Raw genomic sequence first — 288,358 nt, 5'->3', positions numbered from 1 at the left:
GATTTTGGAGCACTTCATGCTTCCATCTGATGAAAAGCTTTATGGAGATGAAGATTTCATTTTTCAGCACGACCTGGCACCTGCTCACAGTGCCAAAACCACTGGTAAATGGTTTACTGACCATGGTATTACTGTGCTCAATTGGCCTGCCAACTCTCCTGACCTGAACCCCATAGAGAATCTGTGGAATATTGGGAAGAGAAAGTTGAGAGACGCAAGACCCAACACTCTGGATGAGCTTAAGGCTGCTATCGAAGCATCCTGGGCCTCCATAACACCTCAGCAGTGCCACAGGCTGATTGCCTCCATACCACGCCGCATTGAAGCAGTCATTTCTGCAAAAGGATTCCCGACCAAGTATTGAGTGCATAACTGAACATAATTATTTGAAGGTTGACTTTTTTTGTATTAAAAACACTTTTCTTTTATTGGTCGGATAAAATATGCTAATTCTTTTAGATTGAAAATTTGGGTTTTCATGAGCGTTATGCCAAAATCATCAATATTAAAACAATAAAAGGCTTGAACTACTTCAGTTGGTGTGTAATGAATCTAAAATATATGAAAGTCTAATGTTTATCAGTACATTACAGAAAATAATGAACTTTATCACAATATGCTAATTTTTTGAGAAGGACCTGTATTGTGTTCAGTGTAAGCAGGAGGTCCGAAGTGTCCTTCAGGTTAGACGTGGCAAAACTAACCAAGGGTCTAAGCAACCAGTCTATATAGCGTGACAGAGGTTCAGTCACTGACCCAACCCCAGACACTATAGGCCTGCCAGGGGGCTGGGTCAGTGACTTGTGTACCTTAGGCTTAAAGAATACCAATTACCGGTAAGTGTAATCTCATTTTTCTGAAATCTTCTTCCTCAGATCCAGCTGCGTCTCCTCCTTTAGCGTGCTGCATGTTAGGGAGGGTGGCTACAATAGACAGGGGAGCTTGCGTGAGAGGTGTCTCGACTGCTTGCGGGGAATAGTAGATTTATGATTTTCCGTTCCTTATTGTCTACTTGGAGGCAGATCCCAAACAGAACCTAGATTTGTAGAAAAAGACGATACAGTTCTCATTCACAACACCACTGCAAATGAAGGCAATGCTAACTGGCTGTCAAAGGCAGGACTCATAATGAGTGCCATCCTGCTTTTCTCAGTCCAATGATGTGTCCCCCTTCCAAAGTCAGTCAACTGGGCAATGTGTCTTCAAGTGCGACATAGAGGCATGTCTAGCCATCAAAGATCGCTCACAAAAGGGATACATTACCCAAAAGTAGTGTCTGGGAGCCTTATTGCAGGGGAAACAGTTTTATGCCCTCTTGTGATAAGACCCAATGTCTAATCGGACCACATCTAACAGTTTTGAAAAGTGTCTAAAAAAGGGTGCTGCAGATAAGCCACTGTTAAAGGGGTTGTCTTTTTTTTTCTATTGCTGACCTATCCGCAGCATAGGTCATCAATATCAGATCAGCAGGGGGCTGACTCCTGTCACCCCTGCTGATCAGCTGTTTGAAGAGAAAGCAGTGCTCGTAATTACAACTTTAGTGTCCCTATTCACTTCTATGCGATGTCTCCTGTCTGTTGAAGTGGATAGGACGTAGCCGCCCCATAGAAGTGAATGGGGACGCCATAGTTGTAATTACACTGCTCGCAATTGCTACTGCGAGCAGGTAAACAAAGAAGAGAAGACAGCACTAATACGAGTGCTGCTTTTACTTCAAACAAATGATCGGCGGGGGGTGTCGGGAGTCAGCCCCCTGCTGATCTGATATTGATGACCTATCCTTAGGATAGGTCATCAGAAGAGAAAAGTGGACAACTCCTTTAAGTCCCTAATGGGACCGATCTGAAACTTTCTAAGTTGTATGTGTTTTGCAGAGACTGCAGTAATGGAAGAACTGTAGGATTTGCTTTACCTTAAGGCCTCATGCACACGAACATATTTTCTTTCTGTGTCTGTTCCGTATACGGAACCATTTAAAAAAACTGAAGTTACTCCGTGTGCATTCCGTTTCCGTATCTCCGTATTTCTGTTCCGCAAAAAAATAGAACATGTCCTATTATTGTCCGCATAACGGACAAGGATAGTACTGTTCTATTAGGGGCCAGCTGTTCAGTTCCGCAAAATACGGAATGCACACGGACGTCATCCGTATTTTTTGCGGACTGCAAAATGCATACAGTCATGTGCATGAGGCCTAAGGCCTCTTGCACACAAATGTTGTGCATCCATTCTGTGCATTGGGGACCGCAATTTGAGGTCCCCAACGCACGGGCAGCGGCCGGGACGGATCGAGACCCATTCAGGTTGAATGGGTCTGTGATCCGCCGCACCGCAAAAAAATTTCTATTGTTTTGCAGTGCAGAGGGCACGGATAGAAACACCGTACTGCTTCCGTGGGGTTTCGATCCATGCTTCCGCTCAGCATCTCCGTGATTGCGGACCCATTCAAGTGAATGGGTCTGCATCTGTGATGCGGAGTGCACACGGGCCGGAGCCCGTGTATTGCGGACCCGCCGTATGTGGGCCCACAACGTTTGTATGCAAGAGGCCTAATAGTGAAGTTACTGGACCAAAATGTTGATGGTCCCAAGTCCTTGCCTTCTTCATATCATTATAGTATCTCACAAGAACTGTGGAAGATGGAGTACAATTTTGAAACAATACAGTACCGTGATGGACAGGAATACTTTGTGAAGTCTCATTTTCCATTCTATGTTGGTTAAAAAAAAAGTTACCTCAACTTCTGAAAGGCACGATTTTTGCATGGTTTCTCAAATTGACTGCTTTCAGGGGTTCAATAGCAAAATTTTATATGGAAGGTAGAACATTATCTGTGAAAAACAGAATTCTCTATATCAGTGATGACAAAGAAACATCATAGTGGGTCTGACATTGTCTACTTAGGTCTTTTTCAGGTCATGAGAACTGAAGAACAGAAGTAAACAAATATTTGACTCCAACTCATCAATGAGTGGCTGTGAATCTCAGGTGATGTGGGGTCATCACTATCCTTATTTTCCTTATGTAGACTGCTGAGACAGTAAAATGTTGTTTATCCATACCTTTATGTTTTTTGGCATTTTCTTATCAAGCCAGGCGTGTGATTTATCAGATTGAAAAGGGTTAGGCCTCATTCACATGTCTGTGATGACATTTGTGAGATGATGGTCAGTGGTTCATCCATGAAGATGTCCGTGAAGAATCCGTGTTTGGCCCGTGGGACATTTGTATTACATGGCCATGTGCATTCCACACGTTACTGTCTTCACTTGTAATAGAGTTCTCTAATAGGGTGAATAGGACTTCACACTCTACCTGCTGCCCTGTGCCTAGTACACACAGCAGCAGGGAGATTACCATGGCAGCCAGGGCTTCAGTAGCATCCTGGCTGCCATGATAACCCATCAGAGCCCCCCGATTTCACTGTTGTGGCTGGATCAGAAGCTGCCACTGCCACCAATGAAGATACTGAGGAGGAGGGGACCCTGTGGCCATTGCACCACCAATGAATATACTGAGGAGGGGGGGGGGTACCCTGTGGCCACTTGCACCAATGATTATAATACTGGGGGGGTGCACTGCGCCACCAATGATTATAATACTCGGCACCTGACCTCAATGACAGGGTTCGGCGATCCTGAGGGGTTGACAGGGATCGCAGCGCCCTGTCATTGAGGCCAGGTATGTGATACCGCCGGCAAGCACCTGCAGCCTACATTTGTATGCTATGTGTATTTTCAGTAGCCCCATAGAAATGAATGGGTTTGATCCGCAAGAAAGGTGAATGAGGCCTAACTGGAACTTCTCTCTTCCCTTTAAATAGGCAGGAAGCAGCTAATCAAGTACCTGCAACCCCAGAAGTGCATTGCAATCAGCTCTTGTTAACCCCTTCCTGCATAGAAAATAGTCCGACACACACACACAGTACCAGCACTATGGTATGCAATGCAACTTCCTTCTCTGCTGTCTAGATAGAGATGAAGATATATATACTTCTATTAATTTAGAGCAGGGAAGCTACTGAGCGCATTAGTCCACTACAGAATGCAAGACAAGGTAGACCAGAATTTTTACCACATGATAAACAGCAGGGGGCGCTATTAGAGAGGACAGTGTAATACATACAAACACCTAACAATATTTTTATTTTATTTAAAAATGCTCCATTTATCACGTATAAAATTTTTGTGGGATAACCCATTTAAGCAACTGGTCTTTCCATATCATCGTAGTCAGGATATATGCATTAATCAGGACTGAGATTGGAAGCAGCCTCAGAAGTCAGCACCAAATCAGGAGATGTTGCTCACAATTTCATTAGGTTTTATGAGCAAAATCAGACAGCAAAAAAAAAAAAGAGCAAGCAGAACTAATACACAGATATCGTCCAGAGTCTAGAACAGGAAAACTGTACACTGTACAAAGGTGGGTAAAGGACAGCGTTTTTTAGAATCAACACAAACGAACAAAAGTTCAGAAATTTTCTTTATTGCAGAAGCAGATATATGCAGGCATGGACTGGATCACAGGGGAAGGGGTGAATCCACCAGTGGACCCCTAGTCCCCTACCCTGTGCACAGGTGGCACATAGCACAGTATGCTGCCTACATATAGATAGGCAGCATAAATCTCAACCAACCTATAGTCAAATAAAGACTGGGTAGATTATTTAACAAACTAAGTTTATTATAGATGTATAGGGTGGCTGAGATGACTTCTAGGTCTAGAGGCAGGCCAGCCATTATACTCTATCTATACTGATGGACCTGCCTTCTCAAAGTCGCTGCAGGGAACCCCAAAATTAAACATGTGCGAGCAGATAATATTTGCTTATAGCTTGACAGCAGGCCGCCAGAATGAATTTTACTGGTGGGTCCTTGGCACAAACTGGAGCTTGGAGATAATGTATTCACTTGCATGGTTAAGTGTTGCAGTCATGTACTGTAATGTGAGTGTGCAAAGATGGGGAGCAGTGTCTGTTAAGAAGTGGAGGAGATACCTTTGATGGGCAGTGAAGAAAATAGATGTTTATTGCATAAGCAGGTAGTCTGGATTATAAAACAGGATAAAGTCTCTTCATTTGAGTGGTAAACATATTATTTTGTATGTATGAATTGTTACTCTCAGTCATTTAACAGGTGATGCCCTACTCTTGAGTATAAAATGCTTTTAGTTTTTTTGTTTTTTTTCCATACTGACCAGTGACCAATTGCGTGGATAAAAAAAAAAAAAAAGTGGACATGGTCCTTGTAAAAGGGAATATGAATTGTTAATATTTTGGATTAATATCAATAATTAATATTCATAAATAGGCGTAAGTGACCTATTGTTGACTCCGCCTATTTATTCTTTATTCTACCTGTTGCTTTAACTTTTTCCTGAACTGCATGTGCTGAATTATGACGGCGACCAAAAGACTATAAACTGTGCTTGAACAATAAAGTATTTATTAAACAATTACAAGTCTACAGTCAATTATTTCTGCTATAGCTATATATTGTGGGGATTCGCTCTGGTAGTTAGGATAAGCGGGTGCAGTACAGAGGCAAAATACAAGTTCGCAGTTGGAACTTCCGTGTTTATTCACACATGGTGCCAAAAACAGAACGTCACTTTTGCAGTGTTGGTGTTACTTCCCACCCAATGGCAAGTTAATATAACAAAAAGTCACCTTGGTGGCAGTTCTGCCTCAGAAAGTCCAAATACAGGCTTTAGGCGGCCTGTTCCCCTGACACATGGGTCTCAGCTCTCCAGCCCAGCACAGGCCTCAGATCCCAGGACACAGACATGGCTTCTGAGCCCAGCTGCCTATTTAAGGACAGTCAGGTACTGCCAAAACCAGGACCGGCACTTAAAATCCGATCCGGTATTTGACCTCACTGGGCTGGAAATCAGCCCAGCAGCACATGCTGGGGGGAAAATACCTGTTTTCCCAGACCAAACCTCTCACTGTGTCACAATATATTTATATAAATGGTTATATAAATATATATACATATAGACGCACACGGTAATACAGTAACAGCACTATAATAAACCTAATTACATTAACACTATACAATCCCAACTATAATTCCACCCCAAAATCTAGCTAGACATACACATACACATAACCACAGCAGCACCCTCCCACCTGATGCTAGACTGTCCCTACAAGGGGTTACACAATACACGGGTTACAGGGACCAATGCAGGGGTTAAATGCATTGATAAGGATACCGCAGGGGTTAAATTCAGTGACAAGGGTACTGCAGGGGTTAAATGCAGTTATAGTGGCACTGCAGGGGTAAATGCAGGGATCGGGTATTGAAGGGGATTAATGGGCGTTGGAGGAATATGACAGGGTAGGGGTTTTGTAGGGGTTGATATATTGGTGGCAGTGGGAAAGGGTTAATAATAATGTAGGGGTTAATATTGCAGAGAGTATGGATATATTGGTGGCAGTGGGAAAGAGTTAATAATGATGGGAGCAATGCAGGGGTTAATGATACTCAGTCAATGTTCATAGTCTTTGTTTCTGGAGGGGCTGCTTGGCTCAACTCATGTCCACTCTTCCATGTGTGAAGTCCTTCCTCTGTGGTGATGAGCCCACAAGAGCCCCTTTTTCCTGGCTTGGGCTAATATAAGCCCATAGCAGCCCACCTCCCCCCTCCTCAACCTTAGGTGCAGGGATATAACATCATCTTGTGCGTGTGACGGAATGCATGCACTCAGACTGTAACAGATAACTGCCAATTGGCCCCCCTGAGGCTCAGGATCTGTACAGACAAAAGTACAACAGAATTCCTGTCCAATATGTAAATGAGAGCTCCCCCAGATACACCATAGCACCACACGCCCATGTCATAAACAATCCCTAATCAGAACTTTTGGTCTCTACTGTATATATATTAATATATATACAGTACAGACCAAAAGTTTGGACACACCTTCTCATTCAAAGAGTTGTCTTTATTTTCATGACTATGAAAATTGTAGATTCACACTGAAGGCATCAACACTATGAATTAACACATGTGGAATTATATACTGTCATGGTCTTACCTCCTTGCTGTTCTCCTTCGTTTGACATGTGCTGGCGGCCATCTTGGTTTCTGGGTTTCTTGTAGCCTCCCACCCTGCGGCTCCTCCTTCCCACTGGGAGGAGCTGGATGCCTAGCTCATATATATAGGAGGTCTGTGGCTTCAGTTCCCTGCTTGGTCCTCCTGTGCTCACATGCTTCTAAGACTGCTGCTGCTTCTGGTTCCTGATCCTGGCTTCGTCTGACTACCCTGCTGGTTCCTGATCCTGGCTTCATCTGACTACCCTTCTGGTTCCTGATCTCTGGTTTCGCAAGACCCTGCTTCGGTTTAGCCATCCGTTTGGACTTTTGCCTTACAGCTTTATTTTCAATAAAGCCTTCTTATTTCCACTCATCTCTTGTTGTACGTCTGGTTCATGGTTCCATGACATTAGGACCAAGCCATGAATTCTGACGGTACAGGGCCATCCTCGCTACCTACGCTGGTTGCCAGACTTGATCAGCAGGATCACCTGTTGGGTCGGTTCGCTGTGGCGTTGCAAACCCTGCTTGAACGCACGGCTCATTTAGCTTCCGTTGCCGATGGGTCGGTTGTCGCTCCTGGGCCCGCTCCTACTGCCGCTCCGGTTGTTGCGCCAGAGTCTACCCCGACACCTGTTGCTGCGCCTGCGGTGTTTCGGGGTATGACCGGTTCTGCCCCCCTTCCACAGCGCTTTGGGGGAGAGCCAACTCAGTGCCGAGGTTTCCTTAACCAGGTGGGCATTTACTTCGAGTTGCTGCCACATGCCTTTCCTACTGAGAGATCAAAGGTCGGCTTCTTGATCTCGCTGCTCTCGGACAAGGCCTTGGCCTGGGCCAGCCCTTTATGGGAGAACAACAATCCGGTGGTTGCCGAGTTTTCCGGTTTTGTTGCTTCTCTTCGGAAGGTATTCGATGTGCCGGCTCGTGCTGCCTCTGCTGCGAAGCTCCTTATGTCCATCAGACAGGGTTCACGATCCGTAGCTGAATACGCCATTGAGTTTCGTACCCTGGCAGCAGAGGTGGGCTGGAATAATGAGGCTCTGGTCGCTGCTTTCTCTCATGGTCTCTCGGATGCCTTGAAGGATGAGGTTGCAGCTAAAGACCTACCTGTGGAGCTCGAGTCTCTTATTTCTTTCCTGATTTTGATTGACACCAGACTCAGGGAGAGACCTTCCTTTCAGGAGAGCCTGCGGAGGCCTTCTAACAGATTGGCGCCTATGTTTGCTGTCCCACCCGAGCCTCCCTCTCCTCCCACGCCTCCTGGGGATGACTTGTCTGGGGGTGAACCCATGCAGCTGGGGTTTGCTCGCCTGTCCGAGGGGGAGAGGGTACTCCGGAGACGCGAGGGCCGATGCATGTACTGTGGTCTCGGTGGGCATTTTCGGTTGGCATGCCCGAACCGTCCGGGAAACGCTCGCACCTGAGATCCTGTCGGGGGCAGATCTTGGGTGGAGTCTCCTCGTCCCCGGTTTCCCGTGTTGACAAACCACTGATTACTGTTGTCCTCTCCTGGGTCGGGGGCTCGGTGACGACCCAGGCGTTGGTGGACTCTGGTGCTGGTGGTTTGTTCATTGATAGTGTGTTCGCTGCCGCCAATTCCATTCCTCTGCAGCCTCGAGGTTCCCCACTGGCTCTTGAGGCGATAGACGGCAGACCCCTTCTGCCGCCACACGTGACTCATGAGACCCTTCCAGTGGGGATGGCCATTGGTGCCGTTCACAGAGAGTCGGTCTGTCTCCAGGTTATTTCGTCTCCACACTACTCGGTGGTCTTGGGGTACCCCTGGCTCCAGAAGCATAATCCGACTTTCGATTGGAAATCGGCCGAGATCCTCTCGTGGTCACCGCAGTGTGGGGCTAGTTGCATCCATGGGCCTGTCAAGTTGCTGTGTACTTCCTCGGACTCTCTGTTGCCTCCTGAATACGAGGAGTACCGGGATGTATTCGATAAGGTGCGTGCGGTTGCCCTACCTCCGCACCGCCCATACGATTGTGCCATAGAGTTACAATCTGGTGCCGTTCCTCCTCGTGGCAAAGTCTGTCCACTGTCGGTAGCGGAGAATGAGGCCATGGAGGAGTACGTGAGGGAGGCGCTTTCACGCGGACACATTCGCAAATCCTCGTCCCCGGCAGGGGCTGGATTTTTCTTTGTGAAAAAGAAGGGCGGTGAGTTGAGGCCTTGCATCGATTACAGGGGTCTCAATCGCATCACGATCAAGAACGCTTACCCGATACCCTTGATTTCCGAGCTGTTCGATCGCCTCAAAGGGGCCACGGTCTTTACCAAACTCGACCTGAGGGCAGCATATAACCTGGTAAGGATCAAGGCGGGCGATGAGTGGAAGACCGCGTTTAACACCAGGACCGGTCATTATGAATCCTTGGTTATGCCCTTTGGGTTGTGCAATGCGCCCGCAGTCTTCCAGGAATTCATCAACGATGTTTTCCGTGACCTGTTGCAGCAGTGTGTGGTGGTCTATTTGGATGACATCTTGGTATATTCTGAATCCATGGAGGCCCACATTCTGGATGTCAGACGAGTGTTGCAACGGTTACGAGAGAACAAGCTGTTCGGTAAGCTTGAGAAATGCGAATTTCACCGATCCCAGGTAACCTTCTTAGGTTACATCATTTCCGCTGAGGGGTTCTCCATGGATCCTGAGAAGGTTTCGGCTGTCTTACAGTGGCCCCAGCCCAGTGGTCTTCGTGCCCTGCAGCGCTTTTTGGGCTTCGCCAATTATTATCGGAAGTACATCAGGGACTTTTCCATGCTAGCCAAGCCTCTCACGGATCTGACCAGGAAGGGCAGTAATCCCCAGGTCTGGCTGCCCGAGGCCATCCGAGCTTTTGAGGCTCTAAAGTCCGCCTTTGTGTCGGCTCCGATTCTGTCGCATCCCAACCCTGGGTTGCCGTTTGTCCTCGAGGTGGACGCGTCTGAGACGGGAGTAGGCGCCCTCCTGTCTCAGCGTAGAACACCAGAGGGTCCTCTGCTTCCTTGTGGGTTTTACTCCCGGAAACTGTCTTCCGCGGAGTGCAACTATCAGATTGGTGACAGGGAGTTATTGGCCATCGTGCAGGCCCTTAAAGAATGGAGGCACTTGCTCGAGGGCTCGGTGGTTCCGGTTCTCATCCTGACGGACCACAAGAATCTGACCTACCTCTCTGAGGCCAAGAGATTGACACCACGTCAGGCCAGATGGGCTCTGTTCTTGTCACGTTTTAATTACGTGGTCTCCTACCTACCCGGTTCCAAGAACATCAGAGCGGATGGCTTATCACGGCAGTACTCCGAGCTGTCCGGGGAGGAGTCGATTCCGACTTCGGTCATACCTCCGAATCAGATCCTGGCCGCCATTCGCACCAGCCTGACCTCTCCCCTGGGTGAGCAGATTTTGGCAGCTCAATCTGGTGCTCCCTCTGGGAGACCCAACGGCAGGTGTTTTGTGCCTGAGGAGTTGCGCACTCGGTTGTTGCGAACCTACCATAACTCCAAGGCCGCGGGGCATCCTGGAAAGAATCAGCTGTCCTGGGCTGTTTCACGTCTGTTCTGGTGGCCTTCTCTACGTTCCGACATCGCCGCATATGTAGCGGCATGCTCCGTTTGTGCCCAGAGTAAGTCCCCTCGGCACCTTCCGTTGGGCCTTTTGCAACCCATAGCCACCGGGGAGCGTCCATGGTCACACCTGGGGATGGATTTCATTGTGGACCTCCCTGCATCCCGAGGCAATACGGTCATTCTCATGATAGTGGATCGGTTTTCCAAAATGTGCCACTGTGTATCTCTCAAGAAGTTACCCTCTGCACAAGAGTTGGCCTCGATTTTTGCCAGGGAGGTCTTCCGGTTGCACGGTTTGCCCAAGGAGATTGTGTCGGATCGGGGGAGTCAGTTTGTGTCCAGGTTCTGGCGCGCCTTTTGCTCCCAGTTGGGGATTCATCTCTCTTTCTCATCGGCCTACCACCCTCAGTCCAATGGGGCCGCAGAACGATCCAATCAGGCCTTGGAGCAATTCCTTCGTTGCTATGTCTCCGATCACCAAGACAATTGGGTTGACCTCCTGCCTTGGGCTGAGTTTGCCAGGAACATGGCGGTGAACTCTTCCTCTGGGACGTCTCCCTTCATGGCCAATTATGGGTTCCAACCTGCCGTGTTACCGGAGGTATTCTCTCCCCAGGATATTCCGGCTGTGGAGGATCACCTTTCCGTCCTACGTGCTTCTTGGGTACAGATCCAGAGGTCCCTTGAGGTCTCTGCGCAGCGCCAGAGACTCCAGGCTGATCGCAGACGAGCGCCCGCTCCTTCCTACCAGGTCGGAGACCGCGTATGGTTGTCCACCCGCAACCTCAACCTTCGAGTGCCCACTCCCAAGCTAGCGCCTCGCTTTGTTGGTCCCTTCCGAGTGCTTCGCAGGGTAAACCCGGTAGCCTATGCCCTTGCGCTTCCTCCTGGCATGCGGATCTCCAACGTGTTTCATGTCTCCCTCTTGAAGCCACTGGTGTGTAATCGTTTCACTTCCTCGATTCCTCGGCCTCGTCCGGTCCAAGTGGGCAATCGTGAGGAGTATGAGGTGAGCAATATCCTGGACTCACGCCTGGTCCGCGGCCGGGTGCAGTTTTTGGTCCATTGGCGTGGTTATGGTCCAGAGGAGCGTTCCTGGGTTCCCTCCGCAGATGGCCATGCTCCTGCCTTGCTCCGAGCCTTCCACGCACGCTTCCCTCAGAAACCGTTCCTTACTCCGCGGAGGAGGGGCCCTTGAGGGGGAGGTACTGTCATGGTCTTACCTCCTTGCTGTTCTCCTTCGTTTGACATGTGCTGGCGGCCATCTTGGTTTCTGGGTTTCTTGTAGCCTCCCACCCTGCGGCTCCTCCTTCCCACTGGGAGGAGCTGGATGCCTAGCTCATATATATAGGAGGTCTGTGGCTTCAGTTCCCTGCTTGGTCCTCCTGTGCTCACATGCTTCTAAGACTGCTGCTGCTTCTGGTTCCTGATCCTGGCTTCGTCTGACTACCCTGCTGATTCCTGATCCTGGCTTCGTCTGACTACCCTGTTGGTTCCTGATCCTGGCTTCATCTGACTACCCTTCTGGTTCCTGATCTCTGGTTTCGCAAGACCCTGCTTCGGTTTAGCCATCCGTTTGGACTTTTGCCTTACAGCTTTATTTTCAATAAAGCCTTCTTATTTCCACTCATCTCTTGTTGTATGTCTGGTTCATGGTTCCATGACATATACATAACAAAAAAGTGTGAAATAACTGAAAATATGTCATATTCTAGGTTCTTCAAAGTAGCCACCTTTTGTTTTGATTATTGCTTTGCACACTCTTGGCATTCTCTTGATGAGCTTCAAGAGGTAGTCACCTGAAATGGTCTTCCAACAGTCTTGAAGGAGTTCCCAGAGATGCTTAGCACTTGTTGGCCCTTTTGCCTTCACTCTGCGGTCCAGCTCACCCCAAACCATCTCGATTGGGTTCAGGTCCGGTGACTGTGGAGGCCAGGTCATCTGGCGCAGCACCCCATCACTCTCCTTCATGGTCAAATAGCCCTTACAAAGCCTGGAGGTGTGTTTGGGGTCATTATCCTGTTGAAAAATAAATGATGGTCCAACTAAACGCTAACCGGATTGAATGGCATGCCGCTGCAAGATGCTGTGGTAGCCATGCTGGTTCAGTATGCCTTCAATTTTGAATAAATCCCCAACAGTGTCACCAGCAAAGCACCCCCACACCATCACACCTCCTCCTCCATGCTTCACGGTGGGAACCAGGCATGTAGAGTCCATCCGTTCACCTTTTCTGCGTCGCACTAAGACACGGTGGTTGGAACCAAAGATCTCAAATTTGGACTCATCAGACCAAAGCACAGATTTCCACTGGTCTAATGTCCATTCCTTGTGTTCTTTAGCCCAAACAAGTCTCTTCTGCTTGTTGGCTGTCCTTAGCAGTGGTTTCCTAGCAGATATTCTACCATGAAGGCCTGATTCACACAGTCTCCTCTTAACAGTTGTTCTAGAGATGTGTCTTCTGCTAGAACTCTGTGTGGCTGTCACGGAAGGTGTACAGGAAACAAGACAATGCAAAATGAATATATGACTCACTGGATCCAAAACTAAGGAACAAAAGGGAGACCCCTGCATAAGACCTGGCACTCTCCCTGACTGCTCATCCTATGCGAAAATCCCAATGGTGGATGATCGCATATCCTCGTACCTCGACTATATACCACCTGAACACCCTACAATAGTGAGGGGACACGACCACCGGCTCCCTACACTAGACACGGAGGGAGTCAGGGTCACCTGGGATCCAGCAAACAGAAAATCTACTTATCTTGTAGAAGACTGGAAAATGGGATCAGCATGCACACACACTCCAGGAAGTTGTATAAGCCGCACACTAATGCATTATGGGGAGGAATTTAAAGGGATGCAATCAGTCCAACTACATGACAGCTGAGAGAGGCTAACAAGATGAGGAACTGAAAACCAAAACAAAGAAAACTCAAGGAGGAGGTTCTGAAAGGCTTCTGTCAGAGCTTCTCAGATGTCTGGTGTGACAGTACCCCTCCCTCTACAAGTGGACTCCGGACACTCAGAGCCCACCTTCTCAGGATGGGACCTATGGAAAGCCCTGATGAGACGAGTGGCCTTAATGTCCGTCACTGGGACCCACATCCTCTCCTCAGGACCATAACCCTCCCAATGAACGAGGTACTGAAGAGAACCGCGGACAAGACGAGAATCCACAATCCTAGAGACCTGAAATTCAAGATTCCCATCAACCATAATCGGAGGAGGAGGCAAAGGCGAGGGTACAATGGGTTGAACATAAGGTTTCAATAAGGACTTATGAAAAACATTATGGATCTTCCAAGTCTGAGGAAGATCAAGACGGTAGGCAACAGGATTGATGACAGACAGGATTTTGTAAGGCCCAATAAACCTAGGACCCAACTTCCAGGAGGGAACCTTCAATTTGATATTCTTGGTAGACAACCACACCAGATCACCAACATTCAGGTCCGGACCAAACACACGTCTCTTATCTGCCACACGCTTATATCTCTCACTCATGCTCTTTAGATTATCCTGAATCTTTTGCCAAATAGATGACAAAGACTAGGAGAATCTGTCCTCATCAGGTAAACCAGAAGACCCCTCTCCCGAGAAAGTCCCAAACTGCGGATGAAACCCATATGCACCAAAAAAATGGTGACTTATCAGAGGACTCCTGACAACGGTTATTTAAAGCAAACTCAGCAAGGGACAAAAAAGAACACCAATCCTCCTGATTCTCCGCCACAAAATAGCGCAGATATGTCTCCAGATTCTGATTGACGCACTCTGTCTGGCCATTCGACTGCGGGTGGAAAGCAGAAGAGAGTGACAACCAAACCCCCAAGCGAGAACAGAAAGCCTTCCAGAATCTGGAAACAAACTGCGTGCCCCTATCAGAGACTATGTCTGAAGGAATACCATGCAATTTGACAATGTGATCAATAAATGCCTGCGCCAGCGTCTTAGCATTGGGCAAACCAGGAAAAGGGATGAAATGCACCATTTTGCTAAAACGGTCCACCACCACCAGAATCACAGTCTTCCCCGAGGAACGAGGCAGGTCCGTTATGAAGTCCATGGACAGATGTGTCCAAGGACGGGAAGGAATGGGTAAGGGAAGGAGAGGACCTGATGGCCGTGAATAAGGGACTTTGGCACGAGCGCAAGTCTCGCAGGCTTCCACAAAACCCTCAACCGACTTACGAAGTGCAGGCCACCAGAATCTCCGAGCGATGAGATCCACTGTGGCTCTTGCCCCCGGGTGCCCAGCAAGGACCGTATCGTGGTGTTCCTTAAAAATCTTGTGTCTTAAAGCGAGAGGCACAAACAACCTCCCAGGAGGACAAGGATCAGGAGCCTCTGACTGGGCTGCCTGCACCTCTGCCTCCAATTCAGGAAAAAGAGCAGAGACCACCACACCTTCAGCCAAAATGGGACCCGGGTCTTCAAAATTCCCAACTCCCGGAAAACAACGTGACAGGGCATCTGCCTTCACATTCTTAACCCCAGGGTGGAACGTGACAACAAAATTAAACCTTGAAAAGAACAAAGACCATCTGGCCTGTCTCGGGTTCAGATGCTTGGCTGACTCCAAGTAGGCCAGATTTTTATGGTCAGTAAATACGGTAATAGGGTGTCTGGCTCCCTCTAGCCAATGGCGCCATTCCTCAAAAGCCAACTTGATGGCCAACAATTCCCTATCTCCCACATCGTAATTTCTCTCTGCGGAGGAGAGTTTCTTCGAAAAAAAGGCACACGGTCGCCATTTGGCAGGAGAGGAACCCTGAGACAAGACCGCCCCCACACCCACCTCAGAAGCATCAACCTCAACTATGAAGGGTAGAGAAATATCAGGTTGTACCAAGATGGGAGCGGAAGCAAAACTCTCCTTGATATTAGAAAAGGCCTTACGCGCCTCTACCGACCAGGAAGAAAAATCTACCCCCTTTCTGGTCATATCAGTGAGTGGTTTAACAATAGAGGAATAATTCAAAATAAACTTCCTGTAATAATTGGCAAAGCCCAAAAAAGGCATCAGCGCCTTCTGATTCTCAGGAAGCTCCCACTCAAGCACAGCGCGGACCTTCTCGGGGTCCATGCGAAAACCAGAAGCGGAGAGAAGAAACCCCAGAAATTGAATTTCTGGAACCGCAAACACACATTTTTCCAGTTTCGCGTATAATTTATTCTCCCGCAGGATGAGCAAGACCTGACGTAAGTGTTCCTTATGAGTTTTGAAATCAGGAGAAAAAATCAAAATGTCATCCAAATACACTAATACAAATTTTCTCATTAAATGATAAAAAATGCTGTTCACGAAATGCTGAAAAACGGCTGGGGCATTCATCAAACCAAAAGGCATAACCAAATTCTCAAAATGGCCCTCGGGGGTATTGAAGGCCGTCTTCCATTCGTCTCCTTCTCTGACCCTGACCAGGTTGTATGCCCCTCTTTGATCTAATTTGGAAAAGACTTTAGCCCCAACAATCTGGTTAAACAGGTCCGGGATCAGAGGAAGCGGATAAGGGTCACGAATAGTGATACAAGAGGAGTAGGTAATCCGCTAAGGACGAAACATGACATATCCTCAACATGAGCATCACTCACAATTAAACGAATATTGTGAACTATGCCCTTTAATGATTTCTGAGAAAGTGAAGCGGAATCAATAGCAAAAACAGGAATATCCTTTCCCAAAGTGCACACCTGGAAACCATGAGTTAATCGCAAAATGATTATCAATGAGATTGACTGCTGCTCCACTATCTACAAAAATCTCACAAAAAATGTTCTTGCTCTCTAGCGCCACCCTGGCAGGCAGGACAAAACGGGAACTACAAGCAAACGGAAAACCTTCAATTTCCACCTCAACCCTGCCAATAGTAACAGATGGAACATTTTTAAAAGATTTTTTCCTTTTTGTTTCTTTATTACTCCCAGAAAACTGCCTGAATCTCCTAGAGGGACAAACATTTGCCAAATGATTTATACCTCCACAACAAAAACAAACCTTCCCATGCGGGCTGAATCTTCTATTGTCAGAGGCAATCAACCCCAGCTGCATGGGCTCCTGCTCAGAAGGGGCTGACAGCGACTGAGACCCCTGCGCACAGAATGAGACCGCTGCACTGTCCTGGGACTGAGTCCTGGGACTGAGTATGACAGGAAGGAGAGAACTCAGGCTCCAACTACGTACACTCTTATCTCAGAGGGTAGCTAAACAGATGCTATACTTTCAACATAAAAAGTTATGCTCACGGTAATAAAGGGGGGAGGATGATGTCCTCTCTACTTAAAAAAGCAAGAGTGGTGACATACATATCCAATGTAAAAGGAGCAGATGGCTCTATCCGAAAAGAAACACCAGCAATTGCAAAAGCATTTCAATAATTTTATACAGCACTGTATAACCTCAATCAGGAGGAGAGTCAGCAACAGAAGAACCTGAGATGAGAACGCTTTTCTGAGTTCCTGAAATCACTCAATCTGCCCACATTAACACCAGTGATGAGCGACAGGGGCAATATTCGAATTCCCGATATTTCACGAATATTTGGGCGAATATTTGCCATATATTCGAGAATTTGCAAATTCATCATCTCTGGGCATTATTTTTTTGATTGCGAAAATGCTCATAAAAATTCACATGAACTGGTATTTAATAAAAAAATGGAATATTCGCGATTACGAATATATTTTGCGATATTCTAAATATTCGCGAATTCTCGAAGTGCCGATATTCACGATTAAAATTCGCTATTCGAATATTCGTGATCAATACTAACTGACATGGCCTCCCACAAAACCAACCCTATTACACACGCACAAGTACGACTGATAATACATAGCTTTCCCCCGGGTAAAAGTCCAGAGCCCGGATGGCCTCTTACTGTACTAAAAGAAGTTCCAGGAGATCCTCATCCCCAGATTCACGGAAGTATATAATGCATTATTACAGGGAGATTCGTTCCCTAGACAAACACAGGAATCATATGTGACTTTAATACACAAAGAAGGCAAAGACCCACAGAATTGTGGCAGCTATAGGCCCATATACCTGTTAAATCTAGATCTAAAGATCTGGGCGAAGCTTTTAGCAGTCAGGTTAGGCAACGTATTACCCCCTCTGATAGGATGTGAACAATCATGTTTCGTCAGGGGTAGGGAGGGAAGGGACAACTCCCATAGGATATTCCATGCCATCCACCTGGCACGTACAAAATAAATTCCGCTGATGTTACTGGGCATAGACGCTAAGAAGGCGTTCGACAGGTTTAATTGGGACTTCATGAGATTGACACTGAGAATGTTTGCCATTCCAGAGCCCTTTATCCAATCGATATTTACCCTGTACAGACAACCCCATGCCAGGCTGAAAGTGAATGGTACGCTCTCTCTGACATTTAAAATAACAAATGGGACAAGACAGGGGTGCCCCCTTTCCCCTTCCCTGTTTATCCTGGTAGCAGAGACGCTGATACAGTCGGTTAGACAGGCTAGTGAAATCACAAGGATTAGGTATGGGACAAGAGAGCTGAAATGTACAGCATTTGCAGATGACTTATTATTCCTGGTGACGAACGAAGTGAGGGGATGAGTCTTTTGGAGAAAAAGATAGAAGAGTTTGGGGGGCTCTAGGATTTTAAAGTGAACCATACCAAATCAGAGATATTGAACATTACTTTACCCGAGGCACAAGTGGCTCAGTTAAAGGCTGTATTACCCTTTCTTTGGTCCTTAGGACCCATAAAATATCTTGGGATCAATGATCTATATACAAATACAACTATTCACCCCTTCTAGAAAATATCAGGCAACTCCTGCAGAAATATAATATACCGTTCCTTTCGTGGATGTGCAGTGTGGCAGGCGCAGCACTATTAAGTGCCTTTTGCGCTGTGGCATTAGAATAATTCTGATATCTCAGACTTTTTAGTCTAACCAGACTGTCTATTACTCTGTAATTCCTCTAGTGCCGTTCTAGGGAAACAGTAGGTTTAAAGAGCAAACCAAATGCTGGAAATAACTTCTTTATTAACTTCAACTTTTCTTCATATATAACACTGCCGCCTCTGCAGCAGATATGGTTGTATGCAATTTGGATTGCAATATGGAATTTGAATTGTGAACTTTGTAGTTTGCAATTGTATGGTATTTGCAATTGGTATAACTGTAAGTAAACACACATATAACTGGTTCAGTATACAGTTCTAATCACTATATTAACAGTAGGAACATTATATAACTGTTTTAAATACCTATTTTGGCCTCTCTCCTCCCATAAAACACAGCTCTTAGTGGAGTGAATGTCTGTTCAGCTTCTCTCCTCTGGTGAATAATCATTTCTAGCAGCTCCTGCTAGGGAATTTCCCACACAGGGTATGTGAGGCTGGCTGTGATTGGCCAATACTCCTGCTGTGTGTGAGGCTGGCTGTAATTGGTCTAGACTCCTGCCCAGCAACAACAGTCTAATTCTATGATTTCTGTTGTTTCTGCTATGTCATTGAGCTTACCTCACATCCATATAATGAATCTTAAAGGCATATTATCTTTTCTGCTTCTGTGAATACAATATATATAACAGTTATATGACATTCAAACATGAAGTCACTGTAAATAACTCTGCTTTTGTCTTTAACACATAAACATAGGAACTGTATTAAGGTTATTGGCAGGTCTACCTGTATAAACATTTAAGCTATATTAGCAAACTAGGACAGGTCTTAGCTGGCTAGCTACAGGTAGGAAGAACATCATTAAGTCATATGTACTACCCAAAATCCTATACACAATGCAAATGGTCCCCATACATGTACCATTAAAGCTCTTTATAAACATTAAAAAGATGATCGCTAGATACCTGTGGAACGGAAGGAGACCTTGCATTCCCTATAATATCATGACTAGACACAGAGGGAGAGGGGGACTGGGGCTGCCAGATGTGACCATGTACTACAAGGCCATACAACTAAATAGGTGGCTGGATATAGTGGAGCCAAAGAGACAAATAGATGTTAAAGACATATGCGAATATAGCGCTGTCCCGTTATTCCAGAGCCTTCTGTGGCTGCCAAATAAAACTATGCACAAGGCGACAGATTTAGATCCATGCTAACGGGTATATGCGAAATGTGGAAGACTCTAGGCCGAGTCCTAGCTCCACTCCCGTCTCCCTTGATGCCAGGTAATCTCCTTCCGGATCTGCTAGGCCTCACAGTGGAAGGCCGCCCTGGGGTTTGGACAGCTTTGTCAAGTCAGAACAGGAGATCTAATAACGGACACAGAAAACTGGGGATCCCTGAATCGATAAGACAATCTCCAGCATTTTTCTTGACTGGATCTCATGTGCGGGCTGTGTTCGCGAGGGTGTGGGAAAATTATGTAGTACAAATACCTCTGAATGACTTGGAGACACTTGTGTAAAAAAAAAAATTTTAAGAGAATTTACAAAACCCAATTTTTAAGGACCAGTTCAGGACTGAAGTCACTTTGCGGGTTAAGATAATAGAAACCACCCATAAATGGCCCCATTTTAAAAGCTACACCCCTCAAGGTATTGAAAACTCATTTCGCTAACTTTGTTAACCCTTTAAGTGTTCCACAAGAATTAATGGAAAATGTAGATGAAATTTCAGAATTTCACTTTTTTGGTCGATTTTCCATTTTAATCCATTTTTTCCAGTAACAAAGCAAGGGTTAACAGCCAAACATAACTTGATTCTGTAGTTTACAGAAACACTCTATATATGGTTGTAAACTGCTGTACGGGCACACGGCAGGGCGCAGAAGGAAAGGAACGCCATACAATTTTTGGAGGGCAGATTTCACTGGATAATTTTAAGTTGCCATGTCACATTTTAAGACCCCCTGATGCACCCCTAGAGTAGAAATTCCCAAACAATTGACCCCATTTTGGAACCTATGGGATAAGGTGGCAGTTTTGTTGGTACTATTTTAGGGCATATATCATTTTTGGTTGCTCTATATTACATTTTTTGTGAGGTAAGTTAACAAAAAATAGCTGTTTTGGCACCATTTTTATTTTTTACAGTGTTCATATTATAGGTTAGATCATGTGCTATTTTTATAGAGCTGGTTTTTACGGACGTGACAATACCAAATATGAAAAAAAAAAAAAGTCTTAGTGTCTCAATATTCTCAAAGCCATAGTTTTTAGTTTTTTATTGGGGCGACTGGCTTATTTTTTTCCGTATGAGATGATGGTTTGATATGTACTATTTTAGGGTGCATATGACTTTTTGATCACTTGGTATTACACTTTTTGTGATGCCCTAATATACCGGAGCTACGGTAAACCTGTCGGAGGGCCGGTGTCATGGAAATGCGGCGGGGCCGGTGCGGTCACTGTACTCCGGTCCCACCGCTCACTCACTTCCTTAATGCCTAAACATTTTATTATAATAGCTTTCATTAAAGTTCCGATCCCCAGCCCCATCTGTACTACTTACTAAATGTCCTGGCTGCCCTGTAAATAGTACAGATGGGGCTAGGGATTGGAACGTCAATGAAAGCTATTATTATAAAATGTTTAGGCATTAAGGAAGTAAGTGAGCTGTGGGGCCGGAATACAGTGACCGCACCGGCCCCGCTGCATTTGCATGACACCGGCCCCTCCTCCCTCCACCGTCCAGCTGATACATCGCAGTCTGCGATGCTGCAGAATCTCAGACTGCGATGTAAAATGGCAGCATTCACCCCATAAGACGCAGGGGCATTTTTTTCCCCACTTTTGAGTATCAAGTGCCTCCCGCTCCCCCCATGGCAGTAACAGTCGGGTATTAAATAAAACACTTATACTTACCTCCATGTCAGCGATGCGATGCAGCCTCTTCCTGTGTCCCGCCCTGTATGTCCATATATGGAGTCAGTGCTTGTGTATTCTAATTTAGCCTGTATTTCAGAAAAGTTTCTGCTGGGATTCAAACCCACAACCTTCTGTATCAGAGGCAAAGCACTTATCCACACAGCCATAAGAGCTGCAATGCCTCTGACTGAAAAAATATGAGACTTCTACTGTTATAGCTGGCTAAGTGTATATCTATACATATGACAGCTGCCCTAACACACCCAGCACTGCTATATCTCTATATTACAACTATAACAGTAGAAGTCTCATATTTTTTCAGTCAGAGGCATTGCAGCTCTTATGGCTTGTGGGTTCGAATCCCAGACACATCCTCTTGTAAATGAGAAGTGTGCAAGTTGCTTCTGGTCGTGCGGCAGTCAAGGCTACTGGCCTAGCAGGAATTTTCCCGGTATCCCGCTAGGCCAGTCCGGCCTTGCAGAAAAATTTGTGAAATTTATTAACCTGTCTACTAGGTAGAGCAGGGGTATATCACAGCCAAAAATTGGTGAATTTCACCTGACAATGTAACAGACAAATTAGTGAAATGTATTAACCTGTCCACTAGGTAGAGCAGAGCTATATCACAGCCAAATATTTGGGATATGTAACCCAACAATGTATCAGACAAATTAGTGAAATGACTTAAAATAAAAAATGTAAAAAATAATAATCTTGATCTATGAGGTGGAGGTCCATATGGAGTAGGAGGTTAAGGAGGCGGTGGACGTAGTGGTGTAGGTGGAAGCGGCGGTGGAGGAGGACGAGGTAGCCAACACTGGTTTTTGGTTTTATTTTTATTTAAAAAAAAATTGTTTCAAAAGAGTGGGAAATATCATAAATACTATAATGAGCAATTGCGCTGTAGTATAACAATGGCTGGGTAAGGCAGGTATACATGTTTATTCTGCACAAGGTACAGACAAATCCTGTGGGATCCATGCCCTGTTCATTTTAATGAACGTGAGCTTGTCCACCTTAGCTGTGGACAGGCGGCTGCGCTTGTCTGTGATGCAGGGCCATAGATAATTTTTTTTCCTGGGGGGGGGTGGGGGGGGGGGGTCAGCTTTCTCAAATTATAAGACTTTATCTAGCAGACACACCAGGGTTTGAAAAAAATATACCAGCCATATCATTCCTAAACCAATCCTTATACACCATATGGAAAAAACATGTTTTAAAAAGACTCGTAATTGGTACCTACCCACTCCAGTCTGGAGTGACAGTCTATGGCACGCATGACACATCACATGCTAGCTTACTCTTGTAATTTCCATAAGAAATTGCATTTCTTTATTGTTGAGGAGACTAGAGTGTGGGAGACTAGAAAAAATACATCAAACCATGCAGGCTGCACAATAAGTGATGTGGACCAGCATGGTGGTGGCCAGTTCCCTCAATTCATAAGAGTCTGGGGGCTGGACTAAATATATGAATTGACACTGTCTGTAGCCTGGTGTGGGGGTTGAGGGTGGGGGTAGGCTTTGAATCTTCTTGATTTTCTTTTTTAACTATTACTTTTAGTTACACTAGCACTCCAGAGTCTCTGTCTGTCTCTCTCTCAAACTACTTCTTTTTCTTTCTTCTCTCTCTCTTCTAATCTTCTGAGATCTCCAGGCTCTGTGCTCTGTCAGCCGCCGCCCAGGAGTAGCAGGCACACGCAGGCAGGAAGCTGGCCGGGGTCCAGACGTACGACAGGCGGAGCCTGAAGGCAGCGTGCATGCCATGTGATCATCAGCGTCATCCCTGCCTGGCTGCCCTGTGTGTGTATCACGACCGGCGTGCCGATCACATACGTGACGCAAAGGGAGGGGATAGGAAGGCCCTGTCCAAGGGAGAGGGAAAGATGGTGACCCCTAACTCACCTAGAGGCTGGCACCTGACTGCCCTGACATCCCTAGACGGGTTTCTCACCCGTACGCCGATCACGTTCCTAAAACCCTGGCTTTCCCTAAAATGAGCCCTACGTAGTGAATAGGGCAGTGGGAACACTAGTCCGCACCACTAACATTAAAGGGGAACACTAGGGAGAAGACAGACAATACTGACAAAACACATAATCTCAGGTGGACGACAACCAACCAACAGGGATCCGGAGGGTAACGCTCTGGTACGACAACCAGGGATAACAGCAACTCAGCTTCAGTGGGTCAGTATAGAAGTCCAGGCAGGAAGCTCTATATCTGGCAACCAGAGAAGTGGGAGAGGGGAATATAAGGAGGTTGGGAGTGCTGGACAAGAAACAGCTGAGGAGAAGAAGCTACGGATCCCTGAGTGAGACAAAAAGAATTACAAGGCAAACCCAAAAAGCTACCATTAAGAAACAGCACTATTTTTAGACATAGAGCGCGCAGCCACCCGCTGCGACTTCCTGACCCCGGGTATAACGGAGTCAGACGTGGCTCTTGACACCCTCGTGACAGTACCCCCCTTTCCACGAGGGGCCTCCGGACACTCAGGACTAGGTCTCTCAAGATGAGAGGCATGAAAATCCCGAACTAACCTGTCGGCGTTTACCTCAGACGCTGGAACCCACATTCTTTCCTCGGGACCGTAACCCCTCCAATGCACAAGATATCGAAGAGAGCGGCAGACCCAACGTGAATCAACAATTTTGGATATTTGAAACTCTAGATTACCATCCACAACAACAGGAGGGGGCGGCAGCGGTGACGGTTCTAGAGGTGGAACATACTTTTTGAGTAACGACTTATGGAAGACGTTATGGATTTTAAAAGTTTGAGGTAGCTCCAGGCGAAAAGCCACGGGGTTAATGATGGCTACTATTTTGTAAGGACCAATAAACCTAGGACCCAGTTTCCAAGAGGGAACCTTTAACTTAATATTCCTAGTAGATAACCACACATTCATTCACTCCTAGGTCCGGACCTGGCGACCGTTTCTTATCAGCGATGCATTTATATTTGTACATAAAAAGTCCGGACCACGCGTGTCATAAATATAAGGTGAAAAACAGGTTTTTTTCTTCTTCCTCCCTTCAAAAAGTTAATAGATATCCTGCAACTTACAAAGAAAAACAATAGGGTAGATCCGTATGGTTGTTCTGCCCTGTGATACACAGGTTGTACTTACATGGCACTCCTCCAATATCGAGCGTATCACAGGTTTCCTCTGCAGTTTAGTTGGTTCTCCGCAGGGAAGGTGCACGTTCACACACTGTTACACAGGGTTCAACCATGGACTTGATTACAGCATACACCTGGTGAGTCTACTGGGGTTCCCAACTTCTTTAGGTTCACAATTTTCCGTGGATACAAGTTGCTCCCACCATAGTGAAGCTCCGATAACTATTTTAAAAAGGTTTATTAGTACATACTTACAAACATGCACTTAAAATCGCATAAAAATCCCAGCGTCTTTTCTCCTTGCCCGACCCAGGTTTCGCTCCTTGAGCTTCGTCAGGGGCACACATCATCTTTCCCTCCCCCTTCTCTTTTATTTGGTAGGTTAGCATTAATCGAGCACCTGATGTGTTGCTCAAGACGCCTCCTCTATTTTCTCTACCATTTAACCCTAGTACCGCAGTACTCTTAATCCTAATTCACATGGGGATAGTTGTATCATCCACTTCTATAATATTTTTAAAAGTTATTTTAAAACAGCTTGGAGATCAAAATCTACATTCAAGCCCCCCGGTTGCAGTGTACTAAATACATTCCTTGAAAGTGTAATCTACCCCACAACACTCCACGGACCTGCAGCATTTTTGCGGACTGGTGATTAAGTATATTCTTTTAATGCATTTATATTTACCTCCCATATTTTTCAAGTTAGCTTGCACTTTCTGCCATACAGATGAAAGAGATGACGAAAACCGTTCCTCTTCGGGAACCCCAGAAGACCCCCCTCTTTGAAAGTACAGAATTGGGGATAAAAACCATATGCACCAAGAAATGGTGACTTGCCAGTGGATTCCTGACGGCGATTATCTATAGCAAACTCGGCTAACGGTAAATATGATGACCACACCTCTTGGTTTTCAGACACAAAACACCTTAGATATGTCTCAAGGTTTTGGTTGGTATGCTCAGTCTGTCCATTCGACTGAGGATAGAAAGCTGAGGAAAAGGACAAGTGTACCCCCAAACGGAAACAAAAAGCTTTCCAAAACGTAGAAATAAACTGGGTTCCCCGATCCGAAACAACATCGGGAGGGACCCCGTGAAGCTTCACGATTTCACTGACGAATACCTGAGCAAGAGTCTTCGCATTAGGTAGTGCGGGTAATGCAATGAAGTGTACCATTTTGCTAAACCTGTCTACTACTACCACCAAAATAACTGTTTTACCCGCAGATAAAGGTAAGTCAGTGATGAAATCCATTGACAGATGTGTCCATGGCCTATTGGGAATGACAAGTGGCAATAAAGACCCTGCAGGATGTGTATGAGAGACTTTCGCGCGCGCACAAGTAGAACAAGTAGACACAAAATCCATTACATCCTGATGCAACCTTGGCCACCAAAAACGACGAGACAATAGCTCCAAGGTTGCTTTACTACCCGGGTGCCCAGCAAGTGCTGAATTATGATGTTCCTTTAATAACTCGAGACGCAGGTTTAGGCTACTTTCACACTTGCGTTTGGAGCGGATCCGTCTGGTATTTGTACAGACGGATCCGCTCCTATAATGCAAACGATGGTATACGTTCAGACGGAACCATTTGTATTATATTTCACTTAAAGAGTCTAAGTACAATTTGTATTTAGACGGATCCGTCCAGACTTTACATTGAAAGTCAATGGGGGGCGGATCCGTTTGAAAAATGCACCATATTGTGTCACCTTCGAACGGATCCGTCCCCATTGACTTCCATTGTAACTCTGGACGGATCCGTTTGCCTCCGCACGGCCAGGCAGACACCCGAACACTCCAAGCAGCGTTCGGGTGTCCGCCTGCTGAGCGGAGCGGAGGACAGACAGTGCCAGACTGATGCATTCTGAGCGGATCCGCATCCACTCAGAATGCATTAGGGCTGGACGGATCAGTTCGGGGACGCTTGTGAGAGCCTTCAAACGGAACTCACAAGCGGAGCCCGAACGCTAATGTGAAAGTAGCCTTAACGGTACAAACAATTTCTCTGAGGGACAATAGACTGGGGCGTCCCCCTGGGCCTCTAACACCTTCCCCTCCAGAACAGAGTGTACAGCGGAGACAACCACTCGTCTTTGTAGAATTGGTACCGGATCACCCACATTACCCCCTCCAGGGAAACTACGAGATAATGCGTCTGCCTTGGTATTTTTTGCCCCAGGACGATAGGTGATGAAAAAGTTAAACCTGGTAAAAAATAGAGACTACCTAGCTTGTCTAGGGGTGAGACGCTTAGCTGATTCGAGGTACAGAAGATTTTTGTGGTCCGTAATCACAGTGACGGGGTGGATTGCCCCCTCTAAAAAGTGACGCCATTCTTCAAATGCTAGTTTAATAGCTAATAGTTCCCTATTGCCAATATCATAGTTCTTCTCCGCTTCAGATAGTTTTTTAGAAAAGAAAGCACAAGGATGCCATTTGCCAGGAGACGGACCCTGAGACAGTACAGCCCCCACTCCCACCTCTGACGCATCTACTTCAACAATAAAAGGCTGGGAGACATCAGGTTAGTACCGGTGCCGAGATAAACCTCTCTTTTAGAGGAAAATGCCATTTTGGCTGCGTCAGACCATATAGAAAAATCAGTCCCCTTCCTAGTCATGTCAGTAAGGGGTTTGACAATCACAGAATAGTTTTTAATGAATTTTCTATAGAAATTTGCGAAACCCAAAAACCGTTGCAGTGCTTTAAGGTTCTCAAGAAGGTCCCAATCTAGAATTGCCTGGACTTTCCTAGGATCCATACGGAACCCTGAAGCAGATAATAGATATCCCAGGAACAGTATCTCCTGAACGGCAAAAACACACTTCTCAATTTTCACATATAATTTATTCGTCCGTAGGACCTACAATACCTGTCTGACTTGTACCTCATGTGTCTTCAGATCAGACGAGTAAATTAAAATATCATCTAGGTATATCACCACAAACCTGCCGATAAGATGACTAAAAATGTCATTAATGAAATGTTGGAAGACAGCAGGAGCATTGGTCAGACCGAAAGGCATGACTAGATTTTTATAATGCCCCTCCGGGGTGTTAAAGGCTGTCTTCCACTCATCCCCTTCCTTGATACGAATCAGATTGTAGGCCCCCCTAAGATCAAGTTTGGAGAACCACTTAGCACCCGCAATCTGATTAAACAGGTCAGGAATGAGAGGAAGAGGCCCCCATCTTTCTTTTTAACAAAGAAAAACCCTGCAGCCACGGGTGATGAAAAGGGTCTGATGTGTCCCTTAGCCAGACTCTCGGAGATATAATCTTTCATGGCTTGTCTCTCGGGACCCGAAAGATTATATAACCTGGTCTTGGGTAATTTCGCACCGGGAATCAGGTTAACCGGGCAATCAAAAGGACGGTGAGGTGGTAACTCCTGACACCCCTTTTCAGAGAACACGTCCTCAAAGTCTGAAACAAAAGTAGGTAGAGTAGCTATGGAGGCGACTAAGCAATTGCTATTTAAGCAATTTTCTCTGCAATGCTCACTCCACTCCAATATCTCCCTGGCCTGCCAATCCACCACCGGATTGTGCGCTACCAACCAGGGAAGACCCAATACCACAGGAGAGGGAAGGCCCTCCAGAACATAACATGATAGACACTCGTTATGGTGGTCCCCTACCCGAAGGTGTAAGTTATGAACAATGTGAGTAATGTTTCTCTGAGACAGAGGAGCAGAATCAATAGCGAATATGGGAATAGGTCTCTGTAGCATACAGAGAGACAAACCCATAGTGCGGGCAAAATGGGCATCTATCAAATTTACCCCTGCTCCACTCTCTAGAAAGAAAGAAATAGTCTCCGTCTTCAGGGCCGATCCTAGGGTCACAGGCGCCTGGGTGCAGAAATATTTCTGGCGCCCCCACATGGGCGTGGTTATCTTACTAACTCCTCCCCTTTACAATGTTTCTATGGCAACAACTTCAGCCCCACCCCCTTGCAGTCTAGGGGCGGAGCCAAACCCGGAAGCACAATTGAGGGGCAGGGCCAGCCACCAGTAAGATAGGAAGGCTTCAGCCAACACACAAGCTTTGCAACAATATAGGAAGCTACAGAAAAGTCTTATAATATCCTCAGTGGATCTCAACCTCCCCATCCTCCACACCCTGTACAGGTCAGTGCCCCCGAAATTGCACTCACAGTTCTCCAGCAACTCTGGCAAATACCACCTATTCCGTACAGGGTGGGTTTACATCTGCGTTATGCCATTCCGTTATAGGTTCCGTTTCAAACGGAATATAACGGAATGGCCAGATGGAATGCAAAACGGAAACCTTTAAGGGTCCATTCACACGTCCGTTGTTTCTTTCCTGATCTGTTCCGTTTTTTGCGGAACAGATCTGGACCAGTTCTGTACCCATTCATTTTCAATGGGTCCTGAAAAAAAATCTGAAATTGTGCTGTCCGATTTTTTTCAGGACCCATTGAAAATGAATGGGTCCAGATCTGTTCCGCAAAAAACGTAACAGATCAGGAAAGAAACAACGGACGTGTGAATGGACCCTAAGAGGCATTCCGTTTTGCTCTGTCCTAATAGAAGTTTATGAGAAAGCATAACGGATCAGTCTGGGTCCCCTTATGCAAGACGGACTTTGTTTTCAGTCTTGCATAACAGGAACCAGATGGATCTGTTTTGATTCCCATAGACTTTTAAGAGGACGGAGAGCAAACGGAAAGCCTCTTGCGGAGTCTGCACTGTACGAGAGAGAGATAGCAGTGGCTGTGAAGGGAAAAGTTCCAGAGCACAATGACAGCCCTAGAGCCTTTCTGCTGCCTGACCAACCGTATGCTGCCACAGCGCCAGCCCAGCCTGCAGGACATCAGAGAGGCCTGGGGTCCACATTATAGCACCACTACATTTACTTATTATCAAAAAGCATCATACATAACCAAGCAAAAGCCAGAATATAATAAAAGACAAAAACATTAAACTACATTTATAATAAAACAATTTACTTACAAAAGAAGCGATTCAGTCGTCTGCTGTACCGTCCTCTGCTTGCTTCCACTGATTATGTGCCCTCCTTTCTGTCTCTCCTCAGTGCGCAGGCGCACTGTTATGGGGGATCTGTGGATGACAGTATGACACACTGTTATGGGGGATCTGTGGATGACAGTATGACGCACTGTTATGGGGGATCTGTGGATGACAGTATGACGCACTGTTATGGGGGATCTGTGGATGACAGTATGACGCACTGTTATGGGGGATCTGTGGATGACACACTGTTATGGGCATCAGTGGATTACACACGGTTATGGGGGCATCTGTGGATGACACTGTTATGGAACTTATGGGGACATCTGTGGGTGACACACTGTTATGGGGCATCTGTGGATGACACTGTTATAGGTGGCCGGGGGGATCTGTGGATGACACACATATATGGCAGGCAGCGCAAGCATCTTGTGCTATATAAATGTGTCATCATCCACATATCACTTCTCCCCCCCCCCCCCCCATAACAGTGTCCCACCCTATTGTAAGACGTCCGTTCCTTTATGTAAGTGAGCTATTGAGCTTGTAAATAAACTTGTGCAAAGTATATGAGTAGTTAGTAACTACTCATATAGTTTGCAGTTTGCACAAGTTTATTTACAAGCTCAATAGCTCACTTAGGGCTCTTTCACACCTGCGTTATAGTCTTCCGGCATAGAGTTCCGTCGTCGGGCTCTATGCCGGAAGAATACTGATCAGGATTTTCCTAATGCATTCTGAATGGACAGTCCGTCCTTCAGGATGCATCAGGATGTCTTCCGTTCCGGAATGGAACGTTTTTTGGCCGCAGCAAATAGCGCAGCATGCTGCGCTTTTTGCTCCGGCCAAAAATCCGGAACACTTGCCGCAAGGCCGGATCCGGAATGAATGCCCATTGAAAGGCATTGATCCGGATCCGGCCTTAAGCTAAACGTCGTTTCGGCGCATTGCCGGATGCGACGTTTAGCTTTTTCTCAATGGTTACCATGGCTGCCGGGACGCTAAAGTCCTGGCAGCCATGGTAAAGTGTAGTGGGGAGCGGGGAGCAGCATACTTACCGTCCGTGCGGCTCCCCGGGCGCTCCAGAGTGACGTCAGGGCGCCCCAAGCGCATGGATCACGTGATCGCATGTACACGTCATCCATGCGCCTGGGGCGCTCTGACGTCATTCTGGAGCGCCCCGGGAGCCGCACGGATGGTAAGTATGCCGCTCCCCCGCTCCCCACTACTACTATGGCAACCAGGACTTTAATAGCGTCCTGGGTGCCATAGTAACACTGAAAGCATTTTGAAGACGGATCCGTCTTCAAATGCTTTCAGTACACTTGCGTTTTTCCGGATCCGGCGTGTAATTCCGGCAAGTGGAGTACACGCCGGATCCGGACAACGCAAGTGTGAAAGAGGCCTTACATAAGTTACTATCTTATCTAATATAATCTATCACTAATCATCACTATTCAGTATTCACTAACTTACTGCCTGGGACAGTCAGGAGTCAGGACTCAGTCAGGAGGACTCCAAATGTATTCTCACAACTTAGTACAAGCCAGTTGGCACTACTAGGGCGCAGGGGCGGGCACTGGCAGGCAGAAGCTGGTGGCGTGACTGGCGTGGCACTGGCAGTGCTCCAGTCCCGCTCTTCAATATTCAAAATTGGCGGCCGGCGGCAGCGTAACTGTAACGTGACGTGACGTCACTCACTACGTTACGTCGCAGTGAGCGACGTTACGCTGCCGGCCGCCGGAAGATGGGAGGCAGTCAGGCAGAGCACGGAGGCGGAGCACAGGAGGCGGAGCACAGGAGGCGGACTACAGGAGGCGGACTACAGGAGGCGGACTACAGGAGGCGGACTACAGGAGGCGGTCTCAGTCTCACACGTGAGTCAGCTCAGTATATGTGTGTGTGTCTAAGTGTCTGTTCTTTGTGTCACAGTGGGCTGGAAGGAGGCGGAGCGGAGCAGTCACAGACAGTGACAGGGGTGTGAATTGATTAGGCCATACCCGGTCCGGAGGTGGTTAAAAAAAAAAAAAAAAAAAAGTCCCGGCGGCTCGCTCGGCGCCTTTCGGTGACAGCGCTGGGGTGCGGGGCACCCACTGCACCCCGTGTAGGATCGGCCCTGTCCGTCTTAACACCAAAAACAACAACCGCTGGCAACACAAATTGAGATGTTCGTATGGAGGAAACGTATACCCCCCAGCTGACATCCTCCACACAGCCTGGGGTTAGTAGTTTTCCGACGGTCTTTTTGTTTTTGAGTAAGAAAGGACAGACATTAATGAAATGACCCCTCCCCCCACAGAAAAAAAAAAAACTACCCCTACAGCGAGCCTCAGGAGGACGGACCTGACTAGTAGTTCCTCCTAGCTGCATAGGCTCTTCTAGGTTCGTACAGACTAACTGCTGCTTTGGAGGGGTTACCAATTGCTCAGGATCTTTCAATCTGTCCCTAAGACGTCTATCTATTCTGATAGAAAGGGACATAACCGCATCAAGGGAAAAGGGGGTCACATACAGCGCAAGAGCATCCTTAACCCTTTCGGATAACCCAGAGCAGAACTGACTCCTGAGAGCCGGATCGTTCCACTGGGTATCCGTAGCCCACCTACGAAACTCTGAGCAATACTCCTCTGCTGGCCGCTCTCCCTGTAGGAGTCTCCGTAATTTCGACTCAGCCAGGACGACTCGGTCAGCGTCATCATATATAAGACCCAAAGCCCCAAAAAATTCCTCCACAGACCGGAGAATCAGTGGGTAAAGAGAACGCCCAGGATTGCGGGTCACCCTGAAGCAGAGAAATAACAATCCCCACCTGCTGTTCTTCATTACCAGAGGAGTAGGGGCGCAGCCTAAAATATAACTTACAGGCCTCACGGAACATTACAAATTTGTCCCTTCCCCCAGAAAATCTGTCAGGAAGAACAACCTTGGGTTCCGGAGCAACCTGGTTACCCATAGCAACTGCGGTCTACTGCAATTGCTGCTGTTGCTGGAGGACCGACGCCTTCAATCCTGCCACCTCCAAAGACAGGCCTTGAAGTTGCCCTGTTAAAGTGGCAATAGGATCCATGCTAGATTCTAAATAGGCAGAAAAGAAAAAAAAAAAAAAAAATATATATATATATATATATATATATATATTTTTTTTAAAACAAAATAAGGGCCAGATATAATATCACGACCGGCGTGCCGATCACATATGTGACGCAAAGGGAGGGGATAGGAAGGCCCTGTCCAAGGGAGAGGGAAAGATGGTGACCCCTAACTCACCTAGAGGCTGGCACCTGACTGCCCTGACATCCCTAGACGGGTTTCTCACCCGTACGCCGATCACGTTCCTAAAACCCTGGCTTTCCCTAAAATGAGCCCTACGTAGTGAATAGGGCGATGGGAACACTAGTCCGCACCACTAACACTAAAGGGAAACACTAGGGAGAAGACAGACAATACTGACAAAACACATAATCCCAGGTGGACGACAACAACCAACCAACAGGGATCCGGAGGGTAACGCTCTGGTACGACAACCAGGGATAACAGCAACTCAGCTCCAGTGGGTCAGTATAGAAGTCCAGGCAGGAAGCTCTATATCTGGCAACCAGAGAAGTGGGAGAGGGGAATATAAGGAGGTTGGGAGTGCTGGACAAGAAACAGCTGAGGAGAAGAAGCTACGGATCCCTGAGTGAGCCAAAAAGGATTGCAGGGCAAACCCAGAAAGCTACCATTAAGTAACAGCACTATTTTTAGACATAGAGCGCGCAGCCACCCGCTGCGACTTCCTGACCCCGGGTATAACGGAGTCAGACGTGGCTCTTGACACCCTCGTGACAGTGTGTCTGTGAGTTACTTGTGCCGCCGTACCTGCCCCCCTGCGCTGCCCGGCCCCACCCTGCAGCCTCCATCACCTCTCTGTGTGCCGCACTGCCCGCGCCGCTTTTGCAGGCAGCGGCATGTCGGGCCGTTCTCTGGCAGGTTAGGAGGACAGACACTCGGGGGGGGGGTTGAACCCCCCTATCCCCCCCCCCCTTATCTACGCCCCTGCTGTGATGACGCCCCCTGCCATGCTAAACACACATTCAGACAATACACTGGCTTCAGGCAGGCCAGCACATCCAAGGCGTAAAGGGCAAGCTCAGGAAATGTGCCCAATTTGGAGACCCAGAAGTTGAAGTTGGCAAACACATCATTCAGTACGTGTAGGCGTGTGCACACATACTGCCCCACCATGTTGCTGAAATGCTGCCTCCTGCTAAGACGTTCCATATCAGCTGGTGGTGCTTGTTGTTGTGGCGTGCTGACAAAGCTTTTTTTCATTTTGGCCATGCTAACCCTGCCTTCTGAGGTGCTGGTGGTGCCCCAGCTGCATTGGCGACCTCTTCCTACTCCACTGCCTTCGCCTTGTGCTTCCACTGTGCCCCCGCTGTCAGGTGGGATTGCCACCAGCAGTGCCTCTACCAGCGTGCACTAGTACTCGTGCATCTTATGATCATGCTCCAGTGACGGAATTAAGGATGGTACGTTGTCTTTGTAATGGGGATCCAGCAGTGTGGCCACCCAGTAATCAGCACAAGTTAGAATGTGGGCAACTCGGCGGTCATTGCAGAGACACTGCAGCATGTAATCGCTCATGTGTGCCAGGCTGCCCAGAGGCAACGACAAGCTGTCCTCTGTGGGAGGTGTATCGTTTGTGTCCTCTGTATTCCCCCAGCCACGCACCAGTGATGGCCATGAGTTGGTTTGGGTGCCACCCTGCTGTGAACACGGTTCCTCCTCCTTCATCTCCTCCTCCTCATCCTCCACCTCATCATCCTCTAGAACTGTGCCCTGGCTGTACAATTGTGTACCTGGTGTTTGTGGGTGCAGGAACTCACCCTCGGGCCACTTGTGAATGAATGGCCTGAAACCCTATGAAATGATCCCTCTTCCTCCTCCTGTGCCACATCCTGTTCCATCATCGCCAGCAGCATTTTTTTAAGGAGGCATAGAAGTGGGATAGTAACGCTGAGAACAGCTTCATCGGCACTGGCCATGTTGGTGGAGTTCTCGCATGGAGGCCCACTCATTGGTGCAAGGTGGAGTTCCACCTTGTAGGCACGTCGCATATGAGGCGATGAGCGGGAAGGCCGAAGTAACACTGCTGGGCTGACAGGTGAGCAGCGGCAGGGTGAGAACGCCGAAAGCGCGCACAGATAGCCCGCACTTTCTGCAGCAGCACTGACAAATCGAGGTAATTTTTAAGGAACCTCTGCACCACCAAATTCAGCACATGCACCAGGCAAGGGATGTGCGTCCAACCGGCTAGTCCCAGAGCTGCTACGAGATTTCGACCATTATCGCACACCACCAGGCCGGGCTTGAGGCTCACTGGCACCAACCACTCATCAGTCTGTTGTTCCATGCCCTGTCTACAGCTCCTGCACGGTGTGGGGTTTGTCCCCCAAACAGATAAGTTTTAAAACTGCCTGCTGTCGTTTACCCCTGGCTCTGCTGAAGTTGGTGGTGAAGGTGTTGACCAGATGAGGCGGCAGCAGAGGATGGGGAAGCGGAGTAGGAGGAGGCAGCAACAGGAGGCAAAGAGAAGCGCCCTGCAATCCTCAGTGGTGGAAGGACATGCGCCAAAGTGCTATCCGCCTCAGGTCCAGCCGCCACTGCATTTACCCAGTGTGCTGTTAGGGAGATATAACGCCCCTCACCGTGCTTACTGGTCCACGTATCTGTAGTTAGGTGAACCTTGCCACAGATGGCATTGCGCAGTGCACATCTGATTTTGTCCTCCACTTGGTTGTGCAGGGAAGGGATGGCTCGCCTGGAAAAGTAGTGGCGGCTGGGCACGACGTACTGTGGGACAGCCACCGCCATAAGGCTTTTAAAACTCTCTATCTCCACCAGATGGAATTACAGCATTTCAAAGGCCAGTAATTTTGAAATGCTGGCATTCAGGGGGCCAGGGATCGCGGGTGGGTAGGGGGTACTTCCTCTTTCGCTCCAGTGTTTGGGAGATAGAGAGTAGAACGCTTCCATGGGACATTGTGGAGATGCTTGGTGACCCAGGTGGGGACATTGCTGGCAGACCCTCTGTTTGCGGGGTGGCAGGTGCCACTGTCATTCCAGAGGTGGACGAAGAGGCTGAGACTGCAGCAGAAGAGGAAGTAGGAGGAGACAGAGACTTTTCTTTGTTTCTGAGGTGTCTACTCCACTGCAGCTCGTGCTTTGCACTTAGATGCCTGGTCATGCAGGTTGCGAACATTTATGCCTCGCTTCAGGCTCTGATTGCACAGTGTGCAAACCACTCTAGTCGTCAGCACATTGTCTGAAGAACTGCCATGCCAGGGAATTTCTTGGAGCTGGCTTTGGTGTGCTCGGTCTCTTGCTGCGGTGGGCAGTAGCAGGCGTACTGTCTACGGGACAGCCGCTCCGCTTTTGCACCCTACTCACTCTTCTGCTGTGCTGGTGGCTCTGTGCGACCACCGCCTCTTCCTCCGAACTACACAGGTCACTCGCATGACATTGATTCCATGTGGGGTCGAGGACCTCATCGTCCTCCACATCATCTTCCACCCAGTCTTCACCCCTGCCCTCCTTGTCGGTCTGCAGTTGGCACCTGTGTTTCTTCATCATCCGAGACCTCTTGTGGTGGTCCTCCCATATACTCATGCTGAAACATAAGTGGTTGGGCATCGGTGCATCTCTTCCACTTCTGGAGCAGGGCTATGTGGATGGCCCTGGGAAACCCTGCTGGCAAAGTCATCAAAAAGCAGAATAGACTGCTCTATTACTCAGACTGCTTGGCTGATTTGCAAGGGGGTGAGGGGAAGGACTGATGGACATGGGCTGCAGGTGCTAACTCTGATCTTTCAGCGGGAGACTGGGTAGGAGACAATGTGAAGGAACTGGAGGCACTGTCAGCAACCCAATCTACTATCGCCTGTACTTGTTCTGGCGTCACTATTCGTAGAGCCGCATTCGGCCCTACCAAATAACGCTGAAGGTTCTGTCGCCTACTCGCACCTGAGGAAGGTGTTTCACTTGTGCATGTAGCTAGCACAGATCGACCACGTCCTCTCCCTGCAACAGGAGCTCCACCAGCAGCACCACGACTGGGGCCACATCCCTTATTTGACACTCTCCTCGTTCATCCACCAAGCTAACAGATGGTTTTTGTCAGGCGACAATGTAACCGCCAATAGTCAACAATTAGGTTCACTGAGAGTAAGGCAGTGCCGGTGTCATAAAGAGGAAACATTTCTTGAGGTCACACAGTGTGACAGGCAAATTTTATACAATTACTTTACAGTCCCCCAAATTTTTAATTAGTTTTTTTTTTTTTTTTTTTTTTTAATGCTAATTACCTTTAGATTACAGTCATGGTGTAACGGATCGGCAGGGTTCCTCCATCTGGAGCGCAGCGACTGCTCCGTCATCACAGCGGCGTTTGCGTTCCAGCGTGGAACGCAACGTGCGCGGTGACGTCATCGGCTCATCCCACAGGGCGGAGTTACACCATAAAAGCGCCGAGGCAGCTATGCACAGCGTTCCACTAATTTGGAGTGTGCGCCTGTGCATACTGCTACTCAAGCTTTCCCCACTGACTTTGGATCCGGACTTCAGAACACCTGGGAACCTACTCCATGACTCCGCTAACCTCCCTGGCAATCCGGGACGCTACTTAAGCATTCTACCAAACCGCAAGTATAGCTATTCAGTGGCTGACTCTAATCTGGACTACCAATACCTTACACCAGTGGCGATAATATTCAAGGCACTCTGTTCTCTGTATAATGTTTGCAAGGGGGGCATGTGTCATCCAAAATATGACTCATGGACTATAACTGTTGCCTGCACCATATGTATAACTGCATCCACCTGCAGGGCGTATAGAGATTGCCGTTAATAATATACTCAGAGCAGGGAGCAGGTATATGATGTTAGGGTCCCTAACTCTCCGCTCAGTTGTTTGAGAGAGCCGCCTGGGAATCCGTTACTGAACCTGATCTAACCTCACCTTCCTTCTTCGTCTTGTGCACTAGTTAATGCAACACATTTCCGCAGTTGAGATCCTCGCAAAACAGTTCGGCGCCTTACATATTAGTGGAACCCCAATGGATCCAGCGGAATTAGCAAGACACATCGTCATCCTCTCACAGAAGGTTGAGAACCTATCTGAGGATGTTCAGAACCTGCAACTCGAGAACCAGACATTGCGATCTTGTCGCACAGAACACAAACCCCCCACGGGAGGGACCTGAGCCATTGGTCAGTCCTCCGGAACTATTCTCAGGCGATCGTAAACATTTCCGAGATTTAATTAATGCTTCCAAATTAATGTTTGAGCTTCGTCCTAGGACCTACCCTACTGACCGGATAAAAGTCCTCACTATGATCTCCTTTCTTAGGGGGGAGCCCAGAGCCTGGGCAAATACCTATTTGGAGAGGGAGGACCCCGTCCTAGACAACTACCACCAATTTCTTACAATCATGGCCCTCTTGTATGAAGACCATAGCAAGCAGCTGACGGCGGAATCCGCCATCAGGAGCATTAAACAAGGCAGACGTCCTGTTGAGGATTTTATTGCAGAATATACGCGGTGGGCTCGGGAGACTGAGTGGAACGATCTCAGTCTTAGGAACCAGTTCCGTCTCGGTCTTTCTGAAGCACTGAAGGATGAGTTGGCAAGAGGTGACATGCCCCTCACCCTTGAAGATCTTATGCAACGTGTCACCACCCTCGACCGGCGTCTCCGTGAACGCAGAGCAGAGCGGTCCTATGGATATGTACCTCCCAGTAGACAAACCGATATGCACCCCCCTGAAGAAAAGATGGAGATTGCTGCCCTCAGGGGCCCTCTCACTGAAAGAGAGAAAACGAGAAGACGCAACTTGAATCTCTGCCTATATTGCTCTTCCGAAGGCCATGGGGTAGAAGATTGCCCGGCAATACGGAAGAAGTCCGAAGGTAAGCGATACTCTCTATGTAAAATCGTTGATCCCCAGATTAGAACCCCGGGTTACTTATACACCTCTCTTACTCTACAGTGGGACCAAAATCGACTTACCGTTGACGCAATGGTGGATACAGGATCCTGCGGAAATTTTATCGATACGCTGTTGATTAAGCGAAATAAAATTCCATTGATCAAAAAGAATTCCCCGCTGTCCGTGAGTTTTATTGACGGCACTACTTCGGCCTCAGGCCCAGTTCAAAATCAAACCCTACCTATAATGGTGACGTGTGAAAACAACCACACCGAATTTATGTCCTTCGACATTATACCCTCCCCTCTATTCCCTATCATACTAGGACTACCTTGGTTAAAACTACATAGACCAACACTACTATGGGATCAAGGGAGGGTAGGGTTAGATTCGGGGTATTGCCAGGAAACGTGTTTTCCTACAAATTCCATATTACTGGTTGGCGGCACCCAGATACCAGACCACTACCTGGACTTCACCGACGTGTTCAGTTCAAAGAATGCGGAGTTGCTCCCGCCTCACAGGACATACGACTGTCCCATAGATCTACTTCCAGGAAGTGAAATACCTACGGGGAGAATCTATCCATTGGCGAAACCTGAGCTAGACCACCTCAAACAGTATCTAGAGGAAAACCTGAAGAAGGGATTCATTAGGCCCTCTACTTCACCCGCAGGATCGGGAATGTTCTTTGTTCGGAACAAGGATTCCAGCCTTCGTCCTATCATCGACTATAGAGCCCTAAATAAAGTGACGGTAAAGAACAGGTACCCACTGCCTCTCATTAATGAACTGATTGAGCGCCTCAGCACTGCTACAGTCTACACCAAACTAGACCTTAGAGGAGCTTATAACTTGATAAGGATCAGAAAAGGAGACGAGTGGAAAACCGCTTTCCGCACCCGTTACGGACTCTTCGAGTACCAAGTGATGCCGTTCGGACTGTGCAATGCACCTGCAACATTCCAAAATTTTATAAATGATATTTTTCGAGACCTACTGGATGTTTGTGTCATTGTCTACCTCGATGACATACTGGTCTATTCAGACAACATCCAAGACCATAGAAGACATGTGCGTTGGGTATTAGCACGTTTGAGAGCCCATTGCCTGTACGCAAAATTCGAGAAATGCGTATTTGATACGACTACACTACCGTTCCTGGGTTACATCATCTCCCCCGAGGGGATTCAGATGGACCAGACAAAGATTGAATGTATACGAAATTGGCCCACTCCAAATTCCAGGAAGGCACTCCAAAGGTTTTTGGGGTTCGCTAATTTCTACAGGAAATTCATCAAGAATTACTCTGCGACTACAAAACCGCTCACCAGACTTACAAGCATCAACACGAGGTTCATATGGAATGGAGATGCTCAGGAAGCATTCCAACTACTGAAGGACAGGTTTACATCCGCTCCCATTCTCACCATACCTGACCCTAACAACTTGTACGTCCTCGAAGTGGATGCTTCCCAAAATGCTGTAGGAGCTGTCTTATCTCAACGTTCATCATTAATGACGCCCCTACATCCGGTAGGGTTTTTCTCCCGGACCCTCAATCCGGCCGAGGTTAACTACCCCATAGGGGAAAAGGAACTTCTGGCAATAAAAAACGCCTTGGAAAATTGGAGACATATATTAGAAGGCTCGACACACCCAATCACCATATACTCAGACCACCGCAACCTCCAATACCTAAAGACCGGTAAAACATTATCCTCTCGCCAAGTGAGATGGAGTTTCTTCTTCGACCGCTTCGATTTCCAAATCACATACAGACCCGGCTCAAAAAACGGAAAGGCAGACGCGCTATCACGTTTGAATGATCCCCATCCAGGGGCAGAATTCCCTTCGTGGGTAATTCCACCCAAAAAAATTATCGCCACTGTAGCTCTACGACAAAGGCTCAAGGACTGTTTAACCCTAAATGAAAACGATTTACCTCCAGGACTCCGTAGGGATGATGAAGGTTTCTGTTATAAGGGAAATCATCTATACATACCACCAAACGTTACAACACAAGTAATTCAACTATGCCATGATACTCCCCTGTCGGGTCATCCGGGCATCTCCAAAACCGTGGAGTTAGTCCGCAGATATTACTGGTGGCCCAACATGTTACAGGAAATTGAGGACTACGTCGCCTCATGTGAGATTTGTGCCACCTGCAAACATGATCGTAAGCAACCTTACGGCCTACTAATGAATCTCCCGATACCCTCCAGACCCTGGGAGTGGGTTTCACTGGATTTTATAGTTGACCTTCCTCCTTCACATGGTCATAATACCGTACTTGTTGTTGTTGATCTACTAACAAAAATGGCACATTTTGTGGCCCTGAAAAAATTACCATCTTCGAAGGAGACTGCTGAGGTTTTTGTGACTAACATCGTCCGTCTACATGGAGTGCCTACTAAACTCATATCGGACAGAGGCTCACAATTTATCTCCAAGTTCTGGAAGGCTCTTTGTGCCAGACTCCAGATAGACCATCGGATGTCCAGTGCATACCACCCGCAGACAAACGGACAAACTGAGAGAGTAAACCAATGCCTCGAGCAGTACCTTCGCTGTCACTGCTCATATCTCCAGGACGACTGGGAGCGCCTGCTCCCTCTTGCGGAATTCTCCTATAACAATTCCAAAAGTGCCTCCACTCTTCACTCTCCATTCTTCTCGAACTACGGTTTTCACCCTTCTCCTATCACTCCGATGAGTATCCCTACTAACGTACCAGCTACTGAAGATTACATCTCTACATTACAGAAGACCCTCAAGGAGCTTAAAGAAAACCTTATCCGAGCTAGAGATCGACAAAAAATGTATTATGATCGACGCAGAAGGCCGAGTCCCCCTTATCAAGCAGGGGACTCCGTCTGGCTCTCCACCAAAAACCTCCGCTTGGGTACTCCCTCTAAAAAATTGGGGAAACAGTTCCTGGGACCATTCCGTATCGAGAAGGTCGTCAACCCCAACACGATGAAACTTATTCTACCTCCTCGTCTCCAGGTACACCCAACCTTTCACGTATCTTTGCTGAAGCCTTTTCGTCCCAACCCTTTCCCGGGCAGGACCCCTGCCCCGTCACCTCCGGTCATTGTCCAAGGTGATGAAGAGTTCGAGGTTGAGGAGCTCTTGGATTCAAGAAGGAGGAGGGGGAGACTCCAGTACCTCATACGATGGAAGGGTTATGGTCCCCAAGATGATTCCTGGGAGGAGGCTGATGTTGTCCACGCTCCAATATTGCAAAGGGAGTTTCACCGCAGGTTCCCCGACCGGCCCTCCCCTTCTAGGGTTCCCCGGAGGGGTTCCCTTGGGAGGGGGGTACTGTAACGGATCGGCAGGGTCCCTCCATCTGGAGCACAGCGACGGCTCCGTCATCACAGCGGCGTTTGCGTTCCAGCGTGGAACGCAACGTGCGCGGTGACGTCATCGGTTCATCCCACAGGGCGGAGTTACACCTTAAAAGAGCTGAGGCAGCTATGCACAGCGTTCCACTAATTTGGAGTGTGCGCCTGTGCATACTGCTACTGAAGCTTTCCCCACTGACTTTGGATCCGGACTTCAGAACACCTGGGAACCTACTCCATGACTTCGCTAACCTCCCTGGCAATCCGGGACGCTACTTAAGGATTCTACCAAACCGCAAGTATAGCTATTCAGTGGCTGACTCTAATCTGGACTACCAATACCTTACACCAGTGGCGATAATATTCAAGGCACTCTGTTCTCTGTATAATGTTTGCAAGGGGGGCGTGTGTCGTCCAAAATATGACTCATGGACTATAACTGTTGCCTGCACCATATGTATAACTGCATCCACCTGCAGGGCGTATAGAGATTGCCGTTAATAATATACTCAGAGCAGGGAGCAGGTATATGATGTTAGGGTCCCTAACTCTCCGCTCAGTTGTTTGAGAGAGCCGCCTGGGAATCCGTTACTGAACCTGATCTAACCTCACCTTCCTTCTTCGTCTTGTGCACTAGTTAATGCAACACATTTCCGCAGTTGAGATCCTCGCAAAACAGTTCGGCGCCTTACACATGGTTGGTAATGATATTAATTGGGGTACACTCTGTATTGGCTCCCTATTGGAGGGGGCAGAATCACATGCACTTTAAAAGGGTGGATATGGTCATTCTATACCACGCTTGATAAAGGCTACCATGTAGCCGAGACGTTGCTCTCTGGTTTTATTGTACACATTCTGTGAAACTTGCCCAATAAAGAACTCAATAAAGATGCTGCCGTAGCCTCTTTTTGTACACTATACGTTGGGCTGCTGAGGATCTGCGGTCGTGGCTCGGCTGTTGCATATAAGTGTGGTCATAAAGTCTGTGAGTGCTGCTCTACAACTGTTTTACACTTTTCCTCAGGATAGGTCATCAATATCAGATCAGCAGGAGTCCGACACCCAGCACCCCTTCCAATTAGCTGTTTGAAGAGAAACCAGCGCTGCCGTCTCTGCTCTGTTTACCTGGTCGCTGCAGTAATTGCAGTATGGCATCCCCTTTCACTTCTATGGGACGTCTCTGTAGTATTTACTTGAACAGGAAGGAGCTGTCCCATCGAAGTAAATGGGGATGCCATATTTGTAATTACACCCGCTCACCACAAGCACAAGGCGAAGGCAGAGGAGTAGGAAGAGGTCGCCAACGCAGCTGGGGCACCACCAGCACCTCAGAAGGCAGGGTTAGCATGGCCAAAATGAAAAAAAGCTTTGTCAGCACGCCACAAAAACTAGCACCACCAGCTGATATGGAACAGGACACACGGCACACACACTCATGTGCATGAGCCCTTGCAAATATCACCTGACCACTGTCTGCAGGTATTTAGCGATTTCACTCCCCAAACACTTCAGTGAAAAGCTCGGTGCCTTTGAATGTGGCCATATCGACACTTAAAAGGAATGTTGTCAGAAAATGACCTAAATCACATTTTATTCCCTTACGTCCTACCAGCAGCACAGATGGGGTTAACCACCCACCATGGACTGGTAAGACGGCAGAATATTTAATGAGCCCAAGTATAAAACCAATTAACAATTAAGTATCCCCTTAAAAGGAGGGAATCAACCCCCAGCCCACTGTGTTTTTTTCTGTCCTCCCAGACAGGTGGAGTGGGCAGTGATCCCCCCTTTCTTTCTGGTGGGATCTTTTTTTCATTTGGTAGTGGGCTGTTGCCCTTCTTTTTGCCTTTGCAGTTGGGCCGGCAGCTTACCTGATGCCGCCTCCGCGCAGCTACGCTTTGCTGGGGTATGCTTGGCGGCGTCTTCAGTCCAGGTTTCTTCGGTCCCTGGGTGCCGCCATCTTCCGGAAGTAACATGTGAGTTCTCTGACGTCACTTCCGAGACTTCTATTCAACGGGATTTTTAGGTTATTTTTGGTGTTCTTCCTCCTGTTGGAGGATTTATAGTGATTCCCTGGTTCGAGGAGAAAATTTTTGGTTAAATCTGTAGGTTTTCCCTCTGGGGGCAGGGGGTTGTTTCTGGACCCAACCCCTCCCCTATTTAAGGAAGCATTGTGCACCAGTTTGTTCTCTGCCTGCACATGCTTTTCAAACTAGCTCCCAGAGTCCCTATAAGTCAGTGTTTTTCCACTTATTGGTGCTTTATTCTTTCGGTCCTTATTTTCAGCTTCCGCCGGTCTGTCTTGTACCTTTTCACCTTGATATTTATAGGTAATTTACAAATGTTTTATTTGTCTTTTTTTCGGAAGGCAGAAAAGCTGGTTCCAAAAGGAAGCATTTATCCTGCTACGATTGTAGCGCTCTTTTGGAGGACAGCTGTCCCTACTCCAGGTGTGACAGCTGCCTTTCGATGGTCCAACCTTCTAGTGAATGTACGATGCAGGACATGTATCAATGGGTAAAGACCTATGTGGATGGTTCTATCAAGGGAGTCATAAGCCTGCTTGATGAAAGGCTTCCTACGCCTGCTCAGGCACCTATGGGGACCTCTGCCCCGGTAAAGAGACCCTCTGTGGTCTCCTTAGGTTCTTCCTACTCGGATGAGGAGGAACTTGCATCGTGTTTTTTCCTCCCTGAAAAGACACAGAGATTACTTAAGTCCATCAGATTGGGGGACCCTGATGTTGACCCAGGGGAGCCTTCCGAACCCGCTAGTTGGGCACCTCGTGTCTTCAAAGCGGATGAGATTCTCCTCTCTGTCATGCGTACGGAGTGTAAAAACCTGAGAAGGGTCCGGTTCTAACAAGGAAGTTTAAAACCATGTTCCCGATGGCTAAACCCTTGGCAGATTTGTGGGGGTCCATTCCCAAGGCGGACATGGCTATTGCCAAATTGTCCAAACGCACTCTGGTTCCTGCAGACGATGGGTCTAGCCTGCAGAATCCCCTTGACAGGAGAGCAGAGTGCACCCTAAGACTGGGTTATACGGCAGCTGCAGCATCCGCTTCCGCAGCCATTGCTGCTTCCAAGGTCTCTGCCTGAACCAAATTCAAGTTGACATGTACCAGAAGGTTTCTCGGGACGACATACTGGCTGCCTTCAAGACCATCAACCTGGCTACGGACTTCTTGTGCGATACCGCACAGCTTCAGCTGAAATTGGTGGCTAAATCTATGGCCCTTGTGTCTGCAGCCTGTAGGCCTTTATGGCTTAAGCCTTGGGTCGCTCACAATTCATCGAAGTATAACTTATGTGGCCTATCAGACAAGAAGGGGAAGAGTCTTCCCCAGCACTCCTTTCGAGGGTGGGGCAGACAAGACCGTGGAGGTAGGTCTGGCCAGCAAGCAAGGTCTCGAAGAGACTGGGGAGCTCAGCGAAGGGGTTCGAGGCACTCCCGCAGAAGAGCCAAAGATAGAAAATCCACCTCCTGACTGCGGGCCTCTTTGAGGCTCTTGGATAACTCCCGTTACTCCTGCTGTCCTGCCAGAATACTTCCCCATTCCTCTGCCTCATCTACCTGTCAGGGGTCGTTTCTTCCACTTCAAAGAGGATTGTATCCGAAATATTTCGGATCCCTGGGTCCTGAGCATCATTTCCGAGGGATATTTAATCAACCTTATCTCTCTTCCTCCAGACAGGTTTGTCAAAACCAAACTCCTACAAGCTACCAAGCAGTCGGTTCTGGAGGCCTACATTCAGGACTACATCCGCAAGGGGGCTCTGGACGAGGTTCCGGCAGGAGAACGGGGCTTAGGGATCTACTCACCAGTTTTTCTGGTTCTCAAATCTTCAGGAGATCTCTGGATGATTATCGATCTGAGGTTTTTCAATCGGTATATAAGGAAGGTGAAGTTTCGTATGGAAACCATCACGTCAGTGGTTCACGTTCTCAATCCTGGGGATGTGATTGCAACTCTGGATCTCAAAGATGCATATCTGCACATTCCGATCCATCCTGTTTCCAGGAAGTATGTCAGGATCACGGTCCAGGGTTCCGGTGTTGTCAGATATCTTCAGTTTGTTGCCCTTCCTTTCTGCATTTCTTCTGCCCCTCACACTTTTACCAAAGGGGTGGTTTCTGTAGTGGCGGCTTTGAGACTTCAAGGACTGGCCATCATTCCTTATCTGGATGACTGGGTTTTGAAAGCCTCTTCTTTAGCGGTCCTAACCCAACAACTTCATGTAGCAATCTCCTTTCTGTTCCGCCTAGGTTGGATCATCAACTGGCAGAAGTCGAACGTGAGCCTGTCAACTTCAGTAAGATATCTAGGCTTCATAATTGACTCAGTTGGGATGTCTCTCCAGTTGACCCCAGAAAGAAGATCCCGGATACTGAACACGGCAAAGTTCCTTTCCGTTCCTCGGCGAGTGCCATTTCGGACTCTCATGAAGATGTTGGGGCTCATGTCAGCGTCTGCGGAAGCAGTCCCTTGGGCTCTATGGCACCTCCGCCCTCTACAGTCGGAGGTCCTCTCCAAATGGAATGGCAGCCCTGCCGGGCTAAACTCGATAGTCCCTCAGATGGTGGAGCCATCTTTTAGACAGGAAGTCTATGACCCAGCCAACCTGGATCATATTGCCTACGGATGCGTCCCAAGTAGGCTGGGACGCTCACCTAGACAACACTCCAGTTCACGGAACTTGGTCTCCTCAGAAGCGGCTTCTCTCATCCAATCTCCGCGAGATTCGAGCAATCCGGCTAGTCCTCCTTCACTTCGCCCCTCAGATCCGGGGCAAAGCGGTGAAAGTCCAGTCAGACAATATGACTGCGGTACTTTATAGATCACTTCCTCTCCTATCAGAGATCGGGGTGATTCTGGATTGGACAGCATCGAACCTTTCCCACTTATCTGCGATCCACATTCAAGGCTCCCTCAATATGATAGCGGATCGGCTGAGCCGCCGTCTTCCCACAGTGGAGTGGTTTTTACATTCGGAGATATTCAAGCACATAGTCCTCAAGTGGGGTATGCCAGAGGTGGATCTCATGGCAACAAGGTTCAACGCCAAGGTGGAGAGGTTTTGCTCCCTTTACAGGGAGGACAACCCCCTGGCGATAGACACTCTGTCAATATCCTGGAGGTTCAGGCTTGCTTACATCTTCCCTCCGTTTTCCATGATTCCGAGGGTATTGATGAAAATCCATCAGGATCAGGCCTCGGTGATAGCCATCATACCGTTTTGGCTGAAGAGATCCTGGTTTACCCAGCTCACTCAGATGAGTCGAGGAGAATATTGGAGGCTCCCCCAGAAGCAGACCCTGGTGTCATGGGACACTCACCTCTGCTTAGATCTGCACAGATTCAACCTGACAGCCTGGAGGTGGATCCGTCCCTTCCCAGAGTAGAGGACCTTTCAGAGTCGGTTCTGAGAACGCTGTCTCATTCAAGAGAGACTACTCTCGGATTATGAGGATATTCTCATCCTGGTGTACCTCAAAGGCGGTGGCATCTGCAGATCCGCCCCTCTTTGCCATCCTTCAGTTCCTACAAGACAGCCTTGATAAGGGCCTTGCCCCTTCTACTCTGAGAGTTCAAGTTTCAGCCATCTCAGCTTGGCTCAACAGGCTTTTTTCTCAGGACCCGCTAATCAAATGGTTCCTTAAGGGAGATGAAAGATTAAAGCCTACAGTACTGAGCCCATTCCTCAGTGGGATCTATCAGTAGTTCTTAGGGGGTTGGCATCTCCTCCCTTTGAGCCTTTGGAGGAGGTGGACTTCAAATTTGTCAAACTAGTTTTTCTTCTTGCAGTGACTTTGACCAAGAGGTTCTCTGACCTTCAAGCTCTCTCAGCACACGAGCCCTATACCATCTTTTTACATGACCGGGTCCTTCTTAGATTTCTCCCGTATTTTAGGCCTAAAGTTCCTTCTTTCCAGAACATCAACCAGGTGATATCCCTCCCAGTTCTGTTGGCATCTTCCACCTCCTCCGAGGAACATGCTAGACATCCTTTGGACGTCTCGAGATGTCTCCGGATCTATGTGGATAGATCAAAGGAGTTCAGGAAAGATGAAAATCTTCTAATCTTGTTTGCCGTGCCGGTAAGTTTAAAGGCCGTAGGGCATCCAAACCTTCCATCAGTCGGTGGATTAAGGAGGCTATTATGGAATCCTTTGTTTCCCAATCTCTGGACCCTCTGGAGTTTGTGAAGGTCTATTCTACTAGGGCCGTGGCTACTTCTTTTGCTAAGAGGAGTCTTCTGCCTCTCGACACGATTTGCAAATCTGCCTCCTGGAGCTCTGAATCAACATTCATCTCCCATTATAGACTGGATGCCAGACTAGCTGAATTTTCGGCCTTTGGGCAGACTATACTTAATTTTGCAAGGCAGGAGGGCCCTCCCTAGGGGTTTCTTCTTGCTATCTCCCCATCTGTGCTGCTGGTAGGACATAAGGGAATCGTTAATTTCTAACGATAATTAGTTTTCCCTTAGTCCTAACAGCAGCACACAAATATCCCACCCTAGTAAATTGTACTTTTCCTTGCTATAAGCATAGTGGGCTGGGAGTTGATTCCCTCCTGTTAAGGGGATACTTAATTGTTAATTGGGTTTATACTTGGGCTCATTAAATATTCCACCGGTCCTACCAGTCCACGGGGGGTGGTTAACCCTATCTGTGCTGATGTTAGGACTAAGGGAAAACAAATTATCATTAGAAATTAACGATTTTAATCTTTTTTTTTTTATAGAATATGTTTTTTCCCCCATGTCATCTATATTAAAAACATGTAAATAATGTTGAAATTTTCACATTGGCCACTATGCCTAAAATATGTTAACACTTTCTGTCTTTTGAGAGCAGTTACATGGACCATAGACACAATGGACAGGAGCTGACTCTGACTTAGTTCTCCAGGCATGGTCTGTGATCTGTGATATCCCCTATTGTGAATAATGGAGTCTGTGTTATCTAGATAGAAGTGTTACTTGCCATTTTAATTCCGCCTGTGGTGATAATGATAATAGCTACTAAAAAGTTACCTGCACAGAACAGGAGATCATTACCTATTATTTAGCCTATTGGTAATTAGTTGGGCAGATATTCTGCCCGATGATCGCTAACGATCATTGGGCAATCCATTTCTTTCAGCATGCTAAAAGATCAGGATTTGCCGGTGGCTGATCGTGGTGTCTAATTACGATCTGCGGCCGGCAAACCACTATACAGCATGGGGATGAGCGATGACATAACAATCGCTTCTCCCCATGCTGCAGAGGAGATGTCTGCATGTAATAGCAGTGGTCTCCTCAGCATGCAAGCAGGTGATGTCTCTCCCGACAATGGCCTGCGTGATCAGAATGTCTAATACACCCTTAAAGGGAACCTGTCACCAGTTTTATGGTGTCCTAACTAAGGTCAACATAAATAAGTGACTGATTCGCTTAGCAAAATGCTGGGTCACTTTTTTTTTATTGACCCAGTCAATCTGCCAACATCTTGTATTGAAAAGCTCCAGCTGATAATGATGAGTCATGAATGACAGTTTGTTTCCATATGAATCAGCAGCAAGTGGGCAGAGGAGTGGCTATAGCTCTGAATTAAATATACGCTGGACTCAATGACATCACGCCGGACTCAAATCAGCTCATTAGCATGCGACATCTTTGTGTGTATATTATGAGGTAACCATTTGTTACACCAGTAAGTGAATATATCTAAGGCACTTTTTAGTAGTTAATGATCGTATATAATTAGTTAGATTATAATCAAATATCCACATGACAGGTTCCTTTTAAGTCTGAAGATTGCAGAATTATATACATTGTTTTTAAATATAGTGACATGGAAAAATAAAAAAAATACCAAAAATTCTAAAATAATATACAGTACAGACCAAAAGTTTGGACACACCTTCTCATTCAAACAGGTTTCTTTATTTGCATGACTATGAAAATTGTAGATTCACACTGACGGCATCAAAACTATGAATTAACACATGTGGAATTATATACATAACAAAAAAGTGTGAAACAACTGAAAATATGTCATATTCTAGGTTCTTCAAAGTAGTCACCTTTTGCTTTGATTACTGCTTTGCACACTCTTGGCATTCTCTTGATGAGCTTCAAAAGGTAGCCACCTGAAATGGTCTTCCAACAGTCTTGAAGGAGTTCCCAGAGATGCTTAGCACTTGTTGGCCCTTTTGCCTTCACTCTGCGGTCCAGCTCACCCCAAACCATCTCGTTTGGGTTCAGGTCCGGTGACTGTGGAGGCCAGGTCATCTGGCGCAGCACCCCATCACTCTCCTTCATGGTCAAATAGCCCTTACACAGCCTGGAGGTGTGTTTGGGGTCATTGTCCTGTTGAAAAATAAATGATGGTCCAACTAAACGCAAACCGGATGGAATAGCATGCCGCTGCAAGATGCTGTGGTAGCCATGCTGGTTCAGTATGCCTTCAATTTTGAATAAATCCCCAACAGTGTCACCAGCAAAGCACTCCCACACCATCACACCTCCTCCTCCATGCTTCACGGTGGGAACCGGGCATGTAGAGTCCATCCGTTCACCTTTTCTGCGTCGCACAAAGACACGGTGGTTGGAACCAAAGATCTCAAATTTGGACTCATCAGACCAAAGCACAGATTTCCACTGGTCTAATGTCCATTCCTTGTGTTCTTTAGCCCAAACAAGTCTCTTCTGCTTGTTGCCTGTCCTTAGCATTGGTTTCCTAGCAGATATTCTACCATGCAGGCCTGATTCACACAGTCTCCTCTTAACAGTTGTTCTAGAGATGTCTGCTGCTAGAACTCTGTGTGGCATTGACCTGGTCTCTAATCTGAGCTTCTGTTAACCTGCGATTTCTGAGGCTGGTGACTCGGATGAACTTATCCTCCGCAGCAGAGGTGACTTTTGGTCTTCCTTTCCTGGGGCGGTCCGCATTTGAGCCAGTTTATTTGTAGCGCTTGATGGTTTTTGTGACTGCACTTGGGGACACTTTTAAAGTTTTCCCAATTTTTTGGACTGACTGACCTTCATTTCTTAAAGGGCTTCTGTCACCCCATTAAACATTTTTTTTTTTTTTGTGTACTTATAATTCCTATAGTGCGATTTATCCATACATGATGTGATTAATCATTTTGGTTCAGTAGATTTTGCTAAAAGCGTACTTTTATAATATGTAAATTTCCTGTCTACCAGCAAGTAGGGCGGCTACTTGCTGGTAGCAGCCGCATCCTCCTATCATAATGACGCCCCTTCCGCATGTTGATTGACAGGGCCAGCGAACAGGATCGTTCTCTGCTGGCCCTGCCTGTTTGCATTCACAATCTGGCGCTTGCGCCGCGGCCGTACCTGTCTTCAATCAGCGCAGGCGCACTGAGAGGCGGCCGCTCGCTCGGCCGCTCCATCCTCAATGGAGGCGCCAGATTTTGAATGCAAACAGGCAGGGCCAGCAGAGAAAGATCCCGTTCGCTGGCCCTGTCAATCAACATGCGGAGGGGGCGTCATTATGATAGGAGGATGCGGCTGCTACCAGCAAGTAGCCGCCCTACTTGCTGGTAGACAGGTAATTTACATATTATAAAAGTATGTTTTTAGCAAAATCTACTGAACCAAAATGATTAATCACATCATGTATGGATAAATCGCAGTATAGGGATTATAAGTAAACAAAAACAAAAAAAATGTTTAGTGGGATGACAGAAGCCCTTTAAAGTAATGGTGGCCACTCTATTTTCTTTACTTAGCTTCTTGCCATAATACAAATTCTAACAGTCTAATCAGTAGGACTATCAGCTGTGTATCCACCTGACTTCTCCACAACAGGTTTAATAAGTGTGCCCACTTATTAAACCTGACAGGGCACACCTGTGAAGTGAAAACCATTTCAGGTGACTACCTCTTGAAGCTCATCAAGAGAATGCCAAGAGTGTGCAAAGCAGTAATCAAAGCAAAAGGTGGCTACTTTGAAGAACCTAGAATATGACATATTTTCAGTTGTTTCACACTTTTTTGTTATGTATATAATTCCACATGTGTTAATTCATAGTTTTGATGCCTTCAGTGTGACTAAAATTTTCATAGTCATGAAAATAAAGAAAACTCTTTGAATGAGAAGGTGTGTCCAAACTTTTGGTCTGTACTGTATATGTTTAACATAAAAGCGTGATTTAAACAATAGGTCATTTTCTGATAACACGTTCCCTTTAAGTATGTGTAGAAAGTGTCAGGTAGGAACTCATTCACCCTATAGATGAGGATCCCAGACATGGCAGGGTGAGATAGGACAGTCGCCACCATGTGGCCAAAAACTGCATCTGCAAGATGTTTTACCAAAAACCCTGTGGGTTTCAAATTGATTGCAAATGGCTGTTTGGTTTTGTAGGTAAACAGCAATTAACATTCCATTTAAAAACCATGACGATTTGATAAAACCACGTTGACTCCGTTTTTGGACTCATTGTGGCTGCTATGTGTGACCTCACCAGTGAGAAAGCTTCTTGTGGAAAGCAATCTGTAGAGAAAACTACAACTCCCAGCAGGCGGAGTAAAGATACTAGCAAGCCTGGGTATCCAGTTTATTATATGGATGCATAGGCTGGCTGAGATGCTGTATGTTGTACAGTATTGTGCCACTCAAGTGGCGGGGCATGGGGTCAGGGGCCACCAGGGGATTTACCTTTTCCCTGTGGGTCAGTCCAAGCCTGGAAACAGCCAAGGGAGCAATCCACCCCCACAGCAACATAAAGGGGTATTCTGGTTACAAAAATGTATTCCCTATCCACAGGATAGGGTATAACTATTAGATTGGTGGGGGTCTTATCGTTGGGACCACCACTGATCACGAGGGCTCTATACCCTGTGTAGCCCCCTAAAAATGGATGGAGCAGCTGGTTGGAAGTGTGCACTGCTGCTCCATTCATTTCTATGGGCGTTCTGAAGATAGCTGAATAAAGGACTCACCAGTTTATGGAATTCCCATACAGATGAATGGAGTGGCAGCATGCATTTCCGACCAGCCACTCCGTCTATTTCAGGGGAGCTCCACAATCTCATGATTGTTGGGGGTCCCAGTATAACTTTCTGTAACTGGAATACCCCTTTAATAGACCACAAAAGTTTGTGGTAGGTAACCTCTTTAAAAGGGTTATCCTTTTATTTTATGAATACAGGGGAGTTTAGTGATGACCCACCTCAGGCCTCGGTCACATTTCAATGAATCATCGATATTCTCCATGGACAGAACACGGATCTATTAGCTTTACTGTGCCTGTTCATACGATCGGTTTTCCATTGACAGCGGGACAGTGGAAAAGTAATATAGACATGTAGTACTTTGGTCCACGATGTAGACCAAACATGCCCATCGAAGTCTATGGTTATGTGAAAAACCACTGGCACGCATGGCATCCGTGTTCTGCCAGTGGCTTTTCACTGACCATTGCTAGAAGATGCTCGGAAAATTAATTTGCAGCCTATTAGTGCACACGGAATACGCATGACACATGGACCAAACAGGGATATCTTCATGGATGAAACACTGACCATCTTGTCACGGATGTCCTCGTGGACAAAGAAGTGTGAACAGGTCCTCAAGCTAAGAACAGGACCTACTAAGTCTATGCATTAGGCCTAGGGTTGTCTCACCGGCCAAGCTGGTATTTTAGTGCCCCTGCTGGTAATTTTATGCTACCGGCAATAATAATTACCGGTAGGTATTTCCCTAAATGGACTGTTACTAATGTGTGCTTCCACAGTGGAGGGCTCATTAGTACAGCCTTTAACTCCCGCCCCCCAATCACCCCTTTTGTATTAAGAAGAAGAAGAAAAAAAATGGAGGAGGTGAGTTTTTTTTTTTGCGCAGAGAAGTGGGCATTACTTATACTGGCGGGCACTAACGGGGCATTACTATTACTGGGGGGCACTACTATTACTTGGTGGCACTAATGGGGGCATTACTATTACTGGGGAGCACTACTGGGGCATTACTATTACTGGGGAGCACTACTGGGGGCATTAATAGTATTGGGGGAACTAATGGGGGCATTACTATTACTGGGAAGCACTACTGGGGCATTACTATTACTGGGGTGCACTACTGGGGGCATTAATATTATTGGGGGTACTAATGGGGGCATAATTAATTCTAGGGGGCACTTAGGGTACTTTCACACTAGCGTTAAAGTTTTCCGGTATTGAGTAGCATCACAGGGGCTCTATACCGGAAAAAAACACTTCAGTTTTATCCTAATGCATTCTGAAAGGAAAGCATTCCGTTCAGTATGCATCAGGATGTCTTCAGTTCAGTCCCTCTTATGGTATTTGGCCAGAGAAAATGCCGCAGATTCTGCAGTATTTTCTCCGGGCAAAATTCCGGAACACTTGCCGGAAGGATGGATCTGGCATTAATTTCCATTGAAATGTATTAGAGCCGGATCCGGTACCAAGTGTCCTGGAAAACCGAATCCGGTTTCCCAGTCTGCGCATTCGCAGACCTTCAAAAATGCAAAAAAAAAATAGATACCGGATCTGTTTTTCCGGATGACACCGGAGAGACGGACCCGGTATTTCTATGCATTTGTCAGCTGGATCTGGAAACAAATGCTATCCGTTTGTATACGGATTTCCGGATCCGGCAGGCAGTTCTGGCAACGGAACTGCCTGCCGGAATCCAACAACGCAAGTGTGAAGGTACCCTAATTGGGTCATTAATATTTTTGGGGGCACTAATGGGGGCTTTAATATTATTGGGGGCACTAATGGGGGTATTACTATTACAGGGGCACTATTAATTCTGGAGGGCACTGATTGGGGCAATATTAATTCTGGGGCATGCTAATGGGGGCATTAATTCTGGGGCACACTAATGGGGGCATTATTAATTCTGGAGAGTGCTAATAGGGGCATTATCCATTCTGGGGGTCACTAATGGAGGCATAAATATTACTGGAGGGCACTAATGGGGGAACTAATAATGCTGGGGGCCACATTATGACATAGGGACTTAACAACCCGTGTTAAAGGGGTTGTCCAGGTTCAGAGCTGAACCTGGACATCCCTCCATTTTCACCCCGGCAGCCCCCCTGACATGAGCATCGGAGCAGTTCATGCTCCGATGCTCTCCTTTGCCCTGCGCTAAATCGCGCAGGGCAAAGGCATTTTTCTGAGTTCCGGTGACGTACCGGGCTCTCTATGGGGCTGACAGGCAGCCCGGTGACATCACCGGCACTGATGGGCGGGATTTGGCTCTGCCCTAGCCAGTAAAACGGCTAGGGCAGAGCTAAAGCCCGCCCCTCAGAGCCGGTGACGTCACCAAACACACTGCTGGGCGGAAGTTACCGCCCGGCAGTGTGTTATTGAAAACACAAGAGCCTGTGCCCTGCGCGATCTAGCGCAGGGCACGGGAGCGCATCGGAGCATGAGATGCTCCGATGCTAGGCTCAGGAGGGCTGCCGGGGTGAAAATAAGGGTATGTCCGGGTTCAGCTCTGAACCCGGACAACCCCTTTAAGCCACGCTCCCACGGCTTAACTTGGCCGGTATTTTTTTTGTGGGGGGGGGGGGGGGGGGGGGAGGTGGCGACCCTAATTAGGCCTCATGCACATGAACCTATTTTGGTCACCCTTTCATTTTTAAGGGTCTGCAAAAAAAAACACAAAAAAATCGGACAGCACACAGATGTTATCCGTGTACTGTCCACATCTGTATGTCCATCCCGCAAATTATAGAACACCTCCTAAGGCGCCCTGCACATGAACGTGTGCACCCCGTGGTCGTGCTGCGGCCTGCAATGCACGAACACAGTCCGTGGGACAGCCGCAGCGGATCGTGGACCCATTCACTTTAATAGGTCCGCGATCCGGCCGTTCTGCAAAAAGATACATGTTCTATCTTTTTGCGGAACGGAAGTACGGGACGAAACCCCACGGAAGCTCTCAATAGTGCTCCTGTAGGGTTCCGTTCTTCCTTCCCACTTCTCTGGATTTTTGGACCCATTCACTTGGGTCTGCATCCGTGACTCGGATGCCCACAGAACGGCACCCGTGTATTGCTGATCTGCAAATGCGGTCCGCAATACGGCAACGGGAAGCACACGTTCGTGTGCAGTGGGCCTAAAGCCCCATGCAGACGTCAGTGTTTCACTGATGTGTGCTGTACATGTTCTCCACGTACATCACACGTCCCTATTCGTTTTAATGTGTGTATTCAGACATCAGTGTTTCATCACGGTCTGTGGGTCAGTTTTTTTACCACGGATGCACTATTTTGTCAGTGTTCACAGATCCATCACGCCCATTATAGTCTATGGGTCCGTGAAAACCGCGGATGCCATCCGTGTTTCACGGATCATTAACAAGAGATTCTTTGAAAACTATTTTTCAGCTGTTGAGTGTTAGTAAAACATGGATGCAACACGGACAGCAAAAAACTGATCCACGGACCCAACACGGATCTGTCACGGGAGAAAACACGGATTGAACACACTCCTCGTTACCACTGATCCAAAATTGACACGGACGTCTGCCTGAGGCTTAAGGCCTCATGCACACGACCGTTGTTGTGTCCCGTGTCTGTTGTTCCGTTTTCCGTAATTTTCTGCGGACCCATTGACTTTCAATGGGTCCGTGGAAAACTTGGCTAATGCACCATTTGTCATCCACGTCCGTGATCCGTGTTTCCAGTCCGTGAAAAAAATAGGACCTGTCCTATTTTTTCCACTGAAAACGGTACGCGGACCCATTCAAGTCAATGGGTCCGTGAAAAAACATGGAGGCACACAAGATTGTCATCCGCATCCGCGTGTCAGTTTTTTTCCTATCATTTTAATGGCAAACTTGACTTAGATTTTTTTTTAACTTTCCTTCATGTCTGGTGATCCTCCAAAAATAAAGGAAGACACACGGAAACAAAAACGGATCACGGAACAACGGAACCCCTTTTTGCGGACTGAGAAAAACAACTGTCGTGTGCATGAGGCCAAATGCGGAGTGCACACGGAAGGCGTCCTAACAGGGGGTGCCATCATGGACAGTGGACACCTAGCGGGTTCCCTGCTGACAACTACTGATCATGGGACTCCAGCAGTGGAAAATTCTGGATGATAAAGTCAAGAAGACAATTAGTGACAAGCCCTCATGACCTAGTGCCTGGTGCCATGTAGGGGCCCGTCCAGGACTTGGGTCACGTGACACAGCATGCCTATGGTTTCCTGAGCACACAGCCAGTGATGCACATATTCAGTATCTGGGTATACATGGCATGAACTGCCCGTGCCCAGCCATGTGCCCTCACACGGACTGACTACAGCCTGCCCCCGGGCTGCTCTGCTCTCAGGTACGGGCGGCGCGGTGCACGCTGGGATCGCTTCTCCAGCCAATATGGCGTCTCCGTGACAGCTGTGCTGCTGCTGCGCTGCCGGTGTGTGGAGTATGGGGGGATAACCCGGGCACTGTCCTCACAGGCGCCCGCTGGAGGTCTTTATTTAACCCTTGCCTAGTACGGGTGGGCCGGGCAGAGGAGCGAAGCGGTGGCTGCCCCACCCTGTGCTGTGTGTGATGCTGCGGGTCACCGGGTGTCAGTGACAAACGGGGAATGAGGGAGCGGCCCGCAGGCTGACGACCAGAAGACATGGGCTCGGCGGCGGCCGGGGACTCGGCTCAGTGGCTGTCCGTCAAGGAGGAGACCATCTTTTTACATGACGGGCTCATTCGGGTCACTGATTTGGCCGAACTCCCCAGCGAGATTGGGGTGACGGAGGCCGGGGACACCGACCTGGAGGTAAGTCACCCGCTCTGTGAGCTCCATAGGCTTCAATAGGCCGTGTGTATTATGTCATACGTCATGTATAGGTTTGTATTTATCACAATAGACGTGGGTATCGTGTTATAGATGCACAGAGCAGGCTTCCCAAGTGTCTGGAGCCTGGCCCTATGGGGCCCATGAGATCCATCACTGATCTGTACCTTGTTCCCAGTCCACACCAGTCATGGGCGCAGAGGTGACGCCGGCCTGTCATGGGGGTGACGCCGCTGCTGTCATGGGGGTGACGCCGGTGCTGTCATGGGGGTGACGCAGGTGCTGTCATGGGGGTGACGCCGGTGCTGTCATGGGGGTGACGCCGGTGCTGTCATGGGGGTGACGCCGGTGCTGTCATGGGGGTGACGCCGGTGCTGTCATGGGGGTGACGCCGGTGCTGTCATGGGGGTGACGCCGGTGCTGTCATGGGGGTGACGCCGGTGCTGTCATGGGGGTGACGCCGGTGCTGTCATGGGGGTGACGCCGGTGCTGTCATGGGGGTGACGCCGGTGCTGTCATGGGGGTGACGCCGGTGCTGTCATGGGGGTGACGCCGGTGCTGTCATGGGGGTGACGCCGGTGCTGTCATGGGGGTGACGCCGGTGCTGTCATGGGGGTGACGCAGGGGCTGTCATGGGGGTGACGCCGGTGCTGTCATGGGGGTGACGCCGGGGCTGTCATGGGGGTGACGCAGGGGCTGTCATGGGGGTGACGCCGGGGCTGTCATGGGGGTGACGCCGGTGCTGTCATGGGGGTGACGCCGGTGCTGTCATGGGGGTGACGCCGGTGCTGTCATGGGGGTGACGCCGGTGCTGTCATGGGGGTGACGCCGGTGCTGTCATGGGGGTGACGCCGGTGCTGTCATGGGGGTGACGCCGGTGCTGTCATGGGGGTGACGCCGGTGCTGTCATGGGGGTGACGCCGGTGCTGTCATGGGGGTGACGCAGGGGCTGTCATGGGGGTGACGCAGGGGCTGTCATGGGGGTGACGCAGGGGCTGTCATGGGGGTGACGCCGGTGCTGTCATGGGGGTGACGCCGGTGCTGTCATGGGGGTGACGCCGGTGCTGTCATGGGGGTGACGCCGGTGCTGTCATGGGGGTGACGCCGGTGCTGTCATGGGGGTGACGCCGGTGCTGTCATGGGGGTGACGCCGGTGCTGTCATGGGGGTGACGCCGGTGCTGTCATGGGGGTGACGCCGGTGCTGTCATGGGGGTGACGCCGGGGCTGTCATGGGGGTGACGCCGGGGCTGTCATGGGGGTGACGCCGGGGCTGTCATGGGGGTGACGCCGGGGCTGTCATGGGGGTTATTTGCGTTCTATGGTTCATTGTATGACGATAGCTGACTAGCTTCCCTAAGGTGATGCTGTGTGGTACTGATGTGATCACCCGCATATTGCCTTCCACGCCCTGCCCCAGTTCACACTGAGCTGTAGGTCAGAGATGCTTCCCGAGTAGCCTTTGTCCATGGATGGCTGCACATGGATTTTCCCAGCGGTCGGGCCCTTTGTACTTGCGCTCTCTGAGAGAGCAGGTGCTGTTCTCTTTCTGCTTCCTAATGATGAGGCATCTGTTCTGGTTGTCAGGCTGTGTCTCCCTGTCAGGATGAGCTCATTTGGATTTCAGCTCTAGGATATAACGCTTCTGCCTGGGGGGGGGGGGGGGGGAGAAATGACACCCGTGACATCCCAGAGCGTTGGGAAATCCAGGCGTCACAGATTAGGCCCTGGTGCCCATGTGCGTATGAGAACAGCTTTAAAAGGACCACTGTTAGTTGGTAAAAAGGCGCCTAGAGGCGTCATTATAGCCGCACAAAAGGAAGATTGGCACACAGATTTTTCTAAATTTGGCGCAGATGAATATCATCATCTGTATTGATTTACCCAAAGTGATATCTAGTCGAGAACAAATCCGCTGTCGGCTCCATCTTCTGCAGGTTCATTGTTTATAAAAGGATTGGGTAATGTTCCCAAATGTCTCAGCGCGGGGAGGTTTTTAGACAGCGACGTAAAACGAATGGGGTGAATTCACACCCAGCAGATCCATACACGTCAGCGGGGCGGTCTCACCCGCACGCGGTGGATTTCTACAAGCTCTGTTCATAGGAACTGGACAGTAGCAGAAATTATGGCAACAAATCTGCCATGTGTCAATTCAACCTTGGGCCTCATGCACACGACCGTATGTATTTTGCAGTCCGCAAAAAATACGGATGATGTCGGTGTGCATTCCGTGTTTTGTGGAACGGAATAGCCGGCCCCTAATAGAACAGTCCTATCCTTGTCCGTAATGCGGAAAATGTTATATTTTTTTGCGGCACAGAAATACGGAAACGGAATGCACACAGACCTTCTGTTTATTTTTGAGGACCCATTGAAATGAATGGTTCTGCATACGGTCCGCAGAAAAAATGGAAGGGACACAGAAAATACGTTCGTGTGCATGAGGACCCACTGCAGTGAAACTACAATTCCGCGGAGGGTCAGCCTCGGAGATCCACTGTGGATCCTGTACCGAATACATGGCAGATTTCCCCAATTTATACTGAATCGCATGTCGTGGTCGCAGCAAACGTGTGAATCATCTGCAGCAGCCCTGCCACACTTTGGTGAGAGTCACGCCCAAAATCACCGGGTACTATATATATTATATATATATATATATATATATATATATATATATATATATATATATATATACACATTATTAATTTTTTGCCTGTACAGGAGGGTATAGAAAAATAACGGGAAAAAATGCTATTGCTACAAAATGCTGCACAAAAAAAACGCCACGGACATAAGAAATGCAGAAAAATATGGCACTATAAAAGAGAACATGACTAATGCGTTTCAGAATTCTCTTCGACTTTCAGATAACAAAAACACCATAATGCTACTTTCACACTCGCATTTTGGCTTTCCGTTTGTGAGATCCGTCTAGGGCTCTCACAAGCGGTTCAAAACGGATCAGTTTTGCCCTAATGCATTCTGTATGGAAAAGGATCCGCTCAGAATGCATCAGTTTGGCCTCCGTTCCGCTTTGGAGGCTGCTTGCAGCGTTTTGGTGTCCGTTTGATGAAACGGCCAAATGGATCCGTCCTGACACAATGTAAGTCAATGGGGATGGATCCGTTTTCACTGACACAATCTGGCACAGTAGAAAACGGATCCGTCCTCCATTGACTTTCAATGGTGTTGTTTAAGACGGATCCGTCTTGGCTATGTTACAGATAATACAAACGAATCCTTTTTGAACGGATGCAGGCGGTTGTATTATCTGAACGGATCCGTCTGTGCAGATCCATGACTGATCCGCACCAAACGCGAGTGTGAAAGTAGTGTAAACTGTGTGTGTGAACCCAGCCTTAAAGGGGTTGTAAAAGGCCGAGCTGGGAATAACCACAGTAAGTGCTGTTACGGAGGAAGGCCAAGCGGTCTGCACGCTGCATGTTCCGTAACTTCTATTGTAGTGAATGTAAGTTCCGGAAATGTTTTGTATTACTGAAGCGCTCTATCCATACGATACGGAATACGCGCTCAATCTAAACTGAATATTGTAACATAAAGTATTCACTAACATTTGTGCTATCGTAAGGCCTCATGCACACGACCGTACGGCTTTTGTGGTCTGCAGAACTTGGATACTGCCTGTGTGCAGATTTTCCCTTCAATAGAAAAGTATTTTCCACAAGCTGTCCGCATTTTTATGGCCCAACTGAAATAAATAGGTCTTCATCTGAGCCACAGAAAATGCAGATCTGATGCAGACCAGAAATCCGGTCTTGTACATGAGGCCTTACCGTAAACAGGGTTTGAATAGTTAAATCCAGAGGGATGGTCTCCTGGAGTTGTACAATGAGAGCGCGTCCTTACACCACGTCCCGTTCATTGTTACTGCGCGGTCAGATTGCAGTTTATCGCTGTGGTTATCACAATTTCTGAGAAAAAAAAGTTGCATTTTGTGATTTCCTGGTGACTGCATCAATAAACAGCAATTATCATTATCACATCGGCGAGGGTCCAATGTTTCAGCCCCCCCACTGCACTCGCCGGAGTTCTGGTGAATGCAGCTTTCCAAGGACAGCGCCGTACATTGTGTAGTGGCAGCATTTGGTACTGCAGCTCAGCTCCATTGACTTGAATGGGGCGGAGCTGTAACTAGGCCACGTGCCCGATGTCCGTTATGTCACTGGCCTCTTCTAACAGCCAGGACCCCTGCCAATCTGATATTGACCTATCCAGGGGATAGGTTGTCATTATAAATTCCTGGATAACCCCTTTAGACCTTACACACACACAGCCGCTCCCCTGCATTGGCGGCTGTGCCACTGCTGTAGCGGGTAGAGATAATCTAATGTGCTTGTGTAAACAATGAAGGTGACATGGCACTTATCGGAACGCCACAGCCTCTTAAGGGCTCTTTCACATCTGCGTTCTTTTCTTCCGGCATAGCGTTCCGTCGTCGGGGCTCTATGCCGGAAGAATACTGATCAGGATTATCCTAATGCATTCTGAATGGACAGTCCGTCATTCAGGATGCATCAGGATGTCTTCCGTTCCGGAACGGAACGTTTTTTGGCCGCAGCAAATAGCTCAGTATGCTGCGCTTTTTGCTCCGGCCAAAAATCCGGAACACTTGCCGCAAGGCCGGATCTGGAATGAATGCCCATTGAAAGGCATTGATCCGGATCCGGTCTTAAGCTAAACGTCGTTTCGACGCATTGCCGGATGCAACGTTTAGCTTTTTCTCAATGGTTACCATGGCTGCCGGGACGCTAAAGTCCTGGCAGCCATGGTAAAGTGTAGTGGGGAGCGGGGAGCAGCATACTTACCATCCGTGCGGCTCCCGGGGCGCTCCAGAGTGACGTCAGGGCGCCCCAAGCGCATGGATGACGTGATCGCATGGATCACATGATCCATGCGCATGGGGCGCTCTGACGTCACTCTGGAGCGCCCGGGGAGCCGCACAGACTGTAAGTATACTGCTCCCCCGCTCCCCGCTCCTACTATGGCAACCAGGACTTTAGTAGCGTCCTGGGTGCCATAGTAACACTGAAAGCATTTTGAAGACGGATCCGTCTTCAAATGCTTTCAGTACACTTGCGTTTTTCCGGATCCGGCGTGTAATTCCGGCAAGTGGAGTACACGCCAGATCCGGACAACGCAAGTGTGAAAGAGGCCTAAGTCAGGTGGCCAACCTTACAGACACAAAGAGCCCCAAAAAATACTTATGACTACCAGGATCCACAAGCTATACATTTACACACGAGTCACCGTATTTTTCGCCCTACAAGATGCACCTAGGTTTTAACAAAGAAAAGTAAGAGAAAAAAAATATGTTTCATCAGATCGGAGGTCTGATAAAAAAAAATAAAAAATGTTTTTCTTATTTTTCATTAGCAGAGGAAAAAAAGAAAAAATATATATTTTTCATCAGACCTCAGATCAGACTCCTAAATGAGATCCTCATCTGACCTCCAATGCTTGCATCAGACAACACAAATCAGACTCCCAGTCTCAGATCTGCCCCCCCCCCGCTCAGATCTGCCCCCCCCTCCATGCTCATATCTGACCCCCCTCCCATGCTCAGATCTGACCCCCCATCGCCCAGATCAGGACCCTCCCATGCTTAGATCAGAACCTCCCATGCTTAGGTCAGACCCCATGCTCAGTTTTATCATTTAAAAACATCTCTTCCCTCTCCTGCTCGGGCACCTGCTACTCTGCAGGTCTGACGCGCTCTCCACTGTGACCTGATGAGCACAACCTCAGGTCATAGTGCGTGTCTCCACGTACTACATTCTCACACTGTGTGCATCAGGACGTAGTGGAGAGTGAGCTGCAAAGTAGTAACAGTGCCCGATCAGGAAAAGAGATCTGAGCATGGGGTGGAGAGTGATCCGGCCTTACTGCTTCCCGGCTCCACAGCTAGAGCCCCACTTGAAGAAGCCACAGGTTGGCCACCCCTGCTCTAAGTCCTCGCTCACATTCCCATTTTTCATTGACGTGTGCTGTCCACATTTTCTGCGGACAGCGCACGTACCCATTAACTTTAATGTGGTTTGTTCACACATCAGAACTTTTTTTTTACTGAATGTGAAAAAATCTGAGACATGCAGTGGCTGGTCCGTGAGGCAGACCAAACATGCCCGTTCTGAGTCCATGAAAATTATGGATGGCATCTGTGTTTGGTCTGTTTTTCACTGACCACTGATGGGAGATTCTTTGAAAATTACCTTTCAGCTGAGCAATATCCGTGGAATATGGATGACACACGGAGGGAAAAAAACGGGGACACAGACCAAACCCGTATCCTTCACTGACATCTACATAGACAGATTTTTTTAAACGGATGTCAAATGGACACGGAAATGGGAATGAGGCCTTATACTAATAAGTTAATAATTATTTATTGCACACTCCTTAATCGCTGGTGGGTCACCTCTGCGACCGAGGATTGGCATGATGAAGGACGCCATGTCGGGATCTATACTGGTTTATGCAGCCTTTTTAATGATTTTTCAATAAAGGATTCATAACTTATCAAATAGTTTTGCCATATCTAATCCATCTTTGCCTTTAGACTGTGTTTTTTTTTTTTTATCTTTGTCTTCACCCATCTCCAACCCCGCAGCGTTTGTAGGGCGCAGACAGGGATCGGTTTCACTTCTGTGCTGGTTTCCCCTCGCGGGGTGCCTCACATAGATTGGGTTCTATCCTTCCTGTACACCTACTTTTGATTGACTTGGTGGTTGACATTTTGCAGTACTGCCTTTTTTTCGGACAAATTGGAGAACCATAATGAATGATAAATAATCCATGTCTATAACTCAATGTCCTGATCAGAACTCATCACCAGGATTTACTGTGAGCTGTTAAATGATGGTAATTACCGCCACAATAATCTAGTCAAGTACCACAGGCTTAAAAAATAAATAAAATCACGGCCATATAAAAAAAAAAAAAAAAGTTGCCTATTCTTATGAACTGTCCAGAAATGTCTGGACGTTTGACAACCCTGGTGGCAGTGGCTGACCGCATCGCACTGTGCAGCTGCTGATGAGAACATGGCAAGCGCCATGCTGTGCACGCATCATGTTTTCTCATAGGAACTGATACCAAGCTGCGCTACTTGGTATTGAAAAATGGGTATTGCTGGTATGGAACTGAACGGGTATCAAACTATCAAGACTTCCATACCCAGTGCAACCCTACATCTGTGATGCTGTGGGTTCATATCAGATGAACTGCGGTTGGTCCGGGACCACATTTCACCGATCGCACATGAAGCGGCCTAAGGCCTCATGTACACGACCGTTGTTTGGGTCCGCAACCGAGCCGCAGTTTTTGCGGCTCGGATGCGGACCCATTCACTTCAATAGGGTCGCAAAAGATGTGGACAGCACTCCGTTTCGTGGCCCTGCAAAAAAAAAAATTGCCTGTCCTATTCTTGTCCGTTTTGCGGACAAGAATAGGCATTCCCATAATGGGCCTTCCGTCCCGCAAATTGCGGAAGGCACATGGGTGGCTTCCGTTTTTTGCCGATCCGCGATTTGCGGACCGCAAAAAATGGAACGGTCATGTGTATGAGGCCTAATGCTGCCATTTCATTGCAGTCACCCAGCATTTGTTGCCTGCTGAGCGGTATAGAGGACAGCAATGCTTTTTCTGTTTTCCCATGAATAGCAACAATTATTTTTTGTATTTAATTTTGATGTCGTTTGTGCATGGAGAAACAAACCGCTTTTTACCTGCATTGTTGTCTCCCATAGTTTCGAGGTGCTAATTGCTTGCTTTTTAATTCTGACTCCCACTGTCTGTTTTTCTGAGCAAATGACACGAGCTATGAGCAGCTCCTGAACACATCAAGAACAATGACTATTATATTTTTTGAGGTAATAAAGGTTTTACAGAGCTACTGCAATTTCTATACACAGTTGGGTGGGTGGTTTTGTGTGTGTTTAACAAAATGCTTGTTTAGGCACATTCACCGCTCCTCTAAAGGTAATCCAGTAGTCCCGCAGGGGGCACCAGTGGATCCCCACTGACTATATTGGGATCCGGCTTAAGGCCGGACAAATAACACTGCTGCAGCGGTATTCATCCAGCCAAAAGTTGCTGGATCCATTTATAGAACCAATTTTTGCCCCAACTGCAGAAATCTATGTTCATTAACTACCGTAGTTACTATCATAGGTAGGACTACACACATAAGCCTATGGTATAACTAATAAATAAATACCTATAAATTACTACCAGGCTGCTTATAAATCAATATCAATTTATTGCATGATTGCAAAAACATACATGACATACATAATTAAAAAGGGGTATGAGTGCAGGGAACAGGCGACATCATCTGGAGGAAGGACACAGTGGATAGAGTTCATATATATGTCCATATACACAAATACATAAATTCACAAAAAGTGCAAGTGCAATTATATCACATAACAATCAAATGGACAAAGAACAATTACCCATGCTGCGCTCCCTCCAGGATGGCGCCAGCCCCGAAGCATGGGTAATTGTTCTTTGTCCATTTGATTGTTATGTGATGTAATTGCACTTTTTGTGAATTTATGTATTTGTGTATATGGACATATACAGTCCTGAATAAAAGTTTAAAACCACTTGAAAAATGGCAAAAAAATCATATTTTACATTCTTGGATCTTAACAAGGTTCCAAGTAGAGCTATAACATGCAACAAGAAGAAATGAGAGTGAGACAAAACATTTTTTGAGCATTCAATTAATTGAAAATAATGATTAAACTGAAACAGGCTGTTTTTCAGCTGATCCAAATTTTAGGACCACATGCCTTTTTAAAAGGCCAAATCTGTGCAAAGATGTGGATTCATTGTAATTTTCTGTCAGGTAGTCACACGTTGTGATGGCAAAGGCAAAAAAACTCTCCCTTTTTGAACGTGGTCAGGTTGTTGAACTGCATAAGCAGGGTCTCTCACAGCGCGCCATCGCTGCTGAGGTGGGACGCAGTAAGACAGTCATTTGGAATTTCTTAAATGATCCTGAGGGTTATGGAACAAAAAAGTCAAATGACCCAAATGAAGGCCCTTACTGGTGCTGACTGCAGCCCCATAACCATCAGACGGCATCTGAGACTGAAGGGCTTCAAAAACAAAAAACCTCTTCAAAGACCTCGTCTCCTTGAACGCCACAGAACTGCTCGAGAGCACCACACATGGGACATTCAAAGGTGGAAGAAAGTTTTATTCTCTGATGAGAAAAAATGTAACCTTGATGGTCCTGATGGTTTCCAACATTACTGGCATGACAAGCAGATCCCACCTGAGATGTTCTCTACGCGCCACAGTGGAGGGGGCGCCATAATGGTCTGGGGTGCTTTTTCCTTCAGTGGAACAATGGAGCTTCAGGAAGTGCAGGGGCGTAAAACGGCCGCTGGCTATGTCCAGATGTTGCAGAGAGGATTCCTCATGGCTGAGGGCCCTCGTCTGTGTGGTATTGACTGGGTTTTTCAACAGGACAATGCTACAGTACACAATGCCCGCAGGACAAGGGACTTCTTCCAGGAGAATAACCTCACTCTTTTGGCCCATCCTGCGTGTTCCCTTGATCTAAATCCAGTTAAGAACCTCTGGGGATGGATGGCAAGGGAAGTTTACAAAAATGGACAACAGTTCCAGACAGTAGATGGCCTTCGTGCGGCCGTCTTCACCACTTGGAGAAATGGGGGGGGGGGGGGGGGGGGGTTGTTTTGGAGGTGTGGGCCTAAACTTTTGATCAGCTGAAAAACAGTCTGTTTCAGTTTATTTGTTGTTTTTATTAAAGTATAACTGTCATATATATTTTTTTTGGGGAGTATTGGATTGTGGTGATTAATATCTCCTTGGTGGCCCTATTTAAACTTTTCACTGTGTATTCAATTACCCCTTAATTCCACAGTTTTGTTCCCTGTACTGCCTACTTTTACCTATGCTTAAAATAGGGGTGCTATGCAGGGTCCATTCCTGACAGCCAGGGACTGTAAGTAAATGATTAAAGCCAGGTCCTCCCCAGCAGCTGATAACCGTGCCTGGGCTGTGTGCACTTCTCCCTGTCCCTGCGCTTGGCAGGCGCTCCCTCACTCAGCAGACTGGGACAATGCAGAGTTGAAGCAGCGCAGACCAGGGAAGGGAGATCTGCCGTCTGCTCAGTGTATAAATGAAAGCAACATGTGGTAAGAGGACCCCTTTTTGCTGCAGGAGATTAACCCTTTAGGGGGGAGGGCTCTGGTTACTGACACTTTTGGGGGGCTATTGTTACTGGCTAGTGAGGGCAGGCGGGATTAGCCTCAGGGATTAGCCACTTATTAAATATGGGGTAAGTCAGTCTAATAGTAACTGATTCTGGAATATCATGTTATTAGTAACTACATATATGAAAATTAGGGTCTAAGTGTCACGGTTATCCTTTAAATTGAATGCTCAAAAAATGTTTTGTCTAACTCCCATTTCTTCTTGTTGCATGTTGAAGCTCTACTTGGAACCTTGTTAAGATCCAGCCATGCTAAATATGATTTTTTTGCCATTTTTCAAGTGGTCTTAAACTTTTGATCAGGACTGTATATGATCTCTATCCGCTGTGTCCTTCCTCCAGATGATGTCGCCTGTTCCCTGCACTCATATCCCTTTTTAATTATGTCTGTCGTGTATGTTTTTGCAATCATGTAATAAATTGATATTGATTTAATAGGCGGCCGGGTAGTAATTTATAGGTATTGGATCCATTTATAGTTGATGGGGATCCGGTGGTGTGCGGTGGTAACTGGCTATGCCGGATGCGGTAACTCCTATTTGTCATATAGAATAAATATATTTATATTTTAATAGTACGGGCATTTTTCGCATTCAGCGATGCACATGATGTTAACTTTTTTTTAATTTATTATTTTTATTTTTATTTTGGGGAAAGGTGGGGGATTTTTAATATTTTTTAATTTTTTTTAAATATTGTATATTTATAAACGTTTATTTTTTTTAAAACTTTTATATTTTTATTTTTGCACTTTTTAATAGTTCCCCTAGGACACTATAGCAAGCACTCGTTAGCATTGGAGTCTATTAAAATTACACTCATGGGGTCGTTTATCAAACTGTAAAGTAGAACTGCCTTACTTGCCCATAACAACCAATCAGATTCCACCTTTCATATTCCAAAGGAGCAGTCAAAAATGAAAGGTGGAATCTGATTGGTTGCTATGGGCAACTAAGCCAGTTTTACTTTACACCACTTTGATAAATGACCCCATAAGTTCCTAGGCTGTCCATAGGAACTAGTGTGCGGCAGCCATGCACCACTCCTGAGTACAGGGGCTGCCGCACACTCGCCGAAAGGTGCCTGGTCTTTAACTTCTCGGATGCCATGGTCACATTTGACCACAGCATCTGAGGGGTTTAATGTATGCGATCGATGTTATGCCTATCACATACATTAGTCCCGGTACCTGCTGTTTAAAACAGCAGGTACCTCCACTCATGAGCGGGCGCCATTTTTAAATGCCAGACCGCCAATGTAAATTTATGTTGGGCAGTCAGGAAAGGGTTGACCAGTGGGTCAAAGCTGAGTTTTCAGCTTGAGGTTTTTGTAGCAGATCTGTGCCAAAAAAACGCACTGAAAATGCTTGGACTTACAGTACATGGGGCTGTTTTTTTCTGCTTCAGTGGGAAATTCAGCACTGATTCTGCCTCAAGGACATGCTGCTACTTTTTTCCAAGTGTAAAAAAGAAGTAAGTGCATCTTCCTATTGAAATGAATGGGAGGCTGTTTTGAGGCAGAAACACTCCAAAATCAGGGCCAAAAACTCTGTGTAAACTGGCCCTAAGGCTATTTGTTCATGGTTGCGGGTTTACAAACAGGATCTCCCCACGGACTTTCACGTGAACTTGTATGCGATTTTCGCACCAACTCTGCATGTGTTACTCGCAGCTTTTTATTCAGGTTTTGCTCTGATCTCACGCTTTGGATTGCAAAGGATGAAATCTGCACAAAAAACCCACAAAAACAATTAAAACGCTGCATATTTCAAAATCCACATGGCAGGTCAGTTTTGGCACAAAAATTCCACACGGGAAAAAAAACTCAATGGGGGGGGATTTATCATTAGGAGAATATTTGAAGTACTTTTCGCTTCAGTCTGTGTTGGAGCACTTTGTGCCACATTTATCAAATGTCACATGTTTAAAAAATTTGGCTTGTCCTTAAACCTAACACTTCTGTCTAGAGAAGCTACTCCAGTTTACCTACTCCACCCTGCTCCTGGAGTGAGATTGCGACTTTAAAAAAAAGTCTCAATGATAAATCCGGAGTGAAACTCATTAACATAGCTCACCACGCCAACGTTTCCATCCATATTACAAAACTGGAGTGAGTACTCAAAAATCTGCGAGTTTTTTACCAATCACATAAATTATGCGCAAGCGAGTGCAAAAAAAGTCGCAAAAGCCCTATTTTGCAACTTTTTGATGACAGAATTCTGGAGTGAAGGTAGGATAAATCAGGGCCAATGGCTCTGGTTTATTATACCTTCACTTCAGAATTCTGTGGTCAGAAAGTCACCAAAATAGAGTTTTTGCAATTGCGCAAAAGTTTGCGACTTTTTGCATTTTTACACCACTCACTCCAGTTTTGTAATATGGGTGGAAAAGTGGGCATGCAGCATCCAACGCGGTGAGTTTGGAGATCCTCATTCTAGATATGGGTGCAGGTTTCAGAGGTGGCACCCACGTCTGTCAGACATTCTGCCTCTTCTCGGGGTGGGTACCTTTCTTCAGAATGGTAGTACAGACAAGTGGTGATTTGAAGACATCATTGCACCGCTTGCTAGCGCTGTAGGTGTTTTGTGGTCTGCAAATCGCGGAACCTCAAAACACAGATCCCGGCTGTGAGCATGCTCTTCCCCTCAGCCCCACGTGTAGAGAAAAGTAAAAAAATGGACAATGAATAGGAAGTGTTCTCTTCAATGGGGCTGCAAAAGATGAGGACAGCACACTGTGTGCTGTGCACATCTGTAGTTCCGTTCCGTGCCCCTGCAAAAAAGATACAGCATGTCCTATTCTTGCCTGCAATCGCGGACAAGAATGGGCATTTCTATCACAGGGCTGGTATCCGTGTTTTGCGGATCTGCAATTCGTGGACCGCAAAACACTTGCGTACGTCTGAATTGTCGTGTAACACATGTCGCAGTGTAATTGTACCCTTTTTTGTCACGCAACTTTTTATCATGCGCCGTGTAGTTCTGGCCTTGCAGATGCGGACATCTGATCCGCAAATCGGAGGCGGACCGAAACCACGGCTGTGTGCAATGAGGCCTAATGAAATATTTTCATTGGCGCTAGCTCAGCTGAACAGCTCCAGTGTTGCTGGGCATGCCCTGGTGGTGTACTACTGAAACGCTGGAGTGAAGCAGGCGGCATGGGGGAAGGGTTAACGGCGCTGCGAGATGCTGTCACTGCTGCTAGATTGCGTCGGTGGGTGTATCCCCTGACAATGAGCACTGCATAGGGAGGCACAGAGGAGGCACTTCCACAAAATGAATGTATTTGAAGTGCCTTCAGTTGCATTGGACTTCAGTATGGGACCACATCAGTGAGGTGAAAATACCCCTTTAAGGGCTCATGCACACAAATATATTTTCTTTCCGTGTCCGCTCAGACCGTATGCGGAACCATTCATTTCAAAGGGTCCACAAAAAAAAAGGAAGTTACTCTGTGTGCATTCTGTTTCTGTTTCCTATTATTGTCCACATTACGGACAAGGATAGGACTGTTCTATTAGGGGCCAGCTGTTCCGTTCCACAAAATGCACACGACTGTATGTATGAGCCCTAATGCTAAAACTAGAGAACCCCCAAGTTAGATAAGACTGCAGAGCCCCTTCCATAACCGTACATGAATGTTTCATCCGTTACTAAAGTCAACATTTTATTTATTTCTTCCCCGTAAAGCACAAGGTAAGCGGAAGCGACATTTTACTGCTGTTTTTCCTCCTATGTATCTGGAGCCAGATCAATGAATATTGATGAAACGAATGGTCTGCTGTGCAGTTCGATGCTTCCCTACATTCCCGCTCATAAACATGTTTACTTTGCAGGTAGTGTGCCATGGAAGATCTGGTTATTGGCTTTTTTTGCCTTTTGTGGGGAGGTGGCGATTTTCTTTCAGAATAACACATCAGCAGTAGTGTGCACAGGCTAGATAGCAGCGTGCACGCCTCTCCTTCTGGGCGCACAACCCACCCACCAGTAAGGCGAGTCTGCTTCCAGTAATAGGTGCTGGCTTATTTGTAGAGACTAAACTGGTTATTGTGGAATGCTATCACTCCATGAAATTAGAACGATGATCGTACTACTGTGATCGCATTAGATTGGGTTTTTATGTTATAATGGAAAAAGGCAGGTGTACACCCCATGGAATACTACTGAAATATCACCCTTATATAAAGATAGCACAAACATTTTTATTTTTTTAAGTTTTTTTTTAGTGTTTATAACTATATATAGTTTTCACCCCTAATCCTCATAGAATTTTATCAGCATTAGGCCTCATGCACACAGCCGTTGTTTTGGTCCGCATCCGAGCCGCAGTTTTTGTGGCTTGGATGCGGACCCATTCACTTCAATGGGGCCGCAAAAGATGCGGACAGCACTCTGTGTGCTGGTTACGAATAGTCGGGCGGCACTGCGTGAAGGTATGGGTGCGCGCTTAGTGGACGTCACTCTGGATGCTTAAATGAAGGAAGAGACCAGCACTCCTTGGTACTGCAATTATATCGGGTTTATTCGCCACTCATAGAAGAGGTGACGCGCGTTTCGATACATGCAAGTGCCTTTATCAAAGCAATGTGAGCAGCACATCAATGTAACAGTCACAGAAGTTTCTGCAATAAGTCTCTTGTGTGTCATCCACCCCAGATGCATTCAGTTTATGTGTGAGCCTCTGCACACATTAAAGGCGTTGTCTGGGTTCAGAGCTGAACCCGGACATCCCTCCATTTTCCCCACAGCAGCCCCCCTGACTTGAGCATCTTCATGCTCCGATGCGCTCCTTTGCCCTGCGCTAAATCATGCAGGGCAAAGGCATTTTCCCAAGTCCTGGTGACTTATCAGGCTCTCCGTGGGGCTGCCAGGTAGCCCGGTTACGTCACCGGCACGGATGGGCGTGCTTTAGCGCTGCCCTAGCCTGTAAAATGGCTAGGGCAGCGCTAAAGCCTGACCATCAGAGGCGGTGACATCACCGAACACACTGCCGGGTGGTAGCCTCTGCTTGGCAGTGTGTTTTGTAAATAAAAGAACCGGTGCCCATGTCAAGAGCTTCTGCATGCTTTGTTTTTTTTTTTGGGGGGGGGGGGGGGGGGAATGCCAGAGACAAAAAGCCCCACCAATTAGAAAAAATGGCAGTAGTTTGCTTTTCATATTTCCCATAATCTTTCAGCTAAAATCTGCAACGTTTGTACATAAAGACCTGCACCAAAAACTTAAAATGACATTAAAACAGCAGAACTGCAGAAAAACACCACCGAATACTTCTGTATGTTTTCAGCTGTAAATCTCATGGATGAGGTGAAGCAACTGAACTAGTGGCGATAAAACGCCTATTGATCATGTGAATAAGGTTTTCCTATCGCCCATGACAGCACCACCAGAGAGAGGATCCGCCCCCCGAGACAGGAAACCTGCAGAATAAAAAGGGCGGACACTCTCCTCCCCTTCAGTGTGGTTTCCTGTCTCGGTGGGAAGCCTGCAGCATGGATGCCTTGGATCCCTCTCCCTGGTGGCGCTCCGTTACTGACCTGCGGTCCCTGTAAGTCGGCGGCATTGTTATGCGCGGGGGTCCGTTCAGAGGCACAGCTGAGCTCCGGAGGGAGTAGTCAGTGTGCTGGAGCTGGAAGCCGGCGCCTCTGCTGGAGGTGCCGTGAAGATTTGACGCGGGCTGCCTGGGGGAGGAAGAGGAGGGGCTTCGGCAGTGAGTGCCGGATAGCGCTCCTGCCGTCAGGTGACCGGCGTACGCGTCGGGCGGTGACGTCATCAATATGCGCCCTATGAGAAGAGCGCGATTTCCCAGGGGCCGGCGTCCTTGTGCGACTTGGCTGAAGCCTGCATCATGGAGGAAGACAAGCCATCTGAAGAGCTTGCGATCCCTCCTGCTCCGGTACCTCTGAAGGGGTGAGTGGGGTCCCTCATGACCTAGTTTCCCTTATACTAATTGGCGTTACTGTTTGTTTTCAGGTTAAGCCTAAAAAAGTGATGACCAAAAAGAAAAACAGGGAATGTGCTCTGTGCAAAGTGGGGTTGCCCTCTGAATGGGACAAAAAGTTATGCCAGACCTGTATAGACAAAACAGTGGCGGAGGAATCCCCTTCCTTTTATAAATGTCTGCAGGCGTTAGTTCGGTCAGAGGTTAACTCCTCGTTAACTGCCAAAAAGGATCAGAGGCCGGCCCGTAAAGAGACCCGGCGTAATCCCAGCGTTTCAGAGGGAGAGGAAGAGTTACCTTCCTCAATGTTTGAATTTTCGGACATCTCAGAACAGTCCTCTCCGGATGAGGAAGAAGGTCAGGGGCGAAGACCATGCTTTCCGGTAGAAGATACGGAGAAACTGTTGAAAGCGGTTCGTTCTACGATGGGCATAGAGGAGACCCGAGAGCCCCGTTACTTTCAGGACATTATGTTTGAGGGTTTAGAGGCAAGACAACATGGTACTTTTCCGGTACACAAAAATGTAGCCGCATTGATTAGAGGCGAGTGGAAGAAACCAAATAAAAGGGTATTTATCTCCAAAACCCTCAAACGCAAATACCCCTTCAAAGAAGAGGACTCTGCCTCCTGGGATAGGGCTCCTCGCATTGACGTAGCCATCTCCAAGGTCTCTAAGAAGACGGCCTTGCCCTTTGAGGATATGGGTACATTAAAAGACCCTCTGGATAAAAAAGCAGACGTCCTTTCTTAAGGGGGCTTGGGAGGCTTCTACCTCATCATTTAGGCCCAGTAGTAGCCTCCACCTGTACGGCCCGTTCTTTAATAGTTTGGCTTTCCGAACTAGAAGTTCAGCTAAAAAACAGAAGTCCCCGTGAGGAGATACTGGCCTCCCTCCCTACTATTAAGAAAGCAGCCGATTTTTTAGCAGACGCTTCTGCTGACTCTGTCAGACTAGCCGCTAAGTCAGCAGCCTTATCCAACTCTGCTCGGAGAGCTCTATGGATAAAGAATTGGAGTGGCGATACGGCCTCCAAGACAAAGCTTTGCGGAGTTCCATGTGAGGGGGAGTATCTTTTTGGTCCTAGTTTGGACGACCTCCTGGATAAGGCGGCTGATAGGAAGAGAAAGTTTCCCGGTTTCCAGAGCTCCTTCCCCAGTAAAAACGGGTTCAGCCGTTCCTTTCGTCCCTTTAAAGGTAACCAGGAACAGGATAGAAGACCTAGGGAAGACCGGTTTAAGGGTCAGAGAAGGAGCAGAAACTTTTTCTTTAGTCAGTCCTCCTCAGACAAAAAGAAACCTGATCAGCAATGACGCCAGCATTCCGGTAGGGGGCAGACTGAAGGCTTTCGCTTTGGAGTGGCGGAAAATTTCCTCGAGCCCTTGGGTTCTCGATACCATTTCCAGAGGCCTAAACTTAGAATTCCGTCAGTCTCCTCCTACCAGATTCCTACCCACCATAGTTCCAGGTTCCGTGCAGGGCAGGTCCATTATGGAAAAAGAGGTAGTAAAACTAGTGGGAATGTCCGTTTTGATCCCGGTGTCAGAAGAGGAAAGGGGGAAAGGATTCTATTCCCCGCTTTTTCTGGTCAAGAAACCAGACGGTTCCTGGAGAACCATCATAAATCTAAAGAGATTAAATCTTTTTCTTCAGCCGAAGAAGTTCAGGATGGAGACGATAAGATCAGCAATCAATCTCTTATACCCTCAGTGTTTTATGGCGGTTCTCGACTTAAAGGACGCGTATTACCACGTTCCCATTGCAGTAGAACATCAAAAGTTCCTAAGAGTAGCAGTGTTTCTGGATGGTCATCTGGAACATTTTCAGTACCAGGCACTTCCCTTCGGGCTTTCCATGGCTCCGAGAGTCTTTACAAAATTGGTAGCAGAGATGGCGGCCCACATAAGGGAAAGAGACATCCTTTTCATCCCTTACTTAGACGACTTTTTAATCGTTGCCCAGTCAGAAGAATCCTGCAGACTGGCAGTTCTAGAGGTCCGTTCCATCCTAGGCAAACTGGGCTGGGTGATAAACGAGGAAAAGTCAAAACCCCATCCATTAAGAAAGCAGGTGTTCCTGGGCCTAATTTTGGACTCCTCCCAGACTATCCAGGAACTAGCCTGGTGGCTAGTAGGAAGAAATCTAACACAGGGGTCCCCCTGGAAGATCGAGAATTTGGTCTGTCTAACTACGGATGCAAGCCCCTGGGGGTGGGGAGCTCACATTCAGGGTTCTTACTATCAGGGCCGTTGGAATTCCCTTCAGAAATTGCATTCCTCAAATCTAAAAGAACTGATGGCAGTGGGCTTAGCTATGAAGAGTTCACTTCCACAGATAAAAGGAAGAAATTTGAGGATTTTGTCAGACAACAGGACAGTAGTGTCCTATTTAAACAGGCAGGGAGGGACAAGATGCAAAACCCTCATGAAAGAAGCCTTCTCTATTCTGCAGTTAGCAGAGAGAACATGTCCCTCGATCTCAGCCGTTCACATAAAGGGAGTGGAGAACAAACAAGCCGATTTCCTGAGCCGTCATACCCTGTCTCAGGGGGAGTGGTCTTTGGACACGGTGGTCTTCCGGAAGATTGTACATCTTTGGGGTCTTCCGGAGATCGACTTGTTTGCTACCCATTCGAACAGAAAAGTTCCCAAGTTCTTTTCGCTAGACCGGTCGGGGTCCCCTTGTGGGATGGATGCTCTGTCCCAGAAGTGGAATTTTCGGCTAGCTTACGCCCCCCCCCCCTTTCCCCTCATTCCCCGGGTTCTGAGGAAGATTCGGGAGGAAAAGGCCAGAGTTATCCTGATAGCCCCCTTTTGGCCCAGGAGAGCCTGGTTCACGGGACTCAGGACCATGTCAGTGTCCGATCCTTGGGTTCTCCCTTCAGTCAAGGGGCTTCTAAGCCAGGGGCCGGTGTTACATCCGACCGTAGAGAACCTACACTTAACGGCCTGGAATTTGAGAGGTGGTTGCTGAACAAGGAAGGGTTTTCTGACGCCCTAGTCTCTACCCTGTTAAAAAGTAAAAAAGAAGTCACGGTTGGAATTTATAGCAGGATTTGGCATAAGTTTCTTGGCTTCGCTCAGATCCAACTGGGGAACCTCCCGGCGGTAGCCCCGGTACAGTCTATCCTGGAGTTTCTCCAGAAGGGGTTAGAGCTGGGCCTAGCAGCCAGCACCTTAAGAGTTCAGGTCTCTGCCCTGTCTGCCTTGTTCAATCTAAACCTAGCTGGAAATCCGTGGGTTTCTAGGTTTTTTTAGGGCCGTGGATAGAGCCTCCCTTGTGTCAGTACCTAAGCCTCCTCCGTGGAGTTTAGAGGTAGTACTAAAAGCCTTGGCAGTACCCCCATTTGAGCCCTCCTCTATCAAATTTCTGACCTTAAAATTGGCCCTGTTAATAGCCTTAACTTCCGCCCGCAGGATTAGTGAAATTCAGGCCATCTCCATAAATCCTCCGTATACTCTGATTCTAGATGACAAAGTTATCATTCGCCCTGACCCGGCTTTTCTCCCAAAAGTCGTCTCTAGATTTCACCGCTCTCAGGAGATCGTTCTCCCTACCCTTTTCCAGAATCCTTCTACTAGGGAGGAAGAGGCTCTCCACTGTCTTGATGTCAGAAGAGCTCTCTTGGCATATCTGTCGGCCACATCTACCTGGCGGAAGTCTTCTTCACTGTTTTTGCAATATCAGGGAGTGAATAAGGGTTCGGCAGCCTCTAAAAGTTCCATCGCCCGATGGATCGTTGCTGCTATTTCCTCATCCTATCTTTCCTCTGGTCTGTCCCCTCCTGTTGGTTTAAGGGCTCACTCAACTAGAGCAGTGGCGGCATCTTGGGCAGAGAGGTCTGCGGTTCCAATCGAGAGAATTTGCAAGGCTGCCACTTGGTCTTCACCCTCTACCTTCTTTAAACACTATAGGTTGGACTTGAACCTTTCGGGGGATACTTCCTTTGGTGAAGGGGTCCTTCTTTCTACATCCCACCCTTAGAGCTCCTCTGGTAAGTCTCTGGTGGTGCTGTCATGGGCGATAGGAAAAAATGGTATTACTTACCGGTAATTTTATTTTACGGAGCCCATGACAGCACCACGGCTTTCCCTCCCTATGTGTCCCTTCTTTGCACGGGTGATATATAAAAAAAAAAAAAAAAAAAAAAAAAAAAAAGAAAAAGTGTTCATTTACATGTCTAATATATATTGGCGGCCTTCCTCCGGTACTTGGAAAACTCACTGAAGGGGAGGAGAGTGTCCGCCCTTTTTATTCTGCAGGTTTCCTGTCTCGGGGGGCGGATCCTCTCTCTGGTGGTGCTGTCATGGGCTCCGTAAAATAAAATTACCGGTAAGTAATACCATTTTTCACGCACACGACTGGTCTTTGGGTCCAAATGCGGCTCAGATGCAGACTCATTCACTTGAATGGGGCCGCAAAAGTGCTGTCCGCATCCGTTGCTCCGGTCCGTGGCCCCGCAAAGAAAATTGATCATGTCCTATTTTGTCAGTTTTGTAGACAAGAATATGCATTTCTATAATGGGCCGCCCGTTCTGTTCTGCAAATTGCAGAATGCACGTGGCCAGCATCCGTGTGCTTGTACCCCGAGGCTGAGTTCAAATCAGTTATCAGTTTTCTGTTCTTTTGATCCGTTAGAAGAACTGAAAAGTAAAGGAAAAAAAACGATCCTGTAAAAGAAGAAAATAAAAAGGACCCTGAGCATCAGTTATGCACATTTGGCATCCGTTTGAGCCATTTCAGTCGGAGATTGGTTATTTAAGACGGAAATAAGTCATAACGGATCTCTGACAGGAATGGCTCAAACAGTTGACAAATGTGCATAACTGATGCTCAGTATCCGTTTATATTTTTCAGGATCCATTTTTTTTTCTTTATTTGTCAGTTTTCAGTAAAATAATGGTGATGGGAACTTAGCCTAATTAGTCATCAGTCGTTATGAGATTGTAGTATGAAAACAGAATCGTTCAGTCGCTATATCACGTTATTACACAATACATTTAGAACCGTTTAGATCAGGGGTGCACAACCCGCGGCCCGGGGGCCACATGCAGCCCTTGATTCCATTCTGTGCGGCCATATGCCATACAGAATGGAATCAAGACATATGCCTGCGGCACCAACCTGTGCACTTTAAGAGGACAAGGGGTGCTTTCATCTGTCCCCCTTCTCTATCTTTATTGCGGCTGCGCACCTATCTGTGCGCTCCACTTTACACTGTGGCTGTACACCTACCTGTGCGCTCCACTTTAGTGACAGAAGGGAGGAAACTTCAATCTACCTGTCTCCTCTCCTTCATTCCCATTGCCGGTTGCACACCCACCTGTGCGCCTTACTCTATAGGAGAGTCACCATTTTTGGTGACTCTCTTTTTGTATTTTCCGGCCCTTAGAAACTATATCCCCTGATGAGGGGAGGGGCTCATTGCCCTACCCCAGAAACGTGCATGTAGGGATCCTTGTAGGGCCTTTTTAGGGACCACAATTCCAGGGTTAGGTTCCGGACGGGGGCCCAACTAGTGGGACACCCCGTGGCTAGTTTTGGAGGCTTATTGTAGGGCTGCGAGGGCCTTCTAGGGATAGAAAAGAAATATCATCGTCTTTATTCCCTCCAATACCCTCCAACTGCCGAAAAGGACCACCCTGCCTGATAAAGACATCAAGAACACAGGTGCCTGGAGTACATCAAACCTGTACGGTAGGACACCTGGTGGTGTGTCTTTTTTCTCAAGCGGTGCCGCCGTGCACCTATATGCTGTGGATGTGTGAGTGTGCAGTATGTAACACGGATATACGCATACATCCATGTCATTATTTGTGTTGTGTTTGTCGTTGCGCATATAGATTTTTTGTTGTTTAATACTTGTTATATGTCCACTTTGACGTGTCAGATATTGGCGCCTGTGTGCACCAAACCTGACCACCTGTGGCCTGAATACTGATGTGTACCACCCTAATTGTCTAGACCTTGAAACATCACGTTTGGAATACATCAGCCAGTCCATATTTTGCCCTTGTGGACATTTCAGTATTGCCCTCAGTACAAGTCCCGTTATATCGTGGGACACTGTGAGCAATCTACGATTACCTACCTCTTTACTTTCATTTTGAGGAACAAAATCTCATTTATCTTATAAGAGCTAGAATAAAAGCTAAGTTTTAATTCATCCAGATCACTAAAATACGGTTTCAAACATTCTGTGCGGCCCCCAACCATCTGGTAACGGACATGTATGTCTATGTCTTGTGGCTGCTCACATGTATTTTTCATGTATTTCTCCCATTAGATGGGAGTCCTGGAAGTGTAACTAGACATTAATGGTATATAATGTATGTTCAATATGCCATAAGTACAATATTTAAGTTGTTAATACACCTTTAAATTTTAATTTCGGCCCTCGTCATTGGTTCAGTCTGGCAATGTGGCCCCCAACCAGGAAACGTTGTGCACCCCTGGTTTAGATGATATGTATAAATGTACATTTGTAATCTCTACTAGGTCACTTATTGACGCTACTCGTTAATCTAGTATGAATATCTAGGTCTCTAGTGATTGGCGCAGAGTGTCTGTTATACCAGTACTACCTATGTCAGATAAATTTTCTGGCCCCACGGTCACCACCCCATCCCTGCCCTCGTCACTCCTCTTTTCGGGCAGAGGACAAATGCCACGTGTGCACAAATTATTTTTCTTTGTGATCAGTACACACAGTGACACTGATATGTGGGGCCCTCGCTGATCAGTACACACAGTGACACACGGATATGTGGGGCCCTCGCTGATCAGTACACACAGTGACACGGATATGTGGGGCCCTCGCTGATCAGTACACACAGTGACACGGATATGTGGGGCCCTCGCTGATCAGTACACACAGTGACATTGATATGTGGGGCCCTCGCTGATCAGTACACACAGTGACACTGATATGTGGGGCCCTCGCTGATCAGTACACACAGTGACACTGATATGTGGGGCCTTTCGTGATCAGTACACACAGTGACACGGATATGTGGGGCCTTTCGTGATCAGTACACACAGTGACACGGATATGTGGGGCCTTTCGTGATCAGTACACACAGTGACACTGATATGTGGGGCCCTCGCTGATCAGTACACACAGTGACACTGATATGTGGGGCCTTTCGTGATCAGTACACACAGTGACACTGATATGTGGGGCCCTCGCTGATCAGTACACACAGTGACACTGATATGTGGGGCCTTTCGTGATCAGTACACACAGTGACACTGATATGTGGGGCCTTTCGTGATCAGTACACACAGTGACACTGATATGTGGGGCCCTCGCTGATCAGTACACACAGTGACACTGATATGTGGGGCCCTCGCTGATCAGTACACACAGTGACACTGATATGTGGGGCCCTCGCTGATCAGTACACACAGTGACACTGATATGTGGGGCCTTTCGTGATCAGTACACACAGTGACACTGATATGTGGGGCCTTTCGTGATCAGTACACACAGTGACACTGATATGTGGGGCCCTCGCTGATCAGTACACACAGTGACACTGATATGTGGGGCCCTCGCTGATCAGTACACACAGTGACACTGATATGTGGGGCCCTCGCTGATCAGTACACACAGTGACACTGATATGTGGGGCCTTTCGTGATCAGTACACACAGTGACACTGATATGTGGGGCCTTTCGTGATCAGTACACACAGTGACACTGATATGTGGGGCCCTTCGTGATCAGTACACACAGTGACACTGATATGTGGGGCCCTTCGTGATCAGTACACACAGTGACACTGATATGTGGGGCCCTTCGTGATCAGTACACACAGTGACACTGATATGTGGGGCCCTTCGTGATCAGTACACACAGTGACACTGATATGTGGGGCCCTTCGTGATCAGTACACACAGTGACACTGATATGTGGGGCCCTCGCTGATCACCAGAACACGGGGACCATGGAGCTCAGGGAAGTGTTGCAGCACCTTAGGCTTTCCGCAGACACAGCAGCACATTCACCTCAGCGCTGTATCTGGGCGCTCAGCTTTATTCTCTTAATTTACATTAGGAAAGCGCTTTAAATCCTCTTCGCTGCTGGAGATAACCCCAAAACCTCATTTTGAGTAGCCATTATTATTTCCTGTAAATGTGTGCGCTTCTCCTGGAGTTGGGTTACTGATAAGGAGACTGGACATTGCTGAAGAATGCCTTTGTGAATAAGGTGTATTGTATCATGTAATATACAGATTAGGGATGATTTTCTCTTTGAGATATATATATATTTTTTTTTTGGAAAGGGAATCTTTTTATTTTTTTTTATTTTTTTTTACTTTACCATATTGTAGATCAGTGCCCAATAATATACTTCCATTAACGCTGAATTACAAGTTTTCAGCAGATAATCCTGCGGAGCAATCCTGCTGCTGATTGCCTGATGAACAAGCAAACGCTTCATTATTGGGCAGTCCAAATCTTTTCACTTGATAATAAATTATCGTTTTTCATGCAGCAGATCGTGGTGTCTAATAACGATCTGGCGCCGGCAAAAACCAGTATACAGCATGGGGACGAGCAATGGAATAGCGATCGCTCCTCCTCATGCTGCGGAGGAGATCTCTGCATGTAATAGCAGCGGTCTCCTCTGCTAGTGAGCAGGCGATTGCTGGTAGGAAATGCTTCCCTTCTGACAGTCATCTGCCACATCAGGCTGTATAATACTGCCTTAAAGGGATTCTGTCACCTCTTTTTACCCTATAGAGATGCGGACATGCATGGCTAGATTGCCGCTAGCATGTCTGCAATATACCTGTCCCATATCTGAGTGGTTTTATTGAGCGTAAAGAATGTTTTTATATAAATGTAAATCAGCCTGGTAAGGAGCCCAAGGGGCTGCACTAACCGTTCTGGAGACCAGCCACACCCCCCGTGAAGGAGCCTAGGAGGTGGTTATTACTAACCCTTTAACACCACTTGCCTGTGAGGAACGTATGTAACAGGCTCACAAGCTGAGCACGATCCATGCCACTACTGTAATTAGGGCTGCAGCTAACGATTATTTGAATAATCGATTAGTTGCCGATTAATTTCTACGATTAATCGATTAATCGGGAAAAACGACAAAATTACAAAACAGAGGTTTATATGATCTTACTTGAAAAATTATGTTCAAAGGCCATATTAAAACAAATTGTGGACGACACTTATGGGGGATCTGTGGACGACACTTATGGGGGATCTGTGGACGACACTTATGGGGGGGGATCTGTGGACGACACTTATGGGGGGATCTGTGGACGACACTTATGGGGGGGATCTGTGGACGACACTTATGGGGGGATCTGTGGACGACACTTATGGGGGATCTGTGGACGACACTTATGGGGGATCTGTGGACGACACTTATGGGGGATCTGTGGACGACACTTATGGGGGGATCTGTGGACGACACTTATGGGGGGATCTGTGGACGACACTTATGGGGGGATCTGTGGACGACACTTATGGGGGGATCTGTGGACGGCGTTTATGGGGGATCTGTGGACGACACTATTATGGGGGATCTGTGGACGGCGTTTATGGGGGATCTGTGGACGGCGTTTATGGGGGATCTGTGGACGGCGTTTATGGGGGATCTGTGGACGGCGTTTATGGGGGATCTGTGGACGGCGTTTATGGGGGATCTGTGGACGGCGTTTATGGGGGATCTGTGGACGGCGTTTATGGGGGATCTGTGGACGGCGTTTATGGGGGATCTGTGGACGGCGTTTATGGGGGATCTGTGGACGACACTTATGGGGGATCTGTGGACGACACTATTATGGGGGATCTGTGGACGGCGTAGTTATGGAGAGGGGGATATGTGCACTGTTATGGGCATAACAGTGCACAGATCCCTTTCCTCATAACAGTGCACAGACCCCCCTTCCCATAGCAGTGCCATACACAGACCCCCCCTCCTCCCCATAGCAGTGCTATACACAGATCCTCCCCCCTCCCCATAGCAGTGCTATACACAGACCCCCCTTCCCCCTAACAGCCCCGGCGCTTGCATCTTTATTTTACCTTTTTACAATGACGCTCCCGCTCCTGTAACAGCCAGGCAGAGCGGACGGCGGCGTAACGTCACTCAATCACGTGACGCGCCTGCTCCGCCCACTTCATGAATGAAGGAGGCGGAGCAGGCGCGTCACGTGATTGAGTGACGTTACGCCGCCGTCCGCTCTGCCTGGCTGTTACAGGAGCGGGAGCGTCATTGTAAAAAGGTAAAATAAAGATGCAGCGCCCGCCCGCCCGCCCGAATAGCAACGAATCGGCGATTATTCGATAACTGGATTCGTCGACAACGAATCCAGTTATCGAATATAATCGATTACATCGATTAATCGTTGCAGCCCTAACTGTAATACAGCTGACACCCAGCCTCAATGACTGTGGATGGAGAAATCTGATCCTTGTCATTTAAACTTTCAGATGACGCAGTCAGTAGTGACTGCAGCATGTGAGAGGTAAGACAGAAGGAGGGGGCTCTGTTCTTTGATCATACCCCCAGTGGTGAAATCACACGCTTTACGATCAGTTGCTGTAACCTCCTGGGGCCTTATGCTCCCAGGCTTGCCATAGCAAACTGCCTGCAAAAGGGCTACATCAGTAGTATACCATGGTAAAAGAGGTAAAAAATGTGCACCTTCAGGTCTCCTAAGAGGACTAAAAATTTAAGTGTAAAAGGTTTAAATAACCCGCTTTCCCAATTTTACATATAAATATGAGTAAACAATAAACAAGATCTACATTATTTGTATTAAGTCCAAAAAAGAAGTGATCAAAAACTCTTGGATACCCCATATCTGTATCAATAAAAACTACAGCTCTCACACAGCTCTGTAGGAAACATTAAAAAAAAGTATGAGTTTCAGAATATGGCAATGAAAGAAGAACATTTTAAATGGTTTGCCTGCGTAAATAGTGGCCTCTTAACGTCACCCATGTATTATTCATCTGAATTACTGTAATGGGCGTACTTCTGTACTGTAACCTTTTGAGGAGCTCCCATTGTGTTAAGTGGCAGCACAGACACGTGAAACCCAGGCCACTCCCAACCCCCAATCTCGGTGGGATTCCTGCAGGATTGATTTTCCCAACATAAGTTCATGACTGCTCTGCTACCACCACAAGATGTTAGTCAACTTGATTGTGCCCAGCCTTTGTGCTAATTTTCAAGTTCTCCAAAAATGTGGCCGGCCCCAATCTTATCAGCTTCTATGAATGGGTGCTAAGCTTTTTTTAATGCCATTTGTAATGCCTATTAGATGCCAACCACTACATTGGTATTTATCTATAGGTGCATTGAGTCCTGACATTACCAGCTTCTTCATGTCACTTTCTGGTGACCACCATGAAGTTGCTCAGTCCTTCTTTTTTTTTTTTTGCTGGTGGAAGTATCCTTGTCTGAGTCTCTAGTGGTTGGGCTTCTGCTTTTACGGGTCACTATGGGAGCTTGACCAGATGCAGAAGACTCCATGATGGTTCTCCTTTTTTGTCTTCAGTCTTATTTAATCAGGTGGTGAATTCTGGGCATTAAAGGTGTTGTCTGGCCTGACGTCATCCGATACGGTCGTGTGAATGCTGTCACACTGTCTTCTTTTCAGATGGATATTCTGGAGGGCAGTACAATCGGAGATATCACCTCTGCTCAGAAGGTCAAAGACTGAGCCTGATTTCGAATGGATTTACAAAGCCTCACATAACAGTTTCACTTCAGTTGATTATACTACATTTAAGAAAACCATAGACTACCTCATTTTTTTTTACTTTATTTCACCTGGGTTTTTGTACTCCAGTTATAAGGTAGAAAATAGACCTTCAAATGAATTTTGTTTTCTTGCTTGTACTACAACCCCTATGTACAAGGCATGTCTGCATGCTATAGCTAAATGACTCTTTCAGGGTTGAAGCATGTTCTACACTGGTATGTCTCCTTGACGGCCTCTGACTACTTATCATCCATATCCAAATTTCATTCTATGGCAAGTGGCTAAAAACAAAAACTGCCCATAGCCTGCACAGGAGGGTACTCTTAGGGTCCCAGCTCTAAGAGCCCCCCTAATCTCTATAACAAGGAGTCTGAAGCGCTCAGCCGAGTGCTACTTCTCCTCCCTGGTGAGCGCAGTACTGAATACGGATAGAAAGTGTATGGGACCGTCTTCAGTACCGCGCTCTGCAATGAGGGAAAGCAGCTGATGCTTCAGACTCCTTGTTATAGAGTTCAGCAGGGGAGTGGTTACTTTGTAATGTTAGACAGGGGGGCCTGCCTGTGGTTGGGGGGGGGGGGGGGGGGGGGGTGCATGCTGTGGTTTTTTTTTTTTCTGTCCAAGGCCTCATGCACAGAGCTGTATACGGGATTCTGTGGGATTTCTGTCCTATATTCTGTAGGGGTGCCGACAGATCACGGATCCATTCTAGTTGAATGAGTCTGAATCCGTCTGCGGACTACGCACGAAAGTTGCCTATGCATTGGGGACCCCAAATTGGCACGCAATGTACGGAACGGCCGTGTGCATGAGGCCTAAATCGTACAGAATCCAAAAGAAGAAATCCCTGCAAATATGCAGACAACGGAGCAAAAAAAAAAACTGAGTGGAATTAGGGCACCTACAGACTTCTAATAAAGCCTGCCTGCAGTGAATGCACAGCAGGTTATTATAGCGAAATGATGACGTCCAGTCCAATATAGTGGATCTTCCCTGTACTTTATCACTTGGATATGACAACCTGCTGTGCATTCACTCCAGATCCCCCGGGGGCTTATTAACCCTATCCTGGAAGGAGGGGAGCAATGTTATTCACATGGGACTGTATGTTGGAGAAGGTGACGGGAGGACACGTTCACACCGCCGCTATTTATTTTTATTATTCTGCTCTGTTAGATAAACAGAACACCGAAAATAACGGAAGTGCTGGATCGGGCACGTAACTGACAGGAACACAGCTGACCAGACTCCACTGACTAGAATGGAGTCTGTTCAGTTTCTGTTTAGGATCTCGTCTTTTTATCAAAGTCCTACATACAAGGTTCCGAACTGAGCCTCCAATGCAGATGTGAACAAGTGTAGGCCTACGTATTTGAATTGCTGCAAATTTCGGACTCCTCCCTAGCTCAAAATACCCCTCAAAAATGGTATAGGAGTATTTTTATACCTTCTGGAAAAAATGTATTGCGCCCTCTGATCAGGAACCTTGATTTTCCCCACGCAGACAATGTGATTGCACAGCGCTGGGTACCGAAGTCACATGCACTTACAATAACAATGTTCCACCAATTGTATGTGTTAAGCTTTTTTCCTGCATGCTTTTTCTAGGGGGGTTCTCACTTGTAAATCTCCAGCTAGAATACAGAAATCCTTTCTTTTTCCCGTACACAGAATTCACACAATATCCTGCTGCAGTAATTGTGAGCTATGGCAGTGCCTGTTCTGCTCGAGTAACCTGTGTTTTCTAGATTCACCTGTACTTGGTTACATTTGCTTGTGCTTAGGTTAATATCCAGTAAACTGGACCACTAAACATGCATAACTTCGGCAGATCCACCACCAGGTATCGGGGTTATTAAGACGTTGTCTGAAAGACCGGTCTTAATAAATTACTCCCTATCTCTTCTCTGCGTGCAGAGGGATGCTGTGTTGACTCATGTCATGTTATCCTTTCTTCCTCCAGACAAAATAACAGAAAAAGAAAAAAAAAATATAATATATATATATATATATATATATAATTTTAACTCCCCCTCCCCCAACCACTTGCACCTTTTAGAGACTGTTTTCCGTGTCATGGACACACGTGTACATATCCCAGAACATATTTAAAATCCACACAAATGATTCCCTGTTACTGGTTTTCATCTCTCTAGCGTTGCCATTATTAGCTGCTATGCATACAAACATTACAGATACTTCATCCCACTTAAAGGGATATGCAAATTAACCTGAGATGAGTCAGGGACAGGACTCATCTCAGGTTAATTTACATATGTATCAAATCAGGTTTTTTTTCACAATAAAAGCACACAGAGCTATGGGGACTGGGTATTGCGGATGTGCTAGCGGCCATCTAGCAACCCATGTCCTCAGCTCTATACCCAAAATCCAGGTGACAGGTTCCCTTTAAAGGCAGGAAGCACACTAGAAAAAATTTAGACTTTTGTTCTACATTAAAGGGGTTATGTGACAATTTATTGATGACCTATCTTCAGGACAGATCATCATAAGTTTGGGGGGAGTCTAACTCCCCAGACCCTCACCCATCAATTATTGGAAGAGGCCTCTGATCTCTGTAAGTGCTTAGGTCTCTTCCTAGGCCAGTGACGTCACCATACATGAGTCACGTGGCCTAGGCTCAGCTGAGTTCCATTCAGGTGAATGGATCTGAGCTGCAGTACCAAGCACGGCCTCTATACAGTGTACGGCGCTGTGCTTTGTAAGCAGCACTCTCAGGAGCTCAGGTGAGCGCACCAATCTCTTCAAATTCCCAGTACCCCTGCCGATATGATATTGATGACCTATCCTAAAGATAGGAAATTGGTATCAGATTCCTGAATAACCCTTTTAATGCCATCATGTAGTTGGGACAATGATCATATATTTGCTATCATTATATCTGGGGATTATTTTGCAATATAGATCTCGCTGGTTAAAATGATTGTGTTACATTAATGTCTGAAAAATAAAATTACGGTATGTGCAATTTTTCCCCTGTTAAAAATAGAAACCTAAACCAATTGTATAATAAAGAAAAAGCATATAAGAAAGAAAAAACCATCAGGCGTTGGAAGCCTTTGTATTGAAAGGGTTAAGCGGCAGCTATGCATTTAATTAAAAGCTGCAGTCTAGTGTCATTGTCATCTTCTCCACCCCATAGCAGGTTTCCCATCCAGTGGAGCGATTGACATAAACCCTCACATCAATCTTCCAGTGATCATTACTGTGCTAGCTTCACGGTCATTCGGTGGAACGATCTCTCATCATTCAGTGCATTTGTACTTCTTGTAAGGTAAAAAGGTTCAATTCTCTTGTTTTGTAGATTTTAACATTTGAGACCAAGAACCCAACTGAACTAGCGGAACGCTTGAGAGCGGTGTGCGGGAACCAGAGCAATGCCTATGCACGATTACTAGAGTATCGCCTCAATGCTTTGCGTGGTTTATGGAACGCACAACGCCAGCTGGCTCTGGAAGAGCAACATGAACGAGACGGCTCCGATGAGGAAACCCTTGCATTGCTCAAGCGGCAAGGCTTGTTACAGCAGCCAGAACAGGCGCCATTCACTTCGCGGATGGGACTCTTGTTGGTTTTTCCTCTTATTCAGTCTCAGAGTAAAACAGACCCCTCTCTTTGTAACATAACCGCTGAGGTGCTACTGAATTGCCTTCGGGACTGTCAGCCATTGAGTTTGACTAAAGAACCAGCAGACTGCTTGAATGGAATCGAGTCGTTGCTTTGCTCCTGGTTGGAGGACACCTCTGCTTCGGACCAACAAGTCTCTTACAAGCAGAAGGAGAACTCTGCTGCTGCTCTGGTTGCGTTGGCATGTGCTAGGTAAGTGTGCATATCGTAGCTGTAATGCTGTATGTATTGTATTGCACGTGTTTGAATTTCTTTCTTTTAAAGGAACACTAAACATAGTAAATGCAAAAAAAAAGCAACTATCCTGTCATCTACTCCGTTCCTTTGGTCCTGTTTTTATCTCATTACGATTAAAACTGAGAAATACGTAAAGAAATCTTCTCTGTGTCCCAGGAGCTATTGTTTAAATCACATTTTTATGTTTAACATATTTTTAAAGGGAGTCTGTCACCTAATCTGAGCATTTTTAGACCGCTCAGATCAGGTTATAGACTGTTTGGCCCCGATTACAATGGTACCTCTCTTGTCTGTGTCCCTTGTCGAGATCAAGAAAAATACACTTTATAAACTTATGCAAATTAGCTTTGGCAAGTGCCCAGGGGCAGGGTTACTGCCGCAAGTGCCCAGGGGCAGGGTTACTGCCACAAGTGCCCAGGCCCCTCGACAATGTGCCTAGAAAACCACACCTCTTTCAGCCCTCTGGCCCACCTTTCTTTCCTACGATTATCTCCTCCTCTACCTCCCAGATCTCGCGCATGCGCCGCTTCACAGTTGGCCCGCAGATGCGCACTGCTCTGCCCATTATGGGCAGATAAACCACTAGTCATATTGCGCATGCCAAGACATGTCATAGTTTTGTTCCAGCGCCTATCTGTATGTTTGCCGTGCTTCCACTGGACCTCCGGCCCTCCTCCATTATAGTGAAAGGGGCCGGAGCGGACCTCCGGCGGCACGTGTGCACTAGCGACAGCACAGATCCGACAGGTTGTTCACCCGCCGTAAAAGCCTGCTGCTAATGTGAAAGTAGCCTTAACCGTACCTGTTTATTATAAATGACGCTTCCATCAATGAGTAACATACATGTTAGGCACTCCGGAGTGAATAAGAGGTCAAAGTTTTGCAAAAGGAAAAAACAGCTGTCAGTTTGTAAAGCGATGGCAGGAGGCATGGAGCAGGGTAGGCAATCCTATCATACCGAAAGCCAGTGGTGCAAAGCTGCTCCCCAGAAGGGGCCTCCGGCAACCCGAGTGCATGCTTTCCCAGCTGCATCTCCCATCACTTTTAAACTTGCGGTGGGAGGCCACAAGTATAAAAATTATACACGAAAAACAACCAAAGAATGCTTCTCAGCTAAGAAGTGTGCGAAGCAAATCCTAAAGCAAGATTCCAAAGACTGTTAGCTGCCTGCAGAAGGAGAGTGTTGCTTCCCAATAATGGCCAATTTTTTTTTAACATGCATGACCACCTGTTTGTTCTGTCTGGATGCAATGGCCAGTGACTACTTCACCAGGCACTTCTGTTGTGGAGATAAACCCATACCTGCCAGATATTTGTGGCATATCCTGTGGATAGGCTATAAGTGTCTATAATGAGAATAACCCTTTAATAAGTGGTGCCTAACTTTAGCATGGGACTCGGGGCAGACATACACAGTCTAGGCACATTATTATGGCCACCAGCTAATATCCAGAGTGACGGCAGTGTGCAGAACTGAGGGGCTTGGAGTGACTCAATAAGGTCCTGGTAGGTTGTCTGGAGCCATGCTGACTGCAGTGTATCCCACAGCTGCTGGAGGGTGTGTGCGGGAGGATCCATAGAGCGAACACTATGATTGAGCTGGTCCCACAGATGCTCAATTGGCTTCAAGTCTTGGAAGTCTCAATCATGCTCTTCCAACCAATGTTGGACATTTCTAGCTGTGTGACACGTCCCATTGCCATGCTGGAAGATCCCTCCGCCTCAGAGGAGGCAGTCAGGATGTATGGGTGTGTGTGATCTGCAAGGATGGATTCATACTTAAATTGTTTGAGAATGTCTTTCACATGGATGAGTGGGTCCAGAGAATGCCACGAAAATGTTCCTCAGAACATAACACTGCTACCACCAGCTTTTGTTCTTCCAGCAATAGTTGCAGGGTGTTTGTTCTCTGATGTTTCTCATCTGACATCCATCCGTTCGATGATGCAGAAAACGTGACTCATCGGAGATGGCAGCACTTTGCCAATCAGTGGAGGTCCCATTCCGATACTGCTGTGAAAATGGAAGCCTTGTCTGCTGATGCTACTTTGGTAGAGGTGTAGTGACCATCTGCTTCAGAGCCATATAATCGTTAGGGTTCGCTGAACTATTGTTTTAGACACATGGTATCCCCCTGATTCATTTTGGCTATGAGCTGCTGCACTGTAGCGTGTCGCTTCCTCTTTGGGCACCTTCCTAGTCAACATTCACCACATCGCATCAATGGCATGTGGTGCTCCACAGTTTCCACGTCGCTCATTCGCAGTGGTGCCTTTTTGTCCACCCACCATACAGCCTAAAGGGACCTAAACCTTTGCTGAAACCGTGAAGGTGCTGCAGCGCTACTCGGAGTTCTCTGCACCTTCAGGTATTATCGGCTCTGCTTGGCTTTTCCAGCATGCAGAGTGTAATCCCTATATACTTTCTCTGGGTCCGTACTCCGCATCCTGGCAAAGCTGTGCAGAGCTGATGAAATGTGAAGGTGCGGAGAGATCTTAGAAGCACCGTTCGGCTTTCATGGTTTCAGCAAAGGTTTAGCCCTCTTTAAGTAAACCTTCATTTATAAAAAGCAATCAAAATCACCAACTTTAAGGCTTATAGGTATACCCTACAATACAGTTGCAAGAAAAAGTATGTGAACCCTTTGGAATGATATGGATTTCTGCACAAATTGGTCATAAAATGTGATCTGATCGTCATCTAAGTCACAACAATGGACAATCACAGTCTGCTTAAACTAATAACACACAAAGAAATAAATGTTACCATGTTTTTATTGAACACACCATGTAAACATTCACAGCGCAGGTGGAAAAAGTATGTGAACCCCTAGACTAATGACATCTCCAAGAGCTAATTGGAGTGAGGTGTCAGCCAACTGGAGTCCAATCAATGAGATGAGGTTGGAGGTGTTGGTTACAGATGCCCTGCCCTATAAAAAGCACACATATTTAATTAAAAAAAAGTAAGTGATATATACTGTATGTTACCGTGCTATGATTGAGGCTGATCATTCATGGTATTCTGTAGGGGTTTAATCAATGTAAAATGCAATGGCTACATTTTTTCTTTTTCTTTAAAGGGGTTGTTAGAAAAACATTGCTGCTTTGTTCTAGAAACAGTGCCACATCTGTCCCCAGGTTGTGTGTGGTATTGCAGCTGAATAGCTTTAGTGGAGCTGTGCTTCAATGCCGGACACAATCCACAGTGCTCTTTCTGGAGGACAGCAGCCATGTTTTTCTAATCCTGGACTTCCCTTGAACACATGGTTAATGTGTATTGTATTCTTCACAGTTTTGATTATTTGTATTGTATTTTAGAGGATCGTTGAAGACCTTCATTCACACTGTACACTTGCTACAGAAGCAGACTGATCTAGGATCCCTGCCAGTGGCAGATGTATTGTATAGGTGAGTACAACCTTTCTATTTTGTTAAAGACTCCATGTCTATAGGATACCAGTTCAGAAATATTCGGAAAACAGTGCATCCGTGAATTCATATCTGTCATTGACATATTTGACAATGTTCAGGTTCAGAATGATGAGGAATGAAGAACATGTGTAATGTCTATGAGCAGCTCAGAAGTTGTGTGAAAGTAGCACAAGCCTCTAAATGTGAGCAAGCCTGTTTAACTCACTGACAGCTAGCAAAGATCTTAAATATAGTGAATAACTAAAATGCAAAGAATGAAAGAGGTTGTTCAAACACCACAAAAAATAGTTACTGACACATGACAGTCTGTGTGAAAAAACAAACAAAAAAAAACGTGCTCCGAGAATACCGTGTCACTGGACAAAACGTCACCACTAGTGTTGAGCGAACTTGTGTTTTAAGTTCGGCATCTAAAGTTCGGGTTCTGCTTATCGAAGTATCCCGTTATGAATTCCACTACCACGGACAATAACGGAATTTAGTATCCATAACGGGATACTTTGATAACCTGAACTCGAACTTTAGACGCTGAACTTAAAACACAAGTTCGCTCAACACTAGTCACCACTGAGGCCAGTGAATGGCTGCAGTGGTCCATTTCACCAGGAACAGGACATAATCACTTCTAGTCGGGCACTGGAAAAGGGACGCTTTCAGAGGGTACAGGTGTACAAGGTAACTCCTTGTAATGCCCATCACTGGGTCTTCGAATCCAGATTTACTATTTGATGCATTTTACACAAATCTAATTGCCCTGTGAGCTCAGTTTAAAAGACTTACAACCACGTAGAAGGCCGTCCACAACCAGTCCCCTCCTTACATCTCTGACCTGCTTTCCTGATACATCCTCACACATAATCTCCGATCCTCACAAGACCTCCTCATCTGTTCTTCACACAATCACTACCCCAACACATCCAAACCTTCAAACGTAACCTGACCACCCAGCTCTTTAGGAAAGCCGACCACCTGCAGTAAGCATGCCGCCACCACACAGCCACATGAGCAGCCTTTACCCTCACCTACTGTGTTCTTCCCCCTTCCCTTGTAGATTGTAAGCTCTTGCAGGCAGGGTCCTCTCCCCCTGTGTACCAGTCTGGTAATGGTTTCTTGTTTATTGTATTTTATATTATGTATGTATTATCTTGATGTACAGCACCATGGAATTAATGGCGCTTTCAAATAAAAGTATTGTGTTTCTTTAAAGGGGTTGTCAATCTTACCATCACTAAGATGAGATGTAGTCCCGACCACCACGTGATGTTTTAGTATCTGCTATTGCAGTGCAGGGGGGTACTACGGAAGAAGGGTAGCACAGCAAGCTATGTTGATTCGCCAACTCTGAAATAACATAGCTTGAGCTACTGAAACACTGAGCACCAGCGCAGTCCGCTTTTTCTTGGCACTCTGTCTCATCTTGCCTTAGTAACGACAACATAAGAGAACCCCTTTACTGTTGAGGCAGCATCTTAATGCACTTGGGCATTAAAATCATTATTATGAAGTACATGCCTAGCCCGGCCATAGCACAGCATGTGTTCTGCTTCTATGAATTATGAATCTGTGTTTATCTTGTACAGCTCGCCTTCTCTTTTTAGTGTTCCTCTTTGTGCTTCTTGATTAATTCGTTTTCAACTTCCGCATGTACAGCGGAGGGATAGTCCTAGTAACTTGTTACGCATCTCATTTTCCTTAGGCTGCTGCTTCTGGAAGGAGGACCAGGATCTCCCTCTTGTTTACTGGGAAGCAAGCACATTGTTTCCTGGGGTTTTGAGGATATGCTTCCAGCTCCTGATGGGACCAGTGGCTCCAACAATGAAAACAAAGGTCACTTTATTTTCCACCGTTTTGCGGAGGTTTAGAATAAGATGAATCACTTTGACAGTATTTTTTTTATTACCTGGGAGCTCTGCAGCTGCTATGGTAATGCTCAGTTCACACTGCGGTTTTCCTTTACGGTCAGAAATATCTTGAATTATGCACTGGTGTACTCCTACAGTGGCATTCATTGTCCATAGGCCCCAGGAAATGGTAAGGCCTCATGCACGCAACCGTTTTTGTGGTCCGCATCCGAGCCTCATTTTTTGCGGCTCTGGTGCGGACCCATTCACTTCAATGGGGCTGCAAAAGATGCGGACAGCACTCTGTGTGCTGTCTGCATCCGTTGCACCATTCCGTGGCCCCGCAAAAAAATATAGCATGTCCTATTCTTGTCCGTTTTGCGGATAAGAATAGTCATTTCTACAATGGGCCGCCCGTTCCACAAATTGAGGAAGGCACACGGGTGGCTTCCGTTTTCTGTGGATCCGCGGTTTGCGGACCTCAAAAAACGGCACGGTCATGTGCATGAGGCCTAGAGGAAAGCACAGTAGACTATGCTTTTGGTCTGCTTTGATGAATTGGGCGTATGGTTACTTTTGATGCCGAGAATGAAGAGAAATTCAGTATGAACAGGGCTGAAATCCTTTAACTTCGGCCTCCTGCACACGACCATAGGTGTCCCCTTTCCATATTGCGGACCGCATTTGCGGATCTGCAATACACGGGCACCGTTCCGTGTGCATTCTGCATCACGGATGTGGACCCATTCACTTCAGTGATGCAGCAGGGAATGGAACCCTACGGAAGCACTATGGGGTGCTTTTATGGGGGTTGTCCCGTACTTCCTTTACGCAAAAAGATAGAACATGTCCTATCTTTTTGTGGAACGGCCGGATCGCGGACCCATTAAAGTGAAAGGGTCCGCGATCCGCTGCGGCTGCCCCACGGACGGTGTTCGTCCATTGCGGCCCACATTTTGCGGGCTGCAGCGCGGCCACGGGGCGCACATGTTCGTGTGCAGGAGGCCAGTTATAGTCCTAGCATGCGCTAGTTCTCCTGTCTGTCCCCAATGTATCCTAATGGACGGAACTGATTATATGACCCTCCTTCAACGGCCATTGGGGAGCACAGTACTGCCAAGCGGGGGAGAGGACCGGCTAATAACCAGAAATTAGGCATCTTAAACCATCTGACATGGGCGACAATGGTGTAATAACACCTCTCACTAGCTGCATTTATGTGGTGCTCCCAGTACATGTGCAGCTTGTTATATATAGTGGCCAACCCTTTGATTAGAGGTGAGTTGCGTTAGAAGCCATGGGTAGATGTGGCACGGTTTAAGGAAGAAAGCAGCCATGCTTTCTTTTCCTAATATCCCTCTGCTACAAAGCCTTTAATTTCCTAGCGATACTTAAAATTAGCCTAATTGTTTATGTGCTAATGCACGGCAAAAACATTTGGCTGGGCTGCAGCTGAAACCTGATTTGCTGTTTGTTAATGACCACACAGTTTTACCATTTACACTGCTGTTTACCTCCACACGATTTACAGTAACACCACAGGTCAGTACAGTTTCAGCCACATCATGGCTGCACCATATGGACCTGGCCTTAGGAAGAATAATCTGCTAGGACTGCTGTAGACTTTGATGAATAGGCAAACAGATATAAACAGTTAGGAAATGCATCTGATCAGTTCCTGTGTATCTCCATCCCTCTTCTCTCTCTGGGGTATCTTCCCTTTTTTTATTTAAAAGTACAAAGTTGAAACTGGTTACACAACCCCTCTTTCCTTCTAACTCCTTCTTGTCTTACAGATGCAGACTTGGGTCGCTGCCTGGCATCTGATGGACTATACCTATATACAACTAACTCAGTGGGTAGAGGCTTGAGTAAACTTGGCTCTGGACTTCATGGCACTTTACGGTAAGTGCATTTACAGTGTTTATTTCTAAGCAGACCCTACATTAAATTCAAACAATGACACCAATTTCTGGCTTCATCGGGAGTGCCACCACTCCCTCATTTTTAAGCCCACCTACACAAATCTTATATCAAAACGTTCAGCTATCCCTGCTTTTACTAAAAGCAGGGATAAGCCATAGTCCTGATAGTTTTCACAATATGACCATTTGTGACTCACACCACCTATTGACATTCATTAAAACTCCACTCTAGCCACCTCAAATTTGAAGGGCAATTACTAAGCTGCAACTGTGCCTTAATTTTTTATATTTCAAAATGTAGGTCTGGGTCTTGTGATTCTCACAATATAAAGCTCTTTGCTGTAAAATTTATAACTTTTAAACTACAACCGTTTGAAGATGGCAACCGCCAGTGAAATGAGCAAGTTGGAGAAGTTTGTTTTTAACTGCTCTTCTCTGCCCTTACTGTAGAGTGAGGTGCCATAGGAACCCAGGTGTGTGAGCAGCCAGCAGAGTGACAAAAGCTAGAGTGTGAGCTGAAAAATCAGGACATGATTTCTAAACTGCCACCACTCCCTCATTTTCAAGCGCACCTACACAAATCGGCTGCTGATGTTTTTATAAATGTATGTTTTAATGTAACGGTGAGGCACTTTGGGCAACAACATTGCAATTAAATGTGCTATATAAATAAATAAAAGTTGAAATGCATTTCTCACTCTATCAAGCTTGCCATGTGCACTTTTCAAATTTTATCAATCAATTGGTTAGTGTAATGTTTACTATCTTTACTTACTCCAAACACTCCACACAGTTACTCTGCCCACTCCATAAAGTTACTCTGCCCAGTCCAACCTTTCCACAGTTATTCCAACCACACAACAGTTACTCAAGTTGCTCCACCCAATTACTCTGGTGGAGGCAAGAACACTTCACACAATTTCCCCAGAAATTGTAGCTTTTCTAGTTCTATTTGCACTGACCCACAGAATAAAGTTACCATGTTATTTATACCACACAGTAACGCAGTAAATACATTCTACAAAATGTTAAAATTGCAGTTTTTTTATATTTCCCCCTATAAATAAAATAATAAGTTAATACAGTTATATATACCTGAAAATGGCTCCTAAAAAAAAAAAAATACAACTAATCCAGCCCAAAAAAAAAAGAGGAAAATGTATGACTGCTGAAACACAGGAAAAATGCTACTGGTTTGTAAGGAGAAAACTAGTTATGGCGCTAAGGGGTTAAAAACACAATAGTGTCCATAAAGTTGTGCACCAATAATATTAGTTATTAAGAAATCTGCAATTAAAAATTGACTTTTTCAGGAGATTTTTTTATTTTAATATTGACTGCTAAGAGGTTAAGGTGTCTAGTCTAAGATGGTTTGTGGCCGCTTATGTGAAGCCCCAGTCACTAATGCTGTTAAATTCATTTTCAGGGGGTTTGTCTACTGTCGAAATGAGGAGCTGGAAGCTGGCTGGGTTGCTTATGGAAGTGGAAAGCTTTTTCATCGCCCAGCATCTTTTGACAACAAGCCTCACTTTCTTTTCCAAATAATTGATCAGTACACACTACAGGTAACTGTGACTTGAGGGAATTGTGCTTTCTGGACTTCAGTTTTAAAGGGGTCTTCTGGGATTTTGATACTCATGACCTATTCTTGGAATAGGTCGTCAATATCAGATCGTCAGGGGTCTGACACCCGTCACTAGGGATCTACCGATATTTATTTTTCAGGCCCGATACCGATAATATGTGAACTTTCAGGCCGATAGCTTATACTGATATATTATAGCTCATAATATATATTATATTAGTTGGTAGTCACTGAGGTGGTGGAAATTTGCATTTGGCACTAGTATATTTTAAATGTAAATTTAAAATTAATAAAGCCCTTAGTTGGTAGTCAATTTATAATTTACATTTATAATATACTAGTGCCAAATGCCACATCATCCCCCCCTCCTCACTGACTTTATTAACCCCTATCAGACCTCAGATCAGACTTTTATTAACCCCTGTCAGACCTCAGATGAATAAAATAAAAACTCCTCACCTCTCCTGTGCTTCGGCTTCTATTCATCTCTGGGTCCAGTGTCTCGCTCCCCTGTGTTCTCCGGCCCGCGCTGCACTGTCACCTGACAGCGTGCAGCGTCAGGTCATAGTGCGCGCATCAAAGAAGACCAGGGAGGATGAGTATCGGAAGCGCTTGCTGCGCTTCTTCCCCGCTCCTGGTACCCGATGCATACAAGTGCGCGCTTCCAACGCTTTATACGCATTATCTGTATATCGGCAAGGTTAGATGCCGATACTGATGATGTACAAAATCCTGAATATCGGCCGATAATATCAGTACTTCCGATAATCTGTCGATCCCTACCAGTCACCCCCACTCATCAGCTGGTTGAAGAGAAGGCAGCGCTCAATGCGAGCGTAGCCTCCCCTTCATTGTTTACCTGCTCAAGCTTATTGGCGGAGGTGCTGGGTGGCAGACCCCCACCGATCTGATATTGATGTCCTATCCTGAGGATGGGTCATCAATAATAAACTCCCAAAAAACCCTTATAAGGAAATAAGATATATGTAAAGGTCATTTAGAGATTTAGATTCTTGGAGGCCTATTAGGCCAGAGGGTCCAGTAGGGAAATCCTATAAAGTTTCACTTGTTTAGTCTGATACAAAGATGGGCCTGGATAAAGTCAGCTCAGCTTCTAGACTGAAAACAGAGTGGTGCACTTGTGTGGTCATTTGAATTCATTATGGCTGCTCTGCCATCAGCCTCCTGGATTTTATGACAGTCTATGCCTAAATCCCATTTTGGATGGGTACCCATATACGTGGCCACGCAATGTAGATTTCATCTGGCATGATACAGAAACGGATACTAGAACACACGTGGGTTTTCTGTGGTATCATTTCTGCCATTAGGCTTATCAGTTTTAATGCTGGATAGGAAAATGTAGCACTTGCCGTTTTTCTCTGATGCTTTCAGGCTGTGGTGCCCGCCAGTTGCTGAAGTGCTCAATTAAGGGCTTTCGGAGGAGAGCTAAAGGGGCACAGCGCTTTTTTCAGTTAGGCTGAGTTCACACTTCAGTTTTTGGATCAGTTATTTCCATCAGTTATTGTGAACCAAAACCAGGTACAGGTCAAAAACACAAAACAGGAGCAGATCTTTCCATTATACCTGATCTCTGAGTAGGCTTCACTACTGGTTTTGGCTCCCAATATTGGCGAGGTGTCAGCAGAACTGCTGACCTGTCAGTATAACGTCAGGCGTTTTCAGACAGCTCCTCTTTCAGCGGTTTCTGGTTTTGATGACCTAAATCCACTTATGGTGATCTGTAATTTCTGAAGTGCAAGTCTACAGGGGTTGAAATTCCTCTTACTTCTGTGTTTTTTGTATTTGTATTCTGCCCACTAACAGAAAATACTCTTTGGGAATGTATCCTTTTTATAGAGGGAGTTCATGCGTGGCGAATTCACATATACACACGTCACATTTTTGCAGATCCACCTACATTTTGCAGTGGATTTCTCCCTTTGAATTGCAGACATATTGTTAAGATTTGAAAACCCCATTTACATTTGTTACACTGTACTTTGTGTCAAATATTAAGGTCAAAATCTGCAACAAATCCACCGTGTCTGAACATGGTCACTCAGTCTACTAGCAGCTCTCAGAGAGGTACACTATACAAAAACTATGTTTCCCTCTTCACTACATTAACTCTTTCCTTTCTCAGACATCCTGAGATGTGCTATGATTGCTATTCCGACAGAAGTCCTCTTCTGAGCCCGGTAAAATCTGCATTGCGCTATGCCTTTAAGCCCAAAAGTGCTGAGTCTTGTGTTGGTTCAGCAGTGCAAAATTAAAATAACTTTTTGCTGAACCATGAAGCAATTTGATATGCCAGCTAAAGAGCTACCCGGGTAGTGACATAAGAAAGCACAGTATAATAATAACCACCCTGACAAAGGCAAGTAACAATGCACTATTGTACGTCTCCTCACACTGTAGTAGACCCTTCTTAAAGGAGAATGCTGACACAGCGGTGCTGTATTAGGGGTTTTACTAGGAGTGTGAGAAAAGAGCGCTGATAACTAAGGCTACTTTCACACTGGCGTTTTGGTGTCCGTTTGTGAGATCCGTTCAGGCATCTCGCAAGCGGTCCAAAACATAACAGTTTTGCCCTAATGCATTCTGAATGGATAAGGATAAGTTTGCTTCCGTTCTGCCTCCATTCTGCTCTGGAGGCGGACACCTAAATGCTGCCTGCAGCGTTTTGGTGTCCGCCTGACGATGCGGAGGCAAACGGTTCCGTCCTGACACACAATGTAAGTCAATGAGGACGGATCCGTTTTCACTGACACAATATGGCACAATAAAAAACTGATCCATCCCCCATTGACTTTCAGTGGTGTTCAAGACGGATCCGTTTTGGGTATGTTAAAGATAAAACAAACTGATCCGTTCTGAACGGATACACGCAGTTGTATTATCGGTGCAGATCCATTACGGATCCGCACCAAACGTGTGAAAGTAGGTATTGACTTACACAGCCGGTATTGACTTACACATTATTGATCGGTGGCCTAGTAATGAATTTCTTCTTCTTTCCTTCAGATCTCTCAGATAATCACAATGCCAGCCAATCATTTTCCTGTTGGGAGTAACATGACGACTGTACACCTATGTTCTGATGGCTCTTACTTTTACTGGATTTGGTCTCCGGCGAGTCTAAACGAAAAGACCCCAAAGGGCCACTCCGTGTTCATGGATATCTTTGAACTAAATGTGAGATGCTTGATGACGTTTAGCACGTTTTGTGTGCGCAGTGTGTGCTAGATATGACCGTGTCACCAGTATGTGTCCTTATGCTGATGAAATGTATATTTGTTCCGCCATTTAATATTAGCATTTAAGCTCTTAAATTGAATATTTTTCTTTTTTCCTTTTTAATCAGTTAAAGGGGTTGTCCCACATAACACATTTATCACCCATCCACAGTATTGCTTGCAGAGGCCAGATGTGGTCCCCACCAATGCCACCCCCCGCGATCACTAGAATGTGGGTTCCAAGTCCCCCATTCTTTAAACTGCACCATTGGGGTGAAGGTTGGGCATGCACTCCGCTGCGTCATTCGGTGTTTGTTGGGCTGGCTTAAAAAGGCGCAGGACCCCTTTTTGGTGACTTGGCAAGTTAATGAATGTTAATTGTGGATAGACCTACACTTTAGCACAATTTCTTATATTGCTGTAAAGTGCTTTTGTTGCATTAATGGGTTAAGCCAGTCAAAATAACGGTGGCTACATCTGTATTTAAAGAGGGCCTGTCACCTCTCCTGACATGTCTGGTTTAGGAACTACTTCTGTTCCCCATGTAATAACAATTCTGTAACATCTTTTCGTATAACTCCAGGTTGTGTCATTCCTCTCTTATTACTACTAGACAATGAATTGCCAGCAGTCTGTAATAAAGGTCCAACTGGATATTACCAGTGGAGTGGTGTCCCTGCACAGTTTTCCCCTGTCCAATCAGTGCAGCCGGTGTCAGGCTACAGGTTGGATCTTAGTGGCAGACTGTTGGCCATTCATTGGTATACTTCTAACAGGAGTAATAGAGGAATGGCACAGCCTAGAGTCATACAAAAAGATGCTTTCAAATTGTTATTTCATAGGGACTGCAAGTAGTTCGTAAAACAGACATGTCAGGAGTGATGACCGCTCCCCTTTAACGCCATTGCTACGCAAGGGTTTTAGAGCTCTGTATCTAATTGCGCTGTAATCATTGTGAGACATATTAAGAAAGTTAATTTTCTCGCCCAATTCCTTGGGGGACACAGGAACTCTTGGGGTATAGCTTATCTCCATAGGAGGCGTGACACTAAGTAAAAGACTGTTAAGCCCCTCCTCCAGCAGCTATACCCTCAGCCTGGAGAGAGAGACTTCCAGTTTTTTGCTTAGTGTCAAGGAGGCAAGACACTCTCTGCACTGCAGAGTTGTCTTGTGAAGACTTAGAGTTTTTAATTTTTTTATTTTTACTTTTTTTCACTTGGATTTTTCCACAGGGACAACAGAGTCGCAGTAGACTTCTCTGTTTTCCCGGGGTTGAGCTGCACCAGGGCCGGTTATCCGCCCTGCTGCCTCCCCCACAGAAGAAAAGGAGGATCAGGGCAGCTCATGCTCCCCTGTATCCCGCCAGCTCTGGGTCGCCCACCTGCAAGCCCCTCTCCAGCTACTGTCACTCTGTGCCAGTGGCTGAAGGGGCGTCCCAGCTGGATGGACTAGAGGGTGAAGACGTCGCAGGTGAGGTGGCTAGTGCAGCCGTTCCGCTCCCCTCCCCCTCCCCCCCTCCCTCTCTCCCCTCTCCGGAGGGTTCGGTGCTCCTCTCTGACTCCCCTTTACTGATGGCCTTGTTGCAGGCGCGATTCGGCGGCCGGGCGCCCTGCTTTGTCTGGAGCGGCGCGGCGGCAATGATTCATGGGGGAGACTTGTTTGAGGGCGGCCGGGTATGCGACCGCTGTGCCGTTGCATGGCAGGACGCCGGCTCCCGGCCCTCCTCCTTGGGCTCCTACCTTGCTTCCGCTCGGCGGGGGCCATTCGGGGGTCCTGTGATGGTGGAGCGCGGGTTTTGAATCGCGCGCGCGCGCGCGATAATTTTTTCGGCGGGGGGCGGAGTTTCGGATCTTCATTCAGAGGCCGCACGACTTTCTTCCCGCGCCTCTTTAGTCCCGCCCACTCTCGTGCCGGCGTGCTTCTGGGAGCTCACTGCAGGACGGACCGTTGCTCTGATTGCACACCGCCGCTCTTCTGCTGCTGCAGCTTCCTTCTGTGACCTGGTAGGACTGTTGACCCTTCCTCACTGTAGCCCCCTGGCCTGGACTCGGGTTTTTTTCTTTGCTTCTACCAACATGTCTGACCCCTTAGTGCCAGTGGGACCTTGGTACCATACCTGCACCGCATGTAAGGCGCCCTTTCCTCAAGGGCAGTCTGATCCGCATTGCTCGCTTTGCAAAGACCCATCGCAGGGTCCGCCATCTGTTGTGTCACCCCCTGGCCTCTTGGATCCCCCTGACTGGGCTAGATCCCTCTCCCAGGCTGTGGTTAGTCTCACTAGCGTTGTGGGCCGACTTGCAGATGCGTTGCCCTTGTCGCAGCCGGATGATTCCCCTGCTGGGCCCTCCGGGTCCGCTGTCCTGGCCGACCCGTCTGAGTCTCTCTCTGCAGGCGATTCCTCTAGAGCCCGCCAATCCCAGAAGCGGCCTAGGGTGGATCACCGGTCATCCTCGGATGCCTCGGTATCCCCCCCAAGGGTGCGTTCTCAGTCGGGCCCTTCCTCCTTGCAGGATTTGCCCTCTGAGGGGGAGCTGGTTGATTCCGATTGGGATATGGATTCGGCGCTGCCTTCAAAGCTGGCTTCTGCTGTGGGCCACCTTATAAACAGTATCCGTGATACCTTTAAAATTCGCGATGATCCTCCTGATCCTGAGAAAACCAGTGTTTCCTTCTTTCGCCAGAAACAGGCTTCGGCGGTTTTTCCCCTCCATGCTGACTTTTCGTCAGTGGTTTCTAAGGCCTGGGCCCGTCCTGATGCACGGTTTACCCCGCCAAAAAAGTTGGATGTTTGTTATCCGTTTCCGGCGGATTGCATCACAAACTGGGCGTCTCCTCCCAAGGTCGACCCCCCTGTGGCCCGTTTGTCCAAGAGCACGGCTATTCCCGTCGCAGATGGTTCTTCATTACAATCCACTGAAGACCGCCGTGTAGAGACCCTTACAAAGGGTATCTTTTCGGCCTCCGGATCCGCACTTCGGCCAGTCTTTGCTTCCGCTTGGGCGGGTAAAGCGGTTTCAGAATGGGCATCTCAGCTGGATCTGGAGCTTGAATCTGACGTCCCTATTCAAGACCTCCGTGCCCTGACTCAACTTATAGTTCAGGCTGGAAAATTTGTATGCGAAGCATCCCTGGATGCAGGAGCTCTTATTGCCCGTTCATCTGCTCTGGCCGTGTCGGCTAGGAGAGAGCTTTGGTTAAAGGTTTGGTCGGCGGACGCCGCGTCTAAGCGGTCTCTTACTAGCCTTCCTTTCTCTGGTGCTCGTTTGTTCGGAACCCGTTTGGATGAAATCATTTCGGAAGCCACGGGGGGGAAGAGTACTCATCTTCCCCAATCCAAAGCTAGGAGCTCCACTCGTGGTCGTCCCTCGTTCCCCCGTTTCAGGTCTTCTCGTAGGGCTTCCGCTCCTCGCTCCGCTTCTGGTCCGTCCACTAATCCTGTCCAGGACAGGCGTAAGAAACCCTTTTTTCGGACCCAGCCCTCCTGGCGCAAATCTCAACCTGCTCGCGCTCCCGCGACCAAGCAGCCCCCCGCCTGAAGGTGCGCCCCCACCCACCCGGGTGGGGGGACGTCTCCTCCTGTTCAGGGACTTCTGGCAGGCGCACGTCTCCGACGCCTGGGCTCTCGAGGTTGTGTCTTCCGGATACAAACTCGAGCTTGCGTCCCTTCCCCCAGTTCGGTTCTTTCGCTCTCGGGTTCCCCGGGATTCCCGAGGGGCGGCCGATTTCTTTGCTGCCGTTCAGATTCTTCTAGACAAAGGGGTCATCATCCCGGTTCCCATGGGAGACAGGTTCAAGGGGTTCTATTCGAACCTTTTTGTGGTCCCCAAGAAGGAGGGTTCGGTGCGACCCATTCTGGATCTGAAACGACTGAACCGCTTCCTTCGTCTTCAGCGGTTCCGGATGGAGTCGCTCAGGTCGGTGGTGGCCTCTCTGGAACAGGGGGAGTTCCTGGCCTCCATCGACATCCAGGACGCCTACCTTCACATTCCAATCGCACGGTGTCATCAGTGCTTTCTGCGTTTTGCAGTGGGGTCCGAACACTACCAGTTCGTTGCCCTTCCCTTCGGGCTGGCGACGGCCCCTCGTGTTTTCACGAAGATCCTGGCCCCGGTCCTCGCCTTACTTCGTTCCAGGGGAGTTTTTCTGCTTCCATATCTGGACGATCTCCTGATCAAGGCGCCTTCTCTGTCACTGACTTCAGCCAGCGTGGATCTCTCGCTGCAGACCTTGCGCCAGTTTGGTTGGGTTATCAACCTACCCAAATCCTCTCTGGTTCCCTCCCAGCAATTGGTCTTTCTGGGGATGCTGCTGGATACCGATTCAGCGGTGGTTCGTCTTCCGTTGGAGAAGCGCCTGCTCCTCCATCGGTCGGTTCGGAGCCTTCTGTCCCACCGCCGTCCTTCTTTCCGGTTCAGCATGCGGGTCCTGGGTCAGATGGTGTCCTGCTTCGAGGCGATTCCTTACGCGCAGTACCACTCCCGCACCTTTCAGACGGCCATTCTGTCCGCTTGGGACAAGTCCCAGGAGAGTCTGGATCGGCATTTTCCCCTTTCCCCCCAGGTTCGTTCCTCTCTCCTCTGGTGGCTGCGGACCCCTCTTCAGGGGAAGTCCTTCCTGCCAATGACTTGGCTGGTGATTACCACCGATGCCAGTCTGCGGGGGTGGGGGGGAGTGTTTCCTCCCCGGTCCGTCCAGGGCACTTGGTCTCCGTCGGAGTCCAGACTGCCGATCAATGTTCTGGAGCTGAGAGCCATTCTTTTCTCGCTCCGACACTGGACTTCGTTGCTGCAGGGTCGCCCTGTTCGAGTCCAGTCGGACAATGCCACGGCTGTGGCGTACATAAATCACCAGGGGGGCACTCGCAGCGCGGCGGCGATGAGGGAAGTGTCTCTGATCCTTCGCTGGGCGGAGGTTCATGTTCCGGCCCTTTCGGCCGTATACATTCCGGGGGTGGACAATTGGGCGGCGGATTTCCTCAGTCGGACGACGATCGACCCGGGGGAGTGGTCTCTGCACCCCGACGTCTTCGAGTCTCTTTGTCTCCGTTGGGGTCGTCCGGACGTGGATCTCATGGCCTCCAGATTCAACTACAAACTTCCCATCTACGTGGCCAGGGCCAAAGATCCGGACGCTTACGGCGCGGACGCGCTCGTCCTCCCCTGGACGGAGTTTTCGCTCCTCTACGTGTTTCCGCCCCTGCCTCTTCTTCCGCGGGTCCTTCGGAAGATTGCGGCGGAGGGCACGCCAGCTATCCTGATCGCCCCGGCCTGGCCGCGTCGTCCGTGGTACGCCGACCTTATGTTGCTTCTGGCAGACGCTCCCTTGCCTCTGCCTCTCAGAGAGGACCTCCTCTCTCAGGGGCCGATCTTCCACCGGCATTTAGGGTCGCTACGTTTGACGGCGTGGCTATTGAAGCCGCGGTCCTGACGCGGCGGGGGTTTTCGGCTGACGTGGTCCGTACCATGATTCGTGCACGAAAACCGGCCTCGGCCAGGATTTATTATCGTACCTGGCGGGCCTATTTGGTTTTCTGTGAGGCCTTGGGGACTCCCCCTCTGAGGTTTTCCCTTCCTACGGTTTTATCCTTTTTGCAGTCTGGTCTGGCTCTGGGCTTGGGTCTCAGTACCCTGAAGGGTCAGATTTCGGCTCTTTCGGTCCTTTTTCAGCGTCCGCTGGCTCCGCTCGGTCCGGTTAAGACCTTTCTTCAGGGGGTTGCTCACTGTGCTCCCCCCTATCGCCCTCCTGTTCCTGCTTGGGATCTCAACATTGTGTTGGCGGCTCTCCAATCTTCCCCTTTCGAGCCTCTGCGCAAGGTTTCCCCTCGCTTGTTGTCTTGCAAGGTTTTCTTTCTCGTCGCTATCACGTCCCTTCGGCGTGTGTCTGAGTTGGCGGCTCTTTCTTGCGTGGAGCCCTTCTTGGTTTTTCACCAGGACAAGGTGGTTCTCCGTCCTGTTCCGGAATTTCTTCCGAAGGTGGTGTCCGCCTTTCACCTGAATGTGGATATTGTCCTTCCTTCTCTGTGTCCGGCCCCGTCGCATCCCCGGGAGCGGGAGCTTCACCGTCTGGATGTTGTTCGGGCTCTCAGGATCTACCTGGATGTGACCAGACCCTTTCGGCGTACGGATTCTCTGTTTGTGGTTCCGGAGGGTCCGCGCAGGGGACTGGCGGCGTCTAAGGTGGTTGTTGCCCGCTTTCTCAAGATGGCTATCATTGAGGCTTACCGTGCTCGGGGCAGGGATCCGCCCCTTGGTGTTACCGCTCATTCTACCAGAGCGGTCGGGGCTTCCTGGGCTCAGCGTAATCGTGCCTCGGCTGAGCAGCTGTGCAAGGCGGCCACCTGGTCTTCTTTGCACACGTTCACCAAGTTTTACAGGGTGAACACTTATGCCTCGGCGGATGCTGCTTTGGGCCGCTTGGTCTTGCAGGCGGCGGTGCCTTGATGTTTACGGTGCCTGGTTCGCGTTTGATTGTGGTCCCTCCCTGTTTGTGGACTGCTTTTGAACGTCCCAAGAGTTCCTGTGTCCCCCAAGGAATTGGGCGAGAAAACGAGATTTTTGTATAACTTACCAGTAAAATCTCTTTCTCGCTCTTCCTTGGGGGACACAGCGCCCGCCCATTGTTTTTTTGTTGGCCTTCGGGTGTTTTTTTCTGGCTTGTTGGTATTGGTTTTGGTTACTCCTTGCCTTTGTCTTGCACTACTTGGGCACATAACTGGAAGTCTCTCTCTCCAGGCTGAGGGTATAGCTGCTGGAGGAGGGGCTTAACAGTCTTTTACTTAGTGTCACGCCTCCTATGGAGATAAGCTATACCCCAAGAGTTCCTGTGTCCCCCAAGGAAGAGCGAGAAAGAGATTTTACTGGTAAGTTATACAAAAATCTCGTTATTCTAGTATTTTGGACCTATTCAGAAAAAAAGCAAAACTGCTCCGTGGTGAACTGTCACTTGAACAGCTATGGACAGCCCTGCTGTGGTACCCGAATGCTTAAAGGGGTTGTCCAAACCATGGTGAAAGGCAGAGATGTTTTTAAAATGACAAGAGATTTTATACTTCAAACCCCTCCACTCCAGTGCTGCCGTTCTGATGTTCGCCACCAATGCAGCTATAATGTCCTCTTCTTGGCTGCAGTGATGATATGCTTGTAAACCATGACCGCTGCAGCCCAACGTTGGCCTCTGTAAAATGCACCATGAGTCCGCTGATGTTGGCGATTGGCTGCAGTGGCCACATGTCATGAATCTCATCTCGGCAGCCATGTAAACGTGATCCTTCCGGAAAACTGGAGCAGGGATTTGTGCCAGTGAGTAGAACCTTCCCTGCCTTTAATAGTTTTTATTAACCCCTTTAATTCAGGCGCTACATTTCCTTGTATTTCATTATTGTCTGATAGATCCGCGTCCACCTCAGCACTTCATAGGATATGTTATGCGACTTCTTGCATATCATTTATTGTAAGGTGATCTAAATTAAATCACTCAAGAAGTGTATAAAGCACAAATGTTATCATGTATAATATATAATATAGTTTGGACTATGTTATTTGTCTGTGCTCAAAGCATCTATATTCTCCTTAGGTTGAAAATGGTGTGTACACAGCAAGGCCCCTTCATGAGCGCATCATACTAATGAGAAAAGAGGGGGAGTCTGCAAAAAGTATCAACGAAATGCTGCTCAGTAGATTGTCCAGGTATAGGGCTTCTCCTTCAGCAACCCTGGCTGCCCTTACCGGCTCGACAATCTCAAACACACTAAAAGAGGACCAGACTGGTGAGTCTCTCCTGGATGTCCTACAATGGCATGTGAATATAATGTCCATCTGTTATTGCTTATTTTACATCACATTATGTGAACACATTCAGTATATGCACCAGGAAACCTCCTGGCACATACGCTGAACATCGCCAGACCCCCATTTCCTTGAAGGGATGGCAAAAGAATGTTCTTTTGGCCTTCTGGGTAATATCTAGAACATATTTACACACGCTTTGCTATGCAGAGCCATCCTAGAAATTATACTGCGCATTTTACTTCACTGCAGGCACTGGTATTCGTCAAAGTTGTACACTCATTGATCAAAAGAAGGAGCTGTTGGAAGCAAATGAAACTTTCTATGTGTGAATGTAATGATGATATATGTAAGTGACTACAATATTAGTGCGGAAGGAAGCATTTATTGGGGAAAGTAGGCTCTTGTACGATGTTAGGCCTCCTCTAGCCTGGATACAAGATGAGATACAGTTGGGCATGGAGGCATACAGGTTCTTTGCGGTATCCTGCTGCACATTTTCCCACAGATCTTACAGCTGGACCTGTAGACCCTGCTCACTCGTTGGTTGCCGAAGCTGGCGTGTCTGCTGGTGCCATAAATGCCCGACTGGAGATAAATCTGGTGACCAGGCAGGCCAAGAAATTGTTGTAATCTGACGGAGAGAGTCCTGAGAAACCCTTGCTTTGTGTGGCGAGCATTATCCTACTGAAAAATGTCAGTTGGAAGCCCTGCCATGAGTCAACGCATGTGGCCGTAGGATGTCCTGCACATATCGCAGTGCTGTTAGTGTCCCATACATCACTACTAGGGCTGACCGAGTGTCATGTGATGGCTCCCCTGATCATCACACCAGCAGTTTGGACAGTGTGTCACTCCACAGCAAAGGCAGGGTAGAAGTGCTCACCACAAGGCCTCCATAGTTGAACCTGACCTTTGTCATATCCCAACTGAGCCTGGATTCGTCGCTAAATACGGTTCCAGGTCATAGCAGTCCGGAACCTGTTTGCCATGTGTGTGCGTGCCCTCACTTAGGCTACTTTCACACTTGTGGTAGAGGATTCCAGCAGGCAGTTCTGTCGCCGGCAATCCGGATGCAAACTGATGCATTTGTGAGATGGATCCGGATCCGTCTGACAAATGCATTGCAATTCCGGATCAGTCTTTCCAGTTGTCATCCGGAAAAACGTATCCGGTATTTATTTTTTCACATTTTTAAAGATCTGCGCATGCATGGACTGGATGAACGGATCCGTCAATGCCGACTTCATTATCCTGCACTCATACATTTCAATGGAAATTAATGCAAGTGTTCAGGATTTTTGCCGGAGAGAAAACTGCAGCACACTGCGGTATTTTCTCAGGCCAAAAAACATAAGATGGACTGAACTGATGCATCCTGATAGATACTGAACGGATTGCTCTCCATTCAGAATGCATTAGGATAAAACTGATCAGTTTTTTCTGGTATTGAGCCCCTAGGACGGAACTCTACCGGAAAAAAAAAAACGCTAGTGTGAAAGTACCCTTAACTGCTGCTCCCAGCACCTCCTAACAGCTAGGTCAAAACACCCTAAATGGTGGGAAATTCGTCGAAACAATCATCTTGCTTCCCTCAGTCCAATGATGTGCCCTTTCTCAAAATCCGTCAACTGGGCAGAATGTCTTCAGAGTGTGTCGTAGAGGCATGTCTAGCAGACAATGATCTCTCATCAATAGGTACACTACCCCAAAGTAGCTTCTGAGAGCCTTTTATATACATCAGCATGGAAAGCAGTTTTACACCCTCTTGTGGTAAGACCCAATGTTTAATAAGACCACACCTGTATTCATTTACAAATCTGCCTGATACATGCCAAGTTTTGCTGCAATTCAGCATTTCTATCTGGGTGCATTATTATTATTATTATTTTTTTTAATTTTTTTTATTCATGATTGTGTGTCGGGAAATCCTAATGTATACCTTTGACAGAAGGTTTAATCTTAATCTGAACAGAGCCCTAGTGCAATCAACCATTGTGAGAAACTACCTGTGTTCTTTCCTAGACTATCATAGTGACGTTTACAGTACGCCTCCCTGATGTCTGAGGAGTGATATGATGGCAATGTACGCGAGACCCTCACAAATGCTTTTTCAGACCATAGTTTAAGAAATTGTTCCAAAGAGATGTATACAAATTTTTACTAATAATTTCCCTGAAAACCAGACGGTAAGGCAGGCCTGAGCCCTTGTCCTTGCATAGACATGGTGCAGGAGTGGCTGCAGGATTCTCCTCGATCCCTCTTCTTGGGCTACTTTCACATGGTCAGCATTCGGTCAGTATTTTCCATCAGTATTTGTAAGCCAGTTTCAGTTCAACTTCTGGCTTTGGATTACAGATACTGCTGAAAACTACTGACCGAATACTGACTGTGTGAAAGTGGCCTTAGGCCTCATGCACACGACTGCGCCATGTTTTGCTGTCCGCAAAACACGGTTGCTGGCCGCATGCATTCCCTAATTTGTAGAATGCAACGGGACGTCCATAATAGAAATACCTATTCTTGTTCGAAAATAAAGGTAACTCATAATTTCAAGAATTGTTTCTCAGATAGATGATCTGAGAAATTATGAGTTGCCTTTATTTTCACCTTTTCGCTGAGACAATTTGATTTACGTTTGCGTGTGCACTGAATCCATTCAGTACTTTAAATAGGTTGCAGAACCCTTTCTAGTTGCACGGCACTACTTTATGATGTGCTTTTCCAGTACATTTCCATTACTGGTTCAATCATTATCAGACTGAGCCAGGGCTGTGGAGTCGGAGTCGGAGTCAATTTTGGGTACCTGGAGTCGGAGTCGGCAAAAAATGAACCGACTCCGACTCCTACTAAATTTAAATTGGAATAAAAAAATAAAAAAGCAAGTTTAAATGTCCGAATTCATAAACAGTTATAATTAATGACTTCTCTACTGTAAGAATAAAGGCCAATGCATGCAGTGCCTCATGTAACCGCAAAACAAACACGTTCAGTGATGTGAAGAAGCATGCTTTTCATATGCTTCACTATATGGCACACAATGCACAATTAGGAGTGACAATACTTATACTTTCCATTGTGTTGTGTTCTGATGTTACAGGGAACACAATGCCCATGGTTTACCTCGCCTCTCACTGATAAGGGATTAAGTAAATATGTGTTTTGCAGGACTAGAGACACTTGTATAAGTGAAGGGAATGGAGGGTCAATAGTTCAAGACTGAAGCTGTAAACCATGGATGTCAAACTCATGGCCCTCCAGATGTTGCAAAACTACAACTCCCATCATTCCCTGATAGCTGTAGTATGCCCAGGCATGATGGGAGTTGTAGTTTTGCAACAGCTGGAGGGCCACGAGTTTGACATCCCTGCTGTAAACCATTGGAAAAACTGCTGTCATTCAGCTAAGGCTATAAAACGTGTAAACTCAGAATGTTATCTTAAACTTTAAACATGACTATGGGATTCTTCTAGGGAAATCATGTTTTACAATAAATGCCCCTTCCTGGATCCTCCCACTGCCCTGTCTTCAGCAGAAGATCAGCACACAAAGGAGAAGGCAGCAGCTTCTGCCCAACTACCTCTCTGTGCTAGAAGAGCTTAGAAGAACTTCTTTCTTTCCTTCAAGGAATGTATAAAATACATTCGCATATTAAATACAAAGGAGTCTGTCGGGGAGTCGGAGTCAGAAGTACAAAAAACTGAGGAGTCGGAGCATTTATCTACCGACTCCACAGCCCTGGACTGAGCTGTGAATATCCAGATTTGACATTATGGAAATATCTGCAATTCTCTGAACGGTGATGCTTTGTAGTGAAATAATTGCAGCCACTCATCAAATCCTTGACTTTACAGGTTATGCTCTGTTCACATTTATGTTGATGCTTCCATTGCAAATTCTGTCCGAAATGATGGATATTATGACAGATAATGGGACCTTGGCAGACTGTATTGTAAGTCATTTGGGTCATTCAGGTTTTGTTGGTATTGGTTGTTTGATGGATTCATCAGAGTGATTTGTGGTATAAACAGAAGCCCTGAGGCAGATGTGACCAAGGCCTTATAGGAAGACTATAACTGTTACCCTACTAGTGATAAGCTTGTCCTGTTAATGAAACTGTAAATCTGTCTTGTAGCTGCAAATACGAGCTGTGGCCTTCCTCTGAAAATGTTAAGAAAGACTCCAATGTATACATGTGGAACATACCTGGTACTTATTGTACCACCTCCTGGAGGCTCCGGAAGCTCAGCAACAAGGTCTCTGTTTGGTGGAACCAGTGGCTTGTCATCCCTTAAAAGTAGGTGATCAGTTTACTCCTAGTTTTTCCTTGCTGCGCTCCTTCATTTTTCTTTGTATGGTGATACTATGCAATGCTCCATTTTATGTAACTGTGCAGATATCACAGTTAGATTTGTCATATTGCAAAACATTGGTAATAAGGTTCCACAATCTGGACATGTTACAGATGAAGATGCATCAGTATATGATCAGTAGTACTGATGGGCTGTCTTCTAGGCAGTGAATTGAACTACATGAGACAGTTACTTATGAAAACAGATGCAATATAGATGAAATGCAGATAACACACTGGTGCATTCAATTTACTCTCCATAGACTTTAAAGGGAATCTGTAAACAGGAAATTAATTGTTAAACCAGTCTCAATGCTACGGCTAACTTAGCTGAATGTAAGGATACTTTTCATTTAACAATTGTTTTCTTTATGCTGGAGAAAACACACTTTAATCCATATGCAAATGAGCAGTGAAATGCGCTGAGGGCGGGTCAAAGTCATTCTGTGCGCCCTCGCTCCTCCTGCCTCCTCTGCCAGTCCCTCTCTCTCCATCTTAATTGACCAGACCAGGTTCCTGCATAGTCATCTCACTTGGTCCGGTCTAGTGTTAAGCGAAGCGCGCTTCGGATCCAAGATCCAAAGTCGCTTAGTTCAAAAACGCCACTTGAATGCTGTATAGACTGGTAAGTCAGTTCCGAAGCCGACTTCAGATTGGTGTTTTGAAAAGGTTTTAAAGTTGTACAATCGATGGCCAAAGTTCTCCACTGAAGTCTCGTGAGACTTAACGAATTTCACCTCGGCGCAGCCCAGACATTTAAATTGCTGTATGAAGACTGATCTTGGATCCGAAGCACACTTCGCTCAACACTAGTCCTGTCATTAAAGAAGGAGTTAAAGGAGCAAGGGTGCAGAGAGTACTTTTTCACCAGAATGAAGCAACAGATCACTAAGTGAAAGGTATTATTACATTCAGCTGAGCTAGCCCTACAAGGCATTTTGTCTGGTTTAAACGGTTTCTGTCACCAGATTTAACCCTATTAAGCTAGCTGACATTAGTGATATGCTAATGTCAGCTAAACCTAGTCCTACTTTTATCTAGGCCCCCGTTACGCCAGAAATCTAACTTTTATAATATGCTAATTAGCCTCTGGGAGCGGGGGAGGGGGGTGCTTTTGGGGGCGTTGTTCCTGCTCCTAGAAGCTCAGTTCTCCCACCTTTGTCGCCTCCCTCCAGGTCCTGATTGACAGGGCCAGGCAGCGCTCGCATCCGTCTGCCAGCCAGCCAGCCCTGTGCTCTGGTGAAAGCTCGCGCCGATCAGTATTTGGCGCAGGTGCGGTGAGGAAACTGGCAGCCTGCCAGCGTCTTTCCCTCACCACGCGAGATTTCACCAGAGCACAGGGCTGGCAGACAGTTTCTGGCAGTTTCCTGATGACAGATTGTCTTTTAGTAGACTGATATGAAAGCAGCCTTAAGTTTGTATTACACCAGGCAATTGTCAGACAGATCATCGCTGACAAGCGTTCGTAGGAATGCTGGTTAGCGATGATCTGCCTGTGTAATACTGCTGCCGATTATCAGAACGAGCAAAATCATCACTTGCTGGCAGCAGATTGTGCCGTCTAATGATGATCTGCTGCCGGCAAACAATGATTCAGTATGGGGAGAAGCAATGGCATTAGTGATTGTTCCTCCTCATACTGTGGAGGAGATCGCTCCATGTAATAGCAGCAGTCTCCTACACTAACGAGCAGGCGATTGCCGGGAAAGAACACTCCCTTCTTGACAATCACATGCAAAATCTGCAGGTCTAATACAGCTTTTAGAATGAGGTCTCATCATATATTCCCAACAGGGCAGGTCAGATCATTGACAATAAATGACAAAATGAGCTGTAAAATGTTTCCTAGCTGACATTATTACTGTATAATATCCTGTCGTAAACCTTCTTTACAGCTTTCTGTCCACAAATGGTTTCTTTCTTCGGGGATGAATACCTTGTAAAAATCCAATGACTATTGCAGGGCAGGGTAGAACATTGGAAGCACAATGGCGGTGCTGACAGTGGAGAAATTATAATTAGTTTTAATAAAATTTCTATTAAAGCATTTGCTTTTGTGTATACAGTCTGTTGTGCTGATTACCGTGGTTATCATGCAGATTCATTAAGACCTTGATTCTTTATTTCAGTCCTGGCTTCCAGTCTGGTGTTTAACATTTCTGATGGGCAATTCACTAACCGGGCTGATCTCATTGACGCTGCAGGCAGCTCCCTTGGCCGCGGGGCTCTGGTGACCGGACTTGGTAAGAATTAAAACACACACTGTCGTCGTTGGTGATTTCAAGCAAAGCATACTTTGGAAATGTGGTGCACATTACGAACAATGAATTACAGCGTACATGCAGGGCTGGCTTCTGTTTCCTCTCCCTGTCTAGTGGGGGAAATGTAAACTTATGGTCTGCTACTTTTGTGTTTTTGTAGGTGCTTGTTATGATACCATGAATAATATGATCTGGACCTGCTCCAATGATTACTTTGACCAGTGGTGTAATCCAGGAAACCAGGCGTTCCATGTGGTGTGTCAGAGACTTGGCGTTACCCACATCATTGCTGACCCCAAAGGTAAATTTGTCTTTTTCTGATGAGGTGTGAAATGTCATAACACACCTGACTAAGTAGCGTAAATTATCTGTCCAGAATATTTTGTGGTGGGATAATGTACTTATTGTTACAAAGCCTATTTTTATGAAGCATTCTAACCTAACTACATTTTAAGAAACTTCAGTGTTTTCCAGCACTTTATATAAAAAAAGCCTCCACTCCTGCACTAATGCCACCATGGCCTGTGTTGGTCACTGCATTGCAGCAGCAGTGACGTACAGGACTTGCACATGACAGATGCAGCCAGTCACTGTCCGCAGTAGTTGTATGCTGTACGTAGACATCACTGTGAACAGAGACCGGCAGGGATCACAGGAGTATCGGTGCAGGACCATGATGTAGCAGTGTAAATACCAGTTTTTTTCCTAACATTTGATTCTGGCGCAGTTTGGTGTTTTCTACTTGCTTCCCTGGATGTAAATGATCAGATTTTCCCTGGACAAGCATCGTAGCACATCCAAGTGACATTCCCTCTTGGGGGAGGTTTGTTCTGTAGTGAAAGTTCTCTGTTTAAAAGCTGTTTCTTAGCAGACAGTCTAATCTACCTTTATCATACATGAGTGGAGCATCGGAGCATTTCCTTGCTCTGGTGCTCCCCATTGCCTTTCTCGTCATCATACAGCACAAGGTCTGTTTGTTGACTGCCAGTGACATCACTATGCTAAGCCGGGACTTCCACCTAGCATTGAGCCTGGGGACATGACCGGCACAAACGGGTGGTCTATAGTGTTGCCCTAGGCCCGTTTGTGGCGGTGATGTTATCGAGCTCACTGCTAGGCAGAAGCTTCTACTTAGCATAGTGATGTGAAGCCCGGTACGTCACCGGCAGTCAACAAACAAACCTTGCGATGCAAGGCAAGAGAGAGGATCGGAGCAAGGAAATGCTCTGATGCTCCACTCATATATGATAAAAGAATAATGAAGAGCCCGCTTAAGCCACCAGCAATATTACCATATTTATTGTCATTTATTTGTATCCGCCATTTTAATGCTATATGATATTTTCTGCAGGAGAGGCCGTAACCACAAATGAGGTTATAAACCAATTACTTCATCATGTGGGGGCCATGTGCATTCATCAGCTCAACCTCTTGGCCAACAGCAGCAGTTTACCAATCACAACCTTCCTAGGAAAACAGCATCCAATCGAATCACATCATCTGAGCAGTATATGTGATATCATGGAGAAAGCCATGGTTAATGGAGATAAATGTATCATCCGCTGCATCCTTGTGGTCTTTCAGGTACTTTGTTTTTTCTCTTCGCGTTTTAGAATGAAGTTTGCAAATAGAATCATACTGAAAAATAATAATAACCTAATAAAAGATAATTGGCAATACACATAATGGCATATGTGCAATCTATGTAAATTGGTTTAGAAACAGTTAAAGAGCACCTGTCAGCATGATCAACCTTATTTAACCAGACTCACTGCATGGTAGGGTTTATTATGCTGATAAAATGATATCTTGATTATGTCTGTATATTGCTCTGTTTCATTAATTAATTAGCTATTTAGAGCACTGAGGCGCCAGCCAGAGCCCTTTGAGCACTAGTTTGTCATTCCTCTGCAGCCTTCCTCCTTCTCCCTTTCCCTGAGATATCCAGCCAAGCTAAGGCTGCAGGGGTGTTGTGAAACTGGTGCTCAAAGGGCTCTGGCCGGCCCCTCAGTGAACCAACTACCTAATTGGCATGTTAATATAAATGCAGTTTTCTCGCCCAATTCCTTGGGGGACACAGGAACTCTTGGGTATAGCTAATCTCCATAGGAGGCGTGACACTAAGTAAAAGACTGTTAAGCCCCTCCTCCAGCAGCTATACCCTCAGCCTGGAGAGAGAGACTTCCAGTTTTTTGCTTAGTGTCAAGGAGGCAAGACACTCTCTGCACTGCAGAGCTGTCTTTGCGAAGATTTTTATTTTTATTTTTATTTTTTATTTTATTTTTCATTTGTTTTTTCCACAGGGACAACAGAGTCGCAGTTGACCTCTCTGTTTTCCCGGGGTTGAGCTGCGCCAGGGCCGGTTATCCGCCCTGCTGCCTCCCCCACAGAAGAAAAGGAGGACCAGGGCAGCCCATGCTCCCCTGCATCCCGCCAGCACAGGGTCGCCCACCTGCAAGTCCCTCTCCAGCTGCTGCCACTTCTGTGTCAGTGGCTGAAGGGGCGTCCCAGCTGGATGGACTAGAGGGTGAAGTCGCCGAGTGGTGAGGTGGCTGTACAGCCGTGCCGCTCCCCCCCCTCTCCTCCCCTCCTTTTCTCCTCTTTCTCCGCTCCCTCCTACTCCCCTCCGCTCCGTTCTCGCTCCTGTCCCCGTTAGCTGATCCCTACCGTTTGCGGGCCTCCGTTGCTCCGATTCAGGGGCGGGCCTATCGATCTGTCGGCGCTCTCTGGGCAGGCTGAGCGGCGTCATGGGGGAGGGTTACTACAGAGGCGGCGGCGCGGATCCTCTCCATCGGCTCCTGTCTTCAGAGACCCATTGCGGGTCCGGAGGGCTATTTCATCGGGGTTCGGCGGCGGGCGGCATTTTGTTCGCGCGCGCGAAATGTCTCGGGTCTGACCCCTTAGTGCCTGTGGGACCTTGGTATCATACCTGCACCGCGTGTAAGGCGCCGCTCCCTCAAGGGCAGTCTGACCCACATTGCTCGGCTTGCAAAGACCCATTGCAGGGTCCGCCATCTGTTGTGTCACCCCCTGGCCTCTTGGATCCCCCTGACTGGGCTAGATCCCTGTCCCAGGCTGTGGTTAGTCTCACTAGCGTTGTGGGCCGACTTGCAGATGCGTTGCCATTACCGCAGCCGGATGACTCCCCTGCTGGGCCCTCCGGGTCCGCTGTTTTAGCCGACCCGGCTGAGTCCCTCTCTGCAGGCGATTCCTCCAGAGCCCGTCAACCCCAGAAGCGGCCGAGGGTGGATCACCGGTCATCCTCAGATGCTTCGGTATCCCCCCCAAGGGTGCGTTCTCAGTCGGGTCCTTCCTCCCTACAGGATTTGCCCTCTGAAGGGGAGCTAGTCGATTCCGATTGGGATATGGACTCGGCACTGCCTTCAAAACTAGCCTCTGCCGTGGGCCATCTTATTAGCAATATCCGTGATACTTTTAAGATTCACGATGATCCCCCTGATCCTGAAAAGACCAGTGTTTCCTTTTTTCGCCAAAAACAGGCGTCTGCAGTTTTTCCCCTCCATGCTGACTTTTCGTCAGTGGTTTCTAAGGCCTGGGCCCGTCCTGATGCACGGTTTACCCCGCCAAAAAAGTTGGATGTCTGTTATCCGTTCCCGGCGGATTGCATTTCTAACTGGGCGTCACCCCCTAAGGTCGACCCCCCTGTGGCCCGTCTATCCAAGAGCACAGCTATTCCCGTTGCGGATGGTTCTTCCTTACAATCTACTGAGGATCGCCGTATAGAGGCCCTTACAAAGGGTATCTTTGCGGCCTCCGGTTCCGCTCTTAGGCCGATTTTTGGGCTGGGAAAGCGGTTTCAGAGTGGGCGTCTCAGCTGGATCTGGAGCTTGAATCCGACGTCCCTATTCAAGACCTCCGTGCTCTGGCTCAACTTATCGTTCAGGCCGGTAAGTTTGTCTGTGAAGCATCCCTGGATGCCGGGGCTCTCATCGCCCGTTCGTCTGCCCTGGCCGTTTCGGCTAGAAGGGAGCTTTGGTTAAAGGTTTGGTCGGCGGACGCCGCGTCAAAGCGGTCTCTTACTAGCCTTCCCTTCACTGGTTCTCGTTTGTTCGGGACTCGCTTGGATGAAATCATCTCTGAAGCCACAGGGGGGAAGAGTACTCATCTTCCCCAATCTAAGGCTAGAGGCGCCACTCGTGGTCGTCCCACCTTCTCCCGCTTCAGGTCTTCTCGTAGGGCTTCCGCTCCTCGCACCGCTTCAGGTCCATCCGCTAATCCTGTCCAGGACAGGCGTAAAAAACCCTTTTTTCGGACCCAGCCCTCCTGGCGCAAGTCACAACCTGCTCGCGCTCCCGCGACCAAGCAGGCCCCCGCCTGAAGGTGCGCCCCCACCCACCCGGGGGGGACGTTTCCTCCTGTTCAGGGACTTCTGGCAGGCGCACGTCTCCGACGCCTGGGCCCTCGAGATTGTGTCTTCCGGGTACAAACTCGAGTTTGCGTCCCTTCCCCCAGTTCGGTTCTTTCGTTCCCGGGTTCCCCAGGATCCCCGAGGGGCGGCCTATTTCTTTGCTGCCGTTCACACCCTTCTGGACAAGGGAGTCATCGCCCTGGTTCCTATGGGGGACAGGTTCAAAGGGTTCTATTCGAACCTTTTTGTGGTCCCCAAGAAAGAAGGTTCGGTGCGTCCCATTCTGGATCTAAAACGGCTGAACCGCTTCCTTCGTCTTCAGCGATTCCGGATGGAGTCTCTCAGGTCGGTGGTGGCTTCTCTGGAACAGGGGGAGTTCCTGGCCTCCATCGATATCCAGGACGCCTATCTTCATATTCCAATCGCGCGTTGTCATCAGTGCTTTCTGCGCTTTGCAGTGGGGTCCGACCACTACCAGTTCGTGGCCCTTCCCTTCGGGCTGGCGACGGCCCCTCGTGTTTTCACGAAGGTCCTTGCCCCCGTCCTTGCCTTACTTCGTTCCAGGGGAGTTTTTCTACTTCCGTATCTGGACGATCTCCTAATCAAGGCGCCTTCTCTGTCACAGACTTCCGCCAGTGTGGATCTCTCGCTGCAAACCTTGCGCCGGTTCGGTTGGATTATCAACCTACCCAAATCCTCTCTTGTTCCTTCCCGGCAATTGGTCTTTCTGGGGATGCTGCTGGATACGGATTCAGCGGTGGTTCGGCTTCCGTTGGAGAAGCGCCAGCTCCTTCATCGGTCGGTTCAGAGCCTTCTGTCCCACCGCCGCCCTTCCTTCCGGTTCAGCATGCGGGTCCTGGGACAGATGGTGTCCTGCTTCGAGGCGATTCCTTACGCACAGTTCCACTCCCGCACTTTTCAGACGGCCATTCTGTCCGCCTGGGACAAGTCCCAGGAGAGTCTGGATCGGCATTTTCCTCTTTCCCCCCAGGTTCGTTCCTCTCTCCTCTGGTGGCTGCGGACCCCTCTTCAGGGGAAGTCCTTCCTGCCAATAACTTGGTTGGTGATTACCACCGATGCCAGTCTGCGGGGTTGGGGGGGAGTGTTTCCTCCTCGGTCCGTCCAGGGCACTTGGTCTCCATCGGAGTCCAGACTGCCGATCAACGTTCTGGAGCTGAGGGCCATCCTCCTCTCGCTCCGGCACTGGACTTCGCTGCTTCAGGGTCGCCCGGTTCGGGTCCAATCGGACAATGCCACAGCTGTGGCGTACATAAATCACCAGGGGGGCACTCGCAGCGCGGCGGCGATGAGGGAGGTATCTCTGATCCTTCACTGGGCGGAGGTTCATGTTCCTGCCCTTTCGGCCATTTACATCCCGGGGGTGGACAATTGGGCGGCGGATTTCCTCAGCCGGACGACGATCGACCCGGGGGAGTGGTCTCTGCACCCCGACGTCTTCGAGTCTCTTTGTCTCCGTTGGGGTCGTCCGGACGTGGATCTCATGGCCTCCAGATTCAACCGCAAACTTCCCACCTACGTGGCCAGGGCCAAGGATCCGGACGCTTATGGCGCAGACGCGCTCGTCCTCCCCTGGACGGAGTTTTCGCTCCTCTACGTATTTCCGCCCCTGCCTCTTCTTCCACGGGTCCTTCGGAAGATTGCGGCGGAGGGCACGCCAGCAATCCTGATAGCCCCGGACTGGCCGCGTCGTCCTTGGTACGCCGACCTTATGTTGCTTCTGGCAGACGCTCCCTTGCCTCTGCCTCTCAGAGAAGACCTCCTCTCTCAGGGGCCGATCTTCCACCAGCATTTAGGGTCGCTACGTTTAGCGGCGTGGCTATTGAAACCGCGGTCCTGACGCGGCGGGGGTTTTCGGCTGACGTGGTCCGTACCATGATTCGTGCGCGTAAACCGGCATCGTCCAGGATTTATTACCGTACCTGGCGGGCCTATTTAGCCTTCTGCGAGGCCTTAGGGATTCCTCCTCTGCGGTTTTCCCTTCCTACGGTTTTGTCCTTTTTGCAGTCTGGTCTGGATCTGGGCTTGGGCCTCAGTACCCTGAAGGGTCAGATTTCGGCTCTTTCGGTCTTTTTTCAGCGCCCTCTGGCTCCGCTCGGTCCAGTTAAGACCTTTTTTCAGGGGGTTGCTCACTGTGCTCCCCCGTATCGCCCTTCCGTTCCTGCTTGGGATCTTAACGTTGTGCTGACGGCTCTCCAATCTTCCCCTTTCGAGCCTCTGCGCAAGGTTTCCCCTCGCTTGTTGTCTTGCAAAGTTTTCTTTCTCGTCGCTATCACGTCTCTTCGGCGTGTGTCTGAGTTGGCGGCTCTTTCTTGCGTGGAGCCCTTCTTGGTTTTTCACCAGGACAAGGTGGTTCTCCGCCCAGTTCCGGATTTTCTTCCGAAAGTGGTGTCCGCCTTTCATCTGAATGAAGATATTGTCCTTCCTTCTCTGTGTCCGTCCCCGTCGCATCCTCGGGAACGGGATCTTCACCGTCTGGATGTTGTTCGGGCTCTCAGGATCTACCTGGATGTGACCAGACCCTTTCGACGCTCGGATTCTCTGTTTGTGGTTCCGGAGGGTCCGCGCAGGGGGCTGGCGGCGTCTAAGGTGGTTGTTGCCCGCTTCCTCAAGATGGCTATCGTTGAGGCTTACCGTGCTAGGGGCAGGGATCCGCCCTTTGGTGTTACCGCTCATTCTACGAGAGCGGTCGGGGCTCAGCGTAATCGTGCCTCGGCTGAACAACTGTGCAAGGCGGCCACCTGGTCTTCTTTGCACACGTTCACCAAGTTTTACAGGGTGAACACTTATGCCTCGGCGGATGCTGCTTTGGGCCGCTTGGTCTTGCAGGCGGCGGTGCCTTAATGTTTACGGTGCCTGGTTCGCTTTTGATTGTGGTCCCTCCCTGTTTGTGGACTGCTTTTGAACGTCCCAAGAGTTCCTGTGTCCCCCAAGGAATTGGGCGAGAAAACGAGATTTTTGTATAACTTACCAGTAAAATCTCTTTCTCGCTCTTCCTTGGGGGACACAGCGCCCACCCATTGTTTTTTTGTTGCCCTACGGGTGTTTTTTTCTGACTTGTTGGTATTGGTTTGGTTACTCCTTGCCTTTGTCTTACACTACTTGGGCACATAACTGGAAGTCTCTCTCTCCAGGCTGAGGGTATAGCTGCTGGAGGAGGGGCTTAACAGTCTTTTACTTAGTGTCACGCCTCCTATGGAGATTAGCTATACCCAAGAGTTCCTGTGTCCCCCAAGGAAGAGCGAGAAAGAGATTTTACTGGTAAGTTATACAAAAATCTCGTTTTCTCTAGAACACTGCAATGTACAGATATAAGCATGATCAACCCTACCATGCGATGTGTCTGGTTTGATAGTGTTGATCATGTTTACAGACTCTCTTTAATGGGGTTGTCTGAATTATTTTAACGTTTACTCCAATACTCACCTGTTTCTCCCCTGCTGTATTCAGCTCCAGTCCTCCTCCTGGTGTTTGTATTCAAGGCTGCAGCAGTGATATACAGTTATATGGCATGTGACTGTTGAAGCCAATCGGAGGCCTCAGCAGTCTAGTGCCAAACAGAACAATTTCAGTAATACAGTAAACACACAGTGAGAAGAGAGACGTAGCTGCAGCCTATTGACCTCCACCTTTGGGAGAACAGCTGGGGTAAATGGTCACACTACACCGTACATATCCTCATATACACTCCCAAAAGAGCATGCTCACTTGAAATATCTGATAACCACTGAATACTTACTATGGTGCCTGTGTATTAAAATAGTACAATGTTGTGCTTGCAGGTAGTGTTAAAATTTTTCCTTAACCCTCAAACTGAGAGGAACAGAGATACTATCAGAAGGGCTGGCTTGTTGTTGTGGCAGCTGCTTATGGCACCAAAGGACCAAATCTGCCCTGAAATCCAGAAGGAGGTCTGTCTGGCTATTAGGTAGGTCATCCGGGCTTGATTTACCTGTGCTCCTGTATATACCACCACCTTGTGAATTCCCGTTCTTCTTTCTGGCTACTTCAGTTCCAAGTCCCTTCTGTATCCATTTTCCTTGTGTCTTATGTTTTGGCCTTTGCCCTAAAATGACAGTATTTATATAAAATAGAAATGTTATTTGGGGCAAAATGTTAGTCATTTGGTTACATTGTACCTAAAACAAAAATATCAAAGTAGCAGACAGTACACATTTCTCCTGTCGTAGGCGCAACCCTACATGGCCCTTCTTATGAAATCTAAACAAAAAGTCCATGCAGTTTCCAATCTTGCGCCCTAATAGCTCTATGAGGGTGCATTCATGTTTTTTTAATGAAAATTGCAGCTGGAAAAGCAACTAAATGGCAGAAAAAGCTAATGTGAGTAGACCCTTACAACTCCCATGCAAGCACTAACTAATAATGAGCCAGAGAAGTTACAAGTTGTTTAGTTTTTTGGCCTAAAACCACTAGTACGTTAAAGGGGAAAACAAACCGGTGACAATCATCGGTAGCTGAGCTGTAGTACGACCGCATAGCCACTACACAGTGGATTCAGCTCTCTGCTTCTGGCTCTGTCCACTCTCTTCTTTCCGCTCAGCCAGCCGAGAACAGCTGATCGATGGGAGTGCCAGATGTCAAACCCCCACCAATCTGATACTGGTGTCCCATCTGGAGCCATAAGTCATCAATATTTAATGAGTGGAAAACCTCTTTAACATACTTTGGAGTGATGTAACCTTGTCAGATTGTACTTTGGATACGTCTGTAATATAACATACCATAGGCACTCTCCAACATTGTACTCATGTGGAAAGGGTCCCTAGCAGACGTACTTCCAGTGGAAGGAGCTCCGACAGGACTGTTTACTGACACATTAGCAGTCAGCCCTCTAACGTCCATGGGAGCCTACCAACTCTCCCATGATGGCAGGCAAGACCTTTCAAAGTGGGGCTTATTCCCTTCACCCTTTTAGTGACACGTGCTGATAAGCCAAGTGGTCCGACTGAACAAGCATTCGGCTGACAGCTTTCTAAGGTATATGGCCAGCTTTACTTTAAGTGGCATTTAGTACTGTATCTGTTCAAATCAGAATCCTCCATGAGGTCGTAAGACAAATATCATATTGAGGCCTGACATGACCGAGAATGGCCACCTTTTGAAGGCTAGTAGTGCTCTCTCCGGACAGCGTTGCCTCATTCCTGGCCAGTTGATAATCCGACCGTTTAGAGGGCATGTCTGAGCATCGGGAACATTCCTCACCCCATAGAGAACAACATTGTAGGTCTCTGAGCAATGTAAACAGTCCTTTTATTATCTGCTGAGCCTGTTTAACCTTCACAAGCTGCATATTCTTCTACAGCATTAACCATGAATAATGACAGATTTACTGGTCTCATTTTTGCCTATGCTGTACATGGAGATGTGGTAAATCTATACGACTGCAGTGTATCTCTCAATTAATGGATGTCCTTTGATGTTATGTCATCTTGACCTTGATAATGTATTATATATATAATTTTTTTTTTTTACTGCAGCTTTGGCTTAAACATTTTAAACCCAGGAGAGATGGAAATCAATAACTTACTCAAGCTGATTTTAACAGAAGGTACGAATGCTTTTAAATAGCACAATCAATCTCGCGGCATTTATCTAGATTGTAATATTTTATTGGTTGCGAAAGATAACTGCTTTCTCTTGCCAGACGTGGGATCTTCTCCTCCTATTGCCTGCCTCGTATATACTGTGGCTAAATTACTAAATCTGTACCACCAGTTTTCTAAAACCTTAAGAGAAGGTTCTGAGACTGAGGACCCATCAATTTAGCAAAATCAAATGGGCCCAGGGTCACTCTATCAAGCTCCCTGCACGAGTTTTTGCAGTATATTAAAGGGGTTGTCTCACTACAGTAATTGGCATTTATCATGTAGAGGAAGTTAATACAAGCCACTTACTAATGTATTGTGATTGTCCATATTGCTTCCTTTGCTGGCTGGATTCATCTTTCTATCTCGTTATAGACTGCTCGTTTCCATGGTTACAGACCACCTTGCAATCCATCAGCAGTGGTCGTGCTTGCACAATATAGGAAAAAGCACTGGCCTATGGTCCCGGCCACCAGAGAGGTTGATGCTTTTTTTTCTATAGTGTGCAAGCATGGCCACCACTGATGGATTGCAGGGTGGTTGTAACTATGGAAACAAGCAGTGTATAATGTAATGGAAAAAGGAATCCAGCCAGCAAAGGAAGCAATATGGACAATAACAATACATTAGTTAGTGCCTTGTATTCACTTTCTCTACATAATAAATGCAACTTACTGAAGTGAGACAACCCCTTTAAGTTATAACATGTGACTAGGATGTGCCTTAACTTACTCATTGTTGTGGGCCATAAAGGTTGTATAGCGGTCCTATGCAGAGTTTTTTTATTTTTTTCTGGAGACTGTCACTCTTAACTATGTGCACATACTTCACCTCAGCCACATTAACCTGAATGGGCCTGTTGCAGTTCTTTGCACAATATCTGGTTAGGAGAAATAGAGATAAAATGCTGTACTAGTAATCCGTAATGGTCTCAGCTGCCAAACCCCACCACTAAGTAATTTATCCAAAGCATATACCATTAAAGGGAACCTGTCACCTCAAAACGCATATAAACCACCAGCTATACCTCATAGTAGCCCCCAGTCTGTTAATAATCATATGTTTGATCCGGTAGTCTGATGCTCCATAGATTAAAAAAACTATGTTTTAAGCACCATCAGCGCTATCTTGCCAGTCAGCTTGAAGTCAAGGGGGCAGCGGCTTCCTTGCGTCAAGTCAAGGTAAGCATGCCCCCTAACTGTACCATCTTTTGTTAGATTGACAGCCTGCAGTGCGGCCGGGATCACATAAGTCTCAAGCATGCGCGGTGCACTCCTTGGTAAGGCACGATCCTGTCTCCGGCTGCGCTGTTAGCCGGGTTTCAGCGGCGAACTGCTCATGCGCAAGACTTAAGCTATCCCGGCCGCACTGCAGGCTGTTATCTAACAAAAGAGAGGACGGTTAGGGGGCATGCTTACCTTGACTTGAAGCAAGGAAGCCGCTGCCCCCTTGACTTCAAGCTGACTGGCAAGATAGCGCTGATGTCGCTTAAAACATAGTTTTTTAATCTATGGCGCATCAGACTACCGGATCAAACATATGATTACTAACAGACTGGGGGCTACTATGAGGTATTTCTGGTGGTTTTATATGCGTTTTTGAGGTCACAGGTTCCCTTTAATTTATACACCCTGTAAAGTAAACTGGCACTGGCATTTCAACAACTGTTGCATAAATGAATACTACACGCAAAGATAAGAAACTTTGTAATATATTTTATTAGAGAAAAATGCCTTTTGCTCCACATATGAGCCACTTCTACATCGGCTCCTGGAGTAATAATTCTCAGCTCAGTAAGGTATCAGTTTGCAACCGCTGCCAATAGAAGTAATTGGAGCTGCTTGAGAGAGACAGAGGCACATACACACTCATTCTAAATCTATTATGTTTTCTGTCTCACGCCAGTGCTGGATTCACTGGTACTCTGCTCAGCACCGCAGTATAATGTCAATACTGCTACTTTTAAAGGTGTGTAACAGAGTGGTAGGGGAGAAGGATCTCCTTTTCTCTGTATGATCCCTACAAGGGAGACATTGTAGCAGCTAGTCTCCACCAAATAACTTATAGAAAACTGACAAAATGGAGCCTGCACAGAGGAAAAGAATAAAATTTATATAATGGCCAGATATAGTGTTATTTATTATATATTCTGAAAAGTCACCTGAAAGGAAAATATCGGTTGTTAACTGTTCAATTTTTTATTTTATTTTTCCAGAAAAAGCCCAATAGATCTAGATGGCAAAAATTTAAATGTATTAAGTAAAAAAAAGTGAATTCCAGACTTAAAAAATATAATAATATATGGTAAAATGGCACCACTTAATATCACTTGATTTTTACAGGTGATCGGAATTGTGGGCTTTCCCAACTCCGAGATGTAATTTTGACAAATCTGACTGAACAGCTGCAGAATAACAGGTTTGGGAGTGAAGAAGATGAACATTACAGGTATGTTTTGTAGCTATTACCATTATTCAGTTGCTATTCATTTTAATTGGAAATGTGAGATTTCGCCGCACACAATGGAGATTTAAAATGTTATCTCTAAATCAGATTTTGTTATGAATTAGAACTTTAGAAGGGCTAAAACGCAAATATTAAAGGGAGTCTGTCACCTACATAACATGTTTTAAACTGATTATATAGCTTTGTGGGAGGTAGATCCATAACACTGATGGTGCCCGGGTTTAGTTTTTCAGAGCCTCCAAAGTTCCAAAAACAATGTTTTAAAGATATGCAAATTACCTATCGCAAGTGCCCAGGGTGGAGCTTGTGCTGCTAGTGCCCAGTGCTCCCCGCCTGAGCCCTCATAATCATTCATAATCCAGTCCCCGTGCATTTCAACGCCGGGCCCGTTACTTAACCGGCGCATGCACACTGCATATCAGTATGCCTCTGCCCACAGTGGGCAATGTACTGTGCGTGCCTGGACCCAGCGGTGAAGCACACAAGCGCTGGATTATGAATGGAGACGAGAATAACGCCGCAAGGATACAGGGCTGGCCGGACGATACAGAGGCAAGGAGTCGGGCGCAAGTAAGGCGGGTAGCGCTGGGCACTTGCAAGACACTCTCTGCCCTGGGCACTAGGTAATTTGCATATCTTTAAAACATTGTTTTTGGCACTTTGGAGGCTCTGAAAAACTAAACCCGGGCACCATCAGTGTTATGGATCTACCTCCCACAGAGCTATATAATCAGTTTAAAACATGTTATGTAGGTGACAGACTCCCTACTAAAGGGGTATTATGGTTGTTTTAAGTTACTGCCTTTTCACAGGTTAGGGGATAACTATTAGATTGGTGGGGTTCCTACCCCTGGGACCCCCACTGATAACTGAAACGGGGGCCCCAAACTCCCTGAGTCCCCTTGAAATGAACGGAGCAGTTGATTGCACATGCGTGCGGCTGCTCCATTAATTTCTATAGGAATTGCGGAGATAGTTGAGCTCCGCTATCTTTGCAATTCCTATGGAAATAAATGGAGCGGGCGCATGCATATGCCACTGGCCCCTCCGTTGATTTCAAGGGGGGGGGGGGTACAGGGTACAGGGTCCATGTTCTCGCGATCAGTAGGGTCCCAGCGGTAGGACCCCTACTGTTCTAACAGGTCCCAATGACAGATAGTCTAGTGTTTTGTTTTTGCAGCTGCAGTTTGGGTTTTGCAGACAACAAACATAGTGTAGGTTGGTCGTTATTCCCCTTCTTTTGTCTAACCTACTATTTGCATGTTAGCACAGAGAAGAGGACAAATGACGGCATAAGGGCTCTTTTACACGAGTGGCATCCGCTGCGTGAAAGAGAGCCAAGCCCCGTTCAGGACAACAGAGACACGGAGCATTAACATGATTGATAATTTTACTACAAAATCACAGTGACAATTTTATCTCGCTATGAGTTTGTAGCAAAAAGATCACAGAGAGGCAAAGAGCATTATCAATCATGTTAATGCTCCGTGTCTCTGCTACCGGAACGGGGCTTGGCTCTCTTTCACGCAGCGGATTCCACGCATGGCATCCTCTCGTGTGAAAGAGCCCTAAGGCTAGGTCTGGTCTACACAACGACATTTTGTCGCACCAATGTCGCGCAATAATTTTTAGAATGATAGTCTATGGTGTTGCATTGCGACATACTGCGATGCGACAGTTGCAAAAAATCCATTCGAAATGTATTTTTCTGCGACTGTCGCAGCATGTCGCAGTGCGACACCATAGACTATCATAAAAATTGTCACGCGACAAATGTTGCAGTGTAGTTGTGCCCTAGGTGTCGCGTGACAGATGTCGTTGTGTAGACCTAGCCTAAGACTACAAGATGTTTGCACAGTTGCTTCATTTCTCATTGTAGATTTAAGACAACACAAAAAATAGATGTAAAGGAGGGCTTTGGCGTTAATAATTTAAAGGCAACCTGTCACCTCAAAATTGCATATAAAACCGCCAGCATTACCTTATAATAGCCCTCAGTCTGTTATTAGTGATGTGTTTGATCCAGTAATCTGATGCTCCATACATGACAAAAACGATGTTTTAATCGCCATCAATGCTTATCTTGACTTGAAGCAAGGAGGCCGCTGCCCCCTTGACTTCAGACTGACTGGTGATATAGTGCTGATGGCGATTAAAACATCATTTTTGTCATGTATGGAGCATCAGATTACCGGATCAAACACATCATTAATAAAAGACTGGGGGCTACTATAAGGTAACGCTGGCGGTTTTTTATGCGTTTTTGAGGTGACTGGTTCCCTTTTAAGTACTAATATATAGCTGCAACATTGCTGCATAAAGTTCTTCTGGTTTCTTTTAGGCTAAATGATGAACTATTGCACTATATTTTGAAGATTGTTGTTCGTGAATCTTGTGTTCTGATCACCAAGTGCCAAACTGTGTCTAAAGAAGAATTCCAAAGACTCTTATCAACTGTGCCTGTAAGACCAGTGCCCACTACATAACGTCTTCATACTCTTCTTTATGTTACTTTTTCCTTATTTCTCTGCTGCTTCTCATCATAGCCCCTGCCTTAGAATGCCCATACATGCTGAAAACTCCTTCGCCTGACCGCTGTTCCTTCGGTGCTTCCTCCCCCAAAATACACATTCTTACTCGGCTCAAAAGTGCATTTATCAATGGTGAGAAGGGAGTAGGTTGCTGCCAGACGGTTCTGGCCGTTGCTTATCTCCCACAATAGAATAGGGAATTCTGAAATCCAAAACCCTTCTTGACCCTTCTTTTCACCAACATTAGAGAGTTGGCCATTGCCACAGAAGCCTGTGGATTTTTGCTGGCATTCATCTTATACATGTGTATGACCACCTTAAAGGTATATCTGTAAAGAATAAATGAAGGCAACTGGACTTACTGTAGATTTCTTGAAAACGTTTCACTCGTTCTTCCAACGAGCTTTCTCAATTCTGAGAATTGAAAAGCTCGTTGGAAGAATGAGTGAAACGTTTTCAAGAAATCTACAGTAAGTCCAGTTGCCTTCATTTATTCTTTACAGATATACCATGACCTGGATAAATGAGAACCTTCACAGACACCTTAAAAGGGTTAACCAGCCGTTTATTTATTTTTTTGAAAACCACTGAACATACTTTAGAGTTCACATATTTAAAATGTTTTTGTGTGTTTTAAGGTTGCCTCACCATGTCTGCGCTATCTGATGGCTGTACAAAATCACCTACTTAGTAATACTGTCTTAATCAAACCTGATGAGAGTGATGACAGTGACAGCTCCCTGCAAGGGGAGACATTGAAGGTACAGGTAAACACCATATTTTATTCTAATAATGTTCTTTTTCTGTGTGTCCATGTCACTTGTAGAACACTCCATTGACACCCACCCAGATGTGCTGTATGCTATCACAATGTGAAGTGGTGCACACTGCATGATGGAAAGGTTCCACTGTGATATCAGATTTCTTTTGTTTTCATGGTTATGTGCCAGGTCACGCTGGAGCATCCACTGACAACGTCTTAGAATAAGGAACACATAAAGTCATAGGGGGAGATTTATCAAGACCGGCGCAGAAAACTCCGGTCTTGATAAATCTGCCCTGCTAGGTGATGCTACCTCGTCATTAAATTTGCTGCATCCTCCTGCAGTCCGTGCGCCTAAACAGAAATCTGTTACAACTTAGAGATGCCATAGATTCCTCGCTTCATTTACTCCAGAAAACTAGCGTATATGAAGATAAATTTGTTGGGGTGGCTGGGCAAGCCCCCATCCCGTCCTTGATATGCCCCCTTTATGGAAAGTGGCAAGGTGGGCACAAAATGTAGGAGAGGCAACAATTTTTAAAAAGTTGCAAACACATAGAAATTAACACCACTTTTCAGGCGCAAGGGAGATGATAAATCTTCCCTGTAGCGTAGTTCTGTAGACAGCTTATTGGAATGTGTATTCATTTAGTGATTGAGATCGCTAAGAAACAACTAGAATTTATAAGGTCCCTTGAGAGATTATAGACAATTTTCTTTCAGGACCACCCAAAAGTAGAATATTTTAAGCGGTTCTGAAAGAGCTGCCTACTATAGTTATTTTGTTTTTATTCCTGCGGACAGGCCCCTTCCAGAGACTTGAGGGTTCATTAACACTGAAGATTTCCCTGGGAAATTCTGTTGTTTAGTATTTATGGCATATCTGCAAGTATTCCATAAATTATTGTCATCTTTTCACTGACCATACTCTTGTCTTCGCTGACCATTGTAATCCCCTTGGCGACATCTGTACATATACGGTGGAAGTGAGGGTTTTTAATATGAGAGGGTGAGCGCCATAGCCAGCCGTTGACTGCAATATTACACAGCAGACTCCTGCCGACAGTGTCTGTGATTGGAGTTAACTGTAATCACAAATATTTAACCTCTAAAATGGCGTTGGCACTTGCGACTACAGCATCTCGGTGGTCATTTACAAGGCCTGGACTGACCTAAAGGGGATGACCAAACATGCCCCGGGGGTTGGGGTGGGGGAGTTGAACATGCCCTTTAATAACAAAGAAATTTTACCATTGCAGTCTTTAGCCTAAGCAATCTAATGATTGCATGTTCAAGTCGCCCTGGGGGAAATAAAAATATATATAAAAAAAAACGTAGGGGATCATTTATTAAACAGATATACGCCTATATTATGCATATTTGTTGCGCAGATTGCAGCACAATGGTCCTTTGCGCTGCAATCTGCAACTTTTACCCGCTCACGCCAGGTCTAAAAAAGTGGGCGAGGCGTGGGTGGGGAAGGGGAAGGGGATGGGAAGGCGCCTCTACATAACCGCCAGTGCAGGGCAGAATTTTCACTGATTTTGCAGGTTTATGTGTATCTTGTTTAAATCCATTAGGATGCAGATTTGAATATGGGAGTGTACATTTATGGGTTATGTCCTCAGAGGCATTGGAGGAGAATATTCATATAATGGCTGTGTTGTTTGGTATATCGTCATTACAATACAGATTATTAATTGTACCTTAATTGATTTATCAGCTATTCAGCTGTTCGCCATTATTTCTTGTTACTGAGTATTGTGCTCCTAATATCTGTAATTATTCTGTCTAAGGTTTTTTGGACACGGGCATCTTTTGTGTTGGTATGTCCCCTGAGGAGCCAGTAATCAACTAGGCGAAAAGCGTAGGGACTGATTTAAGGACGTTTTGCATTTTTCATTTTTATGTATTTGCTTTAAATTATTATTATTTTTTTGTTGTACATTATTTGGTGGATTATGTCACCTTAATTGGGGCACTAATTTTGTTTATTATTTTTGGCAACTTATAGTAGTCTAGGTTCATACTAAAGGCCACTATTCCACATTGTTGGAATATATCCCATTGTCAGGGCCAACCTAGGGTTTTTAGAAGGCACGAGACACGGGATCGCCCATATCGGGGTGGCTATTCCGTTAGCAGGTAGGGCGGCAGTGATAGGGACATTATTAGGGATTCTGCCCCACACCCTATACTAATGCTATGTCTACTATTACCCACCTACAACCATATGAGATTGGAATAAAATTTTGCTTTTAGTTTTTGATTTATTTTTTCTTTATTGTACATCTATATGGGTGAATTGATATTAAATAATGAATTAAAGGTTATGTTTTAAAATAATTGTTTCTCAGTGAATCCTAAAACTTTACCACTTTCAAATATAGTTCCCTTGGACGGGTGTATGTCCACTCTGTGATACCTAAAATACCCTTAGTCAGCTTGTAAAAAAACACCCAGCTTCATCGATGAAAAGAGAAATGTATTGCATAATTAGAAAAGACTTTGGTATAAATAACTTTGGTATTGTCATAATTCTAACATCCCCCAGAATAATGTTATTTCTCGCCCAGTTTCCTTGGGGGACACAGAAGACCTTGGGTATAGCTCATCTCCATAGGAGGCGTGACACTAAGTGAAAACTGTTAAGCCCCTCCTCCACAGCTATACCCTCAGCCTGGAGAGAGAGACTGCCAGTTTTTGCTTAGTGTCCAAGGAGGCAAGACACTCCCTGCTACTGCAGGGCTGTTTTCTCCTTTGTTTAATTTTTTGATTTTTACTTTTTTATTTCTTTTTGTTCCAGATCATCAGGGACAACAGAGTCGCACTAGACCTCTCTGTTCTCCCGGGGTTGAGCTGCGCCAGTGCCGGGCTCCCGCACTGCTGCCTCCCCCACAGAAGGCAAGGTGGACCAGGGCAGCCCAGCTCCCCTGCATCCCGCCAGCGCAAGGGTCGCCCGCACGCCAAGTCCCTCGCCAGCGTCCTGCCACTACGGTGCCAGTAGCTGAAGGGGCGACCCTGCTGGAACGGACCGAGGGTGAAGACGGCTGTGGTAAGAGAGAGGCTTCTCCAGCCCTACGTCCCCCTCCCTGGCCATCCTGCGTGCTGGACTCCCATGCTGGTCCCGGCGGACCTACGCTGGCTCCTGGGCTAGCTGTTGCCCAATAATTATATAGCCCCACACCACCACCATACTGGTGGCCGCAGGGCGACAATACAATGCCCCTCCATAGGGGATTGCACAGGGGTGAGCATGGCATTGCTGTGGAGGAATATAGGGCCAGAGACCTGCTCCTAGCTGCCCCTAACACAGGGGTTATGCCGTCCATCCCCCTTGCCGGTCGCAGTTCAGTAGGGGGCCCACGCTAGCTGCCCCTGTCTCTCTCTCCCTCCTTAGGGGAACTACAGATGTCCATTAGGGCAGGGGGTGCAGTGCTGGCTTCCGGGGTCTCCCTCCTTAACGGTGTGCTAGAGCCAAAGGGCCGCTCCAGGCGCTGCCAGACGCAGGGCCTCGCGGCCTGCACGATGCTCCAACAGGCCCCGGCCGACTGCTGATGCTTCCGATCGACCGGGTGCCGCAGACTTTGACCCAGGCTTTGGCCTGCTGCTCCGGACCTCTGTCTCTGCCGGCCCGCGGGTTGGGCACCCGCGGCCGTTTGGTACATGCGACAGCCGGCTCCCTCCAGGTCCCGGCTCACCGTCGTTGCCTCTTGGCCGGCCGGGCGCCGCAAAAATCTAGGCCCCGGCTTCGGGTCCTACTAGGCCGCAACATCCCGGCCTCTGTTGGAGGGGGCGGGAACGTCTCGCGGCGCGAATTCTTCCCGCCCGCACGTCCTCCGCCCCCCAGAGGATCGCAGCGCCGCCCCCCGGGCCGGATCTTTGTTAACCTGTTGGGTGTCGGCTATCTCCAAGGGCCGGCTCCCTTCTGGAGGACCCCCTCTATGTTCTGGTGGGCTTCCTAATAAGCCTATACGAGGCTATGTCTCTCAGTGCCTTGGGAGGACTGTATGGTGGCCCTTTCTTGCCTCAGAGTGGCTATGTTTTAAAAAAAAAAAAAAAAAAAGGGCTTCCATGGCGGAGTTATTAAATAACGGAATGGCTGCGCAGGACGCTGCAGCATGATACAGTGGTGCTGGCTGCATGCTATGCTTCCCTTCCGTAGGCGGCATGTCGCGCTCCCCGGCTGCGGTGCTGACCGGCTGCAAGTCTCCTCTTTAGGCGGACCCTTGCCATCTACCGGGATACGGCGCTAGCCAAGTGTAGGCGCCCCCTCTTCCGCCCGTTCTATGGCAGGACATCACCTTTCCAGTTATGGTGCTGGCCATGGGCATGAACCCCTTCCTGAGTGGAATTCTGCGCTCTCTGGCCGCAGGCTAGCCATGTGCATAACCCCCTTCTATAGGTGGAATACTACTTTCACCGGATCGGTGCTGACCATGGCACGACACCCCCCTTCCTTAGGGGAACGCTGCACTCACTGGTTGTAATGCTGGACAGGTGCATGTCCCCCTTCTGGGGCGGAATAATTGCACTCACCGGATTCAGTGTTGGCCATGGGTACGACCCCCCCCCCCCCCCTCCTTAGGGGAACGCGGCACTCTCACTGGATTCCCTGCCGGCCATGTATGTAACCCCCTTCGGCGGAACGCTGCACTCCCGCTGTGTTCGCTGTCGGCCATGTGTATGAAACCCTTCTATAGGAGGAATTCCGAATTCTCGCCAGATGCGGTGCTGGCCATGTGCACGTCCCCCTTCCATAAGCGGAACACTGCTCTCTTACTGGATTTACTGCCGGCCATGTGCATGACTTCCTTTCGTAAGCGGATGGCTGCACTCTTATTGGTTTGCATTTCTCGCGGTAGGTTGCTGGCCACGTGCCTGAGTGCTTGCACTCTCACCAGATCCGCTGCCGGCTATATGCATGGCCCCCTTCCGTGGGCGGTGTTCCGCACTCGCGCTGGATTGCTGCCGGCGTGGCCATGCCTCTTCTCCTCAGGCGACATTCATGCACCTTTTTACTGACTGGGTGTCATTGTGCCAGCACGTTGCCGGCCAGGTGCATGACCCCCATCCATGGCGGATGCTCGCGCTCTCCTGGGATGCGATGGTAGCCTTGTGCACCCCCCCTCCCCCCTTTTTGTTTGGGTCACTGCATTTTCACCAAATGCGTTGCGGGCCGTGAGCATGGCTCTAGCAGGGGTGCGCTGCTTGCACCCCCTTTGGGAATGGTGCTGGCCTTGTGCTTCATTCCATGGGCGGAAATTTGTACGCTCACGGGATTCACGGCTGTCCGTGTGTATGCTGTACTGGACGTTCCCCTTTCATGGGCGGAGTAGTTGCACTCTCGCGAAATTCGGTGTTGGGTAGATTATTGCACAATCTTTTATTGCTAGGATATCCGGTGCATGCCCCCCCTTTTCAGGGCCTTTCCACTCTTGCCATCGGCAGAGTTGCCAGGTACCTTCCCCCCCTTTTTTTCCGGGCGGACTACTTGCGTTCCTTCGCATGCCGGTACTGGTCTTGTGCATAACTCCCTTTCGGGCTGCACTTTACACTTCCGTGGATACTGTGGGACGCTGTGGCTGTGCGCTCTGTGCGTTGTTTTGGGCCGTGTATGCCTTCTCCTCCCTTGGGTGGGTTGGCCTTCTCGCTACCTGCAGGGTTGCTAGTACGTATGCCTCCCTTCTTCCTGCGACATACTTTTTTTTTTCTCTCTGGGGTGTGTTTGCTTGTCGCAAGCTTGCACTTTCTCTGAGGAGATCGTTCTGTCCACTTGTGAGCCTAAGGTGTTGTTGTCCGACACGCGACAATGGATGCTCAATGTATTCACAGCTGTATATCTTGTATGTACGTAGACGGGCTCTGCTGGCTCGCTACTGCACTGAGCTGAGTGGTACCCATTCTCCGGTGGGGTCCCGTTGTTGTCGGCACCCACCATGTTCGTTGGCCTTTCCACCTGGGGAGTGTTCGGGGTTCCTTGATGCGTACCCATTCGTCATTTAGTGGCATTGTTTCCCTACGCAACCGGTCGGGGTCGAGAGTGTTGTCTACAGTGCCGCTCGACCTCTACGTTGGCTCTGGCGGGACTACGGTTCCCTCGCCTACTACCATTTCCTCTTCTCGGATGCAGTGTGGTGTGGGTCCTTCCTATTGGCGCCCTTTGCGCTCCAGTCTGTTGCTGCCAGGTTCAGACTGCTCCTCTCGGGTAGGTCGCCCAACTCTTCTTGGGTGCTTGATTGTCCAGGTCCTGGGGACCTCCACCTTGGTTTCTTCAGGGTATTCGCCTGCTGCGACGGTGTGCAGGTAGTCTCACAGAGTAGAGGGGATTCGGCTCTTCCTTTCCTCGCCGGCTCGGTTTTTTTTGGCTTCTGCTCTGGGTTTGTCGTTCCAATGTGGCTGCTGCCCCGGCCAGGCCTCAGTGGCTGTTCCGTCGTTGCCCCCCCCCCCCCCTCCTCTGGGGTGAGCATGGTTGTTCGCTTGGATGGTTCCGGTGTTACTTGCGGTCTCGTACCATCTCCCTCGTTCTCGCTGGCGGTGCTAGCGGTTTGCCGGGCCTACCGCGTTTTGTCCTCCCACTGGGTGCAGGTTGCCTTTCCGTTCTGGGTGTATGGTCCTGTGGGACTTACTTTCTCAGTGCCTTGGGAGGACTGCCCTTCGGTCAGGATTGTCCTTGGATCTCCCACACGGGGCTGTGGAACTCCTTTCTTTGGTGGCTACATCGACTTGGACTTGGCCTGTCTGGTTTGGGCATCTGTCGGATGCTGGGCAGACCCTTCGGGTTTCTTCCGTCTGTCCTTCTGCTCCCCCACTCCGGTCGGATACGGGGCTATGTTGTTCGGGGGCCGACAGGACCGTGGTTTCCGATCCTTCGGCCGTGTTACTGGTCTGCGCCTGATCCCATTGGGTTTTCTTCCGCTTACTGGGTGATTCCTGCGAGCACGCTAGTGTTCGCTCCTGGCCGTGTTTTGTCCAGGATCTGTTGTAGGACTTAGGGGTTTTACCGGGGGTTCTGTGGGAAGCTGGGCGTTCCCCCACTCTGCCTTTCTCTCTCCATGGTTCTGTCTTTCTCCAGTCCGACCTGGATCTGGGACTGGGACTCTGTTGCTTGAAGTGTCAAGTGTCAGCGCTGTCCTTCCCCTTTCGGCGTTCCCCGGCCCTCTGGGCCTGTCAGGGCCCTTTTCCGTGGAGCGGCTTTGGGGTTCCCTCGTACTGCCCCTGGGTACCGCCCTGGGCATTGCATACTGGGCTTTTGGCGCTCCAATCTTTCCCTTGGAGCCGTTACAGGAGTTCTCTCTACTCCTTCTGTCCTGTACGGTTATGTTTCCGTAGCCGTCGTGTCTCTGGCGGGTGCCTGGGTGGCGGCCCTTCTTGTTCCGAGCCTTCTCTTTCCTCGGGACAGGGCTGTTCTCCATCCCGTCTCTTCCTTCCTTCTGAAGGTGGTGTTTGTCCTTCTTATCAACGAGGCTTTCGTCCTTTTCCACCCATCCCCGGGTACGGACGCTTTGCCGTTGGGAGGTTGTTGGACCTTGCGGTTGTTTACTTGGAGATCTCCGACTCCGGTCGGCGTTCGGTCTCTTGTGTTTCCAGGAGGTCAGTGCAAAGGTTGATGGCCTCCAGGGTGGCCTCCTCCGCTTTCTCAGTGTGGCTTTTTGCTGTGGTTATCGCACCAATGGCAGGGTTCTGCTTTCGGTGTCACCGTTCATTTCATCAGAGCAGTCGGTGCCTCCTGGGGCGGGGGTGTTAGGTTTCGGCCATTCATTTGTGCAGGGCGGTCACTTCTTCCTTGCACACCTTACCGAGTTCTGCTGGGGGCATACTCGGGCTTCGGCGTATGCTGCCTTGGGCCGCCTGGTCTGCAGGCGGTGTTTTCTTGATGCCTTCGGGTGCTTCGCCTTGGTGCTGTGGTCCCTCCCCTCTTGGACTGCTATTGAACGTCCCAAGGTCTTCTGTGTCCCCCAAGGAAACTGGGCGAGAAAACGAGATTTTTGTATTACTTACCAGTAAAATCTCTTTCTCGCTCTTTCCTTGGGGGACACAGCACCCACCCATTCTTGTTTTTTCTTGCACGGTTTCAGAGTTTGTTTTACCCGTTGGGTAGTTGGCTTGTTGGTTCCACTTTTGGACTTTGCCTTTTCTCACTGCTTGGACACGCAACTGGCAGTCTCTCTCTCCAGGCTGAGGGTATAGCTGTGGAGGAGGGGCTTAACAGTTTTCACTTAGTGTCACGCCTCCTATGGAGATGAGCTATACCCAAGGTCTTCTGTGTCCCCCAAGGAAAGAGCGAGAAAGAGATTTTACTGGTAAGTAATACAAAAATCTCGTTTTTATTATTTCTAACAGTGTTTCCCAACCAGTGTGCCTCCAGCTGTTGCAAAACTACAACTCCCAGCATGCCCGGACAGCCTTTGGTTGTGCGGGCATGCTGGGAGTTGTAGTTTTGCAACAGCTGGAGGCACACTGGTTGGGAAACACTGATTTATAATACCGCAGGATTAGTGCCGTAAAAAAAAGTGCCAGGATTACTGTGATTTTTCAACTCTTTCCGCTCAAAAAATGGTTCTCCAAAAGTGGTGCCATTTAAAACTACAAACCGTCCTGCCAAGCCAAGTCCTCATACGATTATATTAACAGATAAATAAAACATGGAAATGCAGAGGTGAAAAAAAATGAAAAAGGTCGCTATCATTAAGTGCAAACTAGGCTACATCCCTAAGGGAATAAAGCTTAGGGCTCATCATTCACACAGTCCGTGCGTCAGCCAAATCTCCTGGGCCAACCGCAGCTGCTGTGACCTAAACTGTATCATACCGATTTATGATACAGTTAGTTTGTATGAGATTGTGGGGCTTGCAATCACCAAGAGTAGCACAATGTCACAGTAGCGAGTAGCACAATTTCACACATTGTTTGGTAGCTGAAACAGTTTTTTCCACCCTATTCGTTATAAAGGAACTTAAGGACCTGCGCCGTACATGTACAGCGCAGATGTCCGTGATTTAAAGACCAGCGCTGTACATGTACAGCGCTGTGATTGGGCGGGTGCAGGAGATGTGCCTGCCGGATGCTCGGCAGGGGTCCGGCAGTCGCTGATAACCGACTCCTGCTGCATGCTCCGGCATCGGTGATGTGTGGAGGGAGGGAGAGAGCAGCCATCAGGTACCCTCACTGCTGTGACGGGGACCCGATGGCAGGGAAGGCACCCTGATGCCTTCCTTAGGCATCGTGGCTGCCTTCCATGATAACCTGTGAGATCCAGCCCCCTGGATCTCACAGGCAGGAAGGCTGTAAGTGTATTAGAGTGTGTAATACACTTACAGCCAATGCATCACAATACAGAAGTATTGTGATGCATTGTAAAGGGGATCAGACCCCCAAAAGTTGAAGTCCCAGAGTGGGACAAAAAAGATAGTGTAAAAAAAAGTTTTACAAAAAAATGAAAAGATTCAAGTAAAAAAAAAAAAAAAAGAGCATCCTTTTCCCAAAATAAAGTAAAAAATTTTGTGAAAAATAGACATTAGGTTTCGCCGTGTCCGTATCGACTCTATAAAAATATCACATGACCTACCCCCTCAAATGAACACCGTAAAAAAAAAAAAATATATACTTTTTTTTTTCTCCCCGTACATCACTAAAAATGCAACACCAAGCAATTAAAAGGGCATATGCCCCCCCAAAATAGTACCAATCTAACCGTAAAAAGTGTGTCAAAAAAGCAATTTTTTGTCACCTTACATCACAAAAAGTGTAATAGCAAGCGATCAAAAAGTCATATGCACCCCAAAATAGTGCCAATCAAACTGTCATCTCATCCGCAAAAATGATACCCTACCTAAGACAATCGCCCCAAAAATGACACTAAAATGATAGTTTTTTTGTTTCAAAAATGATATCTTTGTGTAAATTTAAATAAATAAAAAAATAGACATATTAGGTATCGCCGCGTCCGTAAGAACCTGCTGTATAAAAATATCACATTACCTAACCTCCCAAGTGAACACCGTAGAAAGAAATAAGATAAAAAAATGTGTCGAAAAAGCTATTTTTTGTCACCTTATATCACAAAAAGTGTAATACCAAGCGAAGTCAAAATCAAAAAGTCATACGCACCCCACAATAGTACCGTCATCTCATACTGAAAAAAATTAGCCCCTACATGAGACAGTTGCCCAAAAAATAAATACGGCTTTCAATATGTGGAGACACTAATAAATCATTATTATTTTTTTCTAATTTGGTATTGTCGCGTCCGTAACAACCTGCTCTATAAAAATACCACATGATCTAACCTGTCAGATGAACATTGTAAATAACAAAAAATAAAAACGGTGCCAAAACAGCAATTTTTTGTTACCTTGCCTCACAAAAAGTGTAATATAGAGCAACCAAAAATCATATGTACCCTAAAATAGTACTAACAAAACTGCCACCTTATCCCGTAGTTTCCAAAATGGAGTCACTTTTTTTGAGTTTCTACTCTAGGGGTGCATCAGGGGGCTTCAAATGGGACATGGTGTCAAAAAACCAGTCCAGCTAAATCTGCCTTCCAAAAACCATATGGCATTCTTTTCCTTCTGCACCCTGCCGTGTGCCGGTACAGCAGTTTACGACCACATATGGGGTGTTTCTGTAAACTACAGAACCAGGGCAATAAATATAGAGTTTTGTATGGCTGTTAACCCTTGCTTTGTTACTGGAAAAAATGCTTAAAATGGAAAATCTGCCAAAAAAGTGAAATTCTGAAATTTCATCTCCATTTTCCATTAATTCTTGTGGAACACCTAAAGGGTTAACACAGTTTGTAAAATCAGTTTTAAATACCTTGAGGGGTGTAGCTTCTAAAATGGGGTAATTTGTGGGTGGTTTCTATTATGCAAGCCTCACAAAGTGACTTCAGACCTGAATTAGTCCTTTAAAAAGTAGGTTTTGGAAATTTTCTTTAAAAAAAATTCAAGATTTGCTTCTAAACTTCTAAGCCTTCTAACATCCCCAAAAAATATTAATAAAATGGCATTCACAAAATGATCCAAACATGAAGTATACATATGGGGAATGCAAAGCAATAACTATTTTTGGAGGTATTACCATCTGTTATAAAAGTAGAGAAATTGAAATTTGGAAATTTGCGAACTTTTCATAAATAAAAATTACATTTTTTCACTCAATCTTACCACTGTCATGAAGTACAGTATGTGACGGTAAGACAATCTCAGAATGGCCTGTACAGGTAAAAGTGTTATCACCACATAAAGTGACACGTCAGCTTTGCAAAAAATGGCCTGGTTCTTAAGGTGAAATATGGCAGGGTTCTTAAGGGATTACGGTAATTGTGCCACTAACAATGGGCCAAAAGGTGTATGAACGTGTTTGTATTCAAGGTCCGTTTTCCCATCCCGTCAATTTCCACTTTTCCATGGACCGACACTGTTTTCTGGATTAGACGGCTTTCACACAGTCAGTGATTTCCATCCATGATTGTGAGCCAAAACCAGAAGTGAAGCCTCCAAAGAGAACAGTTATAATAGACAGATTTGCACATGTTCTGTGTTTTGTACCTGCACGTTGTTTTGGCTCTCAATCACTGATGGAAATCACTGATCAAACACTGACTGTGTGAAAGCAGCGTTAGAGGTACATGTAGGTTTTTATAATCCAAATATGATGGCATGATCATGGCAGTATTCTTCCTTAGAAGCAATGCTTTTAGGGGGAGATGACAGCACACAGATTACCACACTTCCAGTTGCCCCCATGTACTCAGATTTTCCATGTGGACGAGAACGCCCCTGTTTCCGAACATCCTGTTTGTGTAATGGCATTTTTTTGGAGCTTTTAAGGCACCACGCTTAGACGCATGCTTAGCTTCATTTGTATTTCAGATGTATAATAACTAATGTGGGATTTGTTTGGTTTTTGTTTTATTCTCCATCCCCCTCCTTTTATTTAGGAACTTCAGACTAGCATTTTGGGCTTAGCAACACAGATATTAACAGGATGTGATGAAGTCCTTGAAATGCTCCAGCGTGTCACAACTGCTCTAATCAACAGTGATCTTTCAGACCGGGATGTTAGGTTTGTGAATATCTTACATTGTTACCAACAGGTCCATTACTGTAAACTTTGTTTCTTTAATATAAGCTCCGGATTTTATAGATGCTGAATCCTTTCTTTTTAAATTAGTGTTGCTTTCATTTGCTTTCTCATAAAATCTATATCTTTAGAGTTTTTTTTTTTTAGTTTGCACAAGTCTGGCGTATTCATGAGTTGCCCAGCTAACCAACCCTCCTATTTTATGATTTTATGGTTGACCACCCTCTATTGTTTCCTTTGGCTAGCTTTAGAAAGATGTGAATCAGGAAATCCCGTTGCTCTGCCCATGCACCCAAGAACCAAATGACCCCCTTCCTGATGAGCAGTATATATGTGTTGTATATCTATAATTAACATGAGCTAACTAAATTTTGTTTCAGATTAAAGGGTTTAGAGCAGATTACAAAATCCACCATGCTTGGCCATCTCCTTCCTGTTCTTCTAACATCTCTCATGCACCCGAATCTACAGACTTTAACAATGGCAGATGCTCTAATGCCCCAGCTTGTCCAGCTTGTCCTGTATACCAGCCAGGTAACGAATGGAAGTTTGTCTTATGTCTTTATCATGTCATACAGTGGAAATCATGTAGATGGATATTTAAAATGACATGTCTAATCATTTACAAAATAATATTTTAGGGCTAGTTTCATGCTAGTGCTAAAATATTCTGGCAGGCATTAAAGAGCCATCAAATTTATCAACAAACGTGTGGCATTTGATAAAATCAGGCAAATTACACCAACACAAACAAGAAACACTAACTTCAGAATTCCCCTTGCGATCAATCTCTCCCTCTGTGTTTTCTTTGTTTTTAATAAATACTTATATTTCTGTTTTTCTGGTTTCCCTTGTGTGTCGTCAGACTGCTTTACTTCTTAAAACCCAGTGCACGGCTCTGGCAGATATTGGGAACTCTCTAAGCGGAATTTCAGAACAGAAGAGCAAATTATTACCAGACAATAGGTAATTTTTATTCTATTGATAAGTGACTGCTGATAATTTAGAATCATTTTCGGATCTCTTTTTTTTTTTGTGACACATGACCCAATTCTAGCCAAAGGTTGGACATACGCAGGTTTTCTGTCATATGAAGTACAGTTTGTAGCACTCATCCTCATAGATGCTCTGAAGACCTTAAGACTGTATTACACTGGCTGATATGTCTCCCTATAATCGCTGACGAGGATTCACATGAACACTCGTTAGCGATCATCTTGCAGGGTAATACTGCCACTCGTTCATCGGCCAACTCAGAATTTTAAGCATGCTCAAAAATCAGTGCTTGCTGGCGGCAGGTCGTGCTGGCTAATATCGATCTGCCACGGCAAACCACTAGACAGTATGGGGACAAGCGATAGCTCCTCCCCAAGCTGTGGAGAAAATTGCTGCCTGTAATAGCAGTGGTCTCCTCTACTAGCGAGCAGGCGATTGCTGGGAAGGAACACTTCCTTCCCAACAATTAGTTTCTGATCTGTCTGTCTAATACAGGCTTTGGTCTTGCTGACACCATGAGACATCTGCCTGTTAAGGCTCCAATAAAGGTTCCTTAAAATCTCATCCACATGCATAGATGATCTGACAGATTATCAGGAATGAAGCAGACACTCCCGATATCTGTCAGATCATCAGTGGAGATGAGGGCTGCAGTTCCATGCAGCAATCACCTCCTCTGTACGGAGACAAGAGATTGATATAGCGAGTCCCCATAGAAAAACATTATCCCTGCGCATCAGATCGTTGTTTTGACAGAACAATCTGCTGAACAGGAACAATGATTTTCAGTGCCTGGAAAGACACGATCACCGGGTGAACAAGCATTTACCTATTCAACGGATGATTGCCAACACCTTCCGTGATCGGGAACGAGCGTTTATACAATTTGCCTAATAATTGGTCTGTGTAAAAGGAGCTTAAGAGTATGTTCACAAGACATCTTTTTACACCACTCAGAGAGAGAGAGAGAGATATTAAAAACTGGCAGTACTCCAATAGTGAAAAAGTAAAAAACTTTTATTCACCCATGTGGAAAGAAAGCAACGTTTTGGTTCAACAATAGAGTCTCTATCTCTACAGCACAGTATCCATATATATTCCTATATACATCTCTCTTTTTCATCAGAGCCACAAGGTCTTGCAATAAGTGTCAAGATCCCATAGTTTTCCACTTTACGCTGCTGGGTTTTACAGGAAGTTCGGCGGGCATATTGGGAGCAGCTTTAGAGGAGGTTCAGCACCAACTCCTGAAGAGATTTTTTTTGATTTGCATAATGTGTACAGGAGCTGTATAAGGACTTTTTAAAAATTTTATTTGTTGTATGTAGATATTTGTAACGTGAAGACTAAAAAAAAACCATTGATACCCCCATCATGTGGCATCTTATCAATTTCTTTTCTACCTAATATACCTTGTGGGTTTCTGTAGGATGTTGGAAGAGAAGGAGGAGCCAGGCTTCCTGACGGGACTGAAGATTCCTGCACCGTGGGCTGCTGGAAAGACCGTAGAAACAGCGCACCCTGTTAGAGACAACTACAAGTTTAAAGAGAGTGTTCACATACCAGGTGCTCGATGTCTGTATCTCCGTTTTGACAGCAGATGTTCCTCACAATACGATTATGATAAGGTTAGTGAAAAGTTTTTGCACTGTTGTACATGCCTGTTCAGATGTTTTTTCAGATTTACTGCATTGTATACTGATTTTGTTAGCATTATGGTTCACCCTGTGCCTCTTGGATGCTTAGGAATAAGTAGTATTTTATGCAATTTTAATAAATACTGATGAAATGCTCAGTGTCATTTTTTTTATATGGATCAATAAATGTTATATTTTAATACTTTTTTTTTTTTTTTTTGTTTATCTGGGGCAAGCTTAGTGCCCAGGGTGGAATCTTTTGTTTGTGAAACGTATGCAATTTTAAAAGGTATTTTGCTTCTTTATAATTCTGAATAGCTGGTGATCTATGCTGGTCCCAATACTAACAGTCGGAAAGTTGCAGAGTATGGTGGAAATACTTTAGGATATGGAAGTAGAAGTGTCCTGGGAACTGGCTGGCCTAAAGATTTGGTGAAGGTAAGCTTGTAATATCTGTTATTTGTGTTACTAATAATTTCATGCTGCCCTATCCGAGAGCAGGATATGATGGATGGAGAGAAGCAGATCTATGTCATGTATAATACTTCTAGGAGATGATTCTTTTCATCTGCATAATTAATGTTTGTTATGTGTTGTCAGGTAGAGGGCGACACTGTTACCTTCTCTTTTGAGATGAGAAGCGGCCGTGAACACAATACCCCTGATAAAGCAATGTGGGGGTTCTCCTGCACTGTCAGAGCTCAGGTGAGTTTATTAGGATAATGGTAAGATCAGGCATAAAGAAAATCAAAGTAACATAGTACATAAGGCCGAAAAAAGACATTTTTGTCCATCCAGTTTGGCCTGTCATCCTGCAAGTTGATCCAGAGGAAGGCAAAAAAAAAAAACTGTGAGGTAGAAGCCAATTTTCCCCACTGGAGTCAGGAAGGAATTTTTTATTCCCCTAAAATCAGGCAATCGGAATAACTCCCTGGATCAACGACTCCTCTCTATTTGCTATTGCCTGTAATATTATTACGCTCCAGAAATACATCCAGTGCCCTCTTGAATTCCTTTATTGTACTCATCATCACCATCTCCTCAGGCAGAGAGTTCCAACGTCTCACTGCTCTTACCGTAAAGAATCCTCTTCTATGTTTGTGTACAAACCTTCTTTCCTCCAGACGCAGAGGATGTGCCCTTGTCACAGTCCTGGGGATAAATAGCTGATGGGATAGATCTCTGTACTGACACCTGATATATTTATACATAGTAATTAGATCTCCCCTCAGTCGTCTTTTTTCTAAAGTGAATAACCCTAATTTTGATAATCTTTCAGGGTACTGTAGTTGCCCCATTCCAGTTATTACTTTAGATGCCCTCCTCTGGACCTTCTCCAGCTCTGCTATGTTTGCCTTGTTCACAGGAGCCCAGAACTGTACACAGTACTCCATGTGTGGTCTGACTAATGGTTTGTAAAGTGGTAGGACTATGTTCTCATCACGGGCATCTATGCCCCTTTTGATGCAACCCATTATCTTATTGGCCTTGGCAGCAGCTGCCTGACACTGTTTTTGCAGCTTAGTTTGCTGTTTATTAAAATTCCTAGATCCTTTTCCATGTCAGTGTTACCCAGTGTTTTACCATTTAGTATGTGCGGATGACTTGCATTATTCCTTCCCATGTGCATAACTTTACATTTGTCAGTGTTAAACCTCATCTGCCACTTATCTGCCCAAGCCTCCAGTCTATCCAGATCGCTCTGTAGTAGTATACTATCCTCTTCAGTGTTAATTACTTTACACAGTTTAGGGTCATCTGCGAAACTTGATATTTTACTGTGCAAGCCTTCTACAAGATCATTAATAAATATATTGAAGAGAATAGGGCCCAATACTGACCCCTGAGGTACCCCACTAGTGACAGTGACCCAATCTCAGTGTGTACCGTTAATAACCACATACAGACGTTTTCTCCCAGTCCGAGCATTCTTATTTTATATACTAACCTTTTATGTGGTACAGTGTCAAATGCTTTGGAGAAGTCCAGATATGCGACATCTATTGATTCGCCGCTGTCAAGTCTAGAACTTACCTCCTCATAGAAACTGATTAAATTAGTTTGTCTTTTTTTTTTTTTACTGTGATCTGAAGTCACTTGTGTCACTTACGTATGGTGTATTGCTTGAAGTGTTAAAACAATTAAGGATACCATTGGGAATTGTCTCACCAGCAAATAGCATTTATCATGTATACAAAGTTAAAACAAGGCACCTACTAATGTATTGTTATTGTCCATATTGCTTTCCTTGCTCGCTTAATTCATTTTTCCACTGCATTATACATTGGGCGTTTCCACCAATCTGCAGTGGTCCTGCTTGCACATTGTAAGAAAAGTATGAGAAATTCCATTTGCTGAAGTGAAACAACCCTTTTAAAGGGAACCTGGCACCAGCGACCTTGCTATCTGTTTGCATGGACACATAGCTGTGGTTTACCTGATAAAAACACAGTTTTTATTTTGTTGATGTGAGGCTCCTTTCTTGAGTTATAATACTTTTTCTTAATATGTAAATTAGTTATTTGGTGCAATGAGGGCATCATCATTGCTCCACTCTATTTTGTGACCAGACCCTCACTGGCTGCTTTGATTGATGGGGCCAGGCAGTGGGGCTGACCACAGAAATGAAATTTCTGCGGTCAGCCCCATTGCCTGGCCCTATCAATCAAAGCAGCCAGGGAGGGGCTGGCCACAGAAAAGAGTGGAGCAATGATGACGCCCTCATTACACCAAAGGCCTAAGTTGCATATATAAAAAAAGTATTATAGCTCGGGAATGGAGCCTCAGATCAACAAAAGAATCAGGTTAACCACAGTTATGTGTCTATGCAAACAGGTGGATGGGCAGGTCGCCGGTGACAGATTGGCTTTAACCCCTTAACGCCCAGTGCCGTACATGTACGGCGCAACCGGACGTGACTTAACGCCCATACATGTACGGCACGCTGATCGAGTGGGTGCAGGAGCTGCGCGCGCCCGATCAGCGGCGGGGTCCAGCAGTCACTGATAGCCGGACCCCTGCTGTATGCAACAGTGAAAAGACTGATGCCGGCACATTAGCCCTTGATGTGCCGCAGTCAGCGCTGACCACAACACGTGCGATGTCCTTGCGGAGATCTGAGCAGCCATTGGGTCCCCGTGCTGCTGTGACAGGGACGCAATGGCAGGGAAGGCACCCCCGATGCTTTCCTTAGGCATTGTGGCTGCCATCTGTGACAGCCTGTGAGATCCAGCCCCCTGGATCTCACAGGCAAGCAGGCTGAAGTGTATTACAGTGTGTAATACACTTACAGCCAATGCATTACAATACAGAAGTATTGTAAAGGGGATCAGTCCCAGCGTGGGACAAAAAATAAAGTGAAAATAGAAGGAATTTTTTTTTAGTTTTACAGAAAAACTTAACATTTTCAAGTAAAAAAAAAAGCGCCTTTTTCCCAAAAGTAAAAGAAATTGTAAGAAATAAGAAAAAAAAAAAAAAAGAAAAGTACTGACATATTGGGTATCGCTGTGTCCGTATCGACCGGCTGTATAAAAATATCACATGACCTAACCCCTCAGATGAACACCGTCAAAAAAATTAAATAAAAACTCTGCTAAAAAAAAAATCATACCAATCTAGCCGACACCTCTTCCTGCAAAACATTATACCCTACCTAAGACAATCGTCAAAAATTTTTTTTTTTAACTATGACTCTGACTATGGAGACCCTAAAACATGATTTATTTATTTTTGTTTCAAAAATGCTTTTATTGTGTTAAATGTAAAAATTTTTAAAAAAGTAGACATATTAGGTATCGCTGCGTCCGTAACAACCTGCTCTATAAAAATACCACATGACTTAACCTCTCAGGTGAACACCGTCAAAAAACATAAAATAAAAACGGTGTCAAAAAAGCTATTTTTTTGTCACCTTCATCACAAAAAGTGTAATAGCAAAAAGTCATGCACCCCAAAATAGTGCCAATCAAACAGTTATCTCATCCCGCAAAAATGATTGTCTTAAATATACTATCGCCCTATAAATAAACTATGGCTCTCTATGGAGACACTAAAACATGATTTTTTTTTGTTTGTTTTAAAAATGATATTGTTTTGTAAAACTTAAATAAATAAAAAAAAAGTAGACATATTAGGTATTGCCACGTCCATAACGACTTGCTCTATAAAAATACCACATGACTTAACCCCTCAGGTGAACACCGTAAAAAAATTTAAATAAAAATTATGTCAAACAGGGCATTTTTTGTCACCTTACATCACAAAAAGTGTAATACCAAGCGATCAAAAAGTCATATGCACCCTAAAATAGTATCAATCAAACCGTTATCTCATACCGCAAAAAATGAGACCCTACCTAAGACAATCGCCTAAAAAAATAAGGCTCTCTGAATATGCAGACCCTAAAACATTATATATTTTTTTAAATGCTTTATTATTTAAAACTTAAAGAAAAGAAAAAAAATGAAAAAAAGTATACATATTTGGTATTGTCGCGTCCGTAACAACCTGCTCTATAAAAATACCACATGATCTAACCCAGAGGTGGGCAAGCGTTTTGACTCGTGGGCCACAATGGGTTCATATATTGGACCCGGGTCCGGACCAAGAGTATATACATGTTTAATTCAAGGTAGAAAAGCATAAAGAGTTATTGTACAAAACATTTATGCAATGTGCAGTCCTGATCAAAAGTTTAAGACTACTTGAAAAATGGCAAAAAATCATATTTTACATTGTTGGATCTTAACAAGGTTCCAAGTAGAGCTTCAACATGCAACAAGAAGAAATGAGTGAGACAAAACATTTTTTGAGCATTCAATTAATTGAAAATAACTATTTAGCTGAAACGGGCTGTTTTTCAGCTGATCAAAATTTTAGGACCACATGCCTTTTAAAAGGCCAAATCTGTGCAAAGATGTGGATTCATTGTCATTTTCTGTCAGGTAGTCACACGTTGTGATTGCAAAGGCAAAAAAACTCTCCCTTTTTGAACGTGGTTGGGTTGTTGAATTGCATAAGCAGGGTCTCTCACAGCGCGCCATCACTGCTGAGGTGGGACGCAGTAAGACAGTCATTTGGAATTTCTTAAATGATCCTGAGGGTTATGGAACAAAAAAGTCAAGTGGAAGACCCAAAAAAGTTTCATCAGCACTGAGCCGGAGGATCCAATTGGCTGTCCGTCAAGACACTGGACGATCCTCGACCCAAATTAAGGCCCTGACTGGTGCTGACTGCAGCCCCATAACCATCAGACGGCATCTGAGACTGAAGGGCTTCAAAAACAAAAAAGGTCTTTAAAGACCTCGTCTCCTTGAAGGCCACAGAACTGCTTGTTTGGACTTTGCAAGAGAGCACCAAACATAGGACATTCAAAGGTGGAAGAAAGTTTTATTCTCTGATGAGAAAAAATTTAACCTTGATGGTCCTGATGGTTTCCAACGTTACTGGCATGACAAGCAGATCCCACCTGAGATGTTTTCTACGCGCCACAGTGGAGGGGGCGCCATAATGGTCTGGGGTGCTTTTTCCTTTAGTGGAACAATGGAGCTTCAGGAAGAGCAGGGGCGTCAAATGGCCGCTGGCTATGTCCAGATGTTGCAGAGAGCATTCCTCATGATTGAGGGCCCTCGTCTGTATTGTAACGACTGGGTTTTTCAACAGGACAACGCTACAGTACACAATGCCCGCAGGACAAGGGCCTTCTTCCAGGAGAATAACATCACTCTTTTGGCCCATCCTGCGTGTTCCTATGATCTAAATCCAGTTGAGAACCTTTGGGGATGGATGGCAAGGGAAGTTTACAAAAATGGACAACAGTTCCAGACAGTAGATGGCCTTCGTGCGGCCATCTTCACCACTTAGAGAAATGTTCCCACTCACCTCATGGAAACTCTTGCATCAAGCATGCCGAAACAAATTTTTAAAGGGATAAACAATAACGGCGGAGCTACTCATTACTGAGTTCATGTTTGGAAGTTGGATTTTTGTTTTGGGGGGGTTTAGTTTTTTTTGGGTAGGTGTGGTCCTAAACTTTTGATCAGCTGAGAAACAGCCTGTTTCAGTTTATTCGTTGTTTTCATTAAATTTAATGCTCAAAAAATGTTTTGTCTCACTCCCATTTCTTCTTGTTGCATGTTCAAGCTCTACTTGGAACCTTGTTAAGATCCAGCCATGCTAAATATGATTTTTTTGCTATTTTCCCAGTGGTCTTAAACTTTTGATCAGGACTGTATTTCTTTCATAACATAGTATGTATAACTCTGAAACACAATTAGACTGGCTCACAGTATTTTTGCATTTATTACACTTAATAAAAATCACAATTATTTACTATTGTAATTGTAAAATGATAAAATTAATAAAATTAATTGCCCACTAAATGTAAAACATATCCTGATAATATATCAAAGTAGCATAAATATGTGGGTATTTTAGATGCGGAGCTCACGCATATACCCAGCTAACAGGAGTACTCCAAAGGGATAATAGGACCACTTGATTATGCTGTGTGGTGTCAGTCAATAGCACATTGAATCCATACTTTGACAATGTTCAGATAGTTATAAAATAACTTGCCAAGTGCTCAACATACCAATCGGTAAGAAGATATCCACCCTGCGGTCCACGGTATGTTCTTATAATGTCCGTAGGATACTTTGTACTTATTCTCGTAGTGGTATCCGCTAACTACCTCCTGTCACGAGGTAGTATCACCGCTTCTCCTTCTCGGCGTCTCACGTGACCTGACCTATAGGTGGTTCACTTGGTCGGTGATGACATCCACCTGCGCCAGTCGGAGTAGCGGGAGTTCGTGTAGCAGAGCTGTACCGGTACGGGGTTCAATTCCCCTTCACAGGAACTGTTTAGATGGTAGTTGAATCAGTCCTCTTTAGAGAATTAAGTCGCTGCCGTTACCGCATGGATTTTTCTCGGGTGGTTCTAGATAATAGATAGCACGGATCCTTTTTTGCGCTTAGACAGAAATAACTAGATTAGTATCTAGTATCTAGAAATACTAAATTAGTATGTATAACTCACCTTCAATTTTAGTGGGAACAATGTTGTTAGTCTCCCTTTTTTGCTAAGGCATCAAAGTCTGGAATTAGCTTTGTTGTTGCAATTCGCAGAATAGATACTGTGCCAGTATATAGGGCCCCCATAATGTGCCAGTATATAGGGTCCCCATAGTGCCCCCCATATTGTGCCAGTATATAGGGCCCCCATAGTGCTTCCCCTCTTCTCCATAGTGCCCCCCCACATTGTGCCAATATATACGGCACCCATAGTGCTTTCCCTCTTCTCCATAGTGCCCCCCATATTTTGGCAGTATAAAGGGCCCACATAGTGCTTCCCCTCTTCTCCATAGTGGCCCCCCATAGTGCTTCCCCTCTTCTCCATAGTACCAATCCATATTGTGCCAGTATATAGGGCCCCACCCCTCTTCTTGCCACAGTATACTAGAAATAATAAAAACAATAAGCACATATACTTACCTTACCTCTTCCGGCCTGTGTCCCACTCTGTACGGCTCAGGCAGCACGGTGACGTCATCACGCCCCCTGCATCGGCCTCTGATAGGCTACAGGCCTGGTGCCTGTAGCCAATCATTCAGAGGAACGGGCAAGGGAGATGCCTCTCCCCTGCTCCTCTGCACCATTCATCTGTATCGCTGTCCTGAGGACGGCGATACAGATGAATATGGAGATGAGTGCTTCCATAATGGAAGTGCTCATGTCCACTCCTGCTGCCTCCAGACAGCTCTGCGGGCCGGATAAAAATATCCGCCGGGCCGTAGTTTGCCCATCACTGATCTATAACAAAAAATAAACAGTGCCAAAACAGCAATTTTTTGTTACCTTGCCTCACATAAAGTGTAATATAAAGCAACTATAAATCATATGTACCCTAAAATAGTACCAACAAAACTGCCACCTATCTCGTAGTTTCCAAAATGGGGTCACTTTTTTGGAGTTTCTACTCTAGGGGTGCATCAGTGGGTCTTCCAATGTGACATGGCAGCTTAAAATTATCCCAATGAAATCTGCCTTCCAAAAACCATAATGCGTTCCTTTCCTTCTGTGTCCTGCTGCGTGCCCGTACATCGGTTTACGACCACATATGGGGTGTTTCTGTAAACTACCGAATCAGGGCAATAGATATAGTGTTTTGTTTCGCTATTATATTAACCCTTGCTTTGTCAGCAGAAAAAAAATAGATTAAAATGGAAAATCTGCCCAAAAAAGTGAAATTCTGAAATTTCATGTCCATTTTCCATTAATTCTTGTGGAACACCTAAAGGGTTAACAAAGTTTGTAAAACCAGTTTTGATTACCCTGAGGGGTGTAGTTTCTAAAATGGGGTCATTTATGGGTGGTTTCTATTATGTAAGCCTCACAAAGTGACTTCAGACCTGAACTGGTCCTTAAAAAGTGGGTTTTGGAAATGTTTCAAGATTTGCTTCTAAACTTCTAAGCCTTCTAACTTTCCCAAAAAATAAAATGTTATTCACAAAATGATCCAAACATGAGGTAGACATATGGGGAATGTAAAGTAATAGCTATTTTTTGAGTTATTGCTATTATAAAAGTAGAGAAATATACATTTGGAAAATATTTGACTCAATTTTACCACTGGCTTCACATAATTATGAACATTTAAAATCTCATGGGCTTCAGGTGTATGGTAACATTAATTCATCTATATAAAGTGCAAGTGCAAAGATATATCCATGGGGTAGTATAGACAGTGCATATATATGGTGTTATTACTGACCACAGTATAGAAATATCAGAGTATCAATATTGCTGCTACTAATGTTATGCAGCAATTAATCCTACACAGTCAGAACATTATACCATGCTATACCAAAATACCATATAAAGTTAGTATAATGCAGTGCATACTGACCAAAATGTAAACCACACCACCGCCAGACCGTACCCCGACGCGCGTTTCGCCAACAGAAATACATTTTAGTCGCCAGTGATGTTTAAACAAGATTTTTGGAGATCCTGAATCCAAAAATTTAATTGGTGTTGCTGAATTGATTAGTTTTGAAGCAGGCAGTGATTTTAGTAAGTAACAAGGAGAGAACTTCTATCAGGATAACAAGATAGTGGAGGAAAGGTACGACGGCAGACGACGCCGACACATCATGCCAGACTACTACTTGAGCCTCCAACATGATTGTCCTGACGTTAGAGGAAATTGTACAAACAGATTTTTTTTTCATTAATTGTGATTATCTGAATTGGCTTAATTGGTTACTCTGTTATTGTACTGAATATAATTAGATATTTCATGTGTTCTCTTTTGTATTATGTGAGACATTTTCCATGTGATTTGTGAGTATGCTACACATGACCAATGCATTTATTTAGCATTTTTTAGTTTTTAATAGGGCTTCTATTATCTTAAAACTTTGAGCTAACTTAGCAATAAAATTCATTATGTGGAATCAGCATGACATAGTTACAATAAAAATAGTATTGATTAGTTCTGTTTTAAGTCTATCGTCTTAGATTTTGGAACCTTTCAATTAGGGGTGGGCGATATGGCCTAAAATCTATATTGTGATATAATTTTAAGCATGTGCGATATGCGATATATATCGCGATATATTGTTTTCTATATTTGGGTGGGGGTGTTTAAACTTTTTTTTTTTTTTTTTTTACTTTTTATTTAATAACTATTAGCCTCCTTAAGGGCTAGAACCCTTGTCATATTCACCCTATTAGAGATCTATCAGGGTGAATAGGACTTTACACTCTCCCTGCTGCCCTCTGCTTTCTGCACACAGTCCCCTCCCCTGAACAGTGCCATCCACAGATCCTCCTCCCCTAAACAGTGCCATCCACAGATCCCCCTCCCCTAAACAGTGCCATCCACAGATCCCCCTCCCCTAAACAGTGCCATCCACAGATCCCCCTCCCCTAAACAGTGCCATCCACAGATCCCCCTCCCCTAAACAGTGCCATCCACAGATCCCCCTCCCCTAAACAGTGCCATCCACAGATCCCCATTTCCCTAAACAGTGACATACACAGATCTCCCCCCCTCCCCTAAACAGTGACATCCACAGATCCCCCCTCCCCTAAACAGTGACATCCACTGATCCCCCCCCCCCCTCCCCTAAACAGTGACATCCACAGATCCCCCCCCTCCCCGACGCTCACAGGAGAACATTTATAAACTAATCAGTAACTTTAACTTTAATCATTGCTGATCTCTTTACTGGATACCGTACTCTGTCTTAGCTCCGGTAACAGCAGGCAGTGCGGGCGGGCGACGCTCGCTCACTGATGTCACGCGAATGTGCATTACCGCCTGGACGGGGGAGGCAATGCAGCCATGTTCAGTATTGTCATATGTAGGGGCACTGTTTATTTGAGCAGCAGCTAGAACCAAAAGAGCAGAAGAAACAGAATATAGATAGAGGTTAATGAGCAAAATAGGAGCAGTGATTGTAATATAGTGAGTAACAAAAACATTGCAGTGGCCATCCCCTTTAATGAAGGGCCACGTCTGACTTCTGGAATTGAGTTCCTCATGCTGTCAGAGTTGCTGCCGCCATTTATATAATTTAAACAGTTCTTTTTATAACTTTATATAACTACACATCGTACTTCCACACTGTCGCTCATCTTGTCCAGTTACGTGCCTCTGACCTATCTTTCACCTCCTTGTTCCTACCTCATAGATTGTAAGTTCATGTGAACAGGGCCATCCTCTCGTGCATCTTGTGATCTCGGTGCTTCCAATATGCCATCGGTTACACAATCCACCTTCTCTTATTTCATCACCTTCTAATTGCAGGAGTCTTCAGAAGACGTTTCAGGAGGACTACCATTTCTAGTTGACCTTGCGTTAGGATTGTCTGTTCTGGCTTGTTCCATGCTCCGAATATTATACAGTGGCCCAGAGATCACAAAAGAAGAACTGACTTGCCATGATCTTTTAAGGTCAAAGCTTTTACAGAGGCAAGTATCTTCCCTCCAATGCACTCGATTTATTCTGCTCTTGATACCCAGTTGTTATGCTGACCAAAACTCCCAGCCTACTGCTAAACTTTTGCAAGACTTAGGCCTCATGTATACAACCATTGTCTCATGTCCAGTCTGCATTTTTTGTGAATGTCACATGGGCTTGTTCATTTCTGTGGGTCCTTAAAAAATAATTTGGACAGCCATGGATGTCATCTGTGTACTGTTTGCGTCTGTTCCTTAATTTATGGAACATGTCCTATTCTTATCCGTTTGGTGGATAAGAACAGGCAGTTCTATTAGAAAAATGTGGCATGCACGCAGCCAATATTTGTGGATACGTGATTTGTGTACCACAAAATACGTATGGTTGTGAGCCTCATAAAGCAAATTTACATCCGCTGTGTATATTTTGCCATAATCTTGTTCTCCATGTTATATAGTGTTTGTGGGTATGCTGTTTTCTTTTTTTCCTGTCTGTGTTTTTTTCCCATCCCTCTTTTGCTTTTTTTTTTCTTATTATTATTTTTTACATATTGGTGGTGTAGAGCCCACTATAATGTATTTTTGAACTAAGAAACCTTGACAACAGTTAACTAGCGTCTTCAAGCATTCTCATTATCAGGCTGTGATACTATTGCAGGTCATGTCATTGACTGAATTTATCATTAGGGTAATATTTGACGTTTTTCTTGGCGTACTTTGCTCCAAATCTTTCATGTTGCACATTTAAAAATGTGTCTGAAATTAGCATTCCAAATTGGTGCCCAATCTGCAGCTCTCCAGCTGTTGCAAAACTACAACTCCCAGTATGCCTGGACAGCCTACAGCTATTAGTGCATGCTGGAGGTTCTAGATTTGCAACTGGGGGCCACAGGTTAAGCATCCCTGTTCTAAGACATCACCTGCTGGATTGAGTTTGTGAAAAACAAAAGACTTTATGATAAATCTGATGTGAAACAAATTACCATAACTAACCACACCCACATTCCTTCCCACTTTTCAAAGAGTGGTGCAAAAATGTGCACATTTTTGTCCAAAAAAGCCTAATATAGGCAGCCCATTCAGTGTGCTTTTCGTCAGTTAGTTTTACAGTGTGATATCTACCTATTCTTTGTCTTCACTACCTACTCTTTGTCTTTGTCTATTATTAAATTAAAACAATGTAAATTAAAATCTGTTATCTACTCATTAGTCGTGACTGTATGATTTTATATGTTGATTATGTCTTATATGGTTTAATATCTGGGCTTCTCTTTTAAGGTGTCAATGGCAAGTGGAGGCAAATGGGGCATTATCCCCAGCACTGACTCCAAGTCCGTCTCCTCTGCCCCTTACCATAGAAGAAGATCGGGAGTTTACTTATCCCTCCGACATTCTGTTGCCACCATCAGGAAATTACTTTGAGCTGCCTAGAATCAGACTTCCTCCTGGAATAATGATCAAATTGCGGGAAATAGCTGGTCGTGCTCGGCCTCAGTTTAGACCAAGTATAAAGTAAGATTTGACAGCATTTTTTCCACTATTTCTATAGTAGGGTTGTGGTAATACAAAGGGTTATATGTATTTTTAGCAATGTTTGAAAGGGTTTCCATGAGACGTTAACATTGTTAGCTCTCTAAGGTAGGCCCACAGAACCCCTTTAGGCTCCTTCACACACAAATTTGCTTTGGCATTTATTATTGCAAAAAAAAAAAAATGGATACAGCATGCGTTTTATCTTTTTACTATATTCATTTGGATCAGTTTATTGTTTATTGAGGAAGAGGCAGACTTTCTGCGAGATCTTAGGTTGCAGATTGGGAATGTGTGTCTTCCAGTAGAGTTCTGCAGAGATGGGAGAGCTCAGTATCTTGGCCTGGATCAGGTTAGTATATATGACAGAAATGAGACCTATCAATGGATAATTAGAGATACACTTCCTAGACTAAAGCAATTCACAGGAGCATGCCTCCGCTGCAAAAAATAAGTCTTGTAGGATGTTGTAATCCTCTTGTAGTTGGGTAAAGTATTTGATGGGGTGTTATCTATAAAAGGTCTTCTTATCGAGTAATACTATGTGCCGAAAGATCCATAAGGGAATGTAGAGAAGTAATATTTCAAAAGTTGTCATGGATTTAGCGGCCCTCCAAATCTTTAGAGCTTGTTTATGAATAGGCAGGACGTCTGGGGGGGCATTCAATTGAGCTTCCAACAAAAACCACGGGGTTAGAACTCTTTTAAGGGTACTTTCACACTTGCGTTGTTTGATTCCGGCAGGCAGTTCCGTTGCCTGAAATGCAGCAATTTGAATGCCTTACACTAATACATTCCTATGGGAAAAAAAAAAAAAAGCCAGATCTGGCATTCAGCAAGTGTTCCTTATTTTTTTTAGCCGGAGATAAAACCATAGCATGCTGCGGTATTATCTCTGTCCTGAAAAGTCAAAAAGACTAAACTGAAGACATCCTGATGCATCCTGAACGGATTGCTCTCCATTCAGAATGCATTAGGATATACCTGATCAGTTCTTTTCCGGTATTGAGCCCCTAGGACGGAACTCAATGCCGGAAAAGAAAAACGCTAGTGTGAAAGTACCCTAAGTAATAACTTTCTCTCCAGCTTTTACCTTAAGTCACAAGTTGCCTCTTGGACTGTATGCTAGGCCAAACAGCCGGTTTACAGATCAGCAGGGAAACAGAGAAAATAATCTTAAAGAGGTATTCATTAGGATATGCCATCACTTTGATTGTGGAGGTCCAACCTTCATGACCCCGACCATTCTAGACTGCAATGTTGTGGTTTCACTAGAGCACCTTCACTGGTTTCCCTGCACAGTCACAGCCACCTGGCAGTACAGAAAACTGCACTCGGCCCTTTCACTTTAACAAAGCTATATGGCAAGTCTCCTGCACAACAGGTGACCAGTGGCCATAAAGGGGCCACATCACTGAATCAGTGCTGCAGCCCCTTTTTTCTCAGAATTAGAGGGGTCAGACTTTCTCCAATCAAAAGTGATGGCTTATAACTTTATACAGTAGGAAATACCCCTTTAAGACTTCTCTTATATTCCCCTTTTTCCTCGCAGCTTTTTATTCTCACATTTAATGGATTATAAATTGTTTTCGTCACCTAAACATATAAAGCTATTATACACTTCTTCCCATTCAGGGAGATAATCCAGCCAGATGTAATGGAAGAAATGGTAGTCTCCTGTGTCATTAAGCACTTAAATTTGGTTGATGCCCTTCAATCCTTGATAAACTATCAGTATCGAGAGGAGCACCTCGAGGAGTATGACTTGCTGTGTAAAATAATGGGAGAAACGTTCAAGAAACTGAATGCAATGGAAAGACAATTGCAGGTAACTCCAGTTGTATTGTGAAAGTTAATTTAGGAAAGAACATATTACAAGTACTTTAGGTGGATAGTAGTACGATTGGCATGTAAAGGTCTGGTTGGCTGGTGTACAAAGCATAACCAGAAAAGCCTCGTCAGTGGAGTTGTCAGGCAGCACGTACATCTCATTTGCCTAAGATAGAGATATAGATATATATATATATATATATATATATATATCTATATCTCTATGTAGAGAATCGGACAGCACTCCAAGACTTGAAAAAAAGTAGAAATCTTTATTCACCCATGTGAAAAATAATTGCAACGTTTCAGCTCACAACTGAGCCTTTCTCAAGCAAAGAAACACAAGCCTGTGCATGTCTTATACAGCTTTTTCAAAAATCAGATAACCAATGAATTTTACAAATCAAGACATGTGACTATTCAACATGTGAAGGTAATTCACCTCATTAGATCATGTGAACAATTACTTATGCAAAGTATCCTACTGCTGGATACATAGAGGTGTGTCCATTGGTGTTGCATCCAGACTTGTAACATTCAAATAATGTATATAACAAAGCGCATATGTGCATAAATAAAGTGCATAAAGGTACAAGAAAGATAAATCATATATTGATGTTTAAAATCATACACCACGGAGACTGAGGGAAAACAGTGAAGGTTTGACCATGTCCGACAAAACCGCATGTTCATGTGAATACTGGCCAAAAGCAGCACTGTTAACTAATACTACCAATACCACAAAATGTCAAAGACAGACCTCCGCCTACACTGTGCGCTCGCAACTAAGCTCCAATACATCACCAGCAACCAGATTTCATAATGTTGCCGTGTAGGAGCTATTGCACGCGCATAATGTGACATTATTTCAAGGCATCGTCTTTGTAGTCAGGCGCTTAACACTGTATATACTTCACTGTCTGGGTCCATCAGAGAGGGATCCAACCTCCCGGGTGGATCAACCCCTCCAAAGTTATGGTCAGGTAGGGGGGACACGACATGCGAATGTAGTGTACCCCGAACCGTCTCATTGTTTCGGTCCATAGACAGTGTAATGGGGATCTCCCATAAAAATCACTTAATGGCAGAGATTAATTTTGACACAGCGTGGATACAGTAACAGAGGCAAACAGTCATCTAAAAACATCCTGGATTATATTCCACATTTAACCCTTTAGGTTTTAGGCTATCTAGAGTGTATATCCACCACATTTCTTTATTTTTCAATATTTTTAATCGATTGCCCCCTCTCCTGGGGGGAGGTACATGGTCCACAATCCAGCATATTAATTCACGTTCTGTGTGTTTCTGTTCAGAAAAATGCTTCGGTACTGGTAGATCATGTCGTTTTTGGCGTATTGAAAATCTATGGTTATTTAACCTGGTTTTCAAATCAGTGGAGGTTTCTCCCACATATAAAATTTTACATGGGCAGGTTAACACATAAATTACAAAATTAGAATTGCATGTCAAATGAAAATTGATAGGATAAGTTTTACCAGTGGCAGGGTGTATGAAGCTGCGTCCCTTGCCTATATATTTGCAATTTACGCAACTTAAACACGGGAAGCTGCCCAATCCATATTTTGACAATTTCATTTGACGTGCTCGCTGCCTTGAACCACAATCTGCTCTCACCAATTGATCTTTCAGACTGCTAGCTCTCCGGTACGAAAACAGGGGAGGCAGTCTGAATTCTTGAATATCACTAAAGGTATTACCCAGTATACTCCAATGTTTTTTAATAATCTTACTGATAGCTGCACTTTCCTCCGTGTGTGTGGAGATGAAAGGAATCCGACGTTGGGGATTTTCTTTATCTTTCCTCACTAAGGTCAACTTTCTATCCATCTCCAGGGCCTTATGTTTGTGTGTATGTAGCAGCTTTGGCGGATAGCCCCTGTCTTCAAACTTCCTTGACATATCCTCAAGGGCCTCCGTCAAATTGCTATCCTCTGATGTTATCCTACGTAACCGCAAAAATTGCGAGTATGGTAAATGCCTAACCATATTTTTCGGATGATTGCTATCATACCTTTAATATGGTGTTCTTGTTCGTAGGCTTGGTGTATAGTTTAGTGAGGAATTTTTCCCCAGACCAGACAACCGTGGTATCAAGGAACTGTACCTCAGTATGTGAAAAAATCAATGTGAATTGAAGGTCACTATTTATGCTGTTTAAATACATATGAAAGTCAACTAATTCCTTCTCCGTGCCAGTCCAAATGAGGAAGACGTCATCGATATAACGCCACCACCGCAGAACATGTCTGAAGTGGTGTGAAACATAGATGACGTCTTCCTCAAATTTTCGCATAAAAATATTCGCGAACGTTGGGGCCACATTCGACCCCATCGCCACTCCCCTTTAATTGCTTATAAAAGGAATCTTGAAACAGAAAATAATTCCAATGTAGAACAATACGCAAGAGAGATAAAATGAAATGAATGGCTGATTCAGTCATTGAGGAGAGTTCTAACATACATTCAACAGCCGTTATACCCAATGTGTGGTCAATTGAGGTGTAGAGGGAGACTACATCAAAAGATGCAAGAATATATGTCTGCTCTCTATCCACCTCAATTGCATTAAGTTTGCACAAAAAATCGGTCGTGTCTTGAATGTATGAGACTGCCCCTGTCGCAAAGTTGCGAAGTACCTTATCCAAGAAGATGGCGATGTTGCTGAATATTGACTCAGAGCCAGATACTATCGGCCGGCCAGGGGGATCCACCAGAGATTTGTGGACCTTGGGGAGCACATACATCACTGGTGTGACTGGATGTGTCACCACAAGGTACTCACAAAGATCCACCCCCGCCGCCAATGCATCGGTAACACACTGTCCAATAATCCTAGCAATATCAAATTTTGGGTCATAATTGATCGGCAAATACACATTTGTGTCACTGAGCTGACGTTCTATTTCCGCAATGTATTTATGTTTATCAAGGATGACTACCCCCCCCCCACCCTTATCGGCAGGTTTAATTACCAAATGGGGATCATTCCTTAATTGATCTAGGGCGGCTATTTCAAATTTCGTCATATTGCGACGGGTAAATCTATGAGTGACAGATAATTTCAGAGCGGACAAATCCTTTTTAACCACATTCATAAAGGCCTCCAACGCAGGGTTATCAACCACTGGTGTGAAGGCACTTTTCCCTGGCAGACTGAGTCTCCTCATGCAAAACTCGCTCGCTGGAGGGGAGTCAGTCTGCACTTTATTATGAAACCATATTTTTAATTTTATAGATCTAAAAAAAACACACAAATCCGTCTCAAGATTAAACCAGTTAACATGTGCATTTGGACAATATGATAATCCCTTGGAAAGTACACTCACTTGAAACGGTGTGAGTAGCTTGGAGGATAAATTAATGACAGTCATTTCTTCCTTTGCTGCGGTTTGCTCTGTGGTCGTAGCTTGCTGTTCCGGGTTTTTATGCCGTCTGTATCTGCGTCCTCCTGGATCGCCATCTTCTTGGATAAGGTACTTCGCAACTTTGCGACAGGGGCAGTCTCATACATTCAAGACACGACCGATTTTTTGTGCAAACTTAATGCAATTGAGGTGGATAGAGAGCAGACATATATTCTTGCATCTTTTGATGTAGTCTCCCTCTACACCTCAATTGACCACACATTGGGTATAACGGCTGTTGAATGTATGTTAGAACTCTCCTCAATGACTGAATCAGCCATTCATTTCATTTTATCTCTCTTGCGTATTGTTCTACATTGGAATTATTTTCTGTTTCAAGATTCCTTTTATAAGCAATTAAGGGGAGTGGCGATGGGGTCGAATGTGGCCCCAATGTTCGCGAATATTTTTATGCGAAAATTTGAGGAAGACGTCATCTATGTTTCACACCACTTCAGACATGTTCTGCGGTGGTGGCGTTATATCGATGACGTCTTCCTCATTTGGACTGGCACGGAGAAGGAATTAGTTGACTTTCATATGTATTTAAACAGCATAAATAGTGACCTTCAATTCACATTGATTTTTTTCACATACTGAGGTACAGTTCCTTGATACCACGGTTGTCTGGTCTGGGGAAAAATTCCTCACTAAACTATACACCAAGCCTACGAACAAGAACACCATATTAAGGTATGATAGCAATCATCCGAAAAATATGGTTAGGCATTTACCATACTCGCAATTTTTGCGGGTACGTAGGATAACATCAGAGGATAGCAATTTGACGGAGGCCCTTGAGGATATGTCAAGGAAGTTTGAAGACAGGGGCTATCCGCCAAAGCTGCTACATACACACAAACATAAGGCCCTGGAGATGGATAGAAAGTTGACCTTAGTGAGGAAAGATAAAGAAAATCCCCAACGTCGGATTCCTTTCATCTCCACACACACGGAGGAAAGTGCAGCTATCAGTAAGATTATTAAAAAACATTGGAGTATACTGGGTAATACCTTTAGTGATATTCAAGAATTCAGACTGCCTCCCCTGTTTTCGTACCGGAGAGCTAGCAGTCTGAAAGATCAATTGGTGAGAGCAGATTGTGGTTCAAGGCAGCGAGCACGTCAAATGAAATTGTCAAAATATGGATTGGGCAGCTTCCCGTGTTTAAGTTGCGTAAATTGCAAATATATAGGCAAGGGACGCAGCTTCATACACCCTGCCACTGGTAAAACTTATCCTATCAATTTTCATTTGACATGCAATTCTAATTTTGTAATTTATGTGTTAACCTGCCCATGTAAAATTTTATATGTGGGAGAAACCTCCACTGATTTGAAAACCAGGTTAAATAACCATAGATTTTCAATACGCCAAAAACGACATGATCTACCAGTACCGAAGCATTTTTCTGAACAGAAACACACAGAACGTGAATTAATATGCTGGATTGTGGACCATGTACCTCCCCCCAGGAGAGGGGGCAATCGATTAAAAATATTGAAAAATAAAGAAATGTGCTGGATATACACTCTAGATAGCCTAAAACCTAAAGGGTTAAATGTGGAATATAATCCAGGATGTTTTTAGATGACTGTTTGCCTCTGTTACTGTATCCACGCTGTGTCAAAATTAATCTCTGCCATTAAGTGATTTTTATGGGAGATCCCCATTACACTGTCTATGGACCGAAACAATGAGACGGTTCGGGGTACACTACATTCGCATGTCGTGTCCCCCCTACCTGACCATAACTTTGGAGGGGTTGATCCACCCGGGAGGTTGGATCCCTCTCTGATGGACCCAGACAGTGAAGTATACACAGTGTTAAGCGCCTGACTACAAAGACGATGCCTTGAAATAATGTCACATTATGCGCGTGCAATAGCTCCTACACGGCAACATTATGAAATCTGGTTGCTGGTGATGTATTGGAGCTTAGTTGCGAGCGCACAGTGTAGGCGGAGGTCTGTCTTTGACATTTTGTGGTATTGGTAGTATTAGTTAACAGTGCTGCTTTTGGCCAGTATTCACATGAACATGCGGTTTTGTCGGACATGGTCAAACCTTCACTGTTTTCCCTCAGTCTCCGTGGTGTATGATTTTAAACATCAATATATGATTTATCTTTCTTGTACCTTTATGCACTTTATTTATGCACATATGCGCTTTGTTATATACATTATTTGAATGTTACAAGTCTGGATGCAACACCAATGGACACACCTCTATGTATCCAGCAGTAGGATACTTTGCATAAGTAATTGTTCACATGATCTAATGAGGTGAATTACCTTCACATGTTGAATAGTCACATGTCTTGATTTGTAAAATTCATTGGTTATCTGATTTTTGAAAAAGCTGTATAAGACATGCACAGGCTTGTGTTTCTTTGCTTGAGAAAGGCTCAGTTGTGAGCTGAAACGTTGCAATTATTTTTCACATGGGTGAATAAAGATTTCTACTTTTTTTCAAGTCTTGGAGTGCTGTCCGATTCTCTACATATATAAGAAGGTGAAAGCTCATTCCTTTGGACACAGCACCTGAGCCAACAGACTGGTGCCGCCAAATCCCTTTTTCTGTTATACGTGTATGTATATATATATATATATATATATATATATATATATATATAATATAATATAATATAATAGAGAGAGAGATTGTCACTGAACTGAAGGCACAGAAGAGGCAAGGATGCTTTGCCTTTTTGTGTCCCTTATGGAATGACTTACGGTACATTTTATAGGTTTCATTAGAGTTCTTTTAGCAGCATGGACATGGATTCCTAGACGTTTTCGCACTTTACTATTTTAGTTTTTTCCCATTGCACTCTGTTTGCACTGGGAGCTCTTCAAGTTTATTCTCTTTTGACAGATATGTATACTTTATGTACCTAACACCAATTTAACAAAATTCAGTACAAAATAAGATCACTGCAAAGTGAAAATGCGTACAATGTGTATTTTGGCATGCACTTGTGAAGCATGCCATAGGTATGTGCAGTGATATACTGTACTACAGTACTGTGCAGAAGTTTTAACCGGTGTGGAAAAAATGCAGTAAGAAAGCTTTTAAAAACAGAAGTGTTAATAGTTTAATAGCAAAATGCAAATTGAATAAACAAAAGAGAAATCTAAATCAAATCAGTATTTGGTGTGGCCAGCCTCTGCCTTCAAAACAGCATCAGTTCTTGGTACGCCTGCACACAGTTTTTGAAGGAACTCGGCAGGGAGGTTGTTCCAAACATCTTGAAGAACTAGCCACAGATCCGTTGTGGATGTAGGATTGCTCAAGTGTTGCCGAACTGGAGCAATAATGGCACAGTGAAGTGGAGGATGCATCCAATGGAAAACTAGAGAACAATGCGCCGTTCTTTTATGACTACCAGTTTTACAAAGTTCGTTTTAAAGGGAACCTGTCACCTGGTTTTTGGGTATAGAGCTGAGGACATGGGCTGCTAGATGGCCGCTAGCACATCCGCAAAAAAAAAATAATATAAATATGTGTGTGTGTGTGTAAATGAACCTTAGATGAGTCCTGTCTCCTCCATGCTTCAGAGATGAGCCCAACCACGCCCACTGTGAAGGAGCCCAGCACCACCCCGCATCCTCCGAATCTCCTCCTTGCAAGCTAGCACATGCACAGTTCGTACCCTGAGGCTGATGCCAGCACAGGGAAGGAACACTATGCTGACCCTGCGCATGCGCTACCTCACGCATCGCAATATTACGGCGCTCTAGCTTTGTGACGTCGGGGAGCAAGGAGGAGATTCGGAGGATGCGGGGCGGTGCTGGGCTTCTTCAGTGGGCGTGGTTGGGCACCAGAAACCTTAGTAATAGCCCCTTGGGCACCTTACTTGCCTCATTTACATATATATATAAAATAGTTTTTTGGACACAATAAAAGCACACGGAGCTATGGGGACTGGGTATTGCTGACGTGCTAGTGGCCATCTAGCAGCCCATGTCCTCATCTCTATTCCCAAAATCCAGGTGACAGGTTCCCTTTAAGTTCAGGGCTCTGTGGGAGCCATATCATCACCTCCAGGACGCCTTGTTCTTCCTTACACTGAAGATAGTTCTTATTGACATTGGCTCTATGTTTGGGGTTGTTGTCCTGCTGCAGAATACATTTGGAGCTAATCAGACTCCTCTCTGATGGTACTGCATGGTGGATAAGTATCTCTCACACCATTAGTCCTGAAACAATGTAATTAAGAACTGTGACTTAGATAAGAATCAGATAGTAGTAGCATAACAAGTATAAGAAGTTGGTCAGTGCTCATTTTGCTTTCATTTTCACAGATCTTTTAGAGGGGGTAGTGAACAGATGATGGTTATTGCGATTGTTCATTCAAACCCCTTCTTTCATGGAGTACATTGTTTGTTGGCAGCATATCCCCTGTTAACACTAGGCACGTGCTGCTGACAAACGATTGATTTTATGCACACAGAAACAAGAAGCGAGCATTTGCCCTTTTTGTTAGCTGATCCGCTAGGCTTGTCCACACAGGGCAATTATTGGAAACGAACATTTGTGCAAACGTTTTTTTGCCCAATCATCAGCCTGTATTAAAGGGCCTTATTAGTATTTGCTTATCATTGTTGTCATAGTTATCTTTGTAATTATTAGATTTATTATCCATGTGGATTATATATAACTTTATTCCAGCGAGAACAATGATTCCCTCTACATTGTTGTACTGTTTAAAGAGGACCTGTCACCACAAAATGCAGTGTAACCTGCAGGAGAAGCTGAGCAGGTTGATATATAGGGGCACAGTTATTGAGACCATATTTTTTGACACTGGCCTTAATAAAGCCCCTGCGCTAGCAGTGGATCCACCGAAGCTATGCAGAGGAGTCGGCCTGTCCATAACTTCGGCACATCCAGCGCCGGTGTAACGTTACATTACCCTACTTCATGAGATTTCCCTACCTCGTAACTTCCGATCGCACCGGAAATGACGTGAGGAGGCGTGCCGGGGTTGTGCCGATATGCGCAAAACGACGGTTTAGGGAAATCTCACAGCAGAGTTCAGCTGGACACCGGGACACTGCGAATGCGCCAGAGAGCCTCAGTAGGGAAAAATTACGGCCCAGTGTGCAAGCGTGGCTAACTACAGAACATCCATCCGATCTCCGCGCCTGCGCAGTGTGGGGGTAGGGAGATCTGATGGCCATTTTTTCTATTAAATAAATAAATATCGGATGGATGTTCTTTAGTTAGCCGCACTTGCGCATTGGGCCGTAATTTTTCCCTACTGAGCTCTCCGGCGCATGCGCAGTGTCCTGGTGTCCAGCTGAACTCCGCTGTGAGATTTCCCTAAACCATCGTTTCTCGTGCATGGCATTGGGGGACACAGCACCATGGGTATACGTCCAACTACCACTAGCAGTTGGACGTATACCCATGGTGCTGTGTCCCCCAATGCCTACTACGAGAAAAGGATTTTATGGCGAGTACAAAAAATCAACTTTTTGCGCATGCGCAGATCGGCACAACTCCGGCACGCCTCCTCACGTCATTTGCTGTGCGACCGGGCGTTACGAGGTAGGGAAATCTCACAAAGTAGGGTAATGTAACGTTACATCGGTTCTAAATGTAAGACGGCTTCCGAGCTGTCTTACATTAAGACCATTTTCTATGCCTAAAACAGGAGTAGAAAATTGATAAATGAGAAATGTCAGCCCGCCCACAATCAGACCTGGTGTGAGCAGGAAAAACCGTTGCTCTTCCATCTGCGCCTGAAATACACCTAATTTAGGCGTATTTCAGATTAGTAAATGACCCCCATAGTTTTGTGGGAAAAGATTCAGGAAAACTTGTAATTTATACATTTATGCAGCAATGTGAACAGAAAACAATAAAAATGATGTCTCTTGGAAGGCAGGGAAGGAAAAGTGAAATGGAAAAAATAATTAGGCTGTGTTTCGAAAGGGAAATAAATCTTTGACCATCCATTTTTTGACAGAGTGTTGCCGAACTGGAGCAGAAATGGCACAGTGAAGTGGAGGATGCATCCAATGGAAAACTAGAGAACAATGCTCCGTTCTTTTATGACTACCATTTTAATGAGGTAAGCAAACTCCTATAACACCTCCTGTATACTGAGCCTAATTTCATGTGGATTTCTCTGACATCAGAACGATCACTTCTTAATTCCGGTTTTATGCTATGTCCTTAGAGCAAAGTAAAAGAATTAGAGCTGTTGTGTTCGATGAAAGAAATTCTTTTTGATGGAAGTGATCCTGAGAATATGGTTTTATCTCTCAGGTAGGTAGATGAAGCCAGGAACCACAGGGGCAGTTCATCATGTGTTAGAATTTTTAAAAAATAAAAGTCCCCTTAATGATCCATATTGACTGTATTATTACTGTATGGGTGATATACACAGGGGTGTTGTGTGCACATGAGTTGTGTCGGTGTTGTCCCATCCATATCATGTAAATGACTTCGAGCAGGGGCATACACAGATCTCATAAGGCCCCATAGCAAAACTTTGCATGGCCCCCTGCCCTACCCAGTTTCCAAATAGGAATGCGACAATTACTCCCAGGCAACGCAAAGAGCAACACTTCAGATTCCTGACATATATGGTTTGTTAAGCAGAGTAAATTTTAATTTAAAGAAAATTGTTTTGGAAAAAAAATATATATACCTATCACCTATCCACCTCAACTTCTATGTCAGAAAAGGTGGAATAGGTGCTTCCTAAAAATGGCACACCTTCTTAACATCTTTATTAATGTATTTACACCAGACAACTAACATCCTGCTTCCCATCTATTACAAAGCAGTCTGCCTACAGGCACCACTAGGGGGAGCTCAATGCATAGGAATTTATACAGTTACTATTTACTGAAATGGAAGCTGAAATGATGCCTTTGCATTCAGCTCCCCCTAGTGGTGACTACATGAAAATGCAGTGTTTACTTGTTGGAAAGAGGAGTTCAGCGCCGAGCTCTGTAGCCGGTAGAAAGTACACCACTTACCTAGTAGATCATTACTTGGAGTAATAGGCTGCATCTGCACGGTTCTGGTCTGTTATAAGTATACATTTTGAAAACCATGCAACTTATATATCCAATATTATTTTTTTCGCCAGAGAGAGATTTTTCCAAGAGGTGAATTCTAGCACTCACAAATCCTCACATGCTATGGCAAAAACTAAAATTTTAGTGAGGAGTTTGATGAATCGAGCAGAGTTACTTCTGCATGTTACCATAGCCGCACAATCTGGCATCACTAGAAGTATATCTGGCACACCTACCGAGCCGCCAGGTATGTAAAAAATAATAATATATATATATCGCATAAATAGAATTTGGAATTTGTTGTACCATTTCTTTGTAATTGTATGCGGTTGGCATATTTCAGCCTGCAAATCTGTATCTGAGGCCAAGGCGATATCCCATGCAATGTGCCAGCCAGTCTTCCTGCGAAGCATGTCTGCACCCTCTGATCTGGAAATGATCGGCAGTAGTGACCTGGAGTTTACTAGATCAAATTCAAGGTAGGCATCATATGGAACATGGGTTTCTCTTTATTATGGCCTAACATCATGGTTTTTACAGCTAGCCACACACATGGTGTACTATTTCAGTCAACATATGTTAAATGGGTTGTGCAGTGGAGTCAAACTGATGAGCTATCCTCAAGAGTCCGACTCCCAGCGCCGATCAGCTATTTGAAGGTGTTGTGGCGCTCATGTGAACGTTGCTTTGTCTTAAGTTTACCTGCGTGCTGTCTTTTTTGCAGCGGCAGTGCAGTGTACAGATGCAGCATAACTAAAAGGAACTCTTAACAAGTTGAATAAACAATGGCAAAAAAAAAAAATATATATCTCTTCAAGGCTTTCAATGGCTTTTGCCAGGAAATATCATTATGACATGTGTTATCACTGTTCCTTTCAGTTCTTCTACATCCGCAATTACAACTGCTCGTCCCATTAACTTGAATGGTATAGGGCAGTTGTAATTAACCTGCGCCACTGTTACAAAGGAGTTTACATGCAGGTAAACGTTGAAGAGGAAGCAGAACTCGTACAAGTGCCACACCTATTCAAGCAACTTATAAGTGTGGGTACCGGCAGTCAGACTCCCTATGATCTTGTATGACCTGAGGATAGGTCATCAGTATTACACCACTACACAACCCCTTTAAATATTGGTGACCTATTCTCAGGATAGTCAGTCATTATCGGATGGATGGGGGTCTGGCTTCCCACACCCCTGCCGATCAGCTGTCTGAAGGTTAAAGCGAGCGCTGGAACCTCTTCATACTATACCCAGAACATTGTTGTATGTTGTATAGTGACTGTGCTCAGTATTGAAGCTCAATCCTGTTCATTTGAATGGAACAGAACTGCACAAAGGCCATCTGACTAATGGATGTGGCTTTACAGACCTAAGAAGCCCCAGTGGTCATCCAGTCCTGAAGCCTCTTTATAAAGCTTATCAGTAGATTCTTTTGTAACCCCCCCCACAGATCAGATATTAAGGACCTATGCTGAAGATTATTTCAACCCTGGAAACCCCGTTTAGAAAAGAATTAAAGTAAAATGAGTGGTTGATGTATACGTTTTTTTTCCTGAATTCTGGTCCTTTAATGAACATTTACAGCTTTCCAATGTGTTGCTGTTTTCCAGGAGAAGGAATGCAGCGAGTCACAGAAGCAGCTCTTTTACACTTCTGCAGTCTCTGGCTATTGAAGATAACAGAGATAAGCCCACCTACAGCGTCTTGTTAGGTCAACTCTTTGCATTTATTGGGACTAATCCCGATCAAGCTGTAAGTCCATATTGTAGACCTACTTATGTTTTGTAGGTCTGTATTTGCATGATACGTGACCAATATTCTGTTTAGTCACATGGAAATTTGAAACCTCTAATGATTGTATGAATTCTTTGCATTCCCACATATTAAGGTATCCAGCAGTAGCTTTTTACTTGCTGCTCAGACAAGATGGCGCCGTGGGAATACACGTAAACAAGCCCTAGTGCACATGAGAGAGTTGCTAACTGCTGCGGTTCGTGTCGGAGGAGTAACGCATCTGGTTGGACCCGTTACAATGGTGTTGCAAGGAGGACCAAGGCAAGACTATTTTTCTGCTTTATTATACTTGAATTATACTTGGTATGGGCAGTTAGTAAATGCATTTCTGCAGTAGTGCAAGATAATGCACCTGGGGCGTAAAAACCCAAGAGCATAATATAAAATCAGTGATACAGTCCTAACCTCGGTCTCTGAGGAAAGGGATTTAGGGGCCATTATTTCAGAAGACTTAAAGGTAGGCAGACAATGTCATAGAGCAGCGGGAAGTGCTAGCAGAATGCTTGGGTGTATAAGGAGAGGCATTAGCAGTAGAAAGAGGGAGGTGCTCGTGCCGCTCAACAGAGCACTAGTGACACCTCATTTGGAGTATTGTGCGCGGTACTGGAGACCATATCTCCAGAAGGATATTGATACTTTGGAGAGAGTTCAGAGAAGAGCTACTAAACTAGTACATGGATTGCAGGATAAAACTTACCAGGAAAGATTAAAGGACCTTAACATGTATAGCTTGGAAGAAAGACGAGACAGAGGAGATATGATAGCGCTTCATGCCGCCGCATACCATGGATCCCTCTCAGCCGCAGAACACAGCCGTGTGCATTCAGCCTTAATGAAATAAGGAACATCTGGGTGGAGAGAAGTTGAGAAGAGCACCTTTTTGTTTTTTATTTTTCTTGCCGTAGGGTGGTCCTTGATTCTCTCTAGAAATTGAATTTGAACAGTGAATAAGTGGGATAGTCTAAATAGTGGTTCCAAGAAATAGAGCCACCATGCCCACTATAATACTTAGTTTTGCGCTCAATATTTGTTAACTTGTAGCTGTTTTGTAATGGTTGTTTTCTTCACAGAATTGAAGAGCTTACATGTGGTGGAATGGTGGAACAAGTTCAAGAAGCCTTTGGGGAGACCATGACTTCAGTGGTTTCACTGTGTGCCCGTTATCCTATTGCCTGTGCAAACAGCATAGGTCTGTTGTGCACCATACCTTACACACGGTAAGCTTGTACACAGACGTGTGCAGAGTAAAAGGTTAAGCAGATAAACCAACCTTGTTAAATAGCCCTTGCTTTTATAAATATCACATATTCTACATTGTACATTAGAGGCACATAACAGAGACTGTGCTTGAGGCAGAGAGGGCGGCATAAAAGTTATGACTGATTCCCTTTAAAATTAAAAAATGTCGAATAACTTTACAAATACATTTACTTTATTTTTGTTTTACTAATTCTAAATCATAGACTATGGGGCACATCTATTAAGACCAGCATTTTATTAGCCGTTGCACCGCAATCTGCGCCTGAAATATGCCTAATATATACAATTTGAATGCTAAAATCATATAAAAACATTTACGGTAACTGTATTTGAGTTAAGGGGTTGTCCTAGCTACAGATATTTTTGACCTATCCACGGGACCGGTGATTAATATCACTTCGGCATGGGTCAGGCTTGCAGCCCCCCTGCAGATCGTCTGTTTGGAGGGGCTTTGAAGCCCACTGTGGAGGGTAGATACAGCTCTTCGCTTGAATGTGACGAACAGCTGTAATTACCATGACCATTTATAAGGAGTGATAGAAATGTAGCAAAGCTTGAGTTTGGAAGTTTATCCTGATACAATCAGTGGTTTTTATATGGACTCAGAGGTATAGCTATGTGTAGAGGTGAAGGGTACCACACATAATTGGGATAAATATACACCCCTTTAAAACTATTGTGTTGTGATGTTTCCACCATGTCCTGATTCATTTTTGGCCTTTTAAGTCCAAATTCTCACAGGCACTCTCCACAAGCCTTCCCATGCCACATCTACAATGTAGACAGTGTACAGGTAAACGCTGAAGACGATCGAGTCCTTGCATAATCACCGTGACCCCTTCACACAACTGCTCATTGGGAATGCAGTGAGCCTGACCCATGCCAGTCTGATATTGATCACCCATCCTGTGGATAGGTCATCTAATACCTGTAGCTAGGACAACCCCTTTAAGGGGTTTTATTTGTTAAAGTCGTTTTTTATGTATTTTTAGTAGAATATATATTTTTATATTCAGCGCTAACTAGAAATACTTGCATCTGATAAAAATGACAGCTCTATGTTCTTAGAAAACTAAATTCTCTTTTGTGGATTTGTCCTGAAGGAGTGAAGAAAAGTGCTTGGTACGCAGTGGATTGGTGCAGCTCATGGACAGATTATGCAGTTTAAGCAACCAAACTGAGTCAAGCTCCAGTGAAAAACAGACGAAGAAGCAGAAAGTGGCAACCATGGCATGGGCAGCATTCCAGGTTCTAGCCAACAGATGTGTAGAGTGGGAGAAGGAAGAAGGTTAGCGCTGTTTTCCAGCTGTTACATGTATAGATGTGTGTGTATGTACAGAAGTTGGAGCTGTCCTAGTCCTGTTTGTGTTGTAATATATGCTCTTGCTTGTCTACTGTAGCTTGCTCCTTGGATTTGCTTGTGCTTATTTGATTGAAGATGAAAACACATTAACATCAGGGGAGGTTTGCATGATGGATTTTACAGTGGAATGTTGGTGCTGACAGAAAAGAGCTGCATGGGAGGCAGAAAGGACACATGCCTTGGTGGGTTTTCAGTGGGACCGTGTCCTTTTTGCCTCCCATGCATCTCAAAAGGGGACTTACAATCGCAGAGCTGTGGCTTGTAGTGACATGTCCCTACTGGGTGCAACCGTGTCCTTAAGGGCTCATTCACACCACCGTATGAATGGGTCCGTATCCGTTCCGCAGTTTTGCGGAACGGGTGCAGACCTATTCATTTCCATGGGGCCGTAAAAGATGCGTACATCACACCGTGTAGAATAGGCATTTCTATATTAGGCCGTCTGTTCTGCAAATTGCGAACGCACACAGGCGTTACAGAATTTGTGGATCTTAAAAAAACAACGCGGTCGTCTGAATGAGCCCTAAGCCACAGGAACACGATCCTCACCTCTGCCTTCCATTGAAATGAGTGGGAAAGGAGGTAGCCACCAGCGCGTTATGGTCGAAATTTTGGCGTGACAAATTCTTCTGTAAAATCTGTTAAAGGGGTTGTCCGGGATTGGGGACATTGTTGTAATGGTACAACAAGCACATAAATATTACATACCGTATATACTCGAGTATAAGACGAGTTTTTTGGCACATATTTTTGTGCTCAAAAAGCCTCCTCGTCTTATACTCGAGTCTAGGTCTGTATTATGGCAACTTACATTGCCATAATACAGACCATGACATGTTGGGGGCCGGAGAAGCTGTTACTTACCTTTACAGCTGCTCCGGTCAGCTCCCAGCACGTCCGCGCGGCACCTCTGTTAAGCTCCCAGTTTAAATCTCGCGAGATTTACACTGGGAGCAGACCGCGAGATTTACACCGGCAGTAAATACCGGGCCCTGCACAGCCTCCCCTCCCCCTGGACATCCCCCCCTCCCCCTGGACAGCCCCCCCCCCCCCTCCCTGGCCAAGTATGAAGTAGGGAGGGGGGTAACAAAAAAAAATAAAAAAAACAACCTGATAAATATAAAAAAAAAAAAAAAAATGCCCAGTTGATGGGAGTCTCTCCCACTCATCCTCTGCAGCCTCTGTGGGTGTTCCAATGACTGTTGATATCTCCGCTCTTCTTCTTTTCTCCTGCACGCCGGCCGTAACGCAGCGCATGCAGTAACACTGCGTGTATAGTATGAGCCCCAACACAGGCTGCTCTATGCAAACATAGTTGGCATTCTTTTTCAAAGTCTTTTTTTTTTTATCCTGTTAGGAAATTTACCAGTAGCTGCTGCATTTCCCACCCTAGTCTTATACTCGAGTCAATAATTTTTCCTATTTTTTGGGGGGTAAAATTAGGGGCCTCGGCTTATATTCGGGTCGGCTTATACTCGAGTATATACGGTACATTCCTGTCCTACCTTTGCCAGAGTTTTCTGATGCCCTGTATTTCTTTCATAAATTCTCAGCCGGAAGTTCAGATTTTCTAAGATTCAGTGACGTACTGACTCCTTACTGGTGTGCCAAGCCTCTTCTTCCTCTTAGCAAGGAGCCCGGTGACATCACCAGCACACAGCTTCGTTCTGCAGCTAGCAAGGAGGCTGTCAGTAGGAGGTAAATGTCAGCTAAACCACGCCCCTCTGTGACATCACCGGGCACAGAGGGCGTTAGTCTGGGAAGAAGGAGGCAGTATTTGGAGGAGGGACGTCGCCTCACTAAGGAACGCCCCCCTCTGCCGATGACGTCACCGGCCATAGAGGAGTGTTATTAGGAGTAGAAGGAGGTTCTATTGGAGGCAGCAAACTATGCTATTTAGCATAAGGCACGCCCCCCATGGTAATTTGCAATGAATGGGATATGCTACAGTATGGGTGCTAACCACGCCTCCCATGTCCCTACATGCCAGTCAGATCGCTCCCTGACACTATTGTCTTTTATGCAATGCTAGCAGAGAGCAGATACATGGGACCCATAAGGCAGTGTGGCCGGAAAGGACATAGCACAGGAGCTGCTATGTAAACAATACTGACAGCACTATTAGGGACTCATAGGAGCAAAGGGGATGAAAGAAAAATACACAGAGCATCAGAGTGACTTTACTGCGTAATGTCAAGGTGATTATTAACGTTTTTAAAAATTACTTTCATCCCGGACAACCCCTTTAAGTGAACTTCCCCCGTGTGTTTTTGTATATATGTATATAACATACTTGTCTGATTATATATTATTTATATGATTTACATTTCCTACTTACTAACGTGGATGTTATTCACCTTTTTTAATCTTTGTTGCTGGCACCGTTTCAAGGAGGATCTACAGAGGCTGTACATTCGGGTTTGGCTCGACAGGTGTCCACTCTCCTCACCAACCATTTGGCACGAGCCACTGAATGCTGTGGTAACCAGGCTGCTGGGAATGATGCACTTCAGGATGTTCTCAGCCTTCTTAATGATCTGTCTAGGTAATCGATAGGAACCTCTAAAGATTGATCTTCATATTGACATTACATTTAAAGCCTCTAAGTGTTGAGGAAGTGTCAGTTTGCCATCAACTCAGCCCTTCCCAAAGGGAGCAAAATTGTGAACCAAGGTAGCAGGCATCTTACTGTAGCATGTTTGTTACACATGCATATCCATACAGAAAACCAGTGATTGTATACATTCAACTCTGTGTACACAAGGCATCCATGGAATTGCTGTGTGGAAGAGGATTATAGCACGTCTCAAGGTTGACACGACATACATTCCGTTTTTTTTTTTTTTTTTTTTGTTAAGTGAAGCATTGAAAGTAAATTGATCTATAGACACACATGATGGTGCTTTTAATTACATACAATAGAAACTGGATTAGTAAATATGAGGACAGACAACTGCAGTCTTAAAGAGGTTCAGTCTGCACCCTCTGGTTTAGTAAACAATTGTATTAAAAATATAATCACTTTGGATCATCTTTACTTAGAGCTCAACATTGTGCCGTTCCTCTACTATTCCTTCTAGAAACGTATGAATAAATAGACAGCTCGGTGTGACTGTGCCCTCTCTGACACTATCCTGTCAGTGCAGACAGTGGCAGAATGTGTAGAGACATGCTCCTTTGACAAAGGGAATGATAACTCTCAGTTCTCGGTTTATTTTATACATTTCTAGGAGGATTAAGACATGAGCGGTAACAAGTTCCAGAATTTTTTTTACTTTATGGGAATTACAATTATTTACTAAAACAGACTTGTCAAGAGATCTGCCGGGTCGTCTTTGAGGTACAGACACTTATGTCAAGTTCATTCTGCTGGTCCCCAAATCACCAGATCAGGACTTGTGAAAGTAATATAAACTGTAAGCAGGTTACATACAGGCGACTTGATGGTATGATTGTCACTTGATCTAGTAATGTTAGATCCCATTAGTGTACGTGCTTCTCTGATTAAAAGCCCATCAAGATGAAGTCAGTTGAATTGAGAGACTAAGTGAAACAGCAGGATGTGTGTGCGCTCCATTGATTCCATGCACTAATTGTAACTACTTAATTACACAGGAGTCAAATAGGAAAAGCAATATTGAGCCAGCCCGCTTGTGTCTCCAAGCTTCTCTCTCTGCTGCTGGATCAGCGCCCATCTCCAAAACTTGTCCTTATAATACTCCAGCTATGCCGCGCAGCTCTGCCCCTCATGAGCGTGGAAGATTGTGGCAATGTGGAGCTTCCACCGTGGAGCTACTCTGTACCATCTCTTAACAGCGAGCAGGAAGATCCAAGTGACCCAGCCTCAAAGATTGCATCACTGTTATTGGCAAAACTGGCTGATTATGTGGTACCAGGTACTTTCCGAACATATGCAGCAAGTGAAGTCCTGGGGGTTATGTGTTACAACAAAGGAGGAGCCCAGGATAACCAAATTCAACGACTGTACAAAATGATTGCAGCAGAGATTAGTATAAATGCTTTACTTAAAGGGTCATCCGTTAATTAATATTGATGACGTATCCTCAGGATAGGTCATCAATATCAGATCGACGAGGGGTCCGACACCCGGTACCCAAGAGGCCGGCGTTCCGTGAACGCCACAGCCTCTTCCTAGACCATGTGACATCACCGTACATTGGTCACATGGCCTTGCAGCTGAACCCCATTGAAGTGAACTGGGCTGAGCTGCAGTACCAAGCACAGACGCTGTACTGTGTACAGCATTGTGCTTGGAAATCTGCAGAGAGCCATCAGCGCTCCCCAGAGCTATGGGGAGTATGGTGGCTCCCTGAAACAGCCGATCCATTCCTGGATAACCCTTTAATGGTGAGCTGTTATTACTACCACTTCTGACATCCTCCTCTCTTGCAGGTTGTCAGACGGTTCTCTCCCCGACTGCCTCTGAACCAGACAGCAGTCTATCTAAAAGCAGCCCTAAAGGCTCTCAGAAGGGCGATAAAGATACTGGGGAGGAGAGTGAAGCTGTGGACGGCAAACTATCGATTTTTATTCACAAACGAGAAGATCAGTCTTCCCATGAAGTCCTGCAACCTTTGCTAAGGTAATAAGCAGAGTGCAAAGAAGAAAATACTTAGCAGTTATATTTTTTCCTTCCAGTATAGCTGTGGTGTAAAAGCGGATAATGACTACTTTTGTAATAGCTGAAAGATGCTAGCTTCGTTGCAATGAATTGTGCTCCGGTGTGTTAGGAAAAAGGAGGTGGTGAGGGTAACCAAACATGTGTACTCCTGTAGAGCATCATGGACGTTCAGGAGCCATATCTTATGCAGTATTCTGGTTCGGTACAGTGCACTATTTATTTTCTATGATGTCTTAAAACTGTTGCCCTGTTTGCTCTCTATTTATCACTTCATACATCTACCCATGAAAAGTTTTATTCTCTGACCTAAAAAGTACCTGATGTAAACTGTAGTGAAGGAGTTATAACCTCCTTTCTGATTTTCAGCTGTGTCCTCTGATCAACACTCTGACTATCCAAATAACACAGCATCTTATGTGGGGGCAGGAAGCCAGTTTCTCTGTTTATTCCTATGGAAGCCTCATTGTCATTCTCTCAGGAATGAATAGAGAAGTAACTTCCTGTCCAGTGTCAGTTGGAGGATAGTGTTGGTCACATGACACAGCTGAGGATCAGAAGGGAGGTTACAACTCACAAATACAGTCACTGGTAAGAATATTACCTTTACTACAGTTTACATCATGGACCAGAGAATAAAGATTTTTGTGGGAGTGCTTCTTTAAAGGCAATCTGTCACCAGTTTTATGCTGCTAAAAGCCCCAGTGCATGCCAAGAAGTCTTGATATTCATAAGCTCCCACCTCTCCCTGCCCCACTGCAGCTGATTGACTTTTGACTCAAATCAGCAGCATTTGGGTGGGCATAAATATCCGGACACTTCGGCATGCACTGGACCTGTTCAGTACAAGATTTTAGCAAAACAGCCCGACAATTAAAGAAATTGACCCATTGTTTTGCTTAGGGTGGTCTGTCACTAGTTTACGCTGCCCTTAGGACACCATAAAACTGACGACCATAAAACAACTGGGGCCACATCCCCTGACGAAGCCACGTATGTGGCGAAACATGTCGGGAGGGGTGTTTTAGTGTAGTGTTTTAGACAGTATCAGTGCGGAGCCTAGGGCATGTTATTAGCGACATAGATAGCTACAGTGATATAGATAGCAACCAGTGATAATACAAATAATTACCCAATACCTCACTGATTTCTGAAAATTTTAACGGTGTTTTCTTTATGTGTGTATGTCTTCAAACGAACCCAATAAAGATAAGATTTTAAATATCAGTTTGGGACCCCTAAAGGGATTACTGGTCTTATTGACCATTTGTGTATTATAATTAATATCCCGAGGGTCTCTAAATAGGGACTTAGAATATTATTACTACTGGGCGCACCATAAGGGCATCGATTATTATTGTGGGAGATATAGAGGGCTTTATTATTACGGAGGCAATATAGAAGCCATTATTACTACTGTAACAATATAGAGAGGCTATATTATTACTGGGATTATATAGAGAGCCATATCACCAGTGATGGCCAGTTCGCAGTGTGGAGTGTCCAATAATTTTTCGTTTGTAAGCGATATGGTATAGAGAATAATGACTGTTAATCTTTTTCCACATATCCGATGTAGGCAATCCCTTAATCCTTTAGATGCAAATATATGCATTCATTCTTGAACAAATCATAAACATATTAGATGACAATGAAAACAGCAAAACATACGTTATTGAACTGCAGAATTCATGAGTCTACACTTATTTATCTCCATGGATATAGTTTAAAGGGGTTTTCCAAGAGGTAGAAAAATTTAGCCAAAAGCAGGGAATGGGATGAAATAAATGGGGGGGACGACGACTTATACTCACCTCTACAATCCCCTGCTGCTCTGGGACCACCCCACCCTCAGTCTTGCTTACGGTAATTCCTGCAGCATTCACGTCCCTGACATCATTTACTTGACTGCTGCAGCTAATAACTGGACTCGGCAGCCATGGGCCATACTTGCCAGTGTTACTGGATGCAGCTGTCACGTGAATGATGTGTGGCACACGGTTGTAAGCGTTTTGCATCCCTTTCCCTTGCTGCTAAGAGCCATATCACCAGTGATGGCCATACTGTCTGTAGTACATCCTGCTGTTACGTGGTAAGGAGAAGTCATTGGACCATAAAGGACCCCTGAACCCAATGCAGTGGCAATCTCCGTTCCTCTGTAGTTATCCTTCTGATGATCACTTTTTCTTCTGTTTTATAGTAGCTCAGAGGGCCGTCCATTTCGACTTGGCACTGGTGCAAACATGGAAAAAGTGGTGAAAATGGATCGTGATATGACAAAGGTTAGTATTTTTTTTTAATTAAGTTTGTACATTTCAAATTCTTATATTTCTGTTAAAAACAAAATTATTTGTTTGGATGGGATGAGTCATGTGTCCAAGTGAATATCATAAGACCTCAAGAATTTATGTATATTTTCTTATTTGCAGTATCTAGGGTGGTACTGATAAAGGGGGCATATGATGAAACACCGGCTAAATGTGTCAGACTTCCAATAATAGGTTTATTACATATGTTTAAAAAAATGTTGTGCCATATATATTATTACCATGGATCCTGTCTTGTGATTTCACTCTGCAGAGTGGCTGCTGTGAAGTGATCACTGAAGAATCAGCTGCTGCGCTGCGCAAAGCAACTAAATGGGCTCAGTCTGGTTTAATAGTGAGCATCGGGCCACCAGTGGAAACTGTTAGTCCAGAAACTGCAAGCACCCTTTCTACTGGAGACAAAAAGAAAACTGCCCAGACATCTGTCTGTAGAGAGAGAAATTCTGATCTTGCCAGGTATAGTTACATATAAACTTCATCAAATTGATATTGAATGATAGCATGATATCACGATAACTGCCAGTCAGCAGAAAATGGTCTAAATTGGACTTTTCTAACATCAGATATTTCTAGTATATTGAGAATTTTAGATACTATCTGTTCCTACCCTACAGCACAACACATATTTTTTTTAGTTTTCTAACTTTATTAATTTGCAATCTTACTGTTACTTTATTTTTGCTCTTAGAACTGATCCTGTGCGCCCTTTCATCAGTGGACACGTAGCCAACAGCATGGCTGCTGAGGTCATTGCTTTACTTCATAGTTTGCTCATGGCCCCAGAGTCTAATGCAGCTCAGATATGGACAACAACAGCAGAAAAGGTGAAGTCTTCTGTATTGTGTTGTCTTTGTATTATCTCACTGTTGTGTGGGTTTCCAGAGAGTTTATGGCATTTTCTTGACTTGTTGACCATTGATAATTTTACATTTTGCAATTACCCATTAAAGGGGTTATCCCATTATTGATGTAAAAAATAAAAAAATCCAATATCATATAGCACATGACTCTACCAAACGTACATGTCTACTAACAAACGTAGAACCAGCCCAGTACTTCCCAGAGATCTCCCAATTCATTGCTGTGCTAGATTTAGTCTAAACTTTCAGCTCAGGGGGCATGTCCTTTCTACTGCATCTGGTGGCAGTTAAAGGATGGAACTGAGCATGTGCTTCTGTCTCGGTGAGCAAGACATTAGAAAAAGAGCAAACAGCAGGTGACGCTACAGATTTCAGTGAATAACTCGCAATTAACATTAAAGAGGACCTTTCACCGATTATGACACTGTGAACTAAGAATACAGACACGGAGAGCGGCACCCGGGGATCTCACTGCACTTACTATTATCCCTGGGCGCCGCTCCGTTCTCCTGCTATGCCCTCCGGTATCTCCGGTCACAAATTTTTAGTAGGCAGAGATTTCAGTCACTAAGTTATGGTAGGCGGAGTCTGCCCTTGTTCTGCTCTAGCACTGGCCAATCGCAGCGCAGAGCTCACAGCCTGGGATGTTATTTTCTCCCAGGCTGTGAGCTCTGCAATGCGATTGGCCAGCGCTACAGAAGAACAAGGGCAGACTCCGCCTACCATAACTTTGTGACCGGAGATGCCGGAGGGCATAGCGGGAGAACGGAGCGGCGCCCAGGGATAATAGTAAGTGCAGTGAGATCCCCGGGCGCCGCTCTCCATGTCTGTATTCTTAGTTCACAGTGTCAGGATCCGTGAAAGGTCCTCTTTAAGTTACCAAAGTATTCAGACCCAGGTTCTGGTTTAAAAAATACTGAATATTTTTCATGGGACAACCCCTTTAAAGGGATTCTGTCACCTCCCCTAAGGCAAAAAACGATTTAAAAGCAGCCATGCAGCACAGCTTACCTGGATTAGGCTGTGCTGTTCAATCTTGAAATCCGTCCAGCAGTTAGTTCAAAAAACGAGTTTGATCAATGAGGAAATGCGTCCTGAAGGTGCCCAGAGGGGCGTTTTTTTCTTCTGAGAGAGCCCAGTCCCGCCCCTTTTTCAGTGCCCAGCCCGCCTTCCTTTTACTTCCTAACCGCCGCCCCCAGCCTGCCACAGCCTCTCCTGCCTCTCCTCCCCCTCCCTCTTGCCGAACGAAGTCTCGCACAGGCGCAGTACCCACTGAGGGCTGCGCCTGTGCGATCATCAGGAGACTGAGGGCGGCAGCTTCATCTTCGTCACTGGGCATGCGCCGAGCCCAGTGACGTCCGATGCTCGCTCTTCCCTCAGTCAGCAGGGAAGAGCGAGCATCGGACGTCACTGGGCTCGGCGCATGCCCAGTGACGAAGATGAAGCTGCCGCCCTCAGTCTCCTGATGATCGCACAGGCGCAGCCCTCAGTGGGTACTGCGCCTGTGCGAGACTTCGTTCGGCAAGAGGGAGGGGGAGGAGAGGCAGGAGAGGCTGTGGCAGGCTGGGGGCGGCGGTTAGGAAGTAAAAGGAAGGCGGGCTGGGCACTGAAAAAGGGGCGGGACTGGGCTCTCTCAGAAGAAAAAAACGCCCCTCTGGGCACCTTCAGGACGCATTTCCTCATTGATCAAACTCGTTTTTTGAACTAACTGCTGGACGGATTTCAAGATTGAACAGCACAGCCTAATCCAGGTAAGCTGTGCTGCATGGCTGCTTTTAAATCGTTTTTTGCCTTAGGGGAGGTGACAGAATCCCTTTAAGCTTTATGAGTACACTTTGTTTTATTTGAAAACATGGACTGATGTTTTTTTGCCCTTTGTCTTATGTAGGTTCTATCCCGTGCTCTTATGCATATTCCACAGCTGGGAAAATATGCTGAGAGCATATTGGAGAATGGGAGTGGTAGTGGCAGGAAACTGGCCAAACTGCAAAGCATAGCAAGACAAGCTGTTGCTGCACTCTGTGCCCTAGGAGGGTTCAAGGAGACTATTAAAATAGGTTCTGAGGTCCAGGTAATGCGTTGTTATACATAATCTATTCAAAAATATATTTCATACATTATTAATGCCATGTACAAGAAGAGGAAATATATTGGAACAGCTCCTTGTTAAAGGGGTTTTCCGTCTTAGGAGCAGACAACCCCAATGGTTGTATCCTGTGACTGCTTTAAAAAAAAAAAAAAACCTTGCCTGTCTCTGGTCCCACCGTTCTGTACCGCCGCCCAAAGTGGCTTGGTCCCGTGACTTGTGGCCAATTACTAGCTTTAGCGGTCATGTGCTTCTAGGCCATACTGCCCCATATTTTTAAGGCTAAGACCATTTTTTTTTTTTTTTATATTAAATAATAAATATCAGTGTAAGGTTACTTGCTTCATTCATCCATAGATGCAGCTGGGGCCTAGAAATATTGCAAAGTCTATTTCAGCAGGCCAACCATCTAGTGTTCATGGGGGCCTTCAGGATCTCCCTTTACAGCAGATTTTTGGGAAAAGAAGTGTCAGACATGTCAGATTTCATCATGCCCGTTTCTTTTAATAGACATAAGTGGCTGCTAGATGTGTCTGGCAGGAACTTATTCCCCTGTCTGTGTTGAGATCACATGCATGCGCAAAAGAAATAGCTGTCGGCTATATCTATTATCTAATGTGTTTGACTACTCTTAGACAACCGTTTGTGGCCAGTGGTGGCAACCAAAATTATCTTTCATCTCTTTAAATACCTGTATAATGTCTCAGGTACTAGGTTCAGAAAATTTCAAATGGGAATTCAACCTCAGGGATGTTCAACCTGCAACCCTCCAGCGGTTGCAAAACTACAACTCCCAGCATGCCCCAATAGCTGTAGGCTGTCCAAGCATGCTGGGAGTTGTAGTTTTGCAACAGCAGGAGGGCTGCAGGTTGGGCATCCCTGGCTTAGGGTATTTTCACACTTGCGGCAGGACGGATCCGACAGGCTGTTCACCATGTCGGATCCGTCCTGCGGCTATTTCGCCGTGCCGCCGGACCACCGCTCCGTCCCCATTGACTATTATAGGGACGGGGGCGGAGCTCCGGCGCAGCACGGAGAAAGGGCGCCGGACTAAAATTACTGCATGTCAGGCTTTTTAGTCCGGCGGCTTTCTCCGTGCACCGCCGTGCTGCGGCGGAGCTCCGCCCCCGTTCCCATTATAGTCAGGACGGATCCGACATGGTGAACAGCCTGTCGGATCCGTCCTGCCGCAAGTGTGAAAGTAGCCTTACCCTGGGTTCACACCTGAGCGTTCGCGATGGAGCGCTCTGTATGCGCGATTGTACCGGCGGTTACAATCGCGCATACAGAGACAAGCGAACGCCCATTGTCACAAAAAGCCCCAAAGAAGCTCAAGAACTTTTTGGAGTGTCGGGCGTTTTACAGCGCGATCGTACGTGCTGTAAAACGCCAAGGTGAGAACCATTCCCATAGGGAAGCATTGGTTTCTCCTTGAGCGTTTTACAGCGCGTAGGAACGCGCTGTTAAACGCTCAGGTGTGAACCCAGGGTCATAGAATGTGTTCAAGCAATAGATCATAAAAGGTTAAAAAGAAAAGCCCTTTAAAAGCAACTAGTCATTATCATGTCTTCAGATTCAAGTTAATTGAATTATTTCCTGAATCAATGAATGTGATGCATGACATGTGATTGATATATCTACATTTAGGGTTAATGGTGTGAAGTGATTCAGAGTTTTATCATCTCTTTGCTCCAACAGGTACTTGGTAATGGTATATCTGGGAGTGTTGGAGTGGTTGTATCTATAAATGAACAAGAAGGTATAGCTACTGTGAAATTTCCACCCCTAGATTTTAGAAAATCTTCCAAAGCCTCTGATACCCTGACTATCCCGTTGTTTAGACTCTTTGTCCCGCGCTCAGAGGTAAGAATTTGCATTGAATGCAGTATAAAGCTAATGTCTACATTTGTAAAAGTCTGTACTGTATTGTCCACATCTTTACTTTAGCTTCTTGTAGGCTGGGGCTACATGGCGATTCCTGCTGTGAGTGGTGCCCATTCATTTCTCTGGATGCACTGCCACACTGTGACATTTGCAAAGATTGCCGTGTTGCCCCAGCCTTAAACTCATATTCAGAAGTCTTTTATAATGTGTTAACAGTCAGCTCACATGACATGTCTAGGAAGTTATCTGACCTAGGTTGCATTTTATAATGTTTTTGTGACTGTTATTTTGTATCATGATATATTTATTAATTGTTAGTATAATGTAGTAAATCATAATCTGCATGGATTGGTGTACAACCTCAGTAAACTCTAAAACCCTAACCCTAGAACAGTGGCACAAACTGTATTTAAGATATTGTATCTAACATTATATAGGTTGAGGGAGATGGCCAAGTTAAATAAAAACCCCTCATCAGTGGTAAATGTGATAAAATGACAAAAGAAGTCATGCCTACCCCTCTTTTACCCTGCCGCTTCCAGCATTGTTCTCCGGCATCTGCGGTGCTGATGTCATTTTCCCAGCTGCAGCGGGGATATCTTGTACACACCACATCACAATGCAGCTAATAACTGGCCTCAGTAGTACAGGTCCTTCTCAAAAAATTAGCATATTGTGATAAAGTTCATTATTTTCTGTAATGTACTGATAAACATTAGACTTTCATATATTTTAGATTCATTACATACAACTGCAGTAGTTCAAGCCTTTTATTGTTTTAATATTGATGATTTTGGCATACAACTCATGAAAACCCCAATTCCTATCTCAAAAAATTAGCATATCATGAAAAGGTTCTCTAAACGAGCTATTAACCTGAATCATCTGAATCAACTAATTAACTCTAAACACCTGCAAAAGATTCCTGAGGCTTTTAAAAACTCCCAGCCTGGTTCATTACTCAAAACCGCAATCATGGGTAAGACTGCCGACCTGACTGCTGTCCAGAAGGCCATCATTGACACCCTCAAGCAAGAGGGTAAGACACAGAAAGAAATTTCTGAACGAATAGGCTGTTCCCAGAGTGCTGTATCAAGGCACCTCAGTGGGAAGTCTGTGGGAAGGAAAAAGTGTGGCAGAAAACGCTGCACAACGAGAAGAGGTGACCGGACCCTGAGGCAGATTGTGGAGAAGGACCGATTCCAGACCTTGGGGGACCTGCGGAAGCAGTGGACTGAGTCTGGAGTAGAAACATCCAGAGCCACCGTGTACAGGCGTGTGCAGGAAATGGGCTACAGGTGCCGCATTCCCCAGGTCAAGCCACTTTTGAACCAGAAACAGCGGCAGAAGTGCCTGACCTGGGCTACAGAGAAGCAGCACTGGACTGTTGCATGTCATTCGGAAATCAAGGTGCCAGAGTCTGGAGGAAGACTGGGGAGATGGAAATGCCAAAATGCCTGAAGTCCAGTGTCAGGTACCCACAGTCAGTGATGGTCTGGGGTGCCATGTCAGCTGCTGGTGTTGGTCCACTGTGTTTTATCAAGGGCAGGGTCAATGCAGCTAGCTATCAGGAGATTTTGGAGCACTTCATGCTTCCATCTGCTGAAAAGCTTTATGGAGATGAAGATTTCATTTTTCAGCACGACCTGGCACCTGCTCACAGTGCCAAAACCACTGGTAAATGGTTTACTGACCATGGTATTACTGTGCTCAATTGGCCTGCCAACTCTCCTGACCTGAACCCCATAGAGAATCTGTGGGATATTGGGAAGAGAAAGTTAAGAGACGTAAGACCCAACACTCTGGATGAGCTTAAGGCCGCTATCGAAGCATCCTGGGCCTCCATAACACCTCAGCAGTGCCACAGGCTGATTGCCTCCATGCCACGCCGCATTGAAGCAGTCATTTCTGCAAAAGGATTCCCGACCAAGTATTGAGTGCATAACTGAACATCATTATTTGAAGGTTGACTTTTTTTGTATTAAAAACACTTTTCTTTTATTGGTCGGATGAAATGAGGAGATTTTTGTGAAACTCACCTGTAAAATCTTTTTCTCGTCTTTTCCATTGGGGGACACAGACCATGGGTATAGCTTAGAGGTATTAGTAGGAGGGACACTATGCAAATGAAAGAGCTCCTCCTCCTCGGGCTATACCCCCAGACTCCACCAGGAGGAACTCAGGCGTTGCACAAGCAGTAGGAGAAGGAGCAAGAAAAAATCATGGAAACCATCGGACCAAGCCATAAGGTCCAACCAGAAACAGAAAAACTGAACTAAAGACCCCTCCTGCAACAGGAATAATGGGTGGGAGCTGTGTCCCCCAATGGAAAAGACGAGAAAAAGATTTTACAGGTGAGTTTCACAAAAATCTCCTTTTCTCGTGCTTTTTTCCATTGGGGGACACAGACCATGGGACGTCCAAAAGCAGTCCATGGGGTGGGAAAAAATACCAGCACCGCCAGGAGGAACGCCCCAACGGTCAAACAGGAACCACAGCCTGCAAAACCCTGCGGCCAAAGCCGCATCAGCCGAAGCCAGTGAATGCAACTGACAAAAATTTGCAAAGGTATGCAAGGACGACCAGGTGGCCGCCGTACACAGCTGAGACGCAGAGGCACGACTGCGTCTTGCCCAGGAAGCCCCCTCCGCCCCAATGGAGAGAACGGCAATTCTAGCCGGGGGAACTCCACCACAAGCGTGACAAGCCGCGGAAATAGCCAAGCAGATCCAGAGCGCCAAGAACGGCGGACGGAAGCAGTAGCCGCGAGACACACCTCCAGGACCCGTACAACATCCAGGGAATGCAGAGTGCATTCCTTGGGGTTAGCCGGAGAAGGACAAAAGGAAGGCAGGACAAGATCCTCATCAAGGCGGAAGGGAGAGACCACCCTGGGCAAAAAGAAGGGGACTGGACGGAGCACAACTTAATCCTGGTGGAAAACCAGAAAGGCTCCTGACAGGAAAGAGCGGCCAGCTCCGACACCAGTCTGACTTAAAAGCTCGTGATGGGACGTGAACTCACAGCCACTGCATAATAGCCCAGAACTTTAATCACTACGCTATGTAGCTGTATCAGAAGCTATGGTCACAAGGAAGTCCAGATGAGAACAGTCAGAGAGACCCTCCTCAAAGGCTCGAAGGGGGCCGACTGCAGAGCGCGCAGAACCAAATTGAGATCCCAAGGAGACAAAGGGGGAACATACGGGGAACCGAATGCGCCACCCCCGAAGAAAGGTCACCACCGGACCCTTAAGAGCAAGGGACCTCTGACGGCCCGCGCCGAAACCTGACCTTACAGGGAACTAAGCGACAGTCCCTGCACAAGCCCAGACTGAAGAAAAGACAGTACCATCAAGATGGAAAACCGAAGGGGAGGGAACCCCGAACCCTCAAAAAAGGATAGGAAGGCCATCCAGGTACGATAGTAAATCCGGGAGGAAGAAGACTTCCCCGGACTGATCATGGTCCTAACCACTGAATCCGAGAACCCCATCTTTATCAGGATGGCGGTTTCAACAGTCACGCCGGTAAACGAAGAGACCGCAAATTCCGGTGGAAGAACGGGCCCTGAGACAGTAGGTCCTGTCCGTCGGGAAGAGGCCATGGGGCGTCCGCCAGCAACCGAGCCACGTCCGAAAAAACCACGCGCGGCGAGGCCACTCTGGGGTGATGAGAACGGTCAGAGTCCCTTCCGCCTCGAACTGGCGTAGACCCTTTGGTAGGAGAGGAAAACAGAGGAGGCTGAAGTCCTGCCACGGAGACACCTGCGCATCCATCCGTACGCCTCCGGATCTCGGGCGCGAGCCAGGACCACTGGGATCTTGTTGTTGAACCCGGACGCCATTAAGTCCACATCCGGACGGTCCCATCTGTGGCAGATTTCCTCGAACCCTTCTGGATGCAGAGACCACCCGCTTGGATCCACCGTGTTGTGGCTTAGAAAGTCCGCTGTCCAGTTGTCCACTCCTGGAATGCAAACTGCTGACAACACCGGAACGTGCGTCTCCGCCCACGTCGGAATTCTCTTCACCTCCTGCATCACCATCCGGCTGCGGGTCCCGCCCTGATGGTCGATATAGGCCACGGCCGCGGCATTGCCCGTTTGAACCCGCACTGGGAGGCCCGCAAGGAGATAGGTCCAATAGGAGAGAGAGAGCGGAAAAAATCGCCCTCAGTTCCAGAAAGTTGATTGGAAGGCGAGACTCTGCCGCCGACCAAATTCCTTGAACCGTGCGAGACTGGAAAACGCCCCCCCAACCCAGGATGCTGGCATCGGTGGCGGCGATCGTCCAGGAGAATGCGAGAAAGGAACTCCCCGACCTCAGGTTCTTTGGGAACAGCCACCAAGGGAGAGCTGCCCGAACCCGCTGAAAGGTAAAGGATCTCCTGTTGCGCCAGGCGAGTGTGAAACTGGGCATATGGAAGGCCTCGAAAGAGGCTACCATAAGACCCAGGACCTGCAAGTATTCCCGAATGGAGAGGCACGGGGAGCGCAGCAGATGCGACACTGCCCCCTGGACCTGGGAGGACTTGAAGGCTGGTAGAATACTTAGGCAGCCGAGGTGTCCAAAATCACCCTCCGGAAGGAGAGCCTCTGGGACGGGAAGAGGCAGGAGTTTGGGAAAGTTACCAGCCAGCCGAACCGTTCCAGGGTCTGAACAGTGATCCGGACGCTGTCCGTGGTCTGCGGTAGAGAGGGGGGCCTCTATCCGGATATCGTCCCGATAGGGCAGCAAAGGAATGCCCCTGGTACGAAGAAGCGCCATGAGCGGTCCAGGACCGTGGCAAGGACCCGCGGGGTGGTCGCCAACCCGAAGGAAGGGCGACAAACTGACAGTGTCGACCCATAATGGCGAAGCGCAGGAATCGATGGTGGGATTCCGCAATCGGGACATGTGATAGGCCTAGGAGCAGCAGGGCGGGCTGACTGGGCCCTCTAGTGCCGGGAAGGCTGGTGCAAAGGAAGGGCTCTTTGCGGGCGACCTGAGACCCCCGGCGGAGGAAGCAGGCGACGGCCTACCAGATGAGAAACGGCAAAAGGCATGCAGAGATGAACTCGTCCAGCTGATCCCCATAAGGTCTGGAAACCCCAAAGGGGAGATTAGCAAGGGAACGCTTGGTGGAGGCGTCAGCATCCCACACCTTCAATCAAATCTCTTCGCGCTGAGTGACAGAGATGGCCAACCTGCGGGCAAAGAGGGAAACAATGTCCCTAGAAGCTTCGCAAAGAATCTTAGAAGCCTGAGACATCTGGAGAACCAACTCCAGTGTGTTAGTAGCCGCATCTCGTACCGCCAGTTCCTGGTGGTGGTGTTGTAACCACACCGAGAGAGCACTGGCTACCCCTGCTGAGTGAAAGGTAGGTCACAGGGACGCGCTGCCAGCGAAAAAAGGACCTGGAAGAGAGTCTATGCGTCTGTCTACAGCATCCTGGAAAGAGGAACTGACTAAGACAGGAAGGGCCACATAATTGGCTAATCCGGCCACCGGAGGATCCACCTTAGGGGGAGGAGACACCTCTCCTCGCCGTCAGCAGGGAAAGGAAAGTATATTCATGCGCTGGGTGGTCGAGAACCTTATTAAGACCACCCCAGGCCCTGGACATGACCGCGGAAAAATCCCTCATGGACCGGGAACATGGTAGTCTCCGACTGCCTGGACGGAAAAAGGGGGAACTCCTGACCAGTGGAAGGAGGAGAATCCCCTTGGAGAATAAAGGTGTCTCGGACAGTCACCACTAACTCAGCCACCCTGGTGGAGAGCTTAGGCGAGGGGTCCCGCTCCATGACCTAATCAGAGCCGGAAATTCTCCTTCAGACTTGCGCTCCCTAAGGGAGGGGAGAGTCGCCCGAACGCGCCTCTAGACGAGGGGGGGGGGGGAGAGCCAGAGCCATCCGAGGAGGGATGCTGCTGCTCACGCTCCCTGTTAGTAGTCGGGCGTCTTCTGTGGAAAACCACTTAGAGAGGTGGTTGGCGTCACAGGATTTGAAAATGCCCTATAGTCCAAAAAGGACCTGGCTCGTCCGAGCCGGATAATTCTCCTTCGGATTACTCTCCCTAGGGAGGGGGAAGAGCAGTCCGCAAGCGCCACCGGCGAGGTGAGGGGGGTGGAGAGACGGAGACATCCGAGGTGGGATGCTGCCGCTCACGCTGCCTCTTCGTAGTCAGTCACCCACTGTGGGGACCACTGAGAGAGATGGAGTCGTTAGCGCCACAGGATTAAAGGACATGGTTGCCTTGGCGACTAAGACCAATTTAGCGGCCGCGCTGGACATGGCAGATGCCCAAGCGGGGACCGCAGGCCCCCAGGGACGTGGAGGAGGGGGGTAAGGCAGGGATGCAGGTAATACTTATCTGCTCCTGCAGAACTTCTCCTGCAGAACTTCTCCCTCGACTCCAGGACCAGCAGGGATGCACCTCATCAGGCTTCTGACTCCTTGTCCAGGAGTGCAGTGTTCTGGTGGAGGGTGGCAGCAGGAGACCCAGTAGCTGGTGGGATACCGGAGCTGCAGGTCGAGCCCGGATCCACTTGTCTTCTTTGGGGGGCAATGGAGGCAGCCAGGCAGCGTCCAAGGACGGCAGCGGGCATTCCACGGGGGACCAGGAAGGCGCCATGCCGACCTGTGTCCCCATCTAGAATAATATAAACAATTTTTGAAGGCTGAAAGGGGCTTTGAACTCAGAAAGCCTGGACATGGGGCAGCAGCAGCAGTACCACTGAGCTACCAGCTTGCCTGGCACAAAACGGAGTAGAGTGATGAGGAGCTGCACGGCCATGAGCAAACAGAGTCTCCGGTGTAAGGAGAGTCAGAGCGGCATGCCGAGGCTCCGCCTCCCCGAACGCGTCATTATGGCGCGAAAAAAGCGCGCGAAAAATAAGCGCGCGCGCGAAAATATGCGCGAAAATAAGCGCACGCGCGCGGAAATAAGCGCGCGCGTGATTTAAACAAACACCACGTGGAGGAGCGGCCTGCCGGCGGGCGCTGAGGGAGCGCAGCAGCCAAGGCCCGACGAGAGAAGCGCTGAAGCCCACAGTTTAAGGGGGAAGAGATGCCAGTACTCCAGTGCCAAAATGAAGAAAGTGCCCCATCAGGATCCTTCTTCAAGTTCACCCAGGTAGCCACAGACAAATAGACACAGAGGGAGGGGGAGGGATTGGGCAACACTTATCTGCTCAGCATGCTCCCTCGATGTCCAGACCAGCAGGGATGCGCCTCTTCAGACTTCTGACTCCAATCCAGGAGAACAGTGCTCTGGAGGAGGGTAGGCAGCAGGCGTCCCAGCAGCTGGTGGGATGCCGGAGCTAACAGGTCGAGCCCGGATCCACTTATCTTCTTGGGGGGAAATGGAGGCAGCCAGGCAACGTCCCAAAGACGGCGGCGGGCACTCCACGGGGGACCAGGAAGGCGCCATGCCGACCTGTGTCCCCATCTAGAATAAAAATAACAAAAAGGAGTAGAATCAGAGAGTGTCAACCTCCTTCACCAGACACTAAGCAAAGACTGAGTTCCTCCTGGTGGAGTCTGGGGGTATAGCCCGAGGAGGAGGAGCTCTTTCATTTGCATAGTGTCCCTCCTACTAATACCTCTAAGCTATACCCATGGTCTGTGTCCCCCAATGGAAAAAAGCACGAGAAATGCTAATTTTTTTAGATGGGAAATTTGGGTTTTCATGAGCTGTATGCCAAAATCATCAATATTAAAACAATAAAAGGCTTGAACTACTTCAGTTGGTGTGTAATGAATCTAAAATATATGAAAGTCTAATGTTTATCAGTACATTACAGAAAATAATGAACTTTATCACAATATGCTAATTTTTTTAGAAGGACCTGTATACTAGTGTGACCGCTGAACCAGTGGGTGATGGGGTGTGTGACGTCACTGCTGCAGCCAGGAAAACGAGCACTGTCCGAGAGGACTAGAACGCGATGCTGGAAGTGACTCGTCAGTATAACTTGCGTTTACGGCTGCTGACTGGATTTTTCTTTAGCTCGGACAACCCTTATAATCACTTTGTCTCTTAGAAGCCACATGCTTTATTGGACACATATTTGTGGCTCCTGTCTCCCCTCCCCAAGATAAAAGTTTCAAGGATTCGTGTATACACTTCTGAAATGCCACACATCTGCAATGATGGTAGAGGTCAAGTGGACACACATGCTCATTCTTGCTTCTCCCCCTGTTTCTTCAGGTGTGTGGAGGGATTCTTGGTGTGGTAAGCCAGCTGCTTCTGAAGCTACTATGTCTTCTTTACTTCTTGATGCTGAGCAAATGTAATTACAGTAAATACTGTCTATCTTCTCACTTGCTTAGCATCTCCTCTGGGAAGCACCTGGCTCACATAAGGAATCCCTTACACAGCTGAAGTGTCCAACCACGTATATTTAGGGCAACTTCTCATGAGCGTATTCAGTCTGTGACAAAAGTATTTCCCGGACTGAACGCTGGTCCTGTGACGCAAACTCACAGCATTATAATTATTTGTGATTCCTGACCAACCTCAGCTGTACTGACTTGTACTCGCATAGTGCTGTCAGTACAATTCATTACATCCAAGGTCAAGCAGGAACACACAGCATTATAAATCATTATAATGCTGTGAGTTTGTGTCACGGGACCAGCGTTCTGTCTGGGAAATACTTTTGTCACACGGAGCATATTCCACAGACTGAATAAGCTCGTGTGGAGTTGCCCTTACGAAGGTGGACACAAAAAGGCTATTCAATAGGAACAGTGGGTGGCGCTGTACTAACATTATTCCTGGAATATTTGGGAATAAAGTGTAAATACAGTTTAGAATAATAGGCTGGAATTATTAATAGACAGTTTTCTTTATGGAACAGCCCCTTTAGAGCCAAGATGTATTACATACCGTATGTTAAGGCAGTTACCTAGCCACCGCTGGACCGTAGTGTACCGCTATATACTGTAAATGTTCACCTGCTTCTTTACACCTTTCTACAGTAATGTATTTTGTTGTTGTACTAAACAGTTTATAAGTTGAGTGGGTTTCTTAATATTGTAAAGAATCTATGACTTTAGCAAAAATAAGATGTGTCTCAAGTTTGCCTGAATAAACCAAATATATGTAGAGTGCCTGCTTCTCTGCACGGCGGCAGAGCACATCCACAGTTTATTCAGGCAAGAGCGATACAACTCATTTTTCCATAAAATGGTGACGAACTATCATGTCTGCTTTCTCTGCATGTTCGTGGATGCGTCTTCCAGCCCAGCACATGACAGTCCACCCTTTTATTGATATCTTCTTGTAAGATTCCTATATTTATAGTGAAGATTAAACAGAAATGAAAACTCCATTTAATGACGTCCCTCATTTCTTAGAAACTAACTGCTTGAATTTAACTTTTTACCGCACCAATATCCACCCCCATCAGGCATTGCCTCTTCATAAACTGTCAATTACTGAGAAGGTAGTGCAGGCAGTCCAGTCCATGTTACTCCCCCAGGAAGGATGCCTGTCTATTCACACCTCACTTCCTGCAACAGGAGATGCCTCAACTCCCGTTATGGCAGTGGTTCGGCTTCTTGCAGAGATTAGGACAAGGTAAGAAGCTGCATTTATGCTAAGCAGTCATACAGTATTAGTATTCTATGTACTGTTTAGCTAAACTGATGTCCTTAACCCCTTCAGGACCCTGCCATTTTTCACCTTATGGACCAGGTCATTTTTTGCAAATCTGATATGTGTCACTTTATGTAGTGATAACTTTAAAACGCTTTTACTTATCCGAGCCATTCTGAGAATGTTTTCTCGTCACATATTGTACTACAGTGGTAAATTTCTCTGCTTATAAAACAAATAGTAATACCTCCAAATATAGTTGTTACTTTACATTCCCCAGTCTACTTCATGTTTTGGATCATTTTGTAAATGACATTTTCTTTTTTTGGGACGTTAGAAAGCTTAGAAGTTTAGAACCAATTTTTAAGGACCAGTTCAGGTCTGAAGTCACTTTGTGAGGCTTACATAATAGAAACCACCCATAAATGGCCCCATTTTAGAAACTACACCCCTCAAGGTATTCAAAACTGATTTTACTAACTTTGTTAACCCTTCAGGTGTTCCACAAGAATTAAAGGAAAATGGAGATCAAATTTCCGAATTTCACTTTTTTGGCAGATTTTCAATTTTAATCCATTTTTCCAGTAACAAAGCAAGGGTTAACAGCCAAGCAAAACTCAATATTAATTGCCCTGATTCTGTAGTTTACAGAAACACCCCATATGTGGTCGTCAACTGCTGTACGGGCACACGGTAGGGTGCCGAAGGAAAGGAATGCCATATGGTTTTTGGAAGGCAGATTTCACTGGGATAATTTGAAGTTGCCATGTACATTTGAAGCCCCCTGATGCACCCCTAGAGTAGAAACTCCAAAAAAGTGACCCCATTTTGGAAACTGTGGGATAAGATGGCAGTTTTGTTGGTGCTATTTTAGGGTACATATGATTTTTGGTTGCTCTGTTACACTTTTTGTGAGGTAAGGTAACAATACCTGTTTTGACACCGGTTTTATTTTTTGTTTTTTACAGTGTTCATCTGACAGGGTAGATCATGTTGTATTTTTATAGAGCAGGTTGTTATGGACGTGACAATACCAAACTTTTTTTGGTTGGTTGTTTCAGTTTTACATAAACATTTTTTTAGCGTCTGCATATTCTGAAAGCCATAGTTTTTTTTTGGGGCGACTGTGTTATGTAGGAGCAAATTATTTTTTGGGTATGAGATGATGGTTTGATTGGTACTATTTTAGGGTGCATATGACTTTTTGATCGCTTGGTATTACAGTTTTTGTGATATAAGGTGACAAAAAATTGCTTTTTTTTTTTACACAGTTTTTTTGGGAGGGGGGGGCGCGCATACACCTTTTTGATCGCTTTGTTAAGGTGACAAAAAGATGGATGTTTAAGTACAGTTTTTATTAGATTATTTTTTTTTCTACGGCGTTCAGGTGAGGGGGTGGGTCATGTGATATTTTTATAGAGCCGGACGTTACGGACGCGGCAATATCCAATATGTCTGTTTTTCTTCTTACAATTTTATGAGTTTTATGAAATTTTAATTAATAAATTTATTTTTTTTTCACTTGAAACTATATTTTTATTTTTTTTTATTATGAAAAACACTTTTTTTTTTTACTGTTTACTTTTTCCCACTCTGGGACTTCAACTTCTGGGGTCTGATCCCCTCTGCATTGCATTACAATACATCCTGTATTGTAATACATTGCATGTCAGCTTATATGCTGATAGCCTGCCTGTGAGACCCAACCTAAGAGTTGGATCTCACTGGCATCCGCAGGAGGCAAGCCCCGATGCCTATGGAAGGAATCGGGCTGCCATCGGGTCCCCACCATTGCAGCAGACTTCCCGTTCCTTCTCTCCCTGGCCTGCGTGCTCCTCTGCGCTCCCTCTCTGAAAACATCCAGATTGATGTCATCTGCAGCCTATCACTGGCTGCAGCGGTAACCAGCAACCTTTACATCATGACAAATGGTCACGTGACACAAGGGGATCTGGTCACTACCATAGCCAGTGATTGTCTGAAGGTGCTGTCAAACGGATCATCCCCTCCCATTTCTTGAACAACCCCTGTAAGTATGTTTTAGTAGATTATTTTTTTTCTTTTCTTGTATTATGTATTGCTCTTTTACTTGATGAAATTTTTTTACACCGTTACAATATCTGTCATTTCTCCAGACATATCTGTTTTAGATCATTCTTTATAAGATAACAATTCTGGAGCATCTTGTTTTAGATCTGTGTTGTGCAGTTCCTCATTTATTCCTCGTAGAATTATCATGAATGTATTGATAACTTGGTGTTACTAGTTGGGGGTCACACCTCTTTGACAAGAAGCATAACAACACCCAGTTATCAGTTAATTCATTAGTATTCAGGAGGAATAGTAAAGGTACAGCACAATACAGAGCTTTAAGGCCTCATGCACACGGCCGTTGTTTTGGTCCGCATCCGAGCCGCCATTTTGTCGGATCAGATGCGGACCCATTCACTTCAATGGGGCCGCAAAAGATGCAGACAGCATTCCATGTGCTGTCCGCATTCGTTGCTCTGTTCCGTGGCCCCGCTAAAAAAATATAACATGTCCTATTCTTGTCCGCGCTTTGCGGACAAGGATAGGCATTTATATTGAAGGCTGTCCGTGCAGTTCTGCAAATCGCGGAACGCGCACGGACGCCATCCATGTTTTGCGGATCCGCGATTTGCGGACAGCAAAACACACCACGGTCGTGTGCATGAGGCCTACGACCGAGGCTGCAGAATTGTTCTTTCATAGAGGTATACAAATGTTTACTAAGACAGACATGTCAGGAGAGGTAAGTTCTAATCGTGATGTGCGGTGTGGTGGTGTCATTCTGTTATATTTTTAGTAGTGTTACAGCTTTTAGGTGATCATTGTTTCTTCTGTTCCCTTAGAGCTTGTCTGGTCATGGCCCAGCTGTTAGAGGACAGTTCATTTTGTGAAGAGTTCATACAGCAGTGCCCTGCCGCTGTGGAAGTACTTAATTTAGTAGCCCAGGAATGTAGTCCCAGTAAGTTTGCAGCCTTGACCAAGCTAACATTCTGAGATTAGAATATTTTTATTGGCTGTTTAGTCTCAGACATGATGTATTGTCCTATTTTGACATCCCGCTCTGACAGGTATCATGTCAGACAGCTATCTCCCACTTGTTTTGGCAGAGCATGTATGTGTTCTGAAAAACTGCTAGACTTCCATCTCCTAATCAAAGGGAATGGGCATGTTTAAATCTGACAAGCCTGACCCTCCTTTCCCATGACATCTGGGAGAGTGGTGTGACCCCCAGACACATACACAGATGGTTTGCAGGTCCTGCCTAAATCTGTTAATGTAGTACAGCCCTATCCAAATGAATGGGGCCAGATGCGGCTGCTTGTCTGTGCAGGGGAAAAAACTGTAAAGGTGCCACGGTGCTTCCGCCGCTTCATTCGCAGGATGGGGGGTGATACCAGAGGTCTGGCGACCACTGATCACAAAATGATTGCATATCCTAGCAATAGTACGTCACTTTATGACATAAGATTACCACAACGTACCTATTCAATATTGATTGTCCTACATTAAAGAATTGTCTGGCCTAGAGACCACAAGCGAAGTGGTCGGAACTGATGCCCAATTTCCACACCTCTGCACCGTTCCTAGTTGCTTTTGGTCCCCACTGTACTATCATATGACTTCTGTGGCAATCACGGGGCTCAGCAGTCACATGTGCTAGAATGGCAAGTCGCTGCTAGTGGCATTTTGTTCTTGTATATGTGACTGCTAAGGTCAGTGGCTGCTGCGGCATAGAAATAGTGAGGCCACCAGTTACCACCATTGAGGTTGTGAGCTCCTAGGCTGGACAGTCCTATGTTCCGCAAACATAGCGACTTGTACAATAAAATGAATGTATTATTTAAACCGCTCTGTGCAAGCCTTAAGAACATACTATGGTGAATTGGCTTTTTTCCCTATTCCCCTCAAGCAAATTTATGAAATGATATAGAATAAATTGTATGCACCCCAAGATGGTACTTATGAAAACGACAATGCATCCTGAAAAACAAGCGCCCAGTCAGTCCCGAAAAAGTCACTGGAAACATTAAAAGATGTTTTACTGTACAGAAGAATTAACACTTAAAAACTATACATGTTTGGTATCGCCACATTTTTGCCAAACCATAGAATAAATTGAATAGTTTTTTTTTTTTTACTGTGTAGTAACAGCTGAAAAAGTATACAAAAGCATTAACGGAATTGGTAATTTTATGTTGGACCTCCTTCCTCCCCCAAAAACAATAAATCTAATCAATCTATTATATGCATCCCAAAATGATTGCTTTGGAAAATATAAGACATCTGTCAAAAAACAAGCCCTCATGTAGCTATATGGTCATAAAATTAAAAAGATGTGGCTCTTGGCATCAGTAAAGGAAATAAATAATAAAGCTGTTTTGTACACTGTCAGGTGAACGTTTATCTGTGGTGGAAGTACAGTGTGAAAGACTGAGGATGTTGTATCGGGATTGTGCTCGACCTCCCCCACCACCTCTTCAGACGGAGCGTAGACTGGTAAGGATTTTACATTGTTGTTTTTTAGTGCTTATGTAAAGTACATACTTCTTGGTAATGCCATGTTTTCTGTAACAGCCTAAAGAGATCACATGGTGCCCATCCCGTGTGTTCCCACCGGTGCGGGCCTGCATGTTTTCATCACATCTGACAGCTGTGACTTTTCTGGCTGACCCGAGTGCAGGAGGAGGTTTACCTCGAGGTACCTTCATCTATGCAACTTCACCTGTACCAATACAAGTAAGGATTTTGTACTATGTTTTTTATGGTCATCTAATTGTAATTTCAACCGAACTTCCAGTTATAATCAGTATGAGCTAATTGATTGTTGCCGTCAAAACCATAGTAATGGTTGGTTTATATAATTTTAATTTGCATTTTTTATGGTTTCAAGTCTTAATTTTAAAAGAAACAAAATGCTATTAACACAAGCACTGCATAGTACATGATAACACCCAGAAACCTGTGTTGAAGCATCATTGTTACATTTGAAAGTTGCATACATTTGTTTTACCAGGCTCCATCTTTTTATTGGGAGATTGAAATTGTATCTTATGGAGACATAGACGATGACACTGGTCCGATTGTCTCATTTGGATTTGCAACAGAAGCAGAAAAGCGGGATGGGGCATGGACTAACCCTGTGGGTACATGTCTATTTCACAAGTAAGTGTTTTATAAAAACATGCCTGGTACTGTTCCTTAGTTTGAATTCTGCATAGTTGTTAAAGGGCTTTTTTTCAATTTTTTTATACTGATCGTGGGGGTCCAACACTTGGGACCCCCACGATCAGCTGTTTAAGGGTGCATTCACACGACCGTATAAATGGATCCGCATCCGTTCTGCAAATTTGCATAACTGGTGCGGACCCATTCATTTCAATTGGGCCTCAAAAGATGCGGACAGCACACAGTGTGCTGTCCGCATCCGTTGTTCCGTTCCGTGGCCCCTCAAAAAAGATAGCGCATGTCCTATTTTTGTCGGACAAGCTTAGGCATTCTCTATATAGCGCTGGCCATGTGCGGTCTGCAAATTGTGGACCGCAAAACACTTACTGTCGTGTGAATGCACTCTAAGAAGGCGGTTTTCCTGTGAGCGCTACTGCCTTCTAGCAGCTTAACAGTAATGTTATGTTCATTGGCCACATGACCTAAGCTCCTTCAGTCCCATTCAAGTGAATGGGGCTGAGCTGCGATACTAAGCACAGCCGCTGTACAATATACATTGCTGTGCTTGGTAAGCTGCGAGAAGGCAGGACACTCAGCAGAGCACTGTGGTCTTCTCATAAAGCTGATCAGCGGGGGTCCAACGCCAATCAGATACTGTTGACCTAACCAGAGGATAGATCATCAGTATAAAAAAGTTGGAAAGCCCTTTCAACTTTAAGATTACCGTATACAAGTATGATAATAGTGCGCTAGCGTTTGTATAATTGCAGTTTTAAAAAATATGACCTTACCAGTTTTCCATCCATTTTTATAGCAATGGGCGAGCTGTGCACTACAATGGTTCGAGTCTTTTGCAGTGGAAGAGCGTGCGGTTAGATGTAGCTCTGTCCCCTGGTATGGATTTAATTTTTTTTTAAAAGATGCGTCAGTTTGTAATTGTGCTCCTTTAATTGCTGGAGAATCGCCAATATGATAATGAGCATGCTTAGATTACATTTATAAAGTTGTTGTCTTTTTTTGTGTTTTTAGGGGACGTTGCTGGCATTGGTTGGGAGAGAACAGAAGGCACACCACCACCCCCAGGACAGCCTGCAAAGGGCAGAGTTTATTTTACCTACTGTGGCCAAAGGCTCGGACCCTATTTGGAGGACGTTTCTGGAGGAATGTGGCCAGTTGTACACATTCAGAAAAAGGTAAATTATTTTGTCTAGAATTCTGGAAGGAGATAATTAGTAGATCTTATGTTGCTGGTTGGACACAAATAATGAATTCTTAAAATGAAAGTTTCTTTTTGTGGGAACACACTAAAGGTCTGTTTAAAGGGACACTACCATCTTTTTTTTTTATTATTCCATATTAGCAGCCTATATGTGAAAATTCAGTTGTGGTTGTTTTTTTTGTTTAGTTTTTTCTTTGTTTTTTTTTATCTTTAACTTTCTCATTTGCTTGGAATTTTAGCACAGCAAATGGCCTCTCTTGACTTTCTTAGTCAGACCTTGCACTGCAGCCGGAGAGGAGGTGCACGAGAGACTCAATTAAGGCATCACACATTACACTGTTAAGTGCATTGCTTTTCTGTAGGCATCTTTTATATAGGCATATCAAGAGAACAGTAGAGCATACTGTCATTCCAGTTCCACTGATTTACTATTTTACTAGCAGAGAACATCTTTCCCCTTACAACAACAGCAGTAAACTAAACAATGGATTACCTATCTATATAGGAGTTTTATCTCTCTGTGCTTCTACAAAATCTAGTGTTTAAAAATAGTTTTTTTATGGGAACAAAACCATCCATACCCCCGTCCCAATCCCCCCCTTGTCCTCTCCAAGCTCCTGTCTTCTCATCTCCTGCATTTTGCACCTTTGGTGTGTCACTACTGTCCCCAGCAAGCCCGTTTCCTCGTGCAGCTGTGTTGCGGCACCACTGTCCCCAGCAAGCCCGAGACCTCCAGTTCCCCCATTCTGCGCCTGTTGCTGGCCACATTTTCCGTTGCAGCAAACCTCACTTCCAGTCGGCTGGTGGCATCTACCTTAGGCCCCAGCGTCCTTCTCTGCTAGGCCGCGGTGGTCCCTGTGGCGTTTTCGTGCTTTCTAGGCCCCTCCCAGCTGGGGGAGGGCCTTCCACAGCTCCCAACCATCAGCCAGAGCGCCAAGACCTCCCTCCTGGATTGGTTTTGGCCTTGTTTTTTTCCCTCCATCTCCATTTTGGCTCCTCCCCCTTTCCCCAGCTCTTAGTTTTATTTAACATCAATAAAAAATAAATAAAAAATACACATTTGTACATAATGATCAAGATCCTGCCAGTCATTTACATGGACAGAAACCCGATGCAATGACATTACAGATAATACAGAGATTTTGTTAGATAACAAATTTAACTTTCACCCAGGGAAATGATTACACCACCTTACTCTCGCTGTATTTTATTAAACAGTTCACAAAGGATGTCATATCCACATAAGATAACAATAAGTTGAGCACTAGATCCTCATTAAAATGTAGCTTAAACGAAGATAAACGTCCCATTAAGGACAGTTGTCCTCTCAGACAATTCCTAGTCAGTGCCAGCGAAGCTAAGCTTCCAGATTTAATCCAGCTCTGCCATATTGACCAGAATTTGTTTGGGCATTTTCTTTTGACATATACCCCTCTTTCAAGACGTAGAATCATATTCATCCTATTTATATATTCCTGCTTGCTAGCAGGCCTATTTCTTATCCAATGCTTAGTGATCAACTTTTCCCAGCTCTTGGATGAAGACACGTGTTCTGGCCTGCTCCTGGGACTCTCGGCTCTACAAACGGGTAGGCTCTGCCCTGGGTGGTACCCCTCCCCTCCTATGTCCCTCCTGCAGGCTATTAGCTAATTTTGTTAGGTGATGTCCAGTTCACTCATCTTCCAGGGGCTCTCTTTTTTGACACCCTGCACATCCAGGTTTAGGAATCCTTCAGTACTCAAGGAGGCTTTTCCTATAGCTGCCCCAAAAGGGAGCATAAGTTTTTCTCCTCTCATCAAGACTTTGAGTCAACTATCGAAAAGGAGTGGGCGGTTCCGGATAAGCGTAACCCTAAACATGTCTGGATCTCATGTACCCCTTCCCAGCAGAGGTCATAAAAACTTGGCCGTTCCTCCCCGGCAGTAGACCCCCCCAGTCTTATGATTGTCCAAGCACACCAAGCCCTCCCCTTGCCAACGTTGCCTCTTTAAAAGCTTGAGTCTTTTGCTAAATTTGCCTTTGTAGCTGCCGGTTCAGCCTTCCGCTCAATCTTTGCCTCCTCGTGGGTCAGCAGGCTTAACACTGACTGGGCAGATCAACTTAGGCAGGACCTACTTGCCAGTACTTCCCGGGAAGAATTGTCAGAGTTAGCATGCCAGATTGTTCAGGCTAGCGAGTATATCTGTCACGCCTCCCTTGATGTGGTCAGGATGGTGGTGAGAGTATCAGCTATGTCTGTGGCCATTCGTAGGACTCTTTGGCTGAAAGACTGGGCAGTAGATCAGTCGTCAAAGAAGTACCTTACGGCTCTTCCTTTCCAGGGTAACCCCTTGTTTAGATCCCCCGTGGACCAAAGCATCTTGGATGCCACAAGGGGGAATAGCACCTTGCTTCCCCAGAGAAAGCCTTCACAGTCGAGATCTTACTGAGGACCTAGATTGCGCTTTTGCTTCTTTTGCGGCAGTTCCAGCCTAGGCTTTTCCTCTAGAAAACAAGCCCAGGAAACCAAGAAGAGGCCGTCATTTAAACCGCGACCGGCTTGGCGCCCAAGAGCCCAGACTGCCCAGACCGATTCCAGTAAGCACACTTTAGCATGATGTGCCACACCCCCCTGAGGGGGCGGTGGTCTACAGTCCTTAAGGGATGCTTGGTTTCCTCACGTTTCTAACGCATGGGTCCACAAAGTAATCGAATTTGGTTACAAGATAGAGGTCGGGTCCACTCCCCCCAATCGATTCTTCAGGCCGGTTCCTCCAAACAACCCATCTCAAGCTTCCAAACTTTTGTCCACAATCTGGGACCACCTGGCTCAGGGAGTAATCGTCCCAGTTCCACCAGAGGAATGTAATCAGGGTTTTTATTTATGTCTTTTTGCTGTTTCAAAGAGGGATGGTTCCACAAGGCCGATACTAGATTTCGAGCCTCAACCAGTTTGTCAAAGTTTGCCACTTCAGTAGACATCAAAGATACTTTTCTCCACGTGCCCATCGTGGTCACTCACCAGAGATTTCTGCACTTCCACATACTGGAGGATCAATACAAGTTTTTGGCCCTGCCCCTCGATCTGGTGACAGCTTCCAGGGTCTTCACAAAGATTCTCGCACCAGTCAGGGCCATTTTTCATGCCAGGGAGATAAAAGCTATCCCTTACCTGGACGATATCTTAATCAAGGCACCCACCTTGGTCCGCTTCAGTTGGATTTTTAACCACAAGAAATCATCTCTCCATCCATCCACATCCATCACCTTCCTGGGGATGACTTTGGACATACAGACAGCAAAGATCCCTCTTCCCCTTTAGAAACAGCTATGTCTCAGGAAAGCGGTTAAGACACTTCTGCCACATCACCCAATCCATATTCGCAAGTATGAACTCTCATGGTGGTGTCAATGGAAGCTGTGCTTTTCACACAGTTCCACACGTCCTCTACAGAGGGGGATCATCCATTCTTGGGACAAAACCGTTACCTACCTTCTCTCAGCGACAGCTCACCACTCACTCCATTGATAGCTCCACCCCCAGCCTGTCCAAGGGCAGGTCCTTCCTTCCTCTCAATTGGTTAAACAACGCTTCCTTCCTTCCTTCCAGGCTAAACAACGCTTTGTGGCCTGATCCCGGGACACGCAAGCGGTAGTGATGGACGCCCTTGTGATTCCCTGGTACGGGTTCAACTGCAACGTTGCCTTCCCCCCTCCCAGGGTCCTCAAGAATCTCAAAGAAGGAGGACTCATGGTAATCATCATCGCTCCGGATTTGTCTACGCTAATCTGGTAGCTCTGCTAGCGGACGCCATATGGTCAAAATTTCCCAGAGGGGATCTTCTCTCACAAGGTCCGATCTTCCACCCGCATTCTGACCAACTTCGTTTGACGGCGTGGTGACCAACTTAAGTGGGTTTTGAGATCCGGTGATCTGAACCATAATAAGAGCTAGGAAGCCAACCTCCTCCAAGATATACTGTTGCACTTGGAGGTCTTTCTTTCTCTGGTGTCAGGGCCACCACTTTCATCCTCTTTGTTTTTTCCATTCCTCACATTCTCGCCTTTCTCCTGGAACGCCTCGATTTGGGGTTGGCCCTAAGCTCACTTAAAGGCCAGCTGTTGGTCCTTTCCATCTTGTTTCCTTGGCTCCTATCTAAGCAGTTCTTACCTTTTTGTCCGGGGAATTATACGACTGGTACCCCAATACCGTCAGCCTACCCCTCCATGGGACCTCAATTTTAGTTCTGGATGCTATGCAGCTGTCCCCCTTTAAACCCCTACAAGAGATCGCTCTCCACCTTCTCTCTTGGAAAGTCGCTTTTCTTGTAGCCATCACGTCGATATGGTGAGTGTCTGAGCTCACTGCGCTCTCTGCTAAGCCCCCATTTTTGCTTCTGCATCAGGAGTTAGTCTCCTTGTTCAGATGAATATAGTCCTCCCTTCCTTCTGTCTAACTCCGGCCCATCCCAAGGAGAAAGTAATTCACACCTTGGATATGGTCCGGCACTCCAACTAATGTTTTTTTCTCCTACTGCTTCCATACAAACTGATTAGCTGAGGCTACTTTCACACTAGCGTTGTTTGAATCCGGCGTTCAATTCCGACACCGGAACTGCCCGCCGGATCCGGAAAAACGTGTGACAACTGATTCCATTTAAATCCTGATCAGGCTTTCGATCACAATGGAAAAATGCATTGGAAAAAACGGATCCGCCATTTATGGACTTTAACTTTTTTTTTTTCCTATTTTTCGGGTTTAACATGCAAAAGCCGGATCCGTTTTGACTGAACACACGGCGCCGGATCTGGCGTTAATGCAAGTCAATGGGAAAAAAGCCTGATCAGGCGTTCAGTCAAAGTGTTCAGGATTTTTGGCCGGAGGTAAAAATACTGCATGCTACGTTTTTCTGAAAAGCCTGATCAGTCAAAAAGACTGAACAGAACACATCCTGAGGGACGGACTCTCCATTCAGAATGCATTAGGATAAAACTGATCAGTTATTTTCCGGATTTGAGCCCCTAGGACGGAACTCAGCACCGGAAAAGAAAAACGCTAGTGTGAAAGTAGCCTTAGTGTCTGCAGGAGGGGTATAGCTGGTGGTAGAAGTTAAATTTTTTTTCTTAGTGTCTCCTAGTGGCAGCAGCTATACCCAAGGTCTTTGCTGTCCCCCCAATGAATGCAATTAGAAAGCGTTTTTACCGTGAGTAACAAAAAATCCAATCTTCTATTTTTTCACAGAATACAAAGATTCGGGCAAATTTTGGATCACAGCAGTTTGCTTTTGCTGAGGGGCAGGCTCATCGCAATGCTGCTGATTTATGCATTGACTTGGCAGAAGAAATCAGTGCAAATTTTGAAGCATTACCATTTGCTATGGCATCTGACAGTGACAATGATGCGGGAACCAGCATAGCATCTGACCCAGGAAATCATGGCCCACCTTGCCACATTGCTGCAGTAGCTACTATTTTGCAACGTAAGTACTATTTCTGTTCTCTAGAGGATCCACTCTTTTCTGGTATATCCTATGTTACTCTGTTCTCTTTTTATATCCATCTTTCACTTCTTTCAGAGTATGACTGCGATGCTTCCTGCAGATATAAGGTGGAATTGAGCTATGAAAACTTTATTACATCTGGTCCTGATCCACATCCTCCTCCTATTGCAGATGATGAAAGTGATGACGATGATGATGATGACATACCACGGGTCAGATATTTTAAAAACAATTTGAATAATAAAAATTACATTAACAGGAACCTACTTTCCTGGAGGAGATTTACTAAAATAAGTTCTGGGGCAGTCTGCGCCTGGTGTATATGCTTTGCATTATATGCAATCCATCTCCCTTTTACAAATCAGGTTTTATAAGTGCATTTGCTGAATCAGTGCCATTCGCTGGTGATCTGCTATTTATGACACTGACAGTGCTACATGGAGGGACATAATGTTCATGGAGACTTGACGTCACCTTACTGTAGCAGCTAATCATTGCCCCCTGACGATTTCTTGTATCGAGGCAGTGTCTCGGTCCCAGGCAGCAGTTGGCCACGGCAGTTTCACACGCTGTCACTATGGATTACAAGTCATCACATAGCTTTATCAATGAGTGTTATTTCTATTTTAAACATTTATGGTATGTCAACACAAGCAAGAATGGGTAGCGTAACCCCTGTCCACTAATTCACAGTGGCAGCTCTCCCTTATAATTCACTGGAGAGGTGGTGGCATGCTGGTTCTTTCTGTAAATCCTAAAATAAATGATCTTGTAGTCTGCACTTAAAATGGAGCAGAATGGTGACACGAAAGGAAAAAAAAAATCTAGTTAGAAAAGATATTCAATAAGTATGGAATTGTAGCCCAGTGTCATTGCAATGCTGAATAGTTTTATATTCCGCCCCCCCCAAACTCATTGTGATTCTCTCTCTGTATTGTAAAGGAGGATCACTATGCCCTACTGGTGAAAGCATGGGAGACCAAGGTATTTCCAACCATTCGTAGACGTTTTCGTAATGAGGCTGAGAGAAAATCAGGCCTGGACCAGATTAAGGGAGCTTTGCAGCTTGGTATGAAATTTGATATTTGGCTTTTTTTTATTTTTTTGCATACTAATTTTTGGGTGAAATTTATTTGTGCAAAAACAGTTCCCTATGTTTGCTAATTGTGTATATTACTGGTGTCAAACAAACTTGATATTGTATGTTACGTATCGCAACAAAAGGTCATACTAATACAGTGACAAGTAAAGATACCAGTTCCAAGCACACTACAAACACACAGTGCTATGACATTCATGAATAGAACCACTGTTTCCTTTAATATAGTGATCTTTTTATTTTCTCATCTCCCAGCGCCCCCGCCATCCCCTCCCAACACCACCACCAATGCAGTCCCAAAAGTGTGACATATTTTATTGCTTGTTTTTTTTCAGAAGTATCATGTCATTTTTATTTTTTATTTAAGGAATGGTGGATATAGCAAGGCAAACAGTGGAGTTTTTGTATGAGGAGAATGGTGGAATCCCTAGAGATTTATATCTTCCAACCATTGAAGACATCAAGGATGAAGCAAACAAATTCACTATTGACAAAGTTCGGAAAGGTATAAATCAAAGAATGTAAAAAAAATCAAATTAAAATTATGAAAAATGTCACATGCATCATTTTAGCTGTACATTTTCCAATTACCTTCCTAACCCTCCTCCATCAATGTACAGATTGAAGTGGTAGGTAAGTATGCAGTTGCAATATGGATATTCTTTAAAGGGGTAGTGGCGTATCACAAAGTGATTTTTCTAGGCTGTCAATCAATTTATAATCTTTGAGGTCTGACCACTCAGATTTCTACTGATCCTGTGAATGAAGAGGCTGCAGCATTACAGTCTCTTCACTGTTTTTGCTTTTCCAGCCAGCCATCTGTTCGGCCCCCTTCACCTGAACATTGTGAGGGGGAATCGGCGCTAGGACCTTTCATTCTCAGGATCGTGGGGGTCATAAAAGTAATGACATATTATAATGATGTGCCATCTTTTTCTGAGAGGGAATTATGCCTTTTAAGAAGCAGGATGTGAGGTGGTGTGGCTAGATAATGACAGAGTGAGAAGCTGTATTCTGGAGCTCCTGCACTACCCAGATTATTATAGTTAATTAAGGCAACCCATATTCCGTGAATCAGGGCCATGGTTTGCAAGAGGAAGACTACTACCCCTGGAGTAGACTCTGAGCGTGACTTGGCGAAGATAGACATGCTGTCCAAGACGGCGCCAAACCAAGCTTTCTCAAACACCAGCTCCTCAGTGGATGCCCAGGCAGCAAATTTGCTGGCTTCACAGGAGAGCACTGTACTCCATCCAGTCTCCTCCGGGTCCCCCAGCTTTCATATAGGGCTCGCAACATTTCCCAGCCTCTCTGGTGGTGAGTGTGCACTCTTCTCCTGAATGGCCCTTAGCTCAACACAGTGCGGCCCCGTCGACATATTGGGCCTCCTCCTCACATGGCTCTTTGCCTGCTCACCCACCCTTGAAGGCGAAGGGTCAGGACAGGAGTGAGGAAGATTGTGACTGGAAAGCTCATATGAGAGCCACCCCTACCAGATTAGGAATGGATGCTCTGTTCCAGCATTTAGAGCCCTCACAAAAAAGGATATTAAGGCCTTACAAAAGGATATTCACCATTTTGGGGGCAGAGTTTCTGAATTAGGACACCCAAGAGAAGCTGCATGATTCTCTAAGGCACACTCCTAAATAATACAGGCTCATTTGTCTCAAATATCCAGAACCACCTGGATGATATAGAAAATAAAGACAGGAGAAAAAAAATCATCATATTAGATGCCTCTGAGGAAGTTGAGGCATCTCATTTGGAAACTGAGGCTCAAACTTTCTTTGGTACTTTACTTCAATACCTTCCTGATAAAAAGATTGAGATTGATCGAGCCATCTCACCCAGCATGCCCCAGAGATGTAATCTGTAGGATCCATTTCTCGCCCATATTCATTGGGGGACACAGAGACCTTGGGTATAGCTATGTCCTCTAGGAGGCGTTGACACTAGATAAAGCTGTTAGCTCCTCCCCTGATAGCTATACCCCCTCCAGCCTGGAGAGAGAGCTTCAGTTTTCTCTAGTGTCAATAGGAGGCAAGACCTCCCTGCTCTGCAGGGATCTCCTGAAGATTTTATTTTTTTCCTTCCTTTTCAGATGGGACAACAGTGGTCGCCTCGCCTCCCTGTTCTCCCGGGGTCGAGTTGCGCCAGTGCCGATTCCGCACTGCTGCCTCCCCCACAGAAGACAAAGTGGACCAGGGCAGCCTCGCTCCCCTGCATCCCGCCAGCCAAGGGGTCACCTAGGTCCGCCAAAGAGAAGACCCTCCCGCCATACCAGACGCCTGCCACTCCGGTGCCAGCTGCTGAGGAGGTGACCCTGCTGGAAAAGGTGACCTTGAGGGTCCACTTCGGGAGGGTGAAGAGAAGAGGATGAGAGAGGTGAGTACATGGGACTAGGTGAGTATGAAGACCTCTTCCCCCTCCCTCCATCTTTGACAGTCTGGGTCGCCCTATGGTTAACGGCCAGGGGGCTTTAATCAACTATGACAAGACCCCTAAAAGAGAGAAGGGGTTAATCCGGCGGGCGCCATGCGACACGCGGTCCCCCTTTCACTTGCCCTCTAGGCCGACTGTTTCCGGCTCTTAGAGGGTTAATGTATCTTCTCCCCGGGCACCTCCGGCGAAAGACTGGGCGCAGTCCGTCTCCACTGGCTGCAGTATCCTTTAATTTACTCTTTCGGGAGCAGGCGTCACGCACGCAGCTCCGAAAGGGTTAACGCCCCTGGCTGTTCGCGGACATCTGACCCCTTGCGGTAGTCTCGCGCCGAGGGGCACTTACTTAACATGGACCTCCGGCTGTCACGATTCCGGCCGCGGGGTGAACATCCCGGTCCTCCGGGCGCCGCTGCAAATTTAGGCCCCGGCTTCTCTTGGGGCCTATAGACTTCCTTTCCCTGTTGTCATCCCGGCCGCGGTGCGGCTTCTCAGGCGGGATGTGTGTCGCGCTCCGCTCCGGGTCCCTCCACCCTCCGGCTGACTTCAGTACAGAGGGGGAGGGTCCGGGGTGGCTGTGCATCGGTACTTTAGGCCCTGGTTTCGCGACCTGCTAGGCCGCGACTCAGAGGGGGAGGGTGGTGGGCTGGCGTGAATTCTTCCCGCCTAGCTGCCGCTGCCCCGCCCCCATCAGCACCGCCCCTGGACCTAATGTCGTTATTGGTTAACCCTTTCCGGCCAGCCACTTCTGTTGGGCCAGCTCCGGATTATCAGGGGTTGGATGGCCTGGGAAAAATAAAATTGCTTATTGCACTGTTAACCCCTTCCTGCCTCTTATCCACTTGAGGCTAGGCAGACCAGTTTAAAAAAAAAAAAAAAAGAGGTTAAATGAAGCTGGAAATAAATGTCTACCTCCATTCAGGCCCTACTCCCCTCAGTCATGTCCACTCTGACTGTGCGGCACAAAAATGGGCCCGTGTCCTGCCCCGGACATGTGACGACCTCTCTTACCGTAGTTTCCCACTCCGCCCTCTGGGCCGTTTGGTTGATAATCCTCCATATATAGTCCATATATAGTGCTTGCATCTGCTTTAATAAGTGCATTATTATCTTGTTTCTGTGGTTTTCTTCAATAATATGGCCAGGGACATCCGCAAATTTGTATCATATCGTGCAGGATGTTTTTATCTTAGTTTTTTCTGTGAATTTTTTTTGTTTATGTAGTGTTTGCTTGAGGGAGTGGCACCTTCAAGTGTGAATGCGCACCTAGTATCTTGGGAGTAGCATTCCTCTGCACTTTTGCCCCCCTCCTCTATCCAATGAGCGCCTTAATTAGGTGGTACATATGGCTGTGCTTGCTCCTCCTCCCATTGGTTGCTTGATGCACATGGAGGTTACTAGGAGCAGCACACCATATGTGCGGTGTCTGCGCTCCTGAACATAGAAGCCCAATGGCTTAGGTAGGTTTAGCGTAGGACCCGCCTGACCTGAGACCACCTTGACGCTTGGTGGCGGGCTTAGATGTGTTTTGATCAAAATATATTGACTAAGTGTCTCAGACATTATCATATCAGGGTGAGGACTTAGTCCATATATAGTGCTTGCATCTGCTTTAATAAGTGCATTATTATCTTGTTTCTGTGGTTTTCTTCAATAATATGGCCAGGGACATCCGCAAATTTGTATCATATCGTGCAGGATGTTTTTATCTTAGTTTTTTCTGTGAATTTTTTTTGTTGATAATCCTCCACCTGCGTAGTCCAGTGGAGGACCTCTGACAGTTCCCAACCCACCCTCAGGGGAAGCTTGGTTGATTCTTTCCACCGGTGCAATGCAGTTGAGGACCGCTGCAGTTACCAATCCACCCTCCGGGGTCATTGGTCATGATTCTCCACCTGCTCAATACAGCGGAGAGCCTCTGGAACTCCCATTCCACCCTCCGGGGTCGTTTGGTTGATAATTCTCCACCTGTTCAATACAGTGGAGAGCCTCCGCAATTCCCAATTTACCCTCCGGGGTCGTTTGGTTGGTAGTTCTCCACCTGTTCGATACAGCGGAGAGCCTCCACAATTCCTAATCCACCCTCCGGGGTTGTTTGGTTGATAATTCTCCGCCTGCTCAATACAGCGGAGAACCTCTGGAATTCCCATTCCACCCTCTGGGGTCGTTTGGTTGATAACTCTCCACCTTCGCAACTCACAGGAGGACAGCTGAAGTATTCCCGTAATTCTCCACCTGCGCAATTCAGTTAAGGATCTCTGCGGGATCCCAATCCGTCCTCCGGTGCCGTTTGGTCGATATTCTCTACCTGAGCCATACTGTGGAGAACCTCTGGAATTCCCAATCCACCCATGGGGTCGTTTGGTTGATAATTCCCCACCTGCGCGATTCCAGTGGGGGGAAAAGACTGGAAATTCCCAATCCACCCTCTAGGGTTGTTGGGTTGATAATTTTCCGCGGGTTCCTTTTGTATACGGGACCTCTGTTCCCAATCCACCCCCAGGTAGTTTGGTTGATAAGCCCCAACTGCGCAGTCCGCGACTGCTAGGGGCGATTTTCTAATGCATATACCTGCGCGCAAGCGGACCACAGCAGGTCGTCTTCTCCTCGATATCTCCACACCCCCTCCCTTCCTCCCAGGGTCACGCTCGGGTGCACCCTCTCTCACGGGAGTGGGTCCGCTCGAAGGGGGGGGTGAGGAGAATCACTGATTCGGGCCTTGACGTGAATCCGAATCAATCTCCTTAGGTTGTGTCTACGGTGGCCAGTGGCACTTGTCGTGGGCATTACCCCCTTCCTTAGGCGGTATAGTTGCACCACTACGATACGGTGTTCACCTTTATACTTTGTCCCCTGCCATGGGTGGACTAGGTACAATAACACTATTTTCAGTGCATTCCCCCTTCTGTAGGTGGCGGAATTGTACCTCCACTGGGTTCTGTACCTGCCGTGTTCATTAGCTCCTTCCATTGGTGGAGCGATTCCATTCTCACTGGTCACAAGGGGTACTGTATCCATTACCTCCTGTCTCGGGTGCTAATTGCTCTCCCATAGGGTACAGGATTGCCATATGCACTAGTTTTCACCGTGGATATTAACCCCCCTTCTGGTGGGGTGTCTGCCTGTGGCACCAGTTTGGATACGGTCCGACTGTCGCACTATCCTTCCTTAGGCGGAGTGTTGCGCGTCATTGTTCTTACTACTTGCCTTACCCTCTTTCGCTAGTGATCACTAGCGGGGGAGTATCTGTACATCTTCAGATTCTGCAATTCAACGGCGCCACGGCTCTAGGTGCCTGCGCTTATTTCATTGGGGGCGTGGCGACAGTCGGTACTTGACGGTGCTCGGTACACTTACTCTAGTACTATATGAGTTCCGCCAGTGCATACGTGGCTATTCCTCATTGTGTTCCTTGGAGCTGGTTTTGGGCAGGATTATAACTCCTGCCCAAACCCACTTGTGTCCTAGGGGCTCCCATCTCTATGGGTTTCCATTGTCCCAATCGGGAACGGTGTTGTCCGCATCAGTAGTGGTGCGTACACCATTGCACATATCTGGTTTGCGTGCCGACGGGCCAAGTGTTACACTGACTCCTTACTCTCTTCCACCATTCCTGATGTGGGAAGTGTTTGGGTTGGCACTCTGGTTTAGCTTTGCAGCCTATTCAGCCTGTGCGGGTACTAGCGTTCGCAGTCGCTACAGTGGGGCATTCTATCAGGTAGGGGTTCTACCCTGACGCTTGCTGGGCAGTTGTTCCTGTTCAGCGCCCTTCCCGGGTGGAGCGTTTAAAGTTAGCTCTCCTTCCCTGGGGCGGTATGGTACCGTGGCTTCTACCGGATTCCTCTACGGTATGGGGGTCCTGTAGTAGCCATTGCGTAATCTGGCTCCTTCGTCAGTTGACGGATTCTTCTGTCTCCGTATTCGGTGGCGTACGCTGCATAGGCTCCTCCTTGGCGGGGTATGGCATCCCTGCTTCATCCGGTGGCTACTTCTGTATACTGCTAGTCTCGGATGGGGAACGGACTTCGTCCTTCCCCCTTCTCTTTCCGTTCTTCCTTCTCTGGCTCGGGGTTCACGGCCATTCCGCAAACCTTGGTGGTTCCTCTGTTGCTACTCCCCCTCATCTATGTGATGCAGGGTTTTTGGTTCTGTGGTTTTTTCTTTTTCTTTCGGTCTCGTTCCGGACCGACTGTTGGCCTGTGGCGTTCCTGTATTCCTCCTTCTACAGGTGACTCCTACCGTTGGTCCTGGGCGCGCTACCGGTGTGTACCTCTACCTCTCGATACTTGACTGGTGTCGGCATGTCTGTCCGATGTAGTCATGCCTTTTCGCTACGCATTCCGTGACTAGACTATGAGACTCCCCACGCCAGAATGTGCGGGGGTGCTGTCGCGTCTGTTGATGGAGTTTTGTTCCTGGAACGGGACACCCCTTCTCTTCTTCCTCCTTAAGGCAGAAGTTTTTCTCTAATCTTGGTTTGGTTGTTTGCTTCCGTCAAGCGGTTTTGCTACACCGTCGATACACGGTCGCTAACGGAGTTCTTCCGTCAATGATTCTCATATCGTCACTACCTTTGACTATCCAATGTGTTGATTCCTGACTTGCGGTTGGGCATGCCTCATTCAGGCAGCTTCTCAGTCTCCCGTCACACCTGGTCGGCTCGGGGGGACATTGGTGGACCACTTCCGTTTCCGTGGAGCGCTTCCCCTTAGCAGGGGTGGATCCGGGGTTTTTTGCTTGGGCTTTGGTTCTTAGCTGGGTAGGTTCGGCACTGTGTGGCCTTCCAGCGTCCTCTGACCCACCCAGGGTCCTCAATTCCTTCCTACTGGGAATAGCCGTACGGTTCCTCCATGCCGTCCTCCTTTTACCGCCTTGGGATCAGACCTTGGTCTTTTTAGCACTCCGGAATTCTCCCCTTGAACCTGTCCTGGTTTTGCCAGGGGTAGGAGCTTCCCTGGGGCCGTTCTTCCTTTCTCCCGACGGTGATCTCTGATTTTCATCTCAATGAAGAATCTGGCCTTCTATCACTGCGTACCTCCCCTTCACACCCTCAGGAACAGGTGTTGGGTCGTTTGGCCGTTGTCAGGGCTCTGACTGTTTATTTGTCAGCCTCCAGTTCCTTCCGGCGTACGTGCTCGCCTTGGTTTTGTCTTTCCGGAGGGTCCTCGCATAACATTGGCGGCCTCCAGGGTGTCAATTGCACGTCTGCATTTGTTTGAACTTCTGTCCCCGGGGCAGGGTTCCACCCTTCAGTGTTGCGGCTCCTTTCACCAGAGGGGTTAGCGCTCTTGGGCTCGGATGGTTCAAGGTTCAGCCGCAGTTGTGCGGGGCGGCTACTGCCCTCCTCCGCTCATTCACAAATATTTGCCAAGTGCATACTTATGCATCGGCGGGCACCGCCTCTGGAAGCTTGGTCTTGCAGGCAGCAGTTTTCTGTTGCCTGCAGGGGCGATGGCTCCATGGGTCTGTGTTTTCTTTCCCCCCCCTTGTGGACTGCTCTTGGACGTCCCAAGGTCTCTGTGTCCCCCAATGAATATGGGCGAGAAAAGGAGATTTTTGTATAACTTACCAGTAAAATCTCTTTCTCGCTCTTCATTGGGGGACACAGCACCCACCCAGTATTGTTGTTTGGTCACAGTTGTGGCAGTTGATGGTTTGAGCCTGTTGGGTCCTTGCCATGGTTGGTGTTCTGTGTTTTTTCTTAGCTTGCTTCTCCTACTGCTTCTCACAAACTGAAGCTCTCTCTCCAGGCTGGAGGGGGTATAGCTACCAGGGGAGGAGCTAACAGCTTTATCTAGTGTCAACGCCTCCTAGAGGACATAGCTATACCCAAGGTCTCTGTGTCCCCCAATGAAGAGCGAGAAAGAGATTTTACTGGTAAGTTATACAAAAATCTCCTTTTTTTTTAAAGAGAAGGACGCTATCCTGACTAAAGTAGGATGGTCTGATGCTTTAACATGCCAAGGAGGTCCTCTACTGATTCTAAGAGATCTGGCTAGATGGACTATTCTTCTCTGGGAATCTCTAAAACCGCTCCTGACTGTCCTCCAGGATAAAAACATAATGGCGTGTAAGGATGGATGGAAAATCTGCGGTTTTCAAGTCTCTGGGAGACTTGTCAAAATTCCTAGGAATTCCTTTGAGCTTCCACCAGTGAGTCTGCCGGATTCTCCCATTTATCTATCCATCAATATCTACACCTACATAGCAGAAGGTGGGACCCAAGCTTCAGCAGACCTCCAGGAAGAAGAGAACTTCTGCTTCTTGATCCCTGTTAGGTCGGCTAGAAGACATTTCTGCTTTTCTAGTTTACTATTAAATTACAGTACCTTACTCAGTTGACGTAGTGTTTTATAGTATGCCTTTAGTTAACTTTCTTTTTTTCATTTTTTTTGTCTTGTTTTGTTTTTCATAGTTTGACAGTTGCCTAGTATATTACTATTGGACCTCTTCAGGTCTTTTTGATTTATGGGGAGTGCCAGGTAGCTACCTTTGCCATTGGTCTCCTCTTTTCCTCTATAGGGATGTTGGCACTTGTTGATGTCGTTAGTCACTTACTAGTACTAGCTTGTATAATGTCGATGTGTGTTCAGTATGCTTTGTCTTGTCTCTCATGCCCCCTTCCTCCTTTCCTTTTTGTCATTTAATGTCAGGGGTCTGAATAAGGCTACATGCACACAAACGTTGTTTGTTTCCGTGTTTTTTCCTTTTTTTTTGCGGATAGGATGCGGACCCATTCATTTCAATGGGTCCACAAAAAATACGGACAGCACACCGTGTGCTGTCTGCAAAAGTATGTCCGCTCCGTAGCCCCGCAAAAAAAAATAGAACATGTCCTATTCTCGTTTTAGGCATTGTTACAATTGATACGCAAAGAAAAACGGATGGCATGTGGATGTCATCCTTTTTTTTTTTTTTTTTTTTTTTTTTTTCGGATCTGCAATTTGTGGACCGCAAAACACATACGGTCATGTGCATGTAGCCTACTAAACCTGAAAAGCGGAGTCAGATTTTATATCATCTTCACAAACAGAGTGTTGTTGGCCATGTTATATGGGACTCATTTCAGGGTCTCCTCAGTGCCCAACTGTTGCTCCTCATATTTCCCCAGTTGGTATCACTGTCCACATCCTGACCGTAAGAGATTGGACTGGGTTGAGGCTCTCAATCAGATCATGTGGGTGGAGGAACTTAGAGCAGAAGATGCACAATCCCAAAGCGTGTTTATCAAGCAATGATCTCCATGGTCTGACTTTAGATCCTCCCCTGAGTATACTCTGTGAGTGGAAAAGGGTTCACATTCGAGAAGCTAATAGGCTGCAGACCTTTGACTTATCCTTGATAGTTTGACAGTGTGGAACTAACGCTTGAGTTTTCTTTCTAAGAGGCTAATCGCTAATGGGATTTGTTGTCTTTTTCAATCCCTTCCCCGTCAATCCTTCTCGTTTCTTTACCTTGTTGTTTCGTCTTACCCTTAATAAAATGTCTGCATCAGTCTTAGATTATTAATCTCTGGCTTTTGTGATTGCTGGATTTTGTATACTTGACATATTTTTTTATATTGTATGTGCAGATTGTTATAATCAAATCCTTTTGACCTAAGAAGCTGGATATGGAGGTTACCTAATAAATTTGGAAAAAAAAAGTATATGTTGTCTTTCCTAGTTCTGTGGCACTAGGAAGAATTGTTTAAGCTAGTAGTCAATGGGATTAATCGGATCTTTGGCCAGTATATAGTACGTGATATGCAGTACTTTAATCCAATAATGCTAGGTCTACATGGTGACGTGTCGCAGAAAAGTCGGGCAACTTTTTTATAATGCTAGTCAATGGTGTCGTGCTGCGACTGTGACTCGACCGTCACAAAAAAATCCATCAAAGTTGGATTTATGTGCGATTGTTGCGTCGCTGTGCTACACCATTGATTATCATTGCAAAAAAAATGTTGCGCGACACATATCGCAGTGTAGTTGTACCCTTTTTGTCGCCTGACACGTGTGTAGCCCTAGCCTAAAGCTACTTATCAATAAATCTATACAGACCACCCTGAAGGTCTAAACTTTCTTCTTCTTGATATTTACTATTAAAGTGCCATTCGTTCCAGGCACTGTACATATGATAAGGGGTGTACATACATAGTAAAAAAGCAAGTACAATAATAAGCTTTAGGGTACTTTTACACTTGCGTTGTTTGAGTCCGGCAGGCAGTTCCGTTGCCTGATCAGGCAAACTGTATGCAAACGGATGTCATTTTTTTCAGTCTGAAAAATGCCTGATCAGTCAGAAATATGCATTTCAATACCGGAACAGTTTTTCCAGTGTCATCAGGCAAAACTGATCCGTTTTTTTCTTCTTTTCATTTTTAAAGGTCTAGCGCATGCGCAGACCGGAGGGACGGATCCAGCATTCCGGTATTTTGAATGCCAGATCCGGCACTAATACATTCCTATGGAAAAAAATGGCATTCAGGCAAGTCTTCAGTTTTTTTCGCCGGAGATAAAACCGTAGCATGCTACAGTTTTCTCTTTTGCCTGATAGTTAAAAAGACTGAACTGAAGACATCCTGATGCATCCTGAACGGATTGCTCACCATTCAGAATGCATGGGGATATGCCTGGTCAGTTCTTTTCCGGTATAGAGACCCTGTGACGGAACTCTATGCCGGAAAAGAAAAACGCTAATGTAAAAGTAGCCTTAGCAAGACCAGTTACAAATTGGTGCAGAAGGAGATCCTTGGGACTCAAGTATCCTTTTTATTTGTATATTGTTCTATTATCACTGAATGGTCATTGTGCCTTTAGGGCTCACCGTGGTCATCAGATCACCTGACAGCAACAACGTTGCCGGCACCGCTGTGGGAACTGCGCTACCAAAATTTGCCATCAGGGGTATGCTGAAGACCTTCTCCCTGCATGGAGTGGTTCTGGATGTGGATTCGGTGAGGAAATGTTGTTTTGTATTAATATTATTAATATGTTTGAGCTTGAAGTGGGCAGTGTTTTTTTTTTTTTTTTTTTTTTTTTTTTTTTTTTGTAATTTTTTTTATTGTAACAGAGGAAAATTTATCCAGCATGAGTCAAGCCACTTGATATTTTACAGGAACACTTATGTCATCAAGACTAGTAATATTCACTATCATGAGGATAGCTCATCAGTATTAGATCAAGGCTTGCCTGCCGGAAACTGCTGTTTGATGAAGGTGGCAGATGACAATGTGATACTGAGGACCTTTCCAGAGTATAGGTCATCAGTATTTACAGTATTATTATCTGGTGCCTGGAAAATCCCTTTAATGCAGCTTTTGTATGTATTAAAGCCAGTTATTTAAGAGTGATATATTTTGAACTCTGATCCCTTTTAACCACTTCAACCCCGCTAGCTGAAACCCCCTTATTACAGGCCACTTTTTACACTTCTGCACTACACTACTTTCACCGTTTATTGCTCGGACATGCAACTTACCACCCAAATGAATTTTACCTCCTTTTCTTCTCACTAATAGAGCTTTCATTTGGTGGTATTTCATTGCTGCTGACATTTTTACTTTTTTTGTTATTAATCGAAATTTAAAGATTTTTTAGCAAAAAAATGATATTTTTCACTTTCAGTTGTAAAACTTTGCAAAAAAAACGACATCCATATATAAATTTTTCGCTAAATTTATTGTTATACATGTCTTTGATAAAAAAAAAATGTTTGGGTCAAAAAAAATGGTTTGGGTAAAAGTTAGAGCGTTTACAAACTATGGTACAAAAATGTGAATTTCCGCTTTTTGAAGCAGCTCTGACTTTCTGAGCACCTGTCATGTTTCCTGAGGTTCTACAATGCCCAGACAGTACAAACACCCCACAAATGACCCCATTTCGGAAAGTAGACACCCTAAGGTATTCACTGATGGGCATAGTGAGTTCATAGAACTTTTAATTTTTTGTCACAAGTTAGCGGAAAATTATGATTTTTTATTTTTTTTTTTTCTTACAAAGTCTCATGTTCCACTAACTTGTGACAAAAAATAAAAACTTCCATGAACTCACTATGCCCATCACAAAATACCTTGGGGTGTCTTCTTTCCAAAATGGGGTCACTTGTGGGGTAGTTATACTGCCCTGGCATTCTAGGGGCCCAAATGCAAGAGAAGAAGTTTACAATCAAAATCAGTAAAAAATGACCGGTGAAATCCGAAAGGTGCACTTTGGAATGTGTGCCCCTTTGCCCACCTAGGCTGCAAAAAAGTGTCACACATCTGGTATCGCCGTACTCAGGAGAAGTTGGGGAATGTGTTTTGGGGTGTCATTTTACATATACCCATGCTGGGTGAGAGAAATATTTTGGCAAAAGACAACTTTTCCCATTTTTTTATACAAAGTTGGCATTTGACCATGATATTTCTCTCACCCAGCATGGGTATATGTAAAATGACACCCCAAAACACATTGCCCAACTTCTTCCGAGTACGGCGATACCAGAAGTGTGACACTTTTCTGCAGCCTAGGTGGGCAAAGGGGCACACATTCCAAAGAGCACCTTTAGGATTTCACCGGCCATTTTTTACACATTTTGATTTCAAACTACTTACCACACATTAGGGCCCCTAGAATGCCAGGGCAGTATAACTACCCCACAAGTGAACCCATTTTGGAAAGAAGACACCCCAAGGTATTCCGTGAGGGGCATGGCGAGTTCCTAGAATTTTTAATTTTTTGTCACAAGTTAGTGGAATATGAGACTTTGTTAGAAAAAAAAAAAATCATCATTTTCCGCTAACTTGTGACAAAAAATAAAAAATTCTAGGAACTCGCCATGCCCCTCATGGAATACCTTGGGGTGTCTTCTTTCCAAAATGGGGTCACTTGTGGGGTAGTTATACTGCCCTGGCATTCTAGGGGCCCTAATGTGTGGTAAGTAGTTTGAAATCAAAATGTGTAAAAAATGACCTGTAAAATCCTAAAGGTGCTCTTTGGAATGTGTGCCCCTTTGCCCACCTAGGCGGCAAAAAAGTGTCACACATGTGGTATCGCCGTACTCGGGAGAAGTTGGGGAATGTGTTTTGGGGTGTCATTTTACATATACCCATGCTGGGTGAGAGAAATATCTTGGCAAAAGACAACTTTTCCCATTTTTTTTTATACAAAGTTGGCATTTGACCAAGATATTTATCTCGCCCAGCATGGGTATATGTAAAATGACACCCCAAAACACATTCCCCAACTTCTCCTGAGTACGGCGATACCACATGTGTGACACTTTTTTGCAGCCTAGATGCGCAAAGGGGCCCAAATTCCTTTTAGGAGGGCATTTTTAGACATTTGGATCCCAGACTTCTTCTCACGCTTTAGGGCCCCTAAAAAGCCAGGGCAGTATAAATACCCCACATGACCCCATTTTGGAAAGAAGACACCCCAAGGTATTCAATGAGGGGCATGGCGAGTTCATAGAAATTTCTTTTTTGGGCACAAGTTAGCGGAAATAGATTTTTTTATTTTTTTTATTTTTTTACTCACAAAGTCTCCCTTTCCGCTAACTTGGGACAAAAATGTAAATCTTTCATGGACTCAATATGTCCCTCACGGAATACCTTGGGGTGTCTTCTTTCCGAAATGGGGTCACATGAGGGGTATTTATACTGCCCTGGCATTTTAGTTCTGGAATATAAATGTCAAAAAAATGTTACGCATTTGGATTCCGTGAGGGGTATGGTGAGTTCATGTGAGATTTTATTTTTTGACACAAGTTAGTGGAATATGAGACTTTGTAAGAAAAAAAAAAAAAAAAAACTATTTCCGCTAACTTGGGCCCAAAAAATCATCTGAATGGAGCCTTACAGGGGGGGTGATCAATGACAGGGGGCTGATCACCCCCCTGTCATTGATCACCCCCCTGTAAGGCTCCAATCAAACCCATATGATTTTTACGGATCCACGGATACATGGATCGGATCTGCAAAACACATACGGACGTCTGAATGGAGCCTTACAGGGGGGTGATCAATGACAGGGAAGTGATCAGGAAGTCTATATGCGTGATCACCCCCTTGTCATTGATCACCCCCCTGTAAGGCTCCATTCAGACGTCCGTATGTGTTTTGTGGATCCGATCCATGTATCCGTGGATCCGTAAAAATCATACAGACCTCTGAATGGAGCCTTACAGGGGGGTGATCAATGACAGGGGGTGATCAGGGAGTCTATATGGGGTGATCAGTGGTTCATAAAGGGTTAATAAGTGACGGGGGGGGGGGGGGTGTAGTGTAGTGTGGTGTTTGGTGCTACTTTTCTGACCTACCTGAGTCCTCTGGTGGTCGATCCAAACAAAAGGGACCACCAGAGGACCAGGTAGCAGGTATATTAGACGCTGTTATCAAAACAGCGTCTAATATACCTGTTAGGGGTTAAAAAAAAATCACATCTCCAGCCTGCCAGCGAGCGATCGCCGCTGGCAGGCTGGAGATCCACTCGCTTGCCTTCCGTTCCTGTGAGCGCGCGCGCCTGTGTGCGCACGTTCACAGGAAATCTTGGCTATCGCGAGATGACGCACGGATGCGTCCAGGAGGAGTAAATCAACCACCTCCCGGACGCATCCGTGCGTTAGGCGGTCGGGAGGTGGTTAAATGTGTAGCAGCTGCTTCCCCATGCTGAAAACCCATTGGCATGTCATATATCCTCCTTCATGCTTCTGAGAATCAATTGGGCCAAGTTCACACTTCAGTTAATTTGGTCATTTATTTCTGTAATTTGTCAGTTATTGTGAGCCAAAACCAGGTGTGGGTCAAAAACACAGAATAGGTGCAAATCTTTCCATTATACCTCATCTCTGTGTAGGCTTCACTACTGGTTTTAGCTCACATTAACTGATGGAAATAACTGACCAAATAACCGAAGTGTGAACTAAGCCTCCAAAGTCAACACTCTCTAAGACCATTAAGACTCATTGCACATTAAGATTTTCTGATGGTTTGCACAATGGGACACTTTAAATTTAAAGGGGTTGTCCGGGTTCAGAGCTGAACCCGGACATACCCTTATTTTCACCCCGGCAGCCCTCCTGAGCCTGGCATCGGAGCATCTCATGCTCCGATGCGCTCCCGTGCCCTGCGCTAGATTGCGCAGGGCACAGGCTCTTGTGTTTTCAATAACACACTGCCGGGCGGTAACTTCCGCCCAGCAGTGTGTTCGGTGACGTCACCGGCTCTGAGGGGCGGGCTTTAGCTCTGCCCTAGCCGTTTTACTGGCTAGGGCAGAGCCAAATCCCGCCCATCAGTGCCGGTGACGTCACCGGGGCTGCCTGTCAGCCCCATAGAGAGCCCCGGTACTGTCACCGGAACTCAGAAAAATGCCTTTGCCCTTTGCAATTTAGCGCAGGGCAAAGGAGAGCATCGGAGCATGAACTGCTCCGATGCTCATGTCAGGGGGGCTGCCGGGGTGAAAATGGAGGGATGTCCAGGTTCAGCTCTGAACCTGGACAACCCCTTTTAAGAGACATTATTTACTGTACTATTCCTAAAAGTAATAGTGTTACCTAAAACCATGCCAGATATTTATTAATATGTTTTAGAAAGATATATATATATTATAATATTAATTTATTATTATATATATATTTTATTTGATGTATATTATCTTACTCCTAGTAGCTATGGTTTGCACTTTGTGTTCTAGTAGGATTTTATGTTTGTATGCCTTTAGGTAAATGAATTGGTGCAAGTAGAGACATATCTCCGGAGTGAAGGGGTCTTAGTCAGATACTGGTATCCTATAGACATGCTGGAGCGTCCACCTGTGGGATACAGAAGAATGGCCACCAATGGTTTAGTGACTTTAGATAGCACAAACATCCAAATTCACAGGTAAGGAGTCCATTTATCACAAACTTAAAGGCTTAATTGAGTGACTGATGGGAGTATGATTGTTACAGAGGATGGCTTCTTTGAAGAAAATACATTTGCATATAGAGTAAGTTCAAATACAACTCAACAGTGGCGATTTACGTTACCATAAAATAAAAATGTTCTTTCTTGACCAGGGAGTTACTAAGATGTGAATCTGCACTTGCCAGACTTTACTGCCGCATTGCGTTACTCAATATTTTTGCACCTAAGTCTCCACACACCTTTACACGCTTGTTCCATATTCCTGCTATTCGGGACATCACACTGGAGCATCTGCAGCTGCTATCAAATCAACTTCTAACTCCTCCTCTTCCTGGTAAATATGTACCTTTGTTTAATTCAGTAATTGATTTTTTTTTTTTAGGTCATCACATTACTTTTGTATACATTTAAAATGTGTTTACTGTTCATTTGACAGATGGCACCATTAGCTCCTGCTCTATCCTAATAGCACAGTCCTTGCAACATTGCATCCATTCTCAGAATTGCACAACCACAGACCTCTTCTACCAGGGCAATGCTCAAGCTATTAGAGAATGGCTTGGGGTGGCCATCACTAGAGCTCTACATCAAGGCGAAGAAAGTCTTCTGGACCTTACCAAGCAGATCTGTTCATTCCTGCAGGTTGGTGTGCCCGTGATCCCTGTCCTTTTTAAGACCTTGTAATATAATAATATATATTATTTTTTTTTAGATAATACCCTCTTTAGGGTACTTTCACACTTGCATTTTTCTTTTCCGGCATAGAGTTCCATCACAGGGGCTCTATACCGGAAAAGAACTGATCAGTTTTATCTCCATGCATTCTGAATGGAGAGTAATCCCTTCAGTTTGCATCAGGATGTCTTCAGTTCAGTCGTTTTGACTAATCAGGCAAAAGAGAAAACCACAGCATGCTACGGTTTTATCTCTGGCGAAAAAAACTGAAGACATGCCTGAATGCCGGATCCGGCATTTTTTCCCATAGGAATGTATTAGTGCCGCATCCGTCCTTCCGATCTGCGCATGCGCAGACTGAAAAAAGGTGAAAAAAATAAATGCCGGATCCGTTTTGCCGGATGACACAAGAAATACGGATCTGGCATTTCAATGCATTTTTTCGACTGATCAGGCATTTTTAAGACTGATCAGGATCCTGATCAGTCTTACTAATGCCATCAGTTAGCATACATTTTGCCTGATCCGGCAGGCAGTTCGGCGGAACGGCTTGCCGGATCTCTCTGCCGCAAGTGTGAAAGTAGGCTTAGGGCTGTTTCACACAAGCGGATGCCGAGCATGACATCCGCTGCATGAAAGACAGCCAAGACCTGATGCGGACAGCAGAAGCACGGAGCAATAACATGATTCATAATGCTCCGTGCCTCTCTGTGATCTCTTTACTACGAAATCACAGTGAGATAAAGTTGTCACTGTGATTTCGTAGTAAAGAGATCACAGAGAGGCACAGAGCATTATCAATCATGTTAATGCTCCGTGCTTCTGCTGTCCGCATCGGGTCTTGGCTGTCATTCACAGAGCGGATGTCACGCTCGGCATCCGCTCGTGTGAAACAGCCCTTAGTGTGGTAACGTTTGCTATTGCAGCACTTTAGAAGTGCGAGCTGTGTTTTTCAGCTTTATTATTGGGTTTTTCTTTTTAGAATGCTCCAGAGCAGTTTCCATCAGAAGAATTCACAGTCACGGAATCCAAAGTCAGTATGGATGTTAATTTTCCCGGAGCAGCATTTGTTGTGGTATCTTGTACGGAAAGCCAGTCTGGCTTCCGTAAAGAGTAAGTGATCCAAGCAACCAGTGTCCATCCTAAAGAAAATAACATTTTTATTTTTAACATATTGAAAGAATTTTTGATGATCGTTTTAATTTTCCATGTTAATATCTATATTTAAGCAAAACCCATAAAATCCTGCAAAGGAAAGGAGGAGGCGTCCGAACAGGTTCCTGGCCAAGGTGGCAAAACTTACGAGCCAAACGAGGAACAGTGTCCTGTTCTAGTTCGTTTGAGTCCCTGCCCCTGGGTTTGTCACCTGACGATGGGGTTAGTTGCGCGGGTGGTGTTTGCGCAACCAGCTGACCTATTAGGCTGAGGGTGGACTGAGAGAGCTTAGATAGGTTAGCCACAGCAAAAGGCAAGGCAGGAGCCCATTCTGGTTCCATTCTATCCAGGGTAGTGGGGCAAATGCTCAGGTGGTGGAGGAGCTGCGGACGGTCTCGGCACACAGAGCACAGGGGGTCTGGTTGACCGCAGGAGAACTTGAGATCACCTTTGGTACAGGTGTAATGAGTGGGGGCAGATGCCGGAAATGGGCCACTTAAAGCTTCAGACATGGTTGAGCAGTGACGGAGCCTACTAGCTAGCCTTAGGACCAGAGGAGACAGTAGAAAAAAAAAGTAAAGACACTGTGGATGAAGTGATAGGAGGAGAAAAGAAACACCCCCTCACTGAAGCCCAGGAAAAAACTGACGCTCCTCCCATCGGGGGGGGGGGACGCATCCTGGCTGAAAAAGTGACCGTACCTAGAAATGAGAAAAGTAAAGTAACAAATTTAAATAAAAAATGGCACGACAATACTCTGCTTCCAATGACACTAAGCTAAAAACTGGTTAGCTCTCCCCAGACTGAAAGGGGTATAGCTGGTAGGAGGAGCTAACACTTTTCTAGCTTAGTATCGCCTCCTAGTGGCAGCAGCTATACCCAAGGTCCTTAGTCCCCCAATGATACGAGCGAGAAAAAAGGATGTGTGTTTATATTTGGTTTAAAGTGCCAGAAAAAATGTTGGTGACACATTTTCTTTTAAGGCAAAAGCTTCTTGCCTAAATGTCAAGGGGGGGTCGGTCAGGGGTCAGTTAGAGTGATGAGGCTGTTAAACCTGTATTACACAGGCTGATCGCTAACGAGCGTTCATATGAAAAATCGGCAGGTGTAATATAGCCTTTAGATGTACACGTTCCTAACCCTTTTGTTCTCAAGAAAGATACTCCCCTCTCCCCATTCAGAACACAGACATCCTCAGCCAAGTGTGAATATGGATGGGCCGGGGGGGATCCAGAGAAATAGCTTGCTCATCTGATATCTATGTTAAATCTACAGTCAGCTTTAGTGTCTTGTTGACATATTCTTGAGATGTTAGTGGGGAGCATGTGTTGAGATAAATTACTAGAATTCTGTTGACATTTGGTTGATGTGACTGCACTATTATTGCCTAAATGTATTTTCTCATTTGGTTCTAGCTCTTCTTTGTATAAAGCTCCATGGGCTCGCATTCTGCTCTATGGCCTTGGTCATAAAGTGAAGAGAAATGGACAACTGAATTTAATTGAATCCGTGTGTTACCCACGAGATGCCTCTCCCAGCAATACAGGCCTCACACCACCGCCAACCACTAACCAATACCCAACGGCAATCATTCCTACTGACAAGGTCCACGTCAAGCTAGGTATATTGTACCTCTTAAATATTTCTTATGTTCGCCTCAGATTAGTTTTTTTTTTTTTATTCAAACCTGTTAAATACCAAACCATATTTCTGTTATATATTTACTTACAGTATCTTACTGAAGTTTTCTCGTTAATGTCATTGGGGGGACACAGCACCATGGGTATATGCCCAGCTACCACTAGGAGGCGACACTAGATATGAAAAAGGTTGGCTATACCCTCTTCACAGCCACTAGGCTAATCAGTTTTAGTCTAGTGTCTGTAGGAGGCAGACATGATCTGCTGTTTTTTGCAGGTCTTGCTGCTTTTCATTTTTGTATTTTTTATTTTTTCCTTTCTTCTGCAGGTCTCGGCCTGCTGCAGGATTGGGCTCCATCGTGGATTACCACTTTAGTTGCACCCCCTGCGGGCGTGTACTTGAAGTACCTACGGCGGTCACCCAGTCCCCCAGTACTGCATCCGCAGTGGCATGCTGGCAATCCCATGTAAGTGTTGAGTTTGCCGAAGGGGTGACCCTGTGGCGCCTAAAGATGCCGGACGGTAAATATTACCCCCTGCGTCTCTGCCCCAGGGGGTCCCCCGGCCCCTCCCTCTCGTTTCTCGGCCTTTTTCTTGGCCCCTTCCTGCTCCTCTCAGCTTATGGGAGGGGTTCTCTTCCCCTCCTATCCCAGCCAAGCGCGGGCTTTACTCTGTGGGGGGAGGTTTTCACTTAACCTCTTTTTCAAAAGAAAGAGCCTCCATCTTGCCAGCAACTGCTGCAGCACCTCTTCTGGGACACTGCACCTGGGGTCCGGTAGGACAGCCTTTGGCTGGCTGTTTTTCTTTTTTCAGGCTCCAATAAGCCCCCATGTCGTCTTCCAGAGAGGACTCTCATTCCCAGCCCCTGCTCCTTGTCGCCATGTTATATACGTGCTCCCGTTGTGATAAAAAGTTGCCATGCGGTCAGCCTTCCCTGTTTCTGCGCAGTACCTTGCTCCCAGGCGCTTTATGTCTCCCTGACCACCCCTTCCGTGTCGGTCTTTCCTGAATGGGCCTCTTCCCTGTCCCAAGCCATAGGGAACCTTGTCAAACTCTCCCAATCCATGGTGGAGTTGCTGGACCACTTGCCTGCCCAAATTGCAGCCGCCTCTGCCCCTCCCAGAGACTCCTCCGCGGGACGGGGCACACTCACATTCAGACACCAGGTCCCGCAAACGACCTCGGGTTGTCACAACTATGTTTCGCTCCTCGGGTCACCCCCAGGACAGGTCTGAGGCTGGTGACGTATTCTCCCCTGCTGCATCTTCTGCCGCCTCGGGGGACACCTCTGCACCGATTCTGACTCATAACAGAGTATTAGGCGGTCTTCCATCATACAGAATCTCTCTGGGTGGTCAAAAACAAATGTCCACTGAGCACAGTGAGCTCCAGGGTTGGTATCCCCTTTAATGGATTTTCAGATAGCACTCCCCAGGCTGCACAGGATATTATCCACACAGGTAAGTCAGCTTGCCGCCTCTCCAGTATGTGGTGTTTTACCCGTCTCCGTGTTTAGCATGCCAGCACACCTATATGGGGTCCCAGGTACGTACACCTTCACAGGGGGTACTCGTACCACTGCCAAATGATGTATCTGGAAGACTTTCCTTGTTCCAAGGTATCTCCTTTACAGCTGGCGTAATTTCTCTATTCCAGGGGCTATATTCAAAACACTCTCCTAGTCAGAGAGTGTTCCAGGCCACCGTTTTACTTCTCCAGACGCTGTAGCCAATACACCATCCTGGGGCTAGCGTGCACCACGCAACATATTACAGGGGGAGCCCTGGTTCACCATATTACTCATTAATAACGTACGGTACCTGTATCCTCTCCAGAGGCTGTAGCCATTATACCCGTTTGGTCCTATACCTGTTTGGTCCTAGTGTGCACCACAGGCGAAGTATACATACTATGTTCAGTCGCTGTAGCCATGGCACCTGTCTGGCTCTAGTGTGCACCATGCAGCCACCTTGCTTCCTTTTTTAAGTGGAGTACCTGCTGTACCATCTCCAGATGCTGTAGCCATCACATCTGTCTGTTTTTTAGTCTGCACTATACAACATATTACTCCCTTATTAGGTGGAGTACCTGTACCATCTCCAGATGCTGTAGCCATCACATCTGTCTGGTTTTTATTCTGCACTACACAACGTATTACTCCCTTATTGGGTAGAGTACCTGTACCATCTCCAGATGCTGTAGCCTTTACAGCTGTCTGGTTTTTAGTCTGCATTACATAGCCGTTTTACTCGCCATTACACATGTCGGGTTCTAGTATGCAGTCATTCTACTCATTTATCAGGCGCAGTACCTATGCCATTTCCAGATGCTGTAGCTATGTCTCCACTCATTGTCGTGTGCACTATGCAATCACATTACTCCCATTCAGGCGGAGTATTTATAGTATCTCTAAGTCCTGTGCCCTATTGGTACAATCTGTGGCCCATACGGCTCCTGTATTACTGGGTGTATTTTCCTGGCTCTAATGTGTGCTAGGCAATCATGGGTCCTCTCTTCATGCTGAGTGATGGTACCATTTCACAGTGATGTATTGTTCGTTTTTCGGAGACTCGATCCTAGAGGCTTGCTCTTTTCCCATGGTTTACTCTCTACCCTGGCCTTTACAGGAGGTTGGACACAGACAGGCCATGTTTTTGGTCTGAGACGAGTTTTTTCCTTGCTGGGTCCTCTTTCTGGTCGGGTTCCTTTGCTTCCAGGCCTTATAGAAGCGCTTTCCTTTTGCTGAGGGGCTGTCCACAGTGTCTTTTAGCTTGTTTCCAGGAAGTTTTCTCCTTGGTTAAGGACTGCTCTGTCCTTTTTCCAGGCATTTTCTCTCCTTCCAGGTACCCGCATAGTCTAATTTTCTTGTTGGGTCTGTCCTCTTATGGATTCTCCTCCTGGAGCATTCTTCCATATGCAGAGCACTAGGTCGTTATCAACAGACGTTGCTGTGCTACTCGAGCCCTGGTTCTTCCAGATCCTTCCTTAGGCTCTTTAGTGCGCACTTGTTCAACTCTTGGTTCTTGCGCAGGACATCTGCCTTACTCCCTATCCCACCTCGGGTGGAGCCGGTTGTATCACCGGGTTCTCCAGCACCTGTGCATCCAACTTTTTGCATGAGATTTCCTTCCCACCCTCGGGAACTGCTTTGGGACATCCCATGGTGCTGTGTCCCCCAATGACATTAACGAGAAAATTGGATTTTTGTACTTGCTGTAAAATCCCTTTCTCTTTCAATTCATTGGGGGACACAGATCCCACCCTTTGTTTTCACTTCTTTTCCTGTCACCGGACTGCTGTTCTCGTTTCCTTCCCCGGTCCAGGACATGTTGGTTCTTCACTTTTGTTTCTCTCTCCTACCGGTATTGGCACAAACTGATTAGACTAGTGGCTGTGGATAGGGTACAGCCCACCTGGGCGGAGCCAACCTTTTTGATATCTAGTGTCACCTCCTAGTGGTAGCTGGGCATATACCCATGGTGCTGTGTCCCCCAATGTATTGAACGAGAAAAGGATTTTACAGTAAGTGCAAAAATCTAATTTTCACTCAGGGCAGAACTGATGAGGTTTATGTGTATAAGTTAACAAAATGCTTTCATTGAATCTTTTATTGTAAAGTGTTTTTGGAATTCCTTATATAGGTGTATCTCCAGCGCCAGGAGCCGTGGTGTTAATTCATTCCCTTCCCCTGGAATTTCCACTTGCCATGGCTTTTACTGAGCAGCTCTTATCATGGAAGCTTGAAGATGTGGATGAGAAATCAGAAGATGAACTTGATACTATCCCATCGTCTGTCCTCCTGCAAGTAGTGGAATTTTTATGTAAGGAGAACGCTCCATGATGGTTCCATGAGTTTTGTTCCTTTGTGTAATTGTAACTGTGATTTCTGCAACACTAGACTTCATAAGCTTTGTGAGCCTAGCTTAAAGGAACACTTCCTTCAGAAAGGTGTTTTTTTTTTTTTTTTGTTTTTTTACAGAATACTCAGAATTTTTGCCTGTTTTTCTTTTTCATTTCAGCAGCTATGTAGCATTGACATTTAAATACAAAGTTTTGTCCTTCTGTGCCACTCAACATGATAAATGATAAAACTGCCTATAGATAGGAGCCTAAAGATGTCACAAAAAAGGCACTGCTCTTATCAGTGTAATGTGTGATGTCTAATTAAGTCACTCATCTCCTTTCCCTCTAAGGTCACAGTGAATGGTCTGACTGAGAAAATCAAGTGAGACTGTTTGCTGTGCTAAATGTCAAAACAAAGGAGGAAGTTAGAGCCAAGACAGGAAGGAGAATATGTGGAGTGACTTCAAAAAATGATTTCCAGGAAACCATCTACCATTTTTTGTAAAAATTAAATGAATTCATTTAATATTCACATATACAGTTGCAAGAAAAAGTATGTGAACCCTTTGGAATGATATGGATTTCTGCACAAATTGGTCATAAAATGTGATATGATCTTCATCTATGTCACAACAATAGACAATAACACTCTGCTTAAACTATTAACACACAAATAATTAAATGTTACCATGTTTTTATGGAACACACCATGTAAACATTCACAGTGCAGGTGGAAAGAGTATGTGAACCCCTAGACTAATGACATTTACAAGCTAATTGGAGTGAGGTGTCAGCCAATTGGAGTCCAATCAATGCGATGAGATTAGAGGTGTTGGTTATAGCTGCCCTGCCCTATAAAAAACACACACCAGTTCTGGGTTTGCTTTTCACAAGAAGCATTGCCTGATGTGAATGATGCCTCGCACAAAAGAGCTCTCAGAAGACCTACGATTAAGAATTGTTGACTTGCATAAAGCTGGAAAGGGTTATAAAAGTATCTCCAAAAGCCTTGCTGATCATCAGTCCACGGTAAGACAAATTGTCTATAAATGGAGAAAGTTCAGCACTACTGCTACTCTCCCTAGAAGTGGCCGTCCTGTAAAGATGACTGTAAGAGCACAGTGCAGACTGCTCAATGAGGTGAAGAGGAATCCTAGAGTGTCAGCTGAAGACTTACAAAAGTCTCTGGCATATGCTAACATCCCTGTTAGCGAATCTACGATACATAAAACACTAAACAAGAATGGATTTTATGGGAGAATACTACAGAGGAAGCCACTGCTGTCCAAAAAAAACATTGCTGCACGTTTACAGTTTGTACAAGAGCACCTGGATGTTCCACAGCAGTACTGACAAAATATTCTGTGGACAGATGAAACCAAAGTTGAGTTGTTTGGAAGAAACACACAACACTATGTGTGGAGAAAAAGAGGCACAGCACACCAACATCAAAACCTCATCCCAACTGTGAAGTATGGTGGTGGGGGCATCATGGTTTGGGGCTGCTTTGCTGCGTCAGGGCCTGGACTGATTGCCATCATCGAAGGAAAAATGAATTTCCAAGTTTATCAAGACATTTTGCAGGAGAACTTAAGGCCATCTGTCCACCAGCTGAAGCTCAACAGAAGATGGGTGTTGCAACAGGACAACGACCCAAAGCATAGAAGTAAATCAACAACAGAATGGCTTAAACAGAAGAAAATACGCCTTCTGGAGTGGCCCAGTCAGAGTCCTGACCTCAACCCGATTGAGGTGCTGTGGCATGACCTCAAGAAAGCGATTCATTCCAGACATCCCAAGAATATTGCTGAAATGAAACAGTTCTGTAAAGAGTAATGGTCAACCATGTTATAAGGGAAAATAATAATGATCTGGTCTTCATCCCCATCGTCTCCTAGCAACCGTGCGTGAAAATCGCACCGCTTCCGCACTTGCTTGCGGATGCTTGCGATTTTCACGCAGCCCCATTCACTTCTATGGGGCATGCGTTGCGTGAAAAAGACGCAGAATATAGAACATGCTGCGATTTTCATGCAACGCACAAGTGATGCGTGAAAACCAACGCTCATGTGCACAGCCCCATAGAATTGAATGGATTCAGTGTAGGTGCAATGCGTTCACCTCACGCATTGCACCCACGCGGAAATCTCGCCCATGTGAAAGGGGCCTTATTAGTTTAAGCACTCTGATTGTCTATTGTTGTGACTTATATGAAGTTTAGATCACATTTTATGACCAATTTGTGCAGAAATCCATCTCATTCCAAAGGGTTCACATACTTTTTCTTGCAACTGTAGGTTGTTAAAGGATTTGCTCCATCTCGGACATTGATGGCATATTGCTATATTCAGAAGTCCCATAGCTGTGAATGGAGAGTGCTCGACGCAAGCATAGCCACCTCTCTATTTACCGCTATGTGACTGCCAGTAATAGCTGAGCCAGAGCTCGGATGTTTTTAGAACTAACATAGCAATGAACGGAAGGTGGCTGCTCACTGTTCAATTCGAGCATCTTGTTCTGGATATTGGTGCGGGTCCCACGTTTAGCATCTGCACCTGTCTGACATTAATGGTATATCCTAACAATATGCCAACAATGTCCTAGATGGGGAAAACTCCTTTAATATGTGATTTAAAAAAAATAAAAAATTATGGTAGTGTCCCTTTAGGAAAATGAGACTTAAAAATATTTTGAGTCTTGGAACTATATTCTTTAAGATGATATGTCATATAACATTACTCATGCTGTATATTTTGCAATTAAACTTGTGCTATGGTTAATATTCTGTGTGTCTATATATTTAGGAAATAAGAGGAGGTCTGTAAAATTAGTTTAAAGGGCTTCTGTCACCCCACTAAACTCTTTCTTTTTTTTTTTTTCTGTGTACTTATAATCCCTATCCTGCGATATTGCTATACATTGTTATTAATAATTTTCGTTCAGTAGATTTGTCAAAAAACATACTTTTATGATATGCTAATTACCTGTCTACCAGCAAGTAGGGCGTCTACTTGCTGGTAGCAGCCGCAGAAAACCGCCCCCTCCTCCTGTTGATTGACAGGGCCAGCCGCGATCTCCTCCTCCGGCTGGCCCTGTCAGCATTTCGAAAATCTCGCCCCTGTGTTGATTCGGCGCAGGCGCTCTGAGATAAGGAGACTCGCCTCCTCAGCACTCCCTCAGTGCGCCTGCGCCGATGACGTCACGGAAAGAGAAGACGTCATCGGCGCAGGCACACTGAGGGAGTGCTGAGGAGGCCAGCCTCAGCGCCTGCGCCGAATCAACACAGGGGCGAGATTTTTGAAATGCTGACAGGGCCAACCGGAGGAGGAGATCGCGGCTGGCCCTGTCAATCAACAGGAGGAGGAGGAGGCAGTTTTCTGCGGCTGCTACCAGCAAGTATACGCCCTACTTGCTGGTAGACAGGTAATTAGCATATCATAAAAGTAAGTTTTTTGACATCTACTGAACGAAAATTATTAATAACATAATGTATAGCAATATCGCAGGATAGGGATTATAAGTACACACAAAAAATAAATGAGTTTAGTGGGGTGACAGAAGCCCTTTAATAACGAGGCATGGTAACCTTACTTTTGGCAATATTTAGGTACATATTCCACATGGTAACAGTAGAAATGATTCAATTTTTATTTATTTTTTTAGGTAATTTGATGTGGACAACAGACTTGGCTCCGATTGTAAAGGAGTTATTGTTCCACTTGCTGGCTGAACTGCTTCGTAAAATTCACCACCTAGAGCAAAAGAAGAATCCTGCAGGCTTGTCATCCTCAATTGCTCTTCAGCTTAATCCATGTCTAGCAATGCTTATGGCTCTGCAAACAGAGTTGCGTAAGTTGTATGATGAGGAGACCCAAAACTGGACTTCCGGAAATGCATGTGGAGGCTCTGTGCCTGGGGTTACTGAGCATGGACGTTTCTCCACCTATTTCCATGCTTTAATGGAGGCTTGCCTGGCTGTGGCTGAAGTTACTCTTCCTATTAATATGAGTGCTGCAGTAAGTGTGATGACCACAACAACTGCAACAAACCTTAGTGACTCGTCGTCATCATCATCATCTTCTCCTGGGCAAACACCGCAAAGTCCAAGCCTGCTTTCAAAGCGGAAGAAAGTTAAGATCAAACGTGAAAAAACAGCATCTGCAAAGCGCACATCTTCACGAGGTGTTGAGAATGACCCTGCTTTGCTTAGTATGGGTGGAGGTAAGCCAGAAGATATGTTGTGGTTTCACAGGGCTTTAACTCTGCTAATGATTCTCAGACACCTAACTAATAAAGATCCACAAGGCTTGGGTGTTACAAACGATGCCATAGCAGATGCCAGCCAGGCACTTGTTGGACCCACAGCACATAGCCGCTTGCTTGTCATTTCTGGAATTCCAACTCACCTCGAAGAATCTGTTGTCAGAGGTGCCATTCGAAAAGCATGCAATGCCCATGGTGGGGTTTTTAAAGATGAGATCTATATCCCCCTTCAAGATGTAGAAACAACAAAAAACAAAGAGGGAACTGAAGGAGCTGAATGCAAAACTGAGGCCGACAAAACTCCTGGAGTTCCAGTAACGGACAACATGGATATTAGTAGTTCCAGCAGTGTGACACCTGCTGTTAGTGTCAGCGCTTCTGCTTCCACAAGTCAGGCTTCCTTGTGTAGCTCTCAGGGAGTTTCACAAGCTACCAGTGAAGCATCCATGGAGCAGTTTGTGCCGGAGATTGCCGTACCTCAAGGTCTTTTGGAGCCAAGTGTAGTGTCCAGCCAGGAGAGTCTGGACCTATCCATTTGCAGCACAGGAAGTATGGGCAGCTTGGGAAGTCTTATCGAACAACTTGATAATGTAGAAACCACCTGTTTACCGGATGTTACAGGTTTACTGGACAACCAGCCTCCAGTGTCCAAGCCCATCAAAGGTTTTGCAGTTGTGGAGGTAATTTTCTGTCTGTGACCTATCCTTTGTATCCAGTGTTTTATATAGAGAATAACTTTTCATTGTTTTAAATATTATCTAGTGTTACCTGTTACACCTGTTTCAGGCCTACACCTATTTCATCCACTCTACACACTACTGCCCCCTGCTTTTCCAGAATTCCTAAAACATGATAAAAAGGTGGGGTAGTTCTTAACCCCTTAAGGACACAGCCTTTTTACACCTTAAGGACCAGGCCATTTTTTGCAAATCTGACCAGAGTCACTTTAAGTGCTGATAACTTTAAAACGCTTTGACTTATCCAGGCCATTCTGAGATTGTTTTTTCGTCACATATTGTACTTCATGACACTGGTAAAATGAAGTCAAAAAAATTATTTTTTTTGCACCAAAAAATACCTAATTTAACAAATATTTGGAAAAATTTGCAAATTTCAAAGTTTCAGTTTCTCTACTTCTGTAATACATAGTAATACCCCCAAAAATTGTGAAGACTTTACATTCCCCATATGTCTACTTCATGTTTGAATTATTTTGGGAATGATATTTTATTTTTTGGGGATGTTATAAGGCTTAGAAGTTTAGAAGCAAATCTTGAAATTTTTCAGAAATTTACAAAAACTCAATTTTTAGGGACCAGTTCAGGTCTCAAGTCACTTTGCGAGGCTTACATAATAGAAACCACCCAAAAATGACCCCATCTAAGAAACTACACCCCTCAAGGTATTCAAAACTGATTTTGAATACGTTGTTAACCCTTTAGATGTTGCACAAGAGTTATTGGCAAATGGGGAGGAAATTTGAGAATTTTATTTTTTTGTCTAATTTTTCATTTTAACCCATTTTTTCCACTAATAAAGCAAGGGTTAACAGCCAAACAAGACTGTATCTTTATTGCCCTGACTCTGCCGTTTACAGAAACACCCAATATGTGGCCGTAAACTACTGTACGGCCACACAGCGGGGCTTAGAGTGAAAGGTGCGCCGTTTGGTTTTTGGAAGGCTGATTTTTATGGACTGGTTTATTTACACCATGTCCCATTTGAAGCCCCCTGATGCACCCCTAGAGCAGAAACTCCCTAAAAGTGACCCCATCTAAGAAACTACACCCCTTAAGGTATTCAAAACTGATTTTACATACGTCGTTAACCCTTTAGGTGTTGCACAAGAGTTATTGGCAAAAGGCGATGAAATTTGAGAATTACATTTTTTTGCCTAATTTTCCATTTTAACCCATTATTTCCACTAACAAAGCAAGGGTTAACAGCCAAACAAGACTGTATCTTTATTGCCCTGACTCTGCTGTTTACAGAAACACCCCATATGTGGTCGTAAACTACTGTACGGCCACACAGCGGGGCGTAGAGTGAAAGGAGCGCTGTTTGTTTTTTGGAGGGCTGATTTTTATGGACCGGTTTTTTTACACCAAGTCCCATTTGAAGCCCCCCTGATGCACCCCCAGATTATAAACTCCATAAAAGTGACCCCATCTAAGAAACTACACCCCTCAAGGTATTCAAAACTGATTTTACAAACTTTGTTAGCCCTTTAGGTGTTGCACAAGATTTAATGGAAAATAGAGATACAATTTCAAAATTTCACTTTTTTGGTAGATTTTCCATTTGAATTTTTTTTTTCCAGTTACAAAGCAAGGGTTAACAGCCAAACAAAACTCCTTATTTATGGCCCTGATTCTGTAGTTTACAGAAACACCCCATATGTGGTCGTAAACCGCTGTACGGGCACACGGCAGGGCACAGAAGGAAAGGAATGCCATACGGTTTTTGGAAGGCAGATTTTGTTGGACTGGTTTTTTGACACCATGTCCCATTTGAAGCCCCCCTGATGCACCCCTAGAGTAGAAACTCCAAAAAAGTGACCCCATTTTAGAAACTACGGGATAGGGTGGCAGTTTTGTTGGTACTAGTTTAGGGTACATATGATTTTTGGTTGCTCTATATTACACTTTTTGTGCGGCAAGGTAACAAGAAATAGCTTTTGGCAGCGTTTTTTTTTTTTTTTGTTATTTACAACATTCATCTGACAGGTTAGATCATGTGGTAATTTTATAGAGCAGGTTGTCACGGACGCGGCGATACCTAATATGTATACAATTTTTTTTATTTATGTACGTTTTACACAATGATTTCATTTTTAAAACAAAAAAAATGTTTTAGTGTCTCCATAGTCTAAGAGCCATCGTTTTTTCAGTTTTTGGGCGATTATCTTAAGTAGGGTCTCATTTTTTGCGGGATGAGATGACGGTTTGATTTGCACTATTTTGGGGTACATATGACTTTTTGATCGCTTGCTATTACACTTTTTGTGACGTAAGATGACAAAAAATGGCTTTTTTTACACCATTTTTATTTTTTTACGGTGGTCACCTGAGGGGTTAGGTCATGTGATATTTTTATAGAGCCGGTCGATACGGACGCGGCGATACCTAATATGTATACTTTTTTTTTATTTATGTAAGTTTTACACAATGATTTCATTTTTGAAACCAAAAAAATGATGTTTTAGTGTTTCCATAGTCTAAGAGCCATAGTTTTTTCAGTTTTTGGGCGATTATCTTAAGTAGGGTCTCATTTTTTGCGGGATGAGATGACGGTTTGATTGTTACAATTTTGGCGTACATGCGAATTTTTTGATCACTTTTATTACCTTTTTTTGGGAAGTTAGGTGGACAAAATTTCAATTTCATCATAGTTTTTTATTTTTTATTTTTATGGCGTTCACCGTTCGGGTAAAGTAACATGACCGTTTTATAGATCAGGTCGTTACGGACGCGGCGATACCAAACATGTGTAGGGAATTTTATTTTTTTAATTTTTAATCAGTGATAAATGTGTTTTTTGATTTTTACTTTTTTTTCACTTTTTTTTTGACCCAGACCCACTTGGTTCTTGAAGATCCAGTGGGTCTGATGTCAGTATAATACAGTACTGTACTCTATATAGGGCTCTGTACTGTATTTTACTTACACTGAACAGATCTATGCTTTCAGCACAGATCTGTTCAGCTCCATGGACAGCAGGACGCCTGAGCAGGCGTCCTGTTGCCATGGGAACCTTCCCCGTCTGCTCAGAACTGCGCAGACGGGGAAGGGTGAGCACGGGGTGTCGGGGGGCTGTCTGGGGGCTCTCTCCCTCTCCATCGGGGGGCTGCAAAGGCACTGCAGCCCCCCGATCGGAGAGGGAGGGAGCTCCCTCTTACTGTTAACTTTTTCCATACAGTGGTCCGTACGGACCGCTGTATGGAAAGGGTTAAACGGCTGACATCGCATCACCGATGTCAGCCGTTTATACCAGGGTGCCAGCAATGTGCTGGCACCCTGGTATACCCACTCTACACCAACGATTATTCATTGGGAGGCGGGCGGGGGATCGCGATCCCGCCTGCCGCACCGCCCGCCTCCCGCACCGCCCGCAACACCCCCCCTACACCTCCCACCGGGCTAAAATCATTCAGCGGTGCAGGGGGGGGGGGGGTGATAAATATATATTTTCGCCACACTAAAGTTTCTGATCGCCGCGGTCATCGCGAAACTGCAGAAAGCGCAACAAACCGCAGGTCTGAATTGACCTGCGGTTTGTTGCGATCGCGGACATGGGGGGGTCACGGGACCCCCCCGCGCATTTAGCCGAGGTGCCTGCTCAATGATTTGAGCAGGCACCTTGCTCCGATCACAGCCGGCCGCACGGCAGTGATCGGAACAACACATGACGTACCGGTATGTCATGTGTCCTTAAGGACTCGGGAAACATGCCGTACCGATACGTCATGTGTCCTTAAGGGGTTAAAACATACAGTTGCAGATACAATTGTATATGATGCTTTTTCTAAACCCTATTTTACATGGTTTATATTTTAATGAACAGTACAGATGTGCCTGTAGAATTTTCTTCCGATTTTTTATTTTTTAATTCTCTTTAACAGGTGCGCTCTCGGGCGAAAATTGAAAAAATTCGAGCGAGTTTGTTTAACAGCAGTGATCTTATTGGTTTATCCAGCCTGGATGGTGAAGATGAGCTCATGGAGATGTCAACTGAAGAAATCCTTACAGTCTCTACTGTAAACCAGAGTTTATTTGATACCCAAGGAATTCCAGGTTTAGGAGATTATTTCACTGATAAGTCCTTGAAAGGTGAGCTGAACTCTATCAGTGAACCAGTTCTCTTCTGTTGTGTTTTACTACTTTATCTCATAAATACTACGGTAATATTTTTTTTTAAGAGGACAGATTGGGTTAAGAATAAAAAAATAGCATTACTTACCTCTCGGGTCCCTTGCTGCTATAGTGCAGATACTGCTCCAGTCTCCACTTTTCTATACTTCTTGGCTTTACACACAGGAAATGTCTGGAAATGACTGCTCAGCCATTCAACGGCAGTGGTAAGCCACCTCAACCAGTGGTTTACTGACCGGGCATTTCGAGCCATTTCCGGTGTCTCAAATCAGAACCGTGAAGTAAAGAGCAGAGACGACCGGAACGGCATCAAAATGGCAGGGGGGGTAACTCGGGGGTCATCATTTTAGGGTGTTCTCATCATAGGCGTGCGCAGCCTATTGCATTAGGGTGTGCACCCTAAGCACAAACACACACCCCGCGCACGTGTGTGTGTGTATGTATGTGTGTATGTGTGTATATATATATATATATATATATTAGAAAAAAATCGGACAGCACTCCAAACGGTTTCTTCAGTAAAACAGGTAGTGTTTATTCACCCATACGGTGGCAGCAAAAAAGCGACGTTTCGGCTCTACATGAGCCTTTCTCAAGCAATGACAAAAAGTGCAGAGCAGACATATATCAGTGAATCAATTATACAACAACATGATTAGTGCTTAATAAAAAACTGTACAAAAGAATATACATACAGACTCCAAAGAGTCATCATAGTGATTATGAATAAAGTGCCTAGTGCTAACATTGCAGAAAGTGCATAATAGGGCTGACTATCTTATACTATTACAAAAAGTCCATAAACCTTGTCAGCTGTTCATTACACATCCATGATTATTCATGATACATTAATTGTGCACATATGTGCCGGGGGTATAATGATGAGATGATACCTGAGAAAGTTATATATATGAAACCGGACAGCACTCCAGATAAAAATAAGTGGTTTATTCACCCATGTGGTGTAGGCAACGTTTCAGCTCATACAAAGAGCCTTTTTCAAGCAGCCTTTGTATGATCTGAAACGTTGCCTAAACTTTTCTTTAGAGTTTAAAGCAGTTTCAGCACTATAATAACATAATTTACTTACAAAAGAAGCTATTCAGTCGTCTGCTGTGCTGTCCTCTGCTTGCTTCCACGGATCTTCCCCTCCTTTCAGTCTCTCCATAGTGCGCAGGTGCACTGTTATGGGGGATCTGTGGATGACAGTGTTATGGGGGATCTGTGGGTGACACAGTGTTATGGGGGATCTGTGGGTGACACAGTGTTATGGGGGATCTGTGGGTGACAGTGTTATGGGGGATCTGTGGGTGACACATTGTTATGGGGGATCTGTGGGTGACACACTGTTATGGGGGGCCTGTGGGTGACATTATACAGGGGGTAATATAACTACAGGGTATCAGGGTACACTATACAGGGGTAATATAACTGAGGAGGGCTATCAAGGACATTATACAGGGGTAATATAAGTTATATTACCTCTGTATAATGTCCCCTGATACCCCTTAGTTATAGTACCCCCTGTATAATAATGTACACTGATACCCCTTAGTTATTACCCCGCCCTGTATAATTTAACCTGATACCCCTCAGTTATATTATATAACTGAGGGGTATTGGGGTACATTATACAGGGGATAATATAACTAAGTGGTATCTATCAGGGTACATTATACAGGGGTAATATAAGTGAGCAGGGCTATCAGGGACATAATACAGGGGTGAGGGGTAAGATAAGTTATATTACCCCTGTAAAATGTCTGATAGTAGCCTAGCCCTCCTCAGTTATATTGCCCCTCATGTACCCTGATACCCCTAGTTATATTACCCCCTGTATAATTTACCCTGATATCCCTCAGATATATTATATAACTGAGTGATATCAGGGTAATACAGGCGACAACAGAGGATTCGTAGCACTGTGGGACAGGGGGGGGTACATAACATACTTCTTTTTTTATATGCCCTCACCTCATCAGCTAGCAGGCGGCCAGGCGCACAGGGTACTCAGAATGGATGCGGCGTGACGTGACGTCAACTCATCCCGCGCCGCACAGCACGCACTCCCTCTCTGCCTCCGCCGGGTCCGGGACTCCGTCCCCCTATTTGAATACTAGCCACCGCCTGCCGGCAGCCCACAGCCAGGTATTGTAAATGAATTGACAGTGCGGCGGGCAGCGGCAGCCAGCAAAACAGACAAGGGGAATCAGCTGGGGGGCAGTGCGCACGGAGGTGACGAACCTATTAGGGTGTGCCCAGGCACACCCGGCACACCCTGTGCGCACGCCTATGGTTCTCAGTCTTTCAGCGACAACTAGAATTATCGCATAGTAAATTTTAGTATTATCGCATAGAATTATCGTATAGTAGCATACTACGAGGTAACCAGAGCGATAAGTACCTTTTAGAGGAATTTCTTTAAAACATTTTCTCACGCTCTCAAATGCCTCATGCACATGGCCATATTTACAGTGAATCGGGCGCGGACCCATTTGTTTCTTTAGGGCTGCAAAAAAAATGCTTACTGCCGTGCAGCCAAGTGAAAAGGCTGGTCAGGAAAGTGTGGGACGCACACAGCCAGCGTTTGTGTTGCGGACCGCAAAAACAGATCTGGCCGTGTGCGTGAGGCCAAAGAGAGATGGAAAAAGGATCTCTGACCAATAGAGGCGGATAAATGGCAGGAAATACTATAATCAATACAGAAGGTATCTTTTGAGTTTATGGCACTAACTGTCCCCTCCATTTTAGCAGAGTTTACTTCTAAATTTAATCTGGTTATAAGACTAGATAAATATGTTTCTCGCTCATATAATTGGGGGACACAGGACCGTGGGTATAGCTTGCTGCTGCCACTAGGAGGCGACACTAGGCTGAAAACTGTTAACTCCTCCCCTGCAGGCTTTACCCCCTCCAGCCTGGAGAGAGCATATCAGTTTTTAGCTTAGTGTCGTAGGAGGCAGACCTCCCTGCTTAGCAGGGTGGCTCTAATTTTTTCTATATTTTTAAAGGTTTCCTGGATGGGGCACAGATTCACATGGCGTTTGTGTCTCCCTGGGAGGCTGGCCGGTGTCACTTGTTCCACAGCCCTGCCTCCCCCAAGAAGACAAAGCGGACCAGGGCAGCCTCGCTCCCCTGCCTTCCCGCCAGCAAGAGGGCAACCTACTCTCCAGCCCTTCTCTGCCCGGACCCCTGCTGCCTTCTGCCAGCGGTCGTGGTGGTGGCCCTGCTGGTACATGATTAAAGGGCGACGACCACAGATGAAGACAGGTGAGTATAAACCCTCCCTCCCGGTCTCCCATCCCTGCTTGTAGGGGGTAGCAAGGTATCCTACCCACCTGTTGCCCATCTTGGCTCCCCACATTCGGTACAGCAAGGGTTAATCCCGCCCGTTACAGCCATGGGGGGTGTCTCCCTCCTTAATCCCCTCCGGTTCTAGGGGCCGCGGCTCCCTTTCAGTGCGGGCGCATATCGCCGCATGCGGCGCTCTTCCAGTGCAGGCGCATATATATTGCAGCAGCCACTTCCCACATTCGGCCGCCATTCATTTACATACATCCCCCGCTAATGACGGCTCCATGCGCCGCACATTGAGAGCATCGGAGCGGGGGGCGTGGCTTCCTCTACGGCGGCCCGATCTGCTGTCCTTCTAAGAGTTGGAGGGGGCGGAGCTTATTCTCCAGCCGCGACAATGCTTCCTCCTTCCTGTCGAGCTGCAGGGTGAGACACAGCCCCTCCAGCATAGAGACCTGTGCCACAATGTCTGATTTGGCCAATACTCCCCCTCAGGCACCCTGCAGGACCACCTACTGTGCCCGCACTTTATGCTCGGTGAAGTTCCCTCGTGGTCTGTCACTACCACTATGCTCTGCATGTCATGCGCCTGCACAGAGCCATCCTCCTATTCTACAGCAGCACACAGAAGTGCAGGACCATCCTGGCTATGGGGAACCCGACTGGGCAAGGTCCTAAAATCTCCCATTTCACCCTTTCTTTGCTGGGTCATTTGGTTGAGAAATCGCCACCAGTGCAATCCACACCATCGCAAGGTGTACAAACCAGAACCGAACTCCCAGTAAGCATCCCAGAGCAGGCCACAGTTTCTCCTCTGATGCCTCAACATCTCCTCCCCCTCCCGGCTCCTAATCACCTCTTAGGTGATGCAATGTCTGAGGGTGAGATTGGGGATTCAGATACGGAAATGGACCTGGAGCACTCTTCTTAGATTGCATCCATGGTGATAGCCTGATATCCGCTATACGTGACACCTTCCGGGTTCAGGAGGAACTCCCAGCCTCCAGGGGGTGTCATTTCTGCATTCAAGGCAGACACCTAAGTCTTTCCTATTACACAATGACTTTTCTTTAGTTGTCGCAAAAGCTTGGGACCAGCCTGGTCTACGCTTCATTGTTCCTAAGCGATTGGACCTACTCTATCATTTTCCAGGCGATTACGTGGAAAAATGGGCTTCTCCTCCGAGGGTGGACCCACCCACCGGTCACTCGCCTGGCTAAGAACACGGCTATCCCAGTGGCGGGTGGCTCATCTCTCCAGGACCCAGTAGACCGTTGCATAGAATCGCTCTCCAAGTCTATCTTTGCGGCTAGTGGTTCGGCCTTGCGACCAATTTTTGCATGGGTAGCCAAGCCGGTCTTGTAGTGGGCCCTCCGTTTGAACGTAGCGTCCGACATTCTCCCTGCTGAGCTCCAGTCCTTAGCACTCCAAATTTCTCAGGCAGGGAAGTATCTCTGCGAAGTGGCTATGGATGCTAGGACGATGGTCGCCCGTTCCTCAGCTCTCGCGATATCTATCCGCCAAGAGTTATGGCTCAAGGTTTGGGCGGCAGATTCATCCTTTTAAAGGCTCGCTTTTGAGACTCCCCTTTGCTGGACGAGATTATTTTGGAAGCAACGGGTGGGAAAAGCACCCATCTGCCCCAACCCAAGGCGAAGCGTTTCTTTCGTCCTAGAGTTTCCTCCTCCCGTTACCAGTCCTTTTGCCGGTTCTCGGGCACCTGTCCAGCACCCACCTCAACAGCGGGACAGTCCACCGACGAAAGGGCCCGTCCTTGAGCCCGCGGACGCCAGGGCTGCTGGGGCTTATGCCACCTCAGCAACTAAAAACAGCATTCAGCATGAAGGTGTGTTCCCGCCCTCACGGGTGGGGGGGGGGTCTCTTCCTTTTTTAGGAGATTTGGCGGACCCATATTTCGGACGCATGGGCACTCGAGGTCGTCACCTCGGGTTACAAGATAGAGTTCAAGTCTATCCCGCCCAACCGTTTTTTCCTCTCTCAGCCTCCCAGGGATCCAGTTCGAGCTGCGGCATTCTTTCATGCAGTTCAATCCCTTCTCTCACGGGGGGTGATGACGTCAGTGCCCTTAGAGGAAAGGTTTACAGGTTTTTATTCCAACCTGTTCGCGGTCCCCAAAAAAGAGGGCAATGTTCGCCTAGTGCTGGACCTCAAGATAGTGAACCGCTTCCTTCGTATTCAGCGTTTCAGGATGGAGTCCCTTCGTTCCGTGGTTGCTTCATTGGTACGGAATTTATGGTGTCCATAGACATCCAGGATGCCTACCTACACGTTCCCATCGCATACGTTCACCAACGTTTTCTTCAGTTTGCCATTCATTCCATTACCAATTTGTCGCCCTACCATTCGGCCTGGCGACAGCTCCGCGAGTATTCACAAAGGTACTCGCTCCCCTTCTGGGCCTTCTGCGATCCAGGGGCATCTTAATCAAGGCTCCTACGGCGTTTCAATGCGAGGAAAGTCTTCAGATCACTGTGAGCACTCTATCCCGCTTCGGATGGATAGTCAATCTGTGGAAGTCCTTCCTGTCTCCAGCCACTCAGGTCAGGTTCCTGGGCATGACGTTAGATTCAGGTGTAGCCATGGTACGCCTGCCACTGAACAAGACACTGGATATTCAGAGGTCGGTGCATCTGCTACTCCAGCGCCGCAGTACATCTATCCGCAATTGTATGCGGGTGCTGGGCCTGATGGTAGCCTCTTTCGAGGCAATCCCTTTCGCCCAATTCCACACCAGGTACTTTCAGCGGGCCATTTTGTCATCATGGGACAAATCCCTGGACTCTCTGGATCTCATGATTCGTCTATCTCGGCAAGTGCGCTCGGCACTCAGTTGGTGGATCGTGACTGCGCACCTGTCTTCGGGGAAATCCTTTCTCCCAGTAAGGGTACTTTCACACTTGCGGCAGGACGGATCCGACAGGCTGTTCACCCTGTCGGATCCGTCCTTCCGCTATTTTGCCGTGCCGCCGGACCGCCGCTCCGTCCCTATTGACTATAATGGGGACGGGGCGGAGCTTCTGTGCAGTTCGCTGTCAGAGGCCGCCAGACTAAAAAGTCGATCATGCAGGACTTTTAGTCCGGTGGACCTTTGCCGCGCACTGCCGTGCTGCGCCGGAGCTCCGCCCCCGTCCCCATTATAGTCAATGGAGACGGAGCGGCGGCACGGCGAAATAGTGGAAGGAAAGATCCGACAGGGTGAACAGCCTGTCGGATCCGTCCTACCGCAAGTGTGAAAGTACCCTTACATGGACTGTCATTACATCAGACGCCAGCCTCCACGGACGGACCAGGGTGTTTGTTCTCTATCAGAGTCCAAACTGCCCATCAACATCCTGGAACTCCGGGCCATCTACCTCTCCCTTCACCATTTCACTCCCCTCTTGCAGGGTCATCTGGTCAGAGTACAGTCGGTCAATGCCACGGTGGTCGCCTATATCAACCACCAAGGAGGGACTCGCAGCCGTGCGGTGATGCAGGAGTCTGCGAAGATTCTACAGTGGGCGGGAGCCCGTGTTTGGTGATTTCGGCAGTCTATATTCCGGGAGTGGACAATTAGACCGCAGACTTTCTCAGCTAGACGATGGTGGACCCGGGGGAGTAGTCTCTCCATCAGGAGGTGTTGGAGGCTCTCTGTCTCCGGTGGGGACGTCCGGAAGTGGAATTGATGGCGTCCAGGCTCATTCACAAGCTCCTGTGCTTCTTGTCTTGCGCAAGAGACCCGGTGGCGTACAACGTGGATGCTCTCGTGGCACCATGGGACAGCTTCTCGTTCCTTTACATGTTCCCACCCTTACCACTCCTGCCTCAGATCCTGCGCAGAATCAGGATGGAGGGCATCCAGGCAATCCTGATCGCCCCAGACTGGCCTCGACGGAGCTCATTCTCCTTCTGGGGGATGCACTGTGGCCGCTTCCACTCAGGGCCGACCTACTCTCCCAGGGCCCAGTCTTCCATCAGAAGGTGAGTTCACAGAGATTTTACAGGTGAGTTCACAAAAATCTTGTTTTATCAGTTGTGAGGAGCCTTACCAAAATTTTAGTAGCTGTGGTCTCCATGGTGTGATACCTCTGGCCTTGACCTACGCACGCCTCTTATAGGCCACACACTGTGAGCACGTAATCTGGTCATTTGAGGCTTGGAATATGCGTAGTTGGTGGTTTCCCTCTCTACAGTCCAGTGCTATGTCTATGTGTATTGTCATTTATTGATGTTTGTATGATGTCTGATTAAAAAAAAAAATAATTAATAGCAAGGGCATTGGTGAGGTAAGCAATGATTTTTTTTTTTTAAACCATTTTGCCACTTAAAAGGGGCTGTCTCACCTCCTATTGCTAGGATATACCTCCAGTGTCAGATAGGTGTGGGTCTCACCTCAGAGACCCACACCTGTCTCTAGAACGGAGCCACCAAAGTGAACGCGGCAGGCCTCCATTCTGACATTGGTGGCATATTTTAGCCATATGCTACCAATGTATGAGGTGAAACAATCCATTTAAGGGAAATTTATCCCATTGGAACACGCCACCTTGTCTTCATAATTACAGCACCATAAATTTAACAACAGTAAAAAGCAACTTAAAGGGAATCTGTCACCAACCTGACCGGTTTTAAACCGATCACATAGTTCAGTGGGACACAAAGACCTAAAACAAAGGTAACATCTGTGTAGTTTTTCAGATCATCCAAATCGGCCAAAAAGTCGTTTTTTTAATATGCTAATGAGCCGTCGCAAGTGCCCAGGGGCGGAGAGTTTGCTGAAAGTGCCCAAGTTCCTCTGCCTCACTCACGCCTAACTCTGCCCCTCAGTATGCTCAGGCCAGCCCTGTGGCTCTGTGACTTCATATATCCCTATAGGCCTATATATCCCTGGGGTCATTTGGGGGTATTTATACTATCCTGGCATTCTAGCACCTCAAGAAACATGACAGGTGCTCAGAAAGTCGGAGCTGCTTCAAAATGCAGAAATTCACATTTTTGTGAATAACGCTATAACTTTTGCGCAAACCAATAAATATACACTTATTTGATTTTTATCAAAGACATGTAGCACAATAAATTCTGACACAAACTTGTATAGAAATGCAATTATATTTGAACAATTTAACCAGAGAAAGTTCAAAATTGAGAAAATTGCGGTCTAGTTTGATTAATATCAGAAAAAGGAAAAATCTCAGCAGCAATCAATTACCACCAAAAGAAAGCTGTATTTGTGAGAAGAAAAGGAGGTAAAATTAATTTGGGTGCCAAGTTGCATGACCGAGCAATAAACCGTTAAAGTTGTGGAGTGCAGATTTGTAAAAAAGGGCCTGGTCAGTAGGGGGGTATAAACCTGTGGTCCTTAAGTGGTTAAAAGTTTGTCGCATTTAACATGTTTTTTTTCTTTGGAATTCAAAAACTCAGATTTTAGAAAGTGAAGTTGTATAATGGCTTGTCTTTTATGTGTGTATTGCATTTACAGTGCCATGTTAATTTAATTTATTTTTCTCGTACTTTTTTCCATTGGGGGACACAGACCATGGGTATAGCTTAGAGGTATTAGTAGGAGGGACACTATGCAAATGAAAGAGCTCCTCCTCCTCGGGCTATACCCCCCGACTCCACCAGGAGGAACTCAGTCTTTGCTTAGTGTCTGGTGAAGGAGGTTGACACTCTCTGATTCTACTCCTTTTTGTTATTTTTATTCTAGATGGGGACACAGGTCGGCATGGCGCCTTCCTGGTCCCCCGTGGAGTGCCCGCCGCCGTCTTTGGGACGTTGCCTGGCTGCCTCCATTTCCCCCCAAGAAGATAAGTGGATCCGGGCTCGACCTGTTAGCTCCGGCATCCCACCAGCTGCTGGGACGCCTGCTGCCTACCCTCCTCCAGAGCACTGTTCTCCTGGATTGGAGTCAGAAGTCTGAAGAGGCGCATCCCTGCTGGTCTGGACATCGAGGGAGCATGCTGAGCAGATAAGTATTGCCCAGTCCCTCCCCCTCCCTCTGTGTCTGTTTGTCTGTGGCTACCTGGGTGAGCTTGAAGAAGGATCCTGATGGGGCACTTTCTTCATTTTGGCACTCAGGCATCTCTTCCCCCTTAAACTGTGGGCTTCAGCGCTTCTCTTGTCGGGCCTTGGCTGCTGCGCTCTCTCAGCGCCCGCCGGCAGGCCGCTCCTCCACGTGGTGTTTTTTTAAATCGCGCGCGCGCTCATTTTCGCGCACGCGCATATTTTCGTGCGCGCGCTTATTTTCGTGCGCGCTTGTTTTGCGCGCTTTTTTCGTGCGTTTTTTTCGCGCCATAATGACGCGTTCGGGGGGGCGGAGCCTCGGCATGCCGCTCTGACTCTCCTTACACCGGAGACTCTGTTTGCTCACGGCCGTGCAGCTCCTCATCACTCTACTCCGTTTTGTGCCAGGCAAGCTGGTAGCTCAGTGGTAATGCTGCTTCTGCCCCATGTCCAGGCTTTCTGAGTTCAAAGCCCCTTTCAGCCTTCAAAAATTGTTTACATTATTCTAGATGGGGACACAGGTCGGCATGGCGCCTTCCTGGTCCCCCGTGGAATGCCCGCCGCCGTCCTTGGACGCTGCCCTGCTGCCTCCATTGCCCCCCAAAGAAGACAAGTGGATCCGGGCTCGACCTGCAGCTCCGGTATCCCACCAGCTACTGGGTCTCCTGCTGCCACCCTCCACCAGAACACTGCACTCCTGGACAAGGAGTCAGACGCCTGAAGAGGTGCATCCCTGCTGGTCCTGGAGTCGAGGGAGAAGATCTGCAGGAGCAGATAAGTATTACCTGCATCCCTGCCTTACCCCCCTCCTCCACCCCTCCTCCACGTTCCTGGGAGCCTGCGGTCCCCGCTTGGGCATCTGCCATGTCCAGCGCGGCCGCTAAATTGGTCTTAGTCGCCAAGGCAACCATGTCCTTTAATCCTGTGGCGCTACCGATTCCATCTCTCTCAGTGGTCCCCACAGTGGGTGACTGACTACGAAGAGGCAGCGTGTGCGGCAGCATCCCACCTCGGATGTCTCCGTCTCTCCACCCCCCTCACCTCGCAGGTGGCGCTTGCGGACTGCTCTTCCCCCTCCCTAGGGAGAGTAATCCGAAGGGGAATTATCCGGCTTGGACGAGCCAGGTCCTTTTTGGACTATAGGGCATTTTCAAATCCTGTGACGCCAACCACCTCTCTAAGTGGTTTTCCACAGAAGACGCCCGACTACTAACAGGGAGCGTGAGCAGCAGCATCCCTCCTCGGATGGCTCCGGCTCTCCCCCCCCCCCCCCCCTCTCGTCTAGAGGCGCGTTCGGGCGACTCTCCCCTCCCTTAGGGAGCGCAAGTCTGAAGGAGAATTTCCGGCTCTGATTAGGTCATGGAGCGGGACCCCTCGCCTAAGCTCTCCACCAGGGTGGCTGACTTAGTGGCGACTGTCCGAGACACCTTTATTCTCCAAGGGGATTCTCCTCCTTCCACTGGTCAGGAGTTCCCCCTTTTTCCGTCCAGGCAGTCGGAGACTACCATGTTCCCGGTCCATGAGGGATTTTTCCGCGGTCATGTCCAGGGCCTGGGGTAGTCTTAGTAAGGTTCTCGACCACCCAGCGCATGAATATACTTTCCTTTCCCTGCTGACGGCGAGGAGAGGTGTCTCCTCCCCCTAAGGTGGATCCTCCGGTGGCCGGATTAGCCAATTATATGGCCCTTCCTGTCTTAGTCAGTTCCTCTTTCCAGGATGCTGTAGACAGACGCATAGACTCTCTTCCAGGTCCTTTTTTCGCTGGCAGCGCGTCCCTGTGACCTACCTTTCACTCAGCAGGGGTAGCCAGTGCTCTCTCGGTGTGGTTACAGCACCACCACCAGGAACTGGCGGTACGAGATGCGACTACTAACACACTGGAGTTGGTTCTCCAGATGTCTCAGGCTTCTAAGATTCTTTGCGAAGCTTCTAGGGACATTGATTCCCTCTTTGCCCGCTGGTTGGCCATCTCTGTCACTCAGCGCGAAGAGATCTGATTGAAGGTGTGGGACGCTGACGCCTCCACCAAGCGTTCCCTTGCTAAACTCCCCTTTGGGGTTTCCAGACCTTATGGGGATTAGCTGGACGAGTTAATCTCTGCATGCCTTTTGCCGTTTCTCATCTGGTAGGCCGTCGCCTGCTTCCTCCGCCGGGGGTCTCAGGTCGCCCGCAAAGAGGCCTTCCTTTGCACCAGCCTTCCCGGCACTAGAGGGCCCAGTCAGCCCGCCCTGCTGCTCCTAGGCCTATCACATGTCCCGATTGCGGAATCCCACCATCGATTCCTGCGCTTCGCCATTATGGGTCGACACTGTCAGTTTGTCGCCCTTCCTTCGGGTTGGCGACCACCCCGCGGGTCCTTGCCACGGTCCTGGACCGCTCATGGCGCTTCTTCGTACCAGGGGCATTCCTTTGCTGCCCTATCGGGACGATATCCGGATAGAGGCCCCCCTCTCTACTGCAGACCAAGGACAGCGTCCGGATCACTGTTCAGACTCTGGAACGGTTCGGCTGGCTGGTAACTTTCCCAAACTCCTGCCTCTTCCCGTCCCAGAGGCTCTCCTTCCGGAGGATGATTTTGGACACCTCGGCTGCCAAAGTATTCTACCAGCCTTCAAGTCCTCCCAGATCCAGGGGGCAGTGTCGCATCTGCTGCGCTCCCCGTGCCTCTCCATTCGGGAATACTTGCAGGTCCTGGGTCTTATGGTAGCCTCTTTCGAGGCCTTCCATATGCCCAGTTTCACACTCGCCTGGCGCAACAGGAGATCCTTTACCTTTCAGCGGGTTCGGGCAGCTCTCCCTTGGTGGCTGTTCCCGATGAACCTGAGGTCGGGGATTTCCTTTCTCGCATTCTCCTGGACGATCGCCACCACCGATGCCAGCATCCTGGGTTGGGGGGGCGTTTTCCAGTCTCGCACGGTTCAAGGGATTTGGTCGGCGGCAGAGTCTCGCCTTCCAATCAACTTTCTGGAACTGAGGGGGATTTTTTCCGCTCTCTCTCTCCTATTGGACCTCTCTCCTTGCGGGCCTCCCAGTGCGGGTTCAAACGGGCAATGCCGCGGCCGTGGCCTATATCGACCATCAGGGCGGGACCCGCAGCCGGATGGTGATGCAGGAGGTGAAGAGAATTCTGACGTGGGCGGAGACGCACGTTCCGGTGTTGTCAGCAGTTTGCATTCCAGGAGTGGACAACTGGACAGCGGACTTTCTAAGCCACAACAAGGTGGATCCAAGCGAGTGGTCTCTGCATCCAGAAGGGTTCGAAGAAATCTGCCACAGATGGGACCGTCCGGATGTGGACTTAATGGCGTCCGGGTTCAACAACAAGATCCCAGTGGTCCTGGCTCGCGCCCGAGATCCGGAGGCGTACGGATGGATGCGCAGGTGTCTCCGTGGCAGGACTTCAGCCTCCTCTGTTTTCCTCTCCTACCAAAGGGTCTACGCCAGTTCGAGGCGGAAGGGAATCCGACCGTTCTCATCACCCCGGAGTGGCCTCGCCGCGCGTGGTTTTTCGGACGTGGCTCGGTTGCTGGCGGACGCCCCATGGCCTCTTCCCGACAGACAGGACCTACTGTCTCGGGGCCCGTTCTTCCACCGGAATTTACGGTCTCTTCGTTTACCGGCGTGACTGTTGAAACCGCCATCCTGATGAAGATGGGGTTCTCGGATTCAGTGGTTAGGACCATGATCAGTCCGGGGAAGTCTTCTTCCTCCCGGATTTACTATCGTACCTGGATGGCCTTCCTGTCCTTTTGTGAGGGTTCGGGGTTCCCTCCCCTTCGGTTTTCCATCTTGATGGTACTGTTTTTTCTTCAGTCTGGGCTTGTGCAGGGACTGTCGCTTAGTTCCCTGTAAGGTCAGGTTTCGGCGCGGGCCGTCGGGGGTCCCTTGCTCTTAAGGGTCCGGTGGTGACCTTTCTTCGGGGGTGGCGCATTCGGTTCCCCGTATGTTCCCCCTTTGTCTCCTTGGGATCTCAATTTGGTTCTGCGCGCTCTGCAGTCGGCCCCCTTTGAGCCTTTGAGGAGGGTCTCTCTGACTGTTCTCATCTGGACTTCCTTGTGACCATAGCTTCTGATACAGCTACATAGCGTAGTGATTAAAGTTCTGGGCTATTATGCAGTGGCTGTGAGTTCACATCCCATCACGAGCTTTTAAGTCAGACTGGTGTCGAAGCTGGCCGCTCTTTCCTGTCAGGAGCCTTTCTGGTTTTCCACCAGGATTAAGTTGTGCTCCGTCCAGTCCCCTTCTTTTTGCCCAGGGTGGTCTCTCCCTTCCACCTTGATGAGGATCTTGTCCTGCCTTCCTTTTGTCCTTCTCCGGCTAACCCCAAGGAACGCACTCTGCATTCCCTGGATGTTGTACGGGTCCTGAAGGTGTATCTCGCGGCTACTGCTTCTGTCCGCCGTTCTTGGCGCTCTGGATCTGCTTGGCTATTTCCGCGGCTTGTCGCGCTTGTGGTGGAGTTCCCCCGGCTAGGATTGCCGCTCGCTCCACTAGGGCGGTGGGGGCTTCCTGGGCAAGACGCAATCGTGCCTCTGCGTCTCAGCTGTGTACGGCGGCCACCTGGTCGTCCTTGCATACCTTTGCAAATTTTGCATTCACTGGCTTCGGCTGATGCGGCTTTGGCCGCAGGGTTTTGCAGGCTGTGGTTCCTGTTTGACCGGTGGGCGTTCCTTCTGGCGGTGCTGATATTTTTTCCCACCCCATGGACTGCTTTTGGACGTCCCATGGTCTGTGTCCCCCAATGGAAAAAAGTACGAGAAAAGGAGATTTTTGTGAAACTCACCTGTAAAATCTTTTTCTCGTCTTTTCCATTGGGGGACACAGCTCCCACCCATTATTCCTGTTGCAGGAGGGGTCTTTAGTTCGGTTTTTCTGTTTCTGGTTGGACCTTATGGCTTGGTCCGATGGTTTCCATGATTTTTTCTTGCTCCTTCTCCTACTGCTTGTGCAACGCCTGAGTTCCTCCTGGTGGAGTCGGGGGGTATAGCCCGAGGAGGAGGAGCTCTTTCATTTGCATAGTGTCCCTCCTACTAATACCTCTAAGCTATACCCATGGTCTGTGTCCCCCAATGGAAAAGACGAGAAAAAGATTTTACAGGTGAGTTTCACAAAAATCTCCTTTTTTCTTTAATTTTTATTTAAGGGGATAAGCTAGTCCCAGACGCCAGAGATGTTCTCACAGAGATATTCAAGAGCTGCATTCATGCTGAGCAGATGTTAAGCCTAACTCCTACTAAGTATATCAAAGTGTCAGATATTTTCCTCAGCAAGGAGCAAATCAACTCACAGACTCCAGGAAATTTGCTCCATACCTTCTTCACAAATGTTCGCCCCCCTAAGAAAGTTTTGGAAGATCAGCTGACACAGGTAATCTTTCCTAAAAATGACACCATAGTTCAGTACAGTAGTGCCCACTGTCTATTTTACTATACGAGTGCTGGAGTATATGAGCAAAAATGCAAATGCTGTAAATTATCATATTTTTTTGGACTAGAAGAGGTTGTGATTAAAAAGGAAATGGCCCACTGTTTGCCTTGCATCTTACTGAATCCACAGTTTTTCTTATAGTGATAACATGAAATTTTAAAATTAACGTTCTAAAAATTATTTCTATGATGCCATGGGATCCAGTCAATCTAATTATTTTGATAGTAAAATGCCCAAAAAATGTATTTTGCTTAGCAGATGTTTTATACTTCTTAATTGCTTTCCACGTTTTGTTAAAGATTCTACGTAAATATGGCGTTTCAAAACCAAAGTTTGACAAAAACAAATATAGTAAAACTGGAAAGGAGCAGCACCCGGTAAAAGTTGTGAGCACAAAGAGGCCAGTGGGAAAGCCTTCTACTAAAGACAAAGCTGTCCTAAATAGTGTTCGGTGAGTATTCTCTAATGGTTCCATCCTGACCAGAGACTTGGGTGTGCATCACCAAGAAAAATATATAGCGTTCATTATGCACTAAAAATGACCTGACATTCTTATTCTGCGGCTCAATACGAACGTGGCAATACCAAACTTGAACAGTTTTTTTTTGTTTTACTACTTTTAAAAAAAATGAAAACCTTTAGAAAAATCTAAATTTTCTTTGCATTGCTATATTCTGACAGCCAGAACTTTTTTATATTGCTGCCTACAGAGCTATATAAGGGCTGTTTTTTGGCGTAACGAATTGTCGTTTTCATTAATGCCTTTTTTGTAGTATATACAACGTTTTGATCACCTTTATTCAATTTTTGGGGGGACAAAATAACAAAAATAATAGTAAATCGTGTGTTTTTTTATTTTTGTTCTGTTACTGCATTCATCGCACAAGAATTAAAAAAAAAATATTTTAATAGTTCAGACATTTCTGGACGCGGTGATACCCAATATGTTTATTTTTTTATTGTTTAAGCATTTTTATATGTATAATTGGGAAAGGGGGGTGATTCAAACTTTTAATATATTAGTGTTTTTTTACTTTTTATTTTATTTAACTTTTTTTTTACAACAATTATCCCCCATAGGGGCCTTGTACATGGGATCTTTTGATCCCCTCTCCTATTCACCATATTAGAGATCTATTACGGTGAATAGGATTTTTACACTCTCCATTCAGCGCTGTGCCTCGTGCATAGCTCAGTATGGAGAAAGCCATGGCAGGCCTGGATCGCTTCAGCAGCGATTTCACTGCGGGGGCTCCGATCGGAAGGAAGATGGAGCTGCATCACCTCACAGGTTCCGCAATCAGCCTTGATCGCGGCACCTGAGGGGTTAAATGGTAGGGGCTTCGCGATTGCCGCTTCCTGTCAGTGCGGCCGGATGCCGGCTGTATCATACAGCCGGCAGATCGCGTTCATGGAGCGGGCTCACTGCAGAGGCCTGCTCCATAAATCCCCTGTCACGCAATAACATACCTATACATCATAATGCGTGAAGGGGTTAAAAGGAAACTACCAGAAGTTAATATAATAGCCCTTTAATGTGGATATGGAGCTGTGCCCCATCCTGGCTGTTCTGAATAGCTTTTTAAATCTTAAAAATAGTCAAAAATATTTATGATGTCACCTGTGTTCTTGAAGGGCATCGCTACAGTGCCTCTGCTATCTCGATTTCGGCAATGCAGGCTGCTGTAAAATGGTACCTGTACTTTGCCGAACGAGAGTCCTATACAAATTTGAAGGGGGCAATTTATGTAATAATTATATATTAGCAAATGATTGCAGTGTTCTAATAAGTGACTTAAAGTGACCTCATGCTAGAGCTTCATATTTTGTTATTGATGCTGAAATACAGTCATGTGAAAAAATTAGGACACCCTTTGAAAGCATGTGGTTTTTTGTAACATTTTTAATAAAAGGTTATTTCATCTCCGTTTCAACAATACAGAGAGATTAAAGTAATCCAACTAAACAAAGAAAACTGAAGAAAAGTCTTTTCAAGATCTTCTGTAAATGTCATTCTACAAAAATGCCTATTCTAACTGAGGAAAAAGATAGGACACCCTCACATGTATTCCCTCTTAAATTGGCTCAGATCTCACACGGGTATATCACACCAGGTGCACATAATTAGTAGATCGTTACTCTGCATGTTGAATGAGGCTTGCCCTATTTAAACCTCAGACATTTAGTTTGGTGTGCTCCTGACTGTTGAAGTGAGAGTGAGCACCATGGTGAGAGCAAAAGAGCTGTCAGAGGACTTCAGAAAAAAGATTGTAGCAGCCTATGAGTCTGGGAAGGGATTTAAAAAGATCTCAAAAGATTTTGAAATCAGCCATTCCACTGTCCGGAAGATAGTCTACAAGTGGAGGGCTTTCAAAACAACTGCCAACATGCCCAGGACTGGTCGCCCCAGCAAGTTCACCCCAAGAGCAGACCGCAAGATGCTAAAAGAGGTCTCCAAAAACCCTAAAGTGTCATCTCGAGAACTACAGCAGGCTCTGGCTACTGTTGATGTAGAAGTACATGCCTCTACAATCAGAAAGAGACTGTACAAGTTTAACTTGCATGGGAGGTGTGCAAGGAGGAAACCTTTGCTTTCCAAGAGAAACATCGAGGCCAGACTGACATTTGCCAGAGATAAAGTTGACAAAGACCAGGACTTCTGGAATAATGTTCTTTGGACAGATGAGTCCAAAATTGAATTATTTGGACACAACAGCAGAGGACATGTTTGGCGTAAACCAAACACAGCATTCCAAGAAAAGAACCTCATACCAACTGTGAAGCATGGAGGTGGAAGTGTCATGGTTTGGGGCTGCTTTGCTGCAGCAGGACCTGGTCAGCTCACCATCATAGAATCCACGATGAATTCTACTGTGTATCAGAAGGTGCTTGAAGAACATGTGAGACCATCAGTTAGAAAATTAAAGCTGAAGCGGAACTGGACCATGCAACATGACAATGACCCAAAACATACTAGTAAATCAACCAAAGATTGGCTGAAAAAGAAGAAATGGAGAGTCCTGGAATGGCCAAGTCAAAGTCCAGATTTGAATCCCATTGAGATGCTGTGGGGTGACTTGAAAAGGGCTGTACATGCAAGAAACCCCTCAAACATCTCACAGCTGAAAAAGTTCTGCATTGAGGAGTGGGGTAAAATTTCCTCAGACCGATGTCGAAGACTGGTAGATGGCTACAAGAACCGTCTCACTGCAGTTATTTCAGCCAAAGGAGGTAACACTCGCTATTAGGGGCAAGGGTGTCCTATCTTTTTCCTCAGTTAGAATAGGCATTTTTGTAGAATGACATTTACAGAAGATCTTGAAAAGACTTTTCTTCAGTTTTCTTTGTTTAGTTGGATTACTTTAATCTCTCTGTATTGTTGAAACGGAGATGAAATAACCTTTTATTAAAAATGTTACAAAAAACCACATGCTTTCAAAGGGTGTCCTAATTTTTTCACATGACTGTACATATATATATATATATATATATATTCCTTTACAGAACTGCCCTAAGTGAAAAGAAACCAACTGTGAAACCCAGATCTCCTGAGAAGAGTCGGCCCGATGAAAAGGACCCTGATAAATCTCCAATTAAGAAACAAGAAAGTATGTTGCTTTTTTCTGGCTGTGTCTGTGTATATTCTGCATGGTGTTAGTCATAGAATCCATGTGTATTTGTGCTGCTCAGTTGCAGAGGAGAAATTTTTAACACTAGATGGATTTCAGAAGTTTGTGGTTGACAAAGCAAAGCAAGACATTAGAAGCATCTGGAGAGCCATTTTGTCCTGTGGCTATGACCTTCACTATGAAAGGTATTATTCACCATTAACCTTATTTCTGAAAACATTTTAAATACCTTTTTTTGTAGGAGGATCTCACTAGATTTTGCTGGTTAAGCAGATTCATCATCGCTGTTGAGAGTAATTTGTCTTTGTGTTTAGGTGTGCTTGCATCGATACACGACATGCTCAGAAATCCAGTAGGAAATGGACCCTGGAAATGGATGTGGCTGTGGTTCAGTATATCAACCGGCTTTGCCGTCACCTTGCAATAACACCAGCTCGGCTACACCCACATGAGGTCTATTTGGATATGTCTGATACAGCTGACCCCAGAGTGTCTTGTCTGCTGAGTAGGTGGCTTCTTATCTAATATATAAAGCTGAGTGTGTGTGTGTGTGTGTGTGTGTATGTCCGCTAAAGGAATCCGCACCGTCGCATTTACAATCACGAAATTTGGCACACAGGTACATCAGGTGTCCGGGAAGGTTTTAGAGCAGGTCTCGGCTCTCTAGGACGTACCGTTCCTGAGATATTACCCAAAAATGCATCAGCCAATAGAAGCTTGCTCACATGACCCTTATCAGCCAATAGAAGCTTGCAGGTCCTTCAGCCTCCACATACAGTTTTACTCCAGGTTTCCATAACAACCCAGCCATTTATCTTCACTGCTGTAGATGAGTTTTAAAGGAAATCTGTCACCAGGATAATCACTATTAAGGTAGAGCCATGGCCTAATAGCACTTAGTGCCTTATTTCCAGATATGCCTTTGTTCCAGCAATAGATGTTTTTATCCTCTGAAATTCCAGTTTATTTGGTATGCAAATGATCCAGTAAGGTGCCCAGAAAGGAGCCCAGACACGCCCCCTGCCACAATGTGTCCACCCTCAAAAGACTTAAAACCCACCCCCAGGTCCTGCCAAGCCACACCCCTGATCCGGTTAGGCCACACACCCTCCCACTCCTTAGCCGAAGGGGATTGAAAAAATGAAGGTAAAAATCAACTTCTGTCAGCTGCAGGGGTGGAACGGAGGGCGGCTTTCTCCCTGCAGCTCACACTCACTTAGGCTCCATTCAGACTTTCTTTGTGCATTGCGAATCCGCAATACACCAAGCTGGCACCCCCATAGAAATGCCTATTCTTGCCCGCAATTGCGAACAAGAATAGGACATGCTCTATTTTTTTCCGGAGCTGCAGACCGGAAGATCGGGCCCGCGCTCCGGAAATGCGGATGCGGACAGCACATTGTGTGCTGTCCACATCTCATCTGGCCCCATAGAAAATGAATGGGTCCACACCTGTTCCGCATAATTGCGGAATGGATGCGGACCCATTCTACAGACGTGAGAATGGACCCTTAGAGTGAGCTGTTCAAAAGGACATGCCACTGATCCGGTTAGGCCACGCCCCCTCCCACTCCTCAGCTGACTGAGATTGAAAAAATAAAGTTAGAAATCAACTTCTTGGTCCCGCTAAGCCACGCCCATATCTGGTTAGGCCCCCCCACTAAGCCGACAGGGATTTAAAAAATGAAGGTAAAAATCAACTTCTGTCAGCTGTAGAGGTGGGAGGGAGGGTGACTTTTTCCCTGCAGATTACACTCAGACAGTACAGTGCTGCTGTCTTAGAGTGAGCTGTTCAAAAGGACACCCCCCCCCCCCCCCTTCCCCGATCCAGTAAAGGCCACTGTTAAGGGGGCGGGCCCCTGTGGGAGTCATTGTCAAGGGGGTGATATGCTGTGAAAGTCACTGTTAAAGCGGAAGGCTGCTGTAAAGGTCAAAGTTAAGGGGTGGGCTGCTGTGGAGATCCAAAGTTAAGGGGGTGGGCTGCTGTGGAGGTCCAATTTTAAGGGACTGGGCACTGTGGGGGGTCAGTGTTAAGGGGTGGGGAGCTGTGGAGGTCACTGTTCTAGTGGATAGTGTTGATATCTTTTAACGACACATACAAACATTAAATGAAATAGATGAAATATACCCGAGCGAAGCCGGGTCCTTCAGCTACTTCATATATATATTAAATTATGAAGGATGCTTCCAGATCATGTAAGGGCTCCTTGCATATGTATGGAGAGGTGTCCTGTTTCAGGGGTATTCTCATCCTAAGGCCTCATGCACACAACAGTTTTTTTTCACGGTCCGCAAAAACGGGGTCCGTGGGTCCGTGATCCGTGACCGTTTTTTCGTCCGTGGGTCTTCCTTGATTTTTGGAGGATCCACGGACATGAAGAAAAAGTCGTTTTGGTGTCCGCCTGGCCGTGCGGAGCCAAACGGATCCGTCCTGAATTACAATGCAAGTCAATGGGGATGGATCCGTTTGATGTTGACACAATATGGTGCCATTTCAAACGGATCCGTCCCCATTGACTTTACATTGAAAGTCTGGAGTTCTTTTATACCATCGGATTGAAGTTTTCTCCAATCCGATGGTATATTGTAACTTATAGCGTCCCCATCACCATGGGAACGCCTCTATGTTAGAATATACTGTCGGATATGAGCTACTTCGTGAACCTCAGATCCGACAGTATATTCTAACACAGAGGCGTTCCCATGGTGATGGGGACGCTTCAGGTTAGAATACACTACAAACTTTGTACAAGACTGCCCCCTGCTGCCTGGCAGCACCCGATCTCTTACAGGGGGATATGATAGCACAATTAACCCCTTCAGGTGCGGCACCTAAAGGGGTTAATTGTGCTATCATATTCCCCTGTAAGAGATCAGGGCTGCCAGGCAGCAGGGGGCAGACCCCCCCCCCCCCCTCCCCAGTTTGAATATCGTTAGTGGCACAGTGTGCGCCCACCATCGCCCCCCCCCCTCCCTCCCTCTATTGTAATAAATCGTTGGTGGCACAGTGTGCCCCCACCATCGCCCCCCCCTCCCTCCCTCTATTGTATTAAATCGTTGGTGGCACAGTGTGCCAACCACCATCGCCCCCCCCCCCTCCCTCTATAGCAGTAACATTGGTGGCAGTGTGCGGCCTCCCATTCCCCCCCCCCCCCATCATTGGTGGCAGCGGAGTTCCGATCGGAGTCCCAGTTTAATCGCTGGGGCTCCGATCGGTAACCATGGCAACCGGGACGCTACTGCAGCCCTGGTTGCCATGGTTACTTAGCAATAGTACAACAGTAGAAGATTCATACTTACCTGCTTGCTGCTGCGATGTCTGTGACCGGCCGGGAGCTCCTCCTACTGGTAAGTGAAAGGTCTGTGCGGCGCATTGCTAAAGAACTGTCACTTACCAGTAGGAGGAGCTCCCGGCCGGACACAGACATCGCAGCAGCAAGCAGGTAAGTATGAATCTTCTACTGTTGTACTATTGCTAAGTAACCATGGCAACCAGGGCTGCAGTAGCTTCCTGGTTGCCATGGTTACCGATCGGAGCCCCAGCGATTAAACTGGGACTCCGATCGGAACTCCACTGCCACCAATGATGGGGGGGGGGGGGGGGGAATGGGATACCGCACACTGCCACCAATGTTACTGCTATAGAGGGAGGGGGGGGCGATGGTGGTTGGCACACTGTGCCACCAACGATTTAATACAATAGAGGGAGGGAGGGGGGCCGATGGTGGTTGGCACACTGTGCCACCAACGATTTAATACAATAGAGGGAGGGAGGGGGGGCGATGGTGGGGGCACACTGTGCCACCAACGATTTATTACAATAGAGGGAGGGAGGGGGGGGGCGATGGTGGGCGCACACTGTGCCACCAACGATATTCAAACTGGGGAGGGGGGAGGGGTCTGCCCCCTGCTGCCTGGCAGCCCTGATCTCTTACAGGGGAATATGATAGTACAATTAACCCCTTTAGGTGCCGCACCTGAAGGGGTTAATTGTGCTATCATATCCCCCTGTAAGAGATCGGGTGCTGCCAGGCAGCAGGGGGCAGTCTTGTACAAAGTTTGCAGTGTATTCTAACTAGAAGCGTCCCCATCACCATGGGAACGCTTCTGTGTTAGAATATACTGTCGGAAATGAGTTTTCACGAAGTGAAAACTTAGATCAGAAAAAGCTTTTATGCAGACGGATCTTCGGATCCGTCTGTATGAAAGCAACCTACGGCCACGGATCACGGACACGGATGCCAATCTTGTGTGCATCCGTGTTCTTTCACGGACCCATTGACTTGAATGGGTCCGTGAACCGTTGTCCGTCAAAAAAATAGGACAGGTCATATTTTTTTGACGGACAGGATACACGGATCACGGCCTCGGCTGCAAAACGGTGCATTTTCCGATTTTTCCACGGACCCATTGAAAGTCAATGGGTCCACGGAAAACGGCACAACGGCCACGGATGCACACAACGGTCGTGTGCATGAGGCCTAAACATGACATATCCACAGTCTCTGTTGAATTTAACACTGAAATTTTTTCTGTAGTCTTCAGTGGAGTTGACTATGCAGCCACCTCTCCGTTAAACTTTATGCATTCCCCCATTCTACCAATAGATGAAGGTTCCCAGAGGTGTACATTTTTTGCATATTCTGTATTGATGTTTTAAATGAGAAAACCCCTTTAACAGTACAAAGTTTAATAGATACAAACCCAATACGTTTTATGGGGGGAAATGCATGTAATCTAAATTTGTTTGCAAATTTCTTGTACTGCTCAGATGTCCCCATTGAGAGTCTACGGCTTCGGTTTGCTCTTCTTCAGTCACTAAACACTACTTTAGAAACCTTCTTCCTGCCTCTTGTGGAGTTACGGCAGGCAGACATGTACATGCACAGTATTGCTGCTTTACTGCAACAAGCAAAAGGTGAGAAAATGTTTAAAGTGAACTATAATTTAAAGTATTTGTCTTCCTTTTTATGGGGGACCATTGTTCTAGGGTCTGCTGTGCCTCTAAAGGCTCCACATGTGTAGGTTGTTTTTATGAAGGCAGGCTGCCTCTTAGTTTTAAAGCAGTTGCGCTCCTCTTTGTCACCTGAAGATAAAAGTATCTGATGTATTTTGCTTAAGTGACTATTTTATTGTTATTTTCTTAAAGAAAATAAAATAATAGATGCATAGGTATTTCCCATTGCTGTTGACACTCTTTGGGTTGTTTAATAAGACTGTTCACTAACTAGATTTAAATAAATGAAGTAAGATTATGTAGGACGACTCTTGTCATTTTAATCCCTCTACACTACTTTGATTACTGTGCAAGCAATGAAGTTCATTGTGTGTGTCTTCCAGGGATAGTGTGTGCTAATGACTTTGTATACTTCGTCTGTAGGACTGATCTTCTATGATACAAAAGTAACTGTGATGAATCGGGTGCTAAATGCAACTGTGCAGAGAACCGCTGACCATGCAGCTCCTGAGATCAGCCTTGATCCCCTGGAAATTGTAGGAGGTAAAGAATTATCCTGTTAAGCTTTATGTTGTGTAAGGCCCACCGAACATGTAGTAACTCTAGGGCTTGTCGAGTACATATACTGACAACCTTCTAGTCCCAAAGAAAATGAAATTTTGATGTTTAAAGCGTTCTATAACGTATACATTTTCTATACTTTTTATTTTTTTTGGTATATATATTTGCAAAAAGGGTTTGATAATATTAGTCCCAGTGCATTTTGGTGTCATTCAAAAGCTTCTGTTTGAGTACTTTAGGTTAAATGTAACATGTAATAAGTAATGGGCTACTAATTAAATAATCACACACCTCCCATTATTTCAGAAGACAAAACTAAAACACCCAGAAAATGTTTACCTATAAGGTTGTCCTACACCCCTCAATTAGAACATTGTCTTGGGATCCAAAAATTGGACTGTTCAACTAAATGCTGAACATTGGGATATACGTAATATGAACGCAGACTGCATTGTTGTAGCAATTGAATAAAGTGTTGCTTATGTACTTTTGCCACAGCCTCAAAAACGTAATTGCTTCTCTTGTGTAGGTGAAATTCGTGGCTCCGAGAACTCTTATTTCTGTCAAGCAGCTCGACAGTTGGCATGTATACCTTCCTCCCAGCTCTGTGTCAAACTAGCTAGCGGAGGTGATCCAACCTATGCCTTCAATATTCGCTTCACTGGGGAAGAGGTGCATGGAACAAGTGAGTGACAGAGAGGGGCCTTTCTAGTTTTCACAAGGAGAGAAATGTCCAGCAAGAGTTCTTGATAAAAATACGTAGAAATGTACTTAAATCTTCATAAAATCCGTAATACACAAACCAGAAGCCCACAGTCTGGTCTGAATAGTGTTGAGCGAACTTGTGTTTTAAAGGGAACCAGTCACCGGGATTTTGGGTATAGAGCTGAGGACATGGGTTGCTAAATGGCCGCTAGCACATCCGCAATGCCCAGTCCCCATAGCTCTGTGTGCTTTTATTGTTTCAAAAAACCAATTTGATACATATGCAAATTAACCTGAGATGAGTCCTGTCCCTGAATCATCTCGCCTACAGGACTCATCTCAGGTTAATTTGCATATGTATCAAATAGGTTTTTTGAAACAATAAAAGCACACAGAGCTATGGGGACTGGGTATTGCGGATGTGCTAGTGGCCAACTAGCAACCCATGTCCTCAGCTCTATGCACAAAATCCTGGTGACAGGTTCCCTTTAAGTTCAGCATCTAAAGTTCAGGTTATCGAAGAATCGCGTTATGGATTCCGCTACCACGGACCATAACGGAATTTAGAATCCATAAGGCGATTCTTCGATAACCTGAACTTTAGACGCCGAACTGAAAACACAAGTTCGCTCAACACTAATTCTGAATCCTTATTCATGACTTAGAGGTCATATATATAATGAATCCTTTAGGTCATGAATAAGGATTCAGAATCTGAAACGCGTAGACCTGACTCTGGGGTTGGATTGCTTTCCCAAGAGTCCGAGCAGTTTGGAGACAGGCGGTGAGCTGATCAAAATAGTCGTTACTGACGAGTACACTGGCCACGATTTGGTTCTCTTTCTAGGGTTTTTCTAGAACCTTTGTTGAGTATTTTCATATAAATGTGCAAATGAAATAACCCAAGTAACAATTACCTCATACAAATAGTTTTTCAGTCCAAAAAAATTCACTGGACCCTCAAATACACATTCAGATTTTTTTTTTTTTATCTGTATTTCTCATAATAAGGGTACGTTCACACTAGCAGCCGGACGGATTTGACAGGCTGTTCACCCTGTCTAATCCGTCCTGCCGCTATTTCACCGTGCCGTCGGACTGCCGCTCTGTCCCCATTGACTATAATGGTGATGGGACGGAGCTCAGGCGCAGCACGGCGAGAGGCCGCCGGACTAAAAAGTCGGACATGCAGTAATTTTAGTCCATCCGCCCCGTCCTCATTATAGTCAATGGGGACGAAGCGGAAGTCTGGCGGCACGGCGAAATAGCGGCAGGACGGATCTGACAGGGTGAACAGCCTGTCGGATCTGTCCTGCCGCTAGTGTGAAAGTAGCCTTAGGCATACAATAAACCAGATAAAATATGTTTTGTGTAATGCAGGACTTTGTTTTTTAGGTGGATCCTTCCGGCATTTCCTCTGGCAAGTGTGTAAAGAACTGCAGAGCTCCTCCTTGTCCCTTCTACTGCTGTGTCCTAGCTCTGCTGTTAATAAGAATAAGGTAAGACCTCAGTGAGATGGCTTTGTGACCATTACCACCAGCAGTGACCATTACCACCAGCAGTTAGATGGAAAAAGGAGCGTAAACAGTATATTAGGTTAGAACACCCAATCTGACTGCTTTCTGCTTGTACTGGGAACTTTTGTTAGTTTACTAAGACCTGTGTTTTCTAATGTAGGAACCAGGTAAGGGCATCAACCATTAGCATCATATAATGCTGTTCCGGATAGTACCACGAAAGATAAAACGGCAATTATGTGTTTATAAGGGAAGTGAGAGCAAGCCTGCACACCCAAGCTAAAGTTAATAAAAGAGTTGCACAGAGGATCCATTACACAGCAATCATGTCTGAGTCTTTGATTCGTAGGCTGGCCAACTTCCCTTGACACAGGGGAAATCCATTAACTAATTTGAATCTCACAGACAAGCAAGGTGTAGTCCCCTAGTTTGGGACTTGTCCTAAATTGCAGCGACATCAGAGTCCTACCTTCAAGAAAAAAGGTACACATACTGGGGAAGATTTACTAATCAAAATGGCCGTATTTTGTGCAGAAATAATAGGTGTACATGCTTAACACCACTTTTATGCACTTTTTCGAACTCGTTCAATAAGATATGTGGCTTAAGATACACCAATAATTTGCCAAGATTTTAGGTTTAAAGTAAGCCAACTTAATAGGTAGTGTAAATGTAGATTAGACATTCAAAATTTGCACCAGATTTATCATTCAGCATCACCAAATTTGATAAATCTTGCTAATGTTTATACTGTCTAGTCTAATTTTACACTGGCTAGAATGTAGACAGTATTGGTAGTATTATCTGCCCCACTATTAGGCCTCTTACACACGACCGTATGCCCTCCGAGACATACGGTCCGTGAGCAGGACATATGTCCCAGGGCAGCATTGATCGTGCGCACAGGAGTACACAGCATCATAGATTACAGTGATGCTGTGCATGTCGGGCCACCCGAGCCACATGAGTGCGGGACAGTAGCCCAGTGGGCGGCTCGAAGCGCACAGCAGCATTGTAATCTATGATGCTGTGTGCTCCTGTGTGCATGAAAAATGCTGCTACGGGACATGTATGTCTCGGAGGGCATGCTGATCGTGTGCAAGATGCCTTAGTATTAGTAGTATTATCTACTCCACTGGCATAATGATTTCTGTAATATATATTTTTTTCTGTCCATTGCCTTTACTGTTTTGTAATGCTTGTGTTTTACAGGGGAAATACCTTCTTACTCCCAGCCCAATAACCTATGCAGAGGAGCAGTTGCTTCATTTCTTTGGTCAGCTCCTGGGTATCGCTATCCGAGCAGACGTGCCCCTTCCGCTTGATCTCTTGCCTTGCTTTTGGAAAATGCTCGTAGGAGAACCACTGGATCCTGAAACTGATCTTTATGAAGCAGATATTCTAACCCACAACTACATCAAAAAGTTTGAAAATGTAAATGTTCCACATGTTCCTTTTAGGGTTGCCTGTTTTTTTGTACCATGTTCATTTTTGCCTTGTCCTTGTATATATATATCTTACACACACACATTGTAAAATATATACATGCCGTTAGAGTTGTGACTCATCCACAAGTAATTTACTCTACAGCAAACACATTATCTGTATTGGTCAATCACACCTCACTGGGTTGGGCACCTCCCAGGAGAAATTCCCTGTCTGAAGGTACAGATTGTTTCCTATGCTGCAAGTTGGAACCATAAGTTGTAAGCAAGCAATTACATTTAAAGGGAGTCTGTCACCTCCATATGGCCATATACAGTGCTTACATGGCTCTGTAGCACACCTATACAGGATTGTAACGGTACCTTTGTTCTTTTCTTTAGACTTGCACAAGCATTAAACGAAGTTTAATTCATATGCAAATGAGCACTCGCAAGTGCCCAGGGGCGGCGTACAGTGTGTAGTTGCCCCGGCTGCTCTGCCTTCTTTTCACTTTACTCCTCCCCAGTCTCTGCCTTTGCCCGCCCTCCAAGTCTGGACCTATCGATGAGGCAAGAGACTTGGAGGGCGGGCAGAGGCTGGGGAGGAGTAAAGTGAAAAGAAGGCAGAGCAGCCTGGGCACCTACACACTGAACTCCTCCCCTGGGCACTTGCGAGTGCTCATTTGCATATGAATTAAATGTTTTTCCTGCTGGTGCAAGTCTAAAGAAAAGAACAAAGGTACCGTTACAATCCTGTATAGGTGTGCTACAGAGCCATGTAAGCACTGTATATGGCCATATGGAGGTGACAGACTCCCTTTAATGCTGCAGAATACCATGATGTTCTGAAGTATTGTGTGCTTCCAGCTTTGTAGCAATACTTTGGTTTCACTTTTGTATGAGTCATGCAAATAACTGGCATGCTGTGACGTAAGGTGTATTGAACACTGCTGGGATTAACTAGAATGTATCTGCACAACAGGCCATCACGTAATAGCAGTGCATTTGTGGCCAGTCTCACACACCATGTTGTATGTTTGGATATGGTCATTTACTCATACCTTTTTTTTGCACCCTTAGAAATTGATCCTTCTGTAATTGTGCTTGTAATCTGTAGAGTGACTTTTTTTCCCCAATATCTTTCACTTGTCTGTTTTCATAGTTAAATGATGAGGCTGAACTGGAATCTCTCTGTGCTGAAATGGCGTCACAGCATCTTCCTACCGATAGTCCAGACTCCCCCAACAAACCAAGCTGCAAATTTACCTATCCAACAATGACAGGGGAGGAGGTGGAACTGTGCACAAATGGAAGACACATTCCTGTTATGTGAGTACCTGAGGAAAGATCACTAAATCCAAATCATTCATATAATATACCCAATGATTTGACTATAAGTTTCTGATCTGAAGCACAGAATTCTATATTTAAGCTGCTTTTTTTTCACATCTGTTTTCCACATGAGAAGTTACGTACAATTGATTGTACAGTAGAGTGCAGAGAATTGATTAACCTGTTGGGGACACATGACGTACCGGTACGTCATGATGTCCTGGGACTTACAGAACCTGCGGTTTGCAGAGTTTACAGGTGGTTGCGGCGTGCATTGTAAAGGATTAGAACCCCAAAAGTTGAAGTCCCGAAGTGGGACAAAAAAAAAAGTGAAAAAAAAATTTGTTGAAAAAATTTAGTTTCAAGTAAAAATAAATAAAAATGTCATTTTCCCCAAATAAAGTTAAAAAAAAATTGGTAAAAAATAGGGGGAGGGGGAAAGGCTCTATAAAAATATCACATGACCTAACCCCTCAAATGAACAACGTAAAAAATAAAAACTGTGCTAAATAAACCATTTTTTGTCACCTTACATCACAAAAAGTGTAATAGCAAGCGATCAAAAAGTCATGTGCACCCCAAAATAGTGCCAATCAAACCGTCATCTCATCGCGCAAAAAATGAGACCCTACCTAACATAATTGCCCAAAAACTGAAAACACTATGGCTCTCAGACTATGGAAACACTTAGGCCTTTTTCACACTTGCGTTGTTAGGATCCGGTGTACACTTCCGTTGCCGGAAGTGCCTGCCGGATCCGTAACACCACTAGTGAACTGAAAGCATTTGAAGACTAATCAGTCTTCAAAATGCGTTCAGTGTTACTGTGGCAGCCAGGACGCTATTAAAGTCCTGGTTGCCATAGTAGTAGTGGGGAGCAGTATAATTACCGCCCGTGCGGCTCCCGGGGCGCTCCAGAATGACGTCAGAGCGCCCCATGCGCATGGATCACGTGATCCATGCGCGTGGGGCGCCCTGACGTCACTCTGAAGCGCCCCGGGAGCCGCACTGACGGTAAGTATACTGCTCCCCCACTCCCCACTACATTTTACCATGGCAAACAGGACTTTAGCGTCCTGGCAGCCATGGTAACCATTCAGAAAAAGCTAGACGTCGGACCCGGTAATGCGCCGAAACGACGTTAACTTAAGGCCGGATCCGGAATAATGCCTTTCAATGGGCATTAAATCCGGATCCGGCCTTGCGGCAAGTGTTCAGGGTTTTTGGCCGGAGCAAAAAGCGCAGCATGCTGCGGTATTTTCTCCGGCCAAAAAACGTTCCGGTCCTGAACTGAAGACATCCTGATGCATCCTGAACGGATTTCTCTCCATTCAGAATGCACTGGGATTTTTCCAGCATAGAGCCCCGACAACGTAACTCTATGCCGGAAAAGAAATACGCAAGTGTGAAAGAGCCCTAAAACATGATTTTTCTTTTTGTTTAAAAAATGAAATCATTGTATAAAACTTACATAAATAAAAAAAAGGATACATATTAGGTATAGCCGTGTCTGTAATAACTTGCTCTATAAAATATCACATGACCTAAACCCTCAGGTGAATACCGTAAAAAAATAAAAACTGTGTCACGGAAGGGTATCGCCGCATCCGTGACAACCTGCTCTATAAAAATACCACATGATCTAACCAGTCAGATGAATGTTGTAAATAACAAAAAATAAAAACGGTACCAAAACAGCTATTTCTTGTTACCTTGCCTCACAAAAAGTGTAATATAGAGCAACCAAAAATCATATGTACCCTAAAATAGTAGCAACAAAACTGCAACCCTATCCCGTAGTTTCTAAAATGGGGTCACTTTTTTGGGCGTTTATACTCTAGGGGTGCATTAGGGGGGCTTCTAATGGGACATGGTGTAAAAAAAAACAGTCCAGCAAAATCTGCCTTCCAAAAACCGTATGGCATTCCTTTCCTTCTGCGCCTTGCCGTGTGCCTGTACAGCGGGGGTTACGACCACATATGGGGCGTTTCTGAATTTTGTATCTCTATTTTCCATTAATTCTTGTGGAACACTTAAAGGGTTAACAAAGTTTGTAAAATCCGTTTTGAATACCTTGAGGGGTGTAGTGTCTAGAATGGGGTAATTTTTGGGTGGTTTCTATTATGTAAGCCTCACAAAGTGACTTCAGACCTGAACTGGTCCTTAAAAAGTGGGTTTTTTGAAAATTTCTGAAAAATTTCAAGATTTGCTTCTAAACTTCTAAGCCTTGTAACATCCCCAAAAACTAAAATGTCATTCCCAAAATGATCCAAACATGAAGTAGACATACGGCAAATATAAAGTAATAACTATTTGTTTAGTTATTACTATGTATTATAGAAGTAGAGAAATAGAAATTCGAAAAAATTTTGGGCAAATTTGGCATTTTTTTTTATAAATAAAAATGTATTTTTTTTACTCCATTTTACCAGTGTCATAATGTACAATATGTGACGAAAAAACAATCTCAGAATGGCCTGGATAAGTCAAGGCGTTTTAAAGTTATCACCACATAAAGTAACACTGGTTAGATTTGCAAAAAATGGCCTGGTCCTTAAGGTGAAAATGAGCCCGGTCCTTAAGGAGTTAAGTACATGTATGGGGAAACTTTATTTCTGGTTTCCTGCTACATGTAAGGAACAGCATTGACAGTAGTCATACTGTATTAATAATCCTGCCACTGAGTGTCCATTCTTTCTGGGTAGATGAATAGAGTTTTCTGGCCAGATTTGGTATCATTTGCAGAGCCAGAGTCCCTGGCTATAAATCAGCCTGCTTATGTAGTTGGTGCATTTTGGTAAGGCTACTTTCACACTCGCGTTTTGGCTTTCTGTTTGTGAGATCCGTTCAGGGCTCTCACAAGCGGTCCAAAACGGATCAGTTTGCATTCTAATGCATTCTGAATCTAAAAGGATCTGCGCAGAATGCATCAGTTCAGTCTCCATTCCGCTTTGGAGACTGCTTGCTCTGTGAACTCTTCCTAAATATTGCAGCAGCTTATAACAAGCACTCATACCAAATTGTGATCATCTTGCAAGAAGAGTCCAAGGCACTGGCCAAATGAAGTATAGGATGATTTATTTAGAGCACATACAGCTTGAGAGGTGTTGAAATGTTGCTGCTTTTGGCTGAATTGGCTGCTGTCTCTGCATCAAGGTGAAACACCTTGCAAAAGCAAAATGGTATGACATTTTTAATAAAGACTGTAACAATGAAATAAAATCAGTGCAAAGGTATCAATATCCTTCAAGTCTTTCATCCCCCATAATATTTATGACATGAATTTAATGTTTAGGGTGGAAAAACAAATTTTAGGGGACATTTGAAAAATACCTGGCTACTAAACCATTATTGCCTATGACTTTGTCTTCCAGCTGGGAGAACAAGGATATATACGCATCAGGAATCCGAAGCCTCCGCATGCGTGAGCTAAAGAACCCGGACTGTATGACCGCTGTACGTGCTGGGTTGGGCTCAATCATTCCCCTACAGCTTCTAACCAGCCTGACAGCCCTGGAGATGGAGCTTAGAACATGTGGACTGCCATTTATCAATTTGGAGTTTTTAAAGGTACAAGTCTTACAAACTTAGAGGCAAGCTTAGAGCACACATTTATTTTATGGTATCCCTCAATGCACCATTCCTTTGTCCTGTTCTAGGCTCACACCATGTATCAAGTGGGTCTTATGGAGACTGACCAGCACATAGAGTTTTTCTGGTGTGCATTGGAGATGTTTACTCAGGAAGAACTTTGTAAGTTCATAAAATTTGCCTGCAATCAGGAGCGCATTCCCTTCACATGTCCTTGTAAGGATGGAGGGCCTGATACTGCACATGTTCCACCTTACCCCATGAAGATTGCACCACCTGATGGAGCTACAGGTAAAAACAGACAAGTGACTGTGCCTGAAAATTTGTGTAGTGTTGTGGAGTATGTAAAATATAATCTTTAAAGGGATTATCCAGCTTTTCTAATATGGATCCTATAATCAGCGACTGTTCTAAGTATTGCAGCCTTGTTCCATTCACTTGATTGGGACAATGCTGTGATACTGAGAACACCTACATGAGCGACAAGACCTATTTAAACAGCTGATTGCAGGGGAGCCAAGGGTTAGGCTACACACGATGGTAAAAAAAAATGGACACCCTGTCAGTTTTTCATCGTACTTTTTCAACCATTTGTGCATCCATATTCTGGCTGAAAAACAACCATTAAGGCTTCATGCACACGTATTTTGTTCAGTTGCTGTTCCGTTTTTTTTGCGGATGGGATGCGGACCCAGTATGTCCGTTCCGTAGCCCCACAAAAAAAAATAGAACATGTCCTATTCTTGTCCGTTTTAGGCATTGTTACAATGGATCCGCAAAAAAAAAAAAAAAAACGGATGTCATGCGTTTTTTTTTTTTTTTTTTTTTGCGGACTGCAAAACACGGCCGTGTGCATGTAGCCTAAAACAAATGATTTTCACTGGGTTTTTTTAAGTTAAAACCCCAAATCCCGGCAGTTTCCTCATTATATATACAATGCCTTGAAAAAAGTATTCGTACCCCTTGAACTTTTCCAAATTTTTTCCTGTTATACCCACAAACTTATATGGATTTTATGTGGTAGACCAACACAAAGTAGCAATAATGTGTTAAGTGATAAAAAAAATTTGGCCCATTCTTTGCAATGTGAACAGTAATTTTCAAGTCTTGTCACAGATTCTCAATGGGATTTAGGTCTGTATTTGGGGCCAATCTAACACATGAATATGGTTTGATCTAAACTATTGCGCTATAGCTCTGGCTGCATGTTTAGGGTCATTGTCCTGCTGGAAGGTGAACCTCTGCCCCAGTCTCAAGTCCTCTACCAGGATTTTCCTCCAGGATTGCCCTGTATTTAGCTCCATCCATCTTCCTACTAACTATAGTTCCCTGTCCCTGCTGAAAAAGTATCCCTAACGCATGATGCTGCCACCACCATGTTTAACAATGGGGTTGGTGTGTTCAGGGTGAGGTGCAGTGTTGGTGGTCTCGCTTGTATCATTGGGGGACACAGAAGACCATGGGGTATAGCTGGTGCCACTAGGAGGCAACACTAAGCAAAAAAGTGTGAGCTCCTCCTTAGCTATACCCCCCCCAGGTTCGGGCTACAGGCGGGCTCTAACCACCTGTTTCCCCACACTTGAGGGGGGAGTCGGGTGGGTCCTCAAGCCTGCTGCTCGTTCCACTGGAAGACAAGGGGGAACAGTGGATCTCAAATCCACTGTTACCCGCCAGCTACAGTGTCGCCTTATCTGCTACTGGAAGTCCCCCCCTGTTACCGATGTAGCCGCCCTCCCCAAGGGTCAACACACTGACTAAGGTGACAGCGGAATCGGGGTGGGCAGAAACCGTCTGGGAAAGTATATTACCTACCTCCCCTGCTGGCTCCCATGTGCCTGAGCCCCCCCTTCTCCTGTGTTCTCTAACTAAATATAGGAATATAAGTTTTTCTTAAAACCTTGGCCCTTTCCCAGTAACTGGTGACTCACCAGCCCTCAGTCCCACCTCCAGTCCCTAGCCCCTCTCACTTTCCTCCAGGCCCTGCAGTGCATTCCCGGCAGTCAAATGTCTCCCTTGGTGGCCACTGCTTTTCTCCTCTGGGCATCGGTACGCCTGTTCCCGGCCTCCCTTGTTTCCCATTGGCACTCCCACTCCCTCCCCTCTCCCTGCATTGCCGTCCCAACCGGAAGTTCGTCTGGTTGGCCCCGCCCGTACATGAGGTCCCTGCTCTGCGGCCTACTAGGCTGCATCTTCCAGAGTTTTTTTGGGGGCAGGAACTGTATTTTCAGAGTGCGAAAATTTCACGCCCATGTCTTCGCCACACCAGCTGCCCTATGAGCCCTGCCCCCTACCTACTACTTAACCCCTTCCTTGCCTCAGAACTTTGTGGCTGGGGGAAAATAAGTACTGGGTTCTATGCTGAGTGGTTACTGTACTGGTCATTAGTGCAGAAGGCCATGGGTTCACATACCCTAGTTCTGTTTTTATTAGGGCTGTATGGCGGGGTAATTGCACTTCCACTGGATACTATACATCCTGTAGCATTACCCTCCTTCCATAGGCGGAGAAGTTGCACTACCACTGGATCCTGTACTTCCGTAGTAGGAGTATTTGCACTTACACTGGGTACTGTACATTCTGTAGCATTAGTACAGACTATCGCATTACCCTCCTTACTATACAGAGTAATTGCATTTCCACCGAATACCATATGTCCTGCCGCATTACCCCCTCCGCAGGCGGAGTAACTGCACTAATACTGGATATCATCCGTCCTGTCGGATTTCCACCTTCTTTAGGTGGATTAGTTGTACCACAATTGCATACTGTAGATCCTGTAGCCTTACCCTCCTTCCATTGGCGGAGTAGTTGCACAACCAGTAGTACTTGCACTACCACTGGAAACTGTCCATCTTGTTGGTTTCCCCTCTTTCCGTAGGCGGAGTAATGGCTTGAACATTGACTACCGTGAATACTCTCAATTCTTCCTTGTCACATTGCATCCCGTTCCATGGGTGGCCTATTTACTAGACACGGTACCTACAATCGCCTTCTCCCCCATCCTAGGTGGTCTTTTGGCACTACTTCTGGATACTGTGACTACTTTACACTGTCCCGTTCCCTAGGTAGTCATTGTATGGATTGGTGTCGGGCGCCTACGTGGCAGCCTCTGTCTTCCAGGTAGGCCTGTGGCTCACTGATCAGGTGTCTGGCTCTCATGCAGTATCCTAGGGTTCGAAACCTACTAATGGACAAGACATAAAAGTCCTTGGAATTTTTTTAACAGGGTGTTTGCACACCACATACCTTTCCTTGTTCCTTGAGTCCCTGTGAGGAGCATTCTAATTTTGACTGTCATTGGCACACTCAGCTTCCACACTCCTTCAGTAGGTGGAACGTCTGCATTGATTGCCATATTTTCTTCCTTCTCAGGTAAAGTATTGCGCTAGCACCAGTTCATGGTGCCTACTACTGTTTGACCTCAATTTAAGTTGGAATCTCTTCTGGCCCTAGAGGCCATAGTTGCTGGTATGGCCTCCCACCTATGAGGCAGTCTTTGTGTTGGCCATAGATATTATGGCTACTCCTGTTCCGTGGCTACTACTGTGTGACCCCTTCCCAGGGGAAGTATTTGCGTTCATCCTTCAAATGGCGACAGTCACTGCGTTCTGGCTTACGTGACGCATTGGCGGGGGGCACTGCATCTATGGTTTTTACCTCATGCCCTTCCTCTATGTGGAGTATCGGCCCTGGCATTTCGTTGGTATCTACACAGCATTCCTTCTTCTAGGGGGTGCAACCTTCTTGCTAGTTGTAGTTGTGCCTACATTTCCTTCTCCCACATGTGGAACTGGGCTCATGTTCTGCCCTCACTGGGTGCGATAGATCCAGCAGGCATTTTATGTATTGTGTACCTGATGCATTACCCTGACAGGTACTTTTATTCCTTATGGTGCTGTCAAATGCCCATACCAAGCCATGCTACTGGTGATGGGTTTGCTCACTTCTGGTGGGCATTAGTACGGTTTTCTGTAACTGGTATAACCTACCGATTTCTATAGCGCTGGCTTAGCGCCTTGTTCCCTTTACATGTAGTGCATCTACATGCACTGCTACGGTGACAACATCAGCATTACCTCCTTGTGGAGTTTACATATGCACTTATTCAGTTTGCATATGTGAGTTGTCTGCATTGCTCTCCTCCCTGGGTCCAGCGGTCATACTGTAATTGTTGTCACCCCTAAGTGCTGGTTCTCTACTGAGCTGCACCAGCCTCTTCTACTTCTCCCCTTCCGCAGGGCGAGTAGTTGCACTTTCCCCAGATACGGTTTCTGCCTGCTCGGCCAGTTTCCATAGCCATTGGGTTCTCGTATGCCCCCTTTCTGCTGTGGAGTGCCTGCGCTGGTGGTATTGGTTCTGTTACCAGTTTTTTTCTGGGACTTTGTGGCGTTCGGTGTCCACACTCTCTTCCTGGCATAGTTTTTATATCATCTCTGGTTCCTGTCTGCCCGTTTTGTACATTCCTCTGATAACCCCACTCTCCTTCTTTAGGCGGAGTTGTCCCACAGTGGCGGTCGATAGTGTCGGATGGGTTTACACAACATTCATATTTATGTCCTTTTGGCCTAGGTGTTTTTTTCTTTAGCTTCTGGTTAGGTCTGCCAATTCAGGCAGCCTTCCATGCTTCCATGGAGTATCAGACTGCTTCTCTTCTCTCTTGTTATTGACTTTAAGGTCCTCCTCTACATGCCTCTGCTTACCACATTGTCATTCTCCTTGGGAAATACTCTTATAAAGAAAACCCCTTGGCCGTAGGTCTGAAGCGGACGTTTTTGATCCCGGAGCGCACACTTTTCCTACCAGGTTACTCCCTATTTTTTTGTTGGGGTTTTGGGTCGATTCCACTGCCTTGTTCCCATTGGGTTTTTTCACTCCCTCAAGAATCTTTTCTTGTGAGCCATTTTCATGCCTGACATCCAGGTTCTCTAGCCTTAACTTGTTCGGCATGGTTCCGCTGGAGTGTTCTTCTCTTCTGCAGCCTGGTATGGAGTTGGGATTTTTGCCTTCTGGCACCCCTACTTCTTCCCCCATGGTTGTCACATCTGCAGTTCTCTGGCCCTTGATAGCCAGACCAAACGCCATTTTCAGTTCGTCTTCTTCCAATCAGTATTCCACTGAGTGGTTTCTTTTTGCACTGCTCCTTCGCACGCTGCCCATTACCATCTTTCATAGAATTCCCCTCTTTTTTTTTTCTTCTCAGGCCATGTTGTGACTGTTGATAACTCTAGGGTGTTTTTTTCCTGGGGTTTTGATCCTTGGGTTTCACTTCCTAGAAGTATTCTGGATCCAGGCTATGTTTCTCTCTCCTGTATCTTCCGCAGTCGCTCCGTTTGTTCTGGTGACTGACTTGCCTTCATTCTTGTCCATCTTGTGGATATTCTGTGTGCTCTCCACTTCTTCTGAAGTCTCCTAAGCTGTGGCTTATATTCCCTGGGCTGTTCTTACTTCTGCCTAGCCAGAGCCTCTGCGTATTCAGCCTCTCTCTGGCTGGCCTTCCTGGGAATAGTTTTTCCTGTCCCTTTTCGGGGTTCTTTGGGTGTCCTTCCCCCGCATTTCTGCGGGGACTTATGACTGGCCTTGGATTCGTTCTGTTTTTGTTCCCTCTCCATAGTATTGCTCTTTAACGTCCCATGGTCTTCTGTGTCCCCCAATGATACGAGCGAGAAAATAGGATTTTTTTTTTGCCACACACAGCGTTTTGCATTTTGGCCAAAAAGTTCAACTTTGGTCTCATCTGACCAGAGCACCACCTTCCACATGTTTGCTGTGTCACCTACATGGCTTGTGGCAAACTGCAAACGGGACTTCTTATAGCTTGCTTTCAAAACTAGCTTTGCTCTTGCCATTTTTCAATAAAGGCCAGATTTGTAGAGTACACCCACTAGTGTTGGGCGAAGCGAGCTTCGGACGCTTCATCCGAAGTCGCTTCATTCAAGACTTCGGAATAATACTGTAAGGACATCTGTCTCCGTACAGTATTAGAATGTATGGGCTCCGATGAGCCGAAGTAAGTTATTCGCAAAGTCGCTCGTGACTTCGTTGAATAACTTCAGTAGTTGATTTTTAAAGCGGAAAACCACTTAAAAACTTGAAACCGAACTCTGCTTCAGTTCTGATATTAGAAAGCTGGATAACTACTTAACTATCAGCACACAGCACAGACCATCACATACTTCCACTACTGTTGGCTAACCTTGAAAAATGCATTTTGCAGGTTCACCAGACTCCAGGTACATCCGTGTGGAGACCTGCATGTTCATGATAAAGCTCCCACAGTACTCTTCCCTTGACATCATGCAGGAGAAACTGCGGCATGCCATTCATTATCGAGAAGACCCACTCAGTGGTTGAACCTGGAAGGAGAGACCAGACTGTTTATATGGGAGCTCTTACAGCTCAAAAGCTTGCCCCATGGACAGAACACTAAGGAAACAAGATAGCTAAACTTTTTGTTTTGTTCTGCCCAAACCTGCACACTTACCTTTGTATTTGTGAAGTCTCTGGTGGGGTTTTTGCCTTGTTTGTGAATTGTTTGTAGAATAATTTTAGTACCGATGATGTGAGCAGACAACTTGATTTACACCTCAAATACAGAAGAGTCTCAGAGCTCTGGATGTTTGGGACATAATAAAAAAAAAATGGCTATTTTATACATTGACTGGAGGAAGATGAACAAAGGTTATCTGTATATAAGAATACATAAGGTAATATAATTTAATGATAAATTATTTCCAGGGTACAGGAATGTAACACACTGGATATAGAGCTGTGAAAAAAAAATATTTTTTTTAATTTTGTTATTTTGCTAAATGATATTTAAGTTCTAATAGGCACTGGATACTGCTGGCTGTGAACAGCCCCATGCTAAGGTGAATTTACCATTTTAATATGCTCAGTATATAGGGGCTCGTGCTGCACAGGAATTTTCTTTCATTGAAAAGTTGTTCTTTTTTATTTTAAACTATTGGTTTTATTTGAAGTTTGCTAGTTCATTTTTAGACTGTTGTGGGTCCAGCTGATGGTGAACACTGGAGAACTTGAATCTGTGGCCTTATGCTGGTGAGAATTGGAAGGTGATGGAGCACATGCAGAGATATACACAATGCAATGTATTTAATAAGGGCTTGGACCATATGCAGCACAGAGAAAGGGTAGATTACTATTTTGTGTGGGTGGTTTTTGCAGTTAGTTTTGCCCATCCAGCTTTGTGATTATGGTATAAGCACAGGACTTTCTAATTGTCAATGGAAATGTGCTACTTTTCTGACGGGCTTCCCCCTACACCAGTAGGTTGACAGTTAGTGTTTATATAGTACAGAACATGAGAGCCATGGTCGTCAGAAACAATAATGGCATTGTCAACTGGAAACTGTCACTCATCCTATGACTTACAATTAAAATTTCGGACTTGTTTCCAGTAAATGAGTAAAACATATAGTAACACTACTAGACTGAATGCAGCTTTATAGCGCTAACCCTTATGTCTGGAGTGACTACCTTATTTTCAGGTATATGTATTATGTGAGAATGCACCAAGAAGATGTATTATTGGGTAGATGCAGACTACCTAGTTTGATAATCCATGTCCAACCTATGTTCACTAAATATTGGTTCATACAATCCCTTGCTACCTTGAGATAATATTGACTAACAATGAAAGGTGATGGCACAGATTTAGGCAGTCAGTGCCTTATTGCACCTCAAGCTTTGGACTAGAAAAGGTGAATTCTTTCTCAATGAGAGCCCCCTCATACTAACTCCGAACGTGTTTCTCTATGCAGGGATCCTTTATCTATGCAGAGACACCAAGCAGAAAACTGTAACATTATACTTGTCCTGGTATGATGCTGCCATTATTCAACTTACAAGGCATCCATAGAAGCAGTCTTGTTTAGAAATGGCCCATATCATCACTAGGGCTGCCACTGCCTCATGAGATGTACTTGTTACATGGTCACATAATTGTTAGTGTAGGGAAAGAACATGGCCATTCTAGAGCCATAATCTAAGAAGACAGACGGTAGAGCTTCCTTATTTGATATATGGGGGCACAATCTGATGACACCATAGACAGACCTTTATTTTAGATGTTTACTGGAAGCCCTGTCCAGTTTCCACATCTGTAAAAATTACTCAAATGACTATAGTATTGTGTCTTACAAGCTGGAAGAACAATATAGAGATGCACATTTTTGTTGGCAATTCCTACTTGAGAAAGGTAAATGTGAAAGCTTTATTCTAGAAATTAGATGGGGGTAGCAGCCAGAACTGCTGCTTTTCTCCAGCATTTAAGCCCCCAATGAACCCCACCAGTCTTGCCAGTTAGATGGCCTTATTATGTTGGCACCGTGGGTGGGGAGTGTCCCACCTGACATCGAAACACTTTAGCAGTGGGTTTAAGTGAACCATATCTACTTTTTGAGCCCTAAAAGTGTGCTGTACAGTTGATGTATATTTATTATTGCAGTTATCTATGGTTGCATTTAACAAATCCTTTTAACTCATTGCCATTCCCCTTGTCTGTACCGTTATTTAAAACACTGCTGTGTAAACGAAGCATACTAAGCAAGAAAAGTGTCATGAGAATAAAAAAACAAAACAAAACTGAGTTTGAATGTCCTCCTGCTAGACTTGTTTCTTATTTCATACACTACATGCTAGAGATTAGGAAAAAGATATATGGGTGACATGCAAAAACTTGCACTTTGACATTTATGAAAAAAATATGTACAAACTTTATTGACCTGTATTAATCCATGGAATCCCTTTTGGCTATCAAATCAAATAAAGTGAGTGAGGATTACACATAGCCACCATCACCAAACTAGGTTGTTAGTAGGAAACTGAAGATGGTAAACTGGTGACTCTCAAGAGGGTGCATGGAACACTGGTACGAGCTAATGCCTAATCCCAGGCCATGTACATGTGGCCAGTAGCCTTAAATACAAGGGGGGTCATTTATCAAACTGGTGTAAAGTAGAACTGGCTTAGTTGCCAATAGCAACCAATCAGACTCCTTTCATTTTCCAAAGGAGCTGTTCAAAATGAAAGGTGGAATCTGATTGGTTGCTATGGGCAACTAAGCCAGTTCTGCTTTACACCAGTTTGATAAATGACAATCGAGGTGTTTCGTCCAGGCAATTGTCTAACTGAATGTGATATGTGCATTCCCTTATGTCCTACCAGCAGCACAGATGGGGTTAACCACCCCCGTGGACTGGTAGGACCGGCGGAATTATTAATGAGCCCAAGTAAATCATTCAATTAAATACCCCCTATAAAGCGTGGCTAGCCGGACATGTGAACAGACGCGCATCTGCTGAGCTCCTGCACACCCTCTGCAATTTATCAGGCATAATACACGGTTTGCCCCGGAAACTGCCTTCCCGAAACATCCAGGACCCCTCCGGTAGCTGCTAGAATCCACACACAGCGGCCATGACCAAAGGAAAGGAGGTGAGAGGAGTGGATAAAGATATCCAAGATGGCGCCGGAGCAGCAACTCGCAGACGCTCAGACCACGTGAGGCTGCGGTTAAGTTGGGTAAATATGCCTGTTCCGCGACAGCTTCTACCACAAAGAGGTATGAATATCCTAATGTTGAATATTCTTTGTAGCCTCAGTATAGAAGTATTGGGCGGGGAAGAGGGGGAAGGGAAGGGGTATCCAATATATGTAAAGGGCTATGATCACCCGGGGTATTGATTAAGCTGGATCTGTTAGCAGTTGTAAAGCAGGAGTTGAGGCACTGTATTTTACCCAGCCTTCCCAGATCTTGAAGAATTTAGCGTAGGTTCTTAATTCCCAAGCTGAAAGTTCTTCCATGTGGAAAATATGATTAAGGCCTCATGCACACGACCGTTGTGTGCATCCGTTCCGTTGTCTGTGATTTTCTGTTGAAAACTCGGAAAATGCACCGTTTGTCGTCCGTGATCCGTGTTTCCTGTCCGTCAAAAAAATATGACCTGTCTGTGACCGGCCGGGCGCTCCTCCTTCTGGTAAGTGACAGGTCTGTGCTATAAGCAATGCGCCGCACAGACCTTTCACTTACCAGTAGGAGGAGCGCCCGTCCGGTCACAGACAGCGCAGGTAAGTATAATGCTTCTAAAATTGCTAAGTAACCATGGCAGCCAGAACTGCAGTAGCGTCCTGGTTGCCATGGTTACCGATCGGAGCCCCAGCAATTTAAACTGGGATTCCGATCGGAACTCTGCTGCCACAATTGATTTGGGGGGGAGGCCGCACTGGCCACCAATGAATTTAATACAGGGGAGGGGGGCCGCACTGGCCACCAATGAATTTAATACAGGGGGGAGGGGGGCCGCACTGGCCACCAATGAATTTAATACAGGGGGGGGGGGGGGGCGCACTGGCCACCAATGAATTTAATACAGGGGAGGGAGGGGGGTACGCACTGGCCACCAATGAATTTAAAACTGGGGAGGAAGGGGTGTCTGCCAGCACCTGACCTGGCAGCACCTGATCTCTTACAGGGGGCTATGATATGCACAATTAACCCCTCAGGTGCGGCAGCAGGGGGCAGTCATGTCCACAGTTCTTAGTATATTCTTACTTGAAGCGTCCCCATCACCATGGGAACGCCTCTGTGTTAGGCTACTTTCACACTTGCATTCGCAATTCCGCTCGTGAGCTCCGTTTGAAGGAGCTCACGAGCGGACGCGAACGCCTCCGTCCAGCCCTGATGCAGTCTGAATGGATGCGGATCCGCTCAGACTGCATCAGTCTGGCGGCGTTCAGCCTCCGCCCCGCTCGCCTCCGCACGGACAGGCGGACAGCTGAACGCTGCTTGCAGCGTTCAGCTGTCCGCCTGGCCGTGCGGAGGCGTGTGGATCCGTTCAGACTTACAATGTAAGTCAATGGGAACGGATCCGCTTGAAGATGAGCCCATATGGCTCAATCTTCAAGCGGATCCGTCCCCCATTGACTTTACATTGAAAGTCTGAACGGATCCGCTCAGGCTACTTGCGAACTTAGAAAATTTTCTAAGTTATTAATGCAGACGGATCCGTACTGAACGGAGCCTCAGTCTGCATTAATATGATCGGATCCGTTCAGAACGGATCCGATCAAGCGCAAGTGTGAAAGTAGCCTTAGAATATACTGTCGGATCTGAGTTTTCACGATGTAACTCAAATCCGATGGTATATTCTCACATAGAGACGTTCCCATGGTGATGGGGACGCTTCAAGTTAAAATATACCATCGGATTGGAGAAAACTCCAATAGGGACTCCTGACTCTACATTGAAAGTCAATGGGGGACGGATCCGTTTGCAATTGCACCATATTGTGTCAACACCAAATTAATCCGTCCCCATTGACTTGCATTGTAAGTCAGGACGGATCCGTTTGGCTCCGCACGGCCAGGCGGACACCAAAACGACTTTTTTTTTTTAACTTCATGTCTGGTGATCCTCCAAAAATCACGGAAGAAAAAACGGACACGGAACAACAGAACCCCGTTTTTGCGGACCGTGAAAAAATACTGTTGTGTGCATGAGGCCTAACTTTGTGTAACCATTGTGAAAGGGTGGGGGAGCTCGGTTGGTTCCAGTGCTGAGGTATTATTTGGTTTTGCTGCAGCTGTAAGATGTTGGAAAAGTAATCTTTTCTCTGATGGCACATTCTCTAGGCGGATATTACGGTAAGTAGGATAGAGGCCAAAGATGGATCCTGTGTCAAGGCACATATCTCTTTGACTGAGTTAAGCACGTTTTTCCAGAATGGTTTTATCACTGGGCACTCCCATTGCAGATTTTCTAACCCCTTTATTAGCGGTTGAATGCGCACACAGAGTTCCTACTCGCCCATTATTTCCGGGCGCACCACCAAGACCTGTGCTCATGAAAATACTCCATTACAGAGACCGGGATATTATCCTTAGGAAAGCCAGAGAGATGCCAGAACTTTCCATCAATGGACACAAGGTGTCACTATTTCCTGACTATTCCTTAGAGGTGCAGAAAAGAAGAGCCAGATTTCTTGATGTGAAGAGAAGGCTGAGAGCTCTCAATGTCACCTATTCTATGATATTTCCAGCAAAACTAAGAGTGGCTGCGCTGGGTACCACCAGTTTTTTTGAAGACTCAAAAGAAGCAATGAAATGGCTGGACAGACATGAAAGACAACTAAGGGAAGAAAGGTGACAAGACTGGTCTGCATGGTCAAGTGCAAGTATTTTAATTGCATACAAGACAAGGGGATGCGTGTGAGCGTGCCTGCGCCTTATTAGAAAATGCTTAGGACATATGTTATGATAAGCTATATAAATTAAGGATGTACCCATGATATTCAGATGTGAGGGGAGCAGTGTGTGTAATAGATTGGCTTTGCCACCAACTCAGAGCCGAGGTTGTGTGGGGGAGACTAGGCACGATCTAGTATTCTATCAGAGTATATATTTGCTGTCTAGTGTTATCACTGTTTTGTTCCTCTTTGTTCTATATACGCTACCTATTCTTTTTAGGTGGATTAACTCACCAGGTTTTACTGACTCCGTCATCAGGTGCTCTTTGCTCCCGCAGACCTAGGATTAGGTGAACTGGCGGGAACCTGTCGGGGCAGTCAGTGTTTTCAACTTCGGTTCCTGATTGCCGTGGAAGAGGCTTTTGTTTTGTTTGGGGGAGGGAAAAATTGGGGCTAAATTCATAAGACTGTAAGAATGCTAACCAAGGGAGTATGCAATCCAACTAGGGCCCACAATGTAATCAACACGCATATTTTAAAGGTGTCCTTGTATGGGAGGAGAAAATTAATTGCATACACTATATCCCAGGATTGATATGGCTAATTTAGTTGGTTTTTGAGCTGGAATGTTAGAGGTATTAAAGAAGCTAATAAGAGAAGGCATTAAGGCCTATCAGCCCTTGGTATTCTGCCTACAGGAAACGCATCTATTAGCAGAGCAGGTTCATTTACTTACTCCCAAATGGGCGGGACAGTGCTTTCATGCCACTTATTCCACATATGCAAGAGGAGTGAGTATCCTTATCCATAGGAGTGTAGTATTTGAATGTATAACACAACAGTTGGATGAGGAGAGGTGCTACATCGGTCTGTATGGAAATCTGTACACAATTCCCTGTGTTATAATTGGGATCTATATTCCTCCACCATACTCGCTACTAATAGTTAGGAATGTGATCTCCTTTC

General features: G+C 46.0%; 1 protein-coding gene across 3 annotated transcripts; it reads left to right on the top strand.

Annotated features, from left to right (window-relative positions):
• Window positions 1-57,162: 57,162 nt before the first annotated feature.
• HECTD4 (HECT domain E3 ubiquitin protein ligase 4) lies at window positions 57,163-283,805 on the top strand. Of its 3 annotated transcripts, none has more exons than XM_044275799.1 (76): window positions 57,163-57,654; window positions 88,945-89,459; window positions 92,825-92,914; window positions 94,635-94,765; window positions 96,576-96,684; window positions 98,131-98,269; window positions 101,317-101,487; window positions 109,101-109,293; window positions 113,448-113,609; window positions 115,793-115,906; window positions 116,085-116,225; window positions 117,276-117,508; window positions 124,094-124,239; window positions 125,810-125,880; window positions 128,260-128,365; window positions 130,725-130,845; window positions 131,553-131,681; window positions 143,634-143,749; window positions 144,148-144,301; window positions 144,633-144,733; window positions 146,193-146,391; window positions 146,719-146,838; window positions 147,001-147,105; window positions 157,216-157,379; window positions 158,646-158,879; window positions 160,533-160,725; window positions 170,134-170,238; window positions 170,347-170,435; window positions 171,268-171,443; window positions 171,540-171,675; window positions 172,810-172,951; window positions 173,088-173,254; window positions 174,064-174,210; window positions 175,357-175,541; window positions 178,008-178,161; window positions 179,232-179,512; window positions 180,030-180,219; window positions 182,456-182,537; window positions 182,836-183,038; window positions 183,271-183,406; window positions 185,331-185,513; window positions 187,227-187,391; window positions 196,812-196,981; window positions 199,873-199,988; window positions 201,423-201,526; window positions 201,605-201,766; window positions 202,044-202,192; window positions 203,010-203,089; window positions 203,225-203,388; window positions 208,636-208,873; window positions 208,970-209,106; window positions 209,837-209,963; window positions 210,361-210,498; window positions 221,234-221,370; window positions 226,115-226,275; window positions 226,452-226,633; window positions 226,736-226,941; window positions 227,957-228,087; window positions 229,545-229,750; window positions 233,411-233,590; window positions 237,276-238,555; window positions 242,497-242,704; window positions 257,187-257,410; window positions 257,770-257,921; window positions 260,975-261,078; window positions 261,161-261,284; window positions 261,414-261,604; window positions 265,871-266,017; window positions 266,480-266,599; window positions 267,147-267,302; window positions 268,718-268,821; window positions 270,052-270,273; window positions 271,426-271,592; window positions 274,970-275,165; window positions 275,255-275,477; window positions 281,401-283,805. In XM_044275799.1, the coding sequence occupies exons 1-76, from the start codon at window positions 57,505-57,507 to the stop codon at window positions 281,535-281,537; spliced, it is 13,191 nt and encodes a 4,396-aa protein (XP_044131734.1). In that variant the 5' UTR covers window positions 57,163-57,504; the 3' UTR covers window positions 281,538-283,805. The 3 variants fall into 3 exon arrangements, with proteins under 3 accessions (XP_044131734.1, XP_044131733.1, XP_044131732.1); XM_044275798.1 differs by having other exon boundaries at window positions 57,164-57,654; window positions 131,553-131,675; window positions 143,625-143,749; XM_044275797.1 differs by having other exon boundaries at window positions 57,164-57,654; window positions 143,625-143,749.
• Window positions 283,806-288,358: the final 4,553 nt, after the last annotated feature.

Source organism: Bufo gargarizans, chromosome 1, assembly GCF_014858855.1.
Source record: "Bufo gargarizans isolate SCDJY-AF-19 chromosome 1, ASM1485885v1, whole genome shotgun sequence".
Classification (NCBI taxonomy): domain Eukaryota; kingdom Metazoa; phylum Chordata; class Amphibia; order Anura; family Bufonidae; genus Bufo; species Bufo gargarizans.
This window is presented reverse-complemented; position numbering and strand designations above follow the sequence as displayed.

Coding starts and splice junctions, on each gene's coding strand:
- HECTD4 (XM_044275797.1), top strand. CDS start 57,505: ATGGGCTCGGCGGCGGCCGGGGACTCGGCTCAGTGGCTGTCCGTCAAG. Junction 89,460..92,824: donor GTTGCGTTGGCATGTGCTAG/GTAAGTGTGCAT, acceptor ATTGTATTTTAG/AGGATCGTTGAAGACCTTCA. Junction 175,542..178,007: donor AGAGTGGGAGAAGGAAGAAG/GTTAGCGCTGTT, acceptor CACCGTTTCAAG/GAGGATCTACAGAGGCTGTA.